The sequence below is a fragment of the Dipodomys spectabilis genome, unplaced genomic scaffold (assembly GCF_019054845.1).
Source record: "Dipodomys spectabilis isolate Male_0828 unplaced genomic scaffold, ASM1905484v1 ptg000405l, whole genome shotgun sequence".
Taxonomy (NCBI): Eukaryota; Metazoa; Chordata; class Mammalia; order Rodentia; family Heteromyidae; genus Dipodomys; species Dipodomys spectabilis.
Window position 1 is genome coordinate 939,307 of NW_024871082.1, and position 288,358 is coordinate 1,227,664.

At 38.6% G+C, this 288,358-nt stretch overlaps 1 non-coding gene across 1 annotated transcript; it reads right to left on the minus strand.

The window, feature by feature from the left end:
* Positions 1-43,565: 43,565 nt before the first annotated feature.
* Positions 43,566-43,671, minus strand: LOC122096953. The gene has a single exon (XR_006145447.1). It is a non-coding gene; the product is annotated as a U6 spliceosomal RNA (small nuclear RNA).
* Between the last annotated feature and the right edge of the window lie 244,687 nt (positions 43,672-288,358).

Consider the following 288,358-nt stretch of genomic DNA (forward strand, 5'->3'; position numbering starts at 1 on the left):
GTGGAATACCTCTCTGGCAAACACTACATCAAAACTGAAATCTATATCCTAAAGATAAAATAAGAAAAGGAAAGAAAGAACAACTCATACTGAACATGTGTTCAATGAAATGATTTACACTAACTTATTGTAGTTATAATGCCATCATTTATTTCTCGGGCAAACACATATTGTGTCAAGCTTAAATGAAAAAATAACACATGATATACAAAGCTTTGGTAAAACACAGGTCTGGCTTACAATTGTGAACACTTAAGTTTGCATGTGCAGTGGTGTTGCAGGGTTTTTAAGGTTTATGGAAGTCCATCACTTTGATGAACTTGACATGATGAAATTACTTAACCATGCAGTTCACTGGACAGATATTGCTGATATATATATGCATATATATGTATATATATACATATGCATATGTATATATATATATATATATCTTCACACTTGTATGTATTTATATATTAAGTGCCATGTAAATAAAATAAAATTTACAGTGCATAAAGTTAGTGAACTGATACCTTTCCTAGATAATTATTTAATGAATAATTTCATGTCTTATAGTCTCCAATGCTATATCACATTTAAATGCTTGCTGATCCCCTTCAGCTTTTTTATTATATTTTTTTCAGATGAAAAAGCCTCCCAATAAATATACTTGTATGACATTCTTTTCTTTATGAAATGAAAAGAAGCTGTGTAATATGGCTCTTTATGTGTCATCAACATATTTTTTTATTGTTTCAAGTACATATTGCCTTATACTTAGATTTCATTCATCTTCCAATAATACCTATGGGAAGGAGATAATGAAGGATCATTCTGTTACTTTGGGAGCTTCTGTTATTAATCACTGCAATAAATATTATGAAAATGAAACTTTGAAATTATTTAGAGAGATGACTTGAAAGTTTCCTTTCTATACACTCATGCTACTCCTTCAACTAAATCATAGAACTTAAAATAAGTAACATCTTAGCTGGGAGCCAGTGGTTCATGCCGGTAATCCTGGCTATGCAAGAGCTGAGATCTGAAGATGTTAGTTCAAAGCTAGCCCTTGCAGGAAATCTGTGACACTCTTTCCTCCAATTAAACACCAGAAAACTGGAAGCGGCACTTTGGCTCAATATTTGGAAAGCTATTTTTTGGACATGTTGTTGGAGTGGCTATTGCTGCAGTTTGTTCAAGTGTCAGTAAAAGGGTACAGTTTTTGCACAATGATAGAAATCTTTCCGGGATCTGGTAGATTTTCCCACTGTCTTTAATTTCCCTTTTTTCTGAGAACTAAAATGTCATTAAGTTATCAGATATTCAGTCTATCACATGTCTAAATAATAGAGAATGGGACCAGGTCTACATTGAGCACTCACAGTAGACAGGTTTCTGGACATTCTCAGGAAGATCCTTCTGCAATTGTGGGATTAAGAGGGCTGGATAATTTACAAAACAGCCATCATAGATGGAACATATTCTGCTAATTTGGCCCCTGAGATATTGGATGTTTTATCGACATTGTATTGATTTTTATGAATCAGTTAACCAGATTCTTTATACGATATGATGTTACTAAATTATGAAATGCATGTTTATTGCATTTCTTTTGTATAACATATAGTACATTTTGAAATTTGGTATGAATCATTCATGTTTTTATTTTTTTCAATATGGATTACTCCTACTTCTCAAGAGTGGGGAAATGCTTTGGAACTTTTTAACTTGAAGTCATATGTTGCCATGTGTCATATCCTATTTTCCTTGTACAGAGTTGGTAATAAATTATGTGTAATTTATTTTTTATTTTTATATATTGTCTATTGCAGAGTTTGAACTTGGGTCCTGGGCACTGTCCTGAGGTCTTTGGCTCAAGGTTATCTCTCTACAACATTGAGCCACAGTATCAATTTTAGTCTTGATTGATTAATTGGAGATAAGTGTCTCATGGCAACTTTTCTGCTCAAGATGGCTTTGAACTGTGATTCTCAGAAAACAGCCTCCAGATTAGCTAAGATTACAGGCATGAGTTACCAGCACCTAGCTATATGTAATTTCAATTGTAGTTTTCTTCAAGTATTTCATCCTGCACTGAAGTTTATTTTTCTTACAAACTTTCTAATAAATATGCAATCTATTTAATTTTGAAAAGTACTGCTGTACCTCCTACTTATTTGTGGCATTTCTGAAATCCAAGTTCCTCTGTATGCCAAGGTAGATACTTTTGCTTGTAACAAGTATTGTTGTTGAACACATGACATATGGCTACTAAGAGAATAAAGGATGTGAAGCTACAGTAGCCAGATAAAGAACTCCCAGGACAATTCAAGTGCAACTCATGTACTCTCTCTGTGGGTGCATAGGGAACATAGAAGACATTCTTTTTTGGGGGGGGAGGTCCGGTCATGGGGCCTGAACCCTGCGCCTGGGTGCTGTCCCTCAGCTCTTCAACTCAAGGCTAGTGCTCTACCACTTGAGCCACTGCGCCACTTCCGGCTTTTTTCTTTTTCCTTATATGGTGCTGAGGAATTAAACCCAGGGCTTCATGCATGCAAGGCATGCTATCTACCACTGAGCCATCTTCCCAGCCCGAAAATAAATTATTATACTTGAAAGTGATTGAGTGTGTGTGCACATAGACTTTGACTTAATTATCTATTGCTATAGTTTTACACATTCACTAGTATAAAACAATATTTCATATATATATATATATATATATGCAGAACACAGTTTCCAGAATCCAGAGAACCACCTCCATGGGCACCACTTGCCTATGTTGCTTTTTGGGAATAAGAGTGAAACCTGGAATTGTACAGTGGTAGAGAAATTACTCAGAGATTCAAGCATTTGTCTTTCAATATGTTGCTTGTTCCTAACTCTAAAATTAGATAGTCTGTTAATATATAATATATGTTATATTATAATATATTTATTATACTATATAATGTATAATATATTGTACAATATATATTACATATAATATCTGCTAGAATTATATATTTATAAGGAAAAATGTAATAAACACATCAATATCCATACTTTCCTAGTCATGATTAAGTTCAGCAGAGTTAGGTGCATTATATCTCAACAGGAAAACTCTACTGAAGTTCTGATGACCTTGAACTAGATAAGAATTCCTGTTTAAAAAAAACCCTCTCCTCAATTATGAGAAAAAATAAGTTTGGAAGATTTTTTTGTTTTGTTTTTTGGGATTTTTTTGGCAGGTCATGGGGCCTGAACTCTAGGCCTGGGTCCTGTCCCTCACCTCTTCACCTCAAGGCTAGTGCTCTACCACTCGAGCCGTAGCAACACTTCTGGCTGAGGAATTTAACCCAGGGCGTCAAGCCTGCAAGGCAAGCACTCAACCAATGAGCCATGTTCTGAGCCCAAGTTTGGAAGTTTTTGGGAAGAGGAATTTGGCATTTGCTTTGCATCCTTGATTAGTAATGAATAGGTATCATTTTGCTCCAAATTTTGTCTCCTTTTATGTTCCCTAGACAGTTACACAGGATCATCATTCCATCGTATATCTTTAAGTCCTTCTTTTATATCTTTTTATCATTATTGTTTTGATGATCCTGAAGCTTGAACTCAGGGCATAGATAATGTCTCTGAGCTCCAGGCTAGTGCTCTACCACTTGAGCCACAGCACTACTTCTGGCTTTTTCTGCCTGGGCTTGCTTTGAATCATAATACTCAGATCTCACCCTCCTGGGTAGCTAGGATTACAGGTGTAAGCCACTAGTGCCCACAAGTCTGTCTCTTTTAGATATTATTCTAAAAGCCTCCTATCCAAGGTCAATCCTCAGATAGTAAAAGGGCCTATGCCAACAATTCTTTCACACTCTCATCTCCTGTTATGGTTATTATGTGTCTTTTCCATGTTATCTTGAACCTACTTCACTGTTTTCTTCCTAATCCATGATTGTATATGTGTTACTAATAATTACCTAAATTTAGTGGCTATACACCCTAAATTACCCAACCATTAATTTCACTTACTTATTTTTTTTTCAATATGATTGCTCTTCAGTAACAATCTGAGCTTATAATCACCTTCTCTACTTCTTTGCGTGTGAAAAGCCTGGGCCATTTCTACCTTCAATGCAAGAAGTTAGCCAAAGAATAGCCTACAATATTCCTGCTTAGGATTCAGGACAAGTAGTTGAGTGCCTGAAAGAAGCAATGCATTCTTGGCATGGGAAGAGGTGGGAGAGACAACAGCTTAGAGAGTAAACTGGTAGACACAACACTTAACAAGTTATTTGAGGAAACTGACCTCTCACACAGTGGCAGTGAGATAACTCACCTAGTGAATATTCATATATAAAGGAAGTTGTCATGTCTCACTGCACAACTCACTTTTAGTCAAAGAGAGGGTCATTCTTTTGTGTACTCCTTAGGCCCAGTCTCACTTTATCCCCATCATAGACTTTGCCCAGACTCTGTTGCTCCCAGAAAGGTGCCTGATGAGGAGGAAAATGTGATCTCTTGGTTTCTGACTGGCCCTGTGAGAACTGAGGTGACTTTTAGTTTTGAACCTATTCCTCCTGACAAAGCTGTGGTGAGTGGTGGGAAAGCTCATTCTCTGAATTGTGCTCAAGTACCAAGTCTCTTCAGAGAATGTCAAGGAATGATAGATCTTGCCTGAGGGATTGAGTTTCTCTGTTTCCAAAGAGGTTAATTAATATCTGATTCTGAGTTCCAGGTGGAGGTCTTTTACCAGATCTTCCAAGCTGGAGTCGATGTTCCTCAGATTCCAGACCATCCTCATATTTCTGAAGCTCTTTCCCATAAGCCAAAAGGTCACAGGAGTTGTGTTCAGAAACAAGGAGAAATGAGAATAGCAGAAGAATTATTGGCAGGGGAAGGAATTAAAAATTTGGGGTTAAAAAGTGCTCAGAAAATCTAGGATCACTCACATCATTTGGGAATCACTTCATAAGATTAGCGAATAAAAGTAATAAATTACTGCCTAAATTAGTAACTCCACTGTTCTGACTACATTACAAGTGTTCTGTCAAACGGTAGCTGTCTTAGCTCAATGTTGATGAGAAAAAGGGAACACATTTTTTCCTCACAAAGTTTTACTGAGTGTCTTCATCTATGCCCAAGGTTGTTCGTTTTCTCTACTTCTCTGTTACTTTCCTTTGCTGGATTCAATCAATGATACTTGAATGCGTTATCATCTTCAGACATGTAATCACATTTTCTATTAATCCATTATTTATAAATTAAAACAAATTATGAGGAAACATATATCTATGGTACATTTTCTTCCATGGCATACTTATTTGATGTTATTAAGTATTATTTTAATTGTTTCATTTTTAAAACTTGAGGAAAATATTTTGTTAGTATTAGCACTAATCAGTTGCACATTTTTAAAAAATGTTCCATGTCTGTGTTTTTGTTATTAAGCTTCTAACTTTGTCTTGTCCCCCAACTGTTGCCTTCTTAAAATTGGATCGTTACAAACTGTATATGATGGTCCTTTATGTGTTCATTGATATTTAAATTTCTTCTAATATCCACATATTATAGGGTATCTTCAACCTATTGAAACTCCTCTAAAAATGAATATGGAGGTCCCTTTTAAAGAAAAACCCGAAGCCATAAAACCTGTGAAATTAGGATTAGGTATATATCCAAAAATATTTAGCAGTGATATTGGAGAAATTTACTTCATTTATATACCAGAACATGTTTATAATTATGAATAGCATATTTCCTTTATTCCCTCTTTTTTGTGCATCTAGGTTGATTACACAGCTTTTTTTCTTGCTGCCATGCACATGAATGTTGATGTTGATTTATATTCCTTCTTTATGTAGTAAGGTTGCAGTAAAGGTCCTCAACACATGTGTCTTTTTGGTATTGTCCAAACTTCCGTTATGATCTTCTTATGGGTTGCACTAGTTTACAATATCACAAAACCAAATACAGTTCCTGATTTATTTCAACCTGTCCAGATGTTTATTTATTCAAATGGTGATAGCTATTCTGCTTTGTAGGATGGGATTTCAGTGATTTTCCTTTGTATTTCCTATGTGGATAAGAATCTCAAACATTTCATTTATTTATTAAACACTTACATTTGTACTGCATTCCTGATCAGTGTCTTTGTTTTTCTTTTGGTATTTGATCAGTTTTTAAGTTCTATAATAATTGATTTTTTTCATATTCTAAATACTCACTTTAGTAAGAAGATTTTTTTTCAATGCTGTGGTGAACAATTAACTAAAATCAACAGATTGTACATTTATACCACTGGAATTTTTGTTTGTTTTACAGCCAGGAAATTGTTTCAATAAAGATGCTGAACTTTTTTCACTAGATAGACTGAAATGATAGTATGTCATATTAGCCTAAACTAATCTCAGAACTAACAGTCACAGCCTGGGCCACAACAGTCTGGGCTAATTAAACCACTAACACAGCACATGCTCCATTTAAATAGAGCAAAGGGCTTCATAAACGTAAGAAGAAAGGCACCCCCTTTATGAAGGAAATTCTGAAGTTCACAAGCAGATATTAGGAATCTGAATACTAAGAAGATCTAAGGATAAAACTATATAGAAGAAGAAATTTAGAGTTCAGAATTCGGGAGAAGGAACAACCAGTAGATACTAAAACTCAATGCTGAAAGGAAGAAGTGTTTTACACCAAACCTCAGCTGTGTCTGACTCTCTCACACCAACACACACACACACACACACACACACACACACACACACACACACCTAGTGAGAGACCTTAGCCAAAGTATAGTCATTCTGGACTTAGTCCATTTTGAAGGCCTATACTGAAAGTATCCATTGTGAAGGCATTTACTGAAAGTATCCATTGTAAAGACTTTTACTGAAAGTTAGGACTCAGGTTCCTGGAAAACCCATGAAATGCCCCAGTAACATTCTTCCCATAACTCTCCTAGCAATAGCCATAAGCGGAAGACAGGAAGGTACCTAAAGCTACAGAAGTTTCTTAAGATTCCATAGTTACCATAATTTGCTTCTTACTGCTAAGCCTGCACATGTTAGCCAATAAGATTGTTACAATATTAACTCATTAAATGTAAACCAATCATGTAACTGACAAGCTATGAACCCACTTACTTCAGCCCTATGCCCTATAAAAACCCTGTTAACTCAAGGTTCAGAGCTCTCAACTCTGACCCACTGCGATGCTGACAGTTGTGAGTCCAGGCTCGAGCTTGCAATAAATGACCCTCGTGTGCTTGCATTAGAAATGGCTTGGTGGTCTTTGGGGATCGTTTTCTCAGCACAAGAATAGTGTACACAGAGAACTCCAAGGGCAGCTGTATCTGGGACAATGAAGCTTTCCCCTCTTCCAAGCTGAAATGGGGGTACACTTTGCTTGGAGGATGGCACCCTGTGAGCCCTGCATGCATGGTGAACCAGACGTGGGAAGCCCTGTGAGCATCTCCGGGATGGCCTCTTAGAGGCTGGGGAAGTTTACTCCTATAGTTGGACATGGCACGAGACAGGAGGACAGTGGGAATCCAGAAGATAGGAGAGGCACAGGAGCAAATATGCCTATCCGTGGAGACTCCTTGGCCATGTTAAGGAATTTCCAAGCACACGCATAGCAACCACCACGCAAGTCCCTAGAGGCCACTTGTCTGGGGGGCAGTCCCTGGTCCTGATCCAGAGCCAGAACTTCCCCAGTGGCCCTGTGCCTGGCTAGGGTGGAGCAGTGCCCACCAGCCATTCTTCCTCTGCCCTGCTGCACATAAACTCCCAGCAGCTGCCCGGTCCCCAACACTCATGGCAAGCCAGCTCTGTGGGGCAGGCTGAGGCTGTGCCTGAGATTCCTGGTGCCTGCTTCAAGGCGAGAGTGAGGCCTAGTGCACAGCAGAGGTGGCCCTCACTCACTTCAAGGGCCCCAGAGAGGCATGACCACCACTGGTTCAGCACTGCTGGCCTTCCCACCCCCAGAGTTTCCTTACAAGTCCCTGCCTTTTTATTTGAAATTCTTCAGCCACTGGTTGTCTCATTTCTCACTGCCTGTTAGGGTGGGATTTGAGACTCCTTCCTCTCCTCACCCAGCCGTGAGGCACCAGGGGCCTAACTCTGCACCTCACAGCCACTCCCCAGAACCCAACTGCCTTTGGGGCTGCTGCTTCCTGAGCCATTGGCCTACTGCCTCCTTCCTCCCTTCACCAGCCTCTGCCAGGGCTTCCCGTACTCTCCCTACTACTCCCAACCCCAACCCCAGCTTGGCCTACCCCTAAGCCTCCCCTCTTCTCCACACAGCTCCCAGTGCCAACCCCAGCAGGGCCACTGCTCTGGGGAAGACAACTGTGGGCCTGGCCCAGCAGAATCATAGGCTCCACAATGTGCAACCGGCTTAGAAATGTAGGCAGCATAGGTCACTGATCAGTGTCTTTCACTTCGCTTACACAAGTATTAGTTGTATTAATTTAATATTTAATGTTGGATTTTGTAACCTCTTATTAAGCCTTTGAAGTATAGCTGGTAGAAATACAGTTCCAAAATTCGGATTGTCTCTTGTTTAATTCTTTCGAGATTCAAAGATGTTTAAGTAGTTATAACCATCATGAACTCTCATTTCTATAGCAGAGTCTATTCAGAAAATAATTGCTTATGCATCTGTTATCAATTACTTACAAGACTTGAAACTTTTAAAGTTTCAAATATTACAGGAAGATCTTTGATTCATGTTGAATGGAAGTGAGTAGGTTGAGCTGTTGCATACATTCTCATGTGTTCGTGTGTGTGTGTGTGTGTGTGTGTGTGTGTGTGTGTGTGTGTGTGTGTGTGCATCTGCGTGTAGGGGGGTATATGTGTATCATTAAAATCAAGGATAGGATGTTGAGCCCGGGTCTGTACTTGTTTCCTTTTTCTAAGATATACATTATGGCGTTTCTTTCTTGGTGGTATGCTCTGATTGCTTGCCTTTGCCTGATGTGCACATTCCAGGTCAATTTTTCAATTAAAGCTTCTTTTTTTATAATTCAGCATAAAGGGCTCTGATAGTGTGTTGCTTTTAGTCTTCCATCTAAGATCTTCTTTTCAAAAATTAACATTCAATATAAATTTTACCCCCTGGCTGATTTTCCCTTTAATTTGCATTTTCAAATAAGTAGTATAAGTCCTTAATCTCTGTATTTATGAAGAAAAATCATTTTGAATTCTCTGTTTAGTGTAATAACACCTGGACAGATTTGTTAGCACCAAGACCTTAAAATTACTTTTGTAGTTTTAGTTTAAAATACCTCTTCCATATTTACAGCATGGGGAGACAAATAATTCCTAGTAACAATGATAACAGTTTTATTCATTAAAATATCAGATAATTCATAATTTTGATTATGTCTAGTGGCTAATGAATACATTTGCTCAATAGATTTGTTTGATAGACCCTTGCACAAATATGCGACTTGTGGGGGCTGAGAAGGTGGATCAGTGGTAGACAGCTTACCTTGAGTGCATGAGACCCTAGGTTTGATTCCACAGCACCACCTAAGCAGAAACAGCTAGAAGAGGTACTTTGGCTCAAGTGGTCGAGCACTAGTCTTGAGCTGAAGAGCTGAAGGACAGCGACAGTTCACCATCATCAACAAATTAAATAAATAAAACTCATACTCAAGTACATGAATTTCAAAGGTTGATTACCATTTTAGTTAGGGGCAGGGTGCCAAGATACAGCAGAACTCTGTTGAAAAACTTTAAGAGGGATTTCAACACCTAACAAATATGAAAAACAGAAAGTAAAACATTAGCTCGGCCAACAACATATAGAATTGCTACTCAAAGAGAAACCAGTACTAAGAATGAACTACTTGTTACAACATTTCTTAAGAGATTATGGCTTTATATTAATTATCATATAAATTGACCTTCAAAAACTCCATCGGTGTGCCTGAGTCTTAAGGGCACCTACACAAACAAGAGGAGATCATCATCAATCTGGACTTTTAAAATTGTTATTGTACTTTTAAAATTGTTATATGGATAACCATTTTGTAAGTCAGGTAATGAGTTCATTTCCTGTTTGACAATCCCATCTCTCCTGTCCCTGTCCACAGTCGTATAGCTCCTTGTGAACACAATAGCTACAGTGTACAAGTGCTGCATTTGTTTCCCTGTTCTACTTGACTATCTCCGGCTCCCTCAATGCCATAAATGGATAAACTAGAACAAAAAAATTCCTCTTGTTTCAATTCCTGGAATACATTTCAATATAAACATCAGTAGTTTTATGAGAGTGTCAGGCTCTGTACACACATCCCAAACACGTATACTTCCTATACCCAGTCATAACTCCCACCTGATTCTAAGGTACACACAGTAATTCTTTTCACTTTGCACACAGGAAGTAACTGAGATTCAGAAAGATTATGTAACTCACTGGAAATACTGGGTTGGGCATAGTGGCTCACTCTTATACCTTACCTACTCCAGAGAATAAGATCTGAAGATCATAGTTTGAAACCAACCCAGGTTGACATATCCATAATATGTTTATCTCCATTTAACCAGAAGGAAGCGAGAATTGTGTGTTTCACGTGGTAGAGCTAGAACGCCACCAGACATGAGTGGGAAACCTAAAGAATATTGACAATATGATGATTTTTAAGAACTAATGTTGTCCCGTAAATAATCTCAGACACCACACACACACACACACATACAGACACAAACACACACACACACACACACACACACACACACACACACACACCACAATCACACTCCTTAAAACAGATGTTAGTACTGAAATCCAAATAGATTTTTTTTATTTTATAAGTTTTATTTTTAGCTTTAGTGAGGTTTGACTTGATAGTTTCTACTGATGAGCCACAACTTAAAACTTCCTTATAATTATACCCATATCTGTATTCAGAAGAACATTCTCCTAGTTAAGTCTTCCTCCTTTTTCAGCTATGATAAGTTTTCTCTTCTTGGTCCAGTTTCTTTTTGGGATCTCAATCTCTTAGAATTTTCTGTTTTGCATGGTCTGTAAGTTCATTGATTCAGTAGATCTCAGCCATCCTAATAACCTGGACAGAACCTGCCTTGGGAAAAGAGTTCCAAGCTCACCATTCAGTGGATGTTGTTAGTACTTACCCATAATCACATTCTCTTCAGAATTGGGAACTTGTTAGGTCTAGGAATTCAGGGAAAGCACTCATTGTGTGCTATTTCATGCTTTTCTTTTATTGGCAGCTTCCACCTATTGTCTACTTTAAGCATGGTATGAAGAGAAGGATTGCCCTCTAAGAGACAGAAGCACTGTACTAACTGTGGCTCTCAAAACATAGAAGGAGGGAAAGAAGTCAGAAGGAACCATAGAGCCTAGAAACTGATTTCTTAAAATCTCAAACTTCCTTTTATCTTACCTTCAAAATAGAAAGTCAGAGACTGCAGTTACTTGTATGCTCCATTTATATTCCTGAGCAAGGGGCTCCCTTCGCCTTTGCCCTTCTGACAATTTATATCAGGGGTAGGTGGGAAGATGTAACAAGAACACCTAGAGTTTGGACCTGGGATTAAAAACTCCTTTTTGTGATCATAAACATTCCACCACTTCTTGAATTGGATCTGAGGGGTAGAAGGAAAAAAGGTTAGAAATTCAGAAACTTATAATTACTTCTAGGTGTGCTATCTAAACTCATCCCTTTCCACCCCTCAGAATCATATTTCCCAAATATGTAGCCACCATTACACTCTGCTCTCCTGGAGCATTTGAGTGTGGGGTATCATCTCCTTCTTATGTGTACTGCTTTACAAATGGAGATTTTTTCCGAGGCTCAAAATGATTTCATTAATTGGGGCATTGTGCAATATGCTAAACAGAGAGTTACCTGGAAGGAAGGTCCTAGAAGGCAAAACATCTACTAGGACAATGGAAACCCATGGTTTGGCATGCTTAATGTTTTAACTTGTGCACTGAACTAACAGGAGAAAATAACACACTAAGAAATCTGCCAATTATGCCAAATAAAGAGATATGATGAAGGTCAGAGAAAGGACATTGATTTCATGGTGGTCATGACAAGACAACACTTTACCACACATTCAAAATACTAATCCATACTCACCTACGGTTTTATTCACCCATGTCATTAGGTCTGAGTTGTATGTAGGAGTCCTCAGGGCCTTCAGAACAGGAAGATCTCAGGGAGAGATTAACACTGGTCTGCCAGTTTGGGCATAAAACAACCAGTTTGATGAAAGCTCTTAGTAATATCCCACAAATATGTGCATTTATCCTACTACACTTGGTAAGTATCCCCTCACTAAATTATCTTTGGTTTCATCATTTGCTGACATAGCAGCTGTCTGGTAGCTCCATTGTGAATTCACTTTATTCTGCTGAACCAGATATGGAGAAGGAGAGACTGACACATTTGCGTCTTTCTCAATGAGCAGTGAATGGCAGGGAAGTATTTAAGAAGCTCCCCATGTTCTCAGTTAGCTAGTACCATCTTGCATTCCGGCTCAAATCTTGATAAACAGATACAGAAATTAGCTTGTTGTACCAGATTCACAGCTAGAGAGGTAGATGAGAAAATGGAAGGGCTTGGTGTGAAAGCCACGGGTTGATATGAAGCACAATTCAAAAGATGTGGAGATGAAGCGAGCTACCTGGGAAATGGAGAGGCAGCTGAAACAGAAGAAGAGCACCTAGAGAGAGAAGCCAGAGCAAGTTTGATGCTACCTGGACATTAAAGTAATCCACCTGAGGTACAACAATCTGGTTGTGCATAGCCACAGAGAGAAGTTGGAAGAACATCAGCAAGTGCTCTTGCCCATTTCTAGGGAGCTCCCCAATTGTGATGGTAAGAATTGGTAGCTTCTCAGAGCACTGCTGCTGAGCACATCTCAGATCCCTTGCTACCATGATAATTGACACTGGGGAGGAGCAGCAAGAGTTGTATGAGGTTGTTGCAGCTTACTATGTGGAGCCATTTCTGTAGCATTGTGGAGTGTGGTCTCTCAGGATGCTTAGAGCAAAGATCCTATAGTTGGTGTCAAAGAATGCAATCTACTTGGAGTAGACATTTATAGATGGCACGTGCCTGAACACAACAAGCTGATAATGAGCTGCTAGAGGTACTTTCCCTAAAGGTCTAACAGCCAAAACTGGACAGGCAAACCCAGAGCTCTGCACCACATCAGGCCACCATGACAATTGCTTCTCCCACAGTACTGGCTACCCAGTTTGCACACCCATGACCTTGTTACCCTGATTGTGCCCCACAATCCCTCACAACTATTTTACTCTTTCACTTTGTCTATGCTTCCTTGTCCCTGCAAAACAGTTCTGGATACCTGTGTTAGCTTCCCCAACCCCTGCAAAGCCGTTGCTGCTAAACAATTTCCTTACACTGGAACTCAGCAATTACAGTCACAGTTAACCTTTACCTGGTATCCTATTCTCTACTACTCTTTTCTGCTACCCATAATTCATAACACCATGGTTCCAGCCATCTGAACCTTGACACCTCTGTCTCCCCTGTCTCTGTTACCCCATTCTCCCCAAAAAAGCAAGCGAAGATTGGGCACAGACAGTTGACTTGGATACTCCTCTTGCAGGCATATTGGAACAAGTTATTCCTCAGGTATTTAACGCGAGGGACTAACTGGTGGTGGAAAGAAAACAGCTTACTCAAAGTTGATTAAAATCCAAGGACATGACTTATAACTTATTGCTAGGAAAAGAAGGCCCTGCAGTAAAAGTTACTGAGAAAGAAAATTTTACAAATAGTATTAGGAACGATGCAAAAGGTTGAGCTTAGTCTCTTCTACCAGTTGTCTGAATTATTTTATGACATATGATATGTAACTACATTGCATTTTAAAAATTATATGAAGATGCACATATATGTGGTATTTATATTAATTGATGGAATATTTGCATAGGATCACGTTAATGATATTCAATAGTTCATGCTCTATGATGTGCCCATGAATCTGCCTTTGGCAATATGTATTGACCTCTCTAACAACAATTGGAATTTCATTGTCAAATACAAGGAGATTATTCGTGCTAGCACCAAAATGAAAGCGGGAACAAGAAAACTGAATAAAGCTTATAAGTTTGATGGGAGGGGGTCAGTGGTAAGGGTTATGATAAAATAGAAATTCTTCACCATGGAATCTTGGAAGAATAGAATATGTTTTATTGAATTACTAGCTTTTAAAACATTCTTAGAATGCAAAACATTGTTTTTTATTCTTGCTATTTAGAACCTCTTTAATGAATAGTTTAACAAAAAATTATTAATACAACTTTGAAAATTCAATGATGTGAATTATCAGATTAACATTATACTCAAAGTTAGTTTGAGATGTAAGCAGGCTGCATTCCTTTTCTATTAAATTAATGGAATAAGCTTCATTTTGAATGGTTGGACAGTCCATGACACTTGTTCCAAAACAAGAAAATATACTGGAGAGAAAAAAAAGAGGAGTAGTTCCAGGAAGATGGCAGAGGAGAACCTGGAGGCTAAACAAGCTCCCACCATAAAGCAGTTTTAGTGTAACAGTGAACTGTCCTAGGTGGGAGAATTACACCAAGTGTGCCATCCCAGTACAGAGACTTTTGCCAGAAAGGGAAAATCCAGGCAAGGAAACAGATCTGAGCACTTGCAGTAGCAGTGGCCATACCTACAACATAGAGAGTCCTGGACAAATGTGCCAGACACAGCGAGTGATCGGATTCTACCCAACACCAGCAAGAACTGACAAGGTGCAGGTAAGGTATCTTCATCCTGCAGATCACAGACCAGAAACAACCCAGGAACCAAGACATAATAACTCCTTCTCAGGGAGCAGAGGAGGCAAGGTCACCCCTGCCCCTCCCCTCCCCACTGTTCCACTACCTGAGATCTCCATCTTTGATAATGGCAAAGGCATGGCTGAGAATATAGCTCCAACCCAGGACTTGGAGGAAAACAAAAGTCATTTAGCAGGTCACAAGAACCTATCCTGACTTGCCAGGCTCAGCTCCATTCAAGAGAAAGTCACCCAGCCCAGGCAGTGAAAACTCAGCCCCCAGAGGAATGTCTTTCTTCACTGCGTAAACAGAGACAGAGGCTTCCCCTCCTTATAGCAGCCTAGACAATCAATTGAAATTCAGTAAACATAAACCCTGAGAATGGCTCCATGCTGGGCTCTGTGAGTGTCTCAGAAGCTAGCCCCTCAGGGAAAAGCTAGTGTTTGTTGAAAGGCCTCAACTCTACCCAGAACCTAGCCTCATCACAGCATCTCCAAACAAGAGGAAACTGCCAACTCTCTCTTTTGTGAGAAACAAAGCAGATCTCTGTCCCACTGAACTAGCCTGGGAGGAGGATCACAAAATTCTGGGTAAAGCAAACCATTTTTCTGCCTGCCAAACAAACTAACTTAAGAAACCAATCAAGCCAAAGGAAAATCAAACACCACAAGCAGACCAGACACTCCACCAAGAGACTAGTTATGGACACAAGGGAGATATAGGATCTTCCCATTCACCCCCCGCAAAGAACCCTTTCTTTTTACCTTTTCATTAACTTGTAAATTTTTAAGGAAATTGTTTTCTATTAATCTGTTTTTTCCTCTTATAATTTTTATTTTAGGTGTATATGTGTGTGCACTTTTGTATTTTTATTTTATCTCTACTGAATTTTGATCTTTTTCCTTTCTTTCTCATTCTTTTCACTTTTTCTTCTCTTCATTCTTTTTTAGGTGACTTAATTGCTGTTCTCCTCATCCTCAGATATACCCTTCATTGATTATTAGACCTTATTCCACATTGTTTACACACTTAATCCAAAAATTTATTAATTATTTCAAAAACTCTTAGGCTTAAATTCCTTAATAACAGTATTATCTCATAATACCTATATAATATTATAATTAATTTTTATTTTTATTTTAAGTATTTTTAGTTCTTCACTTCTCCTTTCTACTTGTCCGCTCCTCTCATCCTATTCCTGTTCTTCTCTCACTATTTCCTCTTTAAACTTGCATCATTTTTGTGTTTCACTTTTTAAATTTAAATTTTTGTTTTTCCATTTTTTTTTGCCTCTTTTATTTTCTCTTCTCTTTCTCCTATCATTTTGTCCAATCTATTTTCCTCTTTGAGATTAGGACTTGGTTAATTTCACTGTCCTTTTACCTTTTTACATCTCTCTAATCCTATTTTTCCCACTTTTCTCCCTAAAACTAATAATTTCTGGTTTGCCAAATTCTACTTTGCTGTTCTTAGCCCATTAATACATTGTTGTTTTACATTGGATAGATAGTACCTGTTGAAATAGATTGTATCTGCCAACTTTTGATTGTGCAACTACGGGACTTTGGTTGATGCTTGCCTAAAAATAGTGTTCTAGCAGAAAACTGGTGTTACTTTCATACCAAATAGAGGCATTCATGGAACCCATTAAAAGACAGCTGAATGAAGTCAGGGAGACCCGAAATGGAATGTTGAATGGAGCCCAACAGAAAGAATGAGAGTCCAAGGAAACCATAACCAATCAACTAAGTGATTTGAGAATAAACACTGAAGACGAAATTAAGGAAGTAAACAAATTCATACAAGATCTAAAACAAAGCTCCATCGAAGAATTTGAAGCCATCAATGCCAACCAATTAGAAGGAAAAAAATTTTTAAAAAAGTAGAAATTCTTTTATTTATTTATTTATTTATTTATTTATTTATTTATTTTTGGGGTGTGGTTGTGGGGCCTGAACTCTGGGTCTGCGCGCTGTCCCTCAGCTCTTCAGCTCAAGGGTAGCACTCTACCACTTGAGCCACAGCGCCACTTCCGGCTTTTTATTTTGCTTGTATGGTGCTGAGGAATTGAACACAGAGCCTCATGCATGCAAGGCAAGCGCTCTACCACTGAGCCACCTTCCCAGCTCTCAAAGTAGAAATGCTTGAGAATAGGTTAGACCATGCAGAAGACTGAAACTCGGGGATTGAAGACAGCCTATATATTATAGAGGGAGAACATACAACTATCTAAGACAAATCCAAGAAATATGATAGATCTATTCAACATTTGGAAGAAACCATCAGAAAGCCTAATCTGAAGATAATAGGTGTAGAGGAGCACCTAGAAACAGAAGGTCTAGGAAATTTGTTTCACAGGATCCTAGCAGAAAACTTCCGAAACATGCAAAAACATAGGCCTATTCAAATAAAAGAAGCTTTTAGAACCCCAAATAGACCAGACCAGAACAGGACATCATATGAACACCTTATAATCCCCACAGGATCAATTCAGACCAAGGAAAACAGCCTCAAAGTTGTCAAGGAGAATAGATCTATCACCTATAAGGGAAACCAATTAGAATCACCTCAGATTTCTCAGCAGAGACAATTAAAGCAAGAAGAACCTGGAATGATGTAGGCCATGCCCTAAAGACAAACAACTATCAACCAAGAAAATAGTACCCGGTTTCAATCTCCTTCATGACTGAAGGACAAATAAAACTTTCCATACCAAAGAAAAAGTGAAACAAAATATCTTTACCAAACCAGCTTTACAAAAGTTACTTAAAGATGTCATACACAGAGAAAACCAACAGTACCACAATAAAGGGTAAGAAACTGCACCCAAATTGAGAATCCAAGAACCGTAGGAAGAAACCAGTTGGCGCAGCCCTCAAGAAGGTGCATAAAATGGCAGCAACTCCCAAATATCTCTCAGTACTGTCTCCTAACATTAACAAACTTAACAATACAATTAAGCAACATAGATTGTCTAGTTGGGTGAAAAAAAGATCCTTCTGTCTGCTGCATTCAGGAGCCATAACTTGCTCATAAAAACAAACACGTTTCATGTTGAAAGTGAAAGGCTGGAACAAAATCTAGCAAGCAAACGGCCTCATAAACAGGAAGGAGTTGCAATCCTAATATCAGATAAAAGAGATTTCAAATTAAAATTAGTGAGAAGAGATAAAGAAGGTCGCTATATACTACTTAAGGGATCTCTCCTTCAGGAGGATATTACAATTCTAAATATCTATTCCCCATAAGAGCACCCAAATTTATCCAAGAAACTATATTTTTTCTCACATCTCCCATAGATGCAAAGATATTAATTGTTGGGGACTTTAACACACTCTCCCCACTAGATATATGAACTCGGCAAAAAAAAATCAACAGAAAAACCATGGATATAAAAAACTGCATAGATCACATAGATTTAACAGAAATCTACCGAATATTTCACTCAGCACACAAGGAACTTTTGCCAAGAGAGACCACATTTAGGTCACAAATTAAACTTATAAAATCCAAAAACATTGCAGTTATACCTTGCATTCTCTCAGACTACAAGGGAATAAAATTAGGACTAAACACCAAAAGCCACTAATGAAAGTCCTGTAATACATGGAGGCTGAGCAACACACTGTTGAATCACCAATGGGTCATGGAAGAGATCAGAAACGAAATTCAAATGTTTATAATATTCAATAATAATGAACACTCAAATTGCCAACTCCTCTGGGACAGAGCAAATGCAGTACTCAGAGGCAAGTTCATAGCTCTGAGTTCCTACATCAACAAATTGGAGTGACCTGAAACCAACAATTTAATGAGACATCTGAGCCTCCTTGAAAAAGAGCAGCAGGAAAAACCACAATCCAGTAGATGGAAAGAAATAATTAAAAATAAATCAAAACTAAATGGATTAGAATCCAAAAAATCATAGAAAGAATCAACAAAACAGGGTTGGTTCTTTGAAAAAATTAACAAATTGACAGACCCTTAACAAATCTTATTAGAAGAACAAGAGAAAACACTCAAATAAATAAACTCAGAGATGAGAATGGAAACACCACCACAGACTCAACCAAGATTCAGTACATTATAAGGAATACTTCTCAAGCCTTTATGCTAATAAGTTTGAGAACGTGTCAGAAATGTACTGTTTCCTAGTAAATATAGACATGCCGAAACTAAAACAAGATGAGTTAAACCATCTTAACTGGCCCATATTAAGCAATGAAATAGAAATAGCAATAAGAGAACTCCGATCTAAGAAAAGCCCGGGACTAGATAGTTTTACAGCAGAAATCTACAAGGCCTGCAAAGCAGGGCTTACGTCAATACTTCTCCAAGTCTTCAATGAAATTGAAAGAGAAAGTTCACTACCGAACTCATTCTATGAAGCCATCATAAACCTCATCCCCAAACAAAGCAGAGACTCATCAAAGAAAGAGAACTATAGATCCATTTCTTTGATGAACATTGATGCAAAACTTCTCAACAAAATATTGGTCAATCGACTTTCACAATTCATCCAAAAAATCATACTTCATGATCAAACAGGATTCATTTCAGGGATATAAAGCTGCTTCAATATATGCAAATCAATTAAAACAACAACTCACATCAACAAGAGCAAGGATAAGAACCACATAGTTACCTCAATAGATGCAGAAAAAGGATTTGACAAGATCCAACACCCCTTTATTATGAAGGTTCTGGAAAAATTAGGAATTCAGGGAACATTCCTCAATACAATAAAGGATGTATATGACAAATCTACATCCATTTTACTTAATGGTAAAAAAATAAAGGTATTTCCTTTTAACTAAGGAATGAGATAAGGATGTCTACTCACTCCACTTCTCTACAAACTAGTATTAGAATGGCTAGGTACAGCAATAAGATATGATTCAAATATAAAAGGGAATCCAAATAGGGAAAGAAGAAGCTCTCCCTCTTGGCAGATGACATGAACTTGGATTTAAAGAATCCCACGGACTCCACTCCCAAATTATTCAAGCTGATTCAAAACTTTGATAAAGTAGCAAGGTATAAAATTAACCCTCAAAAAACAATGGCTTTTCTGTATGCCAAAAATGAGAAAAGTATGGCTGAAATCAGGAAAGCAACTCCATTCGTAATAGCCACACAAAAAATAAAATACCTTGGACTTAACAAAGAAAAGAAGGACCTCTATGATGAAAACTTTAAAAACCTGAAAAAGGAAATCAAAATAGAACTTAGAAAGTGGCAAAAACTCCCATGCTCCTGGATTAGAAAGATCAACATCATGAAAATTGCAATACATCCCAAGGCTATCTACAAATTCAATATGATACCTATCAATATTCCAGCCTCATTCTTTCAGTAAAAAGAAGAGGCAATCCAAAAATTCATATGGAACAATAAAAGACCCCGAATAGCAAAAACGATATTTAACGGAAACAACAGAGTTGGAGGAATATCAATACCAAATTTCAAACTCTTCTACAAAGCCATAGTAATTAAAACAGCTTGGTACTGTCACAAGAACAGACCATAGGACCAATGGAATAGAAATGAAAACCCAGAAATGAACCTATATACCTATAGACATCTAATGTTCGATAAGGGAGCTAAAAAATTAGAATGGAAGAAACACAATCTCTTCAGTAAATGGTGCTGGCAAAATTGGTTAACAACTTGTAGGAAACTAAAGCTAGATCTTTATATATCATCTTGCACCAGAATGAACTCCAAATGGATCAAAGACCTCGGATTCAAACAGACACTCTGAAAACATTAAAGAATGGAATAGGAGAAACAGTAGGTCTCTTTTGCACAGGCTGAAATTTTGTTAATAGAGACCCAGAATTACAACAAATCAAAGAAAAGTTGGACAAATTGGATTGCAGAGCTTGTGCATGACAAATGACATAGCTAGCAAGATCAATTGAAAGCCCATTGATTGGGAGAAGCTCTTCACTACCATACAACAGACAAGGGTCTCATATCTAAAATATACCTTGAACTCAAAAAAAATTAAATCCCCCAACAACAAATCCTCAATAAAACAACTGCCCAATAAATAAGTGGGCTAAAGACTTAAAGAGTAACTTCTCTGAAAATGAAAGAAGCATGGTCAATAAACACATGAAGAAATGCTCAACCTTTTTTGCCATAACACAAATGCAAATCAAAACAACATTGAGATACCACCTCACCCCAGTTAGAATGGCTAAAATCAACTCTAATAACAACAGATGCTACAGAGGATGTGGGCATAAGGGAAATTTATTGCATTGTTGGTGGGCATGTGAACTTGTTCAACCATTTTGGAAAGTAGTATGGAGCTTCCTCAAAAGATTCCACATAGAGCTCCCCTATGACCCAGCAATCCGGCTTTTGGGCCTTTACCCAAATGGTCACAAACAAGACCATATTAAAGCTACCAGCACAATTATGTTTATTAACCATTATTTACCATAGCTAAGATATGGAACCAACCCAGATGCCCCTCAGTAGATGCATGGATCAATAAAATTTGGTATATATATATATCTATATATATATATACACACACACACACACACACACACACACACACACACACACACACACAAGAGAATTCTATGCCTCCATCAGAAAAAAGTAACATTGTCCCACTTATTAGGAAATGGAAAGACTTGGAAAAATTTATATTAAGTGAAGTAAACAAGTCCCAAAGAAACATAGGTCCCATGGTTTCCCTTATTTGCAATATCTAGTATATGTCTGAGACAAGCAGAAAAGGTCACACAAGTTGGTGTTAGGTGAAATGAACCACAAGATAAGGATTCAATGTTTTTTTTTTTTTTTCTTGCGATTGTTTCTAACATATTTATAAGATGATTTCTATATTGCTTTGTATGTCCCTCCCCCACAGTATAGCCCCTGCTTTCACGGTATTTGATGTTGGTATAATTTGTGGAGGGGAAGGGAAAAAAACTAATCTTTTATCTAGGGATATAGGTGGACCTATTGCAACAATGAGATATACAAGTTGTTAGGTCGAAAAACGAACTTTACAACTTTGATGGGGGGTGGGGGGGAGAATCGGGTGGGGAGAGGGGGGTAGTATGGAAAGGTAGAGGAAGGGGAAACAAAGAGACGGCAACAATGCTTGATAAGAAATGTACTCATTTTCTTGCCCATGTAATTGTAACTTGTCTGTTTGGTAGTCTCACTATAAAAAAATAAACAAATAAAAAATAAAAGAAAAATGAACTTTACAACTTGACAGGCGAGGGAGGGGGATGGGCAAAGGGGTGACTGAAGAGCACGGGGGCGGGGAGGGGGGGCAGATGAGAACAGATGGGAAGGGGAAACAAAGGAGGAGGCAACAATGCTTGATGAATAATAATAATGCTTATTCATAAATAAATAAATAAATTCGAAGAAGACTCAAAGCTGCTGAAATGAGCATATTTCCCATTTGGACTTTAATGGGATTTTTCTACAAACAAGATTTTCATCTTAACACAATAATTTCACAATGCATTGCTACAGAATAGATTGTAAATGTAATATTTAATACTATTGTATACTTGAAGACAAAGTTTTACAGAAACCTTTAATTTCAGATAAACTAGAATATTCCAATAAATACATAGAAGAAATATAATTTAAAAATTCACTGATCAAAGCAAACCCTGGCAGGAATGTCTGAAAGATGCTTATCTGAAAACAGGAATTGGCACTGTGGCTCAATTGGTAAAGGGTTCCACTTGAGCTGAAGAAATGAAGGATATGTTAACACTCTGAGATTAAACCCCAGGACTGACAAAAGTAAAATTTAAAGAATTGAAGCATTAAGGCTGGGAAGGAGACTCAGCAATAGAGTGCTTTTCCTGAATGCATGAGGTCTTGGGTTTAATTCCTCATTACCACATAAGCAGAAAAATGTGGAAATGGCTCTGTGGCTCAAGTGGTAGAACACTAGCCTTGAGCTGAAAAGCTCATCAGGTACAGCAACCAGACCCAGAGTTTAGGCCCTCCTACCACCACCACCAACAACAACAAATTAAAGCATCAAAAACCTGAAGTTGTTGTCCAGATTAATGAGTGCAACATTATCCGTTTACATGACTTAGTGACTTTAAACCTAGTTTAAAAGGGGAGGTGGTGGGCAATTTGTGTGTTTGCCAAAACCTGCAAAATTATTATGTACTTTCCCAAGGAGGAAGAAAGGAGGAAATGGGGGGAAGAGGGGAGGTGTTTGGTGACCTTGCCTTTTGGTTCAGTGAATTTTTTCTGGAGTCAAATTCAGAGAAATTCTGCTTGCAATCCTAGTTCCATGGGGGGGGGTGGGGGCAATGAAGAAGCCATGCCCTGGAATTGGTTTTGTCCTGTCCTTGGCCTAGCTCCATCCATCACTGGATAATCCATGTCCCACTTCAGGACCAAGAAGCCTTGAAGACTACTGATCCACTAGGCAGATAGACCTAACCACAACCAGAAAAGGCAAAAAATGCAATGCCGAGGACAACACTGGAAATCTATACCAGAAAGAGAGTTTTATATTGTTTATTGTAAAAATACTATACAGAGGGTTTACAGTTTCATGAGTAGGGTAATAAGTACATTTCCTATTGAGCATTGTTACCTCCTCCTTTGTTTTTCCCCTACTATCCTTTCCCTCTCCAACTCTCCAACTCCTCCCTCCTTTACCCCTACCCGACACTGTAAATTCATTTTCGACACACTGTCCTGTACATCTCATCATCCCAATGGGTCAACCTGCATCCCCATTTCAGCATTCTGCTGTAACCTTTCCACTCCCCAAATTACAAAAATGTATATAAAAATGCAGAACACTGGAATCAAATAAACTGAAAACAGGGATTATACCATGGGGGGATGAACCTACAAAAGAATCATATAGTGCATTATAAGTATACTAAAAACAAAAACAAGAAAGAAAAATCACTTCTGTGTCTGACTTGGGGTACCTTTCACTTAATGTCATCTTATATGGTTATACGTCCATAGCATTTGACCTTCTCTGCTTGTCCTAGACATGTCCTAGTCCTTGCAAACCAGGGAAACCATGGGACGTATGTTTCTTTGGGCCTGGCTTACTTCACTTAATGTAATATTTACCAAGTCTTTCCATTTCCTAACAAATGTGACAATTTCATTCTTTCTAATGGAGGAATAGCATTCCTCTGTGTGTGTGTGTGTGTGTGTGTGTGTGTGTGTGTGTGTGTGTGTGTGTGTGTGTGTGTGTGTGTCACATTTTCTTGATCCATTCATGAACTGAGGAGCATCGAGGTTGGTTCCATATCTTAGCTCTTAGCTATGGTGAATAATCCTGCAATAAACATGGTTGTACAGGCAACATTGGTATGACCTTGTTTGTGATCATTTGGGTAAATGCCTAAATGCCCGAAAATGGGATTGCTAGGACATAGGGGAACTTTACATGGAGTCTTTTGATGAACTTCCACACTGCTTTCCAAAGTGGTTAAACAAGATTACACTCCCATCATCAATGAAATAGGGTTCTGTTTTAGCCACATCCCCTCCAAAATGTTATTAAATTTCTTGATTATAGCCATATAGAATAAGGTGCATTCACAATGTTGTCTTGATTTGCATTTCTTTTGTGGCTAGAATAGTTGAGCATTTCTTCAGGTGTCTAATGGTCATTTTTTTTCCTCTTCAGAGAAGTCTCTCTTTATGTTTTTAGCCCACTTAATCATCGAGCAGTTGTTTCACTGAAGATTTGCTGTTTGGGGATTTAGTTTTTTGAGTCCTAAGTATATTTTAGATATAAGACCTTGTCCATTTTATACCTCGTGAAGATCTTCTCCCAGAACATGTGCTTTCTATTGATATTGCTATCTATGACCTTTGCCTTGCAGAAGCTCTCATGTTTCATGCAATCCCATTTGTCCAACCTTTCTTTGATTTCTTTTTATTAACTATTGTAATATGTTTATTAAATACAGACTGCATCAGCACTTGGAATTTATAATTCCATCGCATCTTGTAATAGTAAATTACTTGTTTCATAAAGAGATGAATTAAGGAATGAATTTCTTCACTGATTTTTCTTTACTCTATGTTTCTGGCTCTCTACTAAGAAAATTTCAGTATGTGCTAAAAAGCCCTAGTTTATCCTATTCCTTCATGTAATGTTTTCATGTTGTCCTCTTTTATTTTAAGGTCTTTCATCCATTTGGAGTTGATTCTTGTGTAGGATGGTATATATGGATCCAGCTTTAGTTTAACAGGTGTTTAACCAATTTTGCCCACACCATTTACTCAAAAGGCTGTCTTTCTTCCATTCTCTTTTTTTAGATCCCTTGACAAAGATTAGGTGGCTATCGGTCAGGGGGTTCATTTCTGAGTCTTCAGTCCTACTCTATTGGTCCTCAGGTCTGTTCTTGTGCCAGAACAAAGCTGTTCTTATTACTATCTCTTTTTAGTAGCATTTGAAATTTGGAACTGATATTGCTCTAGTGCTGTTCTTTCTGCTAAGAATTGACAAACCTACAAACAGCATTATACTTAATGGTGAGAAGTTAAACCCATTTCTTATAAATTCAGGAATGAGATAAGGATGTCTGCTTTCTCCACTCCTTTTCAACTTAGTATTAGAATGCTAGCTGGGGCAATAATATAAGATGCAATCTTAAAGGGATCCAAATAGCAAAAGATGAAATAAAACTCTCCCTCTTTGTAGATGACATGGTCTTGTATATAATGAAACCCATGGACTCCATTCCCAAGTTACTCGAGCTGATCAGAAACTTTGGCAAACTAGCAGAGTATAAAATTAACCCTCAGAAAATAAAGGCTTTTAATTTAATAACGATAAGAGTGCAGCTGAAATTAAGAAAGAAACCCGTTTTTACTAGCCACACAAAAAAATAAAATATCTAGGAGTTAATTTAAGAGGTGAAGGACCTCTATGATGGGAAGTTTAAAAACCTGAAAAAGAAAATTAAAGCAGAGCTATGGAAGTGAAAAACTTCCCATTCTCCTGGATTGGGAGGATTAACATCATGATAATGGCAATACTGCCAAAGGCTATATCCAAATTCAATGTGATACCTACCAATATCCCAATTTCACTCTTCAATGATATAGAAGAAGCAATCCAAAAATTCATATGGAACAATAAAAGACCCCGATTAGCAAAGAAGTTTATTGTGACCCTCATTTTGTATTGCCACCTTGATTCTACAAAGTCATTTATGAATTTTAACTTTCTTCCCTCCCTTTGGATAAAGCTCACAAACACCCTGCCTCTAGCTCCCAGACACTTAACTCTTAGCTCTGGACAATTGTTCCTAAATAATGTGTTACTTAATTGTATTTTGTGTGCATAAAATATGCATATAAAACTAGCATATTTTGATCTTATGAGAAAGCAGCCTTTTTTCCCCCCTCTCAAATTTAGTTCCTGATAGACATTTTTATAGAGAATCTGTTTTCTTTTTTAAATGAAAGACTGGTAGGAAACTATGTTCATAATCTGGCTCCTTCTCTCACACCTCAACACCTAAAACGCAAATTTCACAAAGCATTTACAAGAAACAATGAAAACCAAACATTGGGAATGATCAGATGCAGAACGTTTTACCAAACCCAGAATAACTCTGCTGTCTGAGGGAGGGGCTGTCTGTATAAATTAACAAACAAACCCAAAAGGGCAGCCAGGAGTACCAGACATCAGTGTCCCTGGCTGCTACTTCATGGACAAGGAGCATGGAAGGGCTTCCTGAGCCTGCTGGAGAGGGCATGGAGGAAAGTTTCCTTGCCAGCTTGAGTACAAAAAGATGGCTTCACCCACCTGTGACTGTCTTCCTTGTTTTCTCCCCACAGCAGAGCAGAATTGTCCCCTGCTCTAAGAAGAATAAATATTGTACCAGCCAATCTGCAGAGTGGCTTCTGTTTGGTCTGCACACCTTCCTAGGTAGGTGACCCCTGCCCCGCGGTGTTTGTGGCTCCCAGGGGCTGATCCTCAGGACCCAAGTCCACGGGGCAGGCATGTGTTAGATGTGAGTCAGTGACACTGTCATTCACACAGCAGCTGCCGTGTTGCTGCCCTAGCTGAACAGCAGTTGTACCCTGATCTTCTCCCACAGTCCCAGGGGAGGTGCCTGCAATGGCCCGATGTGGGCAGGCTGCCGCTAGGATCCTACTTCATCAGACAGACCAGCATGCCAGATGAAGTGGCTGCCACCTGAATTATTAATTATTTTATGGATCAGTATTAAACAAAGTGATACACATTACTGTATGATATGTAATGCTATATCCTTGAGTCTATAGTCCATAATCATTGAACTTTATAATAGCAAGAATAGATTTTATTGTTTGTATTCATAAGGCCATAATGGAAAACTGAAATAAAAGTACAACAAAACTCTTATCCATAAATACTTGATTAAATCTCAGAATTTGAAAAAAAATTGTTTGTAAGTATTGCAAATGAAATTAAACTAGAATAGTAAAATACACACAAAATACATTACATTAGTTACGTTCAAATGTAAAATAAGTAATTACAGACAGAATTCCTACTGGATAAAAAATATTACAATGGTTTAAAACGTTGAAGTGATATACGTTATATATTTTGTTTTTATAAAACTTATTTAAATCTCTAAGTTCTGTTTATCTCAGTGAAGGAAAATGTTAGAAAGTAGAAATTATATGTGGCACCTCTTGCTTGCAGTACCACGAAGGGGAGTGGCACTTCCTAATGGGAGTCCTGAGATGAAACGCACACCCCGCCCAAGTAGACACATCAGAGGTCCATGTGGTGAACCTAAGGGGGTCCAGGACACCGCATTGCTGCTGCAGCAGGTGCAGGACCTTTGCGGTGGGCTGTAGCCAACAAGGTTCCATTAGTGACCAAACCAAGCAACCCAGACTCAAGTGCCAAAGCCAGGAGGGAAGGCAGGGCAGATGCCACGTCCTGGCTACCATCAGTGCAGCCTACATTTCCAAGGTCAAGCCCTTTCTCTTGCTTTGGAGAACAACAAGGGTAGGGTGTGAGCCCATTGCCTCCAAATGGAGTATCCCTAGAATGGCACCCAGAGCTGGGCCCATGTGGGCCAGAAGGGCGACAGAGGAGGCTACACAGCAAAGCAAGAGGGGATTCATTCCCCCGGTACTGCAGCTGGTGTGTTGCAAGTCCAGGCTTCTCTGGCACTGATTGGCATATATAGGGTTGGCCCTGTACCGATTCCTCAAGGACCAGAAAATGGAGGTACACAGAGATGCTGAAGGGGCTCCAGGTTGTTGAGCTGCTGAAGCTGTCACAAGCCAGCTGGCAGAGGGGCCAACACATGGCTCCAGTACCCATACCCCCTTAAAAACTGATGAGGTGAACCAAGGTTGGGCTGCCTGGCTCCAAGGGGGCAGACTTCATGCCCAGCCTTCCTTTACCCATGGACTGTGCAGTGTACAAACATGGTGTCCCCCACCCTGCACTCATGGGGGCAGGCAGTGACCCCAGAACAGAGTCTCCATAGGATGGGCCACGCACTCAGGAGCACAGAAGACCAGTACCAGCACAGCTGGAGGAGGAGAGGGCAGCAATGGCCTCAACTACAGACCCATGGCTGCCAGCTCCTGGGTGAAATGGAGCAACTGAGACTGGGAAGTTAGGTGGGAAGGGTGGGCGGGGCTCATCTGGCAATGTTGGGGAGCATGCACACACATCCACTCACTGTACATCCACCGTAAAGGAGTTGGCCACACATCTCAACGGGTGACCTGAGGAGGCACCCACACCCACAGGGACTACAGAAATGGAGTTTCACTTGGTGACTTGGAAAGGGCTCCAGGGCACAGCCTTGGAGCAATGAACAACTGGTAAAAACAGAAACAAAAACAAAACAAAAAGAAAAACGAAAAATGTCCAGTAAAACTTTTCATCAATGATAACCTATTATACTTTAAAAACAGTTTTGCTTTCCTCTTGTCCAATATTTTTCATGGGGCCCTCTGAATTAACCAGAAATCTTCAGGATTTCTTCATGCATAGTAATACAAATAAATATAGCTTCTATTCTTTTTTAATTAAGGCAAGTTGCATTTAGTTCTTTCCCTTCTTTGAATCATGAAAAAGAATTCCTGAAGTATATCTGTAAAACACCGAACTCAGCATTTCTTCTGAACTCCTCACTGAAGAAAGAGAATAAAATGACTGAGCAACAGGTATCACCCATATTGTCACTGTGCTAGCTGTCTCTCTGATTAGAAAATAATCCTGCCATGCATATGCAGATCGCTTATGCAAAATGTTTTCCAACAACTCTTGGTGTTATATTGCATTTATTTTCCCCTTCCTGCCTCCTTTCCTGCTCCTCTTCTCCAGGGTCCTGTTTCCCTCTTCCTTCTCTCCTACATCTACTTTCTCCCTGTCCCCTTCTCTTCTCCCTCCTGTTATGCCCTTCCTTCTCTCTTACCACTTCCTCCTCCTTTCCTTTCCTCTTTCTCTTGCACTTTCTCTTCTACTTTTTTATGGTCCTGGGGGTTGGACACACACTAAGCAGATGCTCTCCTGCTCACTACAGGCCTCCAGTCTTGACTTCATTTCAATGACACTCTATTTCTTTGGTGCAAACCCATCAAAGTCTTTTGATTAAGGATTTAATTCATTGTACATATTCTACACCATGAATATGTGCTACTTCATACAGTGTGGCTAATAGGTTTGGATTATGCTTTGGCCTTCAGTAAAACTCATCAGAAATAATGTGTTTGAAGGCAATCTAACGTGATCCTGTTACTCCCACATTAATGAACTGGTTACTACATATATTGCATGAGTACTTCCATATTGCTCCCAGTTTAATGAACTGTCACTTTGTGGTAGCACCCACAGTAACACTAACCCAAGGATTTCTGGAGATCAGAAGATTAAGTCCAGACAGGAGAATCCATGAGATATGTATCTCAAAATAACTACTAAAAAGCCAGAAGAAAGCCTGTGGCTATGTGGTTTAGTGCCATACTTCCACAGAATAAGCTAATGACAGGTCCCAGGCCTCATTTGAAGACCTGTGGTGGGTGCACACACACACACAGACACACAGACACACACACACACACACACACACACACAAAATTTCCCAGCAAGAGCAAGTATTTGTTTTCCCAATAACATATCTGAGTTCCAATTTATGTGTTTGGATATTTTTGAAAGTTTTATCATCAGCTTACCTAATTTTAATGAATGACACCCTGTTCACTATTATTTAATCCTGGTTGGAAAGTACTTTAAGACACATTTTCATGTAGAAAAATTGTTTTTTTCCGCAAATTGTGACTGTCTTGGTTTGTAAGAATATCCAGTATATGTATGAGTCAAGTGGAAAAAGGCAGATAATGTGATGTTAGGAAAATGAACCCTTAGATAGGTATTCTAATGTTTTTTTTTCTTTCATGCATGTGTTTCTAACGCATTTATAAGATTATTTCTTTGTTGCTTTGTATGTCCCTCCCCCACAGTATAACCCCCCTTTCAATATATTTGATGTCAGTATAACTTGTGGAGGAGATGGGGAAAAACAAGTCGTTTAAGGATTCAGGTGGACCTGTTGCAACAATGAGAAGTACAAATTGTCATGTCAAAAACGAGCTTTACAATGTCGGTGGGGGGGGAAGGATTCAGTGGGGGGGGGGGGCTAGGAAGGGAGGTGAAGGGTAAACAAAGGAGGAGGCTGCAATGCTTGGTAAGAAATGTATGCATTATCCTGCCCATGTAATTGTAACCCCTCTGTACAGTATGGTCACAAATAAAATAAAATTAAAAAAAAAATAATCCATATGCAAATATAATCTAGGTGATATAATGTAATAAATGAAGTGTTATATGTATAATACTAAATAAATAAGGATAATAAACCTTATACGCATTTAAAAAAAAAGAATTGTGCCTTTAATTCATTAGTTCATTAATTAGAAAAGTAACCCTAACCCTAGAACCAATTGCCTTTGGATTCTAAAAGCCACAAAAGTACATTAAATTTATACATCCTGTCCTTGATTCAACTCATCTTTCTTAAAATAGTTTCTAGTTTTACTCAACATCGTGCCATTTTTCTAACACAACATTCATGCTAACCCTCACACTAATCATACCCTAATCCTAATATTATTAGCAGTTTCCTATTTCATATTCATCCTAATTCGATCTTGACTTGTTAGTCACAGATTTACTTTCAGTTTGACCCTAAATTTTCCATTTCCCTAATGCTAACAGTAAGCCCAGCTGGAACTGAAAACTAATTTTCAACCTACTGATAGTCTAAAATTAACACTAAAAATACTCTAGTTTTTTATTAATTGTAATAAATATTCCAGTTTGCACTCTGGAAATGAGTTTCAATTTTCCCTAATTCCAACAAATTTCCTGACTCTACTTCTGAAGTGATCTTGTTCCCTAACATGGACCATTATATTACTTGTCCTGACATTCTCTTACCAGGAAAAATACTGTAGTTTCCATTAGTCCTACCTTTTCCTGAACCACTGTATCCTAAAACAATTTCAGATTTACATATCATCTAGTCCTTTATTTAACGCTAACTCTCAACCTACACCTGGCTGGAAAACCCTCATTAATCATTACAAGAATGGTCACTGAGAAATAAATATAATGTTAATGCTCTAGTTATTATTCACGCTCACATTTTTGCTTCTACTTGTTAGTGAAAACTCAATTTTATAGTAAAACTTTCCTATTCATAACACTGATCATAATCAGAACAAAATACTGACCCTGATTTTAATCCAAATTATATGTTAATACTAACACTAACTAGTTAGTGTTACACTAGTTTTCATTCATCCTAACTTGATTCAAATAAGCCTTCCAAACATAGGTTTCAATTTTTTTCCAATATCTTAGTCATTTTCTAACTCTAAACTTAATCTTAACTGGTATATTGAATATTGCAAGTAGATTCTAATATTAATAGCAATACTCTAGTTCACATTCATTCTAATTCTTACCAGGCTTATATTAAAATTTACCTTCAATTTGACCCTCATTTTTTTTTCTCCTTCACTCTAACCCTAACTATGGCTGGAATCCTAACCATATCCTTGCCACTAATCGTATCCCACTTCTAAAATTTATGAAAAATGCTCGTTTTGTGCAATCCTAATTGAAATTTCACTGTAATCCTCGAAATAAATTGCAGGTTTTCCTAAACCCTACAGATTTTCTCACTCTTATCTCTGAACCTATCTTGTTCCATAAGAGGAATCATTATACCCATTGATCTCAAATCCTGATATTACGAAATACACGGTACTTCCAACATCCCAGATTTTCCTGAATTCCTAGAACCTAAAAAAGTTCAGCTTTACTTAATATTTAACACACTTCTTTCTTTTTTTTTTTTTTGTCGGTCGTGGGGCTTGAACTCTGGGCCTGGGCACAATCCCTGAGTTCGTTATCTCAAGGTGTGCGCTTGTACCACTTGAGCCACAGCACCACTTTCTGTTTTCCTGGTAGTTAATTGGAGATAAAATTCTCACAGACTTTCCTGCCTGGGCTGGCTTTGAACTGCGGTCCTCAGAAATCAGCTTCCTGAGTAGGTAATGAGGCTGACAGAAGGATTACAGTTAAATGTGTAAGGTAATGAGTACATTTCTTGTTGACCATTGTTACTCCCTTCTTTGTTGTTGTCCAACTATCCCTTCCCTCTCCCATCTCCATCACTCTTCTCTCCCCAAGCTGTAAAGTTCATTTTCACTACAATGTGCTGTGAGTATTATTGTTGCAATAGGTCATCCTGTGTTGAACCTAAATTTGCTATTTCTCTAACCCTAATTCTAATTCTGTCTGGTATCCTAACCCTAACCATAATAATAATGATAATTCAATTCAGAAGTTAAAAAATACTCGTTTTTGTTCATCCTGATAATCCTCTGTACATCTTTAATTAAGTTACAGTTTACCTTAAATCCTCCAAATGAGTTTATATGTGCATATATAAAGATATAATTTTATGTAAAAAACAAGATTTTACGAGGAAGGAGTAACAAAAAGGAAATAGAGGGAGTATATTAGTGAAAGAGAATAACCAAACTGCCACTTCTGAAAATTAATAACCCCTAAAAATAACCAATTAGAAGACAGGGAAATCAAAAACAAAGTAGAACGTCTCCACAGCAAATTGATGACATAGAAGATAATCTCAGGATCAAAGACAGAATAGATATAATAGGAAAGAGGAAATAATCATTTAGAACAAATCCAAGAAATAAGAAATGATCTTGCCAGAACTTCAAGACTCAGTTAGAAGATCATATTTCGGGGAGATATGTATCAAGAAGGAGAAGAGCAAGAAACTAAATGGATGGGAAGCATATTGCAGAATTCTAGCAGAGAACATGCCAAACATGAGATAGGCTCATTCAGAGAAGAGAAGCCTCTAGAAACCAAACAGAATTCTAGAACTGAACAATCCACCATGACATCATAATCCATTAGAGGATTATTAAAAATCGAGGAAAGGATTCTTAAAGATGCCATAGAGAAAAGAATGATTATTTGTAAAGGATATACAGTCAGAATAAATACAGATTTTTTAGCTGATATGGTAAAAAGGAAAGCCTGGCATTATATATGAAAAACATTAAAGATAAACAACTAGCATCATGAATACAGTCCCAAGCCAAACTCTCCTTTACATTTAAAGGATATATAAACATATTTCATGACAAAGAAAACTTGAAACAACGTATTTCCATCAAATTATCAGGATAAAATATAATCAAATATATCCTACATAGAGGAGATCAAGAAGAAGAGGAACTGGTTATATAAAATGCTCCGTACCAGAGAACAAGGTAAATATGTTAAGAGTAGATGAGGCACAGCTCCTAACAACAGGTGTATAACATAACAGAACTTATCAGATATTTCTGTCTGAACTCTCAATATCAATGGACTTAAATTTCCAAATAGAAGACATAGATTAGATAGTAGTATCAAAAACCAAGATGCGTCCATCTAGCATCTATGAGAGACACATTATCAAACACATTCTAAGAAGCTAGAATTAGACTCCTCCTCAAATCACATAGGGACTCACCACAGAAAGAGAACTATGAACCAAACTCTTTGATAAGCATTAATGCAGAACTTCTTAATAAATTCTCACTAATCAATTTCAGCAACTAACAAAAAATCATATGGTATGATCAAATAGGATTCATCTTGGATACGATTTGATTCAATATTCTTGTCAATAAACATAATACAAACCATCAGCAGAACCTGGACAAGAAACACATGATAGTCAATAGAGATGTAGAAATAGCTTTTAACAAGCTCTAATATCCCATTATGATTGAAAGGTCTAAGAACCTAGGAATGCATGGAACATTCCTCAATATTAAACTGAGTATGTATATGACAGAGATAATTAGCATTTACCTAAGGGTGGAAGCATGAAGACATTAACATGAGGAATGAGAAAAGGATGTCCACTCTCTACTACTCTTCAATATTGTAGTGGACTTTCTTGCAAGAGCAATAGACAAGAGAAAAACATAAAGCAGATCAAAATAGGGTAGAAGTAAAACTATCCCTTTTTACAGATGAAATGACCCTATATTTAAAGGACCCTGTAGATTCCTCCCTAAAGTTAGTAAAGGTGATGCTAACCTTCAGCACTGTCGCAGGATATAAAAACTACAAGAATCAGTAATTTTTCTGTTACCAAAAATGGGAAGATCCACGCTGAAATCCAAAAACAACCTCATATGTACTAGCCTCAAAATCAAATCAAATCTAAACAAAACAAAACAACAACAACAAAACTAGGAATTATTCTTGAACTAAAATTGTGAAGGACCTGTATGTGAAAACTTAAAAAATATAAAAAGGGAAATTGAAGGAGATTCAAGGAAATAGAAAGTCGTTCAGTATTTCTGGTTGGAAGAATTAACATTTTGAAAACTGCAATACTTCCCCTAAACAATTGGCAATGCAATACTTATCAAAATCCCAACAATATTCTTCACTGTAGAAGAGAAAGCAATGCAACTATAATATGGAATTACAAAATTACAGATGAAACAGCATGCTTAGAAATGAATTCATTGGCCTATAGTCATCTTACACACACACACACACACACACACACACACACACACACACACACACACAGATTCACAAAATGGAATTATATTCACCCATCAGAAAGATTACTTTTCACCAGTGGTAAGAAAAATGAAAGGTTTGGGAAAATTATATTAAGAGAAAAGAGAAAGGAATGCAGAATCAGAGCAATATAGGTTTCATGGATTCATTCGTTTGTTGTAGCTAGAAGATGCATACAAATCTATAAGTAAACAAGACAGATTCTACCTTGTCCGTTAGAATGGCCATTACTAAGAAAACTAACAATAGCAAATGCTGGCATGGATGTAGCCAATTGGGAACTCCATTACACTGTTGGTGGGAAATTAAACATGTTCAACCACTGTGGAATGCAGTACGGAGTTTACTGAAAAGAGTAAATATAGATCTCCCTTAAGACCCAGTAATTCCCCTCATAGGCAGTAATCCAATAAATAACAAACAAGCTCACATGAAAGCTACCAGCATAACCATGTTCAGGGCTCAGGCCCAGAGTTCAAGGACTGGAAAAAAGTTACCACTCCTGGTATTTGTTTCCGCAAATATGAACCGTTTTATATAAGATACCAAATCAATCTATTTGCAGTAGCTAGATTAGGACTTAAATGTAATGGGTGATAAATGGCTCCTTTGTTGAATCTTAGGAAGAGATGAAGGTAGTCCATAAAGGGGAGATTTTTGGTTGTTGTTGTTTGAGGGGCTTGAAGTCTGGGCTTGGGCACTGTCCCTGAACTCTTCAACTCAAGCTGAGTGCTCTACCACCTTGAGCGACAGTGCCACTTCTGGTTTTCTGGTGGTTAAATGGAAATAAGAGTCTCAGGGTCTTTCTTGCCCACGCTGGCTTTGAACCGTAGTCCTCAGATCTCAGTTTCCTAAGTAGCTAGGATTACAGCTGTGAGCAACTGCACCAGGTAAAAATGGGGGCTTTTTAGAAAAGAAAATCCACCTCTTCACCAGTGTCTAAACCTCAGATATTACTATTAGAACACTTCATCTTCACCTCATTTCATCAGACATTTGTAAATTTTCTCTTTTCCTTCATGTGGGAATACTGCAGTCAATTATCAACTCATCTGGGGGACTGGATCAATTGTATGATAATTGCTAGCAGCTAATTTAAGAACTTTTACTTCAAAAGAAATGAAACCCTCATTTGGAATAATTGTTTTCTCTTTTTATTACAAATCTGTGCTTGATTACTTCCTAATGTGATATTGGACTTCCTAATAGAGTGATGAAATTTTCTTTCTTTTCAACCTCTCCCACATGTGGTCAAATATTTAAGAATTCAAAGATTTGCACTGATAATTGATTAAGCTGACTTCTAAGAAAATGTGCATTTCTGGAATTTGGTCTTCTGTCTTGTTCTTACATACACAAGCTTTCTATGATTTATTTGTTCTACAAGGAATTATACTTTCCAATCTTTGTGTGACCAATTTTAGTCTCTCTGATCAGTCTTTCTGATCCTCTCTTTGGAGTCTCATTTGAGTCTACCTCATAAAAAATATATTAGTTATCAGCTAAATGACTCTCAGCTTCTGTTTTTTGCCTGATTTCATCTAGGCTGTGATAGCAACCCTGCCTGGCTGTGCTTAATGGAGTGTGTGTGTGTGTGTGTGTGTGTGTGTGTGTGTGTGTGTGTGTGTGTGAGTGTTGTTTTAGATGTCAAGGATTACTATTCAAGACAGTAGTTTCTCTGGGCCCCGTGTTCCCCTTGCCTAGAGTCAATGGGTTTTTCTCCTAAAGATACAAAGAACAACTGACTAAATTCCTGTTAATTCTCTCAAAATGAGGCAATCAGGCATCCTTGCAAAGCCATCAATAATGCTTTTTAACCACTTACAGAAGTCGTCTATCAAAATGGCTTTTTTGATAGGTTGACTGTGAAAAATGTTCATTTCCAAGTAGGCACCATAAAGCAGATCACATTCCTGGGATCAGACTTTTGGAAGGAAGCGTCCCCTTCCTTCCTTCTCTTATGATAGATCAAACCATAATATTCTTCAGTTGTGGCCAGCCTGGAGCACATATTCCCAAGAATATTCTGTAGTGTAAAACAGGACCAACTTTCAAAATAACGGTGTAAATACTTGTCTACTACAGACTGATTTATCTTGCTTTTGTCTGTTGTTATTTTCATTACTTCAAACAGATAGATAATTTATGTAGGGATTAGACAAAGGATTAATGGAATAAACCTTCAGTTTACTTTCATAGATCCAATATAATACACTTAACCCGTAATGGACAAATAAATCCAACTCTAGAAACAATGTCATGAATATAAAATAAGCCTTAACACGTATATTCTGGCACACATACACCATCATCTACTCAAAAATTCAGTCTCTCTGTAAATATTTAATTGGTATGAAATAATAAAAATTTAATTAATGATTTTGACTTTTAAGTATTATCTGAAATAGTCCTCGTGTATATAATTGTAAATAACTTTATAGATGTCACCTAGACAAGAATTTAACATGCATGTAAAAATCAAATTTCCTCAATTTAAGCTATATGAGAGGGGTCATACCCTCGTGTACTATGTGGTGTGAATTTTACCACAGTGATGAACCCTTCCAACTAATACCAAGAGTCATGTGCAATAATTTATTATTTGATGTTAAGATGAGTGCTAAGTGTAGAATACACTTTGAATTATTACATTAACTCACAGAAATGAAGCAATAATGATATGTTATTTGTTTAAATTCTAATGCTTCTCAATTTTACAATTCATTAAATATATTATTAAAACTATTTTCACTTTCTTCTTTTCTATAGCTGCTGAAATGAAAATTATATATTAAACATTCAATATTAAGAAATCAATAATAAGTAAACTATTATTAAAATGACATACTATTAAACTGTGATTTGAATTATACTTCTAACAAATTGTGATGTAAGCAAGTCAATAGAATTAAGGGTGATCATTTTTAAACTTAGCAGCTTGTTATTTTTTTTTTTTTTTGGGGTCCGATCGTGGGGCCTGAACTCTGGGCCTGGGTGCTGTGCCTCATCATTTCAGCTCAAGGCTAGTGCTCTACCACTTGAGACACAGTACTACTTCTGGCTTTTTTCTTTTTGCTTATGTGGTGTTGAGGAATCGAACCCAGGGCCTCAGGCATGCAAGGCAAGCACTCTACCACTGAGCCACCTTCCCAGCCCAGCAGCTTCTTATTTGTTTCCTAATTGTGTCATTTGTTATTCTTGGTCCAAGTCATCGCTTCATTTTAATTGTTTAGTTTTCTATTTTATCTCTATTGGTATGGTGATTGTGCATTTTGTTTTCCCTTTTTAATAATTGACATGAAGCTGAAAATCTGTATGCTAGTTTATTACTTGCTATGTTAATGTAAAATTACTGCTTTCCACAGCTGTTCTGCTCTATGATACTACAGTATTTCCCCCACTCCCATCTCCTGTATTGCTGCTCTCATATATTTTATTTTATTTTTATTTAAATTTTATTGTCAAGGTAATATACAGATAGGATATAGTTACATAAGTAAGGTAATTAATTTATTTCTTTTCTAAATTACCCTTATTTTTCTCCCTCTTCACTCCCAATGCCCTCCCCAAGTTTACTTACAAAATATTTTCTTTTGAGTACTACTGTTGCATAGGTTCCCCCTTTGTCCTTTGTCTCACCATTTAGTTTTTTTTTTCCTTTCACTTCCCTAGTTCAGATCAACATATTGAAAATACCCAGGGTATCAAAATCCAATACAGTGACTACAGGGGATTAATCATAGGTGGGGAAAACACAAAAGGATAAAAAGAAATCACATAGTACATTAAGAACAACAATAACAAAGAACATGTCTTGGAGTTCATTTAACTTGGAATCACCTTATACGATCATATGTACATAGCTATTGAGCTATTCTGCTCATCTAATAAGATTATCCTTGATGTACACAATAACGCTCCCCTATTACCCAGTAATCCCACTTCTAGGCATATAACCAGGTGATCACAAACAAGGCCACAGTAAAGATACTACTATGTATCACAGTAATACTTACCAAAAATGACACACACACACATACACACGTACACACTTACAGATAAACAAACGTGGAAAAATATGCTTGCATCACAAAGAATGTGACCACCTCATTTGTAAGGAAATGGAAAATCTTTGAAAAAATCATATTAAGTGAAGTAAGCCAGACTTAAAGAAACATAGGTCCCATGGTTTCCCTTATTTGTATTAATTAGTTTACATCAAGGATAATCTCATGTATTTTAATTTGACATTTTGTTCTATGTTGAGTGTGCAACATTATTGCTATATTGCTTGTTATTATTTCTGAAAATAGGCAGGTATACTTAAAGAATTACATTCATCTCATCCATTATTGAAGGAAGAACAACTAAAAGAGTAACCACTACTAGGAAGAACAACTCCTCCTTACTTAGCTTCATTCCTATGTAAGGCCAATGTTGTCCCCTGTATCCTCATGTTGTACACTACAACTCTATACCTGGTCATAATGTATATCTATTATCTTATGCATTTTGAACTAAATGCCCCAGAAGTTCCACTTTGCTTTACTTTTTAAAAAAAAATTCTGTCTTAATGTTTGAGGATTGTGTGTGTGTGTGTGTGTGTGTGTGTGTTTACAAAGATCAGAACATAACATTTTTCTTCATTTCGAGTCCATCTTTCAGGTCATCGTAAGTTGTGGCTAATGGGAGAAGTCTCTTGTTTTTTTAAGGATGAAACAGAAAAAGATATTTGTGCATGTACCAGAGTTGCTTTATTAGTGTAGTTGAACACTGAACTTCGATTTATATCTTGGCTGTCGTTGTGAATAATGTGAATAACAATGAACTACAGATATATTACGAGTTACCCGGAGAGAAATAATCACATGATTGGTGGGTCAGATGGTATTTCAACTATGATTTCTTTAAAAAACTTCATACTACTTTCTACAAGGAGAATACTAACCTGTATTTTGACCAAGAGTGTAGAAAATTTCCTTTTCCTCACACTCTCACCAACATTATTACCTTTTATTTAAAAGGTAATAAAGGGCAAATTTTTACTATCTTCAGTACCCCAGACTGGCTTAAGACTGAAATCCAACCTCCTAAATGCTTGGAATTACAAACCTTTACCACCACACCTGGTTCCTTTGATCTTTTTTGATAAGAGTTATAATAGTTATAAAGTAGTATCATAGTAATTTTGAATTACATTTCTCTAATGACTTCTGCTCACAATGCATTAAGCCAGCACAGAAGTTATATTAAACACAACTGTGTAAACCCACTGGTGATATAGAGGGGTTTATGGAAAACATGTCTATTCAAACTTTTGTCCATTTTTAATCAAGTATCTTGTTAATCTCATTTTTAAACTCTCTATACAAAAATAATTAATTCAAGGTAGTAAAAAGGAAAAAATTAAGCAACTCCTAACATTTTCAATAACTTGATATTGCTTAAATCATTTTCTGTTTATGCTTGAAACTATATAACAATTTAGTTAGGCCTTTTACATAGCTATATGTATTTCTTTTATTTTACATTGATTGCTGTTTCCAAAGCCTGCCTGTCTAATTTTGGTTTCTTTCGGTTTTAAGTAGTTCAGATTTCAAACTGAAGAATAAATGAAAGTAAGCAAACAAAAATACAGTTCCTCTCATCTGATAATGCCTCTACAAGAATGAGAAAAGAGTTCATCATCCTAAGGACCCTTAATTCTTAAGATAATATTTGCTATAATGCTAATGTTATTACCATTTTAGTGTTTGGAAAAATTGTAATTAAAGGCACTAAGAGCATGGCCCAAGACACACAGTGAGGAAGGAAATGAGTCAAATTTCCAAAAGTCTTTCAGCAATACACAAAAGGTAAATAAATTCTCTCCATTCTCTGGTACTCTCAATTCAATATTCATATTGTCCAAGAAATAATAGCATAGCAATTATTTTCCATGGTGATTGTTTTCTGTTACATTTTGTCTTCAACACGGACTGTGTTTGTGACATTGGGTTATTATGCACAGAGCTAAGCTTATAAATTATGGTCCAAAGAGAGGCAAATTTCTTCTGTCCCATAGTTCCAGTATCGGTTTTACAAAGTACTAAATCTTTTAAATATCATCACTTACTGTATTTTAAGAATTCAAGAATGAAAAAATTCACATATAATCACTCCAAAATGCTTTAAAACTAGGAGATGATAAAACAGGCCTCTGTGAAATAAATTTTCTTCTACTTTTAAAATTATTCTGAAAGCCTTGTGCTGGTTTGTCACACCTGTAATCCTAACTACTCGAGATACCTACTCAAGAGGCTAACATCTGTGGATAACATTTGGAAGCCAATCAGGGCAAAATAAATTCATGAGATTATTTTCAAAAATTTTAATGAACTAGCAAAGTGCCAGGAATGGAGATGTAGATTATATAGTAGCTCACCAATCTAGAGAGCAAGACGTAGCGAGATCTTGAGGCCCTGATTTCAAACTCTGAGCATGCTAACATGCAGGAATTCACACACACTCACTTTTTCAAAATATCTTCATATCAGTGTTTTGCATTAATTTCTTTGTTAATGATAATATATGGGTAAAATAGGCAAAATAAACTCTTCCATCTCAAAACATTTTTATACTTTTTTTGTAAAAATACTGTTCAAAGGGGTTACAGTAACATGAGCAAAGTAATAAGTACATTTCCTGTCAAGCTTTGCTACCTCCTCCTTTGTTTTTCCCCCACCATTCCTTCCCTTCCACCTCCACAAGTATACTCCTCACACCCGCAAGCCCCACCCAATGTCCCCAGCCTAAATTGTAAAGTTCGTTTTTCAAAATAATGTCTTGTGCATCTATTGTTATACAATGGGTCAAACTGTATTCCCATTTAAGCATGTTGTTTTGTCCCTTTCTTTCCCCAAATTAGAGAAGTGTATATACAAGATGCAGGTGCACCAACATCAAATAAAGTGAAAACGAGGGTTATACTGTTGGGGAGGAAGGTATAAAAAACAAAAAAAATCACGTTGTACATTATAAATATGTGAGAAACAACAGCAAGAAAGAAAAAAATTGTGTCTCTATCTTGGGGGTCACTTAGCTTAACATCAACTTATTTAGTCATACACACAAAGCTTTTCAACATTTCTGCTTATCCCAGACATATACTAGTTATTGCAAATAAGGGATACCATGGGACCTATGTTTCTTTGGATTTGGCTTACATCAGTTAATATAATTTTTTCCAAGACTTTCCATTTCCTAACAAATTGGGCGATGTCATTCTTTCTGATGGAGGCATAGAATTAATATATAGACATATATATGTATATATATATGTATAGTATATATGTGAGTGTGTGTTTGTACACACATATACACACAGAACATTTTCCTTTTTTGTTTTTTAGAGCAACTTAGTTTTCCACCTACATCATTTTTTCAAATGTTTTTATTGTGATTACATGGTTACATAAGTTCCCAAATTTCACAATATTGTGGGATAGTGATGTTTAGTTAAAGTCACAAACACATTCTAACTTTGATGGAGCAAATTGTCTATCATAGTCTACAACATTTATGAGTTCTATGAGCTTTGCAATAGAGTTATTTCATATATATATACTTCTTTTGTTTTGAAATATGTATATTTTTTGTTTTGTATAGCATCAGCTATTCCCTCTTTCCCACTTGTTCCCTCCCTCCCTTCAGTGACATGGAGTTGCTTAGTTTATTTTGGTCAATGTCCAGTGCAGCTGATGGATCCCACTATTGTATGTTTTTCCCTGATTCTCTCTAGTCTTGTGTCGTCCTCTGGTTTTCCTTCAGTGTGCACATATGATCAGCAAAATGGGATTATTTAGTAGTGATTCGACCAGATGAGTGGAAGTTCTTGGTTTCTTAAGTGTTGTTAATTTTTTCATATCACCTTACATTTTGGATTTAACATCCACTTATCATGGAGACCATATGCCGTTCGTCTCTTTGCTTTTGGCTTACCTCGCTCAACATGATTTCCTGTAGCTTGATTGATTTCCTTAATAATGCCATTATTTTGTCCTTTCTAATGGATGGAAAATATCCCATTGTGTATAGTTACCACACTTTTTGGATCTACTCATCTCTGGTAGTACATATGGTTTTTTTTTTCATATCCTGGCTATTGTGAACAGTGCTGCAATAAGCATGGAGGTGCATGTGTCCTTGAATATTAGTACCTGTTGTTCAGAATAGATGCCTAGAAGTGGTATGAATGGGCCATAAGGAAGGTCAATATTTAACTTTCTGAGGACTCACCAGACTGATTTCCAAAGTGGTTGTGTAAGTGTACATTCTCAGACACACACACACACACACACACACACACACACACACACAGAATGTTTTCTTGATCATTCTTCTACTGAGGGGCATCGGAGTTGGTTTCATATCTTAGCTATGGCAAATAATGCTACAATAAACATTGTTGTGGTGGTAGTTTTAGTATGGCCTTGTTTCTGATCATTTAGGGGAATGCCCAAAAGTGGGATTGCTGTGTAATATGGGAGCTCTATGTGGATTCTTTTGAGGAACCTGCAAACTGCTTTCCAAAGTGGATGAACAAGTTTACACTCCCACCAAGAATGCAGTAGGCTTCCCTTCTGGCCACATCCCTTCCAGCATCTGTTGTTGTAAAAGTATGGAACGATTCACTAATTTGTGTGTCATCCTTTTGCAGGGACCATGTTAATCTTCTCTGTATGTTCCAATTTTAGTGTATGTGCAGCCAAATTGAGCACAGAACATTATTGTATATATAAAGTGTAATTGATTTTCTTAAACTAGACAATTCAACAAAAAGTAAGTTCAAAAGAATTGTGAAATTTTGAACCATTTATTCCTTACATAAGCACACATTTAAGAGTAAAGTCAAGATTGACATGGCAAAAACAAAATAATTCCAGGTATTTGTTGTTCATGAGATGTGTAGAAGAGGAATTCAATTATTCTACACAAGGCACCTGTCATAGTGATCATTGCAGCAAATGTTAAGGTTTGTTAAAAGTTTTAATGATTTAAATATGTTTATTTTTGGGATTTGCTTATATATGATAAAATTAAGACAGTTTAGCAGGTCATAAAATTTTTTGATAAAGTATATAATATTTCTAGTAGCATGTACTAGTAAGTATGTACATTTCAGAGTTTATAGAAACTTTACTAATGAGAAGTTGCAAAGACTGTTTAAAGAAGCAGAGTGAAGAGTTAAGATTTAAAGTACACAGTTTCTGTTAAATCTTTAGGGCTCCCTTACGTTGTATGTTAATGATGAACAAATAATTATATAAGCCACATATAAATGATGAGATGAACTATAAATAGTAATCTTAGTGGGTAAATTTAAAGGCTACTCATAGCTTTATCCAGTTTTACATGTACAGGAATATGAGAAAATAGTAAAATCTACTATGTACACTTCAAATACTGAAAACCCTGGTAATTATTTTGTTTTTTATTTTAGTAATCATTAATATTTAATTATTTTTTTCTTCATAGCATTTTTTCCTTGTAATATAATAAAACATTTTGTGAGTCGTCACTAAGAGGTACTTTGAGAATATTATTGGGATGGCCACACCATTTTTCATAGGTGCATGTGAATTTACAAAGAGCAAAACTAAAAACAAAATATTGATTAAAATTTTTATCAAGTAGAGTCTGAATCAGTAGTGTTGATAAATGTCCACACCTAAAATCTTAACCCTAGGCTGTAGTAGTGGTATTACAGAATTGACGCCACATAATTGAGAAACTGTGTTTTGTTTTGTTTTTGTTTTTTTTGCTTTGTTTTTGTTGGTTGTGGGGCTTGAACTCTGGGTCTTGGGTACTGTCCCTCAGTTCTTCAGCTCACGGCTAGTGTTACCACTTGAGCCACAGCACCACTTTCATTTTTTCTGCTTATGTCATGCTAAGGAATGAAATTCAGGACCTCATTCATGCAAGTCAAGCACTCTACCACTGAGCCACCTTCCCAGCACCTGAGAAACTGTGATTTAAAAAATCATGTGAACAATATTTGCTTTCTCCTTTGGGTTATATAATGAAATATGTAAACATATTTTTATATTTTTGTGAATTGTCATACTTCTAAATTTATACTAACTGCAGCCAATTTATCCTTTTCAAAGTCAAGAAATATTTCTGAGAGTTTGCTTCTGTGAAGACTGTTTTTGCATTTATAATTTCTTCTGAGTCATTTTTATTTTTTATCAAAATCACTTTATATTTTATGTTGATGAGTTATCATACATCAACTACCTTCAAATGTACATGTAGAGTCTCAATATAGCAGTATGAATATTCTCATACAACTCGTTTATCTGTTACGCACTTTAAGTATTATGATATTTTTCCCTCTCTTGCACTCTCTCATTTCTGCTCTTTCTCTTTCATGCTCTATGTCTGCTACTTAGATTTTCTGCTGGTCTACTATTATCCATCAGGATCCACTGGTTTTGTGGGGATAGGGACCATCCCTTACCCTTGCATTCTTTAAGAGTTATAACAGTGACGTGAAATTATTCTTTGCCACTCTAAATGGCAAAACAACAAATCTAGGAATTCCTTTTCACTTTAAGTACTATTATAAATTTTATCTCATATGAATCATTGAGACTGATAAGATACTTTTAGCTTGGGACCTAAAAGTTCTTTTTCTTTACAAGCAACCTTTTACTTTTATTATCAGTAAGTAACAAAAACAAAGCTATCCTATGGAAAGTAGGCTGAAGTTGTTCACAGGGATGAAAAACAAGGTAATGGGGGAAGTAAGTACAAAGGATATCCCTCATATAGCACAGATCCTTAAGAGTAGTTTATGATGTACACTTTGTGATAAGCACAATGTGCTGGGAACTGTAGATTAAATCACTGAACACCTGATATATATTTATATGCACATATATTTATATATGTATATTTATTTACATATGCATATATGCATATATAGGCCCATATATGTACACATGAATGTTACTATACACACAAATACATACATATGTACACACATGTACACATGCACAAATGGAGAAAGACACATAGATATAGCCAACAAAAGTTTCACTAGTTGTTGAATATGCCTTTGACAGAATGTTTGGTAACAAATGTGTTGAAGATATATTTGTCTCTAAGAGTTCTTTTACCACTCCTCTTATCTCTTACAACTGGTCGGTTTAGAGAGATTCGACTTGAAAAAATGCAGTACAAGTGATAGCAAGTCATTCGGAAATCTAAATAAGTATAGGTCATATGGTGTCTCCCTGCTCCCCATGGAATGCTTGCTCTTGTAGACACTCTCAACAGCCAAAGTAGTAGGATTATTAAGAATAAAGTTATAAGGCTTTAAATGGCATCCTTCCTTGGGCTCTTTTCCAACAGCCAGCATCAATTCCTAAGTAGATGAGTGACTCCCCAGAAGACGGGAGCACAGGTCAAAATTTAACTAACCCATATGAAAAGTCTAAAGTGAGAAATGCTGACTGAGGTCGTGCTGATGTCCTAGCCACTAAAATAAGGAAAAAAGAAAGTTTTTTTATGTATTAAAATTTAAGAATAATTTGTAACCTGTCAATAAATGTGTAGAACACAATTATATCAACTGACAAAAGATGATGTGCATTTCATTTATGTGACTTGGAAATTGTTTTTAAGTGTGTCTACACAAGTAGAATCAGCATGAAACAAGCCAACATTTCTTCATTTAAGACACAAGGAAAGGATACAGGTTGTCCCATTGTAACAATGAGATTTGCAAGATACTATTAGAGGGAGGTGGACGAGGTGTTGTGGATGTGTGAAGGTAAGGAATAGTAGGGGAATACAAAGGAGGTGGTAACAATGCTCAATAAGAAATGTACTCATTACCTTACTTATGCAACTGTAACCCTTCTGTACAGTATCTTTACAATAAAATATATATTAAAAACATACTAGGAAAACTGTACATATAGCAAGTTGTATTTTTCACTCAATATAAGTAAAGTATTAGTTTTAGGACCACAGGCATACTAAAATTTTGGATGCTCAAATTCTCTACATAAACACAGTATATTTTTTTCATTAGAATCTGCCCACAACCTAGTGCAGTGTAATTTCTGTGAAAATTTTTACTATATTCTATGTTATAGTGGAAAATAAAATATATTCACTATCAACAGATACAAATTTATTTCAGATAATTTTTGTCTGCATTTTGTGGATGGAATTGCGAGAGCTAATTTGAAAAGCACAAATTTAATCACCAAGAGCTATCTTCAAGATGTAACAAAGATATAATACAACATCATTGAATGGTATGGGACTCTAAGGAGAAGTACTTCAATTGAAACATTATCAGAAATTGTAAGCAAGCAAAGACTATATAGAAATGCAGCTGCTAGATTTCTCATGGAGAGCTTTTATAACATTTGAAACACAAGTCAGAACCTCATGGAAGTGTAGACAATTTTCCTTCACCTTTCTGTCAATCTTGGTCATTATCAATCATAATATAACTAATCTAGAATAATCTTGTAATAAGAAAATGTTTATGAGAAGTGGAGGAGAATGGTGGAGGAGAACCTGGAGGCTAAACAATCTCTCTCACAGAAAGCAGTTTTAGTGTTCCAGCGAACAGTACTAGGCTAGAGTATCACACTGTGTGCCATCACAGTACAGAGTTTGGCTAGAGAGGGAAAATCCAGGGAAGGAGACAGATCTGAGCAGTTGCTGTAGCCATGGCTGAGGCAGCTTTGGTGGCGGCCATAGTCACTCTGCCATACATACAACAGAGGGGGTCCAGGACAAAGGCACCAGACACAGTGGGTGAGCAGATTCTACTCAACACCAGCAACAACTGAAAAGGAGCAGATGAGTTAAACCATCTTAACAGGCCCATATCAAGCATTGAAATAGAAAAAGCAGTAAGAGACCTCTGTTCTTAGAAAAGCCCAGAACCACATTGATTTACAGCAGAATTCTACAAGGTTTTCAAAGCAGAGCTCATACCAATACTCCTCCAACTCTTCAATGAAACTGAAAGAGAAAGTTCACTACCAAACTAGTTCTATGAAGCCATCATAACCCTCATGCCAAAACCAGGTAGGAACTCATCAAAGAAAGAGAATTACACATCCATTACTTTGATGAACATTGATGCCAAACTTCTCAACAAAATTTTCGCCAAACAATTCAACAATTCATCCAAAAAATTACATACCATGATCAAACAAGATTCAGTTCAGGGAAGCAAAGCTGGTTCAATATACGCAAATCAATTAATTAACACCATTTTATGATGAAGTTTCTGCATAAACTAGGAATCCAGGGAATAATCCTCAATAAAATAAAGGCTGTATATGACAAACCTGCAGCCAGAATTATGCTAAATTGTCAAAAAGTAAAGACATTTCCTCATAACTCAGAAACGAGACAAGGGCGTCCACTCTCTCTACTTCTCTTCAATTTACTTTTAGCATGCCTAGCTACAGCAATAAGAAAAGATGAAAACATAAAAGGGATCCAAACAGTGGAAGATGAAGTAAAACACTCTCTCTTTGCAGATGACATGATCTTGTATTTAAAGAATCCCATGGACTCCACTCCCAAATTACTCATGCTGATTCAAAACTATGGCAATGTATCAGGGTATAAAATTAACCCTCAAAAATCAATGGCTTTTCTGTACGCCAACAATGAGAAAAGAGTGGCTGAAATCAGAAAAGCAACTCCATTCTTAATAACCCCACAAAAAATAGAATAGCAATGAATTAACTTAACCAAAGAAGTAAAGGATCTCCATGATGAAAACTTTAAAAACCTGAAAAAGGAAATCAAAACAGAACTTAGAAAGTGAAAAAACTCTCTTGATCCTGGATTGGAAGAATTAACATCGTGAAAATGGCAAAACTTCCCAAGGCTATCTACAAATTCAATGAAATACCAATCAATATTTCAATCTCATTCTTCAAGGAAATAGAAGAGGCAATCCAAAAAGTCATATGGAAGGATAAAAGGCAATGAATAGCATAAACAATCCTTAACAGAAAAAACAGTGCTGGAGTAATATCAATACCAAATTTCAAACTCTACTACAAAGCATTAGCAAACAAAACAGCTTGGCACTGGCACAAGAACAGAACTCAGGACCAATGGAATAGAATTGAAAACCCAGAAATGAGCCTACAGACCAATAGGCACCTAATCTTTGATAAAGGAGCTAAAAAATAGAATGGAAGAAAGACAGCCTCTTCAGTAAAATGCTGGCAAAACTGGTTAATCACTCATAGAAAACTAAAGCTAGATGCTTATCTATCATCCTGTACCGAATCAGAAAAAAATGAAAAGAATACTTAAAAAGACCAAAAGTTCAGAAGAGATAAACACACACACACACACACACACACATGCACACACACACACACACACACACACACACACACACACACTCACACGTATACACCTAAAATAAAAATTATGGGAGGAAAAAAATTAAAAAATTTTTAAAAAGGTTCAAATAAGAGTTCTTTCATTGCAACAATGAGATGTACAATTCATTATGTCGAAAAACGAACTTAACACCTTTGGTGGGGGGTAGGGGAGGATAGGTGAAGGGAGGGGAGAAGTATGGGAAGGGATGGGAAGGGGAAACAAGTAGGCAACAATGCTTGATAAGAAATATACTCATTATCTTGCCCATGTAATTGTAACTCCTCTGTACTGTATTCTCACTATAAAAAATAAAATTAAATTAAAAAAAAGAGTTCTTTGATTTTTTTTTTTTTGGTGGGGGGATGGGGGCAAAAAAAAAAAAATACGATTGTGTATCTCCCGTGTCCATTACCAGTCTCTTGGTGGAGTCTCTGGTCTGCTTGTGGTGTTTGGTTTTCCTGTGGCTTGACTGTTTTCTTAAGTCAGTTTGTTTGAACAGGCAGAAAAATGCTTTGCCTAACCCATTGTTTTGTGATCCTCCTCCCAGGCTAGTTCAGTGGGAGGTAGATTTGCTTTGAGTATCCCAAACGAGGGAGATGGGAGTTTCCTCCAGATTGGAGACGCTGTGATAAGACTAGGTTATGGGTAGAGTTGAGGCCTTTCAGCAATCAGTAGCTTTTCCTTGTTGGGCTAGCTCCTGAGACTCTCAGAGAGCCCAGCTTGGAGCCATTCTCAGGGTTTATGTTTACTGAGTTTTATTGTTGTCTAGGCTGCTGTAGGGAGGGGCAGCCTCTGGCTCTGTTTACCCAGTGATGAAAGTCACTCCTCAGGGGGCAGATTTTTCTCTGTCTGGGCTAGTTGACTTTCCCATGGGTGGAGCTGAACCTGGGAGGTCAGGTAAGGTTCCTGTGACCTGCTAAATGACTCTTTTGTTTTCTTCCAAGGCCTATGTTGGAGCTAGTTGCTCAGCCTGGCCTTTGTTAGTATCAAAGACAGAGATCTCCAGTGGTAGGGAACATGCAGCCTTCCCTCCTCTGCTCCCTGAGAAGGAATGAGGAGATGAGGGTTCTACTCATGGTAGAGTATTGTTCCTGGGCAGTTTCTGGTCTGTGATCTGCAGGATGAAGATATCTGCTCCTTATCAGTTCTTGCTTGTGTTGGGTAGAATCCACTTGCCAGCCACATCTGGTGCCTTTGTCCGCTATTCCCTCTGTAGTTATGGCTGCCAAGATTGTCTCTGCTACCAACTCTGCCACTGCAGCCATGGCTAGCTGCATGTGTCCAGATTTGTTTCCTTGCTTGGATTTTCCTTCTCTGTCCAAACTCTCTGTATTGATATGAAATACTTGGCGTGTCTCTGTAGCCGAAGACTGTTCACTGGAATACTTAAATGCTTTCTATGGGAGAGCTTGTTTAGCCTTCAGCTTCTCCTCTGCCATCTTCCCCCGAATCTCATGATTTTTTTATGTGTTTTTTTTTAGGGAAAAATGTCATTGGTGTTTATATTTTGTGTTGGCATAAAATGAGCCTACTATTGTCTTAATTTAATAAAATAAAACTCTCTGAGCACTGGTGGCTCATGCTTGTAATCCTAGCTACTCAGGAGGCAGAGATATGAGGACCTCAGTTCAAAGACAGCCCAGGCAGAAAAGTCGGTGAGACTCTTATCTCCAATAAGCCACTAGAAAACCAGAATTGGCACTTTGGCTCAAGTGGTAGAGCACTCACCTTGAGCTGAAGAGTGTAGGACCAGTGCCAAGGCCCAGAGTTCAAGCCCCATGAATGACCAAATAAACAAAACAAAACAACAACAACAAAAAAACTCTCTGATTCTATGACAGCAAAAATTTTGTGGGTAATGGTTAAGAGCAGGTTGCCATTCCAAAAAAAAAAATATATATATATATATCACCCACCAAAAAAGAGGAACAATAGGAAATATACAGCAGGAAACTTATAAATCTTAATGGACGAACAGTCTGTCAGTTTGTTTTAACTTTTTATCAAAAATGAAAGTAATACTTGATAATATTTTATTAAGGCATTTAAATTTCTTTGACCTTGACATTTAACATTCGCTTTAAAAAGAAATTCAACAGGTGACAGTGTTTTCTCCTTACTTTTCCAAAGAAATGATTATTTCATCATTATAGTGTATAGCACAATATAACCAGAAAGCATTTGTTAAGGAAAAAAAAAAATTCCCATTATTTGTTTTGCTTGTCTGTATTTAAAGCTGCATACCAGATCTTACCCACCCTATTGTCTGTTTTCTCATTTGAAACATTTCAGTAAATGTGTCAGCCAGCAAAGTTTTACAAAATAGCCTGCTTTCATTCATTGTGCTTTCCAAAATATATCTTACAAATGCTAACAACAAAACACAACTTGAAACATCTGTGGATTTTTCTATTTATGGTGCAAAGTAATCACTTTCCATAATCCCTAGAATCAGCTCTTCACAGGCATTAAATGGTCTTTCACTTCCATGTTTTAGAACAGCAGCATGTAACAATGGTGTACATGTTAATTTGTTCACCACATCTGGTTTGTTTACAGCAAGGACTGAGATGAGGTGAGCAATTATGTAGTTTAAAAAGGCTCTGAGTTGGGGATAAAGAATATCCATTTAGGTGATTAATATTTAAATTTAGTTCTATAATGTATACTCCTTCAATTTTCTGGCTAACATGTTCTACATACTAAGTATTTTTAAAAGAAATATTGTACGTTGTTTCCTTGGTGACAACGTAATTGGAAGACTTAAAATTTTCCTATACCATGGCCATCTGAAATGAGATGGATGTACTTAGGTTAGCATAAAGAAATTTTGGGACAGCATTAATGTTTGAATCTTGGATGGGATTTGATTGGGAATTGTGAAAGGCTTTCATAGTATGAGAAGAAAAACAAAAGGCCATACTAATACTTTTATCTGCCACATTGTTTTATTAGTATATTCAAACACACACATATAAACACACAGATACACATTATGAAGACCCAGTCAGTCTGAAAGAAAAATTTTTAATAGGAATTCCCTAAAATATTTAGTCTGCTGAGATCTGATTAGAATTTACAGAAATATCTATTGGCTTCCACTCCTAGACAAGTTATTATCATTGATGAAGATGTTGCCATTTGAATTTAGAATACCCCAGAAAGACCTATGTGTTAAAGAAAAATGACATTCCAATTCCTCCCAGACTGTGGAGCATACCTGAATAGTTCTTCTGTAGATTAAGTTATTCAGAGTGAAACTCATGAGCAAATAGACTCTCATCTTCTTTCTTCTTCTATCTTTTAATCATTCTAGGTAAAAAACATTTCTCTTTGACATACTCCCCTCCTTGACATTGTCTTGTCACTGGCCCCCAAAGCAATAAAACCAGCTGAACATACACCGAAACATTCAATCTTGTACATCTGAGTAAGCCTTTCTGCTTAATAAGTGGACAATATCACTTATTATGGTATGGTATCAAACTAACCCAAAGTTCTAGTCTTTCTAATAATGTGGAGTATATTAAAATGTGCTTCATTATAAATTATCTAACTCCATGTTGTATATTGTGTTTTTTTTTCTGTTGATCCTAGCGCTTACAATCAGGGCCTAACTGTAAAACAGTTTGCAATAAATAATCACATTACTTTTATGATTCCATAATTTTACTTGTTTTCCTACAAATTCATAGAATAGTGTAGCTATGGAAATCAATAAATATTGAATTTTGATATCAGATTATCTATCACTGCAAGTGTTGTCAAAATTTATCTACACTGAAATGATTGTCATTGATATCTTTCTCAAGATTCCAAATGTTTATACTTTCAGCTGACCTTTTACAAAACTCATACCCCAAACATAATTTTTAGTTTGTTCATGCAATCATAAATATATGGCACAAAAATTTAATTAACTTTATTTGCTGTCACTAATGGAGTATACCTAATAGAATTAAGTATATACCCTCAGGGAAATAAGATATTTCCTTCTAAATCCAGACTTGCAGGCAGACAGACAGACACCCACACCCACACACATACACACACCCACACTCTCTCTCTCTCTCTCTCTCACACACACACACACATACTTACCACTCTGACTCAGGTTAAGTTCCAGACATTGGGGATCAGACAATGATCTATTAATCAAACTTTCTTGTCCAGACATAAAATACATTAATAATTCCACACATATAGAAACACCAGATCATTCAAAATAATGAGAATATTTAACAGAACCACCCCGCTCTGAGCCATCTACTCCCTGATTTCATTCACTCATGTCTATGCATTTTTCATATCATAATTAAAAATCTTTTTGTATCTCTCTGATTAGCAGAAAATATGTTATCATATAAGAGAAAATGTAGGTAAAATTACTTTTTGCATATGAAATAATGACATTTCTGAGGATAAAACATGCCTGTTTTTCAGTTTGGTTGCCAAAATGGAACTGTTAGATCTTCTGAGTGTTTAACTTTATACCTGAACCTTCAAATTTCACTAGGATTTGAATTGTGTTACTTACAACATTAATGTAAAATAAAAGCATTACTAAATATAAAGAAAATTATAATTTCATCACACTTTAATCTCTTAATTGACTTTATTATAAAAACAATTACATTTATATAACATGATAAACATCCTGAAACAAATTATGAGGTATGGAAACAGAAGAGTCCGTTTTTTGTTTACTGTATGTTGTTGTTATTTATAGTTTGTGATGATTCTGTCTTCTTTACCTCATGCATGGTATATTCATTCTATGTCTTCAGGAAGGTGGGGGTGGGCACAAAGCTTTAGGGAAAGGGGGAAAAATGAAGCAGTGAAGTTCCTTGAACATTGATGAAAGTGAACTATTTAACACATGGGTGGGGAAAGAAGTGAGGGAATGGGAAAATATGAGGGAACTGAAGACATTTCATAAAAGGAAATGTACACATTACTTGACTCATGTAATTGTAATACCTCTATAAATCAACTTAATAACAGGGTAAATTTATTTTAAAAAGGCAAACAAAATATCGTTTCTTAGAATCTTACAAGTATGTTTTGTTCACTGGTTTGAGCTGGTTGAGTCTATCTCTGAAAATAGCTACATTTACATTCATTGGGCGAATTTTTGAGCTACTGGTATATAAAAGTCAATTATGATTGTATGTTTTTTGAGACTGATTCATTTATTTCTTTATCTAATTTGTATAATTTCTATCTACCAGTTTTTGAATTGGCTTGTTCCTGTTTTTCAAGGACCTAGTGGTGCATTATTAGTGCTGATTTAAGATTGTTCTAATTTGTTGATGTACATACTCTAATCTATAAATTTTCCTGAGTATTGCCTGTGTTCTTGTGTCCCATAGGAGGTAGTATTTTGTCTGTTCACTTCCACTGAATTCCATAAACGTTAGAACTTCCCTCCATATGTCTTCAGTGACTCACTGATGATTTGGAAATGTGTTACTCAGTCTCTGTGAGTTTCAGAATTTTTTGTGACGCCTTTTGATGATGAGATCTAATTTGGTCCCATTGTCGTCTAACAGGATATAGGGAGTAATTTCATTTTTATTTTTGAATTTTCACAGATTTTCTTTCTGATCTAAGATATGATCTATTTTGGAGAACTTTCCATGAGCTGTTAGGTATAGCTTGCCAAAACAAGTATTTGGTTTTGATTTTTTGCTAGATTTTGACCTGGATGGCCCGTCCACAGGTAAGAATGATGTGTTCAAGCAACCAACAATGTGTTTGGATGTATGCATATTTTTAGGGCAAATAGTATTTGTCTGATGAATTTGAGAGATCTAGGATTCAGGGCATTGATATCTAGCATTGTTATATCCCTCAGATGGAGAGTTTCCTTCATCAACATTTAATGTCCTTTTTAGTCTCTTTTTACCTTTATACCAATTTTAATTTAAAGCCAATCTTACCTAATATTAATATAACTAATCTGGCCTGTTAATGAGGTCCATTTTTAGTTTGTAAAGATGATATACAGAAGGGATCCAATTACATAAGTCAGATAATGAGCACATTTCTTTTTCAACAATGTCACCTCTTCCCACATGTTGTCCCAGTTTTTCACTTTCAACCCCCCTCCCCCCTAAGTTGTATAGTTCATTTACAAGATAGTGTCTATTGAGTGGCACTGCTACATTTGTTTACACTTTGTCCCACCATTTCTGTGTTAACCTTGCCCTTTCCAAACTTATATATAAACCAAAGGTGCAGAAATTAAAACGAAATAACAGCATCCGAATTCAGATGGAAAAAGCAAAATAATAAAAAAAACTCTCAATATCATTTCTTGGAGATCAATTTGATGAACATTATTTTATATGATAATATTCATATAGCTATTGATCCTTTGTGATCCTCTCCAAAGGGCATCCTCCTTTGATCTCACTGTATAAATGTTTAGAATCCCATGTAATTTTTCATGTCCAAATGTAATGTTTTCTCTTTTACCATCCAAGTGTGTTAAGTTGTAGAATTAGAGACACATTCTAATACAACAAATGAGGGAAATCGGGCAACCTATATTGCTTTGAGTCTGACATTTTTCACTTAATATAGGTTTGTTCCAAGTCTTTCCATTTCCTTATGAATGGTGTAATATCACTTTTTCTGGGTGAATAGAGTTGCATCATACTGAAGAGTTTCTTCATGGCAAAGGAAAAAGTTAGCAGGGTATATAGAAAGAGAACAGAATGGAAGAAGATTTTTACTAACTAAGCATTAGACAAGGGTTTACATAACTAACCCATATTTACAGATCAAATAAACCCTCAAATAAACAAGAGCCCAATTAATATATGGGATAATGACTTAAAGAGAACTTCTTAGAAGAAAAGTAAAAATGACAAATAGACATATCTCTCTCCATGAAAGAAATGCAAATCCAAACAACACCGAGATTCTTCTCACCCCTGTTACAATGTCATTATGAAAAAAACGAACAATCACATTTACTAATAGGGATGTGGTCCAAAGGAAACTCTATTACATTGTTGGTGGAAATGTAATCTTGTTCAACGACTTTGGAAAACATTATGGAGGTTGCTCACAAAACTGAATAGAAAGCTACCTATGATCCAGCAATTCCACTTATGGGCATTTATTCAATAGAGCAGAAACAAGGCCACACTGAAGCTGCCAGCACAATCATGTTCATTGTTGCATTATTTTCTGTAGCCAACATATGGAATCAGCCTAGATGCCTCTCACTGCAAAAAGGGATCAAGAATTGTGTGCGTGTCTGTATATGAATTATATATAATTTCATTGATCCCTATTTACAAATATGTATGTATATATACATACATAATCAAATTTTATTAATCAATCAGAAAGAATCATATTGCACCATTCTTTTTTGGGGGGTGGCGGGGTCCAGTCGTGGGACCTGAGCTCTAGGGCTTGGGCACTGTCCCTCAGATCTTCAGCTCAAGGCTAGCGCTCTACCACTTGAGCCAGAGTGCCACTTCCGGCTTTTTTTCTTTTTGCTTATGTGGTGCTGAGAAATCGAACCCAGGGCCTCATGCATGCAAGGCAAGCGCTCTACCACTGAGCCACCTTCCCAGACCCTATTGCCCCATCTTAAGGAAAATGAAAGACTTAGAAATAATCATATTAAGTGAAATTAACTGGACCCAGAGAAAGTTAGGTTGTATGACTTTCCTTATGTTTGGTAGACAGAAGGTGCACATAAATGTAAAGTTAAACATACTGGATGATATCCAAGGAGGTAAATGAATTATCTGAAGTGTCAGAGTCCATGGAAAGTGTAAATAGTATAGTTCTCTTCAAAGATTAAGTCAAAACCCAACAAAATAAATACCAGTAAATGCGGACTACAAGAGAGGACAGTGGGGGGCAAGGTGAGAGGGGTAGGAAATTGAAAAGGATAGAGTAGGCAAGAATTTATTGCATACTCCCAGAATTGAAATAAACAAAATAATGGATAGTATGAAATGGGGGTGAAGATGTTGAAGTGGTAACACAATTCCAGGTGTACTGTATACACAAAATGATTTGTTAAATGGCAAGTAATTCCATACATAACATAATGTTGAGATAAGTATGGACTTTGTTGATTGGGAGGGGTGGATGAGAATGTTGAATGGAGTGACATTAATCAAGATGAATTGTATTCATAAACTGTTTCAGTGAATGGCAACTCCTTTGTACAAATACTTAAAGATAATAAAAGTATTCAAAAGGTTAATTATGATAGTTGAATAGAGCGTTGAACCTCAATTCAATTCCCATTTAATAATATTTGTAACTTGTAGCTTTTGAGAATAAAGTTCAATTAATAAAACATTATGAATAGTTTTTTTCAAAAATTTGAAATTTAAATCAATACTACTTTGCTTTTTGTCCACTATTGGGCTGTTATAAGAAAATACTTCAAAGTAAGTTGATTAAAAACATCAGGTCTATATTACCCATACTCTAGAAGCTTGAACATTGATTATAAAAATGATTATTCAAAGCAAATCTTTGTCTTATGGGGGTCTACTCTCTGGTTCATTATAATCTGTTTGTTGGACATTCACATGGCAGACTAGTTATATTGGGCTTCATTTATCAGGATCATTATTGCAGGGTAATCTCTGAAAGGCTGATTCTAATGTCATCAGACAGGGGAATAGAATTTCAATACGTGTAATTGGAAGGAGTTACAGTGTCCAATACTTTTTGCAACTTTTTCTTTAACTCAGTGTAGTGTATCATTTGGATATTATTTCATAGAAAATAATAACTTAAGGACAAACCTATATCGTGTAAATTATGTGAATGATTCTTCTTATAATGGGAATAATTGTAGTGCTGACAAAGTGAAGTATGATTGTTTTGTGGCTCTTGAATCACATCATAGGTAATCATGTAAACATGTTCAGCCTTTCTAAGGCCCTTCTGATGTATTTGAACAATCTCCAATGAGTTAACTGATTTCAGAAATACAGATCTCCTTAGATTTTAATTGCTGTTTGCTATTAAGACTCCCACAGACACCAAAATCAGAGTATGATAATTTCTGTGTTAAAACATAAAGTATAAATTGTTATAATTAATATAATCTGAAGACTGTAATATTAATAGCATTATAAATACTAGTGCTCACATTATAGAATATATTGACATCCTTTGGTAACATCAATTTTTAAAATATATATAACAATGTAAATAGTTTGCAAATAGTTATTTGATGATGTATAGAAAATGAGAAAAAGATTTGTGTACATATTCACTTGAGATGCAAACAGATTCTTCCGGTTATTTCTGATCCTTCCTTTGTTGGTTTCATTCATGCATGGAGAACATGCAGCAAAGTGACAATTGTAACCTTGCGTTTACAAAAGGGTTAACTTACATGAAGTTTATGTTGGGCTAAATAACAGATTTTATAAATTAAATTGGTTTTGTCCCTTCCTTCCTTCGTTCCTTCCTTCATTCCTTCCTTCGTTCCTTCCTTCGTTCTTTCCTTCTTCCTTCCTTCCTTCCTGCTGTCTTTCCTTCCTCCTTCCTTCCCTCCATCCCTACCTCTCTCTTTTGCTCTCTTCTTTTTTCTTTCCCTCTTTCCTCTTTTCTTTCCTCCTTTCTTTCTTTCTCTCTTTCTTTCTTGCTTTTCTTCTATTCTTCCTTTCTTTCTTTTACAAATAATATTTCTTAAGTGTATACATAAAATACCAATGTGTTATGAGTAATCAAAAATATTAACTAGATTAATATTAATTTTAATGACCTATTTATATCTTAAAGCAAATTGTACTAAAAACCACTTCATAAAAGTTGCAGGATATGAAACAAATATTACTATTCATGATATTGTGTATTTCTTTAAACTAAAATAAGTATCTAGACATAATATGCATGTGTGCATGTGGGTGTGTGTTATTCTTGTGATTTGAACTCAAGATCTATGCCTTAGTTTTTTTCACTCAAGGTTAGTTTGACCCACAACTCCACTTCTGGCTTTGTGTGTGTGTGTGTGTGTGTGTGTGTGTGTGTGTGTGTTTGTGTGTGTGTGTGTGTGTTTGTGTGTGTGTGTGTGTGTGTGTGTGTGTGTGTGTGTGTGTGTGATTAATTGAGATTTGTCTCACAAACTTTCTTGCCAAAGCTGGCTTTGGTCCCCAGCTTCCTGAGTAGCAAGGATTACAAGCTTTAGACACTCATATTCAGCATAGATATATCTAAGAATAAAATAAATTTATTATTTGAATTCTAGAGGCTCAATTTAATTAATTAACATTTAGATATTTATTTAGTTGTTAAATCTGAACCTGCACTGTGGAAAAATACTGTTCATTTTTATGAAAAAATATACACTTGAAGGTTTAAATTACAGAATCTTTGGACAAATTGAAATACTCTATTATTCAAAAGCGACAAAGAGATCATTAATCAAATTTCTCATGTAAGATAAAATCAATAGGCTCTGTCAGGATGAATGAAGCAATTTGTCATTAACTTTGATTATTATCTACTGAAGTCAACAGTCATTTTTAGAAATTGAATCAATCTTAATATAAGATAACTAAAGCAAGATATTCCATGACTTTTCCAATTATTCTTATAGACTTGAATATAACTTATTTTTGAATGGCAGGAAATTCATATTATACCTACTTTCTAAAGAATAATTAAGAAATAAATGATCGTGATAGCATTCATTTTTCCTTCACTAGAAAGAATGAAACTTGCTATAGACGACAAAATACTTCAATGGAAATGCCAGAAAATTATGAAAAGTTCAAGTCACTATAAGTTGAATGAAATAGTCATTTTTGAAGGTAACAAATTGTAATCTCTTGAAGCTTCTTTATCTGTTAAATAAAATGTATTTGTGTTCAAAATATTTCATTCATCTCTCCAACAGTGGTATAACCAAACCAACTCCATGCCAAATAGCTTATCTGATTAATTCAAGTAAATATTTAGGAAGAGAAGTTATCACACTTGTATAGCAATATCTACCCACCATTCTAGAAATTAAATCTGAAATCATAAAAGATTGGGATTAATAATTAGCTTTCACTATGTTGCCATAAAGAGGTGGTGAACCTTTTCAAGGGGGCATAGTTGTAGAGGTATGGTCACTGAGAACTTGTGATCAATGAAGATGTTAAGATAAATGTCCTTTCTTTCTCTTCCTTCTTTTCCTTCTCTGTCTCCTTCTCCTTTTCCTTCTTCCTCTTCTCCTCTTTCTCTCTCTCCCACACCTATTCCTCCTCTTCTTTACTTTCTGTCTTCCATGAAAACACATACTCCATGAGATGTTCCTGACATTGGGTTCTGTGCCACCACCAACCCAAAACAATGAGGATAAGAAACATAAACTGAAATGTATAAAATCAGATGCCAAAATTAATCTATCCCCTTATTAATTAATTTTATAAAATATTTTGTCATATGAATAGGAGACTAACACAGCATGCTCTCATTTATTATAAGGGATAGGATTTACTGGAAAAAAATCTGACTAACATCACCCTAGTGAAATGATTGATTTAATAAATATTACATTAGGACAAATCTACTTTAAAATATCAGATATACTTCAACAAGAGGCAAAAAATTCACCTCTATGGTTTGCTAAGAAAAGACATCAGAATTCAATCTGTTCCTCAAGGAAATTGACCTATAATTGGCAGTATTGTCAATTTCATAAATGATTTAAGAAGACTGAAGAATAAATTTCAACTCTAACTAAGAGATAAAATTTACTTTGTCACTGTAAACAACCTTTGTATTCTATTTATGTTTGGTCCACAAAATGACTTGTATTCTATTTTAATCATATTTTAATTGACTTTAAGTAGTTGCATGGGAGTTGCTGTTTGACCATGGAATTTATGAATAGTGTTTAGTGAGTTATTTTCTTGTCTTTCTTCTCTCCTGAGGTTTGAACTCTGGGTCTGGGCGGTGTGCGTGACCTCCTTTCGATGAACAGTAGAAGTCTATCACTTGAGGCACAGCAGGACTTTGATTTTTCTGACATTTAATTGGGGATAAAATCTCACAGACATTCCTACCTGGGCTGGTTTCAAACCTCCATCCTCAGTCTCCTGAGTATCTAGGATTACAGGCATGAGCCGTTAGTGCCTATCTTAATACAATGCATCTTTTTCTTTTTGACCCTCCTGGGGCTTGAACTCAGGGCCTTGGCAATGTCCACGAACTTCTTTTCCTCACATTGGCACTTTATGACTTCTGTCACAGTGCTAATTCCAGCTTTTTTTGTTAAGGTAGAACTGAGGAATCAAACCCAGGGCTTCACACTATTCCCCTAAGACTACTACTAAGACATATTCCCAGCTCAATACAATGCATCTTGATGATCATTATCCCTCATTCTTTTCAGTCCTATCTCATTCCTCAATTTACATAATTTTGTAGAGTATTCACTGACTTGCAGTGTCATATACAGTCACTCAGAGGATATATCACCGATCATAGTTTATTGACAGTCTTATTCATCAACATATTAAAAGTGTGCATTATAGAATTCTGTGATTTTAAATTCTAAATTATTACTCAGATTCACCCATTACTATTCTAAAATTTTTCTTAAGGTTAATGCAAATGCAATCTGTAATTCTTAGATAAAGTACAATGATTAATAGAATGTTAAAGAGTTGGACTATGAATATCATCTTCAGTTCTAGAACATTTTATCATAGCTACACTCTCAAAGTACTCCAATATCTATTATTCAACACTTCCTGTCATCATTTCAACCTACCCTCCACTTGACCAACCATTACTTCATAGTCTACCACTACGTCTGTGTCCATTTTAAAAAGCTGATATAATTAGAAATTTAAGTCTATTTTATCCATTCTTCCCAAGTAAAATTAGCTTCCAAACCAAGTCCATATAAATTTTTCCCAGGGATATACCATATTGATTTGTATGTGTGTGTATAATTCTATAATCCCCTCAATGGGCATTTCAATATTTTATTATATGTTATTATAAAAGGTTTTCTTATGTATATAATTGTACATGTGTTTCATTGGACATATGTTGAAATATATTTTGCATAGAAAATTATGATTCAAGGGCTGAGAAGTTGGCTCAGTGGTAGAGCGCTTGCCTTGCATGCCTGAGGCCCTGGGTTTGATTCCTTTGCACCACATAAGCAAAAAGAAAAAAGCCGGAAGTGGCACTGTGGCTCAAGTGGTAGAGCATTAGTCTTGAGCTGAAGAGCTGAGGGACAGAGCTCAGGCCCAGAGTTCGGGCCCCACGGCCAGACCCAAAAATAAAAAATAAAAAAAATTATGATTCAAAATGCTGGATCATAGAGGCAATTCTATGTGTAATATCTTAGATTTCCAGTATTTATAACAAACTGACTATATCACTTTAAGTGCCAAGCACCAATATATAAAGATTCCAATTTCTACATATTGATTGTGCACTGCTATTCTATTGTTTTTTCTATTTCCATTAATCTCTATATGTATGCAGTGTATAGGTACGGTATGATTTTTCCATATATTATTTGGATTTTGGTATATCATTATAAAGATATGTATTTGGATTTTTGATAACATATTCAGGATAGTTTCAGCTTTTCATAGGCAGGATGGTTAAGGTTTTACATAGGCATTAATATATTTCTTATTCAAGTCTCTTTAAATAAATGTATATGTATACACACTATGTGCATATGCATATATTCATACTTATATGTGTACATACACAAATACCTATACATGTATACATATATATCAATATACAGATGTATACATACATGTATATAGACATACCTGTTTATTATTATCTTCATTTGTCTGTAAGTTAGCATTTTACTTTATTTGCCAAACGTGTCGTTTATTGATTTTACTTTATTTTATTTTATTGTTAAAATGTTGCACAGAGGGATTACAATTACATAAGTAAGGCAATGAGTATATTACTTGTTGATCATTATTACCCCTTTCCTTCTTTGTTGTTATCCCACTATCCCTTCCCTCCCCCAGCTCCCACAATCCTTTCTCCCCACTCTTCGAAGCATGAAGTGGTAAGGTTCATTTCCAATATAGTCTTATTGGTATCTGTGTTGCAGTAGGTCATCCTGTTTCCTTGTTTCAGCGTTTTGTAATTCCCATTACCGTCCCCAGATTAGACATGTATATACAAGATGCAAGGTATCAAAATCGAGAAAAGTGACAACAGGGGATATTCCATAGAGGAAAGAACATACTAAGGAAACAACAACAACAAAAATGAATAAAATGACATTGTACATTTACAACAGTAACAATACAGACAGAACTCCTAAACATGTCCCTTACTACCAAGCTAGTTATTGCAATTCATGTCCTTATCATTTTTGGAACTTCACTAAAATGTATTGTAGCCTTCCATGTGGACTTTTATGTTTAATTTTTCCTAAACCTATCTACTCATATGATACCAGGCAGCTCTCTCTTCTGAAGCCAAAAAGGCAGCCTTCTACAGCTTGGTTCCAAATCACTTGTATTTTTTCTTTGTACTAAGAATACTGATTAAAGCCTAGTGCTGGTGGCTCATTTTGTAATTGTAGCTACTCAGGAAGCTGAAATGAGGATCGTGGTTCAAAGCCAGCCTGGGCAGAAAAAGTCCATGAGACTCTTATCTCCAATAAACCACCAGAAAACCAGAAGTGGCGCTATGACTCAAGTGATAGAGACCGAGCCTTGAGCTGAATAGATGAGGGACAGCGCCCAGTCCCAGAGTTCAAGGCCCACGACCACCCCCAGCAATAACAACAACAATAAAGAGAATATTTACTCAAAAGGCAATACCATTAAGCAGACTTAAAGATAGGTTGAAGTCTAACATTTTCGTCTTATCTTAGATACCAAGGGCCTTCTATTCTAATGAGCCATGACCCCTCAGAATGTTGACCAAATTCTTAGTTTATTTACACAATTATTATAAGTATGTATTTTCTCATTTATCTTTCATTTCACCACAAAATCTGTATTTATACTTTATGACATACTTGAATACCAATGCCTTTGGAAGGTATTTATTAATTGGTGTATATTAATTGTACAAAGAAATCTTATTGAAATATCTTACACACTCACATATTGATCAAGGTCTTGATTAATCCATTTCTGTCTGTCTCCATTCCCATTGCCCCTTATTTTTCATCTGTTTTCTGTGAATTTCTTTGTGTCATCTCCACATATTGTCAAAATGTATTAAAGTGTTGTTGACTTTCCCTCAATGAAAATTATGCAATGCTGAATATAAAAGCAAAAATCTAAGTAAATGGAGACTTATACTTTTTATGTATTGGAGGACACAATTGAGCAAAGATATTAATTGTCCCCACCCCCCTTTTTGGGGGGTCATACATGGGGCTTGAAATCTGGGCTTGGGCACTGTTCCTCAGCTCTTCAGCTCTAAGTGAGTGCTGTACCCTTTGAGCAACTGTGCCACTTCTGGTTCTCTGGTGGTTAATTGGGGATAAGAGTCTCATAGACGTTCATATTCCAGCTGCCTTGAACCACAATCCTCAGATCTCAGCCTCCTATCCAGCTATTATAATCGTGAGCTAACTGTGCCAAGATTCACAGTTTTATTTATAAGATTATGAAAATTTCTAAAAAAAACCCGACAATCACTCTTTGACTCATGGACAAAGGAAAATAAACTTGAATATATTTCTCTATCCAATATTAAAGCTGCTAGTGTAAAATTGTTATATTTGTAGAGGAAAGATTATACAGCTCAATGTGTCTGTAGGGCACCAGATTAGAGCCACATAATTATTATCAAGGAATATTTAATAAGATTGTAAAACCAAACACTTGTGGAGTGACAGTCTCTTTAATAAGTGGTGATAGGTTAGACAATCTTGGGGAGAATTAAAAAGTGAACATTGACTTAAAATAATTTATTCAAATATTAACTTCAAGCAGGATTTGAAGGTGGCCTATAAAACAAAAAGAGGGATGTAAATGTATAACATAGGAAGATGCCTTGACAATTTTGGAGATGAAGCATACCTAAATTTGGCATTAAAATTATAGGAAAGGAAAACTTGATACAGTAGAACTCAAAAATGTATAAAATAATTTAGACTGTGAAAGCTCATATGCAGGGAACTCATGTATCTCAAGCTAACTACTTGTTAGGCTGTGATGAGAGTATTGCTGATGGATGGCAGCCCACAAAATAATGTCCCTGAAAATCTTATCTCTGATTAATCAGCAAAAAAGCCAGAAGTGAGGTATGACTGAAATGGTATATTATTAACAAGTTGTGACTAATCTCAGGGATCCTGTGTTCATATCCCAGGATCATACATACATGTACAAAACTAATGGTAGTAATACTACTAATAGTGATGATGATGATGATGATGATGATGATGATGATGATGATGATGATGATGATGATGATTATGGTGATGATTATTGTAGGGCACATGGGCAGCAAAGATGGTGCTGAGAGGGAGTTGAGTGGGCAGAGCTCAATTTGCTTTATGTTAAGTGTGTAACCAGCCCATGGAAGCTTAGGTTCATGATAGGGTGTGACCTAGACAGTGATTGGTTTCTCTTCCTCCCTTGTCATGCCACCTGCTCTTTTTGCTTTAAAAAGTGCTGTTCTTTGTTAATAAATGAGTTTCTTCCTGCTTGACTTGACCTCCTGCTGCGTCTGATTTTTTTCCCGGCTGAGGGAGGCTGGGTAAAGGGCCAGCGGCCGCACTTACCTTTCCTCAGACCCCGTCCATCTTCCATGGGATGGACAAAGACCCAACAGATGATGATAATGATGATGATGAAGATAATGTTGATGAAGTGTACCCATAGTCAAGGATAAAATATTTGCAAATTCTATACCTGAAGAATGTCTCAAATTATACTCTACATAGAACTCTCAAAAACTAATGTTAAAAAGAACATCAATTAGAAACTAGCAAAATACATCTTGTGAAAAATAAGCCCAAGAAAGGCATCATCAGTCACTAAATAAAGGTACATTAAAACAAAAATGACATCATAAAACATGTATGAGAATTACTGCACATAATACAATATTGCCCATACTAAATGCTATCAAGAAACAGAGAAACTGGATGCTGGCAGGAATCTCAAATGGGAAAGCCACTTCTGAAAACATTTTGACAGGTTCCTTGAATATGAAATATGCAACCACCTAGAGTATAGCACAGGAATTGAGCTCTTCAGGTTTGTCTCATAGAAATAAGCTGTAACATTCACCCAAAGGCCAAAACACAGAGGATTATAGCAGCAATATTTCCTGTAGTTAAAGAAATGGAAATCAATTCAGGCTTTCTTCAGGTGAATGGGAAACGAATTGTGCTACATTCTCTAATAACAGAACCAAAAGGCTAATCGAGTGAATACAATACAATATTACGGCATACAACAACAGGGAATAATCTACCATAGATTTGAGGGCAATCCTAAAAGCTTATTTATTGCATGACCTAGAAATCGGAGAAAAAATGTGTTTTGGTTTCCAGGATGGAACAGTTTTGGGATGGGACCAAAGGAAGTAGTGGGTTTAATTATAAAAGGGAAGGATGAGACAGACTTAAAGAAACGTATCTGTAACTATTCATATAGAGTTGATAAAATTATATTGAATTTAATGTGTGCACAAAATCATTAAAACAATTGAAGTCTACATAAGGTACTTGTGAAATATTAATGTCCTACTTTTAATATCATACTATAAATATTTAAAGAAACTGAAAAAACTATTCAAGGGATTCTCTATGTTCTTCTTATAACATCATAAAGATCCATACTAACCTCAATTGAATTTAAAGATATCTAGAAAACAGAAGTCAATATTGAATGTTTACAATGAAAAATAATATGGGTCCAAGCTTTAGATGAACTACGCCATGCTAATTAGAAGGCAGAGATTTAGAAGACTGATATCCAGGGCCAGTTCTGACCAAAAAAAGTCGTGAGAAAATCCAAAAAGGAAAGCAAGATATAGGGTAATTTCCCTGTTATCTCTCGTTTGTGGAAACCATAGGTAAGAGATTATTGCTCAAGGGAGGCTTGGCCAAAAAGTTATACCTCATCTGAAAAATAATCTAAAGTGGTCAGAGCCTTAGCAACTTCAAGCACCAGTAGTGCTAAAGGAAAAAAGAAAAGAAGAAAACAGGAAAGGAAAAGAAAGGAGAGAAAAGGTAAACTATTTCCTCTTCATTCTTGTATTTTCATGTCATTGGATACAAGAATTGAGGGTATTTTTTTGCTGTTTTAGGATTCAGGCCTCTCTAATATGAAAGAATTTATTTCAAGTAATTATTTTATTATTACTATTTATTAACTTATTAATAGGCCTTCTTGGAGATTGAACCCATGGCTTTGTATATGTTAGTCTAGTCCTACAACTGAGCTTTACCCCAGCTCCCTTGTATAGTTTTGGTAATTGTTTATGAGTTCTTCAATTTATAGCTACTCTACTTTTCATCTTATCTTTTCTCTCACACATTTTTTTCTATATATTATAATTTATGTGTTCAAAACTTACCTCAATTTTGTATTCTAAACTTATAATTTTGCTTTTCAGTTTACAGAGAAGTCAATTTCCTCAGGAATGTGGTAATGCCATTCTTTTCAATAGAAGCACATATTTCCATCAATAGAACAGAATTGATGATCCAGAAATGAATCCACTCCTATAGGCACATAATCTTTGATAAGGGAGCCAGAAACACAGGATGGAAGAAAGACAAATTGTTTAAAAACTTGTGCTGATGGAATTATCTGTACACAGAAAACTGAAGTTAGATCCTTATATATCCTCCTGCACCAGAATCAATTCCAAATGGGTTGAAGACCTCAATGTAAGTCCCAATACCTTAGAATTTTACAGGAAGAGTTAAGGGAAACACGAGGGCTCCTTGGGACAGGTCAAAATTTCCAAAGTAAGGCTGGATAAATGGGATTACATAAAACCGAATCAATCATTTGTCAGACTCAAAAGACACGAAGAAAAGAGAGATATTGTAGCACAGATTTATTAGGGGGAAAACCTACAGAAGAGAGCCTCAGCCAATGGTAAACCTTTAATCCCTTTTTGAACTAGGATGTTTATAGTGCGTTTATGTGAATATAAGAGTTTTCTGGTGGGGATTAGTAAGAAAACAACTAATACTAAGACAGAGATAGCATGTGAAAAGAGTTGTTGCTGGAGAAAGGGAGAGATTAAGGCCATGGTGTCTAGTTCAACGCCTTGGCTTGGTGCCAGCTTTGTAAGGTATAGGTGCACAAAGGAAAGGGGGTACAACAGGACTGGTTATTAACAAAAGCCTCACATAAGTCTGAAGCCTCAAAATAAGGACCCCAGTCTGTGTGGACCAGATAGTATCTAATATGGGGTTTTATTTAAATTAGGAAGCAAAATTTTAGATTTTTGCAGAATGGGATGGTGCATAGTCAGTCACAGGCAATGTCTGCTCTGTCAGGTAATCCAATCTACTCTTTCACTTGTTACCCAGGAGCCAGGTTTCAACACAAATGAGTACAATGAGATTGTACCAATGAGACTGTGATTTTTCCCTCTCCTGAATCAAAACTGTGTCAAATGATTTCTGTCTTCCAGCTATTTATGCAACATTTCTCATGATCTTTTCTACTATTTTGTCTTCATTATTGATGTTTATAGTACTTTTTATTGTTGTCTTATGTGTCTATGCCATTTTAAGAGCTTGAACTCAATGTTTAATTTTCTTCCTTGTACTTTTTGCTCATGGCTGATCACACTCTATCCTTTGAGCCACATTCTCATCTTCTCCTTCTTGCTGGACAATCGGAGATAAGTTTTCACATTTTTTCTGTTTAGACTGACATTGAAATAAAATTTTCAGGTTTTAGCCTCCTGAGTTTGTAGGATTCTACACATGAGCCACTAACACCAAGATTTGCTTTACTGTTACTTTACTTATGTGGTAGAAGAAAGTGGAAGCATATTTGTGTTAAATGTGCAATTTTCAAATACAACTTGGAATCAACTTGATATAATGTAACAGTAATCAACTTTAACAGTTAAATCAATGAATAGTTCACATTCCCACAGAAATATAATTGAAAACAAAAGGCATAATTGTTTTCCTAAAACAAGTAATGAAACCATAAACTTCTCTCACCATACAATTCATGCTTTCTATGAGTTTAATTAACAGACATCCAATACTAAAAGTAAATATATTAATTGTATACCATAAGGAGCAAAGTGATTATAGTTAAGAATAGATATTTCATCGTATACCATAAGGAGCAAAGTGATTATAGTTAAGAATAGATATTTCATCCCAGCCAAAAGATAACTTTTCGAGCAGTCTCACTAAAAAAAAAATGTTACATACAGAAACTAATGCATATGATATAGCTTGATCATTACACAACATATAAATGAATGGGATTACCAATCCATACTTCATAAATGTGTAAAAAATAATTATGTAGTTAGGTGCCAGCGGTTCTTGCTTGTAATCCTACTTACTAAGGAGTCTGATGGCTGAGAATCATGGTTCAAAGCCAGCATAGGCAGGAAAGTCCTCGAGACTTTTTGTTTGTTTAATTTGGTCAATCGTTGGGCTTGAACTCTGGGCCTGGGAACTGTCCCTACGCTCTACAGCTCAAGCTGCTCATTCTCCCACTTGAGCCACAGCACTATTTCCTATTTTCTGGTGGTTTTATTGGAGACAAGAGCCTCACAGACTTTCCTGCCCCAGCTGGCTTTGAACTGCAATCCTCAGATCTCAGCCTCTTGAGTAGCTAGGATCACAGCCGTGAGCCACTGGAGCCGGCTCCTTGACAATATCTTCAATGAGCCACCAGAAAACTGGCAGTGACTCAAGTGGTAGAACATTAGCTTTGAGGTCAAGAGCTGAGGGACAATGTCCAGGCCCAGATTTCAAGCCCCACAACCGAAAAATTTAAAAATAAACTGTTAAAAATGAACAAATATTTTGGCATAAATGTTAAAACATAATTCTAAAAATTTTTTAAATCCTCACTAGATATAATAGTTTAGATAAATGAGGAGAAGTGTTTTCTGGTTTGGGTAACCATTGAATCAATTGTGTAAGTCACACATTTCTCAATCAATTCATATTTATGTATTTATATACTTACAAATTTATATATACTTATAAGTATAATTAACTGATAAGTGATAGGCAGTGCTGTTTTAGGAATCTCCCTTGGCTTTCTAACATTAACCTTCCTACCTTAAAATAAATATGCCCTCCAACCTTTTCAGAGATTTCATTGACCGTAAAGTTACTCATCTCATTGGAGCAGAAAAGTATAAGCCATAATTATTGTTTGTAATAACTGTCACATTTACATGCATTTCACTTAGTTTAAACACCATGCCAGAAATAGCAAAATGTCTTCTGAGCTTTTCAATCTCTTAAGAGATGAAAATTTTTAATTATACATCTATTTTTTTCTGCCTAACATCCTATATTTTGGAAAGATCTTTTTGTGTAACACTGTGTTCATGATTAGAAGACTGGAACAAAGGCAATAATGAAAATAGCCAAGGAAAATACTTGGAAAAAATTTAAAAAGCAATGGCAGACACGCCTGTTTTCATCTGTTTTAATGAGAATATATATTAAAGTATGATTTTGTTATTTAAAGAGCAATAATTAAACTTTAATTAGCAGTGAAGAAGGGAACAGAAAACTGTGTTTGAAGACAGCGTGACTTTGAAAAATTCAACAAAACATAATGGATTTTTCTTGTTTTTCTATATAGTTGCCAAAATAATAGAGAGCAACACCCAAAGGCAGGAAAACACCTAAGCCAAAGCAGTAAACTTTTGTCTATAATATAATTCTGGGTGTCTGACTCTTTCAAAGTCAGGCTTGCAAGGAGGAAAAGTGTATTTGCTTTAGTGTGAACAATAAAAAATATAAAAATCCTTTATTAATGTTTTACATATAATTGCTAGAACTTTTCATGTTGGAGAAGAGGAAAGGTATGAAAAAGTTCAAAATTTTTTGAGTATTCCCCAAGAGCATTCTTATTTATCACCTATGGCAACGGAAGTATCCTTTGTTACTGTTAGTTTCATGTTTGTTTATATTTAGAAGCATTATTTGTTGCTGGGTTATAAGCTGCAAAACCTTAAGTAGGAATAGAGTCATTTCTTGAGAGAGGAAAGTTGCTGTGTAAACAAACCTAAAATATCAAAGACATAGCATAGTTGAAACTATTTTCCAGGTATGTCAAAATCTGTAGGTATAGATTTTGTTTCCCATTGTTCCAGGGGAAGCATTTTTTTATATTCTTTTTCACCATCTAGTGAACCTATAAAATCCTATACCATCCTGGGATTGGTGTAACTTTACTGGATTCTCTAATTTCTGTTGGAAAGTTAGGAAAGATAGAAAATTATGTTTCTGTTACTGTTTTACTTTATTTTTTATTTCTTGAGAAACTGTAACTCAAAATGACATGAATTATCTTCATAATATTAGGAGACAGATTTCATGTCCATATTTTAACCCTAGCCTTCTACACAACTTTGGTACTTAGTGATCCCCAAATGTGAAAATAAATATAGGGAGCATCTTATTTAAATATTGTTGAGAATTTCAAGACTTCCTTTATGTAAGGCCCTTAGAAGTATGTACAGCATACATGTGTACAAAGCCAGTGACAACAGGCAAATATGACTGTTTCCCCAAAAGGATCTATGAAGTCAATAGTTATCTTCCCAAGCAGATGAAAAAATGCTTCCAAAATGATTCAGTCCACCTACATTTGGGGAGTTATTTAAGTTATGGTTTCTTTGTTAGACATATTCTTTTCTTTTAAAAATTGTCAAATATTAGCTTTATCATAAACTTCGTCTAGTATTTCTTGGTTCAAAACAGAAATCTTGGTACAGTTGATGTCACTTGGCTTTCTTACTTTCTCAGTTCAAAGCCAACCCAGGCAGGAAAGCCTGTCACATTCTTATCTGGAACTGAACACCAAAAACGCCAGAAGAGGAGTTTTGGCTAAAGCAGTAGAGTACCAGCTTTGGGGGAAGTTGGCCAGGGAAGACATTTGTTCAGGGACATGGTACAGCGTCTGAGTTCAAGCTCCAGAACCAGGACAAACTAAACAAACAAACAAGCGAAAAAACGCACATATTTCTTTGGGACCATCCTTAAAGCACTGGTTTGGGAACAGGCTCCTTTTGCTGATCATACTCGCTGGGTCCTGCTTTTTTGTAATGCTAACTGCGCTGGAGAATTCAGGACAAGAATAAAGGAATTAATAAGTGACTCCTGCAACAACAGAATCATCTCAGTAGTGAAATATCCATGCATAAGACAATTTAAAACCACCAAGTCTTTGTTTCCTTGCAATAGAACACTTTTAAAACAACGTTATTTCCTTTTGTTCTATGCTGGCCTTCAAATGGCACATTGTTTCCTTTTGTAATACTTTCAAGAAGAAGTTTACAGACAATTTTTATATGAATAAAGAACACACTCGAAAAAAGTCAGGGAAAGAGTTTCTTTCAAGCTTTGGATTCTTTTCTTTTCTAACAATGAATATATATTTTTATAGTGAAAATACTGTACAGAGGGGTTACAATAACATGGGCAAGATAATGAGTACATTTTTTATCAAGCATTGTAGCCTACTTCTTGGTTTCCCCTTCCACCCCTTCCCATCCTCCCCTCTGCCCCCCATCCAATCCTCCTCCCCCCACCAACAAAGTTGTAATGTTCATTTTCGACATAATGACCTGTACATCTCATTGTTGCAATGGGTCCACCTGTATCCCTATTTAATGATTTGTTTTTTTCCGATCCCCTCCACAAATTATACCGACATCAAATGCTGTGAAAACAAGAGTTATTGTTATGCCTTGGGGAAGGGAAATACAAAGGAACAAGGAAATCACCTTATAAATGTGTTAGAAACAATCACATGAAAGAAAAAAAAAACATTGGAATACATATCTTAAGGTTCATTTCCCTAACATCAACTTATCTGACTTTTTCTGTTTGACTCAGACATATACTAGTTATTGCAAATGAGGAAAACCATGGAACCTATGTTTCTTTGGGCGTGGCTTACTTCATTTAATATAATTTTTCCAACTCTTTCCATTTCCTAACAAATGGGGCAATGTCATTCTTTCTGATGGAGGCATAGAATTCCATTGTGTATATATACCACATTTTCTTGATCCATTCTTCTACTGAGGAGCATCTGAGTTGGTTCCATACCTTAGCTATGGTAAATAATGCTGCAATAAATACAGTCATGCTGGTACCTCTAGTGTGGCCTTCTTTGTGAACATTTGGGTATATGCCCAAAAGTGGGATTGCTGGGTCTTAGGGGAGCTCTATGTGGAGTCTCTTGAGGAACCTCCATACTGCATCCCAAAGTGGTTGAACAAGTTTACACTCCCACCAACACTTCAGTAAGGTTTCCGCGGTCCACATCCCCTCCAGCATCTGTTGTTTTAAGAATTCTTGATTATAGCCATTCTAATTGGGGTGAAGTGATATCTCAATGTTGTTTTGATTTGCATTTCTTTTCTGTCTAGGGAGGTTGAGCATTTCTTCATATGTCTTTTGGCAATCCTTCTTTCCTCTTCAGAGAAGTTTCTTTTTAAGTCTTTAGCCCACTTATTTATTGGGCAGTTGTTTCTTTGAAGATTTGTTTTTGGGGGATTTAATTTTTTGAGTTCCAGATATATTTTATATATGAGACCCTTGTCTGTTGTAGGGCTAGTGAAGATCTTCTCCCAATCTGTCTGCTTTCCATTGATCTTGCTAGCTATGTCCTTTGCCATGCAGACGCTCTGCAATTTCATGCAATCCCATTTGTCCAACCTTTCTTTGATTTGTTGTGTTTCTGGGTCTCTATTAAGAAAATTTCGGCCTGTGCCAAGGACACCTAGTGTTTCTCCTATTCCATCACGTAATGTTTTCAGGGTGTCTGCTTTGACTCCGAGGGCTTTGATCCATTTGGAGTTGATTCTAATACAAGGTGATATATAAGGATCTAGCTTTAGTTTTCTACAAGTATATAACCAATTTTGCCAGCGCCATTTACTGAAGAGGGTGTCTTTCTTCTATTCTGTTTTTTAACACCCTTATCGAAGATTAGATGGCTATAGGTCTGAAGGGTCATTTCTGGGTTTTCAATTCTATTCCATTGGTCCTGAAGTCTTTTCTTGTGACAGTACCAAGCTGTTTTGATTACTGTGGATTTGTAGTTGAATTCAAATTCGGTATTCATATTCCTCCAGCACGTTTCTTTCCATTAAGGATCGTTTTAGCTATTCAGGGTCTTTTATTGCTCCAGATGAATTTTTGAATTGCCTTTTGTATTTCCTTGAAGAATGAGGTTGGAATACTGATAGGTATCGCATTGAATTTGTAGATTGCCTTGGGAAGTACTGCCATTTCACGATGTTGATCTTTCCAATACAGGAGCATGGGAGTTTTTGCCACTTTCTAAGTTCTGTTTTGATTACCTTTTTCAGTTTTTTAAAGTTTTCATCATAGAGGTCCTTCACTTCTTTGGTTAAGTTAATTCCTAGGTATTTTATTTTTTGTGGGGCTATTACAAATGGAGTTGCTTTCTTAAATTCAGCCAACCTTTTCTCATTGTTGGCATATAGAAAAGCCATTTATTTTTGAGGGTTATATTTATACCCTGCTACTTTGCCAAAATTTTGAATCAGCTTGAGTAATTTTAGAGTGGATTCTGTGGGATTCTTTAAATACAAGATCATGTCATCTGCAAAGAGGGAGGGTTTTACTTCTTCTTTCCCCATTTGGATGTCTCTAATGCTTGCATGTTGTCTTATTGCTGTATCTAGGCATTCCAACACTGTATTGAAGAGAAGTGTAGACAGTGGACATTCTTGTCTCATTCCTGATTTAAGAGAAATGGCTTTAGTTTTTCACTATTAAGTATAATGCTGGCTGTAGGTTTGTCTTATACAGCCTTTATTGTATTGAGGAATGTTCCATGGATTCCTACTTTTTTCTAGAACCTTCACATAAAGGGGTGTTGGATCTTGTCAAATGCTTTTTCTGCATCTATTGAGATAACCTTGTGGTTCTTATCTTTGCTCCTGTTGATGTGATGAATTATATTAATTAATTTGCGTATATTAAACCAGTTTTGCATCCTTGAAATGAATCCTGTTTGATCGTGGTGTATGATTTTTAGATGAATTTTTGAATGTTCTGAATCTTGTTTGTTTCTGTGGTAATGTGTCCAATCTCATCTCTGAGCTCATTTATTTGGGCGTGTTCTCTTCTTTTTCTGTTAAGATTTGCTAACTGTCTGTCAATTTTGTTGATTTTTTGAAGAACCAACTCTTTGTTTTGTTGATCCTTTCTATGGTTTTTTGGATTCTATTTCATTTAATTCTGATTTAATTTTAATTATTTCTTTCCATCTACTGTATTGAGGTTTATATTGCTGCTCTTTTTCTAGGAGGCTCAGATGTCTAATTAAATTGTTGGTTTCAGATCTCTCGAATTTGTTGATGTAGGGACTCAGAGCTATAAACTTGCCTCTGAGTACTGACATTGCTGTGTCCCAGGGGAGCTGATAATTTGTGTGTTCATTTTTTTTAAATTTTTATTTTTTGTGTACAAGCTGTACAGAGGGGTTACAATTACATGGGCTGGTTAATGTGTATATTTCTTATCAAGCATTGCAGCCTCCTCCTTTGTTTACCCTTCGCATCCCTTCCCAGCCTCCCTCCCACCCCCCCACCCAATCCTCCCCGCTTTCCCCCCCCACCAACATTGTTAAGCTCATTTTCCACATGACAACTTGTACTTCTCATTGTTGCAACAAGTCCACCTGTATCCTTAAACGACTTGTTTTTCCCCATCTTCTCTACAAGTTATACTGACATCAAATATAGTGAAAGCAGGGATTATATTGTGGGGGATGGACATACAAACCTACAAAGAGATAATCTTATAAATGCGTTAGAAACAAACGCATGAAAGGAAAAAAAACATTAAAATACATATCTAAGGATTCATTTTCCTAACATCACATTATCTGACCTTTTCCACTTGACTCATACATATAGTAGATATTGCAAATAATGGAAACGATGGGACCTATGTTTCTTTATGCCTGGTTTACTTCATTTAATATAGTTTTTTCCAAGTTTTTCCATTTCCTAACAAATGAGAAATATCATGAATAATTGATTTTTGTTTCTAATCTCTTCCAAGACCCACTCATGATTCAGCAGTGTATTCTTCAACCTCCATGTGGTACAGGAATTTCTTTGGTGGCTTTTGTTGTTGAATTCTAATTTTATTCCTTTGTGGTCTGAGAGAATGCAAGGTATAACTTCAGTGTTTCTGAATTTGGACAATGGGTTCTTTTCTTGTACAGCAAAAAGGAACACACAAACTAACTTGCACTTTGTTATTTCTCCATGTTCAATTTCTCTTTTGGTATCAGTTTCCACCTGCAGTAAAAGTTCCTTCTATGTCCAGTAATAATCCATGGCACTGCTCGAGGTAAAAATGAATGATTTAGGCTTTATTGTACTAGCACAAAGACATCTTTGGACATGAGGTAACATGCCTTTCAGACACAACTTAGTAAATGCAAAATATAAAATTTAAATGGCTTAAAAAACATTATTCATGTACATATGGCCATATAAGATAATGTTCAGTAAAATAAGCCCCAAGATAGGGATACAACTTGTTTTTTTTCTTTATTGCAATTGTTTTAAATGTATCTAAAACGTACTATGTGATTTTTTTCATTTCTCCTCCATGTTCTTCCCCCATGATATAACTCTTGTTTTCATTGGATGTGATGTTGGTGCCCTGCAACTTGCATATACATTTTTCTAGTGTAGGGAGGAGAAGGGAAACAACAAAATGCTGAAACAAAAATTCAGGATGACCTATTGTAACAATGATATGAATAAGACACTATGTAGAAAACGAACTTTACAACTTGGGAAGGGGGGGGGGAATTGGGTAGATGGGGAGGGAACAGATACCACAGGAAAAACAAAAGAGGATGTAACAATAGGAAATGTACTCATTACCTTACTTATGTAACTCTAAGCCCTCTGTACACTATTTTTACTATAAAAACATAAAGGAAACCATTATTCGGGAGTAGATTAAGTTCAAAATTCATAAGTGCTCTTAAATTAAATTTAACTGGGAGAAGATTCTCAGAAAAGTTTATTTTTGCATGTGTGTGTTGTGCATTATTTCCCAAGTGTATACAAGCTAACAGTAGAAGAAACAATAGGAATAATAAGAGAAAGAAAAGTTCTGTGTTTAAGTATAATGGTTCAATATACTATACAAGACTTTGCAAATAAGACAACATTGAACCAATAAAGCCAAGGCCATTATGTAGAGTGACACTGAGAAATAATTAATACTAAGAGGAACATGAGCGTTGAGGCCACTCTCTTTCAACTTCTATCTCTAAATCATGGTTGCTAATCACACAAATTTGAAAATGTACAATGGAAGAATAATTCTGGTTCCAAAGCAAGTTAGATATAAGAGCATGGACTTAACTGGAAAAATAGTCCATGGTGAGAAAGCGGGAATTATACTAGCAATGAACTGGTGGCCAAAATCTCATTTCTTTTTCTTTCTTTTATCTTTTATCTTTTTTTTTTTTTTTTGATGATTGTGGCAGGGTTTGAACTCGGCCTGGGAAATATCTCTCCACTCTTCAGCTCAAGGTTAGTGCTCTACCGCTTGAGCCACAGCGCCACTTCCAGTTTTCTGGTGGTTAATTGGAGATAAGTATCTCAGAACCTTTCTTTCATACTCGTACTGGATTTGAACTGCAATCCTCAGATCTCAGCCTCCTGAGTAGCTAGAACTATAGACGTGAGCTCAAGTGATGTAATACTAGTCTTGAGCAAGATTGCTGAATAAGGTTGCTCAGGCTTTTGCATACACACTTACAAACATACACATACACACAGAGGCACATATATGTGCAAACACACCTACACAAATAAAACAACTCAGAATATGGAGAAATGTTAGAAAACAATAGAAAATATATCCTGAGTAGGACTAGATCAAGTGATAATTTTTAATATTAGAAAGTCCTCAAGTGAAATTTCTTCAAAGAAGGTTGAGAATATTACATACCTAGGGACCAGAGATAATAAGATTTCAAGTAATCATTATTAAAGGGATTGGATCCATGGAAGAATGAATCGGAGACCCCTTCAGGAGCATCTGAAAATGTTCATATCCTGGGTTAAATGATAGAACATCTTTGAAAATAGTACATAAACAGTTTGAGCAGTCAATCTAATGTATAAGATCATAGAAGTTCAGATTGCTAGTCCGTATCTAGATTAAATAAACCACCAAACTATGGCAGGGAAATTTGATACAAGCCTGGAATTCTAGCACTCAGATTAAGACCGGAGATTAGAGAGTGGGATTACATAGTGATACCTTCCCTGGGCCAGGTAGGATAATTTTATCTCAATGAAACATGCCAAACAGGAATACATAGTTGGAAGTTTGGGCTAATTTTGTCATTATGTTTTGAGAAGGCAAGTTTCCTATTGAAATGCAACTCATATATAATCCTCAGTTGTGTTTTAAATGCTCTCTTCATTACACAACATTCCTAGATGCAAAATGGCTCATGATTCCCAATCAAAAATTTGAAAAAGTAAGCATCATTCTGTTGGATTTCAAAGAAATAATGAAGGATTACAAAAGTTTAAGCCTGGAAAAATACAAAGTTCATCTAATGTAGGACTTTGTAGACCTTGCTAAATTAGAATTTAGATTTAAAATAATATTTTGGTTTTGTTTGTAATATTCTATATTCTATAGGATTCTATATTCTATATTCATATTCTATAGGATACTACAAAATTCTTTTTAAGTAGAGGTTTTAATTGACAAATTCACAAATGAATCTGGCATTTTATTTGCCTAAAATATTCTTTCAAGCGAGGTATAATTAGAACTTAGATAATTGATAATTCCAACACTTCATGTATAAAATGATAGTGTGAATAATGTAGACAGAGTTATCAACAAATGGATGATATTAATTTATAAACTTAGAACAAACAAATTTTGAGGCTTTGGTGTAACATGGCATGAAGAGAGTAATTGTGTGAGGTCTGGGTTATTCTATCTATTCGTAACACAGGAAGAAATTTTCTTAATTACATGCCTCTGTATACAATGAGAAAAATGCTAGGATTGGAGTTGGTTTTTATTTTTTGATTTGTCCTCAGGTTTGAACTCTGTGCCTGGCCACTCTCTTTGAGCTAGTTTGAGCTCAAGGCTCATGCCCTACCACTTCAACCTCGGTGCCACTTGAGTTTGGCTTTTCCTGAGAAGTTTATTGGAGATAAGAATCTAAGGAATCTTCCTGACTAGGTGGGCTTTGAACCATAATATTCTCATCTTAGCCTCCTGAATATCTATGATAGATAAAAAATATAAATAATATATGCAAGTGTTCTGATTTCTAGAAATCAGAAAAATGTTGCAGCAATGTTTAGTGCAGTGTACTTTCCACAATACGAAGGGCATCATATTAGCACAAGTGTAGTATTTTTTCACAACAGTGATAAGTTATTAATGATGTGAATTAAGGGAATTTTAAGGTGCATCTTACATATTGAAAACTGTTGGGCTAGGAAGACTTTATGGCATAAAAGCTTGGGCTTGATGGTCACAGAAATAATAGCTTACTCTGATGAACAAATGTTTACTCTTGAGGAATTAATTATTACACATACTTCGTAGTTATAAACTCCACCAGAATGTGGCTATTTTTTTCTGTTGATTTCCCAATATCTAACACCCCTTTAGAAACTGCAGCTATTGCAGAATTAAATAACATGCAAACAGGTACTGTTTTGAATATCTCTGATATGGAATGTTCACAATTTGAAAATGAGTGGTTAGTATATGTAAGAACTTTGAAGAACACATATATTCTGTCCTTTTAACAATTATTCAGTTTTAAAACTTAGGAGTTTCCAGAGAATTAAACTGTTTTCTGTTTTACTATGAGACAATACTAAAATTATATTTTTTTTGAAAATTATGGCAGGTATATTGTGAAAATATTGTATATTTGGATAACAAATCAAGTTGATAAACCTCTGATAAAGAAAGGTGTAATTAATTCAAATTAGATGCAAATAGTGTTCATTTTTAAAAAGGTAATGCACATAGAATAATATTTACTATAGCAAAACAGTGAAATTATACTTTATGTAACTTATTTTTAGTTTAGTTTTATTTTTAAGGTGATACATACAGAGGTTGCATTAATGTAAGGTAGTGAATACATGACATGTCGAAATTTTACCTAGTACCTCATTTTTTTCACACTTTTCCTTTCCCCCCAAACCCTTCACAAGTTTTAATGTAAATTTCCAACATGTTGTCTTGTGAGTATTGCTATTGCATTGGTTTGCCCTTTGTCCTTTGTCTCCCCAATTTGTTGTTCATCTTGCCTTGTCAAATTGAGATAAATGCATGTGCAATACACACAGTACTGAAATCAAATACAGAAGGGGATGAACTATAGGGGAAAACACAAAAGAAAATAGAAATCACATAGTACAATAAAAAAAAAAAACAACCACTAAGAAAAACCTCTATTTCCATATCTAGGTGTTCATTTTGTTCAACATGATCTTGTATGATCGTATATACAAAGCTTTTGAACCATTCTGCTCATCTGCTAGTGTAATTCTATACATTTCCTATTATTACAAATGAGGGAAACTATGGAATCTGTTTCTTTGAGTCTTGCTTATTTTATTTAGCAGGATTTAAAAAAATCTTTCCATTCCCTTTTGATTTGGAAGCATAGAATTCAACCACATTTTGTTAATCCATTCATTTACTGAATGGCATATTGGTTTAAAACAGGTTTGCATGTAAGTATCACTTAGGGTCATTCAAAAATGACAGATGACACCTCCCCAGAAATACTAAAATCATGATTTCTATGTAAAAAAGGATTTTATGGTGGTACAAATGTTGAAATATCTGGATGAGTGTAATTGATATCTTGCACTGAATTAGGCAGGAAGATATCTGATATCATATGGGATAAAAAAGGTAGTGACAAAATATTCCCTTGAAAAAGATATAGGAGGCTGCCAGAAGTATCAAGAAATTCAGATAATTTTGAAGAATTTAGAAATACAAGCTCAAATATGTTTCTTTAAATATAAATTATGTAAGTGGAAGGGCAAAAGAAGGAGAAGAGAAGAAAATAACTGATATCAGATCATTGTCTCAAGTTAGAGTATAAAAAGTCATAATCTAGAGTTTGGAGGAAGATGGCAGAAGGTCTAGGCTAAAAAAGGTTTCGCATAGACAACAGTTTTAGTGTTCCAGTCAACAGTCCTAGGCTAGAGAATCACACCCAGTGTGCCATCACAGTACAGTGAGTTTGGCCAGAGATGGAGTATCCAGGCAAGGAAACAGATCTGAGCATCAGAGGCTGGAGCCACCATGCCTACAGAGAGTGTCCAGTCAAAAAGATGCCAGACACAGTGTGCGTATTCTACTGAACACCAAGAAGAACTGACAAGGAACAGATATATTCACGCTGCAGATTGTAGACCAGAGAGCCCAGTAACCAAGGCTCTGGCATGAGTAGAACCCTGACATCCTCACTCCTTCTCAGAAAGCAGAGGAGGGAAGGCGGACCCTCTCCCACCACCAGAGAGCTCCATATTTGATACTGACAAAAGCCCAGACTTTTGACTGTGCAACTACAGGACTTTGGTTGATGCTTGCCTTAAAATAGAGTTCTAGCACAAAAATGGTGTTACTTTCCTACCAAATAGAGGCATTCATGGAATCCAATAAGAGACAGCTGAAATAAGTCAGGGAGACCGGAAAGGGAATGTTGAATAGAGCCCAATAGAAAGAATGGGAGTCCAAAGAAACCATAACCGGTAAACTAAGTGATTTGAGAATAAACACATCACCAAATTAAGGAAGTAACGAAGTTCATATAAGATCTAAAACAAAGCTCCAACAAAGAATTTGAAGTCATCAAAGCTGACCAAATAGAAGGAAAAGAAATTAAAACAAAGTGGAAAGTCTTGAGAGCAGGGTAGACCAGGCAGAAGATCAAATCTGATGGACTGAAGACAGCTAGGTTATTATAGAGAAAGAACATACAACTATCCAAGACAAATTCAAGAAATATGATAGATCTATTCAACGTTTGGAAGACACCCTCAGAAGGCCTAATCTGAGGATAATGGGTGTGGAGGAGCACCTAGAGTCAGAAGTTAATGATCTAGGAAATTTGGTTAACATTTTCCAAGCAAAGAACTTCTCTAACATGCAAAAACATAGGCCTATTCAGATTCAAGAAGCTTTTAGAACCCCAAATAGACCAGACTAGGACATGATATCCCACTGTGACATTTTCATCCCCAAGGGATCAATTTTAAGGAAAAAATCCTTAAATCTGTCAAGGAGAAAATATCAACCACTTACAAAGGGAAACCAAATAGAATAACCTCAGATATCTCAGCAGAGACAATTACAGCAAGAAGAGCCTGGAATGATATATGCCATGCCCTAAAGACAAAGAACTGTCAACCAAGAATACTGTACCCAGCTATACTCTCCTTCATAACCGAAGGCCCAAGAAAAAACCTTCCATACAAAGAACAACTGAAACAATATATATCCACTAAACGAGCCCTATAAATGAAACTTAATTATATCATACACATAGAAAACCAACAAGACCACAATAAAGGCCAAGATACCACACCCAAACTGAGAATCCAAGAACCATAGGAAGAACCCAGGTGTTGCAGCCACCAAGAAGGGGCATAAAATGGTAGGAACTCCCAAACAGCTCTCAATCCTAATTCTCAACATTAACGGATTGACTCTCCAATTAAGCGACATAGACTGTCAAGTTGGATTAGGAAGCAAGATCGTTCTATCTGCTGCCTTCAGGAGTAACATATTGCCCATACAAACACATTTTCAATGTGAAAGGCTGGAACAAAATCTACCAAGCAAACAGCCCCCGTAAACAGGTAGAAGTTGCAATCCTAATAACAGATGAAATAGTCTTCCAATTAAAATTAGTGAGAAGAGATAAGAAAGGTTGCTACATACGAATTAAGTGATCTTTCCTTCACGAGAATATTACAATTCGAAATATCTATTCGCCAAACAACCAAGCACCCAAATTTATTCAAGAAACACACTTTCCCTCAAATCTGACATAGATCAAAAGACATTAATTGTTTGGGACTTTAACACACCACTTTCCCCACTAGATAGATAAACTCAGCAAAAACTCAACAGAGAAACAGAGAGTTCTAAACAACTGCATAGATCACCTAAATTTAACATCTACTGAATATTTCATCCAGCAGCATCAGAATACACATTTTTCTCAGCAGCACATGGAACATTTTCCAAAATAGACCACATTTTAGGTCACAAAACAAACTTTTCCGAATTCAAAAACATTGAAGCTATACCTTGCATTCTCTCACACAACAAGAGAATAAAATTAGAACTCACCACCAAAAGCCACCGAAGAAAGTCCTGTACCACATGGAGGCTGATAAACAAACTGTGGAATGACCAGTTTGTCATGAAAGACATTAGAAAAGAAAATCAAATATTCATGATATTCAGCAAAGGTGAACACACAAATTACCACCTACTCTGGGACACAGCAAAGGCAGTACACAGAGACAAGTTTATAGCCCTGAATTCCAACACAAACAACTTGTAGAGATCTGAAACCAACAATTTAATGAGACATCTGAGCCTCCTTGAATAAGAGCAGCAAGAGAATCCCCAATGCAGTAGATGGAAAGAAATAATTAATATTGAATAAGAATTAAAGAAATAGAATAAAAAAAAGTAGAAAGAATCAATAAAAGAAAGAGTTGAATCGTCGATAAAATCAACAAAATTGACAGAACTTTAGCAAATCTTATCAGAAAATGAAGCGAACACACCCAAATAAATAAACTCACGGATGAGAATGGAAACATCACCAGAAAAACAACCAAGATTCAGAACATTATAAGGGAATATTTCTCAAAACTTTATGCTAATAAGTTTGAGACCTTGGAAGAAATGAACCTTTTCTTATCAAATATTGACATGCTGAAACTAAACCAAGACGAGTTAAACCATCTTAACAGGCCCATATACAACATTGAAATAGAAACAACAGTCAGAGTCCTCCCATCTAACAAAAGCCCAGATCCCGATGGATTTACAGTGAAATTCTACAAGGCCTTCAAAGAAGAGCTCAACCAACACTCCTCCAAATCTTCAATGAAATTGAAAGAGAAAGTTCACTACCTAACTCATTCTATGAAGCCATCATAACCCTCATTCCAAAACCAGGCAGAGAGTCATCAAAGAAAGAGAACTATAAACCCATTTCTTGGATGATCATTAATGCAAGAATTCTCAACACACTTTTGGCCAATCGACTTCAACAATTCATCCAAAAAATCATACACCACGATCAAACAGGATTCATTTCAGGTTTCATTTCATAAAAAATTGTCTCAATATATGCAAATCAATTAATATAATTCATCACACAACAAGAGCAAGGACAAGCACCACATGGTTATCTCAATAGATTCAGAAAAATGATTTGACAAGATCCAACACCCCTTTACGTTGCAGATTCTGCAAAAATTAGGAATCCATGGAACATTCCTCAGTACAACAAAGGCTATATATGACAAACCTACAGCCAGCATTATACTTAATGGTGAAAAACTAAAGCCATTTCTTCTTAACTCAGGAACGAGACAAGGATGTCCACTCTCTCTACTTCTCTTCAATTTAGAAATAAAATGCCTAGTTAAACCATAAAACAAGATGCAAACATTAGAGGGATCCAAATAGGGAAAGAAGAAGTAAAACTGTTCCTCTTTGCAGATGACATAATCTTATATTTAAAGAATCCCACGGACTCCACTCTCCAATTATTCAAGCTGATTCAAAATATTGGTAAAATAGCATGGTGTAAAATTAACCTTCAAAAATCAATGGCTTTTCTGTATGCCAACAATGAGAAAAGCGTGCTGAAATCCAGAAAACAACTCTATTTTTAATAGCGCCACAAAAAATAAAATACATAGAAATTAAAATGCCCAAAGAAGTGGAGGATCTCTCTGATGAAAACTTTAAAAACTTGAAAAAGGAAATCAAAACAGAACTTAGAAAGTGGCAAAAACTTCCATGCTCCTGTATTGGAAGGATCAACATCGTGAAACTTGCACCACTTCCCAAAGCTATCTACAAATTCAATGTAATACCTATCAATATTCCAACCTCATTCTTCAAGGAAATAGAAAAGGCAATCCAAAAATTCATATGGAACAATAAAAGACCCCGAATAGCAAATACTATCCTTAACAGAAAGAACAGTGCTGGAGGAATATCAATAACAAATTTCAAACACTACTACAAAACCATTGTAATCAAAACACCTTTGTACTGGAACAAGAACAGACCTCAGAACCAATGGAATAGAATTGGAAACCCAGAAATAAACCCACAAACTTATAGTCATCTAATATTAGATAAGGGAGCTAAAAAAAATAGAATGGAAGAAAGACAGCCTCTTCAGTAAATGGTGTTGGCAAAATTTGTTAATCACTTGTAGAAAATCAAAAATAGATCCATACATGTCATTCTGCACCAGATTCAAATCCAAATGGATCAAGGACCACGGAGTCAAAGCAGACACTATGAAATAATTACAGGTCTGAAATCATTACTAGGTCTCCTTGGCATAGGCTAAAAGTTTCTTAAAAGAGAGGCAGAAACACAACAAATCAAAGAAAATTTGGAAAAATAGGATTACATGAAATTACAGAGCTTCTGCATGGCAAAGGTTATAGCAACAAGATCAACAGAAAACCTACTTATTGAAAGAAGGTATTCACTAGCCATACAATGGACAAGGTTCTCATATGTAAACTATACCTGGAACTCAAAACATTACATGCCCCAACAACAAAACCTCAACGAAATGACTGCCCAATAAATAAGTGGGCTACATTGCAACAATGAGATGTACAAGTTGTCATGTCGAAAACGAAAATTACAACTTTCGTGGGGAGAGACGGGGAGGACTGGGGGTATGCAGGGAGGATGGGGGGGGGGGTCGGGGGGAGGATGGGAAAGGATGGGAATTGGAAACAAAGGAGGAGGCTAAAATGCTTGATAAGAAATGTACTCATTACCTTGCCCATGTAATTGTAACACCTCAGTAAAATATTTTCAAAATAAAAACAAATAAATAAAAACATAAGTGGGCTAAAGACTTACAGAGAAAATTCTGTGAAGAGGAAAGAAGGATTGCCAATAGACACATGAAAAAATGACCGACCGCCCCAGCCATAAGAGAAATGCAAATCAAAACAACAATGGAGATACCACCTCACCCCAGTTAGAATGGCCATAGACAAGAACAATAACAACAGATTCTGGAGTGGATGTGGCCAGAAGGGAACCTTACTTCATTGTTATTGGGATTGTAAACTTGTTCAACTACTTTGGAAAGTTGTATGGAGGTTCCTCAAAAAACTCCTAGAGCTCTCCTATGACCCAGCAATCCCACTTTTGGGCATTTACCCAAATGATCACAAACAAGACCATACTAAATCTTCCAGCACAACTATGTTTATTGCAGCATTATTTACCATAGCTAAGATATGGAACCAACCCAGATGCCCTTGAGTAGATGAATGGATCAAGAAAATGTGGTATATATACACAAAGGAATTCTTTGCCTCCATCAGAAAGAATAACAATACTTCATTTGTTAGGAAATGGAAGGACTTAGAAAAAATTATATTAAGTGAAGTAATCCAGCCCCAAAGAAACATAGGTCCCATGTTTTCCCTTATTCAAGTACCACTTCTTGTTCGCACACACCCAGTCTATGTGTGAGAGTACTTTCTCCATGTTAAGCAATAGGGTCGTACTCACTATCTGAAGGGGAACATTCCACAGTATAACCCTATGCCCACAATAGAGGGTGTATAATATAAAGTATTTTGAGACAAACAGTGATACTAGAATTGAAATGCTCCTCTGGTACATTTTCTTGGAGCTCATTAGTTTACCCAGGAGAAATGTAAATATCCATAAATTTTGGAGCTAATTAGTTAATATCCAAATTAACACTAGATCCTAGAAGTTGTGTTATTACAAGTCAACATTGTATTATTGTTACATCAGAATCCTTCCCTACTTGCCAATATGTAAGAGAAAATAAAAGAAAGGCATTAAAGCAAAATGTCTTATCTTTTTAGGAATTTAATCCTAGTGGTGAGGGTAATGTCTGAACTCTTCCATTCAATAAAAGCTTGAAGTTTATAAGAGCTCTTCCTGCATATAAGAAATTGTGGCAGGTTGATTGACAGGGTTATTTCATCATGGAGATATCACCAAAACACTTTTCTTATTGAAATTGTCTATATCTTTTTAGTTTTCAAATCCAAATAGCATATTTCCTTCAATATCTCTGCAACAGTTTTGACCTTTTCTTCCTGCACATTCTTTCCTTTCTTTACTTCTGTAAATCTGCATTTATTACTTTCTTGTTTCTTTATTTATCTCATTCTTCCAATCTTGTCCACACTGGTACTCACATTGTTCAGAATTGTGTCAGAACTTTCCTTTTCCTCTTCCCTTTAATAATGCCCCGATTTTATTATTCTTTTTCATATTCATGGTCATGGATATTTTATTAATGTCTAAACAAACCTATCTTTGCATCTGCTTAATATAAACTTTGGAACTATCAGAGTTTTTTCCCCTAAATCCATCATTTCCACCAGCAATCTCTATCACCAAGAATATCACTAACACAGTTGCCTGGCCAGAGATATTGAACACTTTAGATTTCTTCTTACCCTTCTGCTACCACCCATTAGATAAAATGAATGATCAAGATTTTCTGGGTTTCTGTCACTAATATGATTTCTATGTATTATTTTTATGCCTCTGACACCAGCCTGTTCATGTAATCATCACTGGTCACCTAGACTTAAACAACCTTTTACAAAGTATGTTTTTCCCCATAGTCTTTTCATATTGGTCCTTTCCATCACCAAATTACTTCTGCTTGTAAGCACACAGAGTGAAGAGCTCAGACACAAATTCTAGTATCATTACTTACTCATTACATTGACTACTGGCCTTACATTTCTCATCTGTAAATAGAGCTAATCTACCAGAAATATTGAAGAATATATTTGTTGACTTCTAGAGCAAAAACAAGAAAAGTGAAGAGTCCTTACGTTTTTCCCCTTAGCTTACAAATAAGGAAAGGGTCAAGTTCAGTTTGTTGGTATAAAGTCACAAATTGTTTCATGCAGAAATAAAACTAAATTTTCCTCCTGGCTCTAAGGATGGGTTCTTTTAAGTTAACTCCAGATATGTATGTGGTATTATATAAATTGTGTCATGTGTTTATAGCTATATTGAAGAATATGTCATTGGAAAACATTGGTTATTGAATAGTGTCTTTATGAGAATTGTATTTGAAATAATCACACTAAGTTGAAAACTACATCTTAGTCCATCAAAATATTTCTTATTGTTTTATTTGTTGCCAAGTGTTCTTAATAAATTTATACATAGATTTTCTCTAGTTAACTGGATGGAAACTAAAACTGATCATGGATTTCTGCCTAATGAGTGAAGCATGCTTGAGGCATGTGTTGTTAACTTATAGGGATATATAACTAAGCCAATGGCTATGTGGGTAGTGAAAGGCTTTCTTCTAAATTCTCAAGGCTAGAACAAACAAGATCATTTGTAACAGAAAACACTCAGCTTATTAGATTTTATCTATGTGGGATAATCAACATGTGAAAATAAATGATTTTATTTATAAGAAAACAATAGTACCAAGAAAAGTGAGTATATTTAGAGAGACTGAAAGAATAACATTAGCGTTTTTAATGTCTCACCTGTTTATGTGATTGTATTTCTTGATATTGAAACTCTCCTCTTGTTATTCTTATTGTATTAACCCAATGCTGTTTAGTACTATGTATTCAATGTTGGAAATCTGGCTTAAAAGATGTCTAAAAATTTTTCCTTTCCAATCACAACCTTGACATTATCAGGTTACACTGTGGTCATCATCATCTTCATCGAAATTATTATTAGAATCAAAGTGCTAACTATTGAACATATGATACCTGTCTATGATTTTGCAATATTTGTATTTTGATTAATAATTTTAATGTTACCACTGTGCATGCATCCATGTCAAAATTTTGAATAAATAAACAAAAAAAAAAACTAAGCCATATCAGGTAACTTGATTATGTGCTTATAAAAAATTATTGAGTAGATTTTTGAGCCATTGCAAATTCCTAACCAGTATGAATTTTCTTCCTCTCTCCCTGTCATTACACACAAATATTTAAGAGTTTGAACAGAATTTTTTCAAGTAATATACTATAAACCTTACTACAATATCATGTGTATACCTAAAATTCCCTTGAAATAAATAAACTCTACTTTCTATTGAAAGATTAATTATTTTACACTAGGAAACTTTTGGAAAAATAGACTACCTATCTTTGAAATGAAAAATAGTTGAATGAAAGTTTCAGAGGGAGTTCCGGGATGATGGCGGAGGAGAAGCTGGAGGCTAAACAAGCTGTCACATATAAAGCAGTTTTTGTTTTTGTTTTTGTTTTTGTTTTTTTGTTTCAGTGAACAGTTCTAAGCCAGAGAATCACACCAAGTGTGCCATCACAGGACAGAGAGTTAGGCCAGAGAGGGAAAATCCAGGCAAGGAGACAGATCTGCTGCGGCAGCTGGGCAGCAGCTGTGGTGGCTCTAGCCGCCATACCTGCACCACAGAGAGTCCAGGATGAAGGTACCAGAGGCAGAGGTGGCAGGTGAGCAGATTCTACTCAACACCAGCAAGAACTGACAAGGAGCAGATATCTTTATCCTGCAGTTCCCAGACCAGAGACAACACAGGAACCAAGATTCCGGCATGAGTAGAAGCCTGATATCCTCACTCCTTCTCAGGGATCAGAGGAGGGAAGGCCACCCCTCCCCTCCCCACTACCGGAGATCTCCATCTTTGATACTGACAAAGGCCTGGATGAGCAGCTAGCTCCAACTCAGGCATTGGAAGAAAACAAGAGTACTTTAGTAGGTCACAGGAACCTAACTTGACCTGCTTGGCTCAGCTCCACCCAGGGAAAAGTCACCCAGCACAGGCCGCAAGCCCCAGGAGTGGATTTCTTCACTGGGTACACAGAGACAGAGGCTGCCCCTCCCTACAGCAGCCTTGAAAATCAATTGAAATACAGTAAACATAAACCCTGAAACAGGCTCCAGGCTGGGCTCTGTGAGTGACTCAGAAGCTAGCCCCTCAGGGTAAAGCTACTGTTTGCTGAAAGGGCTCAACTCTACCCAGAACCTAGCCTTATCACAGCATCTCTAAACTAGAGCAAACAGCCATCTCCCTCTTTTGTGATACTCAAAGCAGATCTCCCTCCCATTGTACTAGCCTGGGAAGAGGATCAAAAAATCCTGGGTAAGCAGAGCATTTTTCTGCCTGCTCATATTAACCGACTTAAGAAACCAACCAAGCCACAGCAAAGTAAAACACCACAAGCAGACCAGAGACTCCAAATAGAGACAGGTTAAGGACACAAGGGAGATACAGGATCTTCCCATCCCCCCCAAAAAAAAATCAAAGAACTTTTTTGTACCTTTTTTTTTTTTGTTCCGGTCGTGGGGGCTGAACTCTGGGCCTGGGCACTGTCCCTCAGCTCTTCAGAGCCACAGCGCCACTTCCGGCTTTTTTCTTTTTGCTTATGTGGTGCTGAGGAATTGAACCCAGGGCCTTGAGCATGCAAGGCAAGCACTCTACCACTGAGCCACCTTCCCAGCCCCTGTACCTTTTATTTAAAAAAAGTTTTTCTTTTATTTAAAAAAAGTTTTCTATTTAAAAAAACTGTTTTCTATTAACTTTTTTTCTTCCTTTTATAATTTATATTTTAATGGTATAACTGTGTGCTTTTTCTCTTTTTTCTTTTTTTTTCTTTCTTTTCTTTTCTTTTTTGTTTAGCGCTACTGACCTCTTGATTCTTTTTTTCTTTCCTTCTAATTCTTTTCTCCTTTTCTTCTCTTTTGTTCTTCTTTGCATGACTTAATTGCTCTTCTGCTCATCCTCAGGTATACCCATAGTAGATTATTAGATCTTATCCCCCATTGTGTTACACACTTAATCCAGAAATGTCTTACTCAAGTCAAAACCTTTTAGACTTAAATTCCTTAATAGTAGTACTACATCTTTATATATATAATATTTTAAGCATTTTTAAAGTTTTCCACATCTCCTTTTTATCCCTACCCTTATCTTATCCTATCTACATTCTACTCTGAATATTATGTTTTTATTTTGCATGATTTTTAAGTTTTTAAGTGTTCCACATTTTAATTTTTAATGGTTGTTTTTCTATTTTTTCTAGTCTCTTTTTATATCTTTCTCTTCTTTTCTTTTCTCTCTTTCTACTATCATTCTATTTATTCTATCCAACCTATTTCCTGCTTTGAGATTAGGACTTAGTTAAGTTAACTCACCCTCTGCCTTTCCATATCCCTCTATCCCTATTTTTACCTACATCTCTCCCTAAACCTAATAATTAGTAGTTTGCCATATTCCTCTTTGCAGTTCGTAACCCATTAATACATAGTTGTTTGATGTTGAATAGATATATCTGTTGAACTAGAGTGTATCTGCAGACTTTGACTGAGCAACTACAGACGTTGGTTGATGCTTACCTTAAGATAGTGATCTAGCACAAAACTGGTGTTACTTTCATCCCAAATGGGCAGGGCAAGCAGGAAAAACACAAGAAAAATGGCAATTCCGTGTATCTCAAATGCCACTCATGATAATCAGTGGACAGATCAGATAATTAATAATCCAGAGGAGAGTTCCCAAAAAGCTCTACAAACACTTCAGGTAAACATGGTAAATGAAAAGACTGAAAACCTGCAACGGACTCTGTATGAGCGTGATAGGGAGAGAGAGCAGGCAAAAGAAAGGCCAATACAAGAATATCATGAGCATGAGGAAGCTACTCAAAGATTGATACAGGAATTGCGTGAGCAGCTTGAGAGCACTCTACAGAAATAAAGGAATGGTGTGAACAGGATGGGATCAGTCAAAGAGAGCTACAGGAATCGCATGAACCAGAGGAAGATAATCAAAGAGTAATACAGGAATTGAGAGAGCAGGATGAGAATGCACAAAGATCATTAAAGGCATTCATGGAATCCATAAATGGAGAACTGAAAGAACTCAGGGAATCTACAAAGGGAATGCTGAATGGAACCCAGCAAAAGGAATAGGAGTCCAAGGAAACTATAACCAATCAACTAAGTGATTTGAGAATAAACAGTGAACACCAAATTAAGGAAGTAAAGAAGTCCATACAAGGTCTAAAACAAATCTCCAACAAAGAATTTGAAGCCATCAAAGCCGACCAACTAGAAAGAAAAGAAAAGAAAAACAAAATAAAAGTCTTGATAGTAGCTTAGAACATGTAGAAGATTGAATCTCAGGGATTGAAGACAACATCAATATTATAGAGAAAAAACATATAACCATCCAAGACAAATCCAAGAAATATGATAGATCTATTCAACATTTGGAAGACACCATCAGAAGGCCTAATCTGAGGATAATGGATGTAGAGGAGCACTTAAAAACAGAAGTTAATCTTCTAGGAAATTTGTTTAACAGGATCCTAGCAGAGAACTTCCCAAACATGAAAAAAGATAGGCCTATCCAGATACAATAAGTTTTAGGACTCCAAATAGACCATACTGGAATAGGACATCCCACTGTCACATTATCACTGGATCAATTCAGACCAAGGAAAAGATCCTTAAAGCTGTCAAGGAGAAAAGATGAATCACCTATAAAGGGAAACCAATTGGAATCACCTCAGAGTTCTTAGCAGAGACAATCAAAGCAAGAAGAGCCTGGAATGATTTATGCCATGCACTACAAACAACTATCAACCAAGAATACTGTACCCAGCCTTACTCTCCTTCATAAGCGAAGATAAACTAAAAACCTTCCATACCAAAGAACAACTGAAACAATATATCTCCACCAAACCAGCCTTACAAAAGATTCTTAATGATTTCCTACACAGAGAAAACCAACAAGACCACAATAAAAGCCAAGAAACCACACCCAAACTGAGAATCCAAGAACCATAGCAAGAACCCAGTTGCTGCAGCCCCGAAGAAGCGGCATAAAATGGCAGAAACTCCCAAATATCTCTTAGTCCTATCTGTCAATATTAACGGACTTAAGCAATTAAGCAACATAGACCACTCAGTTGGATTAAAAAGCAAGATCCTTCTATCTGTTCCTTTCAGGAGTCACATCTTGCCCATAAAAACAAGCACATTTTCAACATGAAAGGCTGGAACCAAATCTACCAAGCAAACGGCCCCCATATACAGGTGGGTTGCAATCCTAATATCAGATAAAATAGACTTCAAATTAAAATTAGTAAGAAGTGATGAAGAAGGGGCTGGGAAGGTGGCTCAGTGGTAGAGCGCTTGCCTTGCATGCATCAGGCCCTGGGTTCGATTCCTCAGCACCACATAAGCAAAAAGAAAAAAGCCGGGAGTGGTGCTGTGGCTCAAGTGGTAGAGTGCTAGCCTTGAGCTGAAGAGCTGAGGGACAGCGCCCAGGCCCAGAGCTCAGGCCCCACGACCGGACCCCCCCCCCCAAAAAAAAGAAGAAGTGATGAAGAAGGTTGCTACATACTAATAATTAAGAGATTTCTCCTCCATGAGTATATTACAATTGTAAATACCTATTCACCAAACTACGGAGCACCCAAATTTATCCAAGAAACTCTACTTTTCCTCATATCCCACATAGATCCAAAGACATTAATTGTTGGGGATATTAACACACCACTTTCCCCACTAGATAGATCAACTCAAGAAATTGTATAGATCAACTAGTTTTAACAGATATCTACCGAATATTTCACCTAGCAGCATAAGAATACATGCTTTTCTAAGCAACACAAGGAACATTTTCCAAAATAGTACACATTATAGGCCACAAAGCAACTTGTCCAAATTCAAAAACATTGATCTTATACCTTGCATTCTCTCAGACCACAAGGGAATAAAATTAGAACTCACCACCAAAAGCCACCAAAGAAAGTCCTGTAACACACGGGGGCTGAACAACAACACACTGCTGAAAAACGAGTGGGTCATGAAAGAGATTAGAAAGGAAATTCAAATGTTCATGATATTCAACAAAAATGAACACACAAATTACCAGCTCCTCTGGGACACAGCAAAGGCAGTACTCAGGGGCAAGTTTGTAGCTCTTAGTGCCTACATCAACAAATTGGAAAGATCTGAAACCAACATTTTAATAAGGCATCTGAGCCTCCTTAAATAACAGCAGCAATATAAACCCCAATCCAATATATGGAAAGAAATAATTAAAATTAAATCAGAATTAAATGAATTAGAATCCACAAAAAACCTTAGAAAAAATTAACAAAAGAAAGAGTTGGTTCTCTAAAAAAATAACAAAATTGACCGACCGTTAGCAAACCTTATCTGAAAAAGAAGAGAACAACCCAAATAAATAAACTCAGAGATTAGAACAGAAACATCACCAGAGAAACAACCAAGATTCAAAACATTATAAGGGAAAACTTCTCAAAACTTCATACTAATAAATTTGAGAACTTGGTAGAAATGGACCTTTTCCTAGCAAATATTGACATACCGAAACTAAACCAAGATGAGTTAAATCATTGTAACAGGCCCATAGTAAGTATTGAAGTAGAAACAGCAATTAGAGTCCTCCCATCTAAAAAAAGTACAGGACCAGATGGTTTTACAGCAGAATTCTACAAGGCATTCAAAGCAGAGCTCACACAAATACTCCTCCAACTCTTCAATGAAATTGAAAAAGAAAGTTCACTACTGAACTCATTCTATGAAGCCATCATAACCTGTCGGGTCTTTGTCCATCCCACAGATGATGGATGGGGGCCAAGGAAAGCTAAGTGCGGCCACTCGAAAGTTACCCAGCCTACCTTAGCCCTTGAGATAATCAGACCCAGCAGGTAGTCAAGTCAAGCAGGAAAGCTCATTTATTAACACAGAGCAGGCCCCTTTTGAAGCCAAAAAAAGCAGAGGGTGGCATGGCAGTGGAGGAGAAGAAAACAATCACTGCTAAGGTCACACCCTATCATGCACCTAAGCTTCCACGGGCTTGTTACACACTGAAAGTAAACCAAATTGGGCTCTGCCTAATCAACTCCCTCTCAGTGCCATCTTTGGTGCCCATGTGCTCTACAGATTCTCCTTTTTTTTAAAATGGCAGACCCACCTCCCAATTAGTTATCCTTTCCCCTCCTCTTTAAACGTTATTTTAACAGGATTACATTGGTAAGAATAGCATTGGCCTCGTTGGGAGTTCGAGGCAAGTCTGGGGGGCCTGATTCGCCAGACAAGGATATGGAGGGCCCTCGTGCATGATCCAAGAGCCTGTCCCAGTTACCTCCCATCCCCACCTAGCTCAGTAATAAACATCAGTCCCACCACAGTTAGAAATGTCCAAAGCAGTTCAAGTAGTTCCTGGGCATATATAAAAGTCAGTATGTTGTAAGGTCATTCTCTTCAGAACATGGGAGCAGGCTGGGTATTGGGAGTTCTACACATGCGGTATGGTGCATCCTCATGGGCCCCCACACTCAGGCCATTCTACTATAGTCCAGAAAAACATAGAAAATATAAAACAAACTGCAGACGTAGCAAAGTAATCCTGGGCACCTGGTGTCTTTTAAGTAAGCCAGTTCCTTGTATGTGCCTTTAAGCAAGCACAGGGGTCAAGAAGACTTTTGAGCTTTACTCTCAGCTCCCAAGGCTCCTGACTTCTCCCCCTTCTTTGTTTAAAGAAGCAAACCCACCTGTCTTAGTTTGGGTGGATTGCCTTGTCTGCCTTACCCATCATCAGGAACTTCTTCAGAGCGAAGCTGAAGGCCCTGTCTTTGGTTGGTCAGACTGACACCCCCTCTTACCTGTCTCTGGCTGCGATTCCTCTCGAGGGAAATTCATTCCCTTGGAGCTTGATCTTATGTAACTGGCTGGCTAAGCTCATAAGAGTTTTGCAGTGCATGTGTAATGCAAGGAAGGCATAGGAAAACCATCAGCAAAAGCATTACCAATCCAAGAAATGTCATTAGCATTACTTTAACATTAGTTAAGAATGGGAGAGCAGTCTTTGCCACTTCAGAGTCCAGAGGTAGGGCTTGTTCTAATCCAGCTATTTGCCTGTGGGGTTGTAAAAGATCTAAACTGGAAGTATAACAAAAGGTGATTGTTTAACAATAAGTATGGATTCAATAATGCCGTTATACAAGCAATTAGTAAAAGGACAATTAAAGCAGGTAACATTAAAATAATTAGCTCTTACAGAAATATTAAACGTCCGTACATAATGACATAGGGTGGTGATCAAAATGAAGGTCAGGTCACCATGTCTAAGGGACAGCTTCTCTTGAGGTGCTACTGATGATTTCTGCATTGCCAGCGCTGATCACTGCCCAGGTCACCCATTGAGGTTGATGTAGATTCCATAGGGCCATTGCCAGGACTGGGAGGGTCAGGACAGCCAACAGCTGGAGTATCACCATCTGCAATTAGAGAGCACAAGAGCTTCTCAAGGGCAGGTTTCCCTTGGGGATGGTTAATGGTTATCTTTATGGCTTTCCTCTTTTAAACACAAGCCTCGCCCAACATAGCCGTTTTTCTTTTCTTGTTGGCTAGTTTATTCTTGGACATCCTTCTGTATAGAGGAAATGGGTAAAAACTTAAGTTTCCTGGCAGGTATCCAAATGGGCATTGTCTCCCTTATTGGAAAAAACGCATCAAAATTCCCTGCCCATAGTAACTAGGGGGTCAGGTCCTCTCCATTGTTGTGTCAGGGGGTCCTTTCACTTGACTTTTACTTGGGGCTTAGAGTTTAGTTGTCCCGAGTATTTCTGAAATCTGGATTCAGTTGCTCTTTTTGAAAAATTTAAAATATTAATGGTAAACAAAGCTATGGAACTGCAAAAATATTGCCTGATGGCTTTCTGTAATTGTAATAACTTCTTGGGGCATCCTGTCTTTTAGTAGGGCAAATAAGGACACAAGACTATCTTTAGGGACAGAAACCCATGGCAACATCCAATTGATTTCCCCTAAAAGACTCTGAAGTTGGATTAAGTTTAGAGAGGCTGGAATATCCAGCAAAGGCTTAAGGGGGCTGGCCTGAGTCAAGGTAGGTGGGACCCGAGCATTTTAAAAGGAGGTATCTTTTCAATTTTATTGAGGGCTATGGTAAAACCTCCCTTTTTTTTAATATGGCAAGATCCTGGGCCAGAAGGCCCTCCAGGTGTCCGGGGTCTTGTTGCCCCAGAATTATATTATCCATGTATGCATAACCAATGGAGTTATCTAAACCCAGCACAGGCCCTAAAAGTGTGCCCAAGTATTGTTGGCAAAAGGCCTGGCTATTGGCCATTCCCTGTGGCAACACCATCTGTTCAAACTTCCGATCAGGCTGGGAAAATTAAGCGAAGGGATGGAGAAAGAAAACTTCTTGTAGTCATCTAGATGCAGGGGGATATAAAAAAAATTAATATCAATCAAAACCAAGGTATATTCTGAAGGTATAGTGGGAATCCAGGGCATGTCTCTTAGGAGCGTTTCTACTAGCTCCATCCTTTCATTTACTTAATGTAGATTTTGGAGCATATGCCAAGCCTCGGAGGCTTTTTGAATAACAAATATGGGTGTGTTCCAAGGATTCACAGTAGGGCATATGTGCTCAAGGTTTATGTGTTCCTCCACCAGAAGGTTGAGGGATACAAGTTTAGATATGGTTAATGGCTGATGCTCCACACAAATAATGTTTCTAGTATAAATCAAACATGGATCGACAATCCTTTTTCCAAAGGTATCCCTCCCTGCCCTTGGGGCAGGGTGTAGGGGGCGGTTTGCACCCCCCCCCCCCCGCCCGGTTGGCAATGATTGTTGTAAACAGTCCCTCTTAAAGTGCCCTTCCTGACCACATTTTTTAAAAAAAGTCCCTCTTCCGGATGGTCTTGGGGTTCCTTGGCCTTGGGGTGCCAGCATCTGGTAATAGCCTCAGTCATTGCAGATGTCTGAGCCTGTAAAGCTAAAGCTAATGATTGAGACTGTTGCTATTGTGTTCCCACATCCTGCGAGACTACCACCCATCTGCTCAAGGAACTCTCTCTCAATCCCGTGCAGGCCATGCGATGGTCTTCATTCATTCCTTCCCAGACCAGCAGCTTTACCAACTGATCTCAGAAGTTCCCTGCTGGCAGCTTGCAGTAAACGCTTTGTTGGACTTAGTCTACAAACTCAGCTAGAGGGTCACCAGGTTTTTGTTTCACTCTGCTACGGGGGACTCAGTAAGCCCATCATACAGTTTGTACCATGCAGCAAGTCCTGCCTGCCTCACCTGGTCACGGTACGGGCCAGGTATTGCGGCCTGTTTGACTCCAGTGGAGTACCCTTCCCCCATCCCTGTTAACATGGCATAAGTAATAGGTATCTCGGGTTGAGCCTGCCATATATTCTTTGCTGCACTCCGTATTCCTCCTTAAAGAAAGCACATCACTTAATAAACTGAGAACTGGTAAGGACAGCTTTGGTCACATCCAGCCACTCCTTAGGGACACATGGGTGATAAGCAATATCCTGGAAAAAGTTCTGGGCCCAAGGAGAGTTTGGGCCATACTCCACCACCGCCTTGTGGAGCTCTTTAAGATCTTTAGCTTCCCATGGATATCATTCCCAGGGCCTGTTAGATCCTGGTGCCAGATTGACCGGATACGCTTGGGGAAGTGAATCCTGTAGCCTAGGGTCCAGGCTCTCAACTGGCCCATCCCTTCCAGGGTAGGCCTCTGAGTAGGTTACTTCCCAAGGCCTTGGCCCCTCCACAGAAGGTTGGTAAGGATCCAGGTCTTGCAGCTACCTCTTGAGGGTCGAGTAGGGTACCATACCTCCTCCCAATCGGGGGAGGGGGCATAGGACTGTCAGGAACACCTGAGTCAGTGTGAGTAACTTTCATCCTCATTTTGATTTCCACTGTGCATGTTTCCGTGTGTTCTCCATCAAATTTGACCCATTCTTTTTCCTTCTCAATTCCCAAGTCCTCCTTTACTCCTTCTATGCCTAATGTTGCCTCCTCCTCCTTCTTCTGTGAGATAGCATTACACATACTAAGGGTTTCACTTACCCTGAAAGACCATTTAGCCTCCGCTGGTATCTTTTCCTTTCAAGCCCCAAGTTGGGTGCCAGATGTCCAGTCTTTGCCATTCCCACAAAAGGTCGACAGTGTCAGAGGAAAGGTAACACAGATTCTAGCATGTTCCTCAGCCTCCCTTAGCCTGGTATACAATCAGACCCAGCGGGGAGTCAAGTCAAGCAGGAAAACTCATTTATTCACACAGAGCAAGTCCTTTTTAAAGTAAAAAAAAAAAAAAAAAACAGCGAGTGGCATGGCAATGGAGGAGAAGGAAACAATCAATGTCAAGGTCACACCCAATCATGCACCTAAGCTTCCTCAGGCTGCTTACGCACTGAACTTAAAGCAAATTGGGGTCTGCCCAATCAACTCACTCTCAGCGCCATCTTTGCTGCCCATGTGCTTTTCAATAACCCTCATCCCAAAACCAGGCAGGGACTCATCAAAGAAAGAGAACTGTAGATCAATTTCTTTTTTTTTTTTTTGTAGACCCATTTCTTTAATGAATATTGATGCAAAATTTCTCAACAAAATTTTGGCCAATCGACTTCAACAATTCATCCAAAAAATCATACACCACGATCAAACAAGATTCATTTCAGGGATGCAAATCTGGATCAATATACGCAAATCAATTAATATAATTCATCACATCAAAAGGAGCAAGGATAAGAACCACATGGGTATTTCAATAGATGCAGAAAAAGCATTGGAAAAGATCAAACATCCCTTTATGATGAAGGTTCCGGAACAATTAGGAATCCATGGAACATTCCTCCATACAATAAAGGCTGTATAAGACAAACCTGCAGCAAGTATTATACTTAATGGTGAAAAACTAAAGCAATTTCCTCTTAACTTAGGAAGGAGAGAAGGTTGTCCATTGTCTCTAGTACTCTTCAATCTAGTATTAGAATACCTAGCTAAAGCAATAAGACAAAATGGCAACATAAAGGGGATCCAGATAGGGAAAGAAGAAGTAAAAGTCACCTCTTTGCAGATGACATGATCTTGTATTTAAAGAATCCCACAACCTCCAATCCAAAATTACTCAAGCTGGTTCAAAACTTTGGCAAAGTAGCAGGGTATAAAATTAACCCTCAAAAATCAATGGCTTTTCTACATGCCAACAATGAGAAAAGTGTGGCTGAAATTAGGAAAGCAACTCCATTCATAATAGCCCCACAAAAAATAAAATACCTAGGAATTAAAATAACCAAAGAAGTGAAGGACCTCTATGATGAAACTTTAAAAACCTGAAAAATTAAATCAAAACAGAACTTAGAAAGTGGCAAAAACTCCCATGCTCCTAGATTGGAAAGATCAAAATCCTGAAAATGGCAATACTTGCCAAGGCTATCTACAAATTCAATGCAATACCTATCAATATTCTGTCCTCATTCTTCAAGTAAATAGAAGGGGCAATCCAAAAATTCATGTGGAACAATAAAAGACACCGAATAGCTAAAATGATCCTCAACAGAAAGAACAGTGCTGGAGGAATATCAATACCAAATTTCAAACTCTACTACAAAGCCATAGTAATCAAAACAGATTGGTACTGACACAAGAACAGACCTCAGGACCAATGGAATGCAATTGAAAACCCAGAAATAAACCTATAGACCTATAGCTATGTAATTTAAGATAAGGGAGCTAAAAAAATAGAATGGAAGAAAGACAGTCTCTTCAGTAAATGGTGCTGGAAAAATTGGTTAACTAATTGCAGAAAATTCAGCTAGATCCTTATGTATCACCCTGCACCAGAATCAACTCCAAATTGATCAAAGACATCGGAGTCAAACAGTCACCCTGAAAACATTACAGGATGGAATATGAGAAACCATAGGACTCTGGAATAGGCCAAAATTTTCTAAATATAGACCCAGAAACACAACAAATCAAAGACTGGTTGTACAAATGGGATTGCATGAAATTGCAGAGCTTCTGCATGGCAAAGGACATAGCTAGCAAGATCAATTGAAAGCCCACGGATTGGGAGAACATCTTCACTAGCCTTAGAACAGACAAGGGTCTCATATCTAAATTATACCTGCAATTCAAAAAATTAAATCCCCCAACAACCAGTCTTCAAAGAAACAACTGTCCAATAAATAAGAGGGCTAAAGACTTAAAGAGAATCTTCTCTGAAGAAGAAAGAAGGATGGCAAATAGACCCATGAAGAAATGCTCAAACTCCCTCTCCATAAAAGTAATGTAAATCAAAACAACATTAAGATACCACCTCACCCCCGTTAGAATCGCAAAAATCAAGAACTCTAACAACAACAGATGCTGGAGGGGATGTGGACAGAAGGGAACCTTACTGCATTGATGGTGGGAGTGTAAATTTGTTCAATCACTTTGAAGAGCAGTATGGAGGTTCCTCAAAAGACTCCACGTAGATCTTCCATATGACCCAGCAATCCCACTTTTGGGCATTTACCCAAATGATAACAAACAAAGCCACACCAAAGCTCTCAGAACGACTATGTTTATTGCAGCAGCATTTACCATAGCTAAGATATGGAACCAAACCAGATGCCTCTCAGTAGATGAATGGATTAAGAAAATGTGGTAAATATACACAATGGAATTCTATGCCTCCATCAGAAAGAATGACATTGCCCCATTTGTTAGGAAATGAAAAGAATTGAGAAAATTATATTAAGTAAAGTAAGCCAGGGCCAAAGAAATATAGGTCCCATGGTTTCCCTTATTTGCAATAAGTAGTATATGTCTGAGTCAAGCAGAAAATGTCAGATAAGTTGATGTTAGAGAAATGAACCCTAAGTTATGTATTCAAATGCTTTTTTCTTTCAGGTGATTGTTTCTAACACATTTATAAGATTATTTTTTGTTGCTTTGTATGTCCTTCCCCCATGATATAACCCCTGCTTTCTCTGTATTTTAGGTTGGTATAATTTGTGGAGGAAAAACGAAAAAACAAATAGTTTAAATAGGGATACAGGTGGAACCATTGGAACAATGAGATGTACAAGATGTTATGTGCAAAAATGAATTTCACGTCTTTGGTGGGGGGGGGGAAGGAGGATTGAGATTGAGATGGGGTAGGGGGAGGATGGGAAGGGATGGAAAGGGGAAACAAAGAAGAGGCTAAAATGCTTGATAAGAAATGTATTTGTTATCTTGCCCATGTAATTGTAACTCCTCTGTATGGTATTTTTACAGTAAGAAAAAACTCAAAAATAAAATCTAATAAATGAATGCTTGGAGACCTTAAAAAATTTGTAACTCCTCTGCAGGTACTTACACAATAAAAAAATTTATTAATAAAAATTTATTTTAAAAAAAGAAAAAGAAAAGAATTAAGAAAATTATTCCAGGGTTGGAAGGTGGCTCAGTGGTAGAGCGCTTGCGTTGCATTCATGAGGCCCTGGGTTCAATTCCTCAGCACCACATAAGCAAAAAGAAAAAAGCCGGAAGTGGCACTGTGGCTGAAGTTGTAGTGCGCTATCCTTGAGCTGAAGAGCTGAAGGACAGCGCCCAGGCCCAGAGTTCAGGCCCACTACCAGACCCCCTCAAAAAAATATTCCAAGGCTGGTTTGCTCTAAGACTATATTTCTTTTCTTGTTCTAGTTTTCATATGTTTGTCGAAATTAAAATTCCAAAAATCCAATGGATGTTGACATTCAGAAACATCTTCATAGACACTAATATTGGAGACCCTTAAGTGGAATTGTTTTATTTCATTTGTTATTTTCCCAAATAAATCACCATGATTGTGTATTTTGTTTCTTTTCACTGTTACTGGCTCTTATGTTGAGAATACTTTTAATTCCTAGCAAAGTAGAGAAAAGCAATTTGCTTGAGCAAATAACATATGGCTTTCATAAAATGCAGATGCATATATTTGTGTCTTCTGTCATTTCTAAAATTTCTTCCAGAAAAAGTTATTAATTACTCATAAGAGATACCTAATTTCAAGGTATTCCAGTTATTACATACACATTTTGATTAAGTTATCTCTGTATAAACTCAAAATAAACACAAATCACATCTTCGTTTTAAAAACTGTAGTTTACAGCCTTTAGCCAACACCGAAAATATTTCTAGGTATTCTGCATTTTGTGTGAAGTATTTTTAACAATAGTTTTTTTTGATGTCATGTAAATCACGTGCAATATATTATCTCTTTTTATTGTATACATTTTAGTGGTTCAGAAGCGAATTGTACAATCATGGGTTTTTCAAGCCAAATTGTCACCAACTTGCATTTCTTCAAATAGAAAATCTGTAAACTTTAGAACAGACATTAAAATAGATATAAAATTCAGTTACAGGTATTTGTCCAGCATACATCCTCTATAGTGTCTTTTCAAAATTTGTTTTTGTAGATTATTTCTAGGGTCAAACATAGACCGTTCCAGTGTACTGTCAATGAAACACATTACATGTGCAAACAAGTTTTTTACTTCTCTATACATTCATAGAAGTGTAATGCATGGATCCTATACAATTCTCTTTGACCTTTTGAAGACTTGAAAACTTTCTTGCTAAAATGATTGCAGTATTATACAAATCGATCTGCTATGTGGAGTAGAGCAATTTCTCCACAAATGCATTAATATATTTTGTGTCATCTTCTTATATAATGGTCACGCTTGTCACTTTTCTTTTTTCTTAGATGCTAAAGAGGATCTTATTTCTTATGTTTCTCCTATTGACTATTAATTTACATATGTTCTTTAAAGAAATATCCTATTCAGAAATAATTTATATAGAATTAGAAGATATAAAAATACTTAAGACTCAGGATCATTGTAGCATTAATATTGTAGCACTAACAAATATATGCCCTCTATCTGTTGCAAATATTTTCACTTCTGTTATACTTTCCTTTTTTGAAATATGAAAGGTTACCAGTTGATGTTATCTAGTTTATTCTTGCTTGTCTTTAGCCACTAATGAGCCTCCTGAGCATCAAGGAATACCAATTGGTGCATGTTTGTCTTTCAATATTTTAAGTATTTTCCTTCTTCTTTTGAATTCAAATATTGTCCTTTCAGGAATTCTGCAAATTCTCAGACTGTTGTTCTCAACTGTCAAGATGGTAAGCATCTCTTTGATGGGTAATTATCCTTTTTATTATGTTTGACATATTTTTCATGATTTCTATTATTTTATCCTTCCTAATTATTGCATATGATGATTAGAATATTTAATATATAGATTTCAGCTTTGCCTCTAAGGAGATGGTAAACGTCATGTCAAAAGAATGGTTGAAAGAAGTGGCGCTGTAGCTCAAGTCGTAGAGCGCTTACCTATAGCTGAAGACCTGAGGGACAGCGCTCGAACACAGAGATCAAGCCCCATGACTGACAAAAAAAAAGAATGTTTGAAAAGATTCATATAGAGATAGCATTTTGACCTTTATACATAAAAATGACAAAAAAAATTAGTTGGTCTTTGTTTCTATGAAGAAATTTTAAAAATAGGCTTTAAATTATATAGCAATATATTTTAAATGCCAACTAAACAAAAAATTAAAATATTATAATCAGCAAAGTTATCCCTAGATGACTGTCCCATTTATTCCCCCACACACTCTTTTTCCTGTTTTAGAGCCTAGAAAGGAAAAGGAAAATTGGTGTTGATTTTTAAACAATGTAGAATTCTCAAACTAGTTTTTCAGAAGCTCTACAGGCTTGGATGTAGAACTGTGGTAGAGACCAAGCCTAGCGTGTGCAAGGCCCTGCATTGGATCTTCAGCACTGAGAAAAGAAGATGATGAGGACGAAGATGATGATGAAGAAGAAGAAGGGGAAGAAGAGGAAGAAGAGGAAGAAGAAGAAGAAGAAGAAGAAGAAGAAGAAGAAGAAGAAGAAGAAGAAGAAGAAGAAGAAGAAGAAGAAGAAGAAGAAGAAGAAGAAGAAGAAGAAGAAGAAGAAGAAGAAGAAGAAGAAGAGGAAGAAGAAGGAGGAGGAGGAGCAGGAGGAGGAGGAGGAGCAGGAGGAGGAGGAGGAGGAGGAGGAGGAAGAAAAAGAGCAAAGAGGAGGAGGCAGAGGAGGAGGAGGAGGAGGAAGAAAAAGAGCAAAGAGGAGGAAGAGGAAGAGGGGGAAGAGGAGGAAGAGGTACAGAATAACATTTATCTACATTTTATTTAGTGAATAATTATGTAAAATAAGAGGTTCAAGTTTCTTTTTGATCTTTATAGTAGTTCCTGCTTAGCCTCCGGATATACATTCCAAGTGGATACCTGAAATCAATGAAGTACCCTCTGTATTCAGAATTTCCACATTAGGTGTTCACCCAACCAGAGACTTAAAATATTCAAGGAAAAAAATTCTTCTCCTCACATTCAATATAGCAACTATTTATATACTGTTACATATATGTTGGTAATAGATATAACCTTGACGTGATGTAAAGTGTAACTTACTTTGTATAACATATTATGCTATTTTCTATATGGGCCTGGAGCCTATGCTGATTTTAGTACACTCAATCAGTTCTGGAAGCCACCCTATAAATACCAAGATGACCATTTTGTGCTTTTACCCAGACAAACGTAGCTACAATAAAGCTTAAGTTATAAATTAGGTACAGTAAAACAATAATAACAGTAACTAATAAAATAGAAGAATTGTAACAATATACTGTAAAAAAGTAATGTGAAATAGGTATGGAAGTGCACACCTGTAATCCCAGAATACAAAGTCGAGGCAGGAAAATAATGAGAGAGATTTACAGTGAGACCTTACATCCACAAAAAGCAAAAAAGGTATTATGCGAATGTGAACTCTTTCAAAATGACATTTTTTTTTCCTTTTAATCTTTTCAGAGCACAGTTGAGCACAATTAACTAACTACAGAAGGGGAAATTACCGTGAAGGGGACTACTGTATAATTAAGTGTTTTGTGAAGAGAAAAATATATCCTATTTAAAAGTTCTCTTCTGAGAAGAAAACCCATGCACCATTCTTTTGCCTTTTTCTGAAACTAAGACATTGCTCCCCTCCCACCTAAACACATTCCCACCTAGGTTGTGGAAAGGACCAGCCCTTTCAAACTAGCTTAGCTGTGCCATCAAGGCTTTCCATGGAATTACAAACATCTTTTATTCTTGAACAATCAAGCTTCCTGTAGACTGTTTCACACCTATTTTGCTTCCTGATGCCCAGAAGACACTCCTTTGAACACATATTCGTTATTTTCAGGTGAGTAAGATAAATGACTTCCTAAGAAGAAATTGTGAATTTGAAGATTGAAATTGAGAAGGGAAATCAAACTCTTCCATCTTTTGTTTATTAAGGATCAGAAAAAAAATGATATGTGCTTACATGCTGAGAGTAAGCAACATTTTTTTTTGGGGGGGGTACGGTCGTGGGGCCTGAACACTGGGCCTGGCGCTGTCTCTTAGGTCTTCACCTCAAGGCTAGCGCTCTACCACTTGAGCCACAGTGCCACTTCTGGCTTTTTTTCTTTTTTGCTTATGTGGTGCTGAGGAATCGAACCCAGGGCCTCAGGCATGCAAGGCAAGCGCTCTACCACTGAGCCACCTTCCCAGCCCAAGTAAGCAACTTTTGCCACCTGTGCTAATGAATTTAATCTTGATACTGAAGTGAAATGTCTGCCATGTGTCCTGAACCCAAATTCCTTATTTTCTGAGAGTACCACTCCTTCAGAGACTCTGATTTGTGCTCTGAATATTTACTTCCTGTTAAATGTAGTTGCTTGGATATTTTGATTTTGTGAAGGCTGGGTGAATTTGATGTTCTTTCAGTTAAATTGTAAGCATGTAAAAATGAATTGAACCTGATTAAATGAAGTCCTTTCTGCATATTTCCTCTGGTATAAATTTTTCTGATTTAGGAAATTTATATTTTAAGTCATTCTGGATGCCTAACTAGGTCTGTGTATGTGGATGGGTCCATAAGAAACGCAGAATTCGCCACATTGATTTTGGAGCAAATACTCACAGCTGGTAACTGGGCAATGATTCAGAAGACAGCTGAGGCTGAAGCCATGAGCGCTCTTGCCTGTGTTCAGCTCCCAATCTCTTCTAAAACGCCCTTCACTTCCCATGCGTTGCTATCTTTTTCTGTCCAAAAAGTTTCTGGAGCTTCATCTTATTCTGGCCTCTTAGTATTCCAACATGAGGGGAGTGAAATCAAGCAAGGGAGATGTGTCAAAGGGATTTTTTTCGGGTTCGGTTGTGGGGCCTGCACTCTGGGCCTGTCCACTGTCCCTCAGCTCTTCAACTCAAGGCTAACACGTTACCACTTGAGCTGCAGCGCCACTTTTGTCTTTTTCTGCTTATATGGTGCTGAGGAATTGAATCTAGGGCCTCATGCATGCAAAAAAAATCACTTCACTACTGAGCCACCTTCCCAACCCCAGCAGAATGATTTTATCTCAGGATCCATCACGTTTGGGAGCTTCTGGCTGAAAACCCCAGGAAGACAAAAGTGAGGAAACACCTAAGAGAGAATGTAATATAGGAAGCTGCAATGTTTAACCCTAAAAACAGTTTCTTGGATAAGGAGACTCAGGAACTGGTGTCACCTGAGGAGAAGCTGGTAGAAGAGAAAATAGTCAGAAGAATGAGAAGGGGTGTGAGGAAGTGGAGAAAAAGAGGCCTAGATTACCTAGAGCTGGGACCTGAGTATGAGCTTAATTTTACTGTGGGAAACCAAACACAATGACACAAGAGTTTACAACTTTGATTACCCTCTCTCATGCTACCAAGCCTTTCCCAGGTCCACTTCCACTCAGCATGGTGTCCATTCTGGGATTCATTGACTGCTGGAGGTTCCCAGGGGAAGAAAAGAGTGGAAACCACAGGACTAAAGCTCAGAAAAGACACATGTCATCATTTCTCACATGTCATTTGTCAAATTAAGCTATGCAACCAAAACCTGGTATCAATCGGGATGGGAATACATATTGTCAGCATTATAGTAATATCTATTATTATTGTCATAATAATCTAACATCTCTTGTTTTCACCAAAGGGAAAGGGATGGCATTTCTCCTTTTTCAGGAGTATGGGACAGGACATTCTGTAGAATGTTCTTCAATTGGGGGCTCTCTGAATCTTTTCTCCTAAGATTGTGGCTATGAGGTTTCAGGGAGGAGTATTACAGTGCAAAAGTATGTTGTCAAACTGGGAACTGGTGGCTCATACCTATATTCTGAGCCTGAGATCTGAGGATTGTGATTCGAAGTCAGCCTGGGCAGGAAAATCAATGAGACTCATCTCTAATTAACTAACTAGAGCCAGAATTGGAGCTGTGGCTCAAATGTTAGAGCACTAGCTTTGAAGGAATGTGGTTGAGGGGAAGCTCTGGGACAGAATCTTGGCCCTGAGTTCAAACCCAGGATTGAGGGACGGAGGGGAAATATGCTCTCAGTGCATGAAATCAAGGGTGTATGTCAACATAAATATTTATGATAACTTTGGGGTAAAGTTGATCAGTTTTATTCAGGAAATGATTTGTTCCACTCTTCTCTGTTCTGTATGCTTTAAAAAAAACAGCTATGTGCAATATGTACCTAAGAGGTGTGGATTGCACTGATGTATTGGTTACACTTTTTTCTAATTAAGAAATTATACTTAAGTAGTGTAAAAAGGTGTTTTAATTTTTAATTTTGAGGAGTTTTAATTTAATGTCATTTTGTGAGTACATCTTGATGTCACCAATTTTATCATTCTTCTCTGTCTCTCCCAACCCACCCCTCAATTTACCTGATTACACTTTCACACATTTACGTTATGACTGTATTAGCCTACTGCACCAGTTTTGTAAAGAATTTTCTTCATTGTACAGGCAAGGAAGATGAAGATGAGGACTACAAGCCCAAGACAGCATAGTTATTAATTGGCATCAAGATTATTTGACTTACAAAATCTTCACCAAAAGAAGCATTATAAAAATGAACATGGCCAGGAAAACTAAAAGCATCTGTATTTGTGTGTGTGCTAGTTCTGGGGGCCTGTGTGCTGTCCCTGAGCTGCTTCGCTACCACTTGAGCCACAGTAACACTTCCAGCTTTTTGGTAGGTAATTGGAGGTAAGAATCTCATGGACTTTCTATCCTGGGCTCGCTTTGAACCACAAACTTCAGATCTCAGTCTCCTGAGTAGCGAGGATTGCTGGTGTGAGCCACTGGCAGCTAGCAAAATATCTATTAGTTGTCCCACTTAAACATATGGAGCAGTAGGTCGATTGACACTGGTGAAATGCAGATAATGATTCTCTACTTATTTTTCTCTGGTGTTTTGACTAGTGTGATACTGCTCACTCTGGTTTATATGACTGTACAATCATTGTTCCATTTTGTTCATAAATAGTTTTTCAGGACAGGAGAACTGTAAGGGATTGAAGACAGCCTAGATATTATAGAGAAAGAACATACAACCATCCAAGACAAGTCCAAGAAATACGTTAGATCTATCCAACACTTGGAAGACACCACCAGAAGGCCTAATCTAAGGATAATGGGAGTAGAGGAGCACCTAAAAACGGAAGTTAATGGTCTAGGAAATTTGTTTAACAGGATCCTTGCAGAGAACTTTCCAAACATGCAAAAAGTTAGGCCTATTCAGATACAAGAAGCTTTTAGAACTCCAAATAGAACATATCAGAATAGGACATCCGACTGTCACATTATAATCCACACAGGGTCAACTCAGACCAAGGAAAAGATCATTAAAGCTGTGAAGAAGAAAGATTAATCACCTATAAGGGAAACCAATTAGAATCACCTCAGATTTCTCAGCAGAGACAATCAAAGCAAGAAGAGCCTGGAATGATGTATGCAAAGCCCTAAAAAGAAACAACTATCAACCAAGAAAACTGTACCCAGCTAAACTCTGCTTCATAACTGAAGGCCAAATAAAAACCTTCCATAGCAAAGAAAAATTGAAACAATACATCTCCACCAAACCAGCACTACAAATGATTCTTAAAGATGTCCTACACATAGAAAACCAACAAGACCAGAATAAAGGCCAAGAAACTGCACCCAAACTGACAATCCAAGAACTATAGGAAGAACCCAATTTTTGCAACCTCAAAGAAGGTGGATAACATGGAAGGAACTCCCAAATACCTCTCAGTCCTATCTCTTAACATTAACAGACTTCACTCTCCAATTAAGCGACATAGACTGTCTAGTTGGATTAAAAACAAGATCCTTCTATCTGTTACCTTCAGGAGTCACATCTTGCCCGTAAAAACAAACACATTTTCAATGTTAAAGGCTGGAGCAAAATCTACCAAGCAAACGGCCCCCATAAACAGGTGGGAGTTGCAATCCTAATATCAGATAAAATAGACTTCAAATTAAAATTCGTGAGAAGAGATAAAGAAGATTGCAATATACTAATTAAGGGATCTCTCCTTCAGGAAGATATTACAATTCTAAATATCTATCCGCAAAACACCGGAGCACCCAAATTTATCCAAGAAACACTACTTTCCCTCAAATCCCACATAGATCCAAAGACATTAATTGTTGGGTATTTTAACAGACCACTCTCCCCACTAGATAGATCAACTCGGCAAAAACTCAACAGAGAAACTGCAGATCTAAACAGCTGCATAGATCAACTAGATTTAACAGACATCTACCGAATATTTCACCCAACAGCATCAGAATACACGTTTTTCTCAGCAGCACATGGAACATTTTCTAAAATAAACCACATTTTAGGCCACAAAGCAAACTTGTGACAGAGTGCTAGCCTTGAGCTGTAGAGTTAAGGGACAGCAGTCAAGCCCTGAGTTCAAGTCCAGGAACCAACTAAGGGAAATGTCAATAAGGCATTTTTCCCCATGTGGAGAGAACATTCCTTGTATGAAAGCAATGTAGGAGCATACAGAGACCGTAAGCCAATGCTTGGATGGCAAAAATAATGTCAGATCCTAGAGTCATATGTGTGTGGCCCTTCAAAAATTGGTCAGAGCCAGGAGGTCATGGCAAGATAGATTGTAAGCATGTCTAATGTCTATGACTACCTACCTTGTAAGGGACAGGAACTTGTCAGTCATCTGTGATAGTACTAAAAGTCTAAGGTTGTAAAATGTGGAGATTAGTTTAGATCCCAACGCCTGTATGTGCCAAAAGCTCTAATTGGCATTAACTTTTGAGCTGACACCAGCTACAAGAAATTCATCTGCTCAGGAAAGTTTTATAACTTGAGTTTTTTTTTTCTATTAATATCTGTCTGAAGGCCTGCAGAGAAAACTCAGACATTGTTAGGATTACAAGAGATCACATTCGTAAGCCATCCTGGAAGATCCTTTTGCGAAGCAGATGGCTAAATAAGCACCACTGCTGTAGCCAGAAAAAAGGTCTGTGCATTTGTCAAAAGTTAAAATGTTGTTCTTAATGACATCTAACCCTGGTAACCTCTTTGTAAAATAGGCTAAGATTATATGTTCCTGGTTAGGTTGGATCAACACCCCTGAGTCAGTTTGAAGAAGTGACAGAAGATGAATCTTGGCCCATTATCTCCATTTAAGAACAAGGGACCAGAGTATCTTTTTTAAAAATGTGACAAAATAGAATAGATAGAAGGAAAAGGCATGGGAAATAATAGTACAGGCCTGAGCCCTCTATATCTGCTTAGAAAATCCTAATCTTATTAAAAGTACAATCTAGTTTAAAAAATTGTCATTTTGGTTAATTGTCCTGGGCTACTGTTTAAATAGTCTAAAAAACTAGGTGAGTCATAGCCTGCCAAGCCTATGCAATGAATCTCTAACCAGTTTTTGTAGTAATTTGCAGCCCAGAACGAGGTGTGACAGTCCCTTGAATCCACAGAGAGTCCCTGCTGCTGCTGCTGCTGCACACCCTAATGAGTAAAGTTCAACGACAACTTGACAGTCACCTGGAGGAAATCTATATCATCACCCAGACCATCTCCACCCTGGTAAAAGTAGACTGAACTCCTGCCTGATTCCATCACCTGAGAATGCTTCCTGGTTGAAAGCTGCTAAAACTAAGATCTTGTGGGACATTCTTTTGGTGATATCAAGTAACATCTCTACTCCCACAGTGGATATTTGGGGCAAGGATATTACTGCCTTGTCTTAGGCAATTCAGGGTCACAACCTAGTTTGGCTCTGGTATGGTAATTATCTGCTTCCTCCTGGGTGTATTTTAAAGATAAAGGAGAGAATTTTTTTAATTAATGGAGGTAAGAGGAGGAATGACACCCAGCCCTAATCTTAGCCTTAAAATCTTGCAAGTTTTTCATCCCACGGGTGCCTTGAGGCTTTCTGAGATAACTTGGTTCCACAAATCAAAAGAAAAATGTGCAGTTTTAAACTCTAGCCACAAAGGAGCTCAAGAAATTGTAAAGAATAGGACTGTAGTAAAGAAAGCCTTAGGAAGGAATTGGGGAAAAATTGGTATCCACTAGATAAGAAAGGATTTAAAAAGTAAGGATTGTCTTAAAATGTTTGTAAAGAAGAAAAACCTCAGAAAGTTTAAGTATGTAGTAAATGGTATTAGTATGTCTTAAAATTGGAGATTACGAGTACAGCTGGTATAATGGTAAGTTAGCTGTGGTATATGGAGTCAGGATTGCTGGAAGAAAATATAAGGACCTTTGGTACTGTTAATTTTTGTTACTCACAATTGGTCCTTGTAGACCTTGTAGATCAGCACAGTCCATCTATTAGTTCTGAGATCCCAATACCAAACTGTAAATATAGAAGACTGTACCAATTAGGGGACCATGATTGGTCCCTGATGCTCTAGAAGAGGAGAGAATGAAGAGCCACAGTAACTCCAATTTGAGATTACCCCCACCATCTTGTGCTAGGCTGCCCTCAGAGTAACTCAAAGAGAGAGAAAAAAACGCAGTTTGCCAACAACCCTGCCCAACCTTAAGAAAGCAGAACAGTTGTCCAAGTGTTCCAGGAACAGAACATACCAATAGTTCAGAAAAAGGGCAATGTGGTTAGGGTGGACTCAAACCAATCATTTAACTGCTTGTGTGGAAGTTCCCTAAACTTGTTTGTTCAATACTATTAAAGCTGTGCTGATTTTGTGCTTAGGGACTCAGCCTCACCGGTTACCGGATGTGCAAAGGACCAAGTTTGAGCTTGCAAATATATGACTCTTTTGCTGTTTGCATTGGTCATGTTCTCTGGTGGACTTTCGGGGATTCCAAGTCCACACAATAGGGCTTGATTCAAAATGTCTCTTCCCAGGGAATTAAATGATGGCAATAATAGCTAAAATGACTTAGGGTCATTATTAACATCGAACACATGCTGAGGTTTTTATTTATACCTCTCTTTCTCCCTCCCATTATTTCTTCCACCATTTCTTTCTTTTCTTTTCTTTTCCTTCTTCCTTCCTCCCTCCCTCCATTCCTCTCTCCCTCCCTTCCTTTCTTCCTTTTTCCTTCCTTCCTTCCTTCCTTCTTTCCTTCTTTTTCCTTCCTACCTTCCTTGCTTGCTTAATTCCTTCCTTCCCTTCTCTCCTCCTCCTTCTCTACTCTCTTTTCTTTCCTCTTTTTTCTTCCTTTTTTTCTCTTTTAGTAAGTGAATATGAATTTAGATACTTTGTTGTTTGAACAAGTATTCTACCATTAGAACAATCTTTTTTCAATTTAGTTATTTGCTCATAGGTTATCAATTGTGCTGAGGGCTGAACAGAGGCTAAGTTCCTCACCTCTGTCTGCCAAGTAACTCGATCACAAATGCATTGCAGCATGCCAGGCTTAAGATGATATGAGAATCTTACTACGTTCCTTGCACACTGGTTCTGAACTGTGATTTTCTCAAATTCTAGTTAGTGATATGATCTCCAATAGCCTGCCCTCAGTATAGATTGTCTAAATGAATGATTGAAGGCAATTTCATTTTAATCTTTTTTTTGCCAGTCCAGGGGCTGTTATAATTTTATTTCTAGACCATTTTTGTGCACATTAGCTTTAAAATATTGCTTTACTGCCTTTTTTTCCCTTTTTACTTTTCTTGGTCATTAGGCTTGAACCCCAGAGTCCTTACATTTTACACCTTATCTTATAAAGTATATGGTATAAAGTATATGGTATAAAGCCACAAATTGCTTCCTGCAGAAAGAAAAATAAATTTCACCTCCTGGCTCTAAGGTCTATGTCTTTTTAAGGTAACTACAGATAAGTAAGTGGTATTATGTAAATTGTGTCATGTGTTTACAGCTGTATTGAAGAACATACTCTTAATATATCATTGGAAAACAGAGTTATTGAATAGTATCTATATGAGAATGTTATTTGAACTAATCACACTAAGTTGAAAACTACATCTTAATCCATCAAAATGTGGAAATTAACGATTTTAATTATAAGAAAAAAAAAACCACCAAGAAAAGTTAGTATACATTAGAGAGTCTGTAGGAATAACATTAGGGTTTTACTGTTTCTACCTGTTTAATGTGGTTCTATTTCTTGATATTGAAACTCTCCTCTTGGTATTCTTACTGTACATAATCCAATGCTGTTAATTACCATGTATTCAATGTGGGAAATCTAGCTTCAAAAATGTGTAAAGTATTTTTTCCTTTTCAATCACAACATTGTAATTATTAGGGTACACTGTGGTCACTATCATTTCCACCAAAATTATTACTAACATCATAAATGCTAAATATTGAAAGTCTGATATGTATCTATGATTTTGCAATCATTTGTTTGTCGATTAATAGTTTTAATGTTACCATCGTGCATGCATCCATTTTAAAATTTAAAACAAATAAAGAAATAAAAAAACTTAACCATAACAGGTAGCTTGACTATATGCTTATAACAAATTGTAGAATAGATTTTTGAAGTATTGCAAATTCCTCACCAGTATGGATTAACTTCCGCTGTCCCCACCACTACACACAAATATTTAAGAGTTTGAACAAAATTATTTCAAGTAATATACTGTAAATGTTACTACAATATTATGAGTATTTCGAAAATTCCCTTGAAAATAATAAACTCTACATTCTATTTAAATATTAGTTATTTTATTCTAGGAAACGTTAGGGAAAATAGACTGCATATCTTTGAAATTAAAAAAGGTCAAAAATAGTAGCATAAAGTTTTATAGGGAGTTTGTCTTCAGAAATATATATATATATTTATATATATACTTATATATTTATATATATTTATATATATTTATATATATAAAATGTGTAGAAAGACATACATTTTTGGAGATTGTCATCAGAAATATATACATATATCTAAATAATTGTGTAGAACGATGTTCATTATAGTGAAACAAAAATCTTAAGACATAATTAAAATTAAATAAATACATCAAACCAAGTGCCAGTGACTCAAGCCTATAATTCGAGCTATTCTGTGTAATTAGATCTTAGAATTGTGTTTGAAACTATCCCAGACAGAAAAGTATTTGTTAGATTCTTAGATTCTTATCTCCAATTAACCACTAAAAACATTAATTAGCTCTGTGCCTCAAGTTGTATAGTGCTGGCTTTGTGCATAAAAAGGTTTAGAGACAATGCTCATGCCTTGCAAACAACCACAACAAAATATGTCAAATTAATTTCACATTAATTTCACAAATGCATTTTTTAACTGCTGTGAACATTTCTTAGAAACATTAATACATGCCTCTGAAAAATGTTAAGTAAAAATTACAGAATAATTACGTCTATGTTAAAGACTTGACTATTTTGATTGAGTTATCTAGGTAATGATTAGAAATTAAGAATATGATAATATATTTGGATTGGTCTTTTATTCTACTTTATGATAGTAATAAAGTGATATTTGTAATGATTATATAAAATTACTCATGTTTTGTATTTGAATTATAATAAGTGATAAACATTTTTAAATAATTTCCATTGGAAAGGATCATTTCCTCAATGGTATCAATTTTTTTGTAATTTCAAAACAATTAAGAAAATTATTTCAAGGCTGGTTTGCTCTAAGATTATATTTGTTTTCGTGTTCTACTTTTCATATATTCGTAGAAATTAAAACTAAAAAAAAATCAATGAATGTTGGCATTCAGGAACATCTTCATAGATACTAACATTGGAGTTTATTAAGTACAATTGTTTTATTTCATTTGTTATTTTCACAAATAAATCAACATGAATGTGTATTTTGTTTCTTTTCACTGCTGTTGGCTCTTATCTTGAGAAAACTTTTTCCTAGCAAAGGAGAGAAAAGCATTTGGATTGAGCAAATACCATATAGGTTTCATAAAATGCAGATGCATAGATTTGGGTCTTTTGTCATTTGCTAAAAGTTTCTTCCAGAAAAGGTTATCAATTACTTATAAGTGATGCGTAATTCCTAGATATTCTAATTATCACATACACTTTTTGATTCGGTTATCTCTGCATAAACTCAAAAAAACGGATCAAAAAACTGAAAATAAACAGAAATCACATCTTCATTTTAAAAGGTGTAGTTTACAAAGAATTTTTAGCCAACACCGAAAACATATTTTCAGGTATTCTGCAATTTGTGTGAAGTATTTTAAGCAATTTTTTTGCTGACATGAAATTCACATGCAATATACTATCTCCTTTTATTGTAGACATTTTAGTGCTTTGGAAGTGAATTTTACACTCATAGGTTTTCCAAACCTAAGTTTCACGAACTTGCATTTCTTCAAATAGAAATGCTGTAAATTTTAGATCAGACATTAAAATAGATATAAAATTCAGTTACAGGAATTTGTCCAGCATATATCCTCTATAGTGTGTCTTTTCAAATTCGATTTGGGGGATTATTTCCAGGGTCTCACACACAATATACAAGTGCACTGTCAATGAACTACATTCCCTGTCCAAACATTTTTTTTTTACTTCTCTTTAATATATACATAGAAGTGTGATGTCTGAATAATATACAATTCTCTTTAACCTTATTAAGACTTGAAAACTTGCTTGCTAAAATGATTGCAGTATTATACAAATCATTGTGCTATGTAGAGTATATCAATTTCTCCACAAATGCATTACTATATTTTGTGTCATCTTTTTATATTTATGGTCATACTAGTGAGTTTTCTTTTTCTTTTTTCTTAGATACTAAAGAGGAGCTTATTTCATATGCTCCTCCTATTAACTACTAATTTACATACGTTCTTTAAGAAATATCCTGTTCGGGAAAATTTTTATATAGAATTAGAAGATTTGAATGTACTTAAGACTCAGGATCGTTGTAGCATTAACATTGTAGCATTAACAAATATGTGTCCTCTATCTGTTGGATATGTTTTCATTACTTTCATAGAATTATGAAAGGTTATCAGTTGATATTAACCAGTTAATTATTGATTATATTAAGTCTCTATTGCTTTATATGTCACATTTTTAGAAACCATTACTGATCCAATGTCATGAACCTGTACATTTAGGTTTTATAGGATTTTATATCTCACATTTAGTTTGATAATCATTTTTATTTTAAATTTTTGCATAACGTTTGAGGTACTAGCCTACGATCATTTTAAATCTAGAGAGGCAATAGTGCCAATACACCCATTTAAGATTCTATTTTTATTTCATTAAGTCATGGCATCCTGGTCAATATCTATTGACAATAGAACTAAGAATTTATTTTTGATAAATCTGTTACATTCTTCTATGTGTCTGTTCTTTCACTACTAAACATGGTAATAAGTTTCAAATCTAATATGAGGGCTCAAGCTACACCATTTTACACATTTGTTCTGACTGACCTGTATTCCTTAAATTTACATACAAGTTTATTGAACAGGTGTACCAATATTCTACAGAGATATCTAGATGTTTGATAGTCACTCATATTTTGCACCTTGTGAAAACACAAGACCCCAGATATTATATATAGAAAAATGTCTTTAGAGAATGCTTGAAGCATCTAAAATTAATTTAGGAATGAGTTAAGATTTAGTTAACACAATAGCATAATAAAGTTGAATAATAACGACTTGAGCTGTACTACAGAGGAGAGTGAGAGGGGATAGAATAGAATGATGGACCACATAGGAGATATATGTAATTGCTATTGTGTTTCAAAGAACAGAAAGACTTCAGAGAAGAGGAGGAAAATAATCAAAGTATTCTGAATCAAGTTTCTTTTTATTCCACCTAATAGTGTGGACTAAGAGTCAGAGAAGATGGGAAAAAATAAAATAGAAAATAAAGCATTGTATAGACCTGTTACAATGTAAAGAAATTGTAATAGGAATATGATGACTAATTTCCAAAGAAAAAAAAGAAAGAATAGATAAACTCTAAAGGCAAAAAGAATGAAGAGAGAAAAGAAGCAAAATAAAACCTTTATCAATCACAAACACAAGAGTTTGGAAGTAGAAAAGCAGTGGAAATATTCTAAAAAACAATAAAATAATAATAAAAATTGCTATCATGGATAGAATATGGATCACATTTTATCATATATAATTTTGAAAAAAAACATATTAGGAATGAAAATTTAAAAGTCATAATTTAAAACAATATTTACATTATAACTAGACAGTATAGTTCAGTGGTAAAAACTTGGCCCAGCATATGTGAAACAGTAGAGTGATCACCCAAGCATTACAAAGTACACACAAAGCACACACACACACACACAAACGACATAAACACAGACACACAACCCATACATACATTTGGAATATTGATATTATCATATTAACAGAGTAAATTATCACAAATAGTAAAACTAGTTTAATATGTTGAATCATAATATTGCTTGTACTATTTAAAATTAAGTAGAAATAAAATAGTCACGATATACTTGGATTCTTATTGATTAAGTATATTGAAAATTAAGAAATAGAAGACATGAGAATCTTTGCAAAGAGTTTTATACAACAAACATTTTGAAACATGTATCCTTTTATTTTTACCAAAGATTGATGTTATTGGAGTTTTAACTCAAGATTTAGAATATGATAACCAGGTGCTCTATATCGCGCTAGGGATGGCTATATCTCTATTTATTTCACTCTGAATATTTTTTTTTGGGTTCCTGTCCTGGGGCCTGAACTTACGGCTTTTGCGCTGTCCCTCAGCTCTTCAGTTCAAGGCTAGTGTTCTACCACTAGAGCCACAGCGCCATTTCCAGCTTCTTTCTTTTTGCTTATGTGGTGCTGAGGAATCAATCCCAGGGTTTCATGCATGCAAGGCAAGCACTCTACCACTGAGCCACCTTCCCAGCCCCACTCTGGAAATTTTTGTACTAAGGTCTCATAGTTTCTCAGGCTCTCCCTATTTACAAACCCTACTTGCAGTTCCTACCATAGCTAGAAAATGGAAGCCACAAATCACCATGCCCAGATTAAACTTTTTTTAAAATTTCAAGTACAAATATTTACAAAAAAAGTGAACAGGTAATGAAGCCTTTCTTAATGAAGTTTGTGCTTCTTGAAAATACTGTAAGTATTTGTTAACTGGAAAAATGTTTAGAACTTTAAGAAAATAAATTTATTTAAATTCACCAACCATATAAAAATTAAAATAATCTTAAATATTCACATGTTAAATATTTTTAAAGCAAAATATATGTATATGAATAATTTAAATGTGTAAAAATCATGAAAAATTAAATTAACTAATTCTACAACTCTGAAAAAAGAATTACCCCCCACAAAAAAGAAAATAATTAAGTTCAAAATTTGAAATTTAGAAAATAAAATGAAATGTACTCTTTAGTTGACTTAAGTAATTGTAAACCCACCGTATACCAATTTTATAATAAAAAATGCATGAACAATGAAAGCAAAATTACCCATTGATCAATAGCAACAGCAAAAGTATCAGTAGTTTTTTGAGTGTACAAAAAAAATTATAGCTTATCTCTATTCTGAAAAAAGTACTAACCCTCTGCTAATGTGATGCCCTCCTTGTTCTGGAACGAACACCACAATAAACTAGATTGCATGAATTGTTCCCCCACTGGTATTCTTGAAATCAGAACACTTGTAAATATTATTTATATTTATACTTTTTTAACTATCATAGATATGCAGGATGCTAAGATTGAAAGATTACAGTTCAAAACCCACCCAGGCAGGAAGGTTCCTTAGAGTCTTATCTCGAATAAATTTCTCAGAAAAAGCCAGACAGACACAAGTGGCACTGAGGTTGAGGTGATAGGGCATGAGCCTTGAGCAAAAACAGGCTCAGAGACAGTTTCCAGACTCAGAGTTCAAGCCCTAAGACAAACCAATAAAGCAAAAGAAAAATAAAAACAAACCCCAAACCTAGCATTTTTCTCATTGTGTAGAGGCATGTAATTAAGGAAATTGCTTCCTGTGTTACATATAGGTAGAAGAAAGACGATCTCACAGAATCATTCTCTTCATTCCATGTTATACCAAAGCCTCAAAAAATTGCTCTTTTTCTAAATTTTTAAATTAATACCATCCATTTCTTGGTAACTCTGTCTACATTATTCACATTATCATTTTATACACAAACTATTGGAATTATCTATTAACTAATTTCTAATTATAACTATCTTGAAAGAATATTCTTGGCAAATAGAATGCCAGAAACATTTGTGAATTTATCAATTAAACCATCTACATAAAAAGAATTTTGTACTATCCTATAGAATATGAAATTACAAACAAAACCAAAATATTTATTTTAAATCTAAATTCTAATTTAGCAATATCTTCAAAGTCTTACAGATGAAATTTGCTATTTCTCCAGGCTTAACCTTTTGTATTACTTCATCATTTCTTTGGAATCCAACAGAATGATGATTACTTACTTTTTCAAATTTTTGATGGGAATCATGAGCCATTTTGCATCTAGGAATGTTCGGTAATGAAGAGAGCATTTAAAACTCAACTGAGGATTATACGTGAGTTGCATTGCAATAGGAAACTTGACTTTTCAAAACATAATAACAAAATTAGCCCAATCTTCCAACTGTGTATTCCTTTCTTGAATGGTTTGTTTTATTAATACAAAATTATACTACCTGATCTAGGGAAACTATCGCTATGTAATTGCACTCTTTAATCTCCTGTCTTAGTCTGAGTGCTAGAATTCTAGCCTTGTATCACATTGCCCTGTCATAGTTTCTTGGTTTATTTAATCTAGATACAGACTTGCAATTCTGAACTACTCCAGTGATATTATCCACTAGAATGACTGTTCAGACTGTTTATCTACTATTTTCAAAGATATTTTAACATTTCACACAAGATATGAAAATTTTCAGATGCACCTGCAGGGGTCTCTGATTCATTTCTCCATGGATCCGATCCCCTTAATAATGATTACTTGATTCTCTTACTATCTCTGGTACCTACCTATGTAATAGTCTCAAACTTTTTTGAAGGTAATTCACTTGAGTACTTTCTAATTTTAAAAATTATTACTTGATTCTAGTGTTACTCAGGACATATTTTCTATTGTTTTCTAATTTTTCTACATATTCTGAGAGTTGTTTCATTTGTGTATTCGTGTGTGCATATGTAAGTGCCTCTGTGTGTATGTGTATCTTTGTATGTATGTATGCAAAAGCCCCAAGCTCTTATCCATCAGTCTTGCTCATGACTGTTATTCCATCACCTGAGCCATTCTTCCAATCCAGCTTTTGGCTGGTTAATTATAGGTAGTGTCACAAAGAGTGTTCTGCCCAAACTGGATACAAACTGAACTTCCCAGACTCCTTTACATTCTAAGGTTTTATTTCTCCAGGAGTATCAACTTTTAAACTACAAACATTTTTGTGAGTGTAAAGTCTAAACTGTGTACCAGATTTTTCACACAGGAATTCATATAAAGATAGATGAACATACACATTGCGTGGACTGAGTGTACACTGTTAGAAATGTGATCTTAAACCAGGAGGCAGTGGGATCTGAGGATTGGGTTTCAAAGCCAGCCCAGGTAGGAAAGTCCCGGAGACTCTTTTCTCCAGTTAACTACAAGAAAAAGGGAAGTGGCACTGTGGCTCAAGTGGTAGAGTGTTAGCCTTGAGCTGAATAACAGAGGAAAAGTGCCCAGGCCCAGAGTTCAAGACCACAACCACCAACAAAACAATATATATAAGTAAAAAAAAGGAATGTAATCTTAGCCAACCGTTCATTGCTAGTATAATCCCTGTTCTCTCAAGATGCATTTTTTCCCCAGTTAAGTCCATGCTCTTTTATCTGACTTGCATTGGAAAAAGAATTATTCTTCCATTCTACTTTTAACAAATTTGCATGATTAGCACGTGTGACTTAGAAAGGGAGTGGCCTCATACTTCGCGTTCCACTTAGGAATAATGCTTTCTGTATATCACTCCCATAAATCTACATACTGGAAATGGCTTTATTGTTTCATTGTTGTCTTATTTGTAGAGTCTTCTATAGTGTATTGAACCCTTAGACTTAAAAACAGAACTTCACTTTCTCCTATTACTGATATTGTTCCTTACTGTTAACTCATGTACACTTGGGAAATAATGTGCAGCACATATACTCACAAAAAGAAGGACCTGAGAACCTTCTTCCCATTAAAAATTCGCCTTAATTTACAGAGAACTTACAAAGTTTGAACTCAAGGTACTCATTGATAATATATTTATAAGCAACATAAATTTCATATTTTCTCTTTACTAAGTTGTCTCTGAAACACGTGTTACCTCAGGTCCAAAGATGTCCTTGTGTTATTTCAGTGAACCCAGAAAACTTTCATCATACCTCAGGCAGCACCATAGATTGTTACTGGAAATAACTGCTGCTGAATGTGGAAACTCCCAGGAGAGGAAATGAACATAGAGGAATGACAAAGTTCATGTTAACTTCTGCTTTCCTTTTTACTGTACAAAAAAGAATCCCAAGGCTTGAAGGAAACTCTGTCCCTGACATTTTCGAGTGTGTTCTATACTCATATAAAACTTTTCTGTAAACTTCTAGTTGAGAGTATTACAAAAAGAAATAATGTGCTATTTGAAGGCCAGCATAGAACAAAAGGAAATAACGTTGTTTGAAAAGTGTTCTACAGCAAAGAAACAAAGACATGGAAGTTTTAAAGTGTCTTATGGATGGATATTTCACTCCTGAGATGATTCTCTTGTTGCAGGAGACAGTTATCAATTCCTTTAGTCTGGCTCTGAGTTCTCCAGAGCAATAAGGATTCCAAAAAAGCAGGATCGAGTGAGTATGATCAGCAAAAGGAGCCTCTTCTCAGACCAGTACTCCTTTAAAGATGGTCCCAAATAAATATGTGGGGTTATTTTTGTTTCCTTGTTTGTTTGTTTAGTTTGTGTTGGTTCTAGGGCTTGAATCCAGAGGCTATACCCTGTCTCTGAACAGTTGTCTTTCCTGCCCACCTGCCTACAAAGCTAGTACTCTACTGCTTGAGCCAAACTGCACCTACTGCTTTTTTTTTATTTTTTTTAATTACAGATAAGTGTTGGACAGACTCCCCTGTCTGGGTGGGCGCTGAACTAAGATAGTAAGAAAGCTAAGTGACATCAACCGTATGGACTTATCTTTTGAAACAAGAAATATTAGTTGAGGGCTAGGAAAGTGGCTCAGTGGCAGAGTGCTTGCCTTGCATGCATGAGGCACTGGGTTTGATTCCTCAGCACAACATAATCAAAAAGAAAAAAATGTAGGAAGTGGCGCTGTGGCTTAAGTGGTAGAGTGCTAGCCTTGAGCTGAAGAGCTGAGGGACAGCGCCCAGGCCCAGAGTACAGGCCCCACATCCAGATCCCCCCCCCCAAAAAAAAAAGAAAAGAAAAAATTATTATTTGTAAATGATTGTCAAACTAATATTTGGCAATTTTTAAAAGAAGAGAATATGTCCAGCAAAGAAGCCATAACTTAAATTTTAACTCAGCAAAAGTAGGTGCACTGAATCATTTTAGAATTATTTCTTCTGCTTGGGAAGATTATTGACCTTGCCCTTCTTTTGGGGGAAACTAAAAGTCATATTTCACTTTTTTTATTGGTCTTGGGGCTTAAACTCTGATTGTAGGCACTGTCCCTAAGAAGTTCAGTTCAAGTTGAACACTCTAGCACTTTAGCTACAGCACTACTTACGGGTTTTTGGTGGTTAATTGAAGATAAGAGTCTCATAGATTTTCCTGATCTGCCTTTGAACCACAATCCTCTGGTCTCAACCTCCTGAATAGCTAGGATTACAGGTGTGAGTAACCAGCACTCATCTCACATTTGCATTTATGTGCAAATATGCAGACAAAGTATGAAAACTTGAACCAAATGATGACATTGAAGCTTTTCAGAAAATTTGAGTTAGCAATAATTATGTCCTCCTTTTCCAAGTTGTTACATTAAGGACTAATGAGCTATGGGACCCTTACATTAGTATCTCATGCCATCTGTATATGTGTAGTATCAGGAAATGTTCATAGAGAAATACAGAAAGACAGATTTTTAGAAAGCAAAGGAGATCTGGTATGAAAGAACAGCATAGGAGATACATTTTTTTTTTATCACACAGAGCTTAAAAACTATCCTAAGAGATTTAGAATGGCATAGGCAATGAGGAACAATCCTAGTTGATAACTAGTGCTTCAATAATCAGAAATGGTTCCCTAGAACAGCTTCTGGTATACCTTACCTACCATTTTATTCCTTCCATCTGGAGTTTTTCCTTCTCTTCTGTCACAACTGTTAATTAGCCACTGCCATTTTGGTGCCATGACTGACCAAAAAGATTTCCAAATCACACTTTGACTACCCTTCTCTTTGTGATTAGCAATGACCACACAAAAGCCTGGAATCATTGAATTTCCAGAATTAATCTTCACCTGACATCTAAGCACATTCCTGGCATTAATTCCTGTGACCTAATAAACAAAACTTTTTATTTCAACACAGTATCCTAATATGATTAAAGTACCTGAATTAGAGACTATTTTCAGGTGTCAGTATGGAAGGAGCAATTATATATATTCCAAGTATGGGTTCTTTATTTTGCATTAACTAACTAAATGTTTTTTGTTTTGTTTTGTTTTGTTTTTGCCAGTCCAGGGTATTAAACTCGGAGATAGGGAATTATTCCCGAGCTTCTTTTTTTACTCAAGGTAAGTACTCTACCACTTGAGGCACAGCACCACTTCCAGTGTTTTTCTGTTTATGCGGTACTGAGAAATTGAACCCAGGGTTTCATGAATGCTAGGCAATCACCGTACCATGAAACCACATTCCTAGTGCCCTAAATAACTTTTTTTTAATATGGCATTATATTTTCATTCCATAACTATGTATCATAATTTTGGCCAGGTGCTACAAAATGATGTTGAAAACAATACTAAGTCCAGTAAGGGTGGATAGACAATGAATAACCATCATGGTCTAGCCAGGGCACAGAGAGGCTTACCTCATGGAACTGTTTCAACAGGCTGAGCTAAACAGCTCCTGACCCAAAGACTACCCCCGGAATGAGAGGGCCACCTTGGGTTCCAGCCACATGGGGACGCTGGGCCACCTCCTCCAGCACCCATTCAACCAGTTCCTGAGTGTGAGGGAGAGAAAGAAAGTCAGAATTACACTTAAGTCAGTGCTGATGGCTCAGAACTCTCATCCTAACTAGACAGGAGCCTGAGATTTAAGAATCATGGTTCATAGCCATCCCGGGCAGGAACGACTGTGAGACTCTTATCTCCAAAGAACCATGAGAAAACCGGAAGTGATGCTGTGGGCTCAAGTGTTAGAGTGCTAGCCTTGACCTGGGGAGCTTGGGAACAGCTCCTAGGCCTAGAGTTCAAGCGCCAGGACTGACAAGAAGTGGACTTTTGACCACAAGAAGTGGACTGAATAGCACACATTGTCCTAGAGAGCATGGCAGAGAAGTCAGGCTGAGCTTCCTCTGAACTTGAGGTCATAAGTAGGTCACCTGGCTTCTCTATGCCTTGATTTTCCCAGCTGCAAATCTTAACACAGTGAAGGATCTCCTTCCTCATGAAGATAGGATAAGGATGAAAGAAAGCCATGTTTTGTTTCATAATCCCAGAGGTGTTGCATGAATAATAACAGGTCCCACCTGTGCCCTTTCCTGGTATCTTCTTGTCATATGCTCCCAGAATTGTCAAGAAGCTTGTATGAAGGCCACTCCCTCCGAGCTTAGCCATATTCGAGATCCCTCTGTATAAATCCCTTGTTTCTTCACAACTGTTCTGTGAGGAGACTGAGGTCCTATGTTTGAAGCCCTACACAGAGCTTCACCTGTGGTCAAAAATTGGCTGCTGTGGAGTAAGAGTTTGAGTTAATCCATCTAAACTGATGACTGAGCATGCGCTACATGCCTACCATCCCAACTACAGAGGACCAAGCCTGGTGGAGCATACCTTTCACAGATAGGAGGACCATGATTCAGCCCAGCCTGAGCATATATTGATTCTCTATCTCAGAAATTCCCAAGACAGAAAGGTGGCTCCTCAGAGCTGGGGAGATGAAACAAGCAGGGGATCATGGTGCCTCTAGATGCATGTCTGAACTAGGGTAGGGATGGTGTTGGGGGGGGGGGCCATACACCTGTGCTGCTGGGAGAAGCTGTTGGTGGCTGCTCCGGGTTGGGTGAGCAGCAATGGCAGCAGCATTGCGGGTACATGGGCCCAGAGCAGAGCACCTGGGGCAGAGGACCAGGTGGGGGCCTTAGGCTAGCTGGCAGCAAACCATTGCCTGAGGTATGGTACCCAGCACTGCGGAGAAGCAGAGGAGGGGGCCAGGGCGCCACCAGGAGTATGAATATCCTACTATACTCAAAATCTCTTGTGCACCACTCAGCCACCTCTGCTTTCCTCAACTGCTGGTAGTGGTGTCAACCAACAGAATAAATCCCTGTGCTACCTGGAAGCATAGAATGTGGGCGTGGCCACCATTCTTGTATCCCATTGTTCAGAAAGAAACATGAAAGAATGGGAGTGTAGCCGGAATTCGGAGATGCAAGCAGCATGGCTGGAGTAAAGATGACAGCGTCTCCCCTAGCCCTTTTCCCAGAGAACTCTGTCCAGTTCAGTTGGGTACAAGAAGGTGAACTGCTTTAGCCAGATAGCTGCACAGATTGTTGTGTATGTCTCTTTGTTTCCAGTCCCAGACTTTAACTCAGGATCTGGGCAGTCTGTGAGCTCCTTTTTCTCAAGGCTGGCCCTGTACACTGGAGCCACAAGGCTTCTGGCTTTGTTGGCAATGAAGTTCGACAGGGGTCTCAAGGACTTTCCTGCCTAGGGTGACCCTGATTCTCCTGTCACAGCCTGGTAAGTATCTAGGAGGACTGCTGAGAACCACTGGTGCCTGCCTCATAATTGGTCTTGCTGATGTTCTTGTACAGACAAGTGAGTTCCCTATCCACGGGTGGAAGTCATGGAAGCTGGAGCCCACAATACGAATCCTGGCCCTGCCATCTCCAAATGGCAGGAGATACTAAGAAACTTGTTCCTATCCATATGATTACTAATGGAATGTGATATATGTCTTGATTTCATGAGCAGATCTTGAATGATTCTAGCATAAAATTATTCACAATTATAGGACACTGGTCAATTTTAGTTAATATTTTATTATGCATTTAAACAATCACATACATATAATGGAGGCATAATAAAATACCTAAGAATTGGGCCGTACATAATATAAAGGTTCCATTTTTCTGCCAGGACTGGGATTTGAACTCATGATCTGGGTAACTCTGTTGCACTGTGTGGGAAAGGGAAGCTGGCTTCCTTGAATTCAAGAAATTCCAGTCTGATCCTTAGGCCTGAAATAGATCCCCACCACTAGAAAACATCCTATCCATGTACAACTTAAATATATGATTTATATTTATATCCATATGTTGACTCCATAGGTGTTAAGTATACTTATTTTATTTTTTCTTTTATTCATGTATTGACCGTTTATGTCATTGACTATTATGGCACATAGAACATTGATTACATTGATTAAATAGGATATAGGTCTACATATGTATTGTACTTCATACTTGACACCGAGGACATTCACAGAAAAGGAAAACATGTGTCGCCATCAGCTTCTTACTCCACGATTCATTGTTTGGGAGTGCTGGCATCTCAACTTATGGCCTACAAGGCCAAGTTCATGAATGGGTGAGTGTCATCATGACATCCTGGGGCAAATTGGGCTGACAGGCTGTTTCCAGGATCTGAGATAGAGCCCCAGGTGTTAACAAAATAAGAACAGATTAACATGCAGATGGCATTATGCTAATAAATATATATCTTTATAGAGTGCCAGAGTCGTCTATACATTTCTCAGTTATACAGATTACATTCCTACCAATTCCTAGGTATTTATTATGGATCCACATAATTAATGTTATTGTTTTCATCCTTAAAATACTAATGAAATCAATTACTGTCCTGAAATTATTGCATTCCTGTAAGTAATTATATTCTTTCAATGCTTCATAAATATTAAATAAAATTAATCAGCCTCCTGAAATGATGCTGTCTAATTTTATAGGAGCATCATTCACGATCAATTCATTCAACCATGACACTGACACCATTCCATTGTTATTCCTATGGATGAGAACCAGTATCTTAATATCTCCTGCCATTAGTTGGTGTCAGAATGGGAATTCAAAATCAGGGCCTATGTTGCCACGTAGCCCTATGGCTTCCCTGATAGTCTGGCAGCCTTCAGCAATGCAAGGTGAAGTACCCTTTGCAACAGTGTCATTCAGACCCAGGAGGGTCACCATGCAAAGGAAGAAAACATAAAAAGGCCACATTTTTTCTGTGCATTTTTTTCCAGGCAAGGCCTGGAGCATCTATGGGACCAGTGGGTGCACCGCAGCTTAGGGTGATCAGAGCTGAGGCAGAGTTACCACGAACTGAGTTCAAGCCCTGTGCTGAGAAAAAAAATAAAAATAAAAACAAAATTATAAAGTAAAAAAATTAACTACTTGGCTTGCAATTCCCGCAATTCATTCTTCCAGGCTTTGAATTTGAACTCAGGATCTGGGTAAATCTGCAGCAATGTGGATGAAGGGAAAGATTACCATACTTGAAGATAAGAAAGTCAGGCCTGTTCACTAGGCCTGAATTCAAGCCCCAATCCTGGAAAACATACTATTTATAATCATTGTAAAGATAAGATTTATACTTACCTATAGATGTTCAGTACACTCATGTCTGATGTGATTGTTCCTTGTATTTTTTGTTTTATTCATTTATTTAACATCAATTGTACTATGATGAAACCCATTCCCTTTATTACATTGATGACATCTTATCACAGAGCATCTAGATTTGTAGAAATGTTCTCCATCATGCCTGACACCAAGGATTCTCAGAGAAAAGGTAAACCTATTTCACACTCGGCTTCTTATTCCATGATCCACTTGTTGGTAGTGCTGGAATCTGAATTCAGGGACTAGCAGGACCAATTGGAGAATAAGTCAAGGTGTGAGCAACTATCCCAGGATTTGACAATGACCCCCAGGGTGTTCCACTATAGTCATAAATTCATTACTTAAACCTAGGATCTATATTGACATACATGTGTGGACACGATTTCTGTTCGGTGTATTTCTTCTTATTTTGTCTCAAATTCTAGGAGGTATTGCTTATTTTACTAAGAATGGTGACAGGTATAACTGTTCTAACATGGATGACAACCTGTTCCCATGGTTATAAGGTTGCCTATGCATTCTCCATTCTAGTTAGACACTGGACATTCACGTGAGAGGAAAGCCTGTGCAATAGCTGGCTTCTGACACCAGCATGAATGTTTTGTCAGTTCTGGGATTTGAACTCAGGTCTGGGCAGCTCTGTTGTACTAGGGGAGAAGGGGAAGCTCACCATCCTTGAGGGATAGAATTTCAGGCCTGGTCCAAGGCCTGATTTGAAGCCCCAGCACAACAAGCCCACCTTTTTAAAACATAATATCTCTCTTTACCTACAGGTGTGGTATGCATCTTGCATTCAGTGTAGTTATTCTTTTTATTTTGTGTTTTATTCAAGGATGTATTTTATATTTTGTTGAGTATGGTGACAGATATAACTGCTGATATGGATGACAACCTATTGTCATGGCTATAGAGTTTTCTATAAAGCATTCTCCATCCTCGATGAGACCCAGGACATTCACAGGAGAGGAAAACATGGGCAACCACTGGCTTCTCACATTAGAGTGAATCTTTTGGCAGTGCTGGAATTTGAACTCAACGCCTAGCAGACTCAATTGATGAATGGGTCATGATGAACACAGAAGCCTATGAGCCACTAAGGAGTTAGGTCATCCCAGGGACCTGAGATCATGCCCTGGTCGGGGGCAATATAGTCATAAATTCATAATTAAACAGAAGATCTATATTTCCAAACATGGCTGGGCATCATCTTGCATTCGGTATAGTCACTCTCTTTATTTTGTGTCTCATTCATTGATGTATTTTGTATTTTCTTGAGTATAGGGAGACAGATATAACTGTGGTGAACTGGATTACAACCTATTCCAATGAGTATAGAGCTGCCTATGCATTCTCCATCCTAGCTGAGACCCAGAACTTGCACAACACAGGAAAACAGGTGCAACAACTGGCTTCTCTCATCAAGGTGAATTTTTGGTAAAGCTGGGATTTGAACTCAGGGCCTAGGAGGCCCAACTGCACAATGGGTCCAGGTGAGCACACCAGCCTGTGAGCCACTAAGGAGCTGGATCATTCCCAGGAACTAAGATTGAGCCCCAAGGAGGCCAAAATAGTCCTCAATGCATCATTGAAACATGAGATATATATTCACATCCGTGTGTGGACTGCATCGTGCATTGAGTGTAGTTATTCTTTCTTTTGTATGTTATTCATGGATGTATTGTGTATTTTCTTGAGTATATGATGAGAGATATAACTGGGTTGACATTTATAACAACTTATTCCCATGGCCACAGGGTGGCCCATGCATTCTACATCCTAGCTGAGACCCACGACTTGCACTGGAAAGGAAAACAAGTGCAATGATTAGCTTCTGACATCAAGATGAATCTTTTGGCAGGGCTGGGATCTGAACTCGGGGCCTAGCAGTCCCAATTGGAAATTTGGTCCACATGAGCACACCAGCCTGTGAGCCATGAAGGAGTTAGGCCATTCCCAGGACCTGAGATTGAAACCCCCCTCTGCAGGGGAGGAAGAGTGAGGAGCCCAATAGTCATCCATTCATAAGCTGAAGTAGTATGCAAATAAGTACATATTTGTATAGGGTAGGAGAAACGGTGTCCTGTGATGGAATCCAATCTACCATGGGACTACTGATTCTTGGATCTTTCCTGATGCCTCCATTTCATGACTGTGATGACTATTGTCAGCTTCATCAACTCTTCTTTACCCCATTAATCTATACCCCATAAGTCTTGCCTATCATTTCCTACTCTCATCTTGCACGAACTACTCGTTCAAGGATGAGATCGATAGCATACCATAACTCTTCCTAGGTCCAGAACTGAGTAGCTCATGATCTCCCGCCATTCCCTCCTCATAGCGGGGGCTTAATTCAAGATTCAGGCCTGCAAAAGATAAACCTTATATACATTTTAAAAGTAGGATTTATACTTCCATACAGATTTTCAGTCCATATTGTGTTTGGTGTGGTTATTCATTTTATTTCTTGTTTTATTCATTTATTTACCATTTATTTTATTGACTCTGATGACACCTATACCATTTATTAAATTGTTTATATCCTATCGTATAGCATCTAGATTTTGGATGTGTTCTCCATCATGCCTGGCAATGCTAGGATCTGAACTCAGGGCCTAGCAGGCCCAATTCATGAATGGGTTAGTTTGAGCATGGCAGCCTCTTGCCAATGAAGCTGTGAGGGGGTTCCCACATGCTGAGATTGACCCCCAGGTTTAGACAAAACAGCGATACATGGATAGGCAAACTGTGGTATACAAATAAATACATATTAGTAAAGAGTGCCAGAGCCGTCTATCTATGATAAAATGACACCTACTACGTTCTTACCAACTCTTAGGTATTTATTATACTGCCAGTGAAGGAAAATTATTCGTTTCATGCTTAATAAACTATTAAGATCAATCAGCATTCTAGGATTATTGCATCCAATTTTAGACTAGACCAAGGCACGAAGTACTCTTTCAACCAGTATTCCTATGCATAGGAACGAGTCTCTTGTGATCTTCTGCCATTGGTGTCAGGACTGAGATTTGAAACTAGGGTCTATGTTGACAGGTTGTCCCATGGCTTCCCTGAGAGCCCATCAGCCAATAGCAATGGCAGTTCAGGTCCACTTTACAGCCCTGTCATTCAGACCCAGGATGGTCACTTTGTAAAGAAAAAAAAAATCATAAAAACCGAGCCCTCTGCAGCTCACCATTTTTTGTGTTTTCCAGCGTTTTCTTTTCTTCCTGACAGCCCACTGGGCCTAGGATCTCAGGATCAGCTATGGGTCCAGAGACTGCATCCCAGCCTAGGGAGATCCAAGCAGAGGCAGTTTCCACGACCTGATTTCAAGCCCCATGGTTGGCCAATAAATGAATAAATAAATAAATAAACAAAATTTAAAAAATGAAGCTCCCTGGTTTGGAATTTCTGCGAGTTTTATTTCCTAGAAAGGGATTTGAACTCAGGTTCTTGGTAAATCTGTAGCAATGTGAGGGAAGAGTTGCCACTACTTGAGTTCAAACCCCATGCCCACCAAAAATGAAAAATTAAGTCACTGACCTCGGTAGGGGGAGCTAGTTGTCAAGATGGGAGGAAAGGGATGGTAAGGGGAATACAAAGAGGAGGCAACAGTGCCCAATAGGAAATGTACTCATTACCTTGTTCATGTAACTGTGACCCCTCTGTACAACATTTTACAATGAAAAACATACAAAAAAGAAACATATTAGTTTTTAGAGAAGCACTTTGGAGGTAAAGGAAGGAAATCTGAATAGCTGTACAAAATTCTACGCTGCCTATTTTTAATGTTCAGTATGGAATTGAATAAACATAACTGCTTCCATTAAAAAAAATTAAGTCACTGCCTTGGAACTGGGGCCAGTATTTCTGCCATTGCTAGCATGTGAGCTCACCATCCAGGTAACTCTTTTGCAACATGGGTGAAGGCGAAGCTCACTGCCTTGAGGAAAAGAAATTCAGGCTAGAGTTCCCAGGGCCCGAATGAAGGCCCTGCAATGGAAAAAAATATTTCTATACATGTGTAATGAATGTATGATATATACTTACATATGTATGTTAATTTCATATTATGATTTTTATTATTGGTTTTTATTTGATTCATTTATTGCTTGATTATTGTGTTTAGTATTATTATACACATAATATTTATTCCATTTTGCACATCTATTATAAAATTATGCACAATAATTTAGGACATTGTCTCATTTTTCATTAATATTTTATTAAGTTTTGAAACATAATACATCATTAAATGGAGCCATTTGTCACAGTATTCACATGTTTAGAGTCTCTCCCAAGTATGAGCTTTTTCTTTTCTTTTTCCTTTTTTTCTTTTTCTTTTTATTGTGAAAATACTGTAGAGAAGGGTTACAATTACATGGGCAAGATAATGAGTACATTTGTTATCAAGCATTGCAGCCTCCTCCTTTGTTTCCCCATCCTATCCCTTCCCATCTTCCCTGAGTTTTTTCTTTTCTTTGGATATCTTTCTATAGAGATTTTTTAGATGATTTATACTCAGAAGCCTTTTCCTGAGGATAGGCAAATTGAGGGATAAAATTTTACGGGAGGGGCTAGAAATATGTCTTAGTAGTAAAGAGCTCCCTCCTCAGCATGCATGAATGCCAGGGTTTGAATCCTCAGTGACAGATACTCAAGAAAAGCCAGAAGCTATGGAGTGGTTCAAGTGGCTAACCTTGAGGAAAAGAAGCACAGAGATAGTACCAAGGCCCTAAGATCAAGCCCCAGGACTGACAAAAACAATAGGCCAGATGCCAGTGCTCAAACCTGGAATGCTAACTTCTCAGGAGGCTGAGAGTTGAAGACTACAGTTCAAAGACAGCCTAGGCAAGGAAAGCCTGTTAGATTGTTATCTCCAGTGAACAACCAAAAGACCCCACCTGGCGCTGTCGCTCTAGTGGTAAATTGTTTGCCTTTAGTTGAAGGGCTCAGGGACAGTGCCCAGGCTTGAGTTCAAGACACACAACTGGAAAAAAATGAGGGTTAATCAAAGTACTTTCCTATTTGCTAATTAGGAGAACATTCTCTGGAAAATGAACACTGATACACACCAGAATTGGAGTCAGAGCTCCAGATTCAAATGTAGCAGATTTATATTCCCAGCCTCTTAGACTCTAGCATTGTAACCTTGTGTCCTACATGGTTCTTAAAGGTCCATTGTTGAAAGGCTTAATATGCTTCCCAAGCCCTATGTGATAAGCAGTTGACTTGTATTGTTAATGTCCTTACATTTCTGAACCTAGCACAGCACCAGTAGCTCATGCCCAACACCCTAGCTCATGAGGCTGAGGTCTCAGGATCACAGGGTGAAGCCAACCAGGGCTAGAATGGTCTATGACACTCTGACTTCCACTTCTGAAAGGTCAGATGTTCAAGAGCTTCCTGTGTTTCCCTTGGTGATGAGAAGTTACTTGCACTCTAAGTGTTCTTAGAGTTCTCGAGCTATAGAAGCAGGAAAGAAACATTATTAAACCATCCTGGGTTCAAATAAAGTTCTCAGGATCCCAGCCCTAGCACTGTTTGCAGAAAAACTCCAGTGTAACACTGTAATTGAAGGACAGAAAATGGTTGCAAAAGCCAGGCTAAGTGCAGAGACCTAGGCCTGCAGGATTAGGAGGCAGAATGTACACACTCAACAGGGAAGTCAGCTGCACAAGCCAGCAATGGGGGGAACCCTGAAACATTTGTTAGGGTTAAAACAGGGTCAGGCTTTTCTCAGCCTCTTCAAACAATGACTAATTAACCTTCCTCTCTCTGGTGGAGGGAGCCTCAGGCTATCTTTAGGTTAACAATAGAGAGCCAGTTTAGTGGGGGAGAGGAGAGGAACAGAGAAGAAAAACCCTGCTCTCTGGTCTTAAGCAGTGGGGTTTTGATTCTCCATATGTCAGATTTAAAGACCATTCTTCTAACTCTGCCAGTCCATTCTCCTTCCTTCATTCTGCACATCATTAATGCAAATTCCCAGTCCAAGGAGAAGCAGGGCCCTTTCTCTTCTGTCTCCAAGCACCTGAGTCAAAAACTGGCTCTGCCCTCTTGGCTCTGGGGCATTTGGCTGCCTGAGAAGTGTTAAAGAGACAGTCTCCCTGCTCTGTGGTTGTGTGAAGGTGAAGTTGGTGGCCGGAACACTGAAGAAGGCATCATGACTGGGAATTGTTCCCTTCATTCCTCCTGACATCCAAGACCAGGTTAATCTATCATGTTTCTTTCTATCTATCTATTTTTCTTTCTATTTATCTATCTTTTTTCTATCTATGTAGTATGTATGTATGTATGTATGTATGTATGTATGTATGTATGTATGTATCTGTCTGTCTGTCTATCTATCTATCTATCTATCTATCTATCTATCTATCTATCTATCTATCTATCTATCTATCTATCTATCTATCTACCTACCTACCTAGTTAGCTACCTACCTACCTACGTAGGTTTCTGTTTGCCAGGTCTAGCCACAGCATCAATTCTGGCTTTTTCTGTGTATGTGATACTGAGTAATCATACCCAGGGTTTCTTGCATGCTTGGCCAACATTCTTTCAGTAATCCAAGTCCGCAACCCCATCTTTTTCTTCATGGTATTTTTACATAAGTATACCATCATTTTACATCCCCAAATTTAATTTTCTGAATACTAGTTATTTCTTTATATATATATATATATATATATATATATATATATATTATATATATATATTATATATATATATATATATATATTACCATGTTTTTTTATATTTTTTTGTGAACATACTGTACAGACGGGTTACAATTACATGGGCAGGATAATGCGCACATTTCCTATCAAGCATTGCAGCCTCCTTCTTTGTTTACCCTTCACATTCTTTCCCAGCCTCCCCCTCCCACCCCTCCACCCAACCCTACCTCCCCCCAAACCAACGTTGTAAAGCTCATTTTCGACATGACAACTTGTACTTCTTATTGTTGCAGCAGGTCCACCTGTTTCCTTAAACGACTTGTTTTTCCCCATCTCCTCCACAAGTTATATTGACATCAAATATGGTGAAGGCAGGGGTTATACTGTGGGGGAGGGACATACAAAGCAACAAAGAGATAATCTTATAAATGCGTTAGAAAAAAATGCATGAAAGAAAAAAACATTAAAATACATATCTTAGGGTTCATTTTCCTAACATCACATTATCTGACCTTTTCTGGTTGACTCATACATACACTAGATATTGCAAATAAGGGAAACCATAGGACCTATGTTTCTTTGGGCTTGGCTTACTTCTCTTAAAATAATTTTTTCCAAGTTTTTCCATTTCCTGACAAATGGAGCAATGTCATTCTTTCTGATGGAGACATAGAATTCCATTGTGTATATATACCACATTTTCTTGATCCATTCATCTACTGAGGGGCATATGGGTTGGCTCCATATCTTAGCTATGGTAAATAATGCTGCAATAAACATAGTTGTGCTGGTAGCTTTAGTGTGGTCTTGTTTGTAAACATTTGGGTAAATGCCCAAACGTGGGATTGCTGGGTCATAGGGGAGCTCTATGTGAAAGCTTTTGAGGAACCTCCATACTGCTTTCCAAAGTGGTTGAACAAGTTTACATTCCTACCAACAATGAAGTAAGGTTCCCTTCTGTCCACATCCCCTCCAGCATCTGTTGTTATTAGAGTTCTTGATTTTTGCCATTCTAACTGGAGTGAGGTGGAATTTCAATGTTGTTTTGATTTGCATTTCTTTATGGCTAGGGATGTTGAGCATTTCTATTGGCCATCCTTCTTTCTTCTTCAGAGAAGTTTCTCTTTAAGTCTTTAGCCCTCTTATTTATTGGGCAGTTGTTTCTTTGAGGATTTGTTGTTGGGGGACTTAATTTTTTGAGTTCCAAGTATATTTTAGACATGAAACCCTTGTCCGTTGTATGGCTAGTGAAGATCTTCTCCCAATCCGTGGGCTTTCTATTGATCTTGCTAGCTATGTCCTTTGCCATGCAGAAGCTCTGCAACTTCATGCAATCCCATTTATCCAACATTTCTTTGATTTGTTGTGTTTCCGGGTCTATATTCAGAAAATTTCGGCCTGTGCCAAGGAGACCTAGGGTTTCTCCTATTCCATCCTGTAATGTTTTCAGAGTGTCTGCTTTGACTTCGAGGTCTTTGATTCATTTGGAGTTGTGAATACTAGTTATTTAAAAAAAATTATCTTCTGTTCCCCTGTCTGATTTGTGTCTGTTCCTGCATGGATCTCATAAGAAAATCTAAATAAAACTGCTGAGAGCTTAAGTGTGCATCATATAAGGACACAGGCCTGGAATCCTAGAAGAGAAAAGCCATGGGCCTGAAATGAAGAGTATGGTGCAGTATATGCCACGAGCATATCTGAAAAGTGAACCAGTAAATAATAGGAGAACCTTTGCATACGATCTGTTTGCACTCAGGGAGGTACTATACACACATAAGTAGTTAGTGCACTGATACATAATCTTGTCCTTCTCTTTTTGAAAAGAGAAGCCATCCCAGTGCTTAAACACAGGGCCCAATGCATACCTCAGCTGTTTCGTACAAGGCTGAAGCTTTACCACCACCATAGCTCTACTTCCAGCCATCTGGTCGTTAATTGGACATAAGTGCATCCCAGGCTTTCTTGCCTGGTCTGGCCTTTGTCTTCTGCTCGGCTTTCTCTCTCAAAGCTGGAGCTTTATCCTCTCGGACTCTGTTCCACTTCTGGTTTTCTGGTGGTTTTTTGGCAATAAGAATTTCACAGACTTTCTTGCTCGTGCTGACTTTGAATTGTGATCTCCCCAGGAGACTGCAAGCAGCTTTCTCAGGCATACACTGAGGAGCCACTCCACCCAAAACCTTAGTCTAAATCTCGGGATGTACTAGAGAAAAACAGAAACATGCAGACACTTCCACTGTGTTCTAGATAATTAAGTTTGGAGACACACAACATTCATAATTATTAGATCATTTTATAGGCAAAAGGAGCAATGCAGACAGTATGAGGATTGCTCCAACTTTCGGTTCTCTCATCCTTAGACAGTAAATTCATTGCAGCTCAATGCTAAGTGACAGAACTGGCATGTAAGGTGGACATTAGCTGCCCAATCCTGTGATACTCATTTCTCACTTTTGCCTTCAAACCTGTGATCAGAAGAGAAGATGAGGAGAGAAAATCCTTCTCAGAGAAAGCAGCTATAAAGAACATTGGAATAGCTTACTTATAAAATCAAACCACTAGAATGACTCTGTTAAGAAATCAGTTCGTACAGATTAAAAATTGAAGAAGAAAAGAAAGGCAAGAGCCAGTGGAGGCTGACTATAATCGCTGCTGGTCAGGTAGCTGAGATGTACAGAATCAGAGTTTGAATCCAGCCAGCATAGGAAAATCCATGACACGGTTATTTCTAAGACATCACAGAAAAACCTAGAAGTGAGGAGGTGATTCAAGGTTAATGCAATACCCTTGAGCAAAAGGAGCTCAGGGACAATGCCTAGGCTCATAGTTCAACCCCAGTTCCTGCCCCCTCGAAAAGAACCTGTACCTCCATGTCTCTGTGTATATGGACATATTCCTATAGGTGAATCTCCAGAGTAGTTATTATGAATTGCACCAGTCTAGAAAATTTGTTTTCAATCCAATGATTTCATAACACAAAGAGTGCTTTCATGACAGTGCATGTTCTGGGGCTCACCTCACTGTTCTCAGTGTAACCTGAGGGTTTCTCTGCATCCCAGGCCTGCTGGAAGAAGTCTCTCTCATTGTTTCTCTGCATCCCAGGCCTGCTGGAAGAAGTCTCTCTCATTGTCTGGATATGTGGACAAATGGCCTCACTCCTGTTCAGCTGTTTAACAAACAATTCCATCTACGTCAGTTAGTAATGATGAGTGTGGGCAGGCTTTGAAGGCCAGGAGAAAAAGACCTCTTTGTATCCCACATGATCTCTCTCCCCAGTGCCCTGTTTTGACAGGAAGATTTCATTTGTACCACTTCCCATAGCAGGCCAAGTCCTGTGTACTTATGCTGCCTTTGTAAGACTATATTCTGGTGTTCAGATACAGTGCTCAATATAATTCAGGGGTCCTTCTGGCAGACAACTAGGGCACTGAACCTAATGGAATATTTCATTGTTGGAGATGATGGGCCTATGATGCCTATCCTATGTTTCTGGAAGCTTGGGAAATCCAAGCACATGTCGGATATCTCAAAGCTTCCTGTCATCTAGGGCTGGTCAAGCTCATCAGATATTGAAACTTTTGACCTCTCCTAGTTAGGGCCTTGGTGGCTAGGTTTTGGGGTTGAACACAAGGCCTGGGTGCTGACCATGAGCTCAGTGCAGAAGCCCAAGGCTTTACCATTTTGTGTCACGACTTCAACTCTGGTCTGTGTGTGTGTGTGTGTGTTTTCCTGTGTGTGTGTGTGTGTGTGTGTGTGTGTGTGTGTGTGTGTGTGTGTCTGTGTCTGTGTGTCTGTGTGAGTGCGCATACACCAGTCCTAGAGCTGGAACTCAGCACTGTAGCTAGTTTCTCTTGTACAAGGATAGCCCTCTCCTGATTGAGCCACAGAGCCACTGCAGCCTTTTTCTAGTGTTGTGATCTTGAGAAATAAAGTCCAGGGTTTCATAGTTGCAAAGCACTCCACCCCTAAGGCACATTCCCAGCCCTCTACTTCAGGTTTGTTAGTTTGTTTCTGTCTTTTTTGTTGTTGTTGGTTGTAGGAGTTGAAGTCTGGGGCTGGATGCTGTGCCTGAGCTCTTCAGCTCAAGTCTTGTGCCCTACCACTTGAGCCAAAGCACCACTTCATGTTTTCTGGTGGTCCATTGGAGCTAAGTGCCTCAAAGACTTTCCTCCCAGGCTAGATTTTAACCATGATACTCAGATCTCATCCTCCTGAGAAGCTAGTATGACAGGCATGAGCGACAAGCACCCAGCTTCAACTTCAGGTTTTTAGATGTGAATTGGAGACCACAGTCTCAAGGGGCCTTTTGTGTCTGGGATAGTTTGAAACCCAGATCCTCAGATCTCAGCTTCTTGAGAAGGCGGGATGACAGTCCTCAGCCATCGACCCCTAGGTGGCACTTTCCTGCAAGGGAGTCCTTGGCTACACGTGGTGGAATGCTAGCCATGTGCCCAAGAGGTAAGGGTCAGTGGCTAGGCCCCAAGTTCAAGGTTCATGACTGTGAAAAAAAAGAAGGAAAAAATCCCAATTGTCTGCAGGAGACAATTCACTAGTCTTCAGTAATACATAATTTTTGTCCCTGCCATGGGGACATATCTGAGCCTCAATATTCTTGTCTGCATATTCATCTCAGTTGTGGAGCTCTTACAAGGACCTGATGAAAGAATGCACCTGTGAAGGACACTCTTTTCACATGACATTCTTTGCATGACTCAACACACAGCATCCTGTGAAAGACCCAGCACACAGCACCCAATGCAGGACTCAGCACACTGCACCCTGTGAAGGACTCAGTACATAGCACCATGTGCAGGACTTAGCACAGAGAACCTTATGAAGGACTTAGCACATAGCTCTGTTCCACAAGCTGTTAATAGAATTAGGTTGCTTTCATCAGTATCACCATTCTTTGAGGAACATTTCACAAACCACACAAGGTCACATCTAATGGTTTATTGTGGTGGGGTTTTTTGGGGGGGTGGGGAGTTAGGCATATGGCTTGAACTCAAAACACGGAGATAGTACTCAACATTTTCTCAAGGCTAGAGCTCTACCACTTGGAGCCACATTTTAAAGAGTCTCACAGAATTCCTGCCAGGACTGGGTTTTAAAGCCCCTGAGCAGCTAGGATGATCTGGGTAAGCCAGTTGTGTCTGGTTCCATGGAGCTTGGTTGCAGCATTTACATTTGACTAAGTCAGGTTAGGTGACAGCTGTCAGCACCAGACTCCTAGCTTGCTCTGTGATGAGGTATTTGAAGTTCTATCTTTGTGTAGTTGCAGTTAGAACAATCTATCTTTTTGTGGCAGCAGTCCTATGGCTTGAGTAAAGGCTTAGACACTGTCCCTAAGCATTTGTACTCCAGGCTAGCACTCAATTCATTGAAAGTCCTCAGAACTTCCCGGTACTCTGTTTATGTGGCACTGAGGAATCGAAACAAGGGCTTGGTGCTTGCGAGGTGAGCACTCAACAACTGAAACCAGGACTGAACAAGTTATACTTAGAGATTTCTGTATATAAATATTATATACACAGAGAGATGTCTGTATATTATTTAATTATAGATAATATTACTAACAATTTTTAGGTATTAAATCATGTCTCCATTTAATGATATGTTTCAGTTGAACAATTAATAAATCATTAATTATTAATTACTCAATATCCTGTTGTTGTTTATCATATATGTACATACATCCATACATAAAATTACATATTTTATAGAATGAGATAGATGTCTATATATAGTTAAATTATACATCATTTGTTACTTTCAATAATTAGGTATTTAATTATATCTCTATTTAATTTTTATTCTGTTAATGCTTAATAAAATATTAATTAAACTTAACCCACCTCCTATAATTATTGAATCTAATTTTATCCCAGTAGGATTCACTACTAATTCAATCTGATTTTCATTTATTTTAGTGACAATTATTCCACCTATGACATTTCTTACCTTTGGGACATCCTATTACGTAGTATATAGATTTGCACCCGAATTATACATCCTACCTGAGCACTTTCAAAGAAAAGAAAACATGGGTCCCGCTCAGCTTCTTACTCCAAGATTATACTTTTGCAATTACTAGGATCTTGACTCAGAGCCTAGAAGGCTCAGTTCATGAATGGGTGGCTGTCAGCACAGCAGCCTCTAGCCAATTCATCTGCCAGGCAGTTGCCAGGCCCTGAGATCGAGCCCTGTATGTTGACTCAATATTGTGCTTATTGTAGTCATTCATTTCATTTTCTGTTTTATTCATTTATTTACCGTTTATTTTATTGACTTATTGCACATGGAATATTTACTACATTTATTACATAGGATATAGATTTGCCTATGTATGAAACTTCACACTTGACACCCAGGACGTTCACAGAAAAGGAAAGAATGTGTTACCCTGGGCTTCTTACTCCCCGCTTCAATTTTTGTGAGTGCTGGCATCTGAACTCACAGCCTACAAGGCAAAATTTATGAATTCCTGAGTGTCAGCTCGGCCAGCATGGGGCAGATGGAGCTGACAAGCAGTTCCCAGCACTGAGATCGAGACCTAGGGATTGACAAAATAAGAACAGATTGACATACAGATGGTAGTACACAAAGCAGTATGGAGGTTCCTCAAAAGACTCCATATAGAGCTCCCCAATGACCCAGCAATCCCACTTTTGGGCATTTACCCAAATGATCACAAACAAGACCATACTGAAGCTACCAGCACAACTATGTTTATTGCTGGTTTACCATACCTAAGATATGGAACCAACCCAGATGCTCCTCAGTAGATGAATGGATCAAGAAAATGTGGTATATATACACAATGGAATTCTATGCCTCCATCAGAAAGAATGACATTGCCCCATTTGTTAGGAAATGGAAAGACTTGGAAAAAATTATATTAAGTGAAGTAAGCCATGCCCAAATAAACATAGGTACCATGGTTTCCCATATATGCAATAACTGGCATATGTCTGTGTCAAGCAGAAAAGGTCACATAAGTTGATGTTAGGGGAATAAACCCCAAGATAAGTATTCAATTTTTTTTGTTTTTGTTTTTGCCTTTCATGCAATTGTTTCTAACATACTTATAAGATGATTTCTATGTTGCAGTGTATGTCCCTCCCCCACGGTATAACCCCTGCTTTCACTGTATTTGATGTTGGTATAATTTGTGGTGGGGAAGGGTACAGGTGGACCCAATGCAACAATGAGATGGTGGGGGGAGGGGAGTAGTATGGGAAGGGATGGGAAGAGAAACAAAGAGGAGGCAACAATGCTTGATACGAAATGTACTCCTTATCTTGACCATGTAATTGTAACTCCTCTGTACAGTATTCTCACAAAAAAGCCCTCAAAAAAAAAAACAATTAAATATAGATCTTTATAGAGTGCCAGAGGTTTCTATACATTCTTCAGTTGTATAGACTACATTCTTACCAACTCTTGGGTATTTATTAAGCCTCCATGTAATTAATTTGACTGTTTCCATCCTTAATAAATTTTTAATTGAATCAACCACTGTCCTGAAACTATTCCATCATGGAACTAAAAGTATTCTTTTAATGTGTCAGAAAATATTCACTAAAATCCATCGGCCTCCTAAAATCACTCTGTTTAATTTTATAGTAGTATCTTTCAGGAACAACTAATTCAACCTTGACATTCATAACCTTCCATCAGTATTACTAGCAATAGGAATGAGACTCTTAGGATTTCCCTCCATTGGTAGGCGACAGGAATGGGCTTCTAACACAGGGCATATGTTGCCGAGTTGGCCTATGGCTTCCCTAGTAGCCCGCCAACCTTCAGAAATGCCAGGTTACAAACAATTTTCAGACATGTCATTGAAATCCAGGAAGGTTACCTTGCAAAGAAAGCAAATGTAAAACTGGAGCCATCTGCAAGTTGCCGGATTTTTATCTGTCTTTTCATTTTTTTTCCTATCAGTCTTTGTGGCCCAGGAACTCAGGTTCAGTTGTGGGTACAGTGGCTGCACCCCAGCCTAGACTGATCAAACCTGAGGCACAGTTGCCACTACCTGAGTTCAAGCCCTGTGCTTGACAAAACAAAAATAAATACATACATACATACATACATACATACATACATTAAAAATATTTTAAAAATTATGAGGATCCTTGGCTTGGAATTCACGCCAATTTTTTCTGTCAGGCCTGAGATTTGAACTCACTGTCTGGGTAAATCTGCAGCGTTGTGGGGGAACAGGAAGCTCACCGTGCTGGAGGACAAGAAAGTCAAGCCTGTTCTCAGGGCATGAATTCAAGTCCTAGGACTCGAAAAAAAATAATATTCGTATACATTTTAAATACATGACTTATATTTACATACAAGTTAATTGCATATTGTGACTAGTTTAGTTATTCATTTTATTTTGTGTTTTATTTATTTTTATCTATTTAATGAGTATGATTTCACATAACATTTTTTACATCCTATTACATAGGACATAGATTTGCCTATGTATTATACATCATTCCTGAAACCCAGGACTTTCGCCGATAAGGAAACAAGTGAGACAATTGGCTTCTTCCACCAGGATTAAGTTTTTGGCAGTTCTGTGATTTGAACTCCAGGCCTAGAAGGCCCACTTCATGAATGGGTTAATTTTAGCACAACAGTCTGATGCAAGTGAAGTTGGTGAGCAAATTTGAGGACCTGAGATCAAGGCCTAGGAGTGGCCAATACATAAACAGATAGATGTGTAGATTGCTGTGTATGTATTTACATATGTATATTCAGCTATAAATAAATGTATATATATAGAGAGACAGACATTTATGTAGATTCTAGTGTATAACTCTACATAAAGTGATGTCTGTCTATATCTTATTTTTATATATTCTATTACTACCAATTATTTGTTCTAAAACTATGCCTCCATTAATTACTCATGGTAGAAGACTTAATAATGTAGTAATTAAATTAATCAATGACTTATATTTATTGGATACAATCTTATAATAGAAAGACTAGCTAATTATTAATTAAATTAGTATATGTCAAACATTCTATTAGTGTTCCTATAAATAGGAACGAGTCTCCTAGGATCTTCAGCTGTGTGTAGGTGGCAGTCCCAGGATCATGGAACTCAGGGCCCAGGTGTCTCTGTTGGGCTCAGGCTTCACTAGCAGCCCACGAGCCTTAGGCCATGCAAGGTGACATACAATTTTCCAGCCCAGTCATTGAGACCCAGGATGGTCACAGTGCCAAGGAAAAAGAGGTAAAATGGTTATGTAAAACTTCTTGGTTTTTTTCTTCCTCCGTTTTTTTTTTTTTTTTTTTGGTTTGATGTATTTTTGCCAGTGCTGGGAGTTGAACTCGGGTTCTAGTATCCCCGGGTCACCTGTGGGTGTAAATGCTGTATCCCAGCCTATGGTAATCATGGTTTAAGACAATAAAGTGCTTCCTTCAGCAAAAGGAGCTCAGGGACAATGTCTAGGCTCACAGTTCAATCTTCAAAAAAAAAGCCATTACAAAAAGCCATTAAAACGTCACAAAAAAGAGCCATTAACTCCATGTGTCTGTGTGTGTATGCATGTATTTCTATTGGTGAACATACAAGGTTGCTATGAAGAAAGGCACACAGCTAGGAAATTTGCTTTGAATACAATGATTTCATAGCACAGACAGTGTTTTCAAGACAGTGCATGGTCCGGGGCTCCCCTCACTGTTCCCAGGTTATCCTGAGGGTTTCTGCGCACCCCAGGTTGCTGGAGGATGTCTGCCTCACTGTTGGAACAGGCAGACAAAAAGTTTCACTGCTATACAGCTGTGTAACAAATAATTTATCGGGGGCAATTAGTGAGGATGAGTGTGGATGGGCTCTGAAGGCCAGGAGAAAAAGGCCTCTTTGTACCCCAAGCAATTCTCTCCCCAGTGCTCTGTTTTGACAGGAAGCCTTCATTTGTGCTACCTCCTGTGGCAGGCCAAGTTCCCTGCACTTGTCCTGTCTTTGTGAGGCTATGTTCCAATGTTGAAACAAACTGCTTCAATAATTCGAGTCCTTCTGGCAAACAACTAGGGAGCTGAACCTAATGAAAAATTTCCTAAGTGGCAATGGTGATGCCTCCCTAAGATTCTGGAAGTTAGGTAAATCTAAGCACTTGTGCAAAATCACAATGCTTCCTGTCATCAAGGTCTGGTGAAGCTTATCAGGTTTTGAAACCTTTGTCCTCTCCTAGTCAGGCCTTGGGTGGCTAGGTTTTGTGGTTGAACACAGGGCCAGGGTGATGACCATGAGTTCAGAGCAGAATCCAGGTGCTTTACCATTTTGTGTCAAAACTTCACTTCTGCTCTGTGTTTGTTTGTGTGTGTGTGTGTGTGTGTATGTGTGCATACACTAGTCCTGGAGCTTGAACTCAGGACATGAGCATTGTACCTGTTTCACCTGTTCAAGTATACCACTTGAGCCAGAGAGCCACTTCAGACTTTTTTTCTAGGGATGTGTTACTTAGGATTCAAACCCAGGGTTTCATACATGCAAAGCACTCTCCTCCTAACACAAGTTCCCAGCACTCCACTTCAGGTTTCCTTCTTTCTTGTAAGTTGGAGGAGTTCAAGTCTGGGCCTCGGTGCTGTCTCTGAGCTCTTTAGCACAAGTCTAGCGCTCTACCAGTTGAACTATAGTGCCACTTTAGCCTTTCTGGTGGTTCATTGAAGATAAGCATCTCAAGGAATCTCCTGCCCAGGTTGGCTTTGCACCATAATCCTCATCTCTCAGCCTCCTGATTAGCTAGGATGACAGGCATGAGTCACCGATGCCGAGCTTCCACTTCAAGTTTCTGAGTGCTGAATATAATAGTATCATGGGATATTTTGTCAGGGTAGATGGCAGCTCTCAGCACCAGACTCTCAGTTTGTTCTGTGATGAGGTATTTGCAGTCCTATACTTGTGATGAGGTATTTGTAGTACTATACTTACATTGTTGCAGTCAGAACATTCTAACTATTTTTTTGGTGCCAGTCCTGGCTCTTGAGTAAGGGTCTAGACACAGGCCCTAAGTTTTTAAGCTCAAAGCTAGTGCTTGACTGCTTGGGTGACAGCATCACTTCTGGATTTTTTTTGTGTACACAGTAGTGAGGAATCGAATGTAGGGCTTTGTACTTACTAGGCGAACATTCTATCATTAAGCCCCAGGAGTGACAATTGTATGAACATATAAATGTATAGATTGGTATATAGACAAATAGATCTATATGTATAAAATAAGAGAGAGAGATGTCTGTATATTATGAAATTGCATGTACAATATTAATACTGATTATTGGCAATTAAAATATTCCTTCCTTTTTTAAGTTTCATGATTGAATACATGCTAAAGTATTAGTTGAAAATTAGTCAATATTGTATAATTGTGTACAATTTCATAATATCGTATACTAACTACTAATTTAATTATTACTTTTATAACATTCCATTCGTATGGATATATATTGGAATAGGTTTTTGAGAATCTCCATTCGTTAGTGGCAGTCCTGGGATTTGACCTCCAGACCTAAGTTGCTGGTTTTGGCTATGGCTTCCCTAATACCCTGCCAAACATCAGCAATGCAAGATAATGTATGCTTTCTGGGCCTTGTCCATTAGACCCAGGATGGTCACAATACAAATGGAAAAAAAAGGACAACTACCTACTTGAACTTCTCAGTTTTAGGCTTCTCCTTTACAGTTTTTTATTTTTTTTCCACCCTGAGATTTGAAGTCGGGTCTTAGGATGCCACCACCAACTGTGGCAGAGATGCCAAGATCTGAGTTCAAGCCCCGTGCGTGCTTAGCCAAAATAATAATAATAATAGTAAAAAGGCCCTGGTAGGCTTTTGATTTTTTTTGGATTTTCTAGTAGGCTTTGGATTTGCACTCAGGGTCTGGGTGAAGAAGAAAGGCTCACCGTCCTTGAAGACAGGAAATTCAGACCAGTTCCCAGGGCCTGAATTAAAGCCCCAGCACTGGAAAAAGTAATATTAATATATGAGATCTATTTACATACATGGGTTACTACATATGACATTTATTACCCTTATTTATTTAGTATTTAATATATACACATGTAACATTTCTTTTATTACATCATATCATATAGGGTATAGTTGCATATGGTTTTTACATCATACTGACAAAGGACTTTCACAGAGAAGGTAAATAATGTGTCAAAATTGACTTCTTACTCCATGAGTAAATTTTTGGCCATGCTGGGATTTCATCTCACAGTCTACAATGCCAAATCCATAAATAGGGTCACAGACTTAGCAGACCAGCCTCCTGAAAACTGAGCTGCCAGGAAGTTCTGAGGACCTGTGATCAAGCCAAAGTAGTGCCCCATATATATATGTATATATACATATATGTACATATATATGTATGTATGTATGTATACATTGATAAATATATAGATTGAAGGAGATAGATAGACATAAACATACACACACATACACACACACACACACACACACACACACATATATATATATATATATATATATATATATACATATAAAGAGAGTGGGACTGTGAGGATATTAAATCATATATGTTATTACCAATTAATAGTTAATAAATTTTGCCTCCATTTAATGAAGTATCCGGGTTGAATACTTATAAAAGAATTAATTAAAAATTAATCAATATCCTTAATTATACCATGGTGCTAGAATGGAAAACATAAACCCAATAATTTTTGTGTGGCATTCTAAAATAGGGTCATGAATCCACTGCACATTTATCGTTATATTAATAACACTCCATAACCATTCACATAAACAGGAATAAGTTTGTCAGGCTCTCCTTTCTTTTGTGGGTGGCAGTCCTAGCATTCAAACTCCAGGCCTGGGTAGTTTAATTATAATGACCGCGTGAAGACTTCAGATTGTTACCATTAAAAAAAAGAAAAAGAAGAAGAAAAGTAAGCAAGGTGCCAGTGCCTCCTGCCTGTAATCCTAGCTCCTCAGGAGGCCAAGATGTGGAGAATGCCAATTTGAGTTCAGCCAGGGTGGGAAAGTCCTTGACACTCTTCTTTCTAAGAGATCGCAGGGGAAAAAACCCATGCATGGGGCTGTGGCTCAAGGGCAGAGCACTACTCTCGAGCAAAGGGTGCTCAGGGACAGAGCCTAGGTTCATAGTACAACCCTGGAACTGCCAAAAATAAAAAAGGAGGCAATAACTTCAAGTATCTGTGTATGGACAATGGGCATTCTGCAGGTTGCCCATGCCCAGCCCCCCAACGTGGGCAAGCTGGGACAAGCCCTCAGAGAGTACAAAGTCTGAGCAGGCAACATGAACAAAACATCCTTCTCTGCCATTTAAGAACGGAGCCTTATGTTCTGGCCGAGGTGTCCCATCGGGACACCATGCAGCCAGCCACTGCCTCCAGGGAAAGCATAGTTTCTAGGCTGTAGGAGTTGTCAAAGGTTCGGGCTCCATATTCTCTATCCTTCTTTAGGACGTGAGCCTAGACTTCTGAGGCCTGTGGCTATCACTCATTTATCATTCCTCATTGCCGAGTCACAGGCTGGTCCCAAATAATGGCAAAGATATGAAATAGATATTTCTACACCAAAGGGGGTAAGTCAATAAACCCCACCCTCATAACTCCCATTAGAAGGGAACCGTGGGCTGAGATTGTGGCTTAGTGCTAAAGTGCTTACCCTAGCCCGCATGCACAAACCCTGTGTTCGATTGCTCAGTACCACAGAAACAGAAAAAGCCGAAAGTGGTACTGTGGCTTAAGTGATAGAGTGATAGCCTTGAGCAAATGAAGCTCAAGGGTATGCCAAGACCCTGAGGTCAATCCCCAAGACTGTCAAAAAGAAAAAATTCATCCTGGTGTGATATTTTGCTCTGGGACTCAGAGGAGGGCTGAGGTTATAGATAAGAGGTAGAGGACAGGTGCTGGTGGCTCACCAGTGTAATCTTAGCTACTCAGGAGGGTGAGATCTGATGATCCCAATTGCAAGCAAGAGAGTCTATATGAGAGACTTTTCTCTAATTAAACACCCAAAAAGCCAGATGTAGAGTTTTGGTTCAAGTAGTAGAGCGCTAGCCTTGAGCACAAAAGCTCAGGGATTGGATAGCTTCCAGGCCATGAATTCAAACACCAGGACTGGCACACACACACACACACACACACACACACACACACACACACACTCAGACACACACACACACACACACACACACACACACACACACAGCCCAAGATAGAGCATTTGCCAGTCAGCCTGCACAAGTTCCATCTCTAGAAACTCAATATTAAAAAAAAGAGGGAGAAGGGAAGGAAAGACTTGCTCCCGAGGTGACATAACCAATGCCAAAATTCTACAGGAGTTCTAAGATGTGGATTCAGGAAAGAGGGCCTCAGGCAGAAGGTACAGCATGGGCAAAGGTCCTGAGGCGTGGTGTAGAGCAGATGGTGTGGGTGGAATGAAGGTTCTGTGACTTCAGACATTCAAAGCTGGGTCAATATTTGTACTTGAGTCACAGGTAGGGCAGAGGGTGGGGTCCCAGAATGGGGCCCAGGGGGAAGATTAGTTGACTTTTTACCAGAGACCACAGCCATTTCCTGTGGTTGGAAGCTTATTTTTCACAGCCACTGACCCTTAGACCTCCTTTGCATGGAGGAGTCAGGGCAAACGCAGGGAAGAACACTTGCTTAAGAAAAGCTTCTAGCCCAATGCCACCAGTGGCTCAACCCCTGTAAATCCTAGTTACTCAGGAGACTGAGATAGAGATCGTGGGTCAAGCCAGCCCAGGGGAGGAAAGTTAGTGAGACTCTTCTTGCCGACGAACTACCAAAAGCCCGAAATGGAGCTGTGGCTGAAGTGGCAGAGTGCTAACCTTGAGGGAAAAAAATTAAGAGACCACAGCCTAACCCATGAGTTCAAGCTCCAGTACTGGCACCTAAAAAATAAAGAAAAGCTTTCAGAAGCTCCTAGTCTACTGTGGTGAAAGGCCAGATCAGCCAGGCACCGGTGGCTCACACTTGTCCTCCTAGTTCCCCAGGAGGCTGAGATGTGAGGATCACGGTTCAAAGCCAGCCCAGGCAGGAAAGTCCAGGAGACTCTGATCTTCAAGGAACCTCCAGGAAACCAGAAGTGGTGCTGTGGCTCTAGTGGTAATCCGAACAGCTGGGGGACAGCCCCAAGCCCAGAGTTCAAGTCCCATGACCAACACCTGGCCTGCTTGGACCTCACTCTGTGGCTCTAGGGAGAGTACTTTACAGTGGGCCACTGAGGGTCTCCCAATTTCTAGGTGTCCTACAAGTCTTGAGAGCAGCCTCTTTGGAGGCCTTTGCCTACAAAGCAGGCCACAGTATCAGAGAAGTTTGAGCCCTGAGCACGGAGGTCATTAATCTGTTCATCAGAATGGCATCTCTCATGGCTGCACTGTAGATCTGAGCAAAAAATCGACCTCTCAAACCAAGGTTCTGGGCCAGAAGGGGCAGGAGCTGCAAGATTGCACAGCAGGTAATGCCCATTCACTCGAGTATCACAAGAGTGTGAATCTGTCAGGCACACCTTGAGTGGGTGTTGAGTTGGGCTCTTGAAAGACTTGTAGTCTCAGGTATCCACAGCTAGCAGGCTGCTGCTGGTAGCAGTCTCTATCCCAGGAGTCACAGGGCTCGGAGCCTTACTTTCCTCACCAGTGCTCGGAGCAATCGTGAGCTGACTACAAACGAGCATCCATAGTGGCTTCCCTTGGTCCTGTGGCCCCATGCATGGATAGAGGGGCAGGTTCCATGGAACTTACTGCCATGACCCAGACCCCTCAGCCCAAGAATGAATTAGGGAAATAGTACTTGATCTGCCTTGAGAGTTTACTATGACTATGCCTCAGGAGTGCCCCCAGTTTTCTAGCTGAGCTCATCATTACCACCTTCTTTTGTGTGTGTGTGTGTTTGTGTGAGTGTGTGTCTGTGTGTGTCTGTGTATGTATGTATGCATACACACACGTGCACACATCTTGGTACTAGGGCTTGAACCCAGGGCCTGGACTCTGTCCCTCACCTTTTTCATTCAGGGCTAGCATTCTAGCACTTGAGCCACTGCTTTTCTTCCAGCTTTTCGGTGGCTAGTTGCAGAGGAGATTCTCACAGACATTTCTAGTTGGGCTGCCTCTGAATGGCAATCCTCAGATCTCAGACTCCTGAGGAGCTTGGACTAGGAGGGCATGAGCTATTAGCATCTGGCCACACTTTCCTTCTTGGCTGAAACAGATTACCTCTCCCCCAGCCGAACACCCATCTACAGCTACCCTCATTCCCCAGGCTACAGAAGAAACATACCCTCCCATGAGTACAAAGAAATGGGATCATGTTAGAGGTTTATGTTCTCCACACTGTCACAGGATACTGGGAGCTGAAGTGGAGGTCAGAGATCTAGGCCAGGGCAAGTAGACAGCTGTAAGAACAGAAGAGCGCATGAAAAGACAACCTTGCAACTGGGTGCCAGTGGCTCATGCCTATAATCCTAGCTACTCAAGGCTGACACCTGAGGATCAATCAAGATTCAAAGCTAGCCTGGGCAGACTTTTCTCTCCAATGAATCACCAAAAGCTGGGAAGCAGAGATACTCTACAGTGGTAGAGTACCAACCTTGTGCAACCAAGCTAAAGGATATCACCTAGGCTCTGAGTTCAAGTCCTGGTAAATACACACACACACACACACACATATGCACACACGCATGCACACATGCACGCAAACACTCACACAAGCACATGCATCCACTGTCATCCTCAACTGGAGCCAATTGCTCATACCAGCAATCCCAGCGACTCAAGAGGCTGAGCTCTTAGAATGGTAGCTTGAAGCCAGCCCAAGCAGGAAAGTCTGTGAGACTCCTCTCCACTAACTACTAAAAAAGGTGAAAAGTGATCTGTGATTCAAGTGGTAGAGTGTTAGCTCAGGGAGAGTGCCTAGGCCCTGAGTTCCAGCTCTGAGATTTTTTTTTTAATAGACACCCTTTGCCTTCCCCACCCCCAGAGACCATAAATCCAGATTTTGGTCATCATAGATCTCACTTTTACTCCTGCCACTTCCATAGCACTTCCACAAATGGCCGGTGTGTGGCCAGCTATGGGTTAAGAAGTGAACTTACACAAGGAAGGCATAAACAGGTAAAGGCTAATGCCCCAGAAAAATGAGGTACTGGGCATACCAGTCTCTCATCCCCCTGTTCCCTGGCCTTGGAATCTTAAGTCTGTGCCTCTGTATTCTGGGTATCCGGAATTATCTAGAAGGACCTGAGAGGTCTAGCTGGGGCTGGGAGATAGACTTGGCTGTCATAATGTTCGTTGACATTTCCTAGACAACAACAGAGACTTCCAAGCCACCTGGGCCTCACCTCCTATGCAGCCCAAGATCCTTTGTGATTGGGCAACCTTCAGTCAGCTATCAAGCTCAAGTTGGTCAGAGCCACTGGCAAACACTCTTCCCCCACTCCACTGCCAGCCTGATGGGAGGGACATGCAGCCAGAGGCCCAGCTGAGGAAAAGGACAAGACATCCCATGACTGAACCCCACCCCTCCAGAGGTAAGGGAGAACCTATGCCAGCTGGCCCTGCTGACCCAGAATCCCCTGGAGGTGGCCAAAGATATGGGTAGCCGGACTTGGGCTCCACTGAAAAGCTGGACTATTCAGTTCTCTGGCAATTTAGGACTCATTGTAGACCCTGACAGGGGGCTAAATGCAAGGTTGTAATGGAAGAGGGGCAACATCCGATATCAGGTAGAGGAAGACAGGCACTCAGGAAGGGCACAGAGAAAGACGAGGGAAATACACACACACACACACACACACACACACACACACACACACACACACACACCACACCACACATAGGGTTAACCCAAGGCCTCATCAGTCCCTGAGCACCGGAACATGCCAAACCCCGAGAAGATGGCACTACCGTCCTCACACAAACTGTAGAAAAATCTCAGCCTCTCACACGTCTGGAATGGCTCATATCACAGCATGGCATTTCCTACTGTACACAACTCTATGCAGAAAACTCATCCACCTTATTTTTGGTTGTCAGTCATGGGGTTTGAACTATGGGCCTGCACCCAGTCCCTCAGTTCTTCAGCTGAAAGTATGTGCTCTACCACTGGAGCCACAGCACCACTTCCGGTTTTCTGGTGGTTCATTGGAGATAAAAATCTCACAGACTTTCCTGCCCAAGCTGGCTTTGTACTGCAAGCCTCAGATCTCAGCCTCCTGAGTAGCTAGGATGACAATTGTGAGACACTGGCAGCACCCGGCTTCAGTTACGTTCTTATAGCCAGGTGAAACCCAACTTGTCAGGCTACAAACCACATGCAACCCTTCACTTCAGACTTTGACACCAGCATCCAAAACTATATTTCCATGAATGGAGGGAATATAATTGACACTACCCTCCCATACCTGCTCCCATTAGCTCACTCCCTGCCTAAGACAGGCCACGACCTCTGGAGTTGTTGGTAAGGCAACGCCCACCCTTCTGTGACTTCACACTGGGGCAAAACTGGAGAGTTTTTAGAAATTTCTGTACACTTAGACTAGCATCTGGTCTCCCAACCACAGGACCCCCATTGCTTCACCATCACTTGCAGGCAAGGGGTGTCTTTCTGTTTTTTTTTTTGTTGTTGTTGTTGTTGTTTTTGCTGAGGGGATTGAACTCAGGGCTTGGGAACTGTCCTTGATGATGATTTTTGTTCAAGGCCAGTTCTGTTCCTTTTAAGCCATGGAGCCATTTCGGTTTGGAGATTGTGGATGACACTCTCATGGGAATTTCCTGCCTGGGCTGGGAAATGAGATCCTCTGGATCTTAGCCACCCGAGTAGCCAGGATGACAGGCATGAGCCACCAGCACATGGCTTACAGTGTCTCATTCTTTATAATTTCCATTTAGTCCTCCTCTATACACTACCACCTAGACACTCCTCTATCTCCCTCACAGAAAGCAAAGGGAGGCTTGGAATCTGCTTGGGGCCATGGGCATTAAAGAGCCCACTCCACATCTCTACCCCTCTCTAAGCTTCCATCCACCTCCTCTGGATGAACTGGTCCTCTGGGGCAGGTCAGACCCACTAGGATTCTGGGGGCTGCCTTGTATGCCCCCGCCCCATCCAACCTGTACTTGAGGATTTCTGGGGCCAGCTACTCCATGTCCTGGTGGAAGATGTTGGGAGGGTTGCTGATAACCACCTCCAGGGGTGTTCAGGGCAGAAGGAATGTCTAGCTCCCTTCTGTCAAAGAAGGAGACACTAAGCATGGATGGATCTCCTAAGATCAACAGGGCATAGCCAACCACCTGTCACCAAGGACCATCGGAGTGCTATTTTATTTTCACAGTCTTAGAGCTTGACCTCAGGGACTGGGCACTGTCTAGGAGCTTCTTCTGCCCGAGGCAAATCACTCTTCCACCTGAGCCCTGGTGCCGTTTCTGGCTTTTTCTGTGTATGCGGTACCTAGGAATTGAACCCAGGGTTTCCTGTGTGCTAGGCAAGCCCACTACTGCTAAGACACAATCCCAACCCTGGATAGCTGTTCTTCTATAAACCCTCAGGTCTGTCTCGGGATAGTCTTGCACATCAGTATTGAGTTTCTCACCAGCAGCCCTGGCTGGAAATAAATGTGCTCAACTATGTGGTAATTTATCTACAGCATCTTTGCTCTCTGTGCTTCCTGTCAGATCCTCTTTGTTAAGAAAGACCCTCTTTCAATTGTTGCCTCTAAAAAGCCCACTCCAATCTCCCTGACAGGGCAAGGTCTTCTCCGCTCTGCAGGCTGCATGCCTTGTCATGCTCTGCCTTCTGCCTGGTGTGGGTTAAGAGCACACGAAGGAGTAGGCCTGGCTTCCACCATGCAATTTCTGAAGGCTCTGATATACTACCTAGGACTGGTGCTGTATCACACTATGTGAGAGGGTACTCAAGGCCTAGGCAGTCTGGGGGCGAAAAAATGGGGCCATTTTTGTGTGTGGGCTTGAACTCATTTTCTTGGAGCTTTCACTCTGAGTTTTCATGCTCAAGGCTGGTGCTCCACAACTTGAGCCAAAGCTCGACTTCTAACTTTTTGGTGGTTCCATTGAGAGTAGATTCTCACGAGCTTTCCAGCTTATGGCTGGCTTTGATCTTTGATCCTCAGATCTTTGCCTCCTAAGTAGCCAGTGTATCAGACGTGAACCTGAGCAAGAGGTGACAGGCACCAGACCCTTTCTTTGATTATCTCGTGCCAAGTAAGCCCTAGTTAAAATAGTCATTTACAAGGGATCAAGTACCTCTGCTAGGTCAGTTAATACAAGGAGATAAGGTGCCTTTGGAAAAGGCTAGTCTGAGTTGGCCTAGGTGAATGTGTCTGTGTGTGTGTGTGTGTGTGTGTGTGTGTGTGTGTGTGTGAGTTTCGGGGATACGTACCCCGATCTCTGCAGTGCCTCATCCTCCCAGTGGTGAGAACATCCAGGATCCCCACCCCAAGGAAGTTGGGTAGAGGAGAGTACATAAGGTAACTTTTAGTGGGATGATCTGAATTCTATCCTGAAACTGAAGCCTGGAGAGCTAATGCAGAGAAGGGGAGGTTTAGAGGAGCATCAAAGAAGCCCCTTACTTTTGGCTACAAGTACCAGAGAGATGACTGAATCCATTCTTTTTAGTAGTAAGATAACAGATGCCCACTATTCATTTATTTTAGTATTTTTTTCTGAGCCCTAGGGCTTGGATTCAAGGCCTTGGTGTCATCCCTGAGCTTCTTTCATTCAAGACTGAGGCACTACCACTTGAGCCACAGCACCACATCTGGGTTTTTTTCTGGTGGGGGGAGGTGGTTTTTGGGAGATAAGAATATCACAGACATTGCTGCCTGCGCTGGCCCTTAGTCATGACCATCAGACCTCAGCCTCCCAAATAGAAAGGATAATGGGTGGGAGCCACCAGCACCTGAATGCCACCATCCATTTATATTCCTCTAGGGCCAGTGCCGACCACCTGCAATGCACCCCCCCCCCTTATTGTGAGTGGGAAGTAATCATGGGTGGGTTTGATACTTCAATAGCCCACCTACATACCTTTGAGCATTGTTCTTGATCAGTTTGATGGCAGCTACTTCGTTATCCACAGCAATGACTTGGCTGTGTCACAAGAGCAAAGGTACCCCAAGAGCTGTCAGGTCTGGAGTCTTTCCTCTGCACCCTGCTCCCCTACCTGAAATGACACACCCCAGCAAAGCAAAGTAGACATAGAGTGAATTCATTTTCTTATAACCGGGATCTGGCCAGATAGATGGCAGTGAGGATCAGAGGCCCAGGATCATGCTGGGCAGTTGAACAACAGGATGCCTCCTCATCCACATTCCTTTAACTGTCTTAGCAGAGGGTAGTGGGGAAGTACTCAGAGGATGGATGGACAATGAATAACCATCACGTTCTAGCCTGGGCACAGAAGGGCTGACATCAGGGAGCTATTTGAACAGGCTGAGCAAGACAGCTCCTGACCCACAGCCCACCTCCAGAATGAGAGGGTTACCGTGGGTCCCAGCCACATGGAGACGCTAAACCTCCTCATTCAGGACACATTCAACCAGTTTCTGAAAGAGAGAGAGAGAGACAGAGACAGAGACAGAGACAGAGGCAGAGGGAGAGAGAAAGAGAAAAAGAAGGAAAGAAAGAGAGAGAGAGAGAGAAAGAAAGAAAGAAAGAAAAAAAGAAAGAAAGAAAGAAAGAAAGAGAGAGAGAGAGAAAGAGAGAAAGAAAGAAAGAAAGAAAGAAAGAAAGAAAGAAAGAAAGAAAGAAAGAAAGAAAGAAAGAAAGAAAGAAAGAAAGAAAGAAAGAAAGAAAGAAAGAAAGGAAAAGAAAAGAAAGAAAGAATTGGACTTATGTCTTATGCAAGTGGCACAGGCATAATGCTATACAGGAAGCTGACATATGAGGATCATGGTTTTTATCCAGCGCAGGCAGGAACGGTCTGTGAGACTCTTATCTCCAAAGAACCACCAGAAATTCAGAAGTGGTGCTGAGGGCTCAAGTGGTAGAGCACCTGCCTTGAACTGAGGAGCTTGGGGACAGTACCCAGGCCCAGAGTTCAAACCCCAGGACTGACAAGAAGTGACCTTTCCACCACAATAAGTAGACAGAATAGCAGCCATTATCATAGGGAGCTTGGCAGAGAAGTCAGGCTGAGCTTCCTGTAAACTGGGGGACATGAAGCTGGGGTCACCCAGCTTCTTCGTGCCTCATTTTCCCCAGCTGCAAAGCTGAACACAGTGAAGGATCCCCTTCCACATGGGGATAGGGTAAGGATGAAAGAAAGCCATGTTTTGTTTCATAATCCCATACCTGTTGCATGATAAATAACAGGCCCCATCTGAGCCCTTGCAGGCATCTTCCTGTCATATGCTAACAGAATTTCCAAGAACCATATCTGGCAACCGTTCCTTCTATGCCTGGCCCTGCCCCAGTGATCCCCCTATATTGATCCCTTGTTTCCTCACAACTGTCCCAGGAGGATACTGAGGTCCGATGTTAAGGCCCAGAGCTTCAACTGTGGTCAAGAATCAGCTGCTGTGGACTAAGAGTTTGTGACAATCCATCTAAACTGATGACTAAACGTGGTGTTACCTGTCTATCATCCCAATACAGAGAACCAGTCATGGTGGCCAACACCTGTCACAGGAGGATCGTGATCCAGTCCAGCCTGAGCATATATTGAATCTCTATCTCGGGAATTCCCAAGACAGAAAGGCTTGACATTCATGGTAGAATACCTGACTGGCAAGCTTAAGGCCTTGAGTTCAAACCCTAATATATTAAAAAGAATCAGAAGCCCGGTGCCAGAGGCCCATGCCTATAATCCTAGCTACTCAGGAAGCTGAGATCTGAAGGTCATAGGTCAAGATTTAAAATAGGGTTGGCCTCACCCATCAGACCTCATGATGAGATGACCCAGAGTTTGACCCACCCAGTACGCTCCATACTAACAGAGCTGGCATCCTGACTAAGTGCTGGCCATGCTCTCTGTCCCTCTGGGGAGCCACCCCTTGTGGGCCCCACCCTCAGGTCCTCCCAAGATCCTTCTGCCACCAACCAAGGACAAGGGAGTAGACAGCTCCAGGGAACACAGATCCCTTGGTCTTATAATTTAAGCTTTTCACCCTTCCAGGCCCCCAAACCTAAGACATAATATCCATGCACCCCCCAAATATAGCAGTTAGAAGTTACCCAAAGGGTCCAGCGCTCCTTGGTACAACCAACTTCTACACACACATACACACACACACACACACACACACACACACACACAAACACACAAATCTGGCACAGGTGGTTCATGTCTGTCATCCTACCTACTCAGAAGGCTGTGGTCTGAGGATCACAGTTCAAAGCCAGCCCATGCAGGAAAGGCTATGAGGCTCTTATCCTCAGTGAACTACCAAATAGATAGAGATGGACCTGTGGCTCAAGTGTCCGAGCACTAGCTTTGAGCTCAGAAGGTCAGGAACAATACCTATGCCCTCACTGCAAGGCTCAGGTCTTCTAACACAGGAACAGATCAAGGCTTCAGCAGTCCCTGAGAACAGAACCATGAACTCATTCCATTAGTATCACATCCCACCCACAAGAACCTGGCACTACCGACCTCAGACCTACTGTAGACAAAACATTGAGCCTCTCACATATCTGGAATGTCTCAGAGACCAGCATGGCATTTCATATGGTACACACTGCTATGCAGAAAACTTAGCTACCTCTTTTTTTGTTGTTGCTCATGGGGTTTGAACTTTGGGCCAGGTCAATGTCCCTCAGCTTTTCAGCTGAAGGTGAGCACTCTCCCACTTAAGCCACAGCACCACTTCTTGGTCTCTGGTGGTCCATTGGACATCAAGTCTCACAGACTTTTCTGCCCAAGCTGGCTCTGAACCATGGTCTTCACATCTCAGCCTTCTGAGTAGCTAGGATGACAGTTGTGAGCCACTGGCAACTTCCAGTTTCAGCCACCTTTACATACCCACAGGAAAATCATCTCATAAGGCCACAAACTTCTTGCAACCCTTCACTTCAGACTTTGTCAACAAGCATCCAAATTCATCCCTTATTGGAGAAAAAACAGACATAGCAATCCCAGCACTGCACCCATTCACCCCCTCACTGCCTGCCACAAGCCATGTCCTCTTGAAGCTGTGGCTTCAAGCTGGGGTAAACTTGGGAGTTCTTAGAAATATCTGTACACTGGGGTGAGCACCTGGTCTCCAAACCACAGCACCACTCTTTTCATCCCTTGCACACCTGGACCATCTTTTGCAGGCAAATATGTTTTATTTTCTTTCTTTTTTCAGTTGTGGGGCTTGAACCCTAGGCCTGGTTGCTGTTCCTGAGCATTCCAGCTCAAGGCGAGAACTCTACTACTTAAGCCACAACACAACACCACTTCTGTTTTTCTGGCGGTTGGTTGGAGATAAGAGCTTCAGGGTTTTTCCTGCCCAGGCTGGCTTTGACCCCTGATGCTCAGATCTCACCTCCTGAGTACCTAGGAAGACAGTCATGAGCTAGTGCCACCCAGCCAAACATACTTTTCCATGCCTGTCATCCTATCCTCTTAGGAGCCTGAGATCTGAGGACTGCAGTTGGATGCCACCCTTGGCAACAAAGTCCATGAGAACTCATTATCTCCAATTATAAACACCCAAACATGTTGGAAGTGGAGCTGTGGCTCAAATGGTAGAATGCTAGCTTTGAGTAAAAATGACAAGGGATAGGACCCAGTCCCTAGTTTCAAGTTTTTCTAGCAAAAACCCACCCAAGAAAGGGAAGCAGGTGGGCATATAGGAGCTGAAAGCTCACACATAATACTCAAGACTCCCAGAACAGACCCCATCCTGCTCTGATTCTCTAGATTCTATGTCCTACATCATGGTAATCTTAGATGGAACTTACCATGCAACAAGTTAGGATGTTCAAGTACAATCGCATATTCAGGATCCCCTGACCTTATCAAAGACTCAAGAGCTCTCACTGTCCTGCCTCTACACTAGTAGGGAGGTGGGGTGTAGTTATCCAACCACAGTATGTGGGAATGAAAGGATTTCTCAGCCAAAGGACGCAGACTCAAGTCCCTCTCTCTCAGGAAGGAGAAAAGGGCTGAACTCTCCCAGGAATGTTCCTGGGTTGTGAGTATCCTCAAAGAAACAACCCTGCTCAGAGAACAGTGCCTCTGGTTTTCCCACCAGCCTCTATACAACCCTGCTTCACCTTCAGTCTGCTCTCTGTGAATCCCAGATCTGCCATTTAGACTAAAGGCTGAGCCAGCAAGGAGACCCATCTCTCCCTCTGAGAATGGCAATCACGGGGTCCTCGCGCCCCCTAGAGGAAGTCTGGGGAAACAAGGGTCCTTACTACCACCCTCATTCCCTGGCTGCCCTGTGTTAGTGGCTAGGTTATTTCTGTCTCTGGTGGAGGAAAGAATAGTGTGGGGGGTGTCAAATTCAGATTGAGCCCTGGAAAGTCCCAGTCCCCAAGGATGTACTGCACAGACATCCTGCAGTGGACAATAGCCAAGTGGTCAATGGTGAACCTAATATGCCAGGACTCTTAATAGCAATGTGGTTGGGTCAAAGGCTCTATCACATTTGGTCTAGGATGTCAGGTGAAGTCATGGCTCCAATATCCTGACACTCCTGCCCTGTGATTGTCCTCCCTCTTCATCTTCCTGCTTATCCCTTGCCCCACCCCGACACTCCCTCACACCAATACCTCCCTAGCCCTTGGACAGCTTGTTCTTATCTGACCAGAAAATAAACTCATTGGTGCCAGGGATGATTGAAACCTGGTGAACCGCCCTGAGTCCTAGTGTCTACCCGAGGCTGCTTACCTCTGTAGTCGGCTACCACACAGCTCCTGGATGTCAGAAAGTTGCTGAGGTGTCAGTGTCTTGGGCCTACATACTGGCTTTAGGCTATGAAATTGTCCCCACCTAGATTGTGAATGGTTGGCTCCCTTGATCCAGGGACTCCAATCAAAGGCTCACATGTTCTCCCTTCTTCCTTCCTTTCCTCTTTTTCTCCATCCAGCCTTCCCTCCTCTTTCTCTCTTTCCTTCCTTTCTCTCACTCCTGGGCCTTGAACTCAGAGCCTAACACCAATTTTGTGCTAGAAAACTATTTTGAGGCAAGTATCAACCATAGTCCGGTAGTTGCACAATCAAAATGGATGCAGATACAATCTAGTTCAACAGATACAATCTATTCAACATCAAACAACCACGTGTTAATGAGTTAAGAGCAGCAAAGATGGATATGGAAAATCAGAAATTATAGGCTTTAGGGAGAAATGTGGGGAAAAATAGGACTAAAGGGATGTGGAGAGGTAAAGGGAGAGTAAATTTAACCAAGTCCTAATCTCTGAGAGGGAAATAGATTGGACAGAATATTAGGAGAGAGATTAAAAAAAAAGAACAAATGGAATGCCAAAAAATTAAATTTAAGAAGTGAAACACTTAAAATATATAAGTGTAAAGAAATGATATTGATATAAGAAAAGGATAGGATGGAAGGAGGGGAGGGTTAGAAAGGAAACATGAAAACTAAAAAATAAAAATTTTTAAAATTAGTTATTTGAAAATTATATAGATATAAAGAGAAAATAGTGCTATTAAAAAGTTAAGCCTAAGAGGATGTGAATTGAGTGATAAATTACTGTATTAAGTATGTACGCAATGGGGAAAAAGGTCTAATAATTGACAACAGGTATATATCTGGGGATGAGCAGAACACCATTTAAGTCATGCAAAAATAAGAAAGTAAAAGTATGAAAACAATAAAAAGAACCAAAAGATCAAAAGAGTTTTAACACACACACACACACACACACACACACACACACACACACACACACACGTACCACAAATAAAAGTTATGAGAAAAGGAAGATTTACAGAAAACACTTTAAAAAATTAAAATTTTAAAAAAGTTTCAAAAGAGTTTTTTGATTTTTTTGTTTTTTTTTTGGGGGGGGGGTGGGAATCCCTTGTGTATCCCTTGTTTCCACAACCAGTCTCTTGGTGGAATCTCTAGTCTGCTTGTGGTGCTTGGTTTTCCTATGGCTTGATTGGTTTCTTAAGTCAGTTTGTTTGGGCAGGCAGAAAATTCTATGTGTTACCCAAGATTTTGTGATCCTCCTCTCAGACTAGTTCAGTGAGAGGGAGAACTGCTTGGAGTATCACAAAAGAGGGAGATAGCTATTTCCTCTAGTTTGGAGATGCTGTGATGAGGCTAGGTTCTGGGTAGTGTTGAGGCTTTTCAGCAAGCAGTAGCTTTTCCCTGAAACACTCACAGAGCCCAGCTTAAAGCCATTCTCAGGGTTTATGTTTACTGAATTTCAATTGATTGTCTAGGCTTCTGTAAGGAGGGGCAGGCTCTGGCTCTGTTTACCGAGTGAAGAAAGTCACTCTTCCGGGGGCGGATCTTTTCTCCCTGTGCAGGGTGACATTCCCCTGGGTGGAACTGAGCCTGGAAGGTCACTTCTATTTCCTCTGACCTGCAAAATAACTCTTTTGTTTTCTTCCATGGCCTGAGTTTAAGCTAGCTGCTCAGTTGGGCTTTTGTAAGTATCAAAGATAGCGATTTCCCGTGGTTGTGGCGGGGAGGGGCGGCCTTTGCTCCTCTGCTCCCTGAGAAGTAGCGTGGATGTCAGGGTTTACTCACGCCAGAGTGTTGGTTCATGGGTCATCTTTAGTCTGCAATCTGCAGGATGAAGATACCTGCTCCTTGTCAGTTCTTTGGTGTTGAGTAAAATCCATTTGTCTGCTGTGTCTGGCACCTTTGTCCTGGAATCTCTCCATTGTAGGTTTGGTGGCTACAGCTTCTGTAGCTGCCACCACATCTGCTGTAGCCGCAGCAACTGGCAAGTGCTCAGATCTGTCTCCATGCTTGGATTTTCCCTTTCTGGCCAAACTCTCTGTACTGTGATGGAACACTTGTTGTGATTCTCTAGCCTATGCTTGTTCACTGGAACACTAAAACTGCTTTCAATGTGAGAGCTTGTTTAGCTTCCAGTTTCTCCTCCGCCATCTTCCTCTGAACTCCCTTACACATTAGTATGACATAATGTTGTGACATCACACTGACATTGTGATATCACTGTGCCATTCTGTTTTCACAAACCTATTATGACATCACATGTTAGAAAAGTCATGGGTTTTAGGACTTCTAGCTCCTTCCTTGAAGTCTTATCCTCCTTGTAAACTAGTAGCAATTTAAATCTGACATGATTGCAATATTACAAACTCATAGTGACATCACTATTGCATGGGTGAACTCATTACCACCATAACACAAACCTATTGCATCATCACATTTCCATTGTGACATCACAATCACATTGTGACATTTCAATCCGTTATGACTTCTTAGCACCTTTGAAAAAGCATATGGCCTTTGTGATATCAAAGTTCAGTTGTTTACCCATATAATCATTGTGGTCTAAAAATTGAAATCAGTTATACCATTGTAATATTACAAAACACTGGAGAAAGGATCACCAGTGTGACATCATTGACTAGTCCTCTCCTCATAACTTTGACATGATGTCCTTGTGATACATAGGCCCTTTGTGATCTCATAATGTTTTTGACTTCATATTTCAGGTGTGACATGTGATATTAGAAATGCACTCTGATATGAAAATTTTGACATCACTATGTCAGATATCATGAGCATTGTGTCTCATTTTGACATCACATACCTGGTGGGAGTTCATCATGTTTCGGCCAATGCATGACTTAGTATATCTCACAATCCCATTCTGAATTCATATTCTAATTGGGAGTTAATGAAAATTGAAGTCCAGTATGTCATTGTGACATCATAAACCTACTGTGACCTCATGACTATTATGGCATCACCAACTAATTATGACATCAAAATATTATTATGACTTGATATTGTGACACCATATTGCCCTTGTGATATCAGTGTTCCTTGGGTTTTGTAAACCTATTATGACATAACCATTTACAAAATTTATGGCCTTTGAGATGATTAACTTTTTAACTCATTTACTTATGATGCATAAAGCACAAGAAAATCCAATGAGGCATATTGAAAATAACTTTATTTACACTAGAAATGGGCATGCGTTTACCTTGTCCTGGGCTGCGCAGTCAGTGACAAGCCAGCCCCAATCACCAAATCTCAGACCTCCAATGGGCAGTCCCACACAGAGTTAATTGGTCTGCAAACCACCAACCCCCCAAATTATCATCTCTAAAGCTCCACACTTCAAAAGGTAAGGCTTTTCCCTTTTCCCTTACTCTCTCCTTCTTTATAGACCTTTCCTTCATTTCCCTTTTTCCCTTTCATCACTTCCTTCTTCTCTTTAGGACTCTCCACTATCCACAGGCCTACACTTCTCTGGCCTGGTGGCCAATTGATATCATTCCCCTCCTGCTCTCCCACAAATTCCTCTTCTCCCAGGTCTTTCCCTTCCTGCTGTAACACCACTTCCTTCCTTCCAGGTCTTCCCTTGATTTTCTCCAATTCCATTGCTCTGACCATGCAGCCTATATATAAGTTGAACCTCTCCATCACTCCAGTGTGTCTCCTGCCTAACAGTTTTCAACCATCACTTCACAAACTGCCCATTACCCAATCACTTCTTCACAGCTCGTCATGTGATGACAACATACTACCACCTCCAGCAGCATGCCCCATGCACTCGAGTGGGCCATGACATGTGGCCACATTGATTAGTGGGCCCTGCTTATTATTAGGCCCCCACTGCTTTATACATCCCCCACTGTTTTTCATGTCCATTCAAATCGTGATTCCTTCTTACCAAATCCTAAAAAATCCCTTCTCTCCTCCAAACAAACAGGCTTAAAATGTAAACTTAATAGAAAGCAAGTAAATTATAGAAAGATACTTGTTAGCACTAATTAACACTTAGTAAGCCTTATCCTTAAGGGATCCTCTGAGTGTCTCTCAACAGTCAATCTTGCAGCCTTCTCTGTATATTGGTTCATTGCCTGTTTCACTTGAGACTGATGGATCTAATATTGTTTTCCTACTAATTTAATAGAAGACAGTGAAATTGCCACTTCAGTTCCAATTCAGGAGCATGATGCATTTTTAACTACACCAGCTGTCCAAGCAAGAAAGAATGGGTGGAGTTTCTTTTTTAAACTCTATTTCTTAGTTTATTTCACTTACTTGAGGTCTAGCTTTTGAATTTATTTCTGAAGTGAGACTTGCTATAGAATAAACTACATTACTCCCCCCAAAGAAATTTCACTTCAAACTGGATTTAATTTCTTATTTTATATTTGAATATTTTTATTGTCACCCTTATGTTTATTTTATGTTTATTTATTTTTAAACAATTTTTATTATTATAATCTTTAAGTAGTTGTACAGAGAAGTTCCCATTCTACAAAACAGTACATGAATGCAAGGTGTCTGACAACATTGTCACCCATCCCTCGTAACCTTTCCCTTAAAATTTGAGATAGGTGATTACATATCTTTCACATATTTCGCAGTATTGTGGAATTGTGATGCTTAAAGTCACAAACACATTTTAACCTTGACAAGGCAAATTATCATTATTATGGTCTAAAGTTTGTTAATTCTATGAGCTTCAACAATACAAATTATTTTTCCCACCTCAGGTGATGTTTAAATTTTTTCATCTTGCTTAGTGTGGGCTATTCCATCTTTCCCCCTCATTCCACCCTTCCCATCACTGTGTTTGGGTTGCTTAGTTATTTTTCTTCTATGTCCCGTGCAACTGATGGGCCCCTTTGTTGTATGTTGTCCCATTTCCCACTTATTCTGTTCCTCCTCCTGGCTTCTTCCATTGCGTGCATATTTCTATCATCTACATGGTCAATAACATGGAGTTATTAATGGTGGTACAACAAAATGAGTGGCTGTCCTTTGTTTCTCTAGTCCTGTATACTCTGTCATACCTTCTTGCATTTTGGCTTTAGCATCCACGTATCAGGTAGACCCCGTGCCGTTTGTCTCTAGGTTCTTTGCTTACCTCATTCAAACAATTTGGTCTAGTTCCATCTATTTCCCTGCAAATGCCATCATTTTGTCCTTTCTAATGGCTGCATAGTATTCCATTGTATATAGGTACCATATTTTTGTGATCCACTTATCAGTAGTGTCCCATCTGGGTTGTTTCCAAATCTTGGCTATTATGAATGAACAGTGCTTCAATAATCATAGAGGGGTGTGTGTGTGTGTGTGTGTGTGTGTGTGTGTGTGTGTGTGTGTGTGTGTTTGTATAGTGGTTCCTTTTGTTCAGAGTAGATATCTAAGAGTGGTATAGCCAGTTAATAGGACAGGTCGATATTTAGCTTTCTGAGGTACCTCCAGAGTGCTTTCCAAAGTGGTTGTACTAGTATATATTTCCACCAGCACTGCAGTATTGTTTCTCTTTCTTTACATCCCTTCCAGCATTTGTCATTGGCTGAATTTAGGATGTGGGCTATTCTGACTGGGGTAAGGTGGTATCTCAGAGTTGTTTTTACTTGCATTTTCTTTACAGTCAGGGATGATGACCATTTCTTCATGTGTTACTTTGCTTCATGTGTTATTTTACTTCTCTTCTGAGAAGTCTCTCTTTAGCTCCCTTGACCATTTCAAGATTGGTTTGTTAGATTGGTGAAAGGTTAGTTTCTTGAGTTCACCCTATATAATGGATATTATACCCTTGTCTGATATATTGCTGGTAAATATTTTTCCCAATTATTTGGCTTTCTTTCTACTTAGTTGCTACTTTTTATCTGTGTAGAAACTTTTTATTTTAACGTAGTCCCATTTATCGAGTCATTCTCCAATTTGTTGTGACCCTGGGAATCTGTTCTGGAAGTTCCTGCCTGTGCCTATAAGTTCAAGTGTCTATCATACTTGGTCCTGCAGTAGTTTCAGAGTTTCAGGGTTGATGTTAAGGTCTTTAATCCATTTTGAGTTGATGTTAGTGCATGTTGCAAGACTAGGGTCCACTTTAAGTTTTCTGCATGTGGCCAGTTTTCCCAACACCAGTCGTTGAAGAGGTTATGCTTCTTCCACTGTATGTCTTTGGTTCCTTTGTCAAATATCAACTGGCTGTACATATGCGGCTATATTTCTGGGTCTTCTAACCTGTCTCATTGATTTTCAGGTCTCTTTTTCTGCCAGTACCACGGTGTCTTTGTTATTATGGCTCTATATTAGAGCTTGAAGTCCTGTTTCATGATCCCTCCTGTATTCTTTCTTTTGCCTAAAATTGATTTGGCTATGCTAGGTCTTTTGATGTTCCATATGATTTTCTGGACTATTTTCTCTATTTCAGTAAACTAGGATATTGGAATTTTAATGGGAATTGCATTGAATGTGTTTATTAATTTTGGCAGTATAGCTATTTTTACCATATTAATTCTGCCTATCTAGGAACATGGGAAGTCTTTCCATTTCCTGGTATCCTCTAAGATTCCTTTCTTTAGGCTTTTATAGTTTTCATGGAATAGACCCTTGGCATCTTTGGTTAGGTTAATTCCTAGATAATTTTTTTGAGGTTAATGTGAATGGGGTTGTTTCCTTGATTTCCGTTTCTGCTTGTACATTGTTGCTGTTTAGAAAGGTGACTGATTTTTGTTGCATCCTACTACTTTGCCAAATTGGTTTATAAGCTCTAAGAGTTTGGGGATGGAGCTTTAGGGATCGTGGATTTATAAAATAATGCCATCTTCAAAAAGAGGTAGTTGATCTTCTTCCTCTCCTATATGGATTGATCTTCTTCCTCTCTTATGTGGATCTTTTTAATGTATTTTTCTTGCCTTATTGCTCTGGCTAAGAATTCCAGAACTATATTGAAGAGGTGTGGAGAGAGTGGGCATCCTTGCTTTGTTCCTGTTTTTAAGGGAATTGCTTATAGATTTTCCCCATTAAGTATAATATTGGCCTTTGATCTGCCATGTAAAGCTTCTATTGTCTTATGAAACATTCCTTCTATTCCTATTTTTTCCAGAGCTTTTAGCATGAATGGGTGCTGAATTTAATCAAAAAGCCTTTCCGCATCAATGGGGAAAATCATGTGGTTCTTGACCTTGGATCTGTTTATGTGATGGATTACATTTATTGACTTACATGTTAAACCACCTCTGCATCTCTGGGATGAAGCTTACTTGGTCATAATGTAGTCATTTTTATATATGTTTCTTGATTCTGTTGGCTACAATTTTATCGAGGAGCTTTGCATCTGTCTTAATCAAAGAGGTTGGTGTGTAGTTCTTTTTTTGGGGGTCTTTGCCTTGTTTGGGGAAGAATGTGATATTGGCTTCCCAGAATGAGTCTAGGATTACTCTCTCTGTTTCTATTTCTCTGAAGATCTTGAGGAGTATGGTTATTAGTTCCTCTTTAAAGGCCATATAGAATTCTGTAGTGAATCCATTAGGTCCTGGCATTTTCCTGTTGGAAGGTTTCTTATTACTTCTTCTATCTCATTGCAGGTTATTGACATGTTTAATTGATGTATTTCTTCTTGGTTCTGTTTGGGCAATTTGTATTTCTTTTGTTTTTCAGGCAGGAAAAGATGTTTATTTATTGAATTGCTGCCCCCACCATGCATGGTGGAGAAGCATGGCTGAAAAGGAAGGAGGGCAACCCACCTCTGGGCCAGGACTTATCTAGGCCAGGGACAGGAAGAGGTGTGGCTAGGTGGGGGAAAGGTGTGGCCACACTGGATGTGACCTCAGGGTCTTGGACCCTCCTAAGGTCAGATGGGAGGGCAGAAACTTAGCCAAGAGGGAAGGAGGTGTCCCTGTTCAGACCTGATATTCCAGACTTTTGATTATTATGAAAAAGGACGAACATTCTCTCTGGCTACTTCTTGTTTGCAAGGGCCGTCAACAGAAGGGGTAAAAGGCTGAGATGTGGTCCCCTCTGGGCGAAGGAAGCAGGCAACAGCTGTCACTTGGGCATTGAGTCCTTAGATGAAGTTTGGAGTCTTGGATGAAGTCTGGAGAAGTCTCATGAGGCATTGAGGGACTGAAAAATGTACTAGAGAGCAAATAAATGGCAAGAGGAAGGACTTGGGGCTGAAAATGTTGGTAGAAATGTTCTAGCTATTTCTGACATCTGGCAACTAGGTAGAGAAGAAGACAAGTGATAAAGGCAAGAATATAAATTCCTGTCCAATTGAAAGTTAGACAGGAATGAACATTAGATGGTCAGCCTTCTTACTTCTATTGATCTTATGACTCTGGTTTATTTTGAAAGAGCAGGCACAAAGTGGCTGATGTGATATCATCTCCTCTTACTCCTCTCCATGTTCCCTTGATCCCCATACCAGCCGAGTCTAGCTGCTCATTGCTGGAATGGTTTGTCCCAGTTGGTATTCAAGGAGGTTTGTACTTAAGGCCTGGGCACTGTCCCTGAGCACTTCTGCTCAAGGCTAGCACACTACCACTTTGAGTTATAGTACCACTTGCAGTGTTTGCTGGTTAGAGATAAGAGGCTCTAGCAATGCTTCCAGCCTGTCTTTGCAGGTTAGTTGGGTGATGGAGTCTAAGGGATGTTTTGGCCTGGACTGGCTTTGAACTGCAATCATTGCCACAAAAGCCCTTTGTTATTTCTAATTAAAGCAACAAGGACATCAAATAGAATAAATAGGGCTTACCTGGTCCTTATCAAGAATTGAACAAATATTCTACAATGACAAAACTCGTTAGACGTGAGAATCTTAGCACAGATATACCCAATATTTTAGAATCACGTAGTCAGTACCAAACTACACAACACAAAACAAAAAAGGCAAAACTCAAAACTGAAAATTTCTGACAACAAAATTTAGACATCTCTGCTAACAAATCACATCAGATGGTTGAGCATCAGTTACCAGTGTCTATGAAAAGAGCAACTTCTTAGCAAGGCACATTAGAAATAGATGAATGGAGGAGTAGTAAGCTTGGTGGAAGGGTACGGGTTGGATTGGGCCAATCCCTTAACCCACCATGTGGCCAAGATGGCAAACTCAAGTTGGCAAATTTCTGAAAAAATGCAAAGAAAGCCTTAACAAAAATCAAGCCTTGTTTGACCAGCCTTTGATAGGGAACTAGAGGGGTCCCCAGGACCCAGGGCACAATCCAAAAAGTTGTAGAAAAGGGAGAGATATGGAAAGTTGGACGTGAATAGCAGAGGGCAAATGGAGCTTGAAAGTAAACAGACTTCGACCATGTACCATTGCAGAGGCAAAAAATGTCTAAATCTGACAACAGCATAAAAATATTAGGTGTGCCGTCTATCCAGGCAGTGCAGGAAGCATTTCAGAGGGGTTTCACTGCTTAGGCATGGCGCGCAGCACCCTATTAAATGTGTAGGACAGTCAGTCTGTTGAATGAAGGAGAGCTGACCAGGCAGAAGTGGCGTCCCAACTTCCCCCGGAGCCCTCTAGAGAGAAATGTCCAAGCCCCCAAACCAAGCATCCTTGGCTTCAGAGTGACCAGCCTTTCGGCTAAAGGCCATAGGAGCTCTTTGGCGTGGTGGCACATCTGAAAAGAGATTGAGAAACAGAGAGCCATAGAGACTAGTTTCACTCACCAGAGTAGAGAAGTGGTGTGGACGTGGATGTCAAGGCCAACAATGGTATTGGTAAAAAGTCTCATGTGGTATCTCAAGGCAGTTTGGTTTGCAGAAAGAGGGTGGTTAGGAAAGTCTAACATTTCCAACTCTAAAACCCCATCCGAGACAGAGCATCATATATAAGGTATATTAAATAGGTAAGTTTCATTAGGTAGCTGATGAAGAGAACACCACATGCTATTTAGGCAGGAAAAGAAGTTTATTTAATCAACTTCTGCCCCCATCAGACATGTTGGAGAAGCATGCCTGAAAAGGAAAGGGAGAAATAGCGATATGTATATTTGTAAAAATTCATCCGTCTCTGCTAGGTTTTCCTTCCTTTGTGAGTAGAGTCTGGAATTATTTCTTTATGAATGTTTGGATATCTTGTATGTTTGTTGCAATTTTCCCTGTGGCATCTCTGATATTATTGATTTGGGTCTCCTCTCCTATTTTGTTGCTCTTGCCAGTGGTCTGTCAGTTTTATTGACTTTTTGAAAAACAAAAACAGGTCTTTTTTTATTAATTTTACTTATAATTTTCTTAGTATCTCATTAATTTCAGCTCTTATTTCGCTTATCTCTTTCTGTCTAGCAACTTTAGGTTCAATTTTTCTTGTTTCTCTAACAGTTTCATTTAAATCATAAGATTGTTTAATTGGTCTATGTTTTCTTGATGTGCACACAGAGAACAATAAATTTGCCCCTCAGGACTGCCTTCACTGTGTCCCATAGGTTTCTTTGTGATATATCTTCATTGTCATTGAATTGTAGGAACTTTTTAATTTCTTCTTTATTTTCTTCTGTGACCCATGTATTGTTCAACAGAGTGCTGTTTAATGTCCATGTGTTTAAGTTTTTTCTACTTTATGCCTTGTTACTGAGAACTAGTTTGATTCCACTATGGTCAGATAGAATACAGGATATTATGTCGATCCTCTTGTATTTGCTTAAATTCCTTGTATGAACTAAGAAATTATTTATTTTAGAAAAAGTTAGGGGGTTGGAAAAAATAAGACCCTGCTGGTGTGAATGCCTGTAATTATAGCTACTCAGGAGGCTCAGATCTGTGTATTCAGGTTCAAAGCCAGCCCAGGCATCAAAGTTCATGAGGCTTTTCTGAGGTTCTTCAGCACCACACCCTGCCTCAAGTATGGGGTTGTTCACCACCTTTGCCACCATGGGCTGGACTGGGCTTCTTGTGCTAGCCTGTTTGGAGAGCTGCTGCACCCCACTAAGGGTCCAGAGTCGTCTGCTGCTGCTGTCGATGCTGCTGCTGCCGCCAAAGCTGCTACCGCAGCTGCTGACACTGCCCCAGGTGCTGCCACTGCAGGATCAACTGGGCCACTTATTCAAGGAAGGTACCACAGCACAAGTCAGGTGTTAACCACTGCTGCTGTCTCGGGCTAGGCTGGGCTGCTGATGCGGGCCAGTATGGAGAGGCACAAACTGCCACGGGTCTGGAGTTGTTCACTGCAATTGTCCCCGCCCCAGCCACCGCTGCCTCCCTGGGCTGCTCTGGGATGTTCCTGTGGCTAGTGCCAAGGGGCATTGTGCACAGAGTCTGGGTGGTTTGCTGCCACTGCCAGCTGCCACTGCTGCTCCAGGTTAGGCTAGGCTGTTTACATCAGCAGGACAGAGGTGCCATGCTGCGAGTCTAGGGTCGTTCGCCACTGCTAACAGTTACTGTTGCTCCTGACTCGGTTGAGATGATTGCACCAGCCAGGCAGAGGCGCTGTGCCAGGGAGGGTGAGGGAAGTCTTTCGGCTGGCTCTGCCTTCTGAGATTTCTATTCGTATTCTCTTGGTTGGCAGTGGCTCTTTGGAGTCTTCTGGAGGCCTTGGGATGCTTGCGAGTGTGTGGTCCTCTGAAGGTCCAGAGCTGGGGCCGCTTAAGCAGCCTGGTAAGAAGCCCTGCCATTTAAGCTACTCAGCATGGAGCCCCATCAACAACAAGGGATTTGGGAAGGGTCTTCCCCCTTTAATGTCTGTGTAAGTTTTTCCCTTTTCTTTTTTCACTTCCTCTCTGAGTAATCACCCTTTTTCTGGTGGGTCACTTGGAGAAAAAGAGCATTGAAATCTGTATTTGGTTGGAGAGAGCTATGGTGTTTCCCTGCTGTTCCATCGCCATCTTGACCCCTCTCCTTCAGGTGGAGTTTTTCTTAGGTGGCCTGTGGGCCTTGGTTACCAAAGGATAGGTACATAAAAGAATATGTTGTAAAGCCTGCAGATTGTAGTTAGACATTTATGTTATTTTAGCCTTCCCAAGTTTAGCAACCAAAGGGGGTGTTCTACCCTAAAGTATTTCAAAGGGATTAAATCGTTTAACATAAGGGCTACATATTGCTCGAAGGAGAACAAAGTTCAGGAGGCTTACATAGCCATGGCCAGTCCCTGTATTTAATTTAGTTAATGTTTCCTTTAAGGTCATATTCATTCTTTCTAGTCCCTTGAACTCTGAGATTTATAAATGGATTGTAACTTCTAATTTATTCCTAGGGCGTTAGTTAATAATTGAGAACTTTGGCCCTGAATGAAGGGGTATCTTTGGACCCCATAGCTAAAGGTAAGCCAAATCAACAAATTATCACATGCCTCAGCTCAGCCTGAAAAAGTGTCCACAATTAGTAACAGGTACAAATAACCATACTTTCCAGGCTTTACCTCGGTGAAGCTCACTTTCCCAAATTCACCATCTGAGGTTCCTCACATATGAATTGTTTCCATACGTTCCAGCTTTTCAGCATTTACCTGTTGGAAATTATCTGCACACTTTACAAAGGATTGTCAGGCTGAGGCCCCACTGGTTTTCGAACAGTTATAGGCAGTGGCCCGGGGCAATTTACCAGAGTGCAAATATCTACATGTAAACTGACAGAAAGCTTGAGCCTGTATGAATTTTTCACAAGTTCAGTGTCAACATTTGCACATTTATTACTACTCTTTTTGCTTCTTACTTTAATCTTAACTATTAGTAGCTCTAGAGACCCCACTGGTTTTAGAGTGGTCTCCCAAGCTACCTGATCAGCTCAGATGTTTCCCTGTATCTTAGGGTCTCTAGTTTAACTCCTGTATAGTACGCTGAACCTTGGAGACTTCTTCCATTTTATTCTCTTCCTTTTCTCTCAAACTTGCTTTCATGATCTTACTCTCCTTCTCAATGTGCTCCTTAATCTGCAAATATTTTGACAGGGTCACAAGAGAGTTTCTTTGACTGGTCATCTGCTTCTCCTTCTCACATCACCTTTGCTTGCTCTTCAACTCCTCCCTTAAGTTCAAAAAGGTGCTACTGAGAGGTATTTTTTCCCACCTCCATCTGTTCCATAGGGACTCGGTGCTTCTGCATTACATTTATGGTGAAGGTCTCAGCAGTCGTTTTGGCCTTTTACTCTAGTAATTTATCTTTCTGGTTTTCCACTTAAGTGTAATTTTGTGACAGATCTTGCAACTGTTTGTTTAGCTTTTCTGCTTTTCTTCCCAATGCTTTTTCCCTTTCCCCAGCATTCTCTATCAGAGCATGTGGTCCTTTAAATCTTTCTGAAGAGTAACAATCTTCAACCTGATATTTTCCTGTTCAGTTTTCTTGACCTGATCTTCTATGACACAGCACTTCCCTGTCTTCTCTGCCAACTACTCTTTCCTTCTTTCTCTGTTGCCTTGAATTTCTGGTGACACTCTTCAAAGCTTATAATCAGCATGTACTTCACCCTAATACATTCTTATATCAGGTCCAACTCCTTTTTCATGGCTATGATTTCTTAATGTAGCATCCAGATTTTTTCTTGGCCTCACTTGTGGTTAGCAAGGATGGCAGCATTGCTGTCCTGTGCTTCTGTTGGCCTCTGACTTGAAGTCCCCTAATTTGCCTCATGCTCACCCAGGCTAATGTACTTGAATTTCATTTGATTCTGAGTGTTTTCTAGGTTCCTTTTGAGGATTTTCTTCTCATTTTTGACTCTCACAAGTTCCTAATTTATATCTTCAAATCTTTTCTTCATGTTAAATAGTTCTCTCTATTATCTCCTGTGTGCTCTATGTGCTTTTAATCTCTTGGTGGGTTTTTACTGGCACCTATAGGAGATTCATTCTTTTATAAGCCTGTGTTTTGAGTTAGAAGTGGGTAAATTTTTTTCTTTAACATATTTCTTCTTAAGTTCAGAGGGCTGCTTTTTAAATTGAACACAGTTAGAATTCGGAGCCCAAAGCTCCTTTGCATGTTTCTCCAGAGAAATGAATACATTTTCCAGGTGGTTTAATTTGATTACTTACCCTGTCATTTTCTATCTTTCTCCTCCTTGGACATTCTTTTCCACAATGTCCATTTTGCTTGCAATAAGCACACTGGTTTAGTCCTAGAGGATCCCTACTGACATTTTCAAATGAATTGTACTGTCTTTGCTAAAGGTTTCTTGATCCATATTCTGGTGCTCCTACCAAAAGTTCAAACTCACTTCTTAGACTCTTTTTTTCCAGGGTATCTTTGGTATCAAACACCCACTGGGCAACCACTTCCAACTTAGAATACACTTTTCCCTCAAAACCTTCTAATTTTTGAAGGTTTCTTCTAATATCTGTGGCCGACTGAGTAACAAAGGCCATATTTAGGGATCTTTGATTCTCCAGGTCTTTAAGATCTATAGGCCAGGCCTATAGGTCCTATAGGCTTCTGGGAGAAGTTCCAGAAAACGTTAGAGTGCTAACTGGGGAAACTGTCCCATTTCACTCACCTTAGATTGATGACTTGGCTTTCTAGATACTGTGGTATCCCTGCTAACCGAACCTGGCAATAATTGGTAAGCACCTCCATACCTCGATAGCTGTTAGTCTCAGCTTGAGTTTAGATTTTTTTTTTTTGGTCAGTCGTAGGGCTTGAACTCAGGGCCTGGGCGCTGTCCCTCAGCTCTTCAGCTCAAGGCGAGCGCTCTACCACTTGAGCTACAGCGCCACTTCCAGAAAGAATTTTTTTTTGGGGGGTCCGGTCGTGGGGCCTGAACTCTGGGCCTGGGCGCTGTCCTTCAGCTCTTCAGCTCAAGGCTAGAGCTCTACCACTTGAGCTACAGCGCCACTTCCGGCTTTTTTCTTTTTGCTTATGTGGTGCTGAGGAATCGAACCCAGGGCCTCGAGCATGCAAGGCAAGCGCTCTACCGCTGAGCCACCTTCCCAGCTTCAGCTTGAGTAAGTCTTGGGAAAGACTTGTTCCAAATGGTCTGGTTCAATAGTGGGGCTACTGTGTGGTCCAAGGACCACCTTTAAGTCACTGAGCAGAATTCACTCCCTTTTCTACCAGGTGAAACACACCTGTAAAATTTGCCGACACTCATCCCAGATGTGCTTGTGTGTGAAAATTACTGTCTCTAATGAGGGAATGAGCCCCTGGTTTTATTTTTTTCTGAAAAGGATAGATTTTCTGTATCCAGTTATACAGGTCACTAGTTGTAAAGGGAAAATACATTAGAAAGGGGGCCTGCTCACCATCTCCTCCATGTTCTTGTCTCAAGGGTAATAAGGATAGCATACCACATTGTACCACCTCAGGCTGGTACAAGTAACCACTTTTGGTATGGGAGGACTTTAGATTAGAGGTGTTGATGGCAAAGAATAGGAGAGAGACTACATCAGTGCATCTTTCTCTGAAGGATTCTGTAACACTGGGGGAGAATATTTTTTTGGATATGACAATTTTAGGCCTGTTCTCCCATCCTGAGAAAGGGAGTAAACAGAGGTGCGTACAGGACACAGATAGAACTATCAGCATACACACACAGACCAATAGCCACAGACACTAAACCCACATGTCCACACCACTCAATTTTGACCTCTACAGAGATCTGAGATGACAGAGAGAACATCCCAGATTGCCTCTTGAGGATGTTGCAGATTACCTCTGGAGGATGTCACATATATCCTCCCTAGGAGGCCCTAGATGACCTCTCATGGAGGATCCAAACGGTTCCCCATGGAAGTGTCAGATGACCTCAAAAGGAGGCCCCAGATATCCTCTCAATGAGGATGAGATTAACTCTTGAGTAGCTCCCAGATGGCCACTCAAGGAGGCCACATATGAACCCCAAAGGAGGTTCTAGATAACCCTCTTGAGAAAGAGAGAGATGACCTCCAGAGAAGGTCCTATATAGCTTCTCAAGTAATTCCCAGATGATGTCTGAAGACAGTCAGATTTTTCATCAAGGTAACCCGAGATGACCTCCCAAAGAAGCTCCACATGACCTCAGGTGGTCGTCTTAACTTGCCTCTTAAGGAATCCCCAATGACTACTTTTGAATAGGTCTAGGGTGGCCTTCAGAGGAAGCCCCAGATGACCTCTGGAGAAAGTCCAAGATGGCCACTGGAGAAGGCCCAAGATGACCTCCAGGGTAGGTCTCAGATAGCTTCTCAAGGAAGTTGCAGATGCACTCTTGATGAAGTTCCAGATAGCTTCCAAAGGAAGCACTACATGACCTCTTAAGGAGGTTCCAGATGGCTTCACAAGGAAGCCCCAAATGACCTCTCAAAATTTCTCAGATGGCTTCCCAAGAAAGCCACAAATTACCTCTAGAGGGGGTCCCAAAAACAGGCTGGCAAGCTTGCCCAAACGCACCCCTAGAGGTACCTATAGGACTTTTGTCCATGTTGGTCCTCTGGAGACAAACACTCGAGGCCTTGAAGGCTGACACTCTCACCTATAGGGATTTTGACCTGGGGCCAAGGCCTGATGCCATCTAAACGGATTAATCTTCTTGGGGACTCCAAAAATTCGGAACTCTAATGTTCAAGGGAATCCATCTAGACATATTTAATATAATAAATATTCCCCAAACCACTGAACCCCAAAATTATGATATCCAAAGCTCCAAATATCAAAGTGCAAGCCTTTTTTTCCCCTTCCCTTTGTCTCTCCTTCACTACAGACCTATACTTCCTTTGAAGTCTTTCCCTTTATCCCTTCTACCAGTTCCTTCTTCTCTTCAGGCCTCTCTACTCTCCACAGGCCTGAACTGCTTTGCCTGGGTCGTCAGTTGCCATCCTTCACCTCCTGCTCTCCCTCAACTTCTTCTCCTCCCAGGTCTTTCCTCTTCTGCTATCACACCACTTCCTTCCTTCCAGAACTTTTCAATTTGTATCTCCCCTTCCATTGCTCTGAACAAACAGCATATGTAAAGTCTGTACCCCTTCTCCACTCCAAATGCTAACAGTTTTCAACTATCACATCCCAAGCTCCCCACAACCCAATCACTTCTTAACAGTTCAACTCTTGGTGATTAATGTACCATCCCCTCCCACAGAATGCCCTGTCCTCTCCAGCTGGCCAGGAGTTGTGGCCACACTGATTATCGGACCCTATAAATTGCTGATTATTACAGTATCCTCCTTGTGAACTAGTTGTAATTGAAATTGGAAATTTGATTGTGATATTGCAAACTCGTTGTGATATCACAAACCCATTTTGACATCATCATCAGCACGACATCACAAAGCCATTGTGACAATATTGTCATTGTAACATCATGATTCCATTGTGACATCTCAAATCTATTATGACATCTTAGCTCCTTTGAAAAATCACATACCCTTTTCAACATTACAGTCTCTTTGTGTACCCATATCCTTGTTGTTAACTAATGACAATTGAGATCAGATATGCCATTATAACATCATTGTGATATCACATTTTCATTATGAGAACATCAGCTCATTGTGACATCACCATACTCAATGATATAATCACAGTATGACAACAATTGTCATTGTGACATCGTAGACACATTGTGAATGCCTATTCTGTGATTTCATTGTATTTCAAATGTGGCATGAGAGTTGATATCAGAAACACACTTTTGTGCCTACGTAACCATTTTGACATCATAATCACATTGTGACATCACAGTGCCATTGTGATATATCTAATACCATGTGACATCACAAACCTCTCCTATCCTCATAACTTCTGTGACATGCTGACATTGTGATATCTTAGAACTTTTTGCCCTCATAATTTGTTTCCAACTTCATATTTGATGTATGACATGAGATACCAGAAATCCACTGTGACATCATAACCATTGTGACATCACACTGACAGATGTCATGAACATCGTGCCACATTGTGAAATTACAAAAAGTTTTGATGTCCCAATTAGTTGATGATGCCATACAGGTAAGGGGTCACAGTAGGTCTATAATGTCACAATTGGTTGGTGATATCCAAATGGCATAAAGGTTCTCAGTTATGAAATCACAGAGAATTTGAGTTCACAAAAGGACAGTGGTATCTCCAAAGGGATGTGTTGTCACAAATGTGATGAAGTCCTAGGAGGATTGTGATGTCATAGTGTGATACAATGGTCATGATGTCTGTCAGTATGATGTCACAATGGTCATGATGTCACAGTGGAGTTCTAATATCACATATCAGAACTGAATTATTATGTTTGAAACCAGGTTACGAGCTCAAAAATGGCCTAAGACATCACAATTGCAGCACGTCACAATGCTTATGAGGACAGGGCATATTTGTGATGTCACAGTTTGTTAGTGATATCACCATGGCACTGTGATGTCACAAAGTAATTGTGATACCATATGTTTATGGGATCACAATGATTTTCTGATAACCCATATGCCACATTTAAAATAGAATGAAATAAGAGCATAGGCATTTACAATGTGTCTATTCCCTCATAATGACAATATAATGTCATAATGCTATGAGGTCATTGTAAATTGGTGATGTTGCGAGGAGGTGATGATGTCATAATGAATATGTGTTGTCACACTGGTTATGGGGTCACAAAGGGTTTGTGATGTTACAATGGTATATATGAATTCAATTGTCATGTGTTCAAATTGATGATATGGGTACACAAAGGGACTGAGGTCACAAATGTCATATGTGTTTTCTAAGGTACTTAGGGGACATGATAGCTTTATGATTCACAGTTGTGATGAGGTCACAATGGGTTTTTGATGCTATAATGTTTTTGTAATATCTCAAACACAAGTCCAATTTGAATCGCTACTATTTCACAATCTGCATACAAGTTCACAGAAGGAGCATGAAGACCTAAGGGAAATGAATTTTTTTTAATGTTATGAGGTCATATTAGGTCATATTTTGAAACAGTGGGACAATGATATCACCATGTCAATGTCAACACACTTCATCATGTCAGAATATTGTTTTGGTGTCACAAATATTTGATGATGCCACATTGGTGATGAAGTCACAAAAGATAGATGATGTCACAATGTGCTGGCCATGTCACAATGAAATGATATTTCTCAATTGTCTTTAACTTACAATGAGTTCATGAGTTCACAAAGGGACTGTGGTTTCTCCAAAAGTATGTGTCGTCACATATTGAAATCCTAAAAGGTTTGTGATGTCTGAATTTGACACAATGGTTATGACATCTGGCAGTGTGATGTCACTGGGAATTTGTGATATCAAATGTCATATGTGAAATCTAATGAGGTTGCCAACAGATTATGAGGGAAAAAAATCATGTCACAAAAGTTATGATGACAGGACAGGTTTGTGATGTCACGGTGTGTTAGTGATATCACAATGAAAATGTGATGTGCAAAGGGATTGTGATGTCACAATGGTTATGAGTTCATGATTTGTTTATGATATCCACCTATATGCGACATTTGAAGAAGAATGAAATCACAGAAAAGGCATTCATAATGTATTCATGATATCACAATGACAATGTGAAATTATAATTTTATCATATTTTAGTTTTGTGATTTCACAATGAGCAGATGGTATCACAACGACAATGTGATGTCACAACATTTTAATGTTAAAATGTCATGTCTGATTCTCAATTGTCAATATTTCACAGTGGGGTTTGGGTAAACAAAAGTACTGTTATGTCACAAAGCTATGTATTTTTTCAAAGGTTATAAGAGGTCATAATAGATTTGGGATGTCACAATGTGATCCTGGTATCTAAACAGCAATGTGATATCACAGTGGGTTCACGATGTCACAGTGGTTTTGAGGTCATAATGGGTTGGTTAGGTCATGAGTTTGTAGTATCACAATTATTTGTCCACTTTCAATCACTACTAGTTCACTATGAGGACTCTGTAATAACCAGCAGTACCCCTATAACAGATAGTCATCATGACCTATTAGACTGGACCACCAGAGAGGGGGGGGTGCATGCCGCTGGAGTGGGCAGGACATGTTGCTGAAGAGATAGGATGTTAAGTCCCACATGGTGAGCTGCCAAGAAGTTATTGGGCATGGACATTTGGGAAGTGATGATTAAAAACTGTTATGCAGGAAACATATTTTAGTGGGGGCAGGGTACAGCCTATATATAGGTTGCATGTTCAGAGCAACAGAAGGGGGAATGAAAAGGGGAAAGGCCTGGAAGGAAAGAAGTGATGAGACTGCAGGAGGGTAAAGACCTGGGAGGAGAGGGAATTGAGGGAGAGCAGGAGGTGAAGGACGGCAACTGGCCACCTAGACAGGGCAGGGAAGGCCTGTCAAGAGTACAGCAACCTGAAGAGAAGAAAGGAATGATGGAAGGAAAAAATGAAAAGACCTGAAAGGTAGGACAGGTCTGTAGAGAAGGAGGATGAAGAGAAAGGAAAAAGCCTTGTCCTTTGAAGTGTGGAGCTTTGGAGATGATTATTTTGGGGTTTGGTTGTTTGAAGGCCAGTTAACAAATGACTGGACTGCTCTTTGGAGGTCTGAGGGTTCATGGTTGAGGCTGCAATTAGCTCTGGGCATCCAACCCAGGTCAAGCTAGTCGCTTGTTACAAAATTTATGAAGGCAAGACAGGTTTGTGATGTTACATTGCATTAATGATATCACAATATCACTATGAGGTCACAAAGGGATTGCAATATCGCAATAGTAATGTGGTCACAATGGGTTTCTGAAATCAACCTATATGCCACATTTGAGATAGAATGAAATCACAGAATAGGCAATCACATTGTCTCTAGGACCTCACAATGAAAATGTGATGTAATAATGCTATGTTGTCATTGTCATTTTGGGATTTCACAGTGGTCTGATGGTATCCTAACAAAAATATCATCTCACTCTGTAGATGATGTCACAAAGCATCTGTAATGGTACAATGGCATGTCTGATGTCAGTTGTCCTTTTTTCACAGTGAGGATATGGTTACTCAAAGGGACTGTGGTGTTACAAACACCATGTGCTTTTTCAAAGGTGCTAAAAGGTCACAACAGTTTTGGGATATCGCAAGGTGATCGTGATATCACTGTGGCAATGTGATGTCACAATGGGTTTGTGATGTCACAGTGGTGATAAGGTCACACTTTGATAGTGATGTCACAATGAATTTGTAATATCACCATTACATGCCCAATTTCATTCTACTAGATCACAATGAAGATACAAGTTCACATAAGGAGCTAGAAGTCAGAAAGGCCCTAAATTTTGTAAAATATTATGAGGACATAATAGGGTGGTGAAAATGCAATGGGACAGAGATATCCCACTGGCAATGTGATGTTACCATTACATGAGATAGTATTGTTTTGAAGTCACAAATAGTTGGTGATCTATACAGGTGACGAGGTCACATAGGTTTGTGATTTCACAATGGGATGGTGATGTCTCAATCTTATGCCAGATCTCTAATTGACAATGAATATATAAGTTCATAAGGGATAATTATGTATCCAAAGGTATATGTTGGCACAAGTGTAATGGGTCTTAACAGGTTTGTGATGTCACAATGTGACTCAGTGGTCATGACAACTGTCAGTGTGATGTCACAGTGGTGATTCTGTCACAGTGGATTTCTGATATCACGTCATACCTGTAGTATGAGTTGAACAATTTATGAACTCAGAGATGCCAAAGAGATCTTACTGGCAGCATGTCAAAAACTATGTGAGAATAGGACAGTTTTGTGATGTAACAGTGGGCTAGTGATATCATAATGGCAATGTGGTGTCATCAAGGTATTGTGATGTCATAATGATTATGTGGTCACAATAAATCTCTGATATCAACCCACCTCCCACATTTGAAATAGAATGGAACCACAGAATAGGCATTCCAATATATCTGTGACATCACAATTAGCATGTGATGTCATAATGCTATGATGTCATTGTTTTAGGATATCACAATTTGCTGAAGTTGTCATAATGACAATGTGATGTTACACTGGTAATGATATCACGAAGTGTTTTCGATGTTAAAGTGGGATGTATGATCTCAATTGTCAGCTCAAAATGGGGATATGGGTACACAAATGGCCTGTGATGTCACAAAGGCCATGCTTTCTTTCAAAGATTCTGAGGTCATAATAGGTTTGGGATGTCACAATATGATCATGGTGGCACAATGGTAATGTGATATCACAATGAGTTTGTGATGTCACCGCAGTGATGAGGTCACAATGGGTTAGTGATGTCTCATCAAGTTTGTAATATAACAAAGACATAAACAATTTCAATTTCTTCTAATTCACTATGATGATACTATAATAACCAGTAGAGCCAGAATTATCTGTGGGAGCCGTTAATCATTGTAAATTCTTGGCCTGGTCCACCGTAGAGTGTGGGGAATGCCACCAAAGGTCGAGGTTTCAAGCCTCACATGGTGAGCTGTCAAGAAGTGATTGAGCATTTGGCAGTTTGGGAAATAAAGGTTGAAAACTGTTAGGCAGAAGACCCGTTGGAGTGAGGAGGGGTACAACCTATATATAAGTTGCATTTTTAGAGCATTGGAAGGGGAGATAAAAATGAGAGCTACCCAGATGGAAGAAAGTGGTAATACAGCAGGAAGGGAAAAACCTGAGAAGAGAGGCAGCAGAAAAGTGGTCATTAAGGCAGAGTAGTGCAGGTCTGTGGAGACTGGAGAGGCCTGAAGAGAAGAAGGAAGTGATGGAAGGGAAAAACAGAAAGACCAGAAAAGAATGATAGGTCTGTAGTGAAGGAGGGAGTAATGGAAAAGTTAAAAGCCTTGCCCATTGAGGTTTGGAGCTTTGGAGATCATAATTTTTTGGCTGGTGGCTTGCAGATAAATTAAGATAGGGTGGGGATGCCCATTGGAGATCTGAGGTTTGGTGGTCAAGGCTGATCTTGTATCTGGTTATCCAGTCCAGGATAAAGTGATCACAGTCTCCTTTCTAGTGTAAATTGGTTTATTAAACTAAATGTGACTCAATGGTTTGTCTCCTTGCCTTAGAGGTAATAAGTACGCGAGTTCACAGAAAGAGCTTGAAGTCTCAAAGGCCGTGAAGTTTCTAACATGTGATGTGGCCATAATAGGTTTGTGAAAAACACAATAGGACAGTGAAAGAACAATGCCAATACCACAATATCTTGTCAAAATAATGCTTTGTTACCACAATTAGTTGTTGATACCATTCTCGTGATGAGGTCACAATAAGTTTGTGATGTCACAATAGGTCCATGATTTCAGAGTGGCATGGGATATCTCAATTGTCATTAATTGACAATGAATATATGAGTTCGAAAAGGGACTGTAATGTCTCCAAAGGCATATGTTGTCACAAATGTGATGCCTTTCTAACAGCTTTGTGATGTCACAATGTGACACAATGGTCATGACATCTGGCAGTATGATGTCATAAGGTATTTCTGATATCACATGTCAAACCAGAAATATGAGATTGAAAACAGATTATGAGCTCACAAAGGCCCTACTATATGACCATGACAGCATGTCACAAAACTACAAGGACAGGACTGGTTGTGACGGCACAGCAGGTTAATGATATCACAAAGGCAATGTGATGTCACAAAGGATTGTGATATCGCAATGGTTATATGGTCAAAATGGCTTTCTGAAACAGAGTGAATTCACAGAATAGGCCTTCACACTCTTAAGTCATAACAATGCCACTTTGATTTTTAATGCTATGATGCCATTGTTGTTTGGTGATGTCACAATGAGCTGATGGTGTCATAATGACAATTTATTGTCACTGCTGATTTATGATGTTACAATAGTTATGAGGTCACATTATGTTTCTAATATCAACACACATGTCACATTTGCAATAGTATGAAAAAGCCGGGCACCGGTGGCTCATGCCTTTAAACCTAGCTACTCAGCAGGCTGAGGTCTGAGGATCGCAGTTTAAAGCCAGCTCAGGCAGGAAAGTCTATGAGACTCTTATCTCCAATGAAAACCACTAGAAATCCAGAAGTGGCTCTGTGGCTCAAGCGATAGAGTGCTCACCTTGAGCTGAAGAACACGGACAGCACCCAAGCCCAGAGGTCCAGCCCCATGACCGGAAAAAAAAAGATTAAAATCAGGCATTCATAATCTATTTATAACATCACAATGGCAGTGTGATCTCATAATGCTACCTTGTCATTGTAGATTTGTGATGTCAAAACTAATTGATACTACCATAATGACAATATTATACCACACTGGTGATGTCACAAAGGGTTGGTGATGTTAAAATGGCATGTTTGATATCAAGTGTCAGTTCATAATGAGGGTATAGTTACACAAAGGGACTGTGATGTCACAAAGGCCATGTGTTTTTTCAAAGATGCTGAGGTCCTAATAGGTTTTGAATGTCACCATGTGATAGTGATGTCAAATGGTAATGAAAGCTCACAATGGGTTTGTGATGTCACATTAGTGATGAAATCAAATAGTTTTGTGAAGTCACATCTCATAATCACATGTCCAATTTCAGTTGCTACTATTTCACAATGAGGATATGAGTTCACAGGAGAAGACTGAAGTATAAAAGGCTATGAATTTTCTAAAATGCAGTAGGTTTTTGAAAACACAGTGGAAGAGTGACATCACAATGGCAATGTGATGTTGCAATATGATGACTTAATTATGTTTTGATATCGCAATTGGTGATGCCACACTGGTGATGAGTTTACAAGTGGTGTGTGATGTCACAATAGGTTGGTGATATCAAAATGACACATGTGATATCAATTGTCATAAACCCACAATCAGTATATGAGCTCACAAAGTGACTGTGATGTCTCCAAAGGCATGCGTTGTCACAAAAGGGATGAAGTTCTAACAGGTGTCATAATGTAACAAAATGCTTATAACATCTATCAGTGTGTTGTCACCATGATGAAGATGTCACACTGGACTCGGGTATCACATTTCATACCTGGATTGGGTATGAGAGGATTGGAATTTCACATTGGGTTAGTGATATCACTATGGAAATGTGGGGTCATGAAGGGATTGTGCTAGCACAATGTCTATTAGATCACAATGTGTTTCTGCTATAATAGGTTTGTGCTGTCACAATTGGTTGGAAATGTTACAATGGCATGCCGGATCTCAAATGTCATTAATTCGCAATGAAGATATGAGTTCAGAAAGGGACTGTGTTGTCTCCAAAGTCAAGTGTTGGCCCAAATGTGATTAAACCCTAACAAATTTGTGAGTTCACAATGTGACACCATGCTCTTGATGTCTATCAATGTGATGTCACAATGTTCGTGTCAGAGTCAATTTCTGATATCATATATCATACCTGAATTATTATGAGTTTGAAAACAGACTATAAGCTTACTAAAGGCTTAAAATATCCTAATGGCAGCATATCACACAAGTTATGACTAAAAACTCATGGCCTTTGGAGCTTAAGACTCTTTCTTTGAAATTGTATCCTCATTGTGAACTAGTAGAAATTGAAATTGGACATGTCATTGTGATATTACAAACTCATAGTGACATCACAAACTCATTGTGACCTTATCACCACTGTGACATCACAAAACCATTGTGACATCACATTGCTGTTGTGCCTTCAAAATCAAATTGTGACATCACAAAACTATTGTGAACTCTTGAGATGTACAAGTCATTATGTCGAAAACGAACTTTACAATTTTCATGCAGATGGGGGGAGGGGGAGCGGGGAGGATTGGGTGGGGGGCAGGGGAAGGATGGTTAGGGATGGGAAGGGGAAACAAAGGACGAGGCTACAATGCTTGATAAGAAATGTACTCATTATCTTGCCCATGTAATTTTAACCCCTCTATACAGTATTTTCACAAAAAAAAAAAAAAAAAAAAACATGAAAAAAGAAGAAAAAAAAGCAACACATGACCTCTTTGGCATCACAGACCCTTTGTGTATTCATATCATCATAGTGAACTAATGAAAATTGTTATCACACATAGCATTATATCATCACAAATACTTTGTGTAATAATTATGTCTGTGAAATCACATTGTCATCATGACACCACCATTCATTGTGCATCACCAAACCCCAATGACACCATACCATATTTTTCTTTTTTTTCTTCTGTGAGTTATTTTTTATAGTAAATACAGTGTACACAAGGATTACAGTTACATGAACACGGTAATGAGTACATATACTATCAAACATTGATGCCTTGACATCACATTGTCATTTTCATGTCATGACCCATTTCAAATGCCTACTCTTTGATTTTATTCTATCTCAAATGTGCCATCTGTGTTGATATCAGGAAACCATTATGAACTCACAACCTTTGTGAGATCTAAATCTCTTTGTCACAGCACATTGCCTTTGATATATCACTAACCCACTGTGACTTCAAATACCTCTCTTGTTCTCATAATTTTGTGACATGCCATTGTGATATTTTAGGCCCTTTGTGAGTTGAAAATCTGTGCTCGATCTCGTATTTCAGATATGACATGAGATATCTAAAATCCAGTGTAACATCATGATTTCACACCGCTGGACATCATAACCATTGTTTCACTTTGTGACATCTCAGACCTGTTAGTTCTTCAGCTTTTTCACTACATATGCTTTGCTGACATCAGAATCCCTTCCCAAACTCATATACTCATGGTGTGTTAATGACAATTGAGATCCCACATGCCATTGTGCCATTACCAACCCCTTGGGACATCTCAAATCCATTGCGACCTCCTCATCAGTATTGCATCACCAATTGTGACATCAAAACATTCTTATAACATGATAGTGAGATATCACATTGTCATTGTGAAATCACTGTCCCATTGGGTTTTCACATAGTATGACCACATACTCTGGAGCTGCTTCTATCACCTGGTATCCTCATATTGAATTATGAGTCATTGAAATTTGATATATCATTCTGATATTACAAACAAACTGTGACATCACAAAACCATTGTGACCTCATCACCACTGTGACATCAAAAACCCAATGGGATATCTCATTTCCATTGTGACATTATGGATCACATTATGCCATCCCATACCTATTATGACTAATGACCACCTTTGAAAACACACATGGCCTCTGTGACATCACAGAACCTTTTTGTATCCTAGCCTCATGGGGAACAAATGAAAACTGACATCAGATATACCATAGAAACATAACACATCCTTTCTGACATAATAATATTTGTGACATCATGTTGCCATTATGACACGATCAGCTCATTTTGACATGTAAAACTACAATGACATCATAGCATTGTAACATCACATTGTCATTCTGATGTCATAGACACGTTGTGTTTGCCTATTATGTTATTTGATTCTATTTCTAATGTGGCATGTCAGTTGATACCAGAAATCCATTGTGAGTTCATGACCATTGTGATATCACGATGCCTTACTAGCATCACATTGCCAGTGTGATGTCACACTGCCAAATTGATGTCAAAAAGGGATTTTGATGTGACAATGGTTATGATATCACAATGAGTTTCTGATATCAACCCACGTGCCACATTTCAAATACAATGAAATCACAGATTTGGCACTCATAATGTGACAATGATGTCACAATGACAATGCCAAATGCTATGCTGTCATTATCATTTTGTGATGTCACCATAAGCTAAAGATATCATAACAACAATATACTGTCACACTGGTTATGATGTCACACAGAGTCAATATAATGTCACACTGGTTATGATGTCACACAAGGTTTATTATCTTACAATGGTTATGAGGTCACAATGTGTTTCTGATATCAACTGATATGCCACATTTGAAATAGAATGAAATCACAAGATATTCATTCACAATATGTCTATGATAGCAAAATGGCAATGCGATGTCATAATGCTATGATGTCACTGTAGCTTGGTGATGTCACAGTGAGCTGATTGTGTCATCACAACAGTCTGATGTCACAATAGTGATGATGTCACAAAGGGTTTATGATGTCACAATGGCATGTCAGATCTTAATTGCATTTAGTTTATAGTGAGGATATGAGAATGAAGTCACAATGACATATACAAATGAACTGTGATGAAACAAAGGCCATGTTTTTGCCAAAAGTGCTAAGGTTCCTAACAGGTTCTGGTTGTCAAAGTGTTAATGATATAAAAATGGGTTAGTGATGTCAAAACTAGTTTGCAATATCACGTCTTATTTCAATTTTCAATTGCTACAAGTGCACAATGATACAAGTTCATGGAAGGAACTTGATGTCTCAAAGGCCATAATTGTCTAAGATGTGATGAGATCATAATAGATTTGTGAAAGCATGATAGTTCAGTAATATCACAATTGCAATATGATGTCAAATTATAATGTCATAAGATTCTTGTTATGTCACAATTAATTGGTAATGCCATAAGAGTGATGAGTTCAAATTAGTTTTGTGATGTCACAGTAGAATGGCATTCCAGACCTCAATTGTCATTAACTCATAATGAGTATATGAGTTTAGAATGGGATTGTGAGGATTCCAAAGTCATTTGTTGGCACAAATGTGATGAAGTCAGAACAGATTTGTGATGTGGCAATGTGACAAAATGGTCATTACATCTAGCAGTGTGATGTCACAATATTCATAATATCACAGTATATTTCTAATATTTAATGTCATACTTGAAATAATATGAGGTCAAAAATAGATTGAGTTCTCAATGGGCCTAACACAGTGGCAACATGTCACAAAACTTACGAGGACAGGACATGTTTGAGTTGTCACAGTTGTTTAGAGATATCACAATGGCAATGTTACATCACAAAAGGATTGTCATGTCACAATGGTTATGAAGTCAAAATATGTTTTTGATATGAACACACATTTGAAATACGAAATCACATAATAAGCCTTCATAATATGTTGTCACATTGACAATATGGTGTCATAGAGGTATGATGTCATTACCTATTTGTAATGTCACAATGACCTGATGTTGTCATCATGACAATGTGATGTCACACCAATGATTATATTGTAAATGCTTTGTGATATTATAATGCCATATCTGATCTCAATTGATATTTCACAATGAGGATATGGATACACAAAGGGACTGTGATGTCACAAAGGCCATGTGTTTTTTCAAAGGTTCTAATGATGTCATAATGGGTTTGGGTGGTAATCAAGGTGATTGTAATGTTACAATAGCAATGTGATATCACAATGGCTTTGTGATGTCACATTGGTGGTAAGGTCACAATGGACAGGACAGGTTTGTGATGTCCGAACAGGTTAATGATATTACAATGGCACTCTGATGTCACAAAGGGATTTTCGTGTCACAATGGCTTTGAGGTCACAATGGATTTCTGATATTCACCAATATTGATAGCTTGTAATAGGATGAAATCACAAAATAGGAGTTCACAATATGACTTTAATGTCACTATGACATATAATGTCATAATATTATGATATTTAAGTTTAGTGATGTCAAAATGGCATGTCTCATCTTATTGGTAATTAAATTACCATGAGGATCCCAAAAGTTGCTATATGTTGAGTCCTTCGAAAGGCATATTGTGCTGAATTCATTACACAGGGTTCTTTGTACTGTTTTTTAAGTGTGCTGTGTACTGTCATCCCAAAAGATTCAATGTTCTGAATCCTTGAGAGAACAATCACACACTCACACACACACACACTCACACACACACACACACACACACACACACACACACACACACACACACACAAACATGGAGCATTACCTTGCACCTAATTTGTGTGGGGGGTGGATGGAGTAGAGTCTCCCCCAGTGGTTGGGCTGAGGGGATCTTCAATTCCCCCAGGCAGCTGCTGGGGTTGGAGGGAAGCCCTGAGCTGAGGTGAGGCTGATTCTGCCATAGCCTGATAGCCTTAATGCAGAGTCAGAGCAGCACAAAGCCAGGAGCAGGGGCATGCCCGAGGTGGGGAGGGATTGTGAATGAGGGGAGGACAGGGCATGGCTGAAGGGGCACATAGTTGCTGCAGCTAGGGGCACATGGGAGCTGGCATAAATGCGCAGCAGGAGCTGGGCAGCCTGGGTGAGAAGTTGGGGCAGAGAAAGAGCAGAGAAGAGCAGGCACACGCACCAGGGGTGGCAGCATCAATGGCTGACCGCTGCTGCTGTAGGAGCACAGGTCTGGGCCAGGAGCACAGAGGACACAAAGCCAGCACAGCAGGCACATCCCTCTCACAGCCCCAGGGAGGCTCAGAGGCCAAGTAGGCCCTGAATCCAGGGCCCCTGCACTAGGAGCTCATCTGTGGAGGGGGCGAGCTCAGCCCTGCCACCTGCCAGCCCCTGCCCTGGGCCCTTCCCCTGCCCTCCCCGTGACACCACATTTGAAACAGGTTGCTGCCAGCTTGGACCCATGGCGCCTTTTGGAGTCATCCAGAGATGGTGCACCCCTGGCCTCCTTGCTGCCCTGACCTGGTCCCGGTCCCCAGTGGTAGCCCTGCGGCTCTGCACCTCAGGACCTCCCCTTACCCTCCACCTCCCCAGACCCAGACCCATGACTCCTGCCTCCCCTCTTGTGTCTCAAAGCACCTCCCCAGCACCAGGTAGGCCAGCCCTGACTCTGCCACAAATGTGCACCAGGAGTGGAGGGTGGGGGAGTGGATGATGATCCTGGGATCCCACCCCCATCCCTAGTGGACAGTGTCCCAGGAAAAGGGCAGATGCAGGTATGGGTGAAGAGGGGGCACCACTTAGCCCCTGGCCTAGAGCAGTGGGAGCCACAGAGCCATGCATCTGCACCCTTCCTCTCACTGGGGGGAACCTGGTGGCTTTACTCAGAGGTGGGAAGCAGCACTTCCACACCAGCCTTTTTGGGATATTTCCTTTTCTCTGAGGGTGGGTGGTGTTGGATTCAGAAGATAGACCCTCCTTGTTGTGTGAGCCCTTGTCTTTTGTGCTCGGTCATAATTTTACTTGAGGAGGGTCCCACAAGAGCCCACTAGGGAGGTGAGGGCATTGGGGGTGAGATAGAAGGTGAATGTCTGGGAAGAACATGCCCCTCTAACACACTTACACCTTGCCTGAACCCCCCACTCCAGCTGTCAACAGCACTCATAGGGTGAACACATTTCCCAGCTCTGCCACCATCTGCTGGTGCTCCAAGTCCATCTGATTTCCTCATCTTCCCCAAGTCACCCAGAAGCATCTAGGCTGGAAGTAGGAAGTGTATCCATGTATATAGCCTTTAGGACCCCATCCATTTACCCAACACTGCCCCTACCCCGGGTCAGACACTTCTCTGGGGGCACAATGACCTCCTGCTTGTTTTCAGTCCAGTCTGAAGAGCCAACTGTCTCAGGACTCCTTCACCCAGAGTCCTGGTCTAGGGTTTTGTTGAATGGGGAGTCAAGGCTGGTTATTGCCAAGGGAAAGTGTCTGGCCCTGGAGAAAGGGAGAGGCAGGGTGGTTCAGCATTATTGGAGCTGTGCTTCCTTGGGTCGAGTCCCTGGTTCTGAGAAGGGAACGCCCGTGTTCCAGCTTGTACATTGTCCCAGATGAGGAACCAACAAACTCAGGAGGGGCACTACTCTGAGTCTGTGTGTGTGTGTGTGTGTGTGTGTGTGTGTGCATGATAGAGAGAGAGAGAGAGAGAGACTGTGCAACAGAGAGAGAGAGAGAGAGAGAGAGAGAGAGAGAGAGAGAGAGAGAGAGAGAGACTGTGCTCAGGTGAGTGATCAGTTGACAAATTGCAGGTGCTGCATGGATAAGACTACAGTAACTATTATGGATTGTTTGTGTTTGTGTGTGTGTGTGCGTGTGTTTGTGTGTTTGTGTGTGTGAGAGAGTGTGTGTGCATGAAAGAGAGAGAGAGAGAGAGAACCTGACTGATCTCAGGTGAGTGATCAGTTGGCAATTTGCAGGTGCTGCATGGAAGCGTCTACAGTCACTGTTCTGCATTTGTGTGTGTGTATTTGTTGTTCTTTTTTCATCAATGCCAAGTATGAGACCAGCCATACTTTTTGTTTTCACCTTCACTGTTTCATAGCTCCTATGGGGAAGATTTCAGTAGATGTTCTTTCCACCTCTCACTTCCTCCTTTCCTATAACCCACAGTAACTGCTGGGCCTGCGTGGGTCTCCCCTAGGAGGCCTTGTGAGATGAGTGTGACCACAGCCACACTCTTCCAGCCAGACAGTCTGCTCTCATTTGTATAGGTAGAGCTAATGCAAGGGTTGGGTGGAGCTATTTCAAGGGGGATGTAGAGCAGGGGCTGTAAATCTAGGAGGGTCTGGGAAGTGGTGAACGGTGTGACATTGCAGATGGTTCACCACTACTGAAGATGAGAGGGTAACCTTACCCAGGGCATTGACGGTGTCCATGGGCATCTGGGCAGGGGGCTCTGGGACCCCACTGGTGGTGTGGATTCCCTCCCGGGAGAGTGCACTGGCTTGAAGTCCTCCCTGGCATCCTGAAGACTCTAATCTGTGTCCTGCCTGTGCTTATTCCAGCTGGGCAGTGGTAGGCAAGTGTATTCCCCGTGCTGGAGCCTGCCCGGTATCAGGCTGTGGCAGTTAGCTAGGGCTTGCTGAATGCCAGTTTCTGTAACCTGCTGTGGGCTGTCTGGAAAGAAAAGGGGAGCACTAACTTTAGAAACCTTTAAGTTTGATTGGGAAAACTGAAATGCCACCTTTTTCAGGGTTTTTTTTTTTTTTTTTTTGGAAGCTGGCAATTTCCACTAACGCCTGGGATTATAGGTCAAATTAGATGGACCATTTCAGCCAACAATCAATGACGTTCAAAGTATCACAAGCAGAGTTCCCAAGCCAGATGGTCTCCTGCTATGAACGTCATGCCTTGATTGCTTTTATGCAGCAGCTGTTGATTCTCCTCTGACTCTCTCTAGTGTGACCACCACAGTTGAGTGAAGGGTTAAAGTACTTGAAGCAGTGACAATTTGTTGCTCGTTTCAGAGCAGAGCAACACGTGGTGCTAAACCACCTCCTTGTGTGCCTTTATAAGACCTGTAAATCCTTATCTCAGAGCTCTCCTCCTGGGTTCCGCTGTGTCAGAGTGTAGTACGAGGCCCGGGCTGCAGCCCATTTAAATAAAACAGCTGTAGAGCCTGACTCTCGGTGGTCTTCTTGGTGGGGGTCCTGCAACCTAGGCATAACATTGAGGATGTCATGAGGAGAAGAGATTGTGACCTCACCATCTCTAGCCTGCCAGCTGTGAGTAGAGAGGATTCTCAGCACCTGCACTGGACTCTGGGAGATTCAGAAACCCAAGATGCCTGGAGGATCCTTTTTCTGCAACATGAAACTTGGGGGCCAGATGTGGTGGGCCATCCTGGCTGGCTCCAGGGGTAGGAGAGTAGGCCCCTTGAGCCTGGCCTTCAGCTGATGGCAACCTCATTCACTCTTGAGTGGGGAATTGAGTGCCACAGAGCTGGTCAGCCACTGGCCAGAGATCTTTGAGAAGATAGGCATCCCAGAGGTCCCGGAATTCAGCGAGTACACCATGGATCATGTCTTCAGAGCCAAAACAGTTAAGTTCAGTGGCACCAGGAGGCTGGGAAGAGGGAGGAGGAGAATTGTGGGAGAGCTACATCAGGCTTTGCCCTGCCCACCATGATGCTTACCTGAATGGGATGAGACTTTTCTGTAGTATTTTTGTAAACAGATGCTCATTTATTTATGCAAGAAAGAGTCACAGTGTGTGCCAGGCTCTGGAGGGGTCATAGACAATGAGAGTTTCCATTGCTGGTTCCACAGCACATGAAGAAATCTTGGTTTGAGCTGGATGCTGGTGCTTCTTGCCTGTCATCCTAGCTACATAAGAGGCTGTGATGGGAGGATCGATGCTTGAGGCCCAGGCAGGAAAGCCTCTAAGACTCTTATCTACAACTAACTACCAAAAAGAAAACACCAGAAGTGGATGTGTGGCTCAAGTTGTAGTCTGTTGGCCTTGAGTAAAAAGGCTCAGGGACAGCACCTAGGCTCAGAGTTCAAGGCCCAGGAGTGAGAGAAAAGAAGGAAAGAGATAAAGAGGAGGGAAGGCCGGATGGAGAAAAGGAGGAAAGGAAGGAAGAAGGGAGAACATGTGAGCCATGGTTTGGAGTCCCTGGATCAAGGGAGCCAACCATTCACAATTTATGTGGGGACAATTTCAGAGCATAAAGCCAGTATGTAGGACCATGCTACTGACACCTCAGCAACTTTCTGACATCCAGGAGCTGTGTGGTACCTGACTGCAGAGATAAGCAGCCTCGGGTAGGCACTAGGACTCAGGACAGGTCACCAGGCTTCAATCATCCTTGGCGCCAATGAGTTTATTTTCTGGTCAGATAAGAATAAGCTGTCCAAGCGCTAGGGAGGTATTGGTGTGAGGGAGTGTTAGGGAGGGGGCAACAAGGGATAAGAAGGAAGATGAAGAGGGAGGACGATCACAGATAAGGAATGTCATGACATTGGAACCATGACTTCGCCTGACAACCTAGACCAAAAGTGATAGACCCTTGGACCCAGCCACACTGCTATTAAGAGTCCTGGCACATTGGGTTCACCATTGACCACATGGCTATCATCCACTGCAGGTTGCCTGTGCAGTACATCCTTGTGGACTGGAACTTTCCAGGGCTCAATCTGAAGATGACACTCCCGCACACCCTGTTCTTTCCTCCACCAGAGACAGAAGTAAGCTGGCCACTAGCACAGGAAAGCCAAGGAATGAAGGTGGGAATAAGGACCCTTGTTGCCCCAAACTTCCTCTAGGGGGCGCGAGGACCCCGTGATTGCCATTCTCAGAGGGAGAGATGGGTCTCGTTGCTGGCTCAGCCTTTAGTCTAAATGGCAGATCTGGGATTCACAGAGAGCAGACTGAAGGTGGAGCAGGGTTGTATAGAGGCTGGTGGGAAAACCAGAGGCACTGTTCTCTGAGCAGGGTTGTTTCTTTGAGGATACTCACAACCAAGGAACATTCCTGGGAGAGTTCAGCCCTTTTCTCCTTCCTGAGAGAGAGGGACTTGAGTCTGCGTCCTTTGGCTGAGAAATCCTTTCATTCCCACATCCTGTGGTTGGATAACTAGACCTCACTTCCCTACCCAGTGTAGAGGCAGGACAGTGAGAGATCTTGAGTCTTTGATAAGGTCAGGGGATCCTGAATATGCGATTGTACTTGATCATCCTAACTTGGTGCATGGTAAGTTCCATCTAAGATTACCATCATATAGGACATAGAATCTAAAGAATCAGAGCAGGATGGGGTCTGTTCTGGGAGTCTTGAGTATTATGTGTGAGCTTTCAGCTCCCGTATGCCCACCTGCTTCCCTTTGTTGGGTGGGTCTTTACTAGCAAAAGTTAAAACTAGGGACTGGGTCCTATCCCTTGTCATTTATACTCAAAGCTAGCACTCTACCATTTGAGCCACAGCTCCACTTCCAACTTGTTTGGCTTTTTATAATTGGAGATAAAGAGTTCTCATTGACTTTGTTGCCAAGGGTGGCATCCAACTGCAGTCCACAGATTTCAGTCTCCTGAGGGGATAGGATGACAGGCATGGGAAAGTATCTTTGGCCAGGTGGCACTAACTCATGACTGTCTTCCTAGGTACTCTGGAGGTGAGATCTGAGGATCAGGGGTCAAAGCCAGCCGGGTCAGGAAAAACCCTGAAGCTCTTATCTCCAACGAACCACCAGAAAAGCAGAAGTGGTGTTGTGTTGTGGCTTAAGTAGTAGAGTGCTCACCTAGAGCTGAAATGCTCAGGGACAGCACCCAGGCCTAGGATTCAAGCCCCACAATTGAAAAAAGAAAGAAAGTAAAACATATTTGCCTTCAAAGGATGGTCCAGGTGTGGGAGGGACCAAGAGGGGGGGTGCTGTGGTTGGGAGACAAGGTGCTCTTCCCACTGTACAGACATTTCTAAGAGCTCCCCAAGTTTACGCCAGCTTGAAGCCACAGCTTCAAGAGGATGGAGCTTGTGGCAGGCAGGGAGTGAGCGAATGGGTGCAGGGGTGGGATTGCTGTGTGTGTATTCTCTCCAATAAAGGATGGATTTGGATGCTTGGTGACAAAGTCTGAAGTGAAGGGTTGCAAGAAGTTTGTGGCCTTATGAGATGGTTTTCCTCTGGGTATGTGAAGGTGGTTGAATCCAGAAGTCTCCAGTGGCTCACAACTGTCATCCTAGCTACTCAGAAAGCTGAGATGTGAAGACCATGTTCAGAGCCAGCTTGGGCAGGAAAGTCTGTGAGACTTGATGTCCAATGGACCACCAGAAAACAGGTGCTGTGGCTTAAGTGGGAAAGTGCTCACCTTCAGCTGAAAAGCTGAGGGACAGTGACCTGGCCCAGAGTTCAAACCCCATGATCAACAACAAAAAAATAGGTGGCTAAGTTTTCTGCATAACAGTGTGTACAGTGTGAAATGCCGTGCTGGTCTATGAGACATTCCAGATATGTGAGAGGCTCAATGGTTTGTCTACAGTGGGTCTGAGGTTGGTAGTGCCACCTTCTTGGGGATGGTATATGATCCTAATGGAATGAGTTCATGGTTCTATTCTCAGGGACTGCTGAAGCCTTGGGCTGTCACTGTGTGTGTGTGTGTGTGTGTGTGTGTGTGTGTTGTGTCTGTGTCTGTGTGTCTGTGTTTGTGTCTGTGTCTTTCTGTGTCTGTGTGTGTTTGTAGGTATAAGAACTGGGCCTTTAACTCAGGGCATACGTGTTGTTCCTGACCTTCTGAGCTCAAAGCTAGTGCTCTGACACTTGAGCCACAGGTCCATCTCTATCTATTTGGTAGTACACTGTATATAAAAGCCTCAGAGCCTTTCCTGCATGGGCTGCCTTTGAAGTGTATTCCTCAGACCACAGCCTCCTGAGTAGCTAGGATGACAGACATGAACCACCTGTGCCAGATTTGTGTGTGTGTGTGTGTGTGTGTGTGTGTGTGTGTGTAGAAGTGGGTTGTAACAAGGAGCGCTGGACCCTTTGGGTAACTTCTAACTGCTATCTTTGGGGGGAGGTGCATGGATGTTGTGTCTTAGGTTTTGGGGCCTGGATGGGTGAAACGCTTAAATTATAATACCAAGGGATCTGTGTTCCCTGGAGCTGTGTATTCCCTTGGTCCTGGTTGGTGGCAGAGGGAGCTTGGGAGGACCTGGTGGTGGGGCCCGCAGGGGGCGGCTCCCCAGGGGGACAGAGAGTATGGCCAGCACTTAGTAAGGATGCCAGCTCTGTTAGTATGGAGCACATTGGATGGGTTAGACTCTGGGTCTTTTCTTAATGAGATCTGATGGGTGAGGCCAAACCTATTTTAAACCTTGACTTATGATCTTCAGATCTCAGCCTCCTGAATAGCTAGGATTATAGGCATGAGCCTCTGGCACCGGGCCTCTGATTCATTTTGGTATATTAAGGTTTGAACTCAAGGCCTTAGGCTTGCCAGTCAGGTATTCTGCCATGAAAGCCAAGCCTTTCTGTCTTGTGCATTTCCGAGATAGAGAGTCAATATATGCTCAGGCTGGGCTGGATCACGATCCTCTTGTGACAGGTGTTGGCCACCATGACTGGTTCTCTGTATTGAGATGCTAGATAGGTAGTGCCACATTTAGTCATCGGTTTGGATGGATTGTCCCAAACTCTTAGTACACAGCAGCTGATTCTTGACCACAGGTGAAGCTCTGGGTCTTGACCATCAGACCTCAGTATCCTCCTGGGACAGTTGTGAGGAAACAAGAATTCAATATAGGGGGATCACTGGGGCAGTGCCAGGCATAGAAGGAGCGGTCGCCAGATATGGTTCTTGGAAATTCTGTGAGCATATGACAGGAAGATAGCTGGAAAGGGCTCAGATGGGGCCTGTTATTTATCGTGCAACAGGTATGGGATTATGAAACAAAACATGGCTCTCTTTCATCATTACCCTATCCCCATGAGGAAGGGGATCCTTCACTGTTCAGTTTTGCAGCTGGGGAAAATGAGGCACGAAGAAGCTGGATGACCTATTCATGACCGCCAGTTTACAGGAAGCTCAGCCTGACTTCTCTGCCATGCTCCCTATGACAATGGCTGCTATTCAGTCCACTTGTTGTGGTGGAAATTCCACTTCTTGTCAGTCCTGGGGCTTGAACTCTGGGCCTGGGCGCTGTCCCCAAGCTCCTCAGTTCAAGGCAGGCACTCTACCACTTGAGCCTTCAGCACCACTTCTGGATTTCTGGGGGTTCTTTGGAGATAAGTGTCTCACAGACCGTTCCTGCCTGCCCTGTCTAAAAAGCATGATCCTCATATCTCGGCTTCCTGTATAGCATGATGCCTGTGCCACTGGCATCAAGCATAAGTCCAATTCTGACTTTCTTTCTTTCTTTGTTTCTTTCTTTCTTTGTTTCTTTCTTTTTCTCTCTCTCTCTCTCACTCTATCTCTCTCTCTCTCCCTCTCTCTCTCTTTCAGGAACTGGTTGAATGGGTCCTGGAGGAGGTGGCTCAGCGTCTCCATGTGGCTGGGACCCACGGTGACCTTCTCATTCTGGAGGTGGGCTGTGGGTCAAGAGCTGTCTTGCTCAGCTTGTTGAAATAGCTCCCTGAGGTAAGCCCCTCTGTGCCTGGGCTAGAACATGATGGTTATTCATTATCCATCCGTCCTCTGAGTACTTCCCCACTACCCTCTGCTAAGACAGTTAAAGGAAAGTGGATGAGGAGGCGTTGTGTTGTCCAACCGCCCAGCACGATCCTGGGCTTCTAATCCTCACTGCCATCTATCTGGTCAGACCCCAGTTATAAGAAAATGAATTCACTGTATGTCTACTTCGCTTTGCTGGGGTGTGTCATTTCAGGGAGGGGGGCAGTGTGCAGAGGAAAGACTCCGGACCTGACAGCTCTTGGGGTACATTTGTTCTTGTGACAGAGCCAAGTCATTGTTGTGGATAAGGAAGTAGGCACCATCAAACCGATCAGGAACAATGCTCAAAGGTAAGTAGGCAGGCTGTTGATGTATCAAACCCACCCATGATTACTTCCCACTCACAATAAGGGGGGGGGGTGCAGCGCAGGTGGCCGGCACTGGCCCTAGGGGAATATAAATGGACGGTGGCATTCAGGTACTGGGGGCTCCCACCCATCATCCTCGATATTCGGGAGGCTGAGGTCTGATGGTCATGTCTAAGGGCCAGCGCAGGCAGGAGAGACTGTGATATTCTTTTCTTTTTTTTTTTTTTTTGCCAGTCGTGGGGCCTGAACTCTGGGCCTGGGCACTGTCCCTCAGTTCTTCAGCTCAAGGCTAGTGCTCTACCACTTGAGCCACAGTGCCACTTCTAGCTTTTTTCTGCTTATGTGGTGCTGAGGAATCGAACCCAGGGCCTCATGCATGCAAGGCAAGCACTCTACCACTGAGCCACCTTCCCAGCCCCGAGACTGTGATATTCTTATCTCCCCAAAACCACCTCCCCCCACCAGAAAAAGCCAGATGTGGTGCTGTGGCTCAAGTGGTAGTGCCTCAGCCTTGAATGAAAGAAGCTCAGGGATGACACCGAGGCCCTAAATACAAGCCCTAGGACTCACAAAAAAATAATAAAATAAATGAATAGTGGGCACCTGTTATCTTACTACCAAAAAGAATGGATTTAGTCTTCTCTCTGGTACTTGTAGCCAAAAGTAAGGGGCTTCCTTTGATGCTCCTCTAAACCTCCCCTTCTCTCCATTAGCTCTACAGGCTTCATTTTCAGGATAGAATTCAGATCATTCCACTCAATGTGACCTTATGTACCCTCCCCTCCCCACCTTCCTTGGGGTGGGGATCCTGGATATACTCACCACTGGGAGGATGAGGCACTGCAGGGATGGGGGTAGGTATCTTCGAAACTCACACACATACACACACACACACACAAACACACACACAAACACTCACCTAGGCCAACTCACACTAACCTTTTCCAAAGGCACTTTATCTCCTAGGATAAGTGACCTAGCAGAGGAACTTGATGCCTTGTAAATGACTATTTTAACTAGTGCTTGCTTGTTGGCACGAGATAAACAAAGAAAGAGTCTGGTGCCCATCACCTCTGGCTCAGGTTCACGTCTGACACCCTGGCTAATTAGGAGGCAAAGATCTGAGGATCAAAGATAGAAGCCAGCCATAAGCTGGAAAGCTGGTGAGAATCCACTGTCCATGGAACCACCAAAAAGTTAGAAGAGGAGCTGTGGCTCAAGTTGTGGAGCACCAGCCTTGAGTATGAAAACTCAGAGAGACTGCTCTCAGAACATGAGTTCAAGCCCACACAAAAAAATGGCCCCATCTTGTTGCCCCCAGACTGCCTGGGCCTTGAGTGTACTCTCACAGAGTGTGAAACAGCACAGGTCCTGGGTAGTGTATCAGAGCCTTCAGAAATTGGGTGGTGGAATCCAGGCCTACTCCTTCGTATGCTCTTAACCCACGGCAGCTGGAAGGCAGAGTGTGACAAGGCAGGCAGCCTGCAGAGCGGAGAAGATCTTGCTCTGCCAGGGCGATTGGAGCGGGCTTTTTAGAGGCAGAACTTGAAAGGGGGTCTTGCTTAACAAGGAGGATCTGACAGGAAGCAGAGAGAGCAAAGATGCTGTAAATAAATTACAACATAGTTGAGCATGTTTAGTTCCAGCCAGGGCTGCTGGTAAGAAACTCAACACTGATGGGCAAGACTATCCCGAGACAGGCCTGAGGGATCATAGAAGAACAGCTATCCAGGGTTGGGAATGTGTCTTAGCAGTAGTGGGCTTGCCTAGCACACAGGAAACCCTGGGTTCGATTCTTAGGTACCACATACATAGAAAAAGCCGGCAGCAGCACCATGGCTCAGGTGGAAGAGTGCTTGCCTCGGGCAGAAGAAGCTCATAGACAGCACCCAGGCCCTGAGGTCAAGCCCCAGGACTGTGAAAATAAAATAGCACTCCAATGGACCTTGGTGACAGGTGGTTGGCTATGCCCTGTAGCTCTTAGTAGATCCATCCATGCTCAGTGTCTCCTTCTTTGACAGAGGGGACTTGGACATTCCTTCTGCCCTGGACACCCCTGGAGGTGCTTATTAGCAACCCTCCCGACATCTTCCATCAGGACATGGAATAGCTGGCCCCAGAAATCCTCATGTACAGGTTGGTTGGGGCAGGGGGATATAGGGGCAGCCCCCAGAAGTCCTAGTGGGTCTGACCTGCCCCAGAGGACCAGTCCATGCAGAGGAGGCGGATGGGCGCTTAGAGAGGGGTAGAGATGTGGAGGGGGCACTTTAATGCCCATGGCCCTAACCAGATTCCAAGCCTCCCTTTGCTTTCTGTGAGGGAGATAGAGGAGTGTCTAGGTGGTAGTGTATAGAGGAGGACTAGATGGAAATTCTAAAGAATGAGACACCATAAGCCATGTGCTGATGGCTTACGCCTGTCATCCTGGCTACTCAGGAGGCTGAGATCCAGAGGATCTCGTTTCCCAGCCCAAGCAGGAAATTCCCATGAGAGTGTCATCCCCAATCTCCAAACAGAAATGGCGCTATGGCTCAAAAGGTACAGAACTGGCCTTGAGCATAAATCATCATCAGGGACGGTTCCCAAGCCCTGAGTTCAAGCCCCTCAACAACAACAACAACAACAAACCCAGAAAGACACCCCTTGCCTGCAAATGATGGTGAAGCAATGGGGGTACTCTGGTTGGGAGACCAGATGCTAGCGTAAGTGTACAGAAATTTCTAAGAACTCTCCAGGTTTGCCCCAGTGTGAAGTCACAGCAGGGTCGGCGTTGCCTTACAAACATTTCCAGAGGTTGTGGCCTGTCTTAGGCAGGGAGTGAGCTAATGGGAGCAAGGATGGGAGGGTATTGTCAATTATATTCTCTCCATCCATGGAAATATAGTTTTGGATGCTGGTGTCAAAGCCTGAAGTGAAGGGTTGCATGTGGTTTGTAGCCTGACAAGTTGGGTTTCACCTGGCTATAAGAAGGTAACTGAAGCCGGGTGCTGCCAGTTGCTCACAACTATCATCCTAGCTACTCAAGAGGCTGAGATCTGAGACTTGCAGTTCAAAGCCAGCTTGGGCAGGAAAGTCTGTGAGATTTTATCTCTAATTAACCACCAGAAAACCGGAGGTGATGCTGTGGCTCCAGTGGTAGAGCACACACTTTCAGCTGAAGAGCTGAGGGACTGCGTGCAGGCCCATATTTCAAACCCCATGACTGACAACCAAAAATAAGGTGGATGAGTTTTCTACATAGGATTGTGTACAGTAGGAAATGCCATGCTGTGTTATGAGCCATTCCAGACGTGTGAGAGGCTGAGATTTGTCTACAGTTGGTTTGAAGACGGTAGTTCCATCTTCTTGGGGTTTGGGATGTTCCAGTGCTCAGGGACTGATAAGGCCTTGGGCTACCCCTGTGTGTGTGTGTGTGTGTGTGTGTGTGTGTGTGTGTGTGTGTGTGTGTGTGTGTGTTTCCCTCATCTTTCTCTGTCGCCTTCCTGGGTGCCTGTCTTCCTCTTTCTGACTTCGGATGTTGCCCCTCTTCCATTACAGCCTTGCCTTTAGCGCCCTTTCAGGGTCTAAAATGAGTCCTAAATTGTCAGAGACCTGCATATTCCAGCTTTTCATTGGGGCCCATGTCCGGTTGTCCATATATTTGGCCACCTTCAGGGGATTCTGAGTCAGCAGGGCCAGCTGGCATAGGTTCTCCCTAACCTCTGGAAGGGTGGGGTTCAGTCATGTGATGTCTTGTCCTTTTTCTCAGCTGGGCCTCTGGCTGCATGTCCCTCCCATCAGGCTGGCAGTGGAGTGGGAGAAGGGTGGTTGCCAGTGACTCTGACCAACTTGAACTTGATAGCTGACTGAAGGCTGTCCAAGCAAGAAGGATCTTGGGCTGAATGGGAGGTGAGACCCAGGTGGCTTGGAAGTATCTGTTGTTGTCTAGGAAATGTCAACGAACATTATCACAGCCAAGTCTATCTTCCAGCCGCAGCTGGACCTCTCAGGTCCTTCTAGACAATTCCGGATACCCAGAATACAGAGGCACAGACTTAAGATTCCAGGGCCAGGGAACTGGGGGATGAGAGAATGGTATGGCCAGTACCTCAATGTTCTGGGGCATTAGCCTTGACCTGGTTATGCCCTCCTTGTGTAAGTTCACTTCTTAAGTCATGGCTGGCCACACACTGGCCATTTGTGGCAGTGCTATGGAAGTGGCAGGAGCGAAAGTGAGATCTAATATGTCCAGAATCTGGATTTATGGTCTGTAGGGGTGGGGATGACAAAGGGTGCCTATTAAAAAATAAAAAAAACATCTCAGAGCTGGAACTCAGAGCCTAGGCACTGTCCCTGAGCTAACACTCTACCACTTGAATCACAGATCACTTTTCACCTTTTTTAGTAGTTAGTGGAGAGAAGAGTCTCACGGACTTTCTTGCTTAGGCTGTCTTCAAGCTGCCATTCTAAGAGCTCAGTCTCTTGAGTCGCTGGGATTGCTGGTATGAGCAATTGGCTAGTGTTAAGGATGATAGTGGATGCATGTGCTTGCGTGCTTGTTTGCTTGCATGCGTGTGTGCATATGTGTGTGTGTTTACCAGGACTTGAACTCAAAGCCTAGGTGGTATCCTTTAGCTTGTTTGCACAAGGTTGTTGCTGTATCACTTGAACTTGAAGCTCTGCTTTCCAGCTTTTGGTGATTCATTGGAGATAAGAGTCTGCCCAGGGTAGCTGTGAATCTTGATTGATCCTCAGGTGTCAGCCCTGAGTAGCTAGGATTTTAGGCATGAGCCACTAGCACCCATTTGCAAGGATGTCTTTTCATATGCTCTTCTGTTCTAACAGCGTCTACTTGCCCTGGCCTAGATCTCTGACCTCCACATCAGCTCCCACCAGCCCTTGACTGTGTGGAGAACATAAAGCTCAAACCTGATTCCATTTTTTTGTCCTCATGGGAGGGTATGTTTCTTTTGTAGCCTGGGGTAGGAGGGTAGCTGGAGGTGCTCGGCTAGGGGAGAGGTAGTCTTTTTTAGCCAAGAAGGAAAGTATGCCCAATTGCTAATAGCTCATGCCTTCCTATTCCAAGCATCCTCAGCAGTCTGAGGTTTGAGGATTGCCATTCAGAGGCTGCCCAGCTAGAAAAGTCTGTGAGACTCTCTTCTACAGCTAGCCATGGAAAAGCTGGAAGAAAAGCTGTGACTCAAGTGGTAGAGTGTTAGCCCTGAATGAAAAAGGTGAGGGACAGAATCCAGGCCCTGAGTTCAAGCCCTAGTACCAAGATGTGTGCACGTGTGTGCATGCATACATACACACACAGACACACACAGACACACACACACACACACACACACACACACACACACACACACATGCACACACACAGAAGAAGGTGTTAATATTGAGCTCAGCTAGAAAACTCGGGGCACTCCTGAAGCATAGTCATAGTAAACTCTCAAGGCAGATCACGTAGTTTTTCCCTAAGTAATTCTTGGGCTGAGGGGTCTGGGTCATGGCAGTAAGTTCCATGGAACCTGCCCCTCCATCCATGCATGGGGCCACAGGACCAAGGGAAGGACACTATGGATGCTCGTTTGTAGTCGGCCTACGATTGCATACCTTCATCTCCCCTGAGCACTGGTGAGGAAAGTAAGGCTCTGAGCCCTGTGACTCCTGGGATATTGGCTGCTACCAGCAGCAGCCTGCTGGCTGTGGATACCTGAGACTACAAGTCTTTCATGAGCCCAACTCAGCACCAGCCCAAGATGTGCCTGACAGATTCACACTCTTGTGACACTCGAGTGAGTGGACATTATCTGCTGTGCCATCTTGCAGCTACTTCCCCTCCTGGCTGAGAACCGTGGTCTGAGACTTCGATTTACTGCTCAGATCCACAGTGCATCCATGACAGATGCCATTCTAATGAATAGATTAATGACCTCCGTGCTCCAAGGCTCGAATCTTCTCTGATACTGTTTCCTGCTCTGTAGTCAAAGGCCTCCAAAGATGCTGCTCTCAAGACTTGTAGGAAACTTAGACATTGGGAGACCCTCAGTGGCCCACTGGAAAGTAGGTCCAAGCAGGCCAGGTGTTGGTCATGTGACTTGAACTCTGGGCCTGCGGACTGTCCCTGCGCTGTTCGGCTTACCACTTGAGCCACAGCACCACTTCTGGTTTTCTGGATGTTCCTTGAAGATCAGAGTCTCCCGGACTTTCCTGCCTGGTCTGGCTTTGAACCGTGATCCTCATATCTCAGCCTCCTGAGGAGATAGGAGGACAGGTGTGAGACACCAGTGCCTGGCTGATCTGGCCTTTCACCACAGTAGAGTAGGAGCTTCTGAAAGCTTTTCTTTATTTTTTTAGGTGCCAGTACTAGGGCTTGAACTCTGGGGTTAGGCTCTTGTCTCTTAATTTTTTTCCCTCAAGGTTAGCACTCTACCACTTGAGCCACAGCTCCATTTTGGGCTTTTGGTAGTTCATCGGCAAGAAGAGTCTCACTAACTTTCCTCCCCTGAGCTGGCTTGACCCACAATCTCTATCTCAGTCTCCTGAGTAGCTAGGATTTACAGGGGTTGAGCCACTGGTGGCATTGGGCTAGAAGCATTTCTTAAGCAAGTATCCTTCCCTGCATTTGTCTTGACTCCTCCATGCAAAGGAGGTCTGAGGGTCAGGAGCTGTGAAAAATAAGCTTCCAGCCACCGGAAATGGCTGGGGTCTCTGGTAAAAAGCCAACTAATCTTCCCCTTGGGCCCCATTCTGGGACCCCACCCTCTGCCCTACTTGTGACTCAAATAAAAACTTGACCCAGCCTTGAATGTCCTACAAGACTTGTCTGAAGCCACATCACCATCATTCCACCACACCATCTGCTCTACACCACACCTCAGGAGCTTTGCCCATGCTGTACCTTCTGCCTGAGGCCCTCTGTCCTAAATCCACATCTTAGAACACCTGTGGAATTTTGGCATTGGTTATATCACCTCGTGGAGCAAGTCTTTCCTTCCCTTCTCCCTCTTTTTTTTTTAAATATTGAGTTTCTATTGATGAAACTAGTGCAGGCCGACTGGCAAATGCTCTATCTTGGTGTGTGTGTGTGTGTGTGTGTGTGTGTGTGTGTGTGTGTGTGTGTGTGTGTGTGTGCATGTGTGTGCCAGTCCTGGGTTTGAATTCATGGCCTGGATGCTATCCAATCCCTGAGCTTTTGTGCTCAACGCTAGTGTTCTACTACTTGAACCACAGCTCTACTTCTGGCTTTTTGGGTGTTTAATTGGAGAAAATTGTCTCATATAGACTTTCTTGCTTGCAATTGGGATCCTCAGATCTCAGCCTCCTGAGTAGCTAAGATTACAGGGGTGAGCCACCAGCACCTGTCCTCTACTCTACCTCTTATCTATAACCTCAGCCCTCCTCTGAGTCCCAGAACAAAATATCACACCAGGATGGCTTTTTTTCTTTTTGATAGTCTTGGGGATTTATCTCAGGGTCTCAGCATATCCCTGAGCTTCATTTGCTCAAGGCTATCACTCTATCACTTAAGCCAAAATACCACTTTTGGCTTTTTCTGTTTCTGTGGTGTTGAGCAATCGCACCCAGTGTTTGTGCATGCGGGCTAGGTAAGCACTCTACTACTAAACCACAATCTTAGCCCAAGGCTCCCTTCTAACGGGAGTTATGAGGGTGGGGTTTATTGGCTTACCCCTTTTGGTGTAGAAATGTCTATTTCATATCTTTGCCACGATTTGGGACCAGCCTGTGACTCATCAATGAGGAATGATAAATGAGTGATAACCACAGACCCCAGAAGTCTAGGCTCACATCCTACAGAAGGATAGAGAATATGGCGCCAGAACGTTTGACAACTCCTACACCCTAGGAACTGTGCTTTCCCTGGAGGCAGTGGCTGGCTTCATGGTGTCCCAATGGGACACCTCAGCCAGAATATAAGGCTTCAGTTCTTAAATGGCAGAGAAGGAGGCTTTGTTCCTGTTGCCCGCTCAGACTTTGTACTCTCTGAGGACTTGTCCCAGCTTGCCCAGGTTGGGGGACTGGGCATGGGCAACCTGCTGAATGCCCATTATCCATACACAGATACACGGTGTTAATGGCTCCTTTTTTAATTTTGGCAGGTCTGGGGTTGTACTATGATCCTAGGCTCTGTTCCTGAGCAACTTTTGCTCGAGAGTAGTGCTCTGCCCTTGAGCCACAACCCCATGCATGGGTTTTTTTTTTTTTCCCCTGTGATCTCTTGGAAAGAAGAGTGTCGTGGACTTTCCCAACCTGGCTGAATTCAAATTGGCATTCTCTACATTTTGGCCTCCTGAGGATCTAGAATTACAAGCAGGAGCCACGGGCATCTTGCTTACTTTTCTTCTTCTTTTTCTTTTTTTAAATCGTAACAATCTGAAATCTTTTTTTTTTTTTTTTGAGTCGGGTCATGGGGCCTGAACTCTGGGCCTGGGCACTGTCCCTCAGCTCTTCAGCTCAAGGCTAGCGCTCTACCACTTGAGCCACAGCGCCACTTCCGGCTTTTTTCTTTTTGGTTATGTGGTGCTGAGGAATCGAACTCAGGGCCTCATTCATGCAAGGCAAGCGCTCTACCACTGAGCCACCTTCACAGCCCCACAATCTGAAATCTTCACGATGTCATTCCAATGGTTTGCATTGGAATTAAATGACCCAGGCCTGGAGTTTGAATGCTAGTACTGCCACCCACAAATGGAGGGAGAGCCTGACAAACTCATTCCTGTTCATGGGAATGCTTATGTAGTGTTATTAAAGTAACAATTAAAATGTACAGTGGATTCATGACCCTATCTTAGAATGACACACAAAAATTATTGGGTTTATGTCTTCCATTCTAGCACCATGGTATAATTAAGGATATTGATTAATTCTTAATTAATGCTTTTATAAGTATTCAACCCAGATACTTCATTAAATAGAGGCAAAATTTAATAACTAATTATTGGTAATAATGTATATAATTTAATATCCTCACAGTCCCACTCTCTGTATATGTATATATATGTATATATGTTTATATCTATCTCTCTATCTACTTCAATCTACACATTTATCAATGTATACATACATACATATATATATATATATATATATATATATATATATATATGGCACTACTAGTGGCTTGAGCACAGGTACTCAGAACTTCCTGGCAGCTCAGTTTGCAGGAGGCTGATCTACTAAGACTGTGACCCTATTTATGGATTGGGCATTGTAGGCTGTGAGATGAAATCCCAGCATGGCCAAAAATTTATTCATGGAGTAAGAAGCCAATTTTTGACACATTATTTTCCTTCTCTGTGAAAGTTCTTGGTCTCAGTATATGATGTATAATCCATATGCAACTATATCCTATGTGATATGATGTAATAAAAGAAATGTTACATGTGTATATACTAAATAGTAAATAAATAAGGGTAATAAATGTCATATGCAGTAATCCATGCATGTAAATAGATCTCATATATTAATATTACTTTTTCCAATGCTGGGGCTTCAATTCAGGCAATGGGAACTGGTATGAATTTCTTGTCTTCAAGGACGGTGAGCCTTTCCTCTTCACCCAGACCTTGAGTTCAAATCTCAGGCCTACTAGAAAAATGGTGCAAATTCCAAACCAGGGCCTTATTATAATTGTTGTTGTTATTATTATTATTATTGTTATTATTTTGGCCAAGCATGGGGCTTGAACCCAGGTCTTGGCATGTCTGCCACAGCTGGTGGTGGCATCCCAGGACCTGAGTTCAAATCTCAGAGTGGCAAAAAAAAAATAAAAAAACTGTAAAGGAGAAGCATAAAACTGAGAAGTTCAAGGAGGTAGTTTTACTTTTTTTTCCTTCGTATTGTGACCTCCCTAGGTCTAAATGACAAGGCCCAGAAAGCGTACATTATCTTGCATTGCTGATGTTTGGCAGGGTATTAGGGAAGCCATAGCCAAAACCAGCAACTTAGGCCTGGAGGTCGAAACCCAGGACTGCCCCTAATGAATGGAGATACTCAGAAACCTATTCCCATATATATCCATACGAATGGAATGTTATAAATGTAACAATTAAATTAGTAGTTAGTGTACGAAATTATAAAATTATACGCAATTATACTATATTGACTAATTTTCAATTAGTACTTTAATATGTATTCAATCATGATACTTAAAAAGGAATAATTTACTTGCCAATAATCGGTAGTAATATTGTATATGCAATTTCATAATATATAGACATCTCTCTCTTGTTTTATCCATATGCAATTATTTGTCTATCTACCAATCTGTACATTTATCTGTTCATACATTTGTCACTCCTGGGGCTTAATGATAGAATGTTTGCCTAGTAATTACAAAACCCTGCGATTTTTGTGTACACAAAAAAATCCAGAATTCGTGCTGTCAACCAAGCAGTCGAGCACTATCTTTGAGCATAAAAACTTAGGGACTGTGTCTAGACCCTTACTCAAGACCCAGGACTGGCACAAAAAAAAAGATAGAATGTTTTGACTGCAATGATGTAAGTATAGAATTACAAATACCTCATCACAAGTATAGGACTACAAATACCTCATCACAGAGCAAGCTGGGAGTCTGGTGCTGACAGTTGCCATCTAACCTGACAACATGTCTCATGATACTATTATCTTATATTCACCACTTAGAAACTTGAAGTGGAAGCTGGGCATCGGTGACTCATGCCTGTCATCCTAGCTACTTAGGAGGCTGAGAGATGAGGATCATGGTGCAAAGCCAGCATGGGCAGGAGATTCCTTGAGATGCTTATCTCCAAAGAACCACCAGAAAGCCTGAAGGGGCGCTGTAGCTCAAGTGGTAGAGCGTTAGACTTCAGCTGAAGAGCTCAGAGACAGCACCGAGGCCCAGACTTGAACACCTCCAACTTACAATAAAGAAGGAAATCTGAAGTGGAGTGCTGGGAACTTGTGTTAGGGGTAGAGTGCTTTGCATGTATGAAACCCTGGGTTTGAATCCTTAGTACTACATCCCTAGAAAAAAAGTCTGAAGTGGCTCTCTGGCTCAAGTGGTAGAATGCTATCCTTGAACAGGTGAAACAGGTACAATGCTCATGTCCTGAGTTCAAGCTCCAGGACTAGTGTATGCACACACACACACACACATACATATAGAGCAGAAGTGAAGTTGTGACACAAAATGGTAAAGCACCTGGATTCTGCTCTGAGCTCATGGTCATCACCCTGGCCCTGTGTTCAACCCCAAAACCTAGCCACCCGGAGCCTGACTAGGAGAGGACAAAGGTTTCAAAACCTGATAAGGTTCACCAGACCTAGATGACAGGAAGGATTGTGATTTTGCACAAGTACTTAGATTTAGCAAACTTCCAGAATCTTAGGGAGGCACCACCATTGCCAATTAGGAATCTTTTCATTAGGTTCAGCTCCGTAGTTGTCTGCGAGAGGGACTCTTGAATTAATGGTAGCAGTTTGTTTCAACATTGGAACATAGTCTCAAAAAGACAGGACAAGAGCAGGGAACTTGGCCTGCCACAGGAGGTGGCACAAATGAAGGCTTCCTGTCAAAACAGAGCACTGGGGAAAGAGTTAGTTTGGGGTACAAAGAGGCCTTTTTCTCCTGGCCTTCAGAGCCCATCCACACTCATCCTCACTAATTGCCCCGGATAAATTGTGTGTTACACAGCTGTACAGGAGTGAAGCTTTTTGTCTGCCTGTTCCAGCAGTGAGTCAGATTTCCTCCAGCAGCCTGTGGTGCACAGAAACCCTCAGGATAACCTGGGAACAGTGAGGGGATCCCCAGAACATGCACTGTCTTGAAAACACTGTCTGTGTTATGAAATCATTCTATCCAAAGCAAATTTCCTAGCTTGGTGCCTTTCTTCACAGCGACCTTGGATGTTCACCGATAGAAATACATGCATACATACACAGACACATGGAGTTAACAGCTCTTTTTTGTGGCTTTTCATGGCTTTTTTTAATGGCTTTTTTTAATGGCTTTTTTTTGAGGTTTGAACTGTGAGCCTAGACATTGTCCCTGAGCTCCTTTTGCTGAAGGAAGCACTTTATTGTCTTAAACCATGATTACCATAGGCTGGGGTACAGCATTTACACTCATAAATGATCCGGGGATCCTAGGACACGAGTTCAACTCCCAGCACTGGCAAAAATACATCAAACCAAAGAGAAAAAAACGGAGAAAGAAAAAAACAGAATGTTTACACAACGATTTTACCTCTTTTTCCTTGGCACTGTGACCATCCTGGGTCTCAATGACTGGGCTGGAAATTGTATGTCACCTTGCATGGCCTAAGGCTTCTGGGCTGTCAGTGAAGCTTGAGCCCAACAGAGATACCTAGGCCCTGAGTTCCATGATCCTGGGACTGCCACCTACACACAGCTGAAGATCCTAGGAGACTCATTCCTATCTATAGGAACACTAATAGAATGTTTGACATTTACTAATTTAATTACTAATTAGCTAGTCTTTCTAATATAAGATTGTATGCAATAAATATAAATCATTGATTAATTTAATTAGTACCTTATTAAGTCTTCTACCATGAGCAATTAATAGGGGCATAATTTTAGAACAAATAATTGGTAGTAATAGAATATATAAAAATAAGATATAGACAGACATCACTTTATATAGAGTTATACACTAGAACCCTCATAAATGTCTGTCTCTCTATATATACATTTATTTATAGATGAATATACATATGTAAACACACACACACACAGCAAGCTACACATCTATCTGTTTATGTATTGGTCACTCCTAGGCCTTGACCTCAGGTTCTCAAATTTGCTCAGCAACTTCACTTGCATCAGACTGTTGTGCTAACATTAACTCCTTCATGAAGTGGGCCTTCTAGGCCTGGAGTTCAAATCACAGAACTGCCAAAAACTTAATCCTGGTGGAAGAAGCCAATTGTCTCACTTGTTTTCCTTATCAGTGAAAGTCCTGGGTTTCAGGAATGATGTATAATACATAGGCAAATCTATGTCCTATGTAATAGGATGTAAAAAATGTTATATGTGCAATCATACTCATTAAATAGATAAAAATAAATAAAACACAAAATAAAATGAATAACTACAATAACCACAATATGCATTAAAAGTGCATGTAAATATAAATCATGTATATGAATATTACTTTTTTTCGAGTGCTAGGACTTGAATTCAGGCCTGGAGAACAGGCTTGACTTTCTTGTCCTCCAGCACAGTGAGCTTCCCGTTCCCCCACAATGCTGCAGATTTACCCAGACCCTGAGTTCAAATCCCAGGCCTGGAGAAAAAATGGCGTGAATTCCAAGCCAAGGAGCCTCACAATTTTTAAAATATTTCAATTAATTAATTAATTTATTTATTTATTTATTTTTGTTTTGTCAAGCACAGGGCTTGAACTCAGGTAGTGGCAACTCTGCTTCAGCCTTGATCACTCTAGGCTGGGGTGCAGCCACTGAACCCTCAGCTGAACCTGAGTTCCTGGGCCCCAAAAACTGACAGGAAAAAAAATGAAGACAGGTAAAAATCCGGGAACTTGCAGATGGCTCCAGTTTTACATTTGCCTTCTTTGCAAGATAACCATCCTGGATTTGAATGGCATGGCTGAAAATTGTTTGTAAACTGGTATTTCTGAAGGCTAGCGGACTACTAGGGAAGCCATAGGCCATCTCGGCAACATAAGCCCTGTGTTAGAAGCCCGTTCCTGTCCCCTACAATTGGAGGGAAATCCTAAGGGTCTCATTCCTATTCATCGGAATACTGATGGAATTTTACGAATGTCAAGGTTGAATTAGTTGTTCCTGAAAGATACTACTATAAAATTAAACAGAGTGATTTTAGGAGACCGATGGATTTTAATGAATTTTTTTGACACATTAAAAGAATACTTTTAATTCCATGGATGGAATAGTTTCAGAACAGTGGTTGATTCAATTAAAAATTCATTAAGGATGGAAACAGTCATATTAATTGCATAGAGGCATAATAAATACCCAAGAGTTGGTAAGAATGTAGTCTATATAACTGAAGAATGTATAGAAACCTTTAGCACTCTATAAAGATCTATATTAATTGTTTTTTTTTTCAGGGCTTTTTTTTGTGAGAATACCTTACTGAGGAGTTAAAATTACATGGTCAAGATAAAGAGTACATTTTGTATCAAGCATTGCTGCCTTCTCTTTATTTCTACTTCCCAGCCCTTCCCATACTACCCGTCACCCCCATCAGATCCTCCCCCGCCCTCTGCACCAAACTTGTAAAGTTCGTTTTTCGACATAATGAATTGCATATCTCATTGTTGCAATGGGTCCACCTGTATCCCTTCCCCTCCACAAATTATACCAACATCAAATACAGTGAAAGCAGAGGTTATAGCATGGGGGAGGGGCATACAATGCAACATAGAAATCATCTTGTAAATATGTTAGAAACAATTGCATGAAAGGAAAAAAAAACAAAAAAATTTGAATACTTATCTTGGGGTTTATTCCCCTAACATCAACTTATCTGACCTTTTCTGCTTGACTCAGACATATACCAGTTATTGCATATACGGGAAACCATGGTACCTATGTTTCTTTGGGCGTGGCTTACTTCACTTAATATAATTTTTTCCAAGTTTTTCCATTTCCTAACAAATGGGGCAATGTCATTCTTTCGGATGGAGGCATAGAATTCCATTGTGTGTATATACCACATTTTCTTGATCCATTCATCTACTGAGGGGCATCTGGGTTGGTTCCATATCTTAGCTGTGGTAAATAATGCTGCAATAAACATAGTTGTGCTGGTAGCTTCAGTATGGTCTTGTTTGTTATCATTTGGGTAAATGCCCGAAAGTGGGATTGCTGGGTCATAGGAGAGCTCTATGTGGAGTCTTTTGAGGAACCTCCATACTGCTTTGTGTACTACCATCTGCATGCCAATCTGTTCTTATTTTGTCAACCCCTGGGGCTTGATCTCAGTGCTGGGAACTGCTTGTCAGCTCCATCTGCCCCATGCTGGCCAAGCTGACACTCATCCATTCATAAATTGAGCCTTGTAGGCTGTGAGTTCAGATGCCAGCACTCACAAAAATTGAAGTGTGGAGTAAAAAGCCCAGGGTGACACGTTTTCCTTTTCTGTGAACCTCCTGGGTGTCAGGTGTGGAGTTTCATACATAGGCAAATCTATATGCTATGTAATAAATGTAGTAATTATTCCACGTGTAATAAGTCAATAAAATAAATGGTAAATAAATGAATAAAACAAAAAATTAAATAAATAACTACACTAAGCACAATATGGAGTCAACATACAGGGCTCAAACTCAGGGCCTGGCAACTGCCTGGCAGATGAATTGGCTAGAGGCTGCTTTGCTGACAACCACCCATTCATGAACTGAGCCTTCTAGGCTTTGAGTCAAGATCCTAGCACTGCCAAAAATAGAATCTTGGAGTAAGAAGCTGAGCGGGACCCATGTTTTCCTTTTCTTTGAAAGTGCTCAGTGTCAGGTAGGATGTATAATTCGGGTGCAAATCTATATACTATATAATAGGATGTCATAAAGGTAAAAAATGTCATAAGTGGAATAATTGTCACTAAAATAAATGAAAAAGAGATTGAATTAATATTGAATCATTCTGGGATAAAATTAGACACAGTAATTATAGGAGGTGAATTACGTTTAATTAATATTTTCTTAAGTATTAACAGAATAAAAATGACATGTTGATATTATTAAATACCTAATTGATAGTAACACATGGTGCATAATTTAACTATATAGAACATCTGTTTCATTCTATAAAATATGTAATTATATGTATGGATAATAACAAGATATAGAGTAATTATTAATTAATGATTTATTAATTGTTCCACTGGGACACACCATTGAATGGAGACATAATTTCATACCTAATAATTGCTAGTAATATTATCTATATTTTAATAATATACAGACATCTCTCTGTTTATATCATATTTATATACAGCAATCTCTGGTCACTCCTGGTTTCAGTGGTTGAGTGCTCACGTATTAAGCACCAAGCCCTTAGTTTGATTCCTCAGTGCCATATAAACAGAATACTGGGAAGTTCTGAGGTCTTTCAATCAATTGAGTGCTAGCCTGGAACACAAATGCTTAGGGACAGTGTCTAAGCCCTTACTCAAGCCCCAGGACTGCTGCCACAAAAAGGTAGAATGTTCTAACTGCAACTATACTAGGACAGAACTTCAAATACCACATCACAGAGCAAGCTAGGAGTCTGATGCTGACAGCTGCCACCTAACCTGACTTAGACAGATATAAACGCTGCAACCAGCTCCATGGAACCAGACACAACAGGCTTACCCCCATCATCCTAACTGCTCAGGGGCTTTAAAACCCAGTCCTGGCAGGAATTCTGTGAGACTCTTTAAAATGTGGCTTCAAGTGGTAGAGCTCTAGCCTTGAGCAAATGTTATTAGAGTATAATCTCCATGTTTTGAGTTCAAGCCATATGCCTAACCCCCCCCCCCAAAAAAAAAAAACACCACCACAATAAACCATTAGATGTGAACTTGTGTGGTTTGTGAAATGTTCCTCAAAGAATGGTGTTACTGATGAAAGCACCCTAATTCTAATAGCAGCTTGTGGAATAGAGCTAAATGCTGAGTCCTTCATAAGGTGCTCTGTGCTGAGTTCTCCAATGGTGCTATGTACTGAGTCCTTCACAGGGTGCAGTATGCTGAGTTCTGCATTGGGTGCTGTGTTCTTGGTCTTTCACAAGATGCTGTGTGTTGAGTCATGCAAAGAGTGCCATGTGCTGTGTCCTTCACAGGTGCATTCTTTTATTGGGTCCTTGTAAGAGCTCCACAACTGAGATGATTATGCAGACAAGAATATTGAGGCTCAGATATGTCCCCATGGCAGGGACAAAATTATGTATTACTGAAGGCTAGTAAGTTAGCTCCTGTAGACAATTGTGTTTTTTTTTTATTCTGTTTTTTCACAGTCATGAACCTTGAACTCGGGGCCTAGGCACAGACCCTTACCTCTTGGGCACATGGCTAGCACTCCTCCACGTGGAGCCAAGGACCCCCTTGCAGCAGAGTGCCACCTAGGTGTCGAAAGCTGAGGTCTGTCATCTTGACTTCTCAAGAAGCTGAGATCTGAGGATCTGGGTTTCAAACTGTCCCAGACACAAAGGTCCCATGAGACTATTATCTCCAATTCACCACTAAGAAACCTGAAATTGAAGCTGGGTGCTTGGTGCTCATGCCTGTCATACTAGCTACTCAGGAGGATGAGATCTGAGTATCATGGTTTAAAGCTAACCTGGGGAGGAAATTCTTTGAGACACTTAGCTCGAACGGACCACCAGAAAACATGAAGTGGAGCTTTGGCTCAAGTGGTAGGGTACAAGACTTGAGCTGAAGAGTTCAGGGAGAGCACCCAGGCCCAGACTTCAACTCCTACAACCAACAACAACAAAAAAGACAGAAACAAACTAACAAACCTGAAGTAGAGGGCTGGGAATGTGCCTTAGGGGTAGAGTGCTTTGCACCTATGAAACCCTGGACTTTAGTTCTCAGGACCACAACACTAGAAAAAGGCTGCAGTGGCTCAGTGTCTCAATTGGGAGAGGGCTATACTCGTACAAGAGAAACTAGATACAGTGCTGATTTCCAGCTCCAAGACTGGTATATGTGCACTTGCACAGCCACACACACTCACACACACACACACACACACACACACACACACATACACACACACACACACACGAACACACACACACAGACCAGAAGTGAAGTTGTGACACAAAATGGTAAAGCACTGGGCTTCTGCCCTGAGCTCATGGTCAGTACCCAGGCCCTGTGTTCAACCCCCAAGCCTAGCCACCCAGGGCCTAATTAGGAGAGGTCAAAAGTTTCAATATCTGATGAGCTTCACCAGCCCTAGATGACAGGAAGCTTTGAGATGTCCGACATGTGTTTTTATTTCCCAAGCTTCCAGAAACCTGGGAGAGGCATCATAGGCCCATCATCTCCAACAATGAAACATTTCATTAGGTTCAGTGCCCTAGTTGTCTGCCAGAAAGTCTCCTTAGTTATATTGAGCACTGTATCTGAACACCGGAATATAGTCTCACAAAGGCAGGATAAGTGCACAGGACTTGGCCTGCCATGGGAGGTGGCACAAATGAAGGCTTCCTGTCAAAGCAGAGCACTGGGGAGAGGGATCGCTTGGGATACAAAGAGGCCTTTTTCTCCTGGCCTTCAAAGCCTGCCTAAACTCTTCATCACTAAGTGACACAAATGGAGTTGTTTGTTAAACAGCTGAACAGGAGTGAGGCCATTTGTCTACATATCCAGACAATGAGAGAGACTTCTTCCAGCAGGCCTGGGATGCAGAGAAACAATGAGAGAGAATTTTCCCAGCAGGCCTGGGATGCAGAGAAACCCTCAGGCTACACTGGGAACAGTGAGGGAAGCCCCGGAACATGCACTGTCATGAAAGGAGTCTCTGTTATGAAACCATTGAACTGAAAACAAATTTTCTAGACTGGTGCAATTCATAATAGCTACTCTGGAGATTCACCTATAGGAGTACATCCATATACACAGAGACATGGAGGTACAGGCTCTTATTGAGGGGGCAGGTCCTGGGGTTGAACTATGAGCCTAGGCATTGTCCCTGAGCTCCTTTTACTCAAGGGTATTGCATTAACCTTGAATCACAGCCCCACTTCTGGGTTTTTCTGTGATCTCTTAGAAATAACAGTGTCATGGACTTTCCTATGCTGGCTGGATTCAAACTCCGATTCTGTACATCTCAGCATCCTGAGGAGCTGGGATTATAGTCAGCCACCACTGGCTTTTGCCTTTCTTTTCTTCTTCATTTTTTAATCTGTACAATCTGACTTCTTAACAGGGTCATTCCAGTGGTTTGTTCTTTATAGCTGCTTTCTCTGAGAAGGATTTTCTCTCCTCATCTTCTCCTCTAGTCACAGGTTTGAAGCCAAAAGTGAGAAATGAGTGTCACAGGATTTGGCAGCTAATGTCTACATTACATGCCAGTTCTGTCACTTAGCATTGAGCTGCAGTGAATTTACTGTCTAAGGATGAGAGAACCGAAAGCTGGAGCAATCCTCATACTGTCTGCATTGCTCCTTTTGCCTATAAAATGATCTAATAATTATGAGTGTTGTGTGTCTCCAATCTTCATTATCTAGAACACACTAGAAGCATCTACATGTTTCTGTTTTTCTCTAGTACCTCCCGAGATTTAGACTAAGATTTTGTGTGGAGGGGCTCCTCAGGGAATCCCTGAAAAAGCTGGTTTCAGTCTCCTGGAGAGATCGCAATTCAAAGTCAGCCTGAGCACGAAAGTCTGTGAGATTCTTATCGCCGATAAACCACCAGAAACCCAGAAGTGGAGCAGTGTCCCAGAGGGTAAAGTTCCAGCTTTGAGAGAGAAAGCCGAGCAGGGGACACAGGCCAGACCGAGCAGGAAAGCCTGGGAGGCACTTATGTCCAATTAATGACCAGATGGCTGGAAGTGGAGCTGTGGTGGTGGTAAAGCCTCAGCCTTGTAGGAAACAGCTGAGCAATGCATTGGGCCCTGTGTTTCAGCACTGGGATGGCTTCTCTTTTCAAAAAGAGAAGGCCAAGTTTATGTATCAGTCCACTACCTACTTATGTGTGTATATGACCTCCCTGAGAACAAACAGACCATATGCAATGCTTCTCCTTTTGTTTACTGGTTCATTTTTCAGATATGCTCATTGCACATACTGCACCATTCTCTTTATTTCAGGCCCATGGCTCTTCTCTTCTAGGGTTTCAAGCCTATGTCCTTATATGATGCACACTTAAGCTCTCAGCAGTCTTTATTTACATTTTATTATGAGGTCAATGTAGGAACAGCCACAAATCAGGCAGGGGAAAAGAAGATAAGGTTTTGTAGAAATAACTAGTGTTCAGAAAATTAAATTTGGGGATGTAAAATGGTAGCATACTTATGTAAAAACTACCATGAAGAAAAAGATGTGGCTACAGACTTGGATTAGTGAAATAGTGCTTGCCAAGCATGCAAGAAGCCCTGGGTATGATTACTCAGTATCACATACACAGAAAAAGCCAGAATTGGTGCTGTGGCTAGACCTGGCAAACGAAACCTATGTAGGTAGGTAGGAAGGTAGGTAGCTAGGTGGGTAGATAGATAGATAGATGATAGATAATAGATAGAAAGAAAGATAGATAAATAGAAAGAAAAATAGACAGATAAATATATAGACAGAATGAAACATGATAGATTAACCTAGTCTTGGATGTCAGGAGGAATGAAAGGAACAATTCCCAGTCATGATGCCTTCTGCAATGTTCCGGCTGCCAGCTTTGCCTTCACACAACCACAGAGCAGGAAGACTGTCTCTTTCCCACTTCTCAGGCAGCCAAATGCCCCAGAGCCAAGAAGGTAGACCCAGGTTCTAACTCAGGTGCTTGGAGACAGAAGAGAAAGGGCCCTGCTTCTCCTTGGACTGGGAATTTGCATTAATGATGTGCAGAATGAAGGAAGGAGAATGGACTGGCAGAGGAAGAAGAATGGTCTTTAAATCTGACAGATGGACAGTCAAAACCCCATTTCTTAAGACCAAAGAGCTGGGTTTTTCTTCTCTGTTCCTCCCCTCTCCCCCACTAAACTGGCTCACTATTTTTCCCCTAAAGATAGCCTGAGGCTCCCTTCACCTGAGGGAAGAAGGTTAATCAGTCATTTTTTGAAGAGGGTGAGAAAAGCCTGTCCCTGGTGTAACTCTAACAAATGTTTCAGGGTTCCTCCAATTGCTGGCTTTTGCAGCTGACTTCCCTGTTGAGTGTGTACATTCTGCCTCCTAATCCTGTAGGCCTACGTTTCTGCACCTAGCCTGGCTTTTGCAACCATTTTATGTCCTTCAATTACAGTGTTACACTGGAGTTTTTCTGCAAACAGTTCTAGGGCTTGGATCCTGATAACTTCATTTGAACCCAGGATGGTTCAATAATGTTTCTTTCCTGCTTCTATAGCTCGAGAACACTAAGAACATTTAGAGTGCAAGTAGCTTCTCATCATCAAGGGAAACACAGGAAGCTCTTGAACATCTGACCTTTCAGAAGTGGAAGTCAGAGTGTCATAGACTTTTCTGCCCTGGCTGGCTTCACCCTGTGATCCTGAGACCTCAGCCTCTTGAGCTAGGGCTTGGTTCAGAAATGTAATGACATTGACAATACAAGTCAACTGCTTATCACATAGGGTTCGGGAAGCATATTAAGCCTTTCAACAATGGACCTTTAAGAACCATGTAGGACACAAGGTTACAATGCTAGAGTCTAAGAGGCTGGGAATATAAATCTGCTACATTTGAACCTGGAGCTCTAACTCCAATTCTGGTGTACATCAGTGTTCATTTTCCAGAGAATGTTCTCCTAATTAGCAAATAGGAAAGTACTTTGATTAATCCTCACTTTTTTTCCAGTTATGTGTCTTGTACTCAACCCTGGGCACTGTCCCTGGGCCCGTCAACTCAAGGTGAACACTCTACCACTAGAGCCACATCGCCAGGTGGGGTCTTTTGGTGGTTCACTGGAGATAACAGTCTAACAGGGTTTGCCTAGGCTGTCTTTGAACTGTAGTCTTCAGCTCTCAGCCTACTGAGAAGCTAGCGTTCCAGGTGTGAGCACTGGCATCTGGCCTATTGTTTTTGTCAGTCCTGGGGCTTGATCTTAGGACCTTGGTACGATCTCTGTGTTTCTTTTTCTTAGGGTTAGCCACTTGAACCACTCCACAGCTTCTGGCTTTTCCTGAGTATGTGTCAGTGAGGATTCAAACCCTGGCATTCTTGCATGCTGAGGGAGCGAGCTCTTTACCACTAAGCCACATTTCTAGCCCCACCCTTAAAATTTTATCCTTCAATTTGCCTATCCTCAGGAAAAGGCTTCTGAGTATAAATCATCTAAAGAAATCTCTATAAGATGATGTGCAAAGCTAAGAAAAAACTCAGGGAGAATGGGAAGGGATGGGTAGGGGAAATAAAGGAGGAGGCTACAATGCTTGATAAGAAATGTACTCATTATCTTGCCCATGTAATTGTAACCCCTCTCTACAGTATTTTCACAATAAAAAGAAAAAGAAAAAAGACCAAAAAAAAAAAAAAAAGAAAAAGCTCATATTTGGGAGAGAATCTAAACATGTGAAGACTGTGACAAATGGCTCCATTTAATTATGCATTATATTTCAACTCTTAATAAAATATTAGTGAAAAGTGAGTCAATGTCCTAAATTATTGTGTATAATTTTATAAGAGCTGTGCAAAATGTAATAAATATTATGTGTATAATAATACTAAATACAATAATCAATAAATAAATGAATCAAATAAAAATAAAATACAAAATCAATAATAAAAATCATAATATGAAATTAACATACATATGTAAGTATATATCATACATTCATTACACATGTATAGAAATGTTGTTTTTCCATTGCAGGGCCTTCATTCAGGCCCTGGGAACTCTAGCCTGAATTCCTTTACCTCAAGGATAGTGAGCTTTGCCTTGCAAAAGAGTTACCTGGATGGTGAGCTCAAATCCTAGCAATGGCAGAAATACTGGCCCAAGTTCCAAGACAGTGACTTAATTTTTTTAATGGTAGCAGTTATGTTTATTCAGTTCCATACTGAAAATTAAAAATAGGTAGCATAGAATTTTGTACAGCTATTCATATTTCCTTCCCGTACCCCCCAAAGTGCTTCTCTGAAAACTAATATATTTCTTTTTTTGTATTTTTTATTGTAAAAATGTTGTACAGAGGGGTCACAGTTACATGAGCAAGGAAATGAGTACATTTCCTATTGAGCATTGTTGCCTCCTCCTTTGTATTCCCATTACCATCCCTTCCCTCCCATCTTGAAAACTAGCTCCCCCTGCCAATATCAGTGACTTAATTTTTCATTTTTGGTTGGCATGGGGTTTGAACTCAACTTGTGGTAACTCTTCCCTCACATTGCTACAGATTTACCAAGAACCCGAGTTCAAATCCCAGGCCAGGAAATAAAACTGGCAGAAATTCCAAACCAGGGAGCTTTAGTTTTTAATTTTGTTAAATTATTTATTTATTTATTTATTGGCCAACCATGGAGCTTGAAATCAGGTCATGAAAACTGCCTCTGCTTGGATCTCCCTAAGCTGGGATGCAGTCTCTGATCCTGAGATCCTAGGCCCAGGGGGCTGTCAGGAAGAAAAGAAAAAGCTAGAAAACACAAAAAAGTGGTGAGCTGCAGAGGCCTGGGTTTTTATTATTTTTTTTCTTTACACAGTGACCATCCTGGGACTGAATGACACGGCTGTAAAGTGGACCTGACCTGCCATTGCTGTTGGCTGGTGGGCTCTCAGGGAAGCCATAGGCCAACCTGTCAACATAGACCCTAGTTTCAAATCTCAGTCCTGACACCAATGGCAGAAGATCACAAGAGACTCGTTCCTATGCATAGGAATACTGGTTGAAAAAGTACTTCATGCCTTGGTCTAGTCTAAAATTGGATGCAATAATCTTAGAATGCTGATTGATCTTAATTAATAGTTTATTAAGCATGATACGAATAATGTTCCTTCACTGGCAGTATAATAAATACCTAAGAGTTGGTAGGAACATAGTAGGTGTCATTCTATCATAGATAGATGGCTCTGGCACTCTTTACTAATGTATATTTATTTGCATAGCACTGTCTGCCTATCCATATATCGTTGTTTTGGCCAAACATGGGGGTCAATCTCATCATGTGGGAACCCCCTCACAGCTTCATTGGCAAGAGGCTGACATGATCAAACTCACCCATTCATGAATTGGGCCTGCTAGGCCCTGAGTTCAGATCCTAGCACTGCCAAGCATGATGGAGAACACATCTAAAATCTAGATGCTATATGATAGGATGTAAACAATTTAATAAATGGTATAGGTGTCATCAGAGTCAATAAAATAAATGGTAAATAAATGAATAAAACAAGAAATAAAATGAATAACTACACCAAACACAATATGGACTGAACATCTGTATGGAAGTATAAATCCTACTTTTAAAATGTATATAAGGTGTATCTTTTCCAGGCCTGAATCTTGAATTCAGCCCCCGCTATGAGGAGGGAATGGCAGGAGATCATAAGCTACTCAGTTCTGGACCTAGGAAGAGTCATGGTATGCTATCGATCTCATCCTTGAATCAGTAGTTTGTGCACTAAAATATACAAGGAACTCAAAAAATTAAATCCCCCAACAACAAATCCTCAAAGATACAACTGCCCAATAAATAAGTAGGCTAAAGACTTAAAGAGAAACTTCTCTGAAGAAGAAAGAAGGATGACCAATAGACACATGAAGAAATGCTCAACCTCCCTAGCCATAAAAGAAATGCAAATCAAACAACATTGAGATACCACCACATCCCAGTTAGAATGGCTAGAATCAAGAACTCTAATAACATCAGATCCAAGAGGAGATGTGGATAGGGAAACCTACTGCATTGTTTGTGGTAGTGTAAACTTGTTCAACCACTTTGGAAAGTGGTATGGAGGTTCCTGAAAAGATTTCACATAGAGCTCCCCTATGACCCAGCAATCCCACTTTTGGGCATTTACCCAAATGTTTACAAACAAGACCACACTAAAGCTACCAGCAAAACTATGTTTATTGCAGCATTATTTACCATAGTTAAGGTATGGAACCAGCCCAGGTGCCTCTCAGTAGAAGAATGGATCAAGAAAATGTGGTATATATACACAATGGAATTCTATGCCTCCATCAGGAAGAATGACATTGCCCCACTTGTTAGGAAATGGAAAGACTTGGAAAAAATTATATTAAGTGAAGTAAGCCAAGCCCAAAGAAACATAGGTCCCATGGTTCCCTAATTTGCAATATCAATTATATGTATGAGTCAAGCAGAAAAGGTCTGATAAGGTGATGTTAGGAAAATGAACCCTAAGATGTGTATTTAAATGTTTTTTTTTTCTTCTTTCATGCATTTGTTTCTAACGTATTTATAAGATTATTTCTTTGTTGCTTTGTATGTCCCTCCCCCACAGTATAACCCCTGCTTTAACTGTATTTGATGTCGGTATAATTTGTTTAAATGAGGATACAGGTGGACCCGTTGCAGCAATGAGAAGTACAAGTTGTCATGTCGAAAATGAACTTTACAACCTTGGTGGGGGTGGAGGATTGGGTGGGGGTCGGGGGGAGGTTGGGAAGGGATGTGAAGAGTAAACAAAGGAGGAGGCTACAATGCTTGATAGGAAATGTACTCCTTGTCTTGCCCATGTAATTGTAACCCGTCTGTACATTATGTTCACAATAAAAAAAAAGAATATTTTCAAACATTCTTTTTTTTTTTTGTCAGTCATGGGGCTTGATCTCTGTGCTTGAGCTCTGTCCCTCAGCTCTTCAGCTCAAGGTAAGTGCTCTACCAATTGAGCTACGGCACCACTTCCTTAAACCATTCTTTTGACATGACTTCTACCATCTCTTTTGAGGCAAAGCTATAGTCTATATATTAAATATTCTAATCATAATATGCAATAATTAGGAAGGATAAAACAATAGATATCATTAAAAATATGTCAAACACAATAAAAAGGACAATTACTCATCAAACAGATGCTTATCATCTTGACAGTTGGAGAACAACAGTCTGAGAATTTGCAGAATTCCTGAAAGGACAATATTTGAATTCAAAAGAAAGAGGAAAACACTTAAAATATTGAAAGACAAACATGCACCAATCGGTCATGCCTGTAATCCTAGATGCTCAGGAGGCTCATTAGTCGCTAAAGACAAGCAAGAATAAACTAGATAACATCAACTGATAACCTTTCATATTTCAAAAAAGGACAGTAAAACAGAAGTGTAAATATATGCAACAGATAGAGGGCATATATTTGTTAATGCTACAATTTTAATGCTACAATGATCCTGAGACTTAAGTATTGTTATATCTTCTAATTCTATATAAATTATTTGTGAATATGATATGTCTTTAAAGAACATATGTAAATTAACAGTCAATAGGAGAAACATATGAAATGAGCTCCTCTTTAGTATCTAAGAAAAAAGAAAAAGAAAAGTGAGTAGCGTGACCATTATATAAGAAGATGACACAAAATATATTAAAGCATTTGTGGAGAAATTGCTATACTCCACATAGCAGATCGATTTCTATAATACTGCAATCATTTTAGCAAGAAAGTTTTCAAGTCTTCAAAAGGTCAAAGAGAATTGTATAGGATCCATGCATTACACTTGTATGGATGTATAGAGAAGTAAAAAACTTGTTTGCACAAGTAATGTAGTTCATTGACAGTACACTGGAACAGTATATGTTAGACCCTAGAAATAATCTGCAAACACAAATTTTGAAAAGACACGCTATAGAGGATGTATGCTGGACAAATACCTGTAACTGAATTTTATATCTATTTTAATGTCTGTTCTAAAGTTTACAGATTTTCTATTTGAAGAAATGCAAGTTTGTGAAAATTAGGCTTGAAAAACCCATGATTGTACAATTCGCTTCCAAACCACTAAAATGTATACAATAAAAGGAGATAATATATTGCATATGAATTACATGTCAACAAAAAATCTATTGTTAAAAATACTTCACACAAAATGCAGAATACTTAGAAATATTTTGGTGTTGGCTAAAAACTCTTTGTAAACTACAGTTTTTAAAACGAAGATGTGATTTCTGTTTATTTTGAGTTCATACAGAGATAACTCAATCAAAAAGTGTATGCAATAACTGGAATACCTTGAAATTAGGTATCTTTTATGAGTAATTAATAACTTTTTCTGGAAGAAATTTTAGAAATGACAGAAGACACAAATATATGCATCTACATTTTATGAAAGCCATATGCTACTTGCTCAATCAAATTGCTTTTCTCTACTTTGCTAGGAAAAAAGTATTCTCAACATAAGAGCCAGTAACAGTGAAAAGAAACAAAATACACAATCATAGTGATTTATTTGGGAAAATAACAAATGAAATAAAGCAATTCCACTTAAGGGCTTCCAATATTAGTGTCTATGAAGATGTTCCTGAATGCCAACATCCACTCAATTTTCGGAATTTTAATTTCTAAGAACATGAAAACTAGACAAGGAAAGAAATATAGTCTTAGAGCAAACCAGCCTTGGAATCTTTTTTTGAGGGGGTCCGGTTTTGGGACCTGAAATCTGGGCCTGGGTTCTGTCCCTCAGCTCTTCAGCTCAAGGCTAGCACACTACAATTTCAGCCACAGTGCCACTTCTGCCTTTTTTCTTTTTGGTTATATGGTGCTGAGGAATTGAACCCAGGGCCTCATGCATGCAACACAAGCAGTCTACCACTGAGCCACCTTCTCAGCCCTGGAATAATTTTCTTGTTTTTCTTTTTCTTTTTTTTAAAAATATTATTACTAATTTTTTTTATTGTGAAAATACCTGCAGAGGAGTTACAATTTCTTTTTTTAAGGTCTTCAAGCATTTATTTATTTTATTTTATTTTTGAATTTTTTCTTACTGTGAAAATACCATACAGAGGAGTTACAATTACATGGGCAAGATAATGAATATATTTCTTATCAAGCATTGTTCCTCTTCTTTGTTTCCCCTTTCCATCCCTTCCCATCCTTCCCCTACCCCCTCTCAACCCTCCTCCCCCCCACCAAAGAGGTGAAGTTCATTTTTGCACATAACGTCTTGTATATCTCATTGTTGCAATGGATCCACCTGTATCCTACTTAAACTATTTGTTTTTTTGCTTCTCCTCCACAAATTATACCAACCTAAAATACAGTGAAACAGGGGTTATACCATGGGGGAGGGACATAAAAAGCAATAAAAAACACTTATAAATGTGTTAGAAACAATCACCTGAAAGAAAAAAGCATTTGAATATATAACATAGGGTTCATTTCTCTGACATCAACTTACCTGACTTTTTCTGCTTGACTTAGACATATACTAGATATTGCAAATAATGGAAACCATGGAACCTAAGTTTCTTTAGGCCTGGCTTACTTCACTTAATATAATTTTTCCAATTCTTTTCATTTCCTAACAAATGGGGCAATGTCATTCTTTCTGATAGAGGCATAGAATTCCATTGTGTATATTTACCACATTTTCTTGATCCATTCATCTACAGAGGGGCATCTGGGTTGGTTCCATATCTTAGCTATGGCAAATGCTGCTGCAATAAACATACTTGTACTGGGAGCTTTAGTGTGGCCTTGTTTGTGATCATTTGGGTAAATTCCCAAAAGTGGGATTGCTGGGACATAGGGAAGCTCTATGTGTAGTCTTTTGAGGAACCTCCATACTACTTTCCAAAGTGGTTGAACAAATTATCACTCCCACCAACAATGTAGTAAGGGTCCCTTCTGGCCACATCCCCTCCAGCATCTGTTGCTATTAGAGTTCTTGATTATAGCCATTCTAACTGGGTTGAGGTGGTATCTCAATGTTGTTTTGATTTGCATTTTTTTTATGGCTAGGGAGGTTGAGCATTTCTTCATGTGTCTATTGGTCATCCTTCTTTCTTCTTCAGAGAAGTTTCTCTTTAAGTCTTTAGCTCACTTATTTATTGGGCAGTTGTTTCTTTGAGGAGTTGTTGTTGGGGGATTTAATTTTTTGAGTTCCAGGTGTATTTTAGATATGAGACCCTTGTCTGTTGTATGGCTAGTGAAGATCTTCTCCCAATCTGTCTGCTTTCAATTGATCTTGCTAGCTATGTCCTTTGCCATGTAGAAGCTCTGCAACTTAAGAAAATTTCGGCCTGCTCCAAAGGAGACCTACGGTTTCTCCTATTCCATCCTGTAATGTTTTCAGAGTCTCTGCTTTGACTCCGAGGTCATCACTCCATTTGGTGTTGATTCTGGTGCAGGGTGATACATAAGGATCTAGCTTAATTTTCTGCAATTAGTTAACCAATTTTGGCAGCACCATTTACTGAAGAGGATGTCTTTCTTCCATTCTATTTTTTTTAGCTCCCTTATTGAACATTAGATGGCTATAGGTCTGTACATTCATTTCTGGGTTTTCATTTCTATTCCATTGGCCCTGAGGTCTGTTCTTGTGTTAGTACCAAACTGTTTTGATTACTATGGCTTTGTCGTAGTCTTTGAAAATTGGTATTGATATTCCTCCAGCACCGTTCTTTCTATTGAGGACAGTTTTAGCTATTCGAGGTCTTTTATTGTTCCATATGAATTTTTGGATTGCCTCTACTATTTTCTTGAAGAATGAGGATGGAACATTGATAGGTATTGCATTGAATTTGTAGATAGCCTTGGGAATTATTGTCATTTTCAGGCTTTTGATCTTTCCAATCCAGGTGTATGCGAGTTTTTGCCACTTTCTAAGTTCTGTTTTAATTACCTTTTTCAAGTTTTTAAAGTTTTTATTATAGAGGTCCTTCACTTCTTTGGTTAAGTTAATTCCTAGGTATTTTATTTTATTTTTTTTCTTCTACTTTCATATTTTTTTTATTGTGAAAATACTGTACAGAGGGGTTACAATTACATGGGCAAGATAGTGAGTACATTTCTTATCAAGCATTGTAGCCTCCTCCTTTTTTTACCCTTCCAATCCCTTCCCATCCATCCTCCCCCACCCAATTCTCCTCCTCCAAGTTGTAAAGTTCGTTTTTGACATGAAAACGAATTCTTCTCATTGTTGGAACAGGTCCACCTATATCCTTATTTAAACGACTTGTTTTTCCCCTTCCCCTCCACAAATTATACAGACATCAAATATAGTTAAAGCAGGGGTTATATTGTGGGGGAGGGACAGACAAAGCAACAAAGAAATAATTTTATGAATACGTTAGAAACAAATGCATGAAAGAGAAAAAACATTTAAATACATTTCTTACTGTTCATTTTCCTAACATCACCTTATCTGACTTTTTCTGCTTGACTCATACATATACTATATATTGCAAATAAGGGAAATCATGGGACCTATGTTTCTTTGGGTTTGGCTTACTTCACTTAATATAATTTTTCTAAGTCTTTCCATTTCCTAACAAATGGGGCAATGTCATTCTTTCTGATGGAGGCATAGAATTCCGTTGTGTATATATCCCATATTTTCTTGATCCATTCATCTACTGAGGGGTATTTGGGTTGGTTCCAGATCTTCGCTATGGTAAATAATGCTGCAATAAACATAGTTGTGCTGGTAGCTACCAGCACAAGTTCTCAAAATTATTAGCATAAAGTTTGAGAAGTATTCCCTTAAAATATTTGGGACTGCTGGGTCATAAGGGATCTCTATGTGGAGTCTTTTGAGGAACCTCCATACTACTTTCCAAAGTGATTGAACAAGTTTACACTCCCACCAACAATGAAGTAAGGTTTCCTTCTGTCCACATCCCCTCCAGCATCTGTTGTTGTTAGAGTTCTTGATTTTAGCCATTCTAACTGGGGTGAGGTGGTATCTCAATGTTGTTTTGATTTCCAATTCTTTTATGGCTAGGGAGGTTGAGCATTTCTTCATATGTCTATTGGCCATCCTTCTTTCTTCTTCAGAGAAGTTTCTCTTTAAGACATTAGCCCACTTATTTATTGGGCAGTTGTTTCTTTGAGGATTTGTGGTTGGGGGATTTAATTTTTTGAGTTCCACGTATATTTTAGATATGAGATTCTTGTCCGTTGTATGGCTAGTGAAGATCTTCTCCCAATCTGTGGGCTTTCATTTGATCTTGCTAACTACGTCCTTTGCCATGCAGAAGCTCTGCAACTTCATGCAATCACATTTGTCCAACCTTCCTTTGATTTGTTGTGTTTCCGAGCCTCTATTAAGAAAATTTCGGCCTGCTCCAAGGAGACCTAGGGTTTCTCCTATTCCATCCTGTAATGTTTTCAGAGTGTCTGCTTTGACTCCGAGGTCTTTGCTCCATTTGGAGATGATTCTGGTGCAAGGTGATATATAAGGGTCTAGCCTTAGTTTTCTACAAATATTTAACCAATTTTGGCAGCACCATTTACTGAAGAGGCTGTCTTTCTTCCATTCTATTTTTTAGCTCCCTTATCAAAGTTTAGATAGCTATAGGTGTGTAGCTTCATTTGTGGGTTTTTTATTCTATTCCATTGGTCCTAAGGTCTGTTCTTATGTTAGTACTAATCTGTTTTGATTACTATGGCTTTATAGGAGAGTTTGAAATTTAATATTGATATTCCTCCAGCAGTGTTCTTTCCGTTGAGGAGCGCTTTTTCTATTAGGGATCATGTATGGTTCCATATGAATTTTGGATTGTCTCTTCTATTTCCTTGAGGAATGAGGTTGGAATTTTGATAGGTATCACATTGAATTTGTAGATAGCCTTGGAAAGTATTGCCATTTTCACGATGTTAATCTTTCCAATTCAGGAGCATGGGAGTTTTTCCCATTTTCTAAGTTCTATTGTGATTTCCTTTTTCAAGTTTTTAAAGTTTCCATCATAGACGTCCTTCACTTCTTTGGTTAAGTTAATTCGTAGGTATTTTATTTTTGGTGGGACTATTACAAATGGAGTTGCTTTCTTAGTTTCAGCCCCACTTTTCTCATTGTTGGCATACAGAAAAGCCATTGTTTTTTGGGGGTTAATTTTATACCCTGCTACTTTGCCAAACTTTTGAATCAGCTTGAGTAATTTGGGAGTGGAGTCTTGGGATTCTTTAAGTACAAGATCATGTCATCTGCAAAAAAGGAGAGTTTTATTTCTTCTTTCCCTATTTAGATCCCCTTTATGTCTGCATCTTGTTTTATTGCTGTAGCTAGGCACTCTAACACTAGGTTGAAGAGAAGTGGAGAGAGTGCACATCCTGGTCTTGTTCCTGAGTTAAGAGGGAATGGCTTTAATTTTTCAAAATTAAGTATAATGCTGACTGTAGGTTTGTCATATACAGCCTTCATTGTATTGAGGAATGTTCCATGCATTCCTAATTTTTCCAAAACCTTCATCATGAAGGGGTGTTGGATCTTTTCTAATGATTTTTCTGCATCTATTGAGATAACCATGTGGTTCTTATTCTTGTTCCTATTGATATGATGAATAATATTAATTGATTTCCGTATTTTGAACCAGCTTTGCATCCCTGAAATGAATCCTGTTTGATCAATGTGTATCATTTTTGGAGGAATTGTTGAAGTCGATTGGCCAAAATTTTGTTGAGAAGATTTACATCAATGTTCATCAAAGGAATGGGTCTATAGTTCTCTTTCTTTGATGAGTCCCTGCCTGGTTTTGTGATGAGGGTTATGATGGCTTCATAGAATGTGTTCCGTAGGGAACTTTCTCTTTCAATTTCATTGAAGAGTTGGAGGAGTATTTTTGTGAGCTCAGCTTTGAAGTCCTTGTAGAATTCCGCTGTAAAATCATCTGGTCCTGGACTTTTCTTAGCTGGGAGGTCTCTTATTGCTGTTTCTATTTCAATGCTTGATATGGACCTGTTAAGGTTATTTAACTCATCTTGGTTTAGTTTCAGCATGTCAATATTTGCTAGGAAAAGGTCCATTTCTGCCAAGTACTCAAACTTATTAGCATAAAGTTTGAGAAGTATTCCCTTAAAATATTTTGAATCTTGGTTGTTTCCGTGATGATGTTTCCATTCTCCTCTCTGAGTTTATTTATTTGGGTGTGTTCTCTTCTTTTTCTGATAAGATTTGCTAAGGGTCTGACAATTTTGTTAATTTTTTCGAAGAACCAACTCTTTGTTTTTTGATTCTTTCTATAGATTTTTGGATTCCAATTCATTTAATTCTGATTTAATTTTAATTATTTCTTTCCATCTACTGGATTGGAGTTTATCTTGCTGCTTTTTTCCAAGGAGGTTCAGATGTGCCATTAAATTGTTCGTTTCAGATCTCTCCAATTTGTTGGTGTAGGAACTCAGAGCTATAAACTTGCCTCTGAGTACTGCCTTTCCTGTGTCACAGAGAAGCTGGTAATATGTGTGCTCATTTTTGTTGAATAGCATGAACATTTGTATTTCTTTATAATCTCTTCCTTGACCCACTCGTGATTCAGCCTCCATGTGTTACCGTACTTTCTTTTTTGGCTTTTGGTGTTGAGTTCTAATTTTATTCCCTTGGAGTCTGACAGAATGCAAGGTATAACTTCAAGGTTTCTGAATTTGGACAGGTTTGCTTTGTGGCCTAATATGTGGTATTTTAGAAAATGTTCCATGTGCTCCTGAGAAAAACGTGTATTCTGATGCTGCTGGGTGAAATGTTCAGTAGATGTCTGTTAAATCTTGTTTATCTATGCAGTTGTTTAGATCTGAGGTTTCTCTGTTGCGTTTGTGCCAAGTTGATCTCTGTAGTGGGGAGAGTAGTGTGTTAAAATCCTCAACAATTAATGTCTGTTGATCTATGTGGGATTTGAGGGAAAGTAGTGTTTCTTGGATAAATTTGGGTGCTCTGTTGTTTGGAGTATAGATATTTAGAATTGTAATATCCTCCTGAAAGGGGGATCCCTTAATTAGTATGTAGCGACCTTCTTTATATCTTCTCACAAATTTTAATTTGAAGTCTATTTTATCTGATGTGAGGATTCCAACTCCCGCCTGTTTATGGGGCCATTTGCTTGGTAGATTTTGTTCCAGCCTTTAACATTGAAAATGTGTTTGTTTTTATGGGTAAGATGTGACTCCTTAAGGCAGCAGATGGAAGGATCTTGATTTTTAATCCAACTATACAGTCTATGTCCCTTAATTGGAGAGTTAATTCCTTTAATGTAAAGATATAGGACTGAGAGGTATTTGGGAGTTCCTGCCATGTTATCCACCTTCTTGGGGGATGTGAAAACTGGGTTTTTCCTATGGTTCTTGGATTCTCAGTTTGGGTGCAGTTTCTTGTCCTTTATTGTGGTCTTGTTGGTTTTCTATGTGTAGGACGTCTTTAAGAATATTTGTAGGACCGTTTTGGTGGAGATGTATTGTATCAATTCTTTGCTATGGAAGGTTTTTATTTGGCCTTCAGTTATGAAGGAGAGTTTAGCTGGGTACAGTATTCTTGGTTGATAGTTGTTTGTTTTTAGGGCATGGCATACATCGTTCCAGGCTCTTCTTGCTTTGATTGTCTCTGCTGAGATATCTGAGGTGATTCTAATTGGTTTCCCTTTATAGGTGATTAATCTTTTCTCCTTGACAGCTTTAAGGATCTTTTCCTTGGTCTGAGTTGATCCTGTGTGGATTATAATGTGACAGTGGGATGTCCTATTCTGGTCTGGTCTATTTGGAGTTCTAAAATCTTCTTGTATTTTAATAGGCCTGTCTTTTTGCATGTTTGGGAAGTTCTCTGCTAGGATCCTTTTAAACAAATTTCCTAGACCATTAACTTCTGTTTCTAGGTGCTCCTCTATACTCTCCTCTACACCCTAGACCTTCTGATGGTGTCTTCCAAATGTTGGATAGATCTATCATATTTCTTATACTTGTCTTGGATGGTTGTATGTACTTTGTCTATAAAGTCTAGGCTGTCTTCAATCCCCGAGATTCGATCTTCTGCATGGTCTAACTTGTTGTCAAGACTTTCTACTTTGTTTTTTATTGCTTTTCCTTCTAGTTGGTCAGCTTTGTTGGCTTCAAATTCTTTGTTGAAGCTTTGTTTTAGATTTGGTATGAACTTCTTTACTTCCTTAATTTGGTCTTCAGTGTGTATTCTCAAATTACTTAGTTGATTGTTTATGGTTTCCTTGGACTCCTATTCCTTCTGTTGGTTTCCATTCAGCATTCTCTTTGTGGTCTCCCTGACTTCCTTCCGCTCTTTTTTAATGGATTCCATGAATGCCTTTAGTGATCTTTGTGTATTTTCATCCTGATCTCTCAATTCCTGTATTACTCTTTGATTAGCTTCCTCTCGTTTGTGCGATTCCTGTAGTTCTCTTTGAGTGTTCTCAGCCTGCTCATGCAATTCCTGCCTTTCTCTTTGAGTATTCTCAAGCTGCTCACGCAAATTCTGTATAAGTTTTTGAGTAGCTTCCTCACGCTTATGAAATTCCTGTATAAACTTTGGATTGCCTCCTCTCTCTCCCTATCACGCTCATACAGAGTCGTTTGTATGATTTCAATCTTTTCATTTATCATGTTTGCCAGCAGTGTTTGTAGAGCTATTTGGGAACTCTCCTTTGGATTATTCATTATCTGTTCTGTCCCCTGGTTATCATGAGTGGGAATTGAGATACCCGGACTTGCCATTTTTCTTGTGTTTTTCCTGTTTACTCTGCCCATTTAGGATGAAATTAACACCAGTTTTGTTCTAGAACACTATCTTAAGGCAAGCATCAACCAAAGTCTGTATTTGTACAGTCAATAGTCTGCAGATACAATCTAGTTCAACAGATACATCTATTCAACATCAAACAACTATATATTAATGGGCTACGAACTGCAAAGAAGAATTTGGTAAGCCAGAAATTATTTGGTTTAGGAAGAGATGTGGGTAAAAAATAGGAATAGAGTGATGTGGGAAGGCACAGGGAGTGTTAACTAAGTCCTAATCTCAAAGCAGGAAATAGGTTGGATAGGATGAAAGTAGAGAGAAAAAAAAAAGAAGAAAGAGAATGGGAACAAAAAGATTCCAGAAAAAATAGAAAGGTAAAAATTAAAAATATTATACAAATTGAAAACAAACTATTCAGAGAAGAACATGAATATAATGAGAGAAGGGGAGGGGTATAAGGGAGATGTGAAAAATTTAAAAATAAAAATACTTAAAATATTATATAGGTATAAAGAGGTAGTGGTGCTATTAAGGAATTTAAGTCTAGGAGGTTTTGAATTGAATAATAAATTTGTGGATTAAGTGTGTACACAATGGGGGATAAGGTCTAATAATCTACTATGGGTGTATCTGAGGATGTGCAGAGCAGCAATTAAGTCACATAAAGAATGAAAGAGAAGAACAGGTGAAAAAGATAAGAAAGAAAGAAAAAAGATCAGAAGTTCAGTAGAGCTAAACAAAAAACAAAACGAAACAAAAAACAAAAAAAGGAAGAAAAATGCACACACACTTATACCCCTAAAATCAAATTGTAAGAGGAAAAAAAATTACCAGAAAATAATTTTTTTCAAAAAAGTTAAAAATTAAAGATTAAAAAAAATTTTTAGAAAAAAAATTTTTATAAAAGGTACAAAAAAAAAAAGTTCTTTGATTTTTTTGGGACGGGTGGGAAAAATCCTGTGTCTACCTTGTGTCTGTAACCAGCCTCTTGTTGGAGTCTCTGGTCTGCTTGTGTTCCTGTGGCTTGGTTGGTTACTTAAGTCAGTTTCTTTGAACAGGCAGAAAAATGCTCTGCGATCCTCCTCCCAGGTTACTTCAATCAGAGGAAATGGCTTTTTCCTCGAGTTTGGAGATGCTGTGATGAGGCTAGGTTCTGGGTACAGTTGAGGCCTTTCAGCAAAGAGTAGCTTTTCCCAGGGGCTGGTATGTGAGAAACTCACAGAGGGCAGCCTGGAGTCACTCTCAGGGTTTCTGCTTACTGAATTTCAGTTGATTGTCGATGCTGCTAAAGGGAGGGGCAACCTCTGGCTCTGATTACCCTGTGAAGAAAGCCACTGCTGGGGCTGGCGCCCGAGCTGGGTGACTTTTCTCTGGGTGGAGCTGAGTCTGACAGGTCAGATTAGGCTCTTGTGACCTGCTAGATGACTCTATATTTATTCCAGGGCCTGAGTTGTAGCTAGCGGCTCCGCTGAGCTTTGTCGGTATCCAAGATGGAGATCTCCGGTACTGGGGGGGAGGGGTGTTCTTCCCTCCTCTACTCCCTGAGAAGGAGTGAGGAGGTCAGGCTTCTACTCATGTTGAGTCTTGGTTCCTGGGTCATCCCTGGTCTGCGAACTGCAGGATGAAGATGTCTGCTCCTTGTCAGTTCTTGCTGGTGTTGAGTAGAACCGCTCGCCCGCCACGTTTGGCTCCTTCGTCCTGGACTCTTTGTGATTCTGGTATGGCAGCGGAAACTGCCGCTGCCACTGCTGCTGCCGCTGCGGCGGCTGCCCTCTCTGACCTAACTCTCTGTCGGTATTTTATTTTTGTGGGGCTATTAGGAATGAAGTTGTTTTCCTAATTTCAGCCACACTTTTCTCATTGTTGTCCTATAGAAAAGCCATCCATTCTTGAGGGTTAATTTTATACCCTGCTACTTTGCCAAAGTTTTGAATCAGCTTGAGTAATTTGGGAGTGGAGTTTGTGGGATTCTTTAAGTACAAGATCATGTCATCTGCAAAGAGGGGAGTTTTACTTCTTCTTTCCCCATCTCGATCCACTTTATGTTTGCATCTTGTCTTATTGCTGTAGCTAAGCATTCAATACTAGATTGAAGAGCACTGGAGACAATGGACAACCTTGTCCCCTTCCTGTATTAAGAGGAAATTACTTTAGTTTTTCACCATTAAGTATAATGCTTGCTGCAGGTTTGTCTTATACATCCTTTATTGTATTTTGGAATGTTCCATGGATTCCTAATTTTCTGAGAACCTTAATCATAAAAGGGTGTTTGATCTTGTCCAATGCTTTTTCTGCATCTATTGAAATACCCATGTGGTTCTTATCCTTGCTCCTGTTGATGTGATAAATTATATTAATTGATTTTCGTATATTGAACCAGCTTTGCATCCCTGAAATGAATCCTGTTTGATCGTGGTGTATGATTTTTTGAATGAATTGTTGAAATCGATTGGCCAAAATTTTGTTGAGAAATTTTGCATAAATATTCACCAAAGAAATGGGTCTACAAAAAAAAAAAAAAAAAGAAATGTATCTACAGTACTCTTTCTTTGATGAGTCCCTGCCTGGTTTTGGGATGAGGGTTATTGTAAAGCACATGGGCAGCAAAGATGGCACTGACAGTCAGTTGAGTGGGCAGAGCCCAATTTGCTTTACTTTCAGTGCATAACCAGCCCGAGGAAGCTTAGGTGTATGATAGGGTGTGACCTTGACAGTGATAGGTTCCTTCTCCTCCACTGCCATGCCACTGGCTGCTATTTTTTTTTTTGCTTTAAAAAGGGTTTTCTCTGTGTTAATAAATGAGTTTTCCAGCTTGACTTGGCTCCCCGCTGGGTCTGATTGTCTCCCTGGCTAAGGGAGGCTGAGGAACGTGCGACTATCCGCGTTATCTTTCCTCGGACCCCGTCCATCTTTTGTGGGATGGACGAAGACCGGACATCTGGCTCCCAAGTTGGGTCTTGAAAGGAAAAGATACCAGCTGAGGCTAAATGGTCTCTCAGGGTAAGTGAAACTCTTAGTATGTGTAATGCTATCTCACAGAAGAAGGAGGAGGATGCAACATCAGGAGTAAAAGGAGTAAAGTAGGACTTGGGAATTGAGAAGGAAAAAGAATGGGTCAAATTTGATAGAGAACACACTGAAACATGCATCCAGGTGACTGTGAGAAGTTTTCTTTCTCCATTCCTTCTACTAATTTTCCCAGCCTGATTGTAGGTTTGAACGGATTTTGTTGCCACAGGGAATGGCCAATAGTCTGACCTTTTGCCAACAATACATGGCTACACTTTTAGGGCCTGGGCTGGGTTTAGATACCTCCATTGCTTATGCCTACAAGGATAACATAATTCTGTGGCAACAAGACCCCAGACACCTTGAGTGGCTTCTGGCCCAGGTTCTTGCCATATTGAAAAAGGGGGATTTTACCATAGCCCTCAACAAAATTCAAAAGCTACCTCCTTTTAAAATGCTCGGGTCCCACCTTACCTTGACTCAGGTCAGCCCTCTTCAGCCTTTGCTGGATATTCCAGCCTCTCTAACCTTAATCCAACTTCAGAGTCTTTTAGGGGAAATCAATGGGATGTTGCCATGGGTTTCTGTCTTTAAAGATAGTCTTGTGCCCTTATTTGCCCTACTAAAAGACAGAATGCCCCAAGAAGTTATTACAATTACAGAAAGCCATCAGGCGATATTTTTGCAGTTCCATAGCTTTGTTTACCATTAATATTTTAAATTTTTCAAAAAGGGTAACTGAATCCAGATTTTAGAAGCACTGAGGACAACTAAACTCTAAGCCCCAAGTAAAAGTCAGGTGAAAGGACCCCCTGACACAATAATGGAGAGGACATGACCCCCTAGTTATTATGGGCAGGGGATTTGGATGCATTTTTTCCAATAGGGGAGACAGCGCCCATTTGAATACCTGCCAGGAGCCTTAAGTTTTTACCCATTTCCTCTATGCAGGAGGATGTCCAAGGATAAACTAACCAACAAGAAAAGAAAAATGGCTATGGTGGCCGAGGCTTGTGTTTTAAAGAGGAAAGCAAGAAAGATAACCATTAACCATACCCAAGGGCAACCAGCCCTTAAGAAGCTCTTGTGTTCTCTAACAATTGCAGATAGCAATACTCCAGCTGTTGGCTGTCCTGACCCTCCCAGTCTTGGCAATGGCCTTACAGAATCTGCATCAACCTCAAGGGTGACTTGGGCAGTGATCAGCCCTGGCAATATAGAAATCATCAGTAGCACCACAATAGAAGCTGTCCCATCGACCTGGTGGCCTGACCTTCACTTTGATCACACCCTATGTCATTATGTTTGGACCGTTTAATATTTCTGTAGGAGCTAATTATTTTAATGTTACCTGCTTTAATTGTCCTTTTACTAATTGCTTGTATAATGGCATTATTGCTAACTTATTGTTAAATAATCACCTTTTGTTATGTTTTCAGTTTAGATCTTTTTCAACCCCACAGGCAAATAGCTGGATTAGAACAAGCCCCACCTCTGTACTCTGAAGTAGCAAAGACTGCTATCCCATTCTTGACTAATGTTAAAGGACTGCTAATGACTTTGCTTGTCCTGGTAATGCTTTTGCTGATGGTTTTGCTATGCCTTCCTTGCATTCTACGTGCACTGCAAAACTCTTATGAGCTTAGCCAGCCAGTTACATAAGATCAAGCTCCAAGGGAATGAATTTCCCTCGAGAGGAATCGCAGACAGAGACGGGTAAGATGGGGTGTCAGTCTGACCAACCAAAGACAGGGCCTTCAGCTTCGCTCTGAAGAAGTTCCTGATGATGGGTAAGGCAGACAAGGCAATCCACCAACCTAAGAGAGGCGGGTTCACTTCTTTAAACAAAGAAGGGGGAGAATTTGGGAGCCATTGGGAGCTGAGAGTAAAGCTCAAAGGTCCTCTTGACCCCTGTGCTCTCTTAAAGGCACGTACAAGGAACTGGCTTACTTAAAAGACACCAGGTGCCCAGGATTACTTTGCTACATCTGCAGTTTGTTTTTTATTTTCCATGTTTTTCTGGTCTATAGTAGAATTGCCTGAGTATGGGGGCCCACGAGGATGCACCGTGCTGCATGTGTAGAACTCCCAATATCCAGGCTGCTCCCATGTTCTGAAGAGAACGACCTTAAAAGATACTGACTTTTATATATGCCCAGGAACTAATTGAACTGCTTTGGCTATTTCTAACTGTGGTGGGACTGATGTTTATTACTGTGCTAGGTGGGGATGTGAGGTAACTGGGACAGGCTCTTGGATCATGTACGAGGACCCTCCCTATCCTTGTCTGGTGAATCAGGCCCCCCAGACTTACCTCGAACCCCCAGTGTGGCCAATGCTATTCTTACCAATGTAATCCGGTTAAAATAACCTTTACAGAGGAGGGAAAAGGATAACTAATTGGGAGGTGGGTCTGCAGTTACAACAAAAAAGGGGGAATCTGTAGAACACTTGGGCACCAAATATGGCACTGAGAGGGGGTTGAGTGGGCAGAGCTCAATTTGGTTTACGTTGAGTGTGTAACCAGCCTGTGGAAGCTTAGGTGCATGATAGGGTGTAACCTTGACAGTGATTGGTTCCTTCTCCTCCACTGCCACGCCACCAGCTGCTTTTTTTTGCTTTAAAAAGGGCCTGCTCTGTGTTAATAAATGAGCTTTCCTGCTTGACTTGACTAACCGCTGGGTCTGATTATCTCACGGGCTAAGGGAGGCTGGGTAACAGGCGAGCAGCCGCATTACCTTTCCTTGGCCCCCATCCATCATTCCTGGGACGGACGAAGACCAGACAGGTTATGATGGCTTCATAGAAAGAGTTAGGTAGAGAACTTTCTTTTTCAATTTCATTGAAGAGTTGGAGGAGTATTTGTGTGAGCTCTGCTTTGAAAGCCTTGTAGAATTCTGCTGTAAAACCATCTGGTCCTGGGCTTTTCTTAGATGGGAGGACTCTAATTGCTGTTTCTACTTCAATACTTGATATGGGGCTGTTAAAATGATTTAACTCATCTTGGTTAAGTTTTGGCATGTCAATATTTGCTAGGAAAAGGTCCATTTCTGCCAAGTTCTAAAATTTATTAGTATAAAGTTTTGAGAAGTATTCCCTTATAATGCTCTGAATCTTGGTTGTTTCTCTGGTGATGTTTCTATTCTAAACTCTGAGTTTATTTATTTGGGTTGTTCTCTTCTTTTTCTGATAAGGTTTGCTAAGGGTCTGTCAATTTTGTTAATTTTTTCAAAGAACCAACTCTTTGTTTTGTTGATTCTTTCTATGATTTTTTGTGGATTCTAATTCATTTAATTCTGATTTTATTTTAATTATTTCTTTTCTTCTACTGCATTGCGGTTTATATTGCTGCTCTTATTCAAGGAGGCTCAGATGTCGTATTAAACTGTTGGTTTCAGATCTCTCCAATTTGTTGGTGTAGGAACTCAGAGCTATAAACTTGCGCCCGAGTACTGTCTTTGTTGTGTTCCAGAGGAGCTGGTAATTTGTGTGTTCATTTTTGTTGAATATCATGAACATTTGAATTTTCTTTCTAATCTCTTCCATGACCCACTCGTGATTCAGCTGTGTGTTGTTCAGCCTCCATGTGTTACAGGACTTTCTTTGGTGGCTTTTGGTCATGAGTTCTAATTTTATTCCCTTGTGGTCTGAGAGAATGCAATGTATAAGTTCAATGTTTTTGAATTTGGACAAGTTTGCTTTGTGGCCTAAAATGTGGACTACTTTGGAAAATGTTCCATGTGGTGCTGAGAAAAACGTGTATTCTTATGCTGCTGGATGAAATATTCAGTAGATGTCTGTTAAATCTTGTTGATCTATACAGTTGTTTAGATATGCGATTTCTCCAGTTGATCTATCTAGTGGGGAAAGTGGTGTGTTAAAGTCCCCAACAATTAATGTCTTTGGATCTATGTGGGATTTGAGGGAAAGTAGTGTTTCTTGGATAAATTTGGGTGCTCTGTTGTTTGTTTAATAGGTATTTACAATTGTAATATTCTCATGGAGGAGAGATCCCTTAATTATTAATATGTAGCGACCTTCTTTATTACTTCTTACTAATTTTAATTTGAAGTCTATTTTATCTGATATTAAGATTGCAACTCCTGCCTGTTTATGGGGGCCGTTTGGTTGGTAGATTTGGTTCCAGGCTTTCTTGTTGAAAATGTGCTTGTTTTTATGGGCAAGATGTGACTCCTGAAGGGAACAGATAGAAAAATCTTGCTTTTTAATCCAACTGAGTAGTCTATATTGCTTAATTGGAGAGTTAATTCCGTTAATGTTGACAGATAGGACTGAGAGGTATTTGGGAGTTTCTGCCATTTTATACACCTTCTTGGGGGCTGCAGCAACTGAGTTCTTCCTATGGTTCTTGAATTCTCAGTTTGGGTGTGGTTTCTTGGCATTTATTGTGGTCTTGTTGGTTTTTTCTGTGTAGGAAATCATTAAGAATCTTTTGTAGGGCTGGTTTGGTGGAGATATATTGTTTCAGTTGTTCTTCGGTATGAAAGGTTTTTAGTTTACCTTCGGTTATGAAGGAGAGCAAAGCTGGGTACTGTATTCTTGATTGATAGTTGTTTGTCTGTAGTGCATGGCATACATCATTCCAGGTTCTTCCTGTTTTGATTGCCTTTGCTGAGAAATCTGAGGTGATTCTCATTGGTTTCCCTTTATAGGTGATTGATCTTTTCTTCTTGACAGCTTTAAGGATCTGAATTTATCCAGTGTGGATTATAATGTGACAGTGGGATGTCCTATTCTTGTCTGGTCTATTTGTAGTCCTAAAACTTCTTGTAACTGAATAGGCCTATCTTTTTTCATGTTTGGGAAGTTCTCTGTTAGCATCCTGTTAAACAAATTTCCTAGACCATTAACTTCTCTTTTTAAGTGCTCATCTACACCCATTATCCTCAGATTAGGCCTTCTGATGGTGTCTTCCAAATGTTGAATAGATGTATCATATTTCTTGGATTTGTCTTGGATGGTTATGTTTTTTCTCTATAATATCCATGCTGTCTTCAATCCCCGAGATTCAATCTTCTGCAAGTTCTAACCTACTATCAAGACTTCTACTTTGTTTTTTTTTCTTTTCTTTCTAGTTGGTTGGCGTTGATGGCTTCAAAGTCTTTGTTGGAGCTTTGCTTTAGATCTTGTATAGACTTCTTTATTTCCTTAATTTGGTGTTCACTGTTTATTCTCAAATCACTTAGTTGATTGGTTATGGTTTCCTTGGACTACCATTCCTTCTGCTGGGTTCCATTCAGCATTCCCTTTTTGGACTCCTTGCGTTCTTTCAGTTCTCCATTTATGGATTCCATGAACGCCTTTAATCATCTTTGTGTATTCTCATCCTACTCTCTCAATTCCTGTATTACTCCTTGATAAGCTTCCTCTGGTTCATGGGATTCCTGTAGCTCTCTTTGACTGATTTCAGCCTGTTATTTATTCATTTCTGTTTGAGTGCTCTTGAGCTGCTCACGCAATTCCTGTATCAATCTTTCAGTAGCTTCCTCATGCTCACGATATTCCTGTATTGGCCTTTTTTTTGCCTCCTCTCTCTCCCTATTACGCTCATACAGAGTCCTTTGCAGGTTTTCAATTTTTTCATTTACCATGTTTACCAGTAATGTTTGTAGAGCTTTTAGGGAGCTCTCCCCTGGATTATTAATTGTCTGTTCTGTCCACTGATTGTCATGATTTGGAGTTGAGATACCCGGACTTGCCATTTGTCTTGTGTTTTTCCTGCTTGCCCTGCCCATTTGGGATGAAAGTAACATCACTTTTGTGCTAGATCACTATCTTAAGGTAAGCATCAACCAACGTCTGTAGTTGCTAAGTCAAAGTCTGCAGATATACTCTAGTTCAACAGATATATATATATTCAACATCAAACAACTATGTATTAATGGATTTCAAACCTCAAAGAAGAATTTGGCAAACCAGAAATTATTAGGTTTAGGGAGAGATGTGGATAAAAATAGGGATAGAAGGATATGGAAAGGCAGAGGGTGAGTTAACTTAAATAAGTCCTAATCTCAAAGTGGGAAATAGATTGGATAGAATGATAGTAGAGAGAGAGAAAAGAAAAGAAGAGAACGATATGAAGAGACGAGAAAAAATAGAAAAACAAATATTAAAAATTAAAAAGTGAAACACTTAAATACTTAAAAATTATGCAAATTTAAAAACGTAATCTTCAGAGAAGAACGTGTATAGGATAAGATAAGGGTAGGGATAAAAAGGAGATGTGGGAAACTTTAAAAAAGGCTTAAAATATTATATAGATATAAAGAGGTAGTACTACTATTAAAGAATTTAAGTCTAAAAGGTTTTGAATTGAGTAATACATTTATGGATTAAGTATGTACACAATGGGGAATAAGTTCTAATAAACACCTAAGGGTTGAGAGAAGAAAAGGTGAAAAGAATGAGAAGGAAACAAAAAAATTATCAAAAGGTCAGTAGCACTAAACAAAAAAAAATAAAGAAAAGAAAGAAAAAAGAGAAAAAAAAGCACATACTTATATCCTTAAAATAAAAAGTATAAGAGGAAGAAATGAAGTTAATAGAAAACAATTTTTTTTCAAAAAAATTCAATATTAAAAATTAAAAAAAAGAGCCGGGCACTGGTGGCTCACACCTGTAATCCTAGCTACTCAGGAGGCTGAGATCTGAGGATCGCGGTTCAAAGCCAGCCCGGGCAGGAGAGACCATGAGACTCCTATCTCCAATAAAACCACCAGAAAACCAGAAGTGGCGCTGTAGCTCAAGTGGTAGAGCGCTTGCCTTGAGCTGAAGAGCTGAGGGACAGCGCCCAGGCCCAGAGTTCAAGCCCCACAACCGACAAAAAAAAAAAAAAAGTTTTAGAAAAAAAATTTTAATAAAATGTAGATCCTGTATCTCCCTTGTGTCCTTAACCTGTCTCTAGTTGGAGTCTCTGGTCTGCTTGTGGTGTTTGATTTTGCTGTGGCTTGGTTGGTTTCTTAAGTCAGTTAATATGAGCAGGCAGAAAAATGCTCTGCTTACCCAGGATTTTTTGATCCTCCTCCCAGACTAGTTCAATGGGAGGGAGATCTGCTTTGAGTATTACAAAAGAGGGAGATGGCTGTTTCCTCTAGCTTAGAGATGCTGTGATGATGCTAGGTTCTGGGTAGAGTTGAGGCCTTTCAGCAAACAGTAGCTTTTCCCTGAGGGGCTAGCTTCTGAGTCACTCACTGAGCCCAGCCCGGAGGTTTTTTCAGGGTTTATGTTTACTGTATTTCAATTGATTTTAAAGGCTGCTGTAGGGAGGGGCAGCCTATGTCTCTCTGTGTACCCAGTGAAGAAATCCACTCCTGGGGCTTGCGGCCTGTGCTGGGTGACTTTTCCCTGGGTGGAGCTGAGCCTAGCAGGTCAGTTTAGATTCCTGTGACTTGCTAAATTAATCTTGTTTTCTTCCAATGCCTGAGTTGGATCTAGCTGCTCAGGCAGGCCTTTGTCAGTATCAAAGATGGAGATCTCTGGTAGTGGAGAGGGGAGGGGTGACCTTCCCTCCTCTGATCCCTGAGAAGGAGTGAGGATGTCAGGCTTCTACTCATGCCGGAATCTTGGTTCCTGTGTCGTCTCTGGTCTGCGAACTGCAGGATGAAGATATCTGCTCCTTGTCAGTTCTTGCTGGTGTTGAGTAGAATCTGCTCACCTGCCGCCTCTGTCTCTGGTGCCTTAGTCCCGGACTCTCTGTGTTGCAGTTATGGCGGCGACGGCTGCCGCAGCCACCACAGCTGTCACTGCAGCTGTGGCAGCTGGCAAATGCTCAGATCTGTCTCCTTGCCTGGGTTTTCCCGGTCTGGCCTAACTCTCTGTCCTGTGATGGCAAACTTGGTATGATTCTCTGGCTTAGGAATGTTCACTGGAACAAAAAAACTGCTTTCTATGTGGGAGCTTGTTTAGCCACCGCTTCTCTTCCGCCATCATCCCAGAACTCCCTCTGAAACTTTTATTCAACTATTTTTCATTTCAAAGATAGGCAGTCTATTTTTACAAAAGTTTCCTAGTGTAAATCAACTAATATTGCAATAGAAATTAGAGTTTATTAATTTCAAGGAAATTTTAGATACACACTTGTTATTGTAGTAACGTTTATAATATATTACTTGAAAAAATTCTGCTCAAACTCTTAAATATTTGTGTCTAATGACAGGGAGAGAGGAAGATAATTCATACTGGTTAGGAATTTGCAATGCCTCAAAAATCTATTCAATAATTTGTTATAAGCACATAGACAAGCTACCTGATATGGCTTAGTTTTTTTTATTGTTTCTTAATTTATTCAAAATTTTAACATGGATGCATGCACAGTGGTAACATTAAAACTATTAATCAAAATACAAATATTGCAAAATCATAGACAGGTATCATAAGTTCAATAGATAGCACTTATGATTCTAATAATAATTTTGATGAAGATGAAGTGTAGTCTGATAATGACAAGGTTGTGATTGGAAAGGAAAAATTTTTAGACATCTTTTAAGCCAGATTTCCCACATTGAATACATAGTACTAAAAAGCATTGGATTAATACAATAAGAATAACAAGAGGAGAGTTTCAATAACAAGAAATACAATCACATAAACAGGTGCGAGAGTAAAAACCCTAATGTTATACTTTCAGTCTCTCTAAATATACTTACTTTTCTTGGTACTATTGTTTCCTTATAAATAAAATCATTTATTTGCACATGTTGATTATCCCACATAGATAAAATATAATAAGCTGAGTGCTTTCTATTACAAATGATCTTGTTTGTTCTAGCCTTGGGAATTTAGGAGAAAGCCTTTCACTACCCACATAGCCATTGGCTTAGTTATATATCTCTAGAAGTTAACAACACATAACTCAAGCATGCTTCACTCATTAGGTAGAAATCCATGATCAGTTTTAGTTTCCATGCAGTTAATTGGAGAAAATCTATGTATAAATGCATTAAGAACACTTGGCAACAAATAAAGCAATAAGAAAAATTTTGATGGACTAAGATGTAGTTTTCAACTTAGTGTGGTTAGTTCCAATACCATTCTCATAAAGACACCATTCAATAACCAATATTTTTCAATGACATATTCTTCAATATAGTTGTAAACACATGACATAATTTACATAATACCACTTACATATCTGGAGTTACCTTAAAAGAACACGGTCCTTAGAGCCAGGAGGAAAATTTATTTTTATTTCTGCATGAAACAATTTGTGATATTTATACCAACAAACTGAATTTGACTCTTTCCTTATTTGTAAGCTAAGGGGGAAAACGTAAGGACTCTTCACTTTTCTTTTTTTTGCTCTAGAAGTCAAAAAATACATTCTTCAATATTTCTGGTAGATTACATCCATTTACAGATGAGAAATGTAAGGCCAGTAGTCAATGTAATGAGTAAATATTGATACTAGAATTTGTGTCTGAGCTCTTCACTCTGTGTGCTTACAAGCAGAAGTAATTTGGTGATGGAAAGGACCAATAGGAAAAGACTATGGGGAAAAACATACTTTGTAAAAGGTTGTTTATGTCTAGGTGACCAGTGATGATTATACGAAACAGGCTGGTGGTAGGGGCATAAAAAGGACTACATAGAAATCACAAAAGTGACAGAAACTCACAAAATCTTGATCATTCATCTTTTCTAATGGGTGGGAGCAGAAGGGTAAGAAGAAATCTAAAGTGTTCTACATCTCTGGCCAGTCAACTGTGTTAGTGATATTCTTGGTGGTAGGGATTGTAGGTGGAAATGATGGATTTAGGGGGAAAAATTCTGATAATTCTAAAGTTTATATTAAACAGATGCAAATATAGGATTGTTTAGACATTATCAAAATATCCATGACCATGAATATGAAAAAGAATAATAAAATCAGGGGCATTATTAAAGGGAAGAGGAAAAGGAAAGTTCTGACACAATTCTGAACAATATGTGTACCAGTGTGGACAAGATTGGAAGAATGAGATAAATAAGGAAACAAGAAAGTAATAAACGCAGATTTACAGAAGTAAAGAAAGGAAAGAATTTGCAGGAAGAAAAGGTCAAAACTGTTGCAGAGATATTGAAGGAAATATGCAATTTGGATTTGAAAACTAAAAAGATATAGACAATTTCAATAAGAACAGTGTTTTGGTGATATCTCCATGATGAAATAACCCTGTCAATCAACCTGCCACAATTTCTTATATGCAGGAAGAGCTCTTATAAACTTCAAGCTTTTATTGAATGGAAGAGTTCAGACATTACCCTCACCACTAGGATTAAATTCCTAAAAAGATAAAGCATTTTGCTTTAATGCCTTTCTTTCATTTTCTCTTACATATTGGCAAGTAGGGAAGGATTCTGATGTAACAATAATACAATGTTGACTTGTAATAATGCAACATCTAGGATCTAGTGTTAATTCGGATATTTACTAATTAGCTCCAAAATATATGGATATTTATATTTCTCCTGGGTAAAGTAATGACCTCCAAGAAAATGTCCCTAAGGAGCATTTCAATTCTAGTATTACTGTTTGTCTCAAAATACTTTAAATTATACACCCTCTAATGTGGCATAGGGTTAAACTGTGGAACTTTCCCCTTCAGATTGTGAGTACTACCCTATTGCTTAACATGGAGAAAGTACCCTCACACATAGACTGGGTGTGTGAAAACAAGAAGTGATACTTGAACAAGGGAAACATGGAACCTATGTTTCTTTGGGGCTGGATTACTTCACTTAATATAATTTTTTCTAAGTCTTTCCATTTCCTAACAAATGAGCATTGTTATTCTTTCTGATGGAGGCAAAGAATTCCTTTGTTTATATTTACCACATTTTCTTGATCCATTCATCTACTCTAGGGCATCTGGGTTGGTTCCATATCGTAGCTATGGTAAATAATGCTGCAATAAACATAGTTGCGCTGGAAGATTTAGTATGGTCTTCTTTGTGATCATTTGTGTAAATGCCCAATAGTGGGATTGCTGGGTCATAGGAGAGCTCTAGGAGTTTTTTGAGGAACCTCCATACAACTTTCCAAAGTGGTTGAACAAGTTTACACTCCCAATAACAATGAAGTAAGGTTCCCTTTCTGGCCACATCCACTCCAGCATCTGTTATTATTGTTCTTGTCTATGGCCATTCTAACTGGGGTGATGTGGTATCTCCATGTTGTTTTGATTTGCATTTCTCTTATAGCTGGGGAGGTCGGTCATTTCTTCATGTGTCTATTGGCAATTCTTCTTTCCTCTTCAAAGATTTTTCTTTGTAAGTCTTTAGCCCACTTATTTATTTATTTATTTATTTTTATTTTGAAAATAAAGTACAGAGGAGTTACAATTACATGGGCAAGATAATGAGTACATTTCTTATCAAGCATTTTAGTCTCCTCCTTTGGTTCCCCTTCCCATCCTTTCCCATCCTTCTCGCGACCCCCAATCCTCCCTGCCCCCCCCCACGAAAGTTGTAAAGTTCGTTTTCGACATAACGACTTGTACATCTCATTGTTGCAATGTAGCCCACTTATTTATTGGGCAGTAATTTCTTTGAGGATTTGTTGTTGGGGGATTTAATGTTTTGTGTTCCAGGTATAGTTTACATATGAGAACCTTGTCCATTGTATGGCTAGTGAATATCTTCTCCCAATAAGTAGGCTTTCTATTGATCTTGCTAGGTATATCCTTTGCCATGCAGAAACTGTGCCATTTCATGCAATCCCATTTTTCCAAATTTTCTTTGAATTGTTGTGTTTCTGCGTCTCTTTTAAGAAAGTTTTGGCCTATGCCAAGGAGACCTAGTAATGATTCCAGACCTGTAATGATTTCAGAGTGTCTGTTTTGACCTCGAGGTACTTGATCCATTTGGATTTGATTCTGGTGCAGGATGAAATGTATGGATCTATTTTTGATTTTCTACAAGTGATTAACCAATTTTGCCAGCACCATTTACTGAAAAGGCTGTCTTTCTTCCATTCTATTTTTTTAGCTCCCTTATCAAATATTAGATGACTATAGGTCTGTGGGTTTATTTCTGGGTTTTCAATTCTATTCCATTGGTCCTGAGGTCTGTTCTTGTGCCAGTACCAAGCTGTTTTGATTTCAATGGTTTTGTAGTAGTGTTTTAAATTTGGTATTGATATTCCTCCAGCACTCTTCTTTCTGTTAAGGATCGTTTTTGCTATTCAGGGTCTTTTATTGTTCCATATGAATTTTTGGATTGCCTTTTCTATTTCCTTGAAGAATTAGGTTGAAATATTGATAGGTATCACACTGAATTTGTAGCTAGCCTTGGGAAGTGTTGCCATTTTCACGATGTTGATCCTTCCAATATAGGAGCATGAGAGTTTTTTTCCACTTTCTAAGTTCTGTTTTGATTTCCTTTTTCAAGTTTTTAAAGTTTTCATCATAGAGATCCTCCACTTCTTTGGGTATGTTAATTTCTAGGTATTTTATTTTTGTGGGACTATTACAAATAGAATTGTTTTCCTGGTTTCAGCACGCTTTTCTCATTGTTGGTATACAGAAAAGCCATTGATTTTTGAAGGTTAATTTTATACCCTGCTACTTTACCAATATTTTGAATCAACTTGAGTAATTTGAGAGTGGAATCCGTGGGATTCTTTAAATAAAAGATCATGTCATCTGCAAAGAGGGAGAGTTTTCCTTCTTCTTTCCCTATTTGGATCCCTCTAATGTTTGCATCTTGTTTTATGGTTAAACTAGGCATTTTAATTCTAAATTGAAGAGAAGTGTAGAGAGTGGACATCCTTGTCTCGTTCCTGAGTTAAGAGGAAATGGCTTTAACTTTTCACCATTAAGTATAATGCTGGCTGTAGGTTTGTCATATAGAGCCTTTGCTGTACTGAGGAATATTTCCTGGATTCCAAATTTTTGCAAAATCTGCAATGTAAAGGGATGTTGGATCTTGTCAAATCCTTTGTCTGCATCTATTGAGATAAACATGTGTTTGTTGTCCTTCTCTTGTTGATGTGATGAAATATATTAATTGATTTCCATATATTGAACCAACTTTGCATGAAATGAAACCTGAAATGAATCCTGTTTGATCGTGGTATATGATTTTTTTGGATGAATTGTTGAAGTCGATTGGCTAAAATTGTGTTGAGAATTCTTGCATTAATGATCATCCAAGAAATGGGTCTATAGTTCTCTTTCCTTGATGACTCCCTGCCTGGTTTTGGGATGAGGGTTATGATGGCTTCATAGAATGAGTTTGGTAGTGAACTTTCTCTTTCAATTTCATTGAAAATTTGGAGGAATGTTGGTGTGAGCTCTTCTTTGAAGGCCTTGTAGAATTCCACTATAAATCCATTGGGATCGGGCTTTTGTTAGATGGGAGGACTCTTACTGCTGTTTCTATTTCAATGTTGGATATGGGCCTGTTAAGGTGGTTTACCTCATCTTGGTTTAGTTTCAGCATGTCAATATTTGCTAGGAAAAGGTCCATTTCTGCCAAGTTCTCAAACTTATTAGCATAAAGTTTGAGAAGTATTCCCTTATAATGTTCTGAATCTTGGTTGTTTCTCTGGTGATGATTCCATTCTCATCTCTGAGTTTATTTATTTGGATGTGTTCTATTCTTTTTCTAAGATTTGCTAAAGTTCTGTCAATTTTGTTAATTTTATCGAGTAATCCACTCTTTCTTTTGTTGATTCTTTCTGTGTTTTTTCTTGGATTCTAATTCATTTAATTTTGATTTAATATTAATTATTTCTTTCCATCTACTGGATTGGGGATTATCTTGTTGCTCTTATTCAAGGTGGCTCAGATGTCTCATTAAATTGTTGGTTTCAGATCTCTACAATTTGTTTGTGTTGGAGCTCAGGGCTATAAACTTGTCTCTGAGTACTGCTTTTGCTGTGTCCCAGAGTATGTAGTAATTTGTGTGTTCATCTTTGCTGAATATCATGAATATTTGAATTTCCTTTCTAATGTATTTTATGATGCACTGGTCATTCCACAGTGTGTTTATCAGCCTTCATGTGGTACAGGACGTTCTTCGGTGGCTTTTGGTGGTGAGTTCTAATTTTATTCCCTTGTTGTGTGAGAGAATGCAAGGTAAAACTTCAATGTTTCTTAATTTGGAAAAGTTTGTTTTGTCACCTAAAATGTGCTCTATTTTGGAAAATGTTCCATGTGCTTCTGAGAAAAACGTGTGTTCTCATGATGCTGGGTGATATATACGGTAGAAGTCTGTTAAATCTAGTTGATCCATGCAGTTGTTTAGATCTGCGGTTTCTTTGTTGAGTTTTTGCCGCGTTGATCTATCTAGTGGGGAAAGTGATGTGTTCAAGTCCCAAACATGTCAGATTTGAAGGAAAGTAGTGTTTCTTGAATAAATTTGGGTGCTTGGTTGTTTGGCGAATAAATATATCGAATTGTAATATTCTCGTGAAGGAGAGATCCCTTAATTATTATGTAGCAACCTTCCTTATGTCTTCTCACTAATTTTAATTGAAAGTCTATTTTATCTGTTAGGATTGCAACTTCCGCCTGTATATGGGGGCCGTTTGCTTGGTAGATTTTGTTCCAGCCTTTCACATTTAAAATGTGTTTGTTTTTATGGGCAATATGAGACTCCTGAAGGCAGCAGATAGAAGGATCTTGCTTCTTAATCCAACTTGACAGACTATGTCGCTTAATTGGAGAGTCAATCCGTTAATGTTGAAAGTTAGGATTGAGAGCTGTTTGGGAGTTCCTGCCATTTTATGCCCCTTCTTGGGGGCTGCAGCAACTGGGTTTTTTTAATGGTTCTTGGATTCTCAGTTTGGGTGTAGTTTCTTGACCTTTATTGTGGCCTTGTTGGTTTTCTATGTGTAGGATATTGTTAAGTGTCATTTATAGGGCTGATTTGGTGGATATATATTGTTTCAGTTGTTCTTTAGTATGGAAGGTTTTTGTTTGGCCTTCAGTTATGAAGCAGAGTATAGCTGGGTACAGTATTCTTGGTTGATAGTTGTTTGTCTTTAAGGCATGGCATATATCATTCCAGGCTCTTCTTGCTGTAATTGTCTCCACTGAGATATCTGAGGTTATTCTAATTGGTTTCCCTTTATAGGTGATTCATCTTTTCTCCTTGACAGCTTTAAGGATTTTTTCCTTGGAATTGATCCTGTGGGGATTATAATGTCACGGTGAGATATCCTGTCCTAGTCTTGTCTATTTGGGGTTCTAAAAGCTTCTTGAATCTGAATAGGTTTATCTTTTTGCATGTTTGAGAAGTTCTCTGCTTGGAACATGTTAACCAAATTTCCTAGTCCATTAACTTCTGCCTCTAAGTGCTCCTCTACTCCCATTATCCTCAGATTAGGCCTTCTGAGGGTGTCTTCCAAATGTTGAATAGATCTATCCTATTTCTTGGATTTGTTTTGGATAGTTGTATGTTCTTTCTCTAAAATAATCTGGTTGTCTTCAATCCCTGAGATTCGATCTTCTGCATGGTCTACCCTGCTCTCAAGACTTTCCACTTTGTTTTTAATTTCTTTTCCTTATATTTGGTCAGCTTTGATGACTTCAAATACTTTGTTGGAGTTTTGTTTGAGATCTTATATGAACTTCATTACTTTCTGAATTTGGTGTTGTGTTTATTCTCAAATCACTTTGTTGATCGGTTATGGTTTCCCTGGACTCCTATTCCTTCTGTTGGGCTCCATTCAACATTCCCTTTCCGGTCTCCCTGACTTCTTTCAGCTGTCTTTTATTGGATTCCATGAATGCCTCTATTTGTTAGGAAAGTAACACCGCTTTTGTGCTAGAACACTATTTTAAGGCAAGCATCAACCAAAGTCCTGTAGTTGCACAGTCAAAAGTCTGGGCCTTTTGTCAGTATCAATTTCTGGGCCTTTGTCAGTATCAAAGATGGAGCTCTCTGGTGGTGGGAGAGGGGCCACCTTCCCTCCTCTGCTTTCTGAGAAGGAGGGAGGATGTCAGGGTTCTATGCATGCCAGAATCTTGGTTACTGTGCTCTCTCTGGTCTGCTATCTGCAGCATGAATATATCTGTTCCTTGACAGTTCTTCCTGTTGCTGAGTAGAATACGCACACTGTGTCTGGCATCTTTTTGACTGGACTCTCTCTGTAGGCATGGTGGCTCTGGCCGCTGATGCTCAGATCTGTTTCCTTGCCTGGATATTCCATCTCTGGCCAAACTCTCTGTATTGTGATGGCACACTGGGTGTGATTGTCTAGCCTAGGACTATTGACTGGAACACTAAAACTGTTGTCTACATGAAAGCTTGTTTAGCCTAGACCTTCTGTCATCTTCCTCCGTACTCTAGATTATGACTTTATACTCTAACTTGGGACAATGATCTGCTGTCAGTTATTTTCTACTCTTCTCCTTCTTTTGCCCTTCCACTTACATAATTTTTATTTACAGAAATATATTTGAGCTTGTATTTCTAAATTCTTCAAAATTATCTGAATTTCTTCATACTTCTGGCAGCCTCCTATATATTTCTCAATGGAATATTTTGTCACTACCACTTTTATCCCATATGATATTTGATATCTTCCTGCCTAATTCAGTGCAAGATATAAATTACACTCATCCAGATATTACAACATTTGTACCACCATAAATTACTTTCTTACGTAGAAATCATTATTTTAGTATTTCTGGGGAGGTATCATCTGTCATTTTTGAAAGACCCTACGTGATACTTATATGCAAACCTGTTTTAATCCAATATGCTATTCAGTAGATGAACGAATCAACAAAATGTCAGAAATATATATATATATATATATATATATATACATATATATACACATACACACACACACACACACACACACACACACACACACACACACATATATATACATATATGGCTGAATTCTATGCTTCCAATTCAAAAGGAAATGGAAAGATTTTTCAAAATCCTGCTGAATAAAATAAGGAAGACTCAAAGAAACAGATTGCATAGTTTCCCTCATTTGTAATAATAGGAAATGTATAGAATAACACTAGCAGATGAGCAGAATGGCTCTAAACTTTGTATATAGGACCATACAACAACATGTTGAGCAAAATGAACACCTAGATATGGAAATAGAGGTTTTTCTTTGTGGTTGTTTTTTAATGTACTTTGTGATTTCTTTTTCTTTTGTGTTTTCCCCTATAGTTTATCCCCTGCTGTATTTGATTTCAGTACTGGGTGTGTTGCACATGCATTTATCATAATTTAACAAGGCAAGATGAACAACAAATTGGGGAGACAAAGGACAAAGGGCAAACCAATGCAATAGCAATACTCACAAGACAACATGTTGGAAATTTACATTACAACTTGTGAGAGATTTGGGGGGAAAGGAAAAGTGTGAGAAAAATGAGGTAGTGGTTAAAATTTCGACATATTATGTATTCACTACCTTACAATTAATGCAACCTCTGTATATATCACCTTAAAAATAAAATTAAACTAAAAATAAGTTACATAAAGTATAATTTCACTGTATTGCTATAGTAAATATTATTCTATGTGCATTACATTTTTAAAAATGAACACTATTTGGCATCTAATTTGAATTAATTACACCTTCTTTATCAGAGGTTCATCAACTTGAATGTTATCAAAATATACAATATTTTCACAATATACTTGCCATAGTTTTCCAAAAAATTATAATTTCAGTATTGTCTCATAGTAAAACAAAAAGCAGTTTAATTCTCTGGAAACTCCTAACTTTTAAAACTGAATAATTCTTCAAAGGACAGTATATATGTGTTTTTCAAAGTTCTTACAAATACTAACTACTCATTTTCAAATTCTGAGCATTTCATATCAGAGACATTCAAAACAGTATCTGTTTGCATGTTATTTAATTCTGCAATAGCTGCAGTTTCTAATGGGGTGTTACATATTGAGAAATCAACAGAAAAAAATAGCCACATTCTGCTGAAGGATATAACTATGAAGTATGTGTAATAATTAATTCCTCAAGAGTAAACATTTGTTCATCAGAGTAAGCTATTATTTCTGTGACCATCAATCCCAAGCTTTTATGTCATAAAGTCTTCCTAGCCCAACAGTTTCCAATTTGTAAGTTGCACCTTAAAATTTCCTTAATTCACATCATGAATAGCTTATCACTATTGTGAAAAAATACTACACTTGTGCTAATATAATGCCTTTCCTATTATGGAAAGTACAATACACTAAACTTTGCTGCAACATTTTTCTGATTTCTAGAAATCCGAACACTTGCAAATATTATTTATATTTTTTATCTATCATAGATATTGAGGAGACTGAGATCAAAAGATTATGGTTCAAAGCCCACCCAGTCAGGAAGATTCCTTAGATTCTTATCTCCAATAAATTTCTCAGGAAAAGCCAGACTCAAGTGGCACTGAAGTTGAAGTGGTAGAGCAAGAGCCTTGAGCACAAAACACCTCAAAGAGAGTTGCCTCGCCCGGTGTTCAAACCTGAGGACAAACCAAAATATAAAAACCAACTACAACCCTAGCATTTTTCTCATTGTATACAGAGTCATGTAATTAAGGAAATTTCTTCCTGTATTATGAATAGATAGAAGACCCAAGACCTCACATAATTACTCTCTTCATACCATGTTATACCAAAGCCTCAAAAAATTACTTGTTCTAAATTTATAAATTAATATCATCCATTTGTTGGCAACTCTGTCTAGATTATTCACAATATCAATTTATACATGAATTGTTGGGATTATGAATTAACTAATTTCTAATTAAACCTCGCTTCAAAGAATATTTTAGGCAAATAAAATGCCAGATTCATTTGTGAATTTGTCAATTGAAACCTCTACTTAAAAAGAATTTTGTAGTATCCTATAGAATATGAAATTACAAACAAAACCAAAATATTTATTTTAAATCTAAATTCTAATTTAGCAAGATCTATAAAGTCCTATATTAGATGAACTTTGTATTTTTCCAGGCTTAAAATTTTGTAATCTTTCATTATTTCTTTGAAATCCAACAGAATGATACTTACTTTTTCAAATTTTTGATTGGGAATCATGAGCCATTTTGCATCTAAGAATCTTGTGTAATGAAGAGAGCATTTAAAACACAACTGAGGATTATATATGAGTTGCATTTCAATAAGAAACTTGCTTTCTCAAAACGTAATGACAAAATTAGCCCAAACTTCCAACTGTGTAGTCCTTTCTTGTTGTTTGGCTTGTTTCATTGAGACAAATTTATACTACCTGGCCCAGGGAAGGTATCACTATGTAATCCCACTCTCTAATCTCCTGTCTTAGTCTGAGTGCTAGAATTCCAGGCTTGTATCAAATTTCCCTGCCATAGTTTGGTGGTTTATTTAATATAGATAAAGACTAGCAATTCTGAACTTCTCCTAAGATCTTATCCATTAGATTGACTGCTCAAACTGTTTATGCACTATTTTCTTTTCTGCAAAGCAGTTTTTTATTTTTTCAAATTTTGTTCCATTAGACATCAACTTGCATGAAATAGCATATTGAAGTCTTATTCCTTAAAAAATGCATAGTAACTACATATAAATGCAAAATAAAAAATACAAAAGTTTTAGAGGAAAATGTAGAAGAGATTCCTCATGATTTAAAGTTGAAAATATTCCTAGAGAGGGCATTAAGAGTACAAAATATATATTAAATATAAATTTAAAATTAATATTTAATGAAATATATAAATGAAATTTACCTTCAACAAAAATACAGCTTACTCAAAGGATACTACTAAGAAAATGAAAAAGGTAAGCTATAGACTAGAAGAATATTTGAAAGCAACATATCAGATTAAAGTATTATATGCATTGTGTAGGAGGGGGAAGGATTGGGTGGAGGGAGTGGGGAGGCTGGGAAAGGATGTGAAGGGTAAACAAAGGAGGAGGCTGCAATGATTGGTAAGAAATGTATGCATAGTATGTACTATTTTCAAAGATGTTCTATCATTTGACACAGGATATGAACATTTTCAGATGCACCTGCAGGGGTCACTGGTTCATTCTTCCATGGATCCAATCCCTTTAATAATGATTAATTGACTTTCTTATTATCTCTGGTCCCTAGGTATGTAATATTCTCAAACTTCTTTGAAGAAATTTCATTTGAGGACTTTCTAATATGAAAAATTATCACTTGATCTAGTCTTACTCAGGATATATTTTCAATTGTTTTCTAGCATTTCTCCACATTTTGAGAGTTGTTTCATTTGTGCAGGTGGGTTTGTACATATATATGCCTCTGTGTGTATGTGTATGTTTGTATGTTTTTATGCAAAAGCCTCAGCAACCTTGTTCAGCAATCTTGCTCATGACTAGTATTCCATCACTTGAGCTCATGCCTATAATTCTAGCTACTCAGGAAGCTGAGATCTGAGGGTTGCAGTTCAAATCCAGTACAAGTAGGAAAGTAAAGTTCTGAGGCACTTATCTCCAATTAACCACCAGAAAACTGGAAGTGGCGCTGTGGCTCAAGAGGTAGAACACTAGCCTTGAGCTGAAGAGTGGAGAGATATTGCCCAGGCCGAGTTCAAACCCTGCTACAACCATCAAAATAAAAAGATAAAAGATAAAAGAAAGAAAAAGAAATGAAATCTTGTCCACCAGTTCTTTGCTAGTATAATTCCCACTTTCTCACCATGAACTTTTTTTCCAGTTAAGTAGTCCATGCTCTTATATCTAACTTGATTTGGAACCAGTATTATTCTTCCATTGTACATTTTACAAATTTGCGTGATTAGCAACCATGATTTAGAGATAGAAGTTGAAAGAGAGTGGCCTCATCGTTCATGTTCCTCTTAGTATTAATTATTTCTCTATGTCATTCCCATAGATCTACATAATCGTCTTGGCTTTATTGGTTCAATGTTGTCTTATTTGCAGAATCTTCCATAGTATATTGAACCATTATACTTAAACACAGAACTTTTCTTTCTCTTATTATTCCTATTGATTCTTCTACTGTTAACTTGGGTACACTTGGGAAATAATGCAAAACACACACACACACACACACACAAATAAACTTTTCTGAGAATCTTCTCCCAGTTAAATTTAATTTAAGAGCACTTATGAAATTTGAACTTAATGTACTCCTGGATAATAGTTTCTTCTTTTATAGCAAAAATAGTGCACAGAGGGCTTAGAGTTACATAAGTAAAGTAATGAGTACATTTCCTATTGTTATATCCTCTTTTGTTTTTCCTGTGGTATCCGTTCCCACCCCATCTACTCAATTCCCCCTCCACTCCCCAAGTTGTAAAGTTCATTTTCTACATAGTGTCTTGTTCATATAATTGTTACAAAAGGTCATCCTGAATCTTTGTTTCAGAATTTTGTTGTTTCCCTTCCCCTCCCCAAACTAGAAAAATGTACATGCAAGATGCAGGGCACCAACATCATATCCAGTTCAAACAGGAGTTATATCATGGGGGAAGAACATGGAGGAGAACCAAAAAATTCACATAGTACATTTTGATACATTAAAAACAATTGCAATAAAGATAAAAACAAGTTGAGTCCCTATCTTGGGGTTCATTTGACTTAACATTATCTTATATGGCCATATGTACATGAATAATGTTTTTATAAGCCTTTAAATTTTATATTTTTTATTTACTAAGTTGTCTCTGAAAGGCGTGTTACCTCATGTCCAAAGATGTCTTTGTGCTAGTTCAATGAAACCTGAAAACATTCATTTTACCTCGAGCAGTGCCATAGGTTATTACTGGAAGTAAGTAGAAGGAAATGTTACTGCAGGTGGAAACTGATCCCAAAGGAGAAATTGAACATAGAGAAATGACAAAGTGCAAGTTACTTTGTGTGTTCCTTTTTGCTATACAAGAAAATAATCCATTGTCCAAATTCAGAAACCTTGAAGTTATACCTTGCATTCTCTCAGACCACAAGGGAATAAAATTAGAATTCAACAACAAAAGTCAGCAAAGAAATTCCTGTATCACCTGGAGGTTGAAGAATACACTGCTGAATCATGAGTGGGTCATGGAAGAGATTAGAAATGAAATTCAAATATTCATGATATTCAACAAAAATGAACACACAAATTATCAGCTCCCTTGGGACATAGCAAAGTCAGTACTCAGAGGCAAGTTTATAGCTCTGATTTCCTACAGCAACAAATTGGAGAGATCTGAAACCACCAATTTAATTAGACATCTGAGCCTTCTTGAAAATGAGCAGCAAGATAAACCTCAGTAGAGTAGATGGAAAGAAATCATTGAAATTAAATCAGAACTAAATGAATTAGAATCCAAAAAATCCATAGAAAGAATCACAAAACAAAAAGTTGGTTCTTTGAAAAAATTAACAAAATTGACAGAACCTTAGCAAACCTTAACAGAAAAAGAAAAGAACACACCCAAATAAATAAACACAGAGATGAGAATGGAAACATCACCACAGAAACAACCAAGATTCAGAACATTATAAGGGAATACTTCTCACAACTTTATGCTAATAAGTTTGAGAACTGGGCAGAAATGGAACTTTTCCTAGCAAATACTGAGATGCCGAAACTAAACCAATATAAGTTAAAGCTTCTTAAGGGGCCCATATCAAGCATTGAATAGAAACAGCAATAAGAGCCCTCCCATCTAAGAAAAGCCCAGGACCAGATGGTTTACAGCGCCTTCAAAGCAGAGCTCACAACAATACTCCTCCAAATCTTCAATGAAATAAAAGAAAGTTCACAACCCAACTCATTCTTTGAAGCCATCATAAATCTCATCCCAAAACCAGGCAGGGACTCTTCAAAGAAAGAGAACTATAGACCCATTTCTTTGATGAACATTGATGCAAAACTTCTCAACAAATTTGGGCCAATCAACTTCAAAAATTCATCCAAAATATCATACACCACGATCAAACAGGATTCTTTTCAGAGATGCAAAACTGGTTCAATATACGCAAATCAATTAATATAATTCATCACATCAACAAGAGCAAGGATAAGAACTACAAGGTTATCTCAATAGATACAGAAAAAGCATTTGACAAGATCCAACACCCCTTGATGTGAAGGTTCTGGAAAAAACTAGGAATCCATGGAGCATTCCTCAATACAGTAAAGGCCATATAGGACAAACCTATAGCCAGTATTATACTTGATGGTGAAAAACTAAAGCCATTTCCTCTTAAATCAAGAATGAGACAAGGGTGTCCGCTCTCTACACTTCTCTTCAATCTAGTATTGGAATGCCTAGCTACAGCAATAAGACAAGATGCAAGCATTCGAGGGATCCAAATAGGGAAAGAAGAAGGAAAACTCTCCCTCTTTGCAGATGACATGATCTTGTATTTAAAGAATCCCACAGAACCCACGTCAAAATTACTCAAGCAGATTCAAAATTTTGGCAAAGTAGCAGGGTATAAAATTTACCCTCAAAAATCAATGGCTTAGCCGGGCGTTGGTGGCTCACGCCTGTAATCCTAGCTACTCAGGAGGCTGAGAACTCAGGAGGCTGAGATCTGAGGATCGCGGTTCAGAGCCAGCCCAGGCAGGAGAGACCTTGAGACTCCTATGTCCAATAAACCACCAGAAAACCGGAAGTGGCGCTGTAGCTCAAATGGTAAAGCGCTCGCCTTGAGCTGAAGAGCTGAGGGATAGCGCCCAGGCCCAGAGTTCAAGCCCCACGGCCGACCAAAAAAAAAAAAAAAAATCAATGGCTTTTCTGTATGCCAACAATGAGAAAGGTTTGGTTGAAATTAGGAGAGCAACTACATTCAGTATAACCTCACAGAAAATAAAATACCTAGGAATTAACTTAACCAAAGAAGTGAAGGACCTCTATGATGAAGACTTAAAAATCTGAAAAAGGAAATCAAAACAGAATTTAGAAAGGGGAAAAACCTCCTATGCTCCAAGATTGGAAGGATCAATATCGTAAAAATGGCAATACTTCCCAAGGCTATCTACAAATTCAATGTGATACCTATCAATATTCCAACCTCTTTCTTCAAGGATATAGAAAAGGCAATCCAAAAATTCATGTGGAACAATAAAAGACCCTGCATAGCTGAAACGATCCTTATCAGAAAGAACAGTGCTGGAGGAAGATGAAATCCGAATTTGAATTCAACTACAAAGCCATAGTAATCAAAACAGCTTGGTACTGGCACGAGAACAGACCTCAGGACGAATGGAATAGAATTGAAATCCCAGAAATGAACCTACAGACCTATAGTCATCTAATCTTCAATAAGGGAGCTAAAAATGTAGGATAGAAGAAAGACACCCTCTTCAGTAAATGGTGCTGTCAAAATTGGTTAAATACTTGTAGAAAACTTAAGCTAGATCCTCATATATCACCCTGTACTAGATTCAACTGCAAATGGGTCAAAGACCTCGGAATCAAAGCAGACACCCTGAAAACTTTACGTGATGGAATAGGAGAAACACTAGGTCTCCTTGGCACAGGCTGAAATTTTCTTAATAGACACCCAGAAACACAACAAATCAAAGAAAGGTTAGACAAATGGGATTGCATGAAATTGCAGAGCTTCTGCATGGCAAAGGACATAGCTAGCAAGATCAATTTAAAGCCCACAGATTGGGAGAAGATCTTCATTAGCCATACAATGGACAAGGGTCTCATATCTAAAATATACCTGGAACTAAAAAATTAAATCCCCCAAAAACAAATCTTCAAAGAAACAACTGCTCAATAAATAAGTGTGCTAAACACTTAAAGAGAAACTTCTCTAAAGAAGAAAGAAGGATTGCCAAAAGACATATGAAGATATGCTGAACCTCCCTAGACATAAAAGAAATGCAAATCAAAACCATATTGAGATATCACCTCACCCCAGTTAGAATGGCTATTATCAAGAACTCTAATAACAACAGAGGCTGGAGGGGATGTGGACAGAGGAAACCTTACTGAATTGTTGATGGGAGTGTAAATTTGTTCAACCACTTTGGAAAGCAGTATTGAAGACTCCACATAGAGCTCCCCTAAGATTCAGCAATCTCAATTTTGGGCATTTACCCAAATGTTCACAAACAAGGCCACACTAGATGTACCAGCACGACTATGTTTGTTGTAGCCTTATTTACCATAGCTAAGGTATGGAACGAACCCAGATGCCCCTCAGTAGATGAATGGATCAAGAAAATGTGGTATATATAAACAATGGAATCGTATGCCTCCATCAGAAATAAAGACATTGCCCCATTTGTTAGGAAATGGAAAGACTTGGAAAAAATTATATTAAATGAAGTAAGCCAAGCCCAAAGAAACCTAGATCCCATGGTTTTCCTTGTTTGCAATAATAAGCATATGTCTGAGTCAAACAGAAAAGGTCAGATAAGCTGATGTTAGGGAAATGAACACTAAGTTATGTATTCAAATGTTTTTTTTTTCTTTCATGTGATTGTTTCTAACACATTTATAAAATGATTTCCTTATTGCTTTGTATGACCCTTCCCACGGCATAACAATAACCCCTGCTTTCACTGTATTTGATATCGCCATAATTTGTGGAGGGGAAGGGAAAAAAATCATTTAAATAGGGATATAATTGGACCCATTGCAACAATGAGATATATATGTCATTATGTCGAAAACAAACTTTACAACTTTGTTGGTGGGGGGAGGAAGATTGGATGGGGGGGAGAGGTGAGGATGGGAAGGGATGGGAAGGGGAAACCAAGGCGTAGGCTACATTGCTAGATAAAAAAAGTACTCATTATCTTGCCCATGTAATTATAACCCCTCTGTACAGTATTTTCACTATAAAAAATATATAAATATATATGTATATATATTCATTGTTAGAAAAAAAAAGAATCCAAGACTTGAAGGAAACTCTGTCCCTGACTTTTTTCCAGTGTGTTCTTTATTCATATAAAAATTGTCTGTAAACGTCTTCTTGAAAGTATTACAAAGGGAAACAATGTGCCATTTGAAGGCCAGCATAGAATAAAAGGAAATAACGTTCTTTTAAAAGTGTTCTATTACAAGGAAACAAAGACTTGGAGGTTTTAAATTGTCTTATGCGTGGATATTTCACTATTGAGATGATTCTTTTGTTGCAGAAGTCATTTATTAATTCCTTTAGTCTTGCCCTAAATTCTCCAGCACAATTTGTATTCCAAAAAAGCAGGATCCACTGAGTATGATCAGCAAATGGAGCCTGTTATCAAACCAATGCTTTAAGTATGGTCCCTAAGAAATATGTGCGTTTCTTTTGCTTGTTGGTTTGTGTAGTTTGTCCTTGTTCTGGAGCTTGAACTCAGAGACTGGACCATGTCCCTGAACAAATGTCTTCCCTGGCCTACTTCCCCCAAAGCTAGTACTCTACTGCTTTAGCCAAAACTCCACTTCTGGCGTTTTTGGTGTTTAGTAACAGATAAGAATGTGACAGATTTTCCTGTCTGGGTTGGCTTTGAACTGAGAAAGTAAGAAAGCCATGTGACATCAACTGTATCAAGATTTCTGTTTTGAACCAAGGAATACTAGACAAGTTTATTATAAAGCTAATATTTGAAAATTTTTAAAAGAATATGTCTAACAAAGAATCCATAACTTAAATAACTCCACAAATGTAGGTGTACTGAATCATTTTGGAAGCATTTTTTAACTGCTTGGGAATATAACTATTGACTTCATAGATCCTTTTGGGGAAACTTAGTCATATTTGCCTGTTGTCACTGGCTCTGTACACAGGTATGCTGTACATACTTCAAAGGGCCTTACATAAAGGAAGTCTTGAAATTCCAAACAATATTTAAATAAGATGCTCCCTATATTTCTTTTCACATTTGGGGATCACTAAGTACCAAAGTTATGTAGAAGGCTAGGGTTAGAATATGGACATGAAATCTGTCTCCAAATATTATAAAGATTATTGATGTCATTTTGAGTTACAGTTTCTAATGTAATAAAAGAAATAAGGTAACACAGTAACAGAAACACAATTTTCTATCTTTCCTAACTCTCCAACAGAAATTAGAGAATCCAGTAAAGTTACAGCAATCCCAAGATGGTATAGGATTTTATAGGATCAGTAGATGGTGAAAAAGAAGATAAAAAATGGTTCCCCTGGAACAATGGGAAACAAAATCTATACCTACAGATTGTGATATAGCTGAAAAATAGTTTCCACTATGCTATGTGTTTGATATTTTAGGTTTGTTTACACAGCAACTTTCCTCTCTCAGGAAATGACTCTATTCCTTCTTAAGGTTTTGCAGCTTATAACCCAGCAACAAATAATGCTTCTAAATATAAACAAGCATGATACTAAGAATAACCAAGGCTACTTCCGTTGCCATAGGTGTGATAAATAACAATTCTCTTGGGGAATAGTCAAACAATTTTGAACTTTTTCATACCTTTCCTCTTCTCCAAAATGAGAAGTCCTAGTCATTATATGTAAAACATTAATAAAGGATTTTTATATTTTTTATTTTTCACACTGAAGCAAATACACTTTTCCTCCTTGCAAGCCTGATTTTGAAAGAGTCAGACACTCACAATTATTTTATAGACAAATGTTTACTGCTTTGGCTTAGGTGTTTTCCTACCTTTGGGTATTGCTCTCTATTATTTTGGCAACTATATAGAAAAACAAGAAAAATCCATTATGCTTTGGTTGAATTTTTCAATGTCAAGCTGTCTTCAAACACAATTTTCTATTCCCTTCTTCACTGCTAATTAAAGTTTAATTACTGCACTTTAAATAACAAAAAACATACTTTAATGTATATTCTCATTGAAACCAATGAAAACAGACGTGTCTGCCATTGCTTTTTAAATTGTTTCCAAGTATTTTCCTTGGCTATTTTCATTATTGCCTTTGTTCCAGTCTTCTAATCAGGAATACAGTGTTACACAAAAAGATCTTCCTAAGATATAGGATGTTAGGCAGAAAAAAATAGATATATAATTAAAGATTTTCATCTCTTAAGAGACTGAAAATCTCAGAAGACAATTTGCTATTACTGGCATGGTTCTTAAGCTAAGTGAAATGCATTTACATGTGACAGTTATTCCAAAAAAAGTATGGCTTATACTTTTCTGCTCCAATGAGATGAGTAACTTTACTGTCAATGAAATCTCTGACATGGCTGGAGGGCATATTGATTTTAGGGTAGAAAGGTTAATGTTAGAAAGCCAAGGGAGATTCCTAAAACAGCACTGCCTATCACTTATCAGTTAATTATACTTATGGCACATAAGTATATAAATACATAAATATGAATTGATTGAGAAATGTGTGACTTACACTATTGATTCAATGGTTACCAAAACCAGAAAACACTTCTCATTTATATAAACTATTATATCTAGTGAGAATTCAAAAATTTTAGAATTATATTTTAACATTTATGCCAAAATATTGGTTTATTTTTAACACTTTATTTTTAAATTTTGTCGGTTGTGGAGCTTGAAATCTGTGCCTGGATGTTTTCCCTCAGCTCTTGACCTCAAAGCTAGTGCTCTACCACTTAAGCCACTGCCAGTTTTCTGGTGGCTTATTGAAAATAATGTCAAGGAGCCGGCGCCAGTGGCTCACGGCTGTAATCCTAGCTACTCTGGAGGCTGAGATCTGAGGATTGCGGTTCAACGCCAGCTGGGGCAGGAAATTCTGTGAGACTCTTGTGTCCAATAAAACCACCAGAAAACTGGAAGTGGTGCTGTGTCTCAAGTGGTAGAATGCTCACCTTGAGCTGTAAAGCGTAGGGACAGTGCCCAAGTCCAGAGTTCAAGCCCAATGATAAACCAAAATTTAAAAAAAAAAAAAATAGTCTCACGGACTTTACTGCCTAGGCTGGCTTTGAACCATGGTTCTCAGCCATCAAACTCCTTAGTAACTAGGATTATAAGCATGAACCATTGGCACCTAGCTACATAATTATTTTTTACACATTTATGAAGTATGGAGTGGTAATCCCATTCATTTATAGGTTGTGTAATGATCAAGATATATCATATCTATTAGGTTCTGTATGTAACATTTCTTTTTAGTGAGACTGCTCGAAAAGTTATCTTTTGGCTGTGATGAAATAGCTATTCTTAACTATAATCACTTTGGTTCTTATGGTATACAATTAATATATTTAATTTTAGTATTGGAAGTCTGCTAATTAAACTCATAGAAAACATGAATTGTATGGTGAGAGTAGTTCATGGTTCCATTACTTGTCTTAGGAAAACAATTATGCCTTTTGTTTTCAATTATATTACTGTGGGAATGTGAACTATTCATTGATTTAACTGTTAAAGTTGATAACTGTTACATTATATCAAGTTGATTCCAACTTGTATTTGAAGATTGCACATTTAACACAAATATGCTTCCACTTTCTTCTACCACATAACTAAAATAACAGTAAAGCAAAGCTTGGTGTTAGTGGCTCATGTGTAGAATCCTAAAAACTCAGGAAGCTAAAACCTGAAGATTTTGGTTCAATGTCAGTCTAAACAGACAAAAATGTGAAAACTTATCTCCAATTGTCCAGCAAGAAGAAGAAGAACAGGATGTGGCTCAAAGGATAGAGTGTGATCAGCCATGAGCAAAATGTACAAGGAAGACAATTAAACACTGAGTTCAAGCCCTAAAAATGGCATAGACACAGAAGACAACAATAAAAAGTACTATGAACATCAATTATGAAGACAAAATAGTAGAAAAGATCATTAGAAATATTGCATAAAGAGCTGGAAGACAGAAATCATTTGACAGAATGTTGATTCAGGAGAGGGAAAAATCACAGTCTCATTGGTACAATCACATTGTACGCATTTGTGTTGAAACCTGGCTACTGGGTAACACGTGAAAGAGTAGATTGGATTACCTGACATAGCAGACATTGTTTGTGACTGACTATGCACCATCTCACTCTGCAAAAATCTAAAATTGTGCTTGCTAATTTAAATAAAACCTCATATTAGATACTGTTTGGTCCACACAGACTGGGGTCCTTATTTTGACGCTTCAGACTTATGTGAGGCTTTTGTTAATAACCAGTCCTGTTGTACCCACTTTCCTTTGTGCACCTATACCTTACAAAGCTGACACCAAGCCAAGGCTTTGAACTAGACACCACGGCATTAATCTCTCCCTTTCTCCAGCTACAACTCTTTTCACATGCTATCTATCTCTGTCTTAGTATTAGTTGTTTTCTTACTAATCCCTACCAGAAAACTCTTATATTCGTCTAAACTCACTATAAGTATCCTAGTTCAAAAAGGGATTAAAGGTTTACCATTGGCTGAGGCTCTCATCTGTAGGTTTGCTCCCTAATAAATCTGTGCTACAATATCTCACTTTTCTTCGTGTCTTTTGAGTCTGACAAATGATTGATTCGGTTTGATGTAATCCCATTTATCCAACCTTACTTTGGAAGTTTTGACCTGTCCCAAGGAGCCCTCGTGTTTCCTCTAACTCTTCCTGTAAAATTATAAGGTATCTGGACTTACATTAGGGTCTTCAATCCATTTGGAATCGATTATGGTGCAGGAGGATATATAAGGATCTAACTTCAGGTTTCTGTGTACACACAATTCCATCAGCGCAAGTTTTTGAAGAATTTGTCTTTCTTCCATCCTGTGTTTCTGGCTCCCTTATCAAAGATTATGTGCCTATAGGAGTGGATTCATTTCTGGGTCTTCAATTCTGTTCTATTGATGGAAATCTGTGCTTCTATTGGAAAGAATGGCATTACCACATTCCTGAGGAAATTGACTACTCTGTAAACTGAAAAGTAAAATTCTATGTTTACAAGATAAAATTGAGGAAAATTTTGAACACATAAACTATAATATATAGAGGAAAATGTGGGAGAGAAAAGATAAGATGAAAAGTAGAGTAGCTATCAATTTAAGAACTCATAAACAATTTTCAAAATTGTACAAGAGAGCTGGGTTAAGCTCAGTTGTAGGACTAGACTAATATATACAAAGCCATAGGTTCAATCTCCAAGAAGACCTAATAATAAGTTAATAAATAGTAATAATAAAATAATTACTTGAAATAAATGCTTTCATATGAGAGAGGCCTGAATCCTAAAACAGTAAACAAAATAACCTAAATTCTTGTATCCAATGACATGAAACTACAAGAATGAAGAGGACATAGTTTTCCTTTTCTCTCCTTTCTTTTCCTTTCCTGTTTTCTTCTTTTCTTCTTTCCTTTGGCACTACTGATGCTTGAAGTTGCTAAGGCTCTGACCACTTTAGATTATTTTTCAGATGAGGTATTCCTTTTTGGCCAAACCTCCCTTGAGCAATAATCTCTTACCTATGGCTTCCACAAACAAGAGATAACAGGGAAATTACCCTATAACTTGCTTTCTTTTTTGTACTTTCTCACGACTTTTTTGGGTCAGAACTGGCCCAGGATATCAGCCTTCTAAATCTCTGCCTTCTAATTAGCATGGCATAGTTCAATTAAAACTTGGACCCATACTATTTCTCATTGCAAACATTCAATATTGACTTCTGTTTTCTAGATATCATTAAATTCAATTGAGATTAGTATGTATATTTATGATGTTATAAGAAGAACATAGAGAAATCCCTTGAATTGGTTTTTTCAGTTTCTTTAAATATTTATAGTATGAGATTAAAAGTAGGACATTAATATTTCAAAAGTATTATGCAGACTTCATTCGTTTTAATGATTTTGTGCACCCATTAAGTTCAATATAATTTTATCAATTCTATATGAATAATTACAGACATGTTTCTTTACCAAAAATAAGTCTGTCTCATGCTTCCCTTTTATAATTAAACCCACTATTTCTCTTGGTCCCATCCCAAACCTGTTTCATCCTGGAAACCAAAACATTTTTTTTCTCCGACTTCTAGATTATGCAATAAATAAGCTTTTAGGATTGCCCTCAAATCTATGGTAGATTATTCCCTGTTTTTGTATGCCTTAATATTGTATTGTATTCACTCGATTAGCCTTTTGGTTCTGTTATTAGAGAAAGTAGCACAATTCGTTTCCCATTCACCTGAAGAAACCTTGACTTGATTTCCATTTCTTTAACTAGAGGAAATATTGCTGCTATAATCCTCTGTGTTTTGGCCTTTGGGTGAATGTTAAAGTTTATTTTTATGAGACAAAGCCTGACGAGCTCAATTCCTGTGCTATACTCTAGGTGGTTGCATATTTCATATTCTAGGAACCTGCCAAAATATTTTCAGAAGTAGCTTTCCCATTTGAGATTCCTGCCAGCATCCAGTTTCTCTGTTTCTTGATAGCATTTAGTATGGGCAATATTGTATTATGTGCAGTAATTCTCATACATGTTTTATGATGCCATTTTTGTTTTAATGTGCATTTATTTGATGACTAATGATACCTTTCTTGGGCTTATTTTTCACAAGATGTATTTTGCTAGTTTCTAATTGATGTTCTTTTTAACTTTAGTTTTTGAGAGTTCTATGTAGAGTATAATTTGAGGCATTGTTCAGGTATAGAATTTGCAAATATTTTATTCTTATGGGTACACTTCATCAACATTATCTTCATCATCATTATCATAATCATTATCATCATCTGTTGGGTCTTCATCCATCCCACGAAAGATGGCCGGGGTCTGAGGAAATGTATGTGCAGCAGCTCACCTGTTACCCAGCCTCCCTCAGCCCAGGAAACAATCAGACCCAGCAGGGAGTCAAGTCAAGCAGGAAGAAACTCATTTATTAACACAGAGCAGCCTTTTTAAAGCAAAAAAGAGCAGGTGGCATGGCAAGGGAGGAAGAGGAACCAATCACTGTCAAAGTCACACCCTATCATGAACCTAAGCTTCCACAGGCTGGTTATGCTCTGAACGAAAGCAAATTGTGCTCTGCCCACTCAAGTCCCTCTCAGCACCATCTTTGCCGCCCATTTGCCCTACAATCATCATCATCATCATCATCATCATCATCATCATCATCATCATCATCATCATCATCATCATCATCATCATAGCATCATCATCATTAGTAGTAGTAGTAGTAGTATTAGTTTTGTACGTGTATGTATGGTCCTGGGACATGAACACAGGGTCCCTGAGATTAGTTGGAATTTGTTAACAATTTACCATTTCAGTCATGCCTCATTTGTGGCTTTTTTGCTGATTAAACAGAGATAAGATTTTCAGGGACTTTATTTTGTGGGTTGCCATCAAACAGCAATACTCACATCACAGCCTACCAAGTAGTTAGGTTCAAATACATGAGTTCCCTGCTCCCAACTTCTATTCACTACTTGCATATGAGCTTTCACAGACTAAATTATTTTATACATTTTTGAGTTTAACTATATCGGGTTTTCCTTTCCTACAATTTTAATGCCAAGTTTATGTATGTTTCATCTCCAAAATTGTCAAGGCATCTTCCTTTGTTATACATTTACATCACTCTTTTTGTTTTATATGCCACCTTCAAATCCTGCTTGAAGTTAATATTTGAATAAATTGTTATTTTAAGTCAATGTTCACTTTTTAATTCTCCCCAATATTTTCTAACATATCACCACTTATTAAAGAGAATGTCACTCCAAAATTGTTTGGTTTTACACTCTTATTAATTATTCCTTGATAATAATTAAGTGGCTCTATTCTGGTGTCCTACAGACACATTGAGCTGTACAATCTTTTCTCTACAAATATAACAATTTTACACTAACATAGCTTTAATATTAAACAGAGAAATATATTCCAGTTTATTTTCCTTTGTCAATGAGTCAAAGAGTGATGGTCAGGTGTTTTTAGAAATTTTCATAAACTTATAAATAAAACTGTGAAGCTGGGCACTGTTAGCTCACGCTTATTATACTAGCTGGATAGGAGGCTGAGATCTGAGGATTGCGATTCAAGGCAGCTGGAACATGAATGTCTGTGAGACTCTTATCCCCAATTAACCACCAGAAAACCAGAAGTGGCACAGTTGCTCAAAGGGTAGAGCACTCACTTTGAGCTGAAGAGCTGAGGAACAGTGCCCAGGCCCAGATTTCAAGCCCCATGTATGACCCCAAAAAGGGGGGTTGAGGACAATTAATATCTTTGCTCAATTGTATCCTCCAATCCATAAAAAGTATAAGTCTGCATTTACTTAGATTTTTGCTTTTATATTCAGAATTGCATAATTTTCAATAAGGGCGAGTCAACAACACTTTAATACATTTTGACATATGTGGAGATGGAACAAAAAAATTCACAGAAAACAGATGAAAAATAAGGGGCAATGGGAATGGAGAAAGACAGAAATGGGTTAATCAAGCCCTTCATCAATATGTGAGTGTGTAAAATATTTCAATAAGATTTCTTTGTACAATTAATATACACCAATTAATAAAAATCTTCCAAAGGCATTGGTATTCAAGTATGTCATAAAGAATAAATACAGATTTTGTGGTGAAATGAAAGATAGAAAATACATACTTATATTAATACTTATAGTAATAATAAACTAAGAAATTTGGTCAACATTCTGAGGGCTCATGGCTCATTAGAATAGAAGGCCCTTGGTATCTAACATAAGACTAAAATGTTAGACTTCAGCCTATCTTTAAGTCTGCTTAACGCTCTTGCCTTTTGAGTAAGTATTCTATTTATTGTTGTTGTTGTTGCTGGTGGTAGTCATGGGCCTTGAACTCTGGACCTGGGCACTGTCCCTCATCTATTCAGCTCAAGGCTAGATCTCTACCACTTGAGCCATAGCTCCACTTCTGGTTTTCTGGAGGTTTATTGGAGATAAGAGTCTCATGGACTTTTTCTGCCCAGGCTGGCTTTGAACCACGATCCTCATTTCAGCTTCCTGAGTACCTATTATAAAATGAGCCACCAGCACTGGGCTAGAATCAGTATTCTTAGTACAAAGAAAAAATACAAGTGATTTGGAACCAAGCTGTAGAAAGCTGCTTTTTCGGCTTCCGAAGAGAGCTGACTGGTATCTTATGAGTAGATAGATTTAGGAAAAATTGAACATATAAGTCCACATGGAAGGCTACAAAACATTTTAGTGAAGTTCCAAAAATAATATGGACATGAATTGCAATAACTAGCTTGGTAATAAGGGACATGTTTGGAAGTTCGGTCTCTATAGTTACTTTTGTAAATGTACAATGTCATTTTATTCATTTTTGTTGTTGTTGTTTCCTTAGTATGTTCTTTTCCCTATGTAATATCTCCTGTTGTCATTGTACTCGATTTTAATACCCTGCATCTTGTATATACATGTCTAATCTGGGGAGGGTAAAGGGAATTACAAAACGCTGAAACAAGGACACAGGATGACCCATTGCAACACAGATACCAATAAGACTATATTGGAAATCAACCTTATCATTTCATGCTGCGAAGAATGGGGAGAAAGGAATGTGGGACCTGGGGGAGGGAAGGGATAGTGGGACAACAACAAGGAAGGAAAGGGGTAATAATGATCAACAAGTAATGTACTCATTGCCTTACTCATGTAACTGTAAACCCTCCATACAACATTTTAACAATAAAAATACAATAAAGTAAAAACAATAAAGGACACACTTGCCAAATAAAGTAAAATGCTAACTTACAGACAAATGAAAATAATAATAAACACATATGTCTATATACATGTATGTACACATCTGTATATTCATATAAATGTATACATATATAGGTATTTGTGTATGTACACATATAAGTATGAATATATGCATATGCACATAGTGTGTATACATATATATTTATTTAAAGAGACTTGAATAAGAAATATATTAATGCCTATGAAAAACTTTAACCATCCTGCCTATGAAAAGTTTTAACTATCCTGAATATGTTCTCAAAAAATGAAAAGTATTTTTACATATCTTTATAATAATATACCAAAATCCAAAAATATTTTTCCACAGTGCAGGTTCAGATTTAACAACTAAATAAATATCTAAACGTTAATTTATTAAAATGAGCCTCTAGAATTCAAATAATAAATTTGTTTTATTCTTAGATGTATTATATCTATGCTGAATTTTTGTGTCTCAAGTTGTAATCCTTGCTACTCAGGAAGCTGTGGTCCAAAGCCAGCTTTGGCAAGAAAGTTTGTGAGACACATCTCAATTAATCACACACACACACACACACACACACACACACACACACACACACACACACAGAAAGCCAGAAGTGGAGTTGTGGATCAAACGTAAGGACACTATCCTTGAGTGAAAAAAATGAAGGTATAGGCCTTGTGTTCAAATCACAAGAATAACACACACCCACATGCACACACATGCACATTATGTCTAAATTCTTATTTTAGTTTGAATAAATAAGCAATATCATGAATAGTAATATTTGTTTCATATCCTGCAACTTTTATGAAGTGGTTTTTAGTATAATTTGCTTTAAGATATAACATAGGTCATTAAAATTAATATCAATCTAGTTAATATTTATAATTACTCATAACACATTGGTATTTTATGTATACATTTAAGACATATTATGAGTAAAAGAAAGAAAGGAAGAATAGAAGAAAAGAAAGAAAGAAAGAAAGAGGGAGAAAGAAAGAAGGAAAGAAAAAAGAAGAGAGCAAAAGAGAGAGGTAGGGATGGAGGGAAGAAGGGAGGAAGGAAAGACAGAAGGAAGGAAGGAAGAAAGGAAGAAAGGAAGGAAGGAAGGAAGAAAGGAAGGAAGGAAGGAAGGAAGGAAGAAAGGAAGGAAGGAAGGAAGGATGGAAGAAAGGAAGGAAGGAAGGAAGGAAGGGACAAAAAGTATAATTTATAAAATCTGTTATTTAGCTCAACATAAACTTCATGTAAGTTAACCCTTTTGTAAACGCAAGGTTACAATTGTCACCTCTCTGCATGTTCTCCATGCATGAATGAAACCAACAAAAGAAGGATCAGAAATAACCAGATGAATCTGTTTGCATCTCTAGTAAATATGTACACAAATCTTTTTCTCATTTTCTATACATCATCAAATAACTATTTGCATTGTTATAAATATTCTAAAAATTGATGTAACCAAAGTATGTCAATATATAATATAATGTGAACACTAGTATTTATAATGATATTAATATTACAGTCTTCATATTATATTAATTATAACAATTATATATTTTATCAGAGAAATTAGCATACTCTGATTTGGTGTCTGTGGGAGACTTAATAGCAGAAAGCAATTAAAATCTAAGGAGATCTGTATTTCTGAAAGCAGTTAACTCATTGGAGATTGTTCAAATACATCAGAAGGGCCTTAGAAAGGCTGAACATGTTTACATGATTGCCTATGATGTGATTAAAGAACCACAAAACAATCATACTTCACTTTGTCATCAATACAATTATTCCCATTGTAAGAATCATTCACATAAATTACACGATATGGGTTTGTCCTAAAGTTATTATTTTCTATGAAACAATATAGAAATGATACACTACACTGAGTTAAAGAAAAAGTTGCATAATGTATTGGACACTGTAACTCTTTCCAATTACACGCATTAAAATCTATTCCCCTGTCTGGTGACATTAGAATCAGACTTTCAGAGATGACCCTGCAATAATGATCCTGATGAAAGAACCCCAATATAACTAGTCAGCAAACAGATTATAATGAACCAGAACGTAGACCCCCATAAGACAAAGATTTGCTTTGAATAACCATTTTTATAATTAATGTTCAAGCTTCTAGAGTATGGGTAATATAGTCCTGATGTTTTTAATCCACTTACTTTGAAGTATTTTCTTTCTTTTTTTTTTTTTTTTTGGGTCCGGTCGTGGGGCCTGAATTCTAGGCCTGGGCGCTGTCCCTCAGCTCTTCAGCTCAAGGCTAGTGCTCTACCACTTGAGCCACAGCACCACTTCCGGCTTTTTTCTGTTTGCTTATGTGGTGCTGAGGAATCGAACCCAGGGCCTCATGCATGCAAGGCAAGCGCTCTACCACTGAGCCACCTTCCCAGCCCCTGAAATATTTTCTTATAACATCCCAATAGAGAACAAAAAGCAAAGTAGTATTGATTTAAATTTCAAATTTTTGAAAAAACTATTCATAATGTTTTATTATTTGAACTTTATTCTCCAAACCTCCAGGTTACAAATATTATTAAATGGGAATTGAATTGAGGTTCAACACTCTATTCAACTATCATAATTAATATTTGGAATATTTTTATTATCTTTAAGTATTTGTACAAAGGAGTTGCCATTCACTGAAACAGTTTATGAATACAATATCAACCCTTTCAACATTCTCATCCACCCCTCCCAATAAACCCAGTCCTTACTTATCTCAATATTATGTTATGTATGGAATTACTTGCTATTTAACAAAACATTTTATGTATACAATACACTTGGAATTGTGTTACCACTTCAACATCTTCACCCCCATTTCAGACTACCCATTGTTTTGTATATTTCAATTCTGGGAAGTATGCAATGGATTCTTGCCTGTATTCCATCCTTTTCAATTTCCTACCCCTCTCACCTTGCCCCGCACTGTCCTCTCTTGTACTACACATTTACTGGTATTTATTTTGTTGGGTTTTGACTTAATCTTTTAAGAGAACAATACTATTTTCTCTTTCCATGGACTCTGAAACTTCAGATAATACATTTACCTCCTTGCATATCAGTCAGTATGTTTACTTTTACATTTATTCGCACCTTCTGACTACCAAACATAAGGAAAGTCATACAATCTAATTTTCTCTGGGTCCAGATAATTTCACTTAATATGATTATTTCTAAGTCTGTCATTTTCCTTAAGAATGGTGCAATAGGGGCTGGGAAGGTGGCTCAGTTACAGAGTGCTTCCCTTGCATGCATGAGGCCCTGGGTTCGATTCCTCAGCACCATATAATCTAACAGAAAAAAGCCGGAACTGGTGTTGTGGCTCAAGTTGTAGAGCACTAGCCTTGAGCTGAAGAGCTGAGGGACAGCACCGGGGCCCCAGACCTCAGGCCCCACGACTGGACTGTCCCCCCCCAAAAATAATGGTGCAATATTATTTTTTCTGATTGATGAATAAAATTTGATTATGTATGTATATATACACACATACTTGTAAATAGGGATCAATTCTTGATCCCTTTTTGCAGTGAGAGGCATCTGGGCTGATTCCATATGTTGGCTACAGAAAATAATGCAACAACGAACACGATTATGCTGGCACCTTCAGTGTGGTCTTCTGCTCTATTGGATAAATGCTAATAAGTGGAATTGCTGGATCATAGGGAGCTCTCTATTCAGTTTTGTGAGCAACCTCCATAGTGTTTTCCAAAGTCGTTGAACAAGATTACATTTCCACCAACAATGTAATAGAGTTTCCTTTGGACAACTTCCCTATCAGTATCTGTAATTGTTTGTTTTTTCATAATGACATTGTAACAGGGGTAAGAAGAATCTCAGTGTGGTTTGGATTTGCATTTCTTTCATGGAGAAAGATATGTCTATTTGTCATTGTTACTTTTCTTCTAAGAAGTTCTCTTTAAATCATTATCCCATATATTAATTGGGCTCTTGTTTATTTGAGGGTTTATTTGATCTGTAAATATGGGTTAGTTATGTAAACCCTTGTCTAATTCTTAGTTAGTAAAAATCTTCTTCCATTCTGTTCTCTTTCTATATACCCTGCTAACTTTTTCCTTTGCCATGAAGAAACTCTTCAGTATGATGCAGCTCTATTCACCCAAAAAAATATTACACCATTCATAAGGAAATGGAAAGACTTGGAACACACCTATATTAAGTGAAGAAAGTCAGACTCAAAGAAATATAGGTTGTCCAATTTCCCTCATTTGTTGTATTAGAATGTGCCTCTAATTCTACAACTTAAAACACCTGGATGGTAAAAGAGAAAACATTACATTTGGACATGATAAATTACATGGGATTCTAAACATTTATACAGTGAGATCAAAGGAGGATGCCCTTTGGAGAGGATCAAAAAGGCTCAATAGCTATATAAATATTATCATATAAAATAATGTTCATCAAATTGATCTCCAAGAAATGATAATGATATTTTTTTATTATTTTGCTTTTTCCATCTGAATTCGGATGATGTTTGTTTTGTTTTAATTTCTGCACCATTGGTCTTATATGTAAGTTTGGAAAGGGCAAGGGGAAACACAGAAATGGTGGGACAAAGGGTGAACAAATGTAATAATGCCACTCAATAGACACGACCTTGTAAATGAACTATACAACTTATGGGGGAGGGAGGTTGAAAGGGAAAAACTGGGAGAACATGAGGGAAGAGGTGACACTGTTGAAAAAGAAATGTGCTCATTATCTGACTTATGTAATTAGATCCCTTCTGTACATCATCTTTACAAATTAAAAATGGACCTCATAAACAGGCCAGAGTAGTTATATTAATATTAGATAAGATTGGCTTTAATGTATTCCTTCCCTTACACATGTAACTAATCTCTCTTTAAATCATCCTAACAACAAAATAATTGTTTTAAAATAATGAAACATAAAACCTGACAGGAAATAGAAAAACACTTAAAAAATTTGGGTTCAAAATGCAAGTAAAATTTAGACCTACACTCTGAGCAAGAGTTAGGCTAAATGTGAAAAAGAGGCTTGCTAACATGATGATTCGGTTATATGTAGGCTTAGGCAAAGTGATCTAGTTAGAGCTGGGGTTGGGATGGGGAAAAGATGCAAGATATTGTTTAAAATTGCCACATATTTTAAGAAGAATGAATCAAAGTTAGAATGAATGAAAACGAATGTCTGTGTTACTTTAAAGATTCAGATATAATTTGGTTTAAAGAATGAGATACTTTTTTGTTCTGGTAAGGGTTAGGGAAGGATAAGCTTTAGGGTAAATTTTAGTTTTCCACTAAGAAATAGAAGCAAAAAAATATGCGGTTGAATAAAATCTAAATAATTTTCCTTACATTAACCAGTTGGTGTTAAATCAGTCTGTGCTTAGGATTAGGTTTCTGGTTAACCGGGGTTGAGGATAGAGTAAAGAAATGGGTTAAACTTGTGGTTCATGCCTATTTTCCTAGCTACTCAGGAAGCTGATTTCTGAGGATCACCATTCAAAGCTAGCCCAGGCAGGAAAGTCTGTGAGACTTTTATCTCCAGTTAACCACCAGAAAACCCAAAAGTGGTGCTCTGGCTCAAGCGGTTCAATTCACACCTTGAGCTAAAGAACTCAGGGATCGTCCCCAGGCCCAGAGATCAAGCCCCACGCCAGACAAAAGAAAAAAAAATGAAATGTGTTAAATGTTAAGTAAAGCTGAATGTTATTTAGGTTCTAGGAATTCAGGAAAAGAAGGGATAATGGAAGTACAATGTATCTCATAATATCAGGATTTGAGATCAATGGGTATAATGATTCCTGTTATGGAACAAGATACATTCAGAGATAAGAGTGAGAAAATCTATAGGGTTTAGGAATACCTGCAATTTATTTCAAGAATTGCAAGTGGAATTTCAGTTAGGATTGCACAAAATGAGCATTTTTCATAAATTTTTGAATTGGGATATTATTAGTGTCAAGGTTATGGTTAGGATTCCAGCCATGGTTAGGGTTAGAGTGAAGGAGAAAAAATGAGGCTCAAATTCAAAATAAATTTTAATATAATCCCGGTACGAATTACAATGAATGTGAACTAGAGTATTACTATTAATATTAGATTCTACTTAAAATTAGGCTTATGGTTATTCTCAATGTTCCAGTTAAGATTATATTTAGGTTAGAAAATGACTCAGATATTGGAAAAAATTGAAACCTATGTTTGGAAGGTTTATTTGAATCAAGTTAGGATGAGTGAAAACTAATGAACTTGTGTTAGTGTCATATAATTTGGATTAAGACCAGGGTCAGTATTTTGTTCTGATTATGATTACTGTTATGAATAAGAAAGTTTTTATTATAAAATTGAGTTTTCACTAACAAGTAGAATAAAAAAATATGACACTGAACAATAACTAGAGCATTATCATTATATTTATTTCTCAGTGATCCTTCTTGAAATGATTAATGAGAGTTTTCCAGCCAGGTTTAGGTTGACAGCGTTAAGTAATGGACTAGGTGGTAAGTAAATCTGAAACTGTTTTAGGGTACAGGGGTTCAGGAAAAGGTAGGATCAATGGAAACTACAGTATTTTTCCTGATAAGATAATTTGAGGACAAGTAATAAAATGGTTTATGTTAGGGAACAAGATCTTCAGAGGTAGAGTCAGGAAATTTGGGGGAATTATGGCAAACTGTACTCATTTCCAGAGTCCAAACTGGAGTATTCATTAGAATTATTAAAAACTAGATTCTTTTTCTTAAACATTAGAATTGGACTGTAATTAGGGTGAAAGTTAGGTCTCAGTTCCAGCTGGGATTCGTGTTAGCATTAAGGAAAACTTCATTTTCAACATAATGTCTTGTGAGTATCATTGTTGAAATGGTTCATCCTATGTTGAACCTAAATTTTCTATTTCTCTAATCCTAATTCTAATTCTTTCTGGGATCCTAACCCTAACCATAAAACCATAATAATAATGATAGCTCAATTCAAAAGTTAAAAAAGTATTCAATTTTTATTCATCCTATTAATCCACTGTACATCTTGAGTTAAGCTGCAATTTAGCTTAACTTTTACAAGTTAGTTTATATGCGCATATGTAAAGATGTAGTTTTATGTGAAAAACAGAAGATCTTTGGAGGTAGGAGTAATGAAAAGGAAACAGAGGAGTATAATCAAATACTTAAAATATATTATGAAATTGCCACTTCTGACAATTAATATCCATTAACAAAATAACTAAAAATTAATAAAAAGTACACTGCCTTCTAGTGTTCTTTAAGAGAGCCATGACATACCTTGTGAAATACTTACGTTAGATAAACTTTGTTCATGCATAATTTATATTGTTATTGGCCAATTATTTAACTTAATGAATAAAAATGAATCAAATAAGATTCCATGACAAAAAATATAAAACAGTTACTTAGTAATTGTTTGAGAAGTAGTTATAGTCATGCATTTTAGGAAACTGAATTTCTATTTCCCTACAAAGGAATGAATTAGGTTTACTAATCTAGTATTTGTAGTAAGTTTAGAGAAAATAATTGGCATGAAAAACATCTAACAGTACATCTCTTGAATGAGTGATATTTTAAACATTGTCTTTTATTCAAATGAATACTTAGGTTTACATTTCAGAATAAATGTGATTTTAACTCCTTTCAGAACAAGTACTTGCCCTGCAATTAAATGTACTAGCATATTCAGATATTTAAAAGCTAAATTTTCTGTTATATATGTAGCTTTATGTATTCAGAATGACATGATTTTTTTATTCATAAATGTCTAACCTCAGATTTTTGCTTCACCAATATAAACGGTCTCATGAGGTTGTAGTGAAGGCTCCAGTAACCAGAGTGGTCAAAATCATTTCCTGAATTCTAAATTTTAAATCTAATAATTTTTAGGCTTTGATAATATCATTTATTGTCTCTTCAGAGCAATTAACCTAAAATAAATATTATTTTTAAGTATTTCACTCACATGGTAAATAGTATTAACATAGGTCAAAAAGAGACTAATTATTTAAGATTCAACATATTCGGTGATCTTAGTGTGAAGAATGTAGAGAGTAGAGATTTTTACATTCAATAAATATTTTTGGTTAAATTAAATCATATATCTGGATTTCTAATATGGAGGTTAATCACATGGAAACAGGAAAACAATAAAGGAGTAATTACTGTGTGATCATTTTTCTTCTAAAAATTATGAAGCAAAAATATCTCTAAGAATATATTTTTTAATAAAATGTTTCAACTCTTAGTAAAGTGCATTATACTTTAATATAAAGTTTTTCTCAAAATAGAAACTCTGCAACTAATCTAATGTATGTTTTCATGCACAAAATTCTGTGACTTCTAGTCTTGTTATGTGATTTTATTTATATTTTTTAGTTGTGACATGATCCCTATTTACATTTATTACAAACATCTGTAATTATAAAAATCATCTCTGTACACACTAATTTATGTAAGATAATATTCAAACAAAATTATCTTTTTTCCTGTCTCCAACCGGGAAGGATAATGTGCTGAAGTATATTAAATGAAAGTACTCTAACGAAGAGTCTTTATGGAATGAAAATTTACAACATGTGGATGTTCTACTTGGCTGAACAGGAATTCTTGTTTCTACAGTGCTTTCTTACCTTTTAATCCCACAAGGAAAGCCACAAAATTTGAAGTTCATATGAAGGAATTGCATTCCTAAATGATGTGGCAATCCTGCTCAAAAGTTTTATGTTCCATATTTTTAAGCATATTAGTAATTCAGCTGTGAGTACATTGCATGAGACTCCTGAATTCACAGCTATTGCTGTGTAATAATCAGAAGAGAGGAAAAAGATTATATTAATCTCCAATTCCTCCCTTTGACCTTCAATATACCAATTAATTGTCAAAACAATCATGTAAGATGTTAGTTCATTTTTCCCTTTCTAATTAGAGATTAAGCAAGTGCTTTTAGCAGTTAAAAGTGGATTGTGTTACAGCTACAAAATCTTCTTCTAGAGGCTCATAAATTGAAAACTTGTCTTCCTATATTGAAAAGCACAATTAACATTTACATTTTTCCATTCATTTTGCTTACCTATGAGTTCTGATCATAAATCCTCTTATGAATTTTTATAGTATCTTTGAATAAATCACACAATTTGCATGTACTTATCATCTTAAGGAAGGGCAGTCTACCTTTAAATTTTTCATTCTATGTGACAAACCCTTATTTTTTGTTTCCCTATATGCTGAAAAAAATGTATCCATGGAAACAAGATATTGACAGCAAATCTGAGTGTAATTTTCAGTTTTCAAATTTCAAATATAATATATACTTTGTTTTGACTCGTCATTTTTTAACAATGAGTATTCTTGAACACTAACATTTTGGTGCTTTTAAGTAAATTGCGACTTGATGTGGTACGGTAGTTCTAGTGTCTAGTTGATTTAATCATTAGATTATTCATGTATAATCATGTGCATTGCACTTTTTTACTTTTTTAATCTTTTTTTGGAGGGTTCCGGTCATGGGGCCTGAAATCTGGGCCTGGGCGCTGTCCCTCAGCTCCTCAGTTCAAGGCTAGCGCTCTACGACCTGAGCCACAGCGCCACTTCTGGCTTTTTTTTCTGCTTATGTGGTCCTGAGGAATCGATCCCAGGGCCTCATGCATGCAAGGCAAGCGCTCTACCACTGAGCCACCTTCCCAGCCTCGACTTTTGTATTTTTATATATAAAAAAGTCCCCAAGGTTTTATTTTAAAGTATAATGGGGGAGGGTTGTCTTCATGTTAAAAACTTTATATATATTTCAATTAAAGTATTAGAATGGATTTATTGATTAAAACATAGAAAAGTGTAAATAGTCAGGTTTCTTGCTTGAGACTGCATAACTTTCATATGAATGCAGCTCAAGATGAGACTGAGAGATAAATTCATATTCATATCACTGAGATTTACATCACAATATAGGAAATATAGGTATTTTAAAGAATTGGTCATTCAAAGCCCTTGATATATAATGGAGGAAGAATTGAATTGAAAATAGCAGAGGATAACAAATCAATATGCAGGGATTATGATTTTATAATACTAATATGAAAGAACTGAAGCTTTAGTCTTCTGAAAAAGAAAGTTTAGCTTGTAAATTCAATATAAGGTATCAGCTGTGATGAGTCTAACATCTTTCCTCCAAGATATCCAAGAGTACTATACTCATCCTCTGAAAAGTAAATAAGTAACTATTTTAATAAGCTTTGCTTAATATTAATTTACTTGAAGCAAAAAGGTTAAAATGTCTTCTCTTTCTTTCAGTGTAATAATATACATTTCATATTATTACTGTCTCTTCATACAAGCCTGAAATCACTATTTCAAAGTAACATAAACAGAAAAACAAAAATAACCGGAAGTGAACAGACAAAATATTACCTCCTCTGGGACACAAGAACAAAGGCAATACTCAGGAAAATTTATAGCTTTGAGTATATACATTAACAAATTAGAACAATCTTAAATCAGCACTAATAATGCACCACTAGGTCCTTGAAAAACAGGAACAAGCCAATTCAAAAACTGGTAGATAGAAATCATGCAAATTAGATTAAAGAAATAAATGAATTAGAGTCTCAGAAAAACATACAATCATAATTGACTTCTAACTACTAGTAGCTCAAAAATTCGCCCAATGAATGTAAATGTAGCTATTTTCAGAGATAGACTCAACCTGCTCAAACCAGTGAACATAACATACTTGTACGATTCTAAGAAACAATTTTTTGTTCGACTTTTTAAAATAAATTTACTCTGTTGTTAAGTTGATTTATAGATGGATTACAATTACAGGAGTAAGGTAATGAGTACATTTCCTTTTATGAAATGTCTTCAGTTCCCTCATATTTTCCCATTCCCTTCCTTCTTTCCCCACCCATGTGTTAAATAGTTCACTTTCATCAATGTTCAAGGAACTCCATTGCTTCATTTTTTCAACCTTTCCCTAAAGCTCTGTGCCCACCCCCACCTTCCTGAAGATGTAGAATGAATATACCATGCATAAGGTAAAGAAGACAGAATCATCACAAACTATAAATAACAACAACATACGCTAAACAAAAAACAAAGTCTTCTGTTTCCATACCTCATAGCTTGTTTCAGGATGTTTATCATGTTATATAAATGTAATTGTTTTTATAATAAAGTCAATTCAGGGATTAAGGTGTGATAAACTTATAATTTTCTTTCTATTTAGTAATGCTTTTATTTTACATTAATGTTGTAAGTAACACAATTCAAATCCTAGTGAATTTTTTTTTTTAATTTAATTTTATTTGTGAACATACTGTACAGAGGAGTTACAGTTACATGGGCAGGATAATGCATACATTTCTTACCAAGCATTGCAGCCTCCTCCTTTGTTTATCCTTCACATCCCTTCCCAGCCTCCCCCCTCCTCCCCTAATCCCAATCCTTCTCCTTCCCCCTCCCCCCCCCCCCCCCCCCGCACCAACGTTGTAAAGCTCGTTTTGGACATGACAACTTGTACTTCTCATTGTTGCAACAGGTCCACCTGTATCCTTAAACAACTGGTTTTTCCCCATCTCCTCCACAAGTTATACTGACATCAAATATAGTGAAAGCAGGGGTTATACTGTGGAGGAGGGACATACAAAGCAACAAAGAGATAATCTTATAAATGTGTTAGAAACACATGCATGAAAGAAAAAAAACATTAAAATACACATCTAAGGGTTCATTTTCCTGACATCACATTATCTGACCTTTTCCGCTTGACTCATACATATACTAGATATTACAAATAAGGGAAACCATGGGACCTACGCTTCTTTGGGCCTGGCTTACTTCACTTAATATAATTTTTTCCAAGTTTTTCCATTTCCTAACAAATGGGGCAATGTCATTCTTTCTGATGGAGGCATAGAATTCCATTGTGTATATATACCACATTTTCTTGATCCATTCATCTACTCAGAGGCATCTGGGTTGGTTCCATATCTTAGCTATGGTAAATAATGCTGCAATAAACATAGTTGTGCTGGTAGCTTTAGTGTGGTCTAGTTTGTAAACATTTGGGTAAATGCCCAAAAGTGGGATTGCTGGGTCATAGGGGAGCTCTATGTGAAGTCTTTTGAGGAACCTCCATACTGCTTTCCAAAGTGGTTGAACAAGTTTACATTCCCACCAACAATGAAGTAAGGTTCCTTTCTGTCCACATCCCCTCCAGGATCTGTTGTTGTTAGAGTTCTTGATTTTTGCCGTTCTAACTGGAGTGAGGTGATATCTCAATGTTGTTTTGATTTGCATTTCTTTTATGGCTAGGGATGTTGAACATTTCTTCATGTGTCTATTGGCCATCCTTCTTTCTTCTTCAGAGAAGCTTCTCTTTAAGTCTTTCGCCCACTTACTTATTGGGCAGTTGTTTCTTTGAGGATTTGTTGTTGGGTGGTTTAATTTTTTGAGTTCCAAGTATATTTTAGATATGAGACCCTCGTCCGTTGTATGGCTAGTAAAGATCTTCTCCCAGTCCGAGGGCTTTCTATTGATCTTGCTAGCTATGTCATTTGCCCTGCAGAAGCTCTGCAACCTTATACAATCCCATTTGTCCAACCTTTCTTTGATTTGTTGTGTTTCCAGGTCTCTATTCAGAAAATTTCGGCCTGAGCCAAGGAGACCCAGGGTTTCTCCTATTCCATCCTGTAATGTTTTCAGAGTGTCTGCTTTGAGTTCAAGGTCTTTGATCCATTTGGAGTTGATTCTGGTGCAGGGTGATATATAAGGATCTAGCTTTAGTTTTCTACATGTAGTTAACCAGTTTTGCCAGCACCATTTACTGAAGAGGCTGTCTGTCTTCCATTCTATTGTTTTAGCTCCCTTATCGAAGATTAGATGGCTATAGGTCTGTAGGTTCATTTCTGGGTTTTCAATTCTATTCCATTGGTCCTGAGGTCTGTTCTTATGCCAATACCAAGCTGTTTTGATTACTATGGCTTTATAGTAGAGTTTGAAATTTGGTTTTGATATTCCTCCAGCAGTGTTCTTTCCGTTGAGGAGCGTTTTTGCTATTCGGGTCTTTTATTGTTCCATATGAATTTTTGGATTGCCTCTTCTATTTCCTTGAAGAATGAGGGTGGAATTTTGATAGGTATTGCATTGAATTTGTAGATAGCCTTGGGAAGTATTGCCATTTTCACGATGTTAATCTTTCCAATCCAGGAGCATTGGAGGTTTTGCCATTTTTTAAGTTCTGTGTTGTTTTCCTTTTTCAAGATTTTAAAGTTTTCATCATAGAGGTCCTTCACTTCTTTAGTTAAGTTAATTCCGAGGTATTTTATTTTTTGTGGGGCTATTACAAATGGAGTTGCTTTCCTAATTTCAGCCACACTTTTCTCATTGT